This window comes from Panthera pardus, unplaced genomic scaffold (assembly GCF_024362965.1).
Source record: "Panthera pardus isolate Hobbes unplaced genomic scaffold, ASM2436296v1 HiC_scaffold_7, whole genome shotgun sequence".
Taxonomy (NCBI): Eukaryota; Metazoa; Chordata; class Mammalia; order Carnivora; family Felidae; genus Panthera; species Panthera pardus.
In genome coordinates, this window is record NW_026527002.1 from 36,673,739 (window position 1) to 36,962,096 (window position 288,358).

The following is a 288,358-nucleotide window of genomic DNA, read 5'->3' on the forward strand; positions in this document are numbered from 1 at the left end:
AATATCGATCAACTTGGTGGGGAATTATATGAATAATAAAAATAATAGCCATATAAATGATAGAAATACTTACATGACAAAATATTTAAGTGAAAATAACATAATATAAGATAGCATTAGTAGTATGATATGTTGGGTCAAACACAGATTTTTGAATATGACATCCATATTTATACATCCAAATTACAGGTAGTTACTTATGACCCATATGACTTGGGTATCTCCATTAACCTTACTAAGCTACTGTTTTCTCATTTATAAACTAAGAAATACCAGGCCACCTGGGTGTCTCAGCGGGTTAAGTGTCTGACTTCAGCTCAGGTCATGATCTCATAGTTCATGGGTTCGAGCTCCATGTTGGGCTCTGTGCTGACAGCTCAGAACCTGAATCCTGCTTCAGAATCTGTGTCTCCCTCTCTCTCTCCCTTCCCCTGCTCATGCTCTGTCTAACTCTGTCTCTCAAAAATGAATAAATGTTAAAAAAAATTTTTTTTAATAAATAAATAAACTAAGAAATACCAATAGAGCAATTCTATTTCACAGGGACAATTTTTTGTTAACTAAAATTCATTTATAAAAATTTTATTGAAATGCCTCATTAAAAATATTCATGTGAAAGCCATGGACTCTGAAAAATTGTGAAATATACATTACATTGTAGACTTAACTTTTATATCTCAACACCAAAATAATTAACAGAACCTGCGACTGTGTTATGGGGTGCTTTGCAAGCCTAACTATTCAAACTTCCTGATGAATAATACATAAAAATTAAGAACTAAGACTAAGCAATATGAAATAAAGTACTAATAACAGAGCAAAGTTATGGCTTTCATTTGTTTTCTTGAACTGTTTTCTCATTTACTGTCATAAGCCATTTTTTCTTCAGAAGAGCGTATAATGAAACCTCATTCAGGTATAAGTAAGAGATGTTGAACTGTTAATAGAGATGAAAGAAGGAGATAATAAATCACAAAGAAGAGGAAAAGAAAGCAAAAAGAGTGAAAGAACATTGCTAAAGAGCACAGATGCAATGGGTTGGAGCAGTAAATCTGGGTATAATTTTCACAGATGGCTGTGATTCCCAACAGTGGTATAGGATATCTATGAACAGCATTTAATTTTACTTGGTAGTTTCATTTCAATTCAGCAATTCTAAATCTATAAAATTTACAAAAGTTGAGATAATATGGCGTGCTGTGTCTGGCTCATGATTTACACTGAAGGCTGTGACACAAAATATATCACCGCACTTACACTGTCCCTGCGTTTTAGGGGTAAGGCTCCGGCAATATCATATTTAACCACAAAAACTAGCTAGCTTATTGGTTTCTATAACATTAGCAGCACTTGACGAATATTATAAATACTAGCAGCCGTTTTTATCACCTCTTTTGTAAGTTTATTGGGAGATTTATACTCTTACCTAAAGATGTTTTTGTTTATAATTGGTATTACGAATTTGAAATATTGCAGTAATACATCCCAAACTATTTCAATCCAGATAAGAGGTTAATATGCTTTTTAAATGTAAGGCACAGATGAAATGATTTTAGCTTCCCATTGTCTTCATGCTTTTTATGACCAAATGAAGTTTGGGCTAAAGATTTCAGTATTAGGGGGTTACCATAGGCAGTCAAGAGTCATGTATTCACATGACTCAGTTTTCCTGGGTTTAGGGTCATCTTAAATGTCACTCCAGTTCTGAATTTGTCACGGTGTTAGCAAAACTAAAATACCTCTTGACCCACTGCTTTTGTTTCTACCATGAGGTGAAATAGAACAGGGGAGACAATATGGAAGCAGTTGTAGGCACTCTACATGGGGAAAATAGAGCTGGTGCAGCAGAGCAAGTGCTCAAGAGAATAAACCAACTGGTAGTTCCTAATTTACGTACTCATTTATTTTTGTTTCCTTTTATCCTAGCTAAGACTCTTCTTTCCTGTAGTGTATTGCTTGTGTACCGTCTCTATGAGATACAGTCAACTCCTCAATTGGAACTGCAATGTATCTGGAATTCCTGCATATTTCTTAAGAGTATATTTATCAGCAAAAATGACCTTCAAATTTACAAAGACTATGGTAAGAAAACAAACTCAACTTTGTTTCCATTGCACTCTGTGACTTGCAATGCCAACCATGTAAATGGAATAAAAGCTTGTATGTGTCAAATGCAAGGACTTCCCTCTTTCACTCCACTCCAAAACACACTCACACCTACGTATCTGTGAGCATTCAGCAGTGTCTGGCACAAGCCAGGCACTTAAAAAATATTACTCTCCCCTTCCTTTGTATAGAACTGTATACATCACCAAAAATTGGCTTAGCGAATTAATGGCTAAAGCAAAAAGCAGGGAGATAACTCAACTGTTAGAAATGTGAGCTTTGGTATCAAAACTGGTTTTGAATTCTGATTTCACCGTGTAGCAGTTCTCTGTCCTTAAGAAAACTACTCAAACTCCGATTCTCAGTTTCTTCAAACACAAAGTAAGGATAATACCACTAGGCCACAGGATGGTTGTTAAAAGTAATAAGCTATTGCATACAAAGCACTTAACACAGTACCTAGCACATAGTATTTTCTCAATTATAAAAACAAAACATTTTAAATTAAAAAAAATAGTGCATACTTACTAATCATTACAGAAATGGAAAACAGAATGCCAATGACACATTAGGATGGCCACTATATTAAAAAAAATAGAAAATAACAAGTTTTGGCAAATATGTAGAACCTAGTAGGGAAGGTTCTCAAAAAACTAAATGTTAGAATTGCCATATGATCCAGCAATCACACCTGCGGGTATATATCTAAAAGAACTTAAAGCAGGATCCCCAAAAAATATTTATACACCCATGTTCATTGCAGCATTATTCACAATAGCCAAGAGGTGGAAGGAGCCAAATGTCCAGTGATAGGTGAATGAAGAAAATGTAGTAAATATAAATAATCAAATACTATTCAGCCTTTAGAAATTAGGAAATTCTATTACATGCCACAACATGGATGAACCTTGAGGACACCACGCTAAGTGAAATAAGCCAGTCACAAATATGAGATGTCTAGGATGGTCAAAATTATGGAAGCAGAAAGTAGGAGGGTAGTTGCCAGGGACTGGGGTGGAAGGAGAGTAAAATGAGGAGTTATTCAATGGATATAGGGTGTCAGCTTTGGGAGAGAAGACCTCTAGAGATCTGTTACAATGTAAATATAGTAAAGGTACTATACACTTGAGAATGGTTAAGAATTTTACATCATGTATTTTTGCAATTAATTGTTTTAAAAAATAGGATCCCTAAAAAAAAGAGCATGTCTGTAAGGATGTGCTTTCCAGTGCTTCTCCAGTGCCAGAATAGAAAAATGGGAAGGAGAAAGGAGAAACATAGTTGAAGAAAGAAAAGAATGACTTTCAGTACTATATATATGTTTGTGGCGTTCCTTCAGATTAGAGGGAGAGGAAAGGATATGTAACACTAGAAAAGGCTGATCGGAAGCAGCCTTTTCCCCTCAGTTTTGGGAATACTCAAAAGAGGACAGTGGAAATAACCCATCGTGAGTAAGCAAGTGTCTGTCAGTGTATTTGTATAAATGCTTTGCCTCAGAATTGGAAATGAGAAGTGTTGTGAGGAAGGACACACAACTTTGAAAAGGAGGGAAGGAAGCAAGCATTGCAGAAAAAGCCTGTAGTGTGGTGTAAGGATGATGAGTGTGACTCTTCTTTCCACCACTTGCTTCTCCTCCCTGGGAATGACCTTATTCATTACTAGAAATGGGGATGATCATGTTTTCCTAAGAAGTATTGTGAGAATTAACTCAGGATATTGTGCCTGAAACATTCTTTTTTTTTTCTTTTTTTTTTTTTTTAATCCCATGAAACAATATACATTTTGCTTGTGTTTATTACAGGTAATCAAACCCTGGTTAACAACCAGAACAGGGAGGGGCACCTGGGTGGCTTAGTAGGTTAAGCATCCTGTTTCATCTCAGGTCAGTTAAGCATCGGACTTCGGCCATGATCTCACGGTTGGTAGGTTTGAGCCCTGTGTTTGGCTCTGTGCTGACAGCTTAGAGCCTTGAACCTGCTTCGGATTCTTTGTCTTCCTCTTCTCTCTGTCCCTCCCCCCACTCTCTCTCTGTCTGTCTGTCTGTCTGTCTCTCTGTTTCTCTCTCAAAAATAAATAAACATTAACAAACAGAACAGGGAAAAGCAATAAGTAATTCCACATGCCTATTCACAGGGCTAATCATTTATTATTTTTATATCTCCTATTAGTCGTGTTTATAGATGTCAATACTGATTCAGTAGGGGCGTGTGGGATAATTCTTATATTCAAACTGAAAATGTGACAGCTGGCTCCTGTGCATTGCAAGCTCTTATTAAAACAAGGATGCATACCTAATTTTAAGACTATACACTAATGATCTTAGGAAGTTCATTAACAGAAAATTACTAAGTAGCATTACAATCATAAAGTAAACAAGTTAACGAAAGTAAAGCTCTACACTAAAGTAGTTATCGCTTATTTAGAAGCTCAGTTTCATGTCACAGTGCGCGGGGTATTTTTGCCAATGTTGCCTGAATATAAACAATAATAACATTGTTCCATGGTTTCCACTTCACTGATCTACTCTTGATTTGTATCAACCGTGAACCTTTCCACATAGGTACCTCTTTGAACTTGCTCTCAACATATCCTGTTTCTGTGCAAACAGTAGGAAGAGAAAAACTTGCATGTGTATGTGAGAAGAAAGGGAAAGATGAAGAAATAAAAGGCTATCAGGAAAAGTAGAAATTTCTATGAAAATCTCCAGCACATTTTTTAAAAAACATTCTAAACAATCTTCCTGAAACATCCAACCTGAGTGTTAGCTGTTATGCAACAAATACTTTAAGATGAGGAATTTCAGGGGCACCTGGGTGGCTCAGTCAGTTGTGCATCCGACTTCAGCTTAGGTCATGATCTCATGGTTCATGGGTTCAAGCCCCAGGTCAGGCTCTGTGCTGACAGCTCAGAGCCTGGAGCCTGCTTCGGATTCTATGCCTCCCTCTCTCTTGGCCCTCCCCTGCTCAAGCTCTGTCTCTCTCTCTCTCTCAAAAGTAAATAAACTTTAAGAAAAAGATGAGGAACTTGAACATTTAAACAGAAACAAATGACATATGCTTTGTCACATTTCCTTACTTCTCTAAGTAAACCGAGAGTATGTCATGGTCTTCAGTTAGGTTCAACATCCAAGGTGTTCTGGTTTAGAGGAATGAGCACTAGAATTAGAGTCTGAATTCTAGGCCTATCTTTGTCCAGTGATGTGACCATGGGCACTTTAACCTTAATTCACTGGCTTTACTCTTCAAAGTTGCCTAAAATTTCTACCATTAAAGATTAGGAAATACTGCATTTTACAAGAATTCATAAGTCTGAATTTATCCTCTAGAAATAAAAAAAAAAGCCTGCTTTGGACTCTCATATGAAGACATCATATGAGATGATGCCTTGGCTTGTCCAAGTGGATCAGGAAGACAGAGAAAGCCCCACTGGGAGGTGTGGAAACAAAGAACAGATACAGTCGTTTGAGGCTGAGTGTCTCTATGAAAGGAGAAATATGGTGGGTTATCCTGTGTCCTTATGCTCACCTCTTTTACTCCAGGCCATGGCTGACTGAGATCTGGAAGTGACATAGACTAAAGAGAGGTTGTTAAACGATGGCAGGAGAACAGTTGCTCAAAGGTGTCACCAGGAAGCAAGGAGAGAGACATTTCCCTGGTACTTTTCAGTGATGTTCAGGAGTGAGGATTATATCTGAGATTACATTAGAAAAAGAGAAGGTCGGGAGGAGCCAAGATGGTGGAACAGCATGGAATTGTATTTTTTGCATCTTGCATCCATGAAATTACAGCCAGATCAACACTAAACCTTCCTGCTCACCTAGAAAACTGATCTGAGGATTAACACGACAATCTGCACAACATGAACCAAAGAACTCAGCAGGTACATGGCATGGAGAGGTGAACTGGGGGAAAGAGAAGCCCTGCAGGGCAGGGAGCTGTTTTTGCTTGTGGACAGAGGATGGAGGGGGGAGTGGGGGGTGGAGAATACAGGAAAAACACCCCCCCCCCAAAAGCAGCTGGAGAGAAAGTGGTAAAGCAGAAACAGGCACAGGGACTGAACTAAAAAGGGAGAAAGGAGAAAGGAGAGGGTTTAAATTCCATTAAGACACTATAAACGGGGGAGCACAGAGTCTGAAACAGCGCAGCTCAAACCTGGTGGTGCTCTGGTGAGAAGGGCGAATCCTCAGGAGCAAAGTGAAGTCCGGAGGTCTTTGGGCCACACGGGGAGAGCCAGTTCCCCTGCTGGGAGGACACCTGGTAGAGGCTGTGTGGCTCTCCCACAGGCAAAGGCCCCAGTGGACCCGGGAAAACAACCACATTCGCTGGTGCTGGAACAAGGTCCTAAAGGGTGAAACCTAGTGCCAGATGTGTGTTGTGATTTTCCATAATCCCTGAAACACTGCTGCTACATGATCACTTGAACTTTTTCTGGGGTTGACTGGAACCCAGCCGCAGTCTCTGGGCATCGGCAGCAGCACAGTCCTGCGAACATTCCTGGGTACAGCCAGCACCCAGGCATTGCTCGGTGAGACCCTCCGGCAGAGGGGCAGAACAGGTCAAAGCCACAGTCCCTCAGAAGTAAGGGGTCGGGAAAAACAGCCGCATCTGAGATAAAACTCAGGAGGGAGATGCTGCCTGGGGCTGGATCACAGACAGTGTGAAAGCAGGAAGTGGATGGAAGCCAGAGACAAAGGACAGGTGCGTGATTGCTAATTGGGGAAAACAGAGCTCTGATACTAGAGACTGGGTAGCTGGGTGACACCATTTTCACCACTCCCATGCATGCGCATATGCACATACGAGCGCCACAACAATCCACCCCATTAAGCTAAGCAGTGCCATCTAGTGGAGAATGGAGCCATTACACTAAGCCCCGCCCAACTGGACCAACTTCGCTCTTCAGGAACACAAGTCTCTGCCTGCTGAGTTTATGTACTATAAAGTACTTCATAGTTTGACTTCTAGGGGAAAACAAAGTAATTTCAATCATATTTCAGTCTGTTCGCTGGTCCATCTATTCAATTTTCTTTTTTTTTTCTCTTTTCCGTTTTTCTTGAATACAGAAAGAAAGTATTTATTTTTATTTTCAACTTTTATTAAAATATTTTAAAAATTTCTTTCAACTATATTTTTTTACTTTTTTGTAAATTTTTCAAATTCTATTTGACTTCCATAATTTCATTTTATTCTATTTCAGTGTACTCGTACTCATTTTTTCAAATTTTCAAATGGTTTCCTTTTTTTCCCCCCTGTTTTCTCTAATCTATCAACCCCCTTTCAACACCCAGACCAAAACACACCTAAGACCTAACATCATTTATTTGATCTGTGTGTGTATGTTTTTTAAAATTTTTTAATTTTAATTTTTTTAATTTTAATTGTTTTAAATTTTTTTACCTCATTAATTCCTTTTCTTCCTTCAAAATGACAAAACGAAGGAGTTCACCTCGAAAGAAAGAGTAGGAAGAAACAACAGCCAGGGACTTAACCAACACAGATACAAGTAAGATGTCTGAACCAGATTTAGAATCACGATAATAGAACACTAGCTGGAGTCAGAAACAGATTAGAATCCCTCTCTGTAGAGAAAAAAGAAGTAAAAGCTAGGCCGGATGGAATTTAAAAAATGCTATAACTGAGCTGCAATTTCGAATGGATGCCACAGTGGCAAAGATGGATGAGACACAGCAGCAAATCAGTGATATAGAGGACAAACTTATGGAGAAAAATGAAGCAGAAAAAAAGAGGGAGACTAAGGCAAAAGAGTACAATTTAAGAATTAGAGAAATCAGTGATTCATTAAAAAGGAACAACATCAGATTCATAGGGGTCCCAGAAGATGAAGAGAGAGCAAAAGGGGTAGAAGTGTTACATGAACAAATCATAGCAGAAAACTTTCCTAACCTGGGGAAAGACACAGACATCAAAATCCAGGAAGTAGAGAGGACTCCCATAAAAATTCAACAAAAACCGACCATCAACAAGGCATATCACAAAATACTCAGGCAAGGAGAGAATCATGAAAGCAGCAAGGGAAAAAAAGTCCTTAACCTACAAGGGAAGACAGATCAGGTTTCAGCAGATCTATCCACAGAAACTTGACAGGCCAGAAAGGAGTGGCAAGATATATTCAATGTGCTGAATTAGAAAAATACGCAGACAAGAATTCTTTATCCAGCAAGGCTGTCATTCAAAATAGAAGGAGAGATTAAAAGTTTCCCAAACAAACAAAAATTAAAGGAGTTCATAACCACTAAGCCAGCTCTGTAAGAAATTTTAAGGGGGACGCTCTGAGGGGAGAAAAAAATACATACATACATACATACATACATACATACATAAGTACCAAAAGCAACAAAGACTAGAAAGGACCAGAGAACACCACCAGAAACTCCAACTCTACAAGCAACATAATGGCAATAAATTTATATCTTTCAGTACTCACTCTAAATGTCAATGGACTAAATGCTCCTATCAAAAGACAAAGGGTAACAGAATGGGTAAGAAAACAAGATCCATCTATATGCTGTTTACAAGAGACCCACTTTAGACCTAAAGACACCTTCAGGTTGAAAGTAAGAGGATGGAGAACCATCTATCATGCTAATTGTCGACAAAAGAAAGCTGGAGTAGCCATACTTACATCGGACAATCTAGACTTTAAAATAAAGACTGTAACAATGAATGAAGAAGGGCATTATGTCATAATTAAGGGGTTTATCCACCAAGAAGACCTAACAATTGTAAACATTTATGCTCCAAATGTGGAGCAAAAAAATATATAAATCAATGAATCACAAACATAAAAAAACTCATTGATAATAATACCATAATAGTAGGGACTTCCACACCCCCACTTACAACAATGGACAGATCATCTAATCAGAAAATCAACAAGGAAACAGTGGCTTTGAATGACATGCTGGACCAGATGGACTTCACAGATATATTCAGAACATTTCAACCTAAAGCAGCGGAATATATGTTCTTCTTCAGTGCGCATGAAACATTCTCCAGAATAGACCACATACTGGGACACAAATCAGCCCTCAACAAGTACAAAAAGATCGAGATCAGACCGTACATATTTTCAGACCACAACGGTATGAAACTTGAAATCAACCACATGAAAAAATTTAGAAAGGTAACAAATACTTGGAGACTAAAGAACATCCTACTAAAGAATGAATGGGCTAACCAAGAAGCTAAAGAGGAAATTAAAAAGTACACGGACGCCAATGAAAATGAAAACACCACAGCCCAAAACCTCTGGGACACAGCAAAGGCGGTCATCAGAGGGAAGTATATAGGAATCCAGGCCTTCCTAAAGAAGGAAGAAAGGTCTGAGATACACAACCTAACCTTACACCTCAAAGAGCTGGAAAAAGAGCATCAAATAAAACCCAAAACCAGCAGAAAACAGGAAATAATAAAGATTAGAGCAGAAATTAATGCTATCGAAACCAAAAAACAAAAACAAACAAACAAAAAAAAAAAAACAGGAGAACAGATCAATGAAACCAGAAGCTGGTTCTTTGAAACAATTAACAAAATAGATAAACCACTAGTCAGTTTGATCAAAAAGAAAAAGGAAAGGACCCAAATAAATAAAATCAAGAGTGAAGAGGAGAGATCACAACCAACACAGCAGAAATAAAAACAATAATAGAATATTATGAGCAATTTTACACCAATAAAATGGGTATTCTGGAAGAAATGGACAAATTCCCAGAAATATATAAACTACCAAAACTGAAACAGGAAGAAATAGAAATTTTTAACAGACTCATAACCAGTAAAAAATTGAATTAGTAATCAAAAATGTCCCAAAAATCAAGAGTCCAGGGCCAGATGGCTCTCCACGGGAATTCTACCAAACATTTAAGAAGAGTTAGCACCTATTCTCTTGAAGCTATTCCAAAAAATAGAAATGGAAGGAAAACTTCCAAACTCTTTCTATGAAGCCAGCATTACCATGAGTCCAAAACCAGACAAAGACCCCACTAAAAAGGAGAAATATAGACAATTTCTCTGATGAACATGGATGCAAAAATCCTCAACAAGACATTAGCCAACCGGATCCAACAATACATTAAAAAAATTATTCATCACAACCAAGTGGCATTTATACCTGGGATGCAGGGCTGGTTCAATATCTACAAAAAAATCAATATGATTCATCACATCAATAAAAGAAAGGACAAGAACCACATGATCCTCTCAATAGATGTAGAGAAAGCATTTGACAAAATATAGCATCCTTTCTTGATAAAAACCCTCAAGAAAGTAGGGATAGAAGGATCATACCTCCAGATCATAAAAGCCATATATGAAAGACCCAATGCTAATATCATTCTCAATGGGGAAAAACTGAGAGCTTTCTCCCTAAGGTCATAAACAAGACAGGGATGTCCACTTTTGCCACTGTTATTCAACATAGCTTGGAGGTCTTAGCCTCAGCAAACAGACAACACAAAGAAATAAAAGGCATCCAAATCGGCCAGGAGGAGGTCAGACTTTCACTCTTTGCAGATAACATGATACTCTATATAGAATACCCAAAAGATTCCACCAAAAAACTGCTAGAACTTACTCATGAATTCAGCAAAGTTGCAGGATATAAAATCAATGCACAGAAATCGGTTGCATTCCTATACACCAACAATGAAGCAACAGAAAGAGAAATCAAGGAATTGATCCAATTTACAATTTAACCAAAACCCATAAAACACCTAGGAATAAATCTAACCAAAAAGGTGAAAAATCTATACACTGAAAACTATAGAAAGCTTATGAAAGAAATTGAAGAAGACAAAAAAAAAATGGAAAAATATTCCATGCTTCCTGATTGGAAGAACAAATATTGTTAAAATGTCAATACTACCCAAAGCAATATACATATTCAATGCAATCCCTATCAAAATAACACCAACATTCTTCACAGAGCTAGAACAAACAATCCTAAAGTTTGTATGGAACCATAAAAGACCCCGAATAGCCAAAGCAATCTTGAAAAAGAAAACCATAGCAGGAGGCATCACAATCCCGAACTTCAAGCTTTATTACAAAGTTGTAATCATCAAGACAGTATGGTACTGGCACAGAAACAGACATTCAGATCAGTGGAAGTGAATAGAAAACCCAGAAATGGACCCACAAACGTATAGCCAACTAATCTTTGACAAAGCAGGAAAGAATATCCAGTGGAATAAAGACACTCTTTTCAGCAAGTGGTGGTGGGAAAACTGGACAGCAACATGCAGAAAAATGAACTTGGACCACTTTCTTACACCATACACAAAAATAAACTCAAAATGGATGAAAGACCTAAATGTAAGACAGGAAACCATCAGAATCCTTGAGGAGAAAGCAGGCAAAACCTCTTTGATCTTGGCCACAGCAACTTCTTACTTAAGACATCTCCAGAGGCAAGGGAAACAAAAGCAAAAATGAACTACTGGGACCTCATCAGAATAAAAAGCTTCTGCACAGCGAAGGAAACAACATCAGCACAACTAAAAGGCAACTGAGAGAATGAGAGAAGATATTTGCAAATGACATATCTGATAAAGGGTTAGTGTCCAAAATCTATAAAGAAATTATCAAACTCAACACCCAGAAAAACCCAAATAATCCAGGGAAGAAATGGGCAAAAGACATGAATAAACAAGACATCCAGATGGTTAGCCAACACATGAAAAAAATGCTCAACATCACTCATCATCAGGGAAATATAAATCAAAACCACAATGAGATACTACCTCACACCTGTCAGAATGGCTAACATTAACAACTCAGGCAACAACAGATGTTGGCAAGGATACGGAGAAAGAGGATCTCTTTTGCATTGTTGGCGGGCATGCAAGCTGGTGCAGCCACTCTGGAAAACAGTACAGAGGGTCCTCAAAAAATTAAAAATAGAACTACCCTACAACCCGGTAACTGCACTACTAGGTATTTATCCAAGGGATACAGGAGTGTTGTTTCAAAGGCACACATGCACCCCAATGTTTATAGCAGCACTATTAACAATAGCCAAAGTATGGAAAGAGCCCAAATGTCCATCGATGGATGAATGGATAAAGAAGATGTGGTGTATATATATATACACAATGGAGTATTACCCAGCAATCAAAAAGAATGAAATCTTGCCATTTGCAACTACAAGGATGGAACTAGAGGATATTATACTAAGCGAATTTAGTCAGAGAAAGACAAATATCATATGACTTCACTCATATGAGGACTTTAAGACACAGAACAGATGAACACAAAGGAAGGGAAGCAAAAATAATATAAAAACAGGGAGGGGAACAAGACATAAGAGACTCTTAAATATGAAGAAAAAACAGAGGGTTACTGGAGAGGTTGTGGGAAGGGGGATGGGCTAAATGGGTAAGGGGCATTAAGGAATCTCCCCCTGAAATCTTTGTGCACTATATGCTAACTTGGATGTAAATTTTAAAAATTAAATTAAATTAAAAAGAAAAAAAAGGTCAAATATGGAAGCATGGAAAACATAAAAATTATGTTTTTATTCAAGTAACACGTGCACATTGTGGAAAAGTCAAAAGGTGTAGATAATCACAAAATAAGCTCGCTACCAATAAGCACAAAAATAAGTACTGTTGACATTTTCCTGCATATCATTCTAGGCTTCTTACGTATAATCTATACATAAATATATGCCTGTTAAAAATAGGCAGAATCAAAAGTGCCATCAAATTTTAGGGTTAGTATAAATTGCATTCTGTTGACAAGAGGTTTTTTTTCACCATGTACAGAAGTGCCCTTTAAATTTGGGAACTTCTGTATCACTCAGATGTGTACTTTAGCAGTTGTAAAAAGTATCAGATTCTACTCTCTGTGGGCTGCCTGTGCTAGACAAAGCTTAAATTGTGATTTTAAAAAATTTTTATTTTAATCTATTTTATTTTGAGAGAGACAGAGAGAGAGAGAGAGAGAGCGCACAAGCAGGGGAGGGGCAAATAGAGAGAGAGAGAAAGAGAGAGGGAGAATTCCAAGCAGGCTTCATGCTATCAGCACAGATCCCGATGCAGGCCTCAATCCCATGACTGTGAGATCATGACCTGAGTTGAAATCAAGAGTTGGATGCTTAACTGACTGAGTCACCCAAGCACCCCTTAAATTATGATTTTTAAAATCAAGGTTATGTAGGGGCGCCTGGGTGGCGCAGTCGGTTAAGCGTCCGACTTCAGCCAGGTCACGATCTTGCGGTCCGTGAGTTCGAGCCCCGCGTCAGGCTCTGGGCTGATGGCTCGGAGCCTGGAGCCTGTTTCCGATTCTGTGTCTCCCTCTCTCTCTGCCCCTCCCCCGTTCATGCTCTGTCTCTCTCTGTCCCAAAAATAAATAAAAAACATTGAAAAAAAAAATTTAAAAAAAAATAAAATAAAATAAAATAAAATCAAGGTTATGTAATTTCTTGTAAATCATTGTGAAAGGGTCAAGAACTCAGGATAGCCATTCCTCTAATTTCCATTTAAAATCTATTATTTTCATGTTAGTAGAATTATTAAGTTGTTACCAAGCAAAACTATATTTAAAACAAAATTTTAAACTATGTATAGGTATATATTCATATGCACCTATGTATTTAACATATTTAATCCTGGTTAAAAATAAAAGTTTATTTGTATTTAATCCTGGTTAGAGATAAAACTTTAAAATGCTGTGAGTTTTTTCTTAGGTGTAATTGACACCTAACATTATACTAGTTCAGGTATACAGCACAATGATTCAATATTTGTATACACTGAAATAATAATGAGAAGGATGTATAAATGCTCTCAAAAAAATGGGCTCCCTGTCTTGGCACAAATGTTCTCTTTTCTATAAGGCTTTACCCATCTTTTTAAATTTTACCAGACCTCCTCTCTTTGCCAAAATAGTAATCTCCTTTACCCTCTTCCCTGCTGTTTCTCCACAGCAAATACCACTGGACAGCATACAACATAATTACTTCCTTATGTTCGCTGCCTCCCTCTCCTCACTGCAGAGTAAGTCTCTTTCAGTTTTGTTCATTGATGTGTCTCAAGTACCTAGAACAGTGTGTGGCCCGTAATAAATACTCAAAAATATTTGCTGAATTAATGGAAGTGGGAAAGGAAAGGATGTACTACCAGGGATTGATGCAGGTTTTGTGAGACCTCACACTTGTAAAATTGGGGAGGGTTCTCTTTAAGAAAAAAAATGTTTTAATATCTTATTTCTGCAAATTTTACAAAAACATATTATGACTATGTGAACACATCTGTAGCCTGTAAACTTAACTTGAAAGTTAAGTTTATTAGTTCCGTGGTAATAAAAACTAGAATTTTGAGGATTACCCATTTCATGCTTTAGATATTGATAGATTTAGATTTAGAGATTTTTGTCAAAGGATAGTAACAATATTGCTCTGTGAAAGAAACAAGTTACAAATGGGGTGTATATTATGACACCATTTGGTACAAAATGAATGGAAGAATATAGAAAGTATATCTGTGGGTGATGGGATTACAGGTGTGATTTCTTCCATTTGCTTGTCTATATTTTCTAAATTAAATAAATGAATATGGATTACTTTCATCATGAGGGAAAAAGTTATTATTTTTCATTATAAAAGCAGATTCAATGATAATTAGAAGGGTGTGTTCTAATTCCTTTTAAAGTATTGATGTAGGGTTCCCTAAATTATTTATGCTACTTCTCCTCTTCCTGATGAAAACATAACATACCTTTTTTAAAGAACTGGTCAAGATCTGAGAACGCTTCTTGGCCATAGCTATAACCACTACCTGCCCAACCCCACCCCCCAACTGACACACATCTTTGTTCCTGTCCCCCATCCCCACAATCACTCTAAAAAGTTAAGCACACTAGCTAAGTGGCCCATGAAAGGTACACAATAAAATTCATTTCCAATGAAATTTAAAGAGTTAATATATATATGGATATTAGAACTGCCCTTTATATCAATAACAACATGGACATACAGACTTGGCAGGGAGATAATGGTCTACTCTTTGCACACATTCAGGTAGTTCTTAGCATTTCCAATGAGAGTTCCTAATTTTATCTACAAATGGTTATTATTATTCTGAATTGTATTAACTAATTTGATGTAGCCAAAAATGTTTTTGAATGCAATTAGAAATAGGTTTAAGCAGATTTTATTTTTAATTTATTTTTTCAAGTTCATTTATTTATTTTGAGAGAGATGTGAGTGGGGGAGTGGCAGAGAGAGAGGAAGAGAGAGAATCTCAAGCAGGCTCCATACTCAGCATAGAACCCATCAAGGGACTCATCCCAAGACGCTAGGATCATGACCTGAGCGGAATTCAAGAGTCGCTTAACTGACTGAGCCCCCCAGGTGCCCTATTTTTACCGGATTTTAAATGGATTAGTAAAAGCACTAGGACATTTCTGCCATTTGTTAAGAAGCCAGTTTTATTTTCAAATTGTGAGGAGCTATCTCAGCACATTTTTAACCTACCACGCTTCTGGTTCCTTTTCTTTTCTTTCCAATTCCAACTTTCATTGGGAATAACCTAAAAGTAAACTGTTTTGCACATGGCAAAAATAATGTTCTGAGTTAAGTTCCATAAAAAAAAAAAAAAAAAACAACACCATTTTGGATGCTGCAAGCTTTTGCCTTTTCAAAAGGATTCAAGTTCTAATGGACAAAAGGGAGTAGAACTAGCAAAGGAGGCTGAGAAGGACTAGAAAGGTAAGAGGAAACTCAAGAGAACATTGGACTAATTAATCCAAGGCAAGGGTTTCAAAGAGAGGAAGAAGGGGTTATAAAACAGAGCCAGGGAAAGAGAGTACTTACTGCATATTCCCAACACCTTCCTCTGTGCCTGAAAATAGCCAGTTCCTACCTGGCTAGTAACTTCCTCCTTCCTTTCAAAGAATTGTTATGAGAGGCACCGGGGTGGCCCAGTCTGACTTGGCTCAGGTCATGTTCTCAGGGCTTTTGAGTTTGAGCCCCGCATTGGGCTCTGTGCTGACAGCTCAGAGCCTGGAGCTGCTTAGGATTCTGTGTCTCCCTCTTGCTCTCTGCCCCTGCCCCACTCGTGCTCTTTCTCTCACTCTCTCCAAAATAAATAAACATTAAAAAACAAACAAAGAATTCTTATGAGAATAGCGAAGAAACTGAAGTACAAAACGCAAACATGAAGGAGCTTTGCAATCAGTAAAATGCTGTGTACATGACTAGTCAGGTGAATAGTCTGCTGGTCTAGGTGATTCAGACATGTCCCCTTTATGGGAAAGAGCTATTGCAACACAGGTCAGAGGTGATGGATGGAATCTAGTGCCTCAGCAGGGGAGCTGTTACATAGGAGATATTCGACCAGCAAGGTCTTCAGAATTTGCTGTTCATGCCGCCTGTATTTCATCACCAACGGTTCACTATTTATTCTCTGATCTTTAGTTTCTCTTCTACCTTAATGCCCCTGAGCTACTAACATTGTGCATGGAGTTCTTTCAAACACTCAGACTTTAAAAGGACAGGTACATGGGGCCCCTGGGTGTCAGTTGGGCAGCCGACTTTGCCTCAGGTCATGATCTCGCAGTCCTGTCCGTGAGTTTGAGCCCTGCGTCGGGCTCTGTGCTGACAGCTCAGAGCCTGGAGCCTGCTTTGGATTCTGTTTCTCCCCACCTCCCCCCACTCATCCCCTGTCTCACTCTCTCAAAAATAAATAAATGTTAAAAAAAAATTAAAAAAAAAAAAAAGGACAGGTACAAAAAACAGTAGTGGTATAAAATCCAAAGCAACTTTGGAGTTGTGGTCAGCCCTCTATGAATAATGACAGGAATGCTGAAGCTTTAAATGAGGTTAGACTTGAGGGAAAAAAAAAGGAAAAAGGCCAGAGATAATAAAGACAAAAGGGGTTCCTTATCCTTATTGATGAGGTCCTGTTTAACACTTAAAAAAAAAAAAGTAGAATACATAACTTCCATCTGACTTTCTTCTTTCCTATCAAGAAAAAGATAATCAATGAAAAGTTCCCAACACTTGAAAAGATAAACCAAACACACTTAACAAGGAGCTGAAGTCCATTTGATAGGTGAAGAATGATACGATCATTTAGCTATTTTCAGTGTTCAAGTGAAATACTTTCCGGAGCACTAAAAGGAGTGAGTTGTCAGTGTCGGCAAAGGACTACCGTCAGTAATCTTTGAAAATTGCAAAGAATGGTTGAGATGCAAGAGAACCAGATACAGAGATGCCCTAATTTAAGAACAGAGAAAAAAATGCTCTCTTCTTAGAGAGAATTGCCCCATATGCGGGGCAAGGTTGCTGTGATCCCTGTTAGAACTTTCTAACCCTAGGTTATCACAGAAGGTGGGGGGGGGGGGGGGGGGCAGTGATGGCTTCCCACCAAAGCTGGCTGACTAAACACACACATTTACCTCTCTTCCCAAATCCCAAAGGAATGTCAGAAGAGTAGCATTAAAGCAAAATAAATCTAAATAAGTTTTAGAAAATTCAGAAGGGGGTTACTAATAGTCAACCTGAACAGTGAGAAATTTCTGGAATATATAGATGCTGAAATGAAACAGAGCTAGTAACCCACAAATCCAGACCATGAAAGAAAACTTTAAAAATACGAGTTTTCCCTTAAAGACCTGAATGTGAGACCTGAAATCATAAAAAATCCTAAAAGAGAGCACAAGCAGTAATTTCTGACATTGACCATAGCAACATTTTTCTAGACATGTCTCCAGGGTCAAGGGAACTAAAAGCAAAAATGAATTGTTGGGACTACATCAAAATAAAAACTTCTGCACAGCGAAGGAAACAATCAACAAAACTAAAAGGCAACCTACTAAATGAAAGAAGATATTTACAAATGATATATCTGATAAAGGGTTAGTATCCAAAATCTATAAAGAGCTCAAAACCCAAATATGTATATAATTCAAACCCAAAAAACAAGTAATTCGATTAAAAAATGGGCAGAAGACATGAACAAACCTTCAAAGAGATATATAGGTGACCAAAAGACACATGAAAAGACGCTCAATATCACTCACTATCAGGGAAATGCATATCAAAACTGCAATGTGATATCACCTCACACCTGTCAGAATGGCTAAAATCAAAAACAGAAGAAAACAAGTGTTGGCAAGGATATAGAGAAAAAGGAACACTCATGCACTCTTGGTGGGAATGCAAATTGGTGCAGTCACTGTGGAACACTCTGGAGGTTCCTCAAAAAGTTAAAAATAGAACTACCCTAAGATCCAGTAATCACACTGCTCAGTTATTTACTCAAAAAATACAAAAACACCAGTTCAGAGGGAGACATGCACGCCTATGTTTATTGCAACATTATTTACAATAGCCAGAACACGGAAGCAGCCCAAGTGTCTGTCAATAGATGAATGGATACAGAGGAAGTGGTACATATATACAACAGAATACTATTTGTCAGTGAATAAGATTGAAATCTTGCCATTTGCAAAAACATGGATGGAGCTGGAGAGCATAATGCTAAGCAAAATAAGTCAGTCAGAATAAGATACATATTATACGATTTTACTCTATGTGGAATTTAAGAAACAAAACAAATGAGCAAAAGGGAAAAAAAAGGGGAGAAAGTCAAAGAAACAGACTCTTAACTCTAGAGAACAAATGGATGGATACCAGAGTGGGGTGGGTCAGGTGACATGGTGATGGGGCTAGAAAAGCACACTTACCATGATGGGCACTGAGTAATTTATAGAATTGTTGAGTCATTATTTTGTACATCCGAAACTAATATGACACCATATGTTAACTATACTGGAAATAAAATTAAAACCTTAATTTAAAAATTACAAGTTTTCCCAGCAGAATTCTGCAAAGGCCTTGCCATCAAAATCAGAAGTCGGCTGGAGGAAGTGAGCCGTGGCCAGGCGGGAAGCTAACTTGTGAAGCCAAGCCGGTCCCTGTGCTGTCTAACGCTGATGCTGACACATGGCCCAGGCTGCATACGGTCACTTTTCAAGTAAGATTCTCTCAAAAAAGGATCTCACGTTCTCTCTGGTGCAGAGAATTAGGACCTTATCACAGGCAAACGAGAGCCGCATGTCTTCAACATAGACCATACTCACATCTTAAAGGAAAGCCCACCACCACTGGAGTCAGAGCTGATTTAATCTAAACGTGAGCTTCTAGGGATGCCTAGGTGGCTCAGTTGAGAGCCTGACTTCAGCTTGGGTCATGATCTCACTGTGGGTTTGTGGGTTCGAGCCACCGTGCTTGGAGCTTGCTTAGGATTCTGTGTTTCCTTCTCTCTTTGCCCCTCCCCTGCTCATGCACTCGCTCTTTCTCTCTCTCTCTCTCAAAAATAAACATTAAAAATAAATTAAAACAAAACAAATAAACTTGAGCTTCTAGCCAAGCAAACAAGAATTCTTACTGTCTCCAGCCACCAATAATGTTCAAATTAAGATCTCACTTACAAATATGGCCAAACAACCAAGAATAATCAAACAACAAAGAAGCTGGCAAGGAAAGCACTGAACCCAATAAGCAGAAATAACCCCTGAGAAAACACAATATAGGCCAGAGAATAAAATGCTAAAATAGTCATGTTTGATATTTTCAGAAAGATTCTAGAGAGTTCTGAGTCTATAATAAAAGGAAGTACAGAGAGTTACTAAACATTTAGGAAGGTGCTTAAGATTATTCAAACATTCAAAATAAGAAAATGGGGAGAAAAGAGGAAGCAGCGATCACTCTGAGGCAGCATGACCTTATGAACACAAGTGCTGGCTCAATTTCTTCATTTCCTTCTTTGCGAAGTCATCAGACTGGTAGATCGGGGAATGCCAGGGGCATGGGGTGTCTGTCTGGAATCTAGCAGGCCATTAAATTGTTTCATGATAGGGGCGCATGGGTGGTTCAGTCGGCTGAGCGTCCGACTTCAGCTCAGGTCATGATCTCTCGGTCTGTGAGTTCGAGCCCCACGTCGGGCTCTGTGCTGACAGCTCAGAGCCTGGAGCCTGCCTCCGATTCTCTGTCTCCCTCTCTCTCTGCCCCTCCCCCGCTCATGCTCTGTCTCTCTCTCTCTCTCTCTCTCTCTCTCTCTCTCTCTCTCTCTGTCAAAAATAAATAAACATTAAAAAAGATTAAATTGTTTCATGAAACAATACCCTGACAACAAATTATGTCCTACCAGTGACTGATAAAACAAGCTGATAGAACTTTATAACACCTATTTTTTTTTAATTTTTTTTATGTTTATTTATTTTTGAGAGAGAGAGAGACAGAACACAAGCGAGGGAGGGGCAGAGAGAGAGGAAGACAGATTCCAAAGCAGGCTCCAGGCTCTGAGCTGTCAGCACAGGCCCAACACAGGGCTCAAACCCACAAACCGTGAGATCATGACCTGAGCCGAAGTCAGACACTTAACCGACCAAGCCACCCAGGTACCGCTCACCTATTTTTAAATCTCTCATTGATCTGTATTTTTCTCCAGATAGTAAACTTCTTAAGATAAGAAACCATTTCTCTTGGGGCACCTGGGTGGCTCAGTCAGGTGCCAACTTCAACTCAGGTCATGATCTCACATTTCATGGTTCAAGCCCCATGTCAGGCTCTGTGCTGACAGCTGGGAGCCTGGAGCCTGCTTTGGATTCTGTGTCTCCCTCTCTCTCTGCCTCTCCCTGCTCACCTTCTGTCTCTCTCTCTCTCTCTCAAAAATAAATAAACATTAAAAAAAAAAGAAACCATTTTTCTTTATTACGTTCAGCCTATCTCCATTGTCGAAGAGATATTTAGCAAATGACAGATTCTCAATAAATGTTTATTGATTGATAATTAAATTTAATATTAATTATCACAAAGCCTCAGCTTAAAAGTATGTATGAGGAGAAAGGGGAAGAGCTAGTTTCTCCGATCATTTGGAAACAAAGTAGGGCTTTTAGCTGATTGCTTACTTAATGTTGTCACCATTGTGGCATGGCTGACAAGAGAAGCATAAATAAAAGGCTATAGTAATGAACAAATAGTGAGGAACAGAAGAGTTGTGGCAGATTGTAGTTTGCAAAGATGACCACAACAATATCTCTCACCCTACATGTATTTACAATGTGACTTTGACTTTTGACACTCCACCCATTGAATGCTACGGATTATGTTCCCTCCCCTTGAATCTTAGCGTGTTCTTTACTATGGCAGAAATGCCACCATAGGACTTTCTGAGCTTAGTCTTAAAAGACAATATAGCTTCTGGGGCATCTGGATGGCTCAGTTGGTCGAACGTCCAACTTTGGCTCCGGTCACGATCTCATGGTCCATGAGTTCGAGCCTCACGTCAGGCTCTGTGCTGACAGCTTGAAGCCTGAAACCTGCTTCAGATTCTGTCTCTCTCTGCCTCTCCCCTGCTTGTGTTCTGTCTCCTCTCTCAAAAATAAACATTTAAAAAAATTTAAAGACAATACAGCTTCTGCTTTGTTCTCTTGGGACATTTGCTCATAAAACCCAAGAGCTGGACAGCTCCAGCTGAGGTCTGAACTGCCAGACATGAGTGAATAAGCTTTCAGATGATTCTAGCCTTAGGCATCAAGTAATTTCAGCCTTCCTATCTTCCCAGCTGAGGTCTCATACATTGTAAAGAAGAGAAAAGCCATCTGTTTAAGAAAAACTCAATTTTCCTCCTTTTGTGTAGGGTAAACCCCAGTTATTTCTTATGATGTTTCTTTCTGTATCTCTCTTCAAAGACAGAGAATGCTTCTCTTCTGGGTCACCAAATACATGTAGGTTTTTCCTCACGCCAAGCAATTATCTGTGACTGGATGCGTTCACCAACCTGGAAGGTCCCTGAACATCCCACTATTGGGATTTTATGGAGGTTTCCTCATGTAGGCATGATCAATTATAAATTCCATTTTTAGACCCTTTCCCTTCTTGGGAGGTGGGGGATAGGGCTGAAAATTCCAAGCTTTTAATAATGGCTTGGACTTTCTTGTGACCAGCCCCTATTCAGGAGCCCACCCAGAACCACCTCATTAGAGCAAGAGATGCTACTTACGTTCTTATCACTTAGGGATTTACAACATTTTAGAAGTTCTGTCAGGGACTGGGGCAAAGACAACCATAAGAATAAGAGATACTCCTAGTATTGTTATTACAAAAGAAATTATAAGGGCTTTAGGAGCTCTGTGTGTGTGTGTGTGTGTGTGTGTGTGTGTGTGTGTGTGTGTATAGGTGTCCTCATTGTTCCGTTCTTAGTTCCCTTGGTTTTAACTTCTGATGATGTCCAGAATTCTATCTTCAGCTCTGGTCTCTATCTTGAGCTCCAGACTTATATATTTGAATAGTTACCTGCTCTCTTCAATTGGATATCCCATAGGCACCCCAAACTGCTAGTGACTGGTGCTAATACCTACACATCCACTCCAGAACCAGCAACCTAGAAATCAGTTGGAGATTTCTCTCTCGCTCCTCACCTCCCACCACTGAACAACCCCTGCCTCCACAGCCAGAGAGGCCACTGAGCCTGCCTCCTGTTATCTGAATCAATCCCTTTTTCTCCAATTCATCACCATTCCCTGGTTCATGTCATCATCACTGCCTCCTTGGGTTCCTTGATCTTCCTTCCTGCCACCACATGACCTCAAATTTATACTAGGCAATGCTGTTATGTTGTTTCATAATATACAAATATGATTATGTTACCATCTTGCTGCAAATCCTTCACTTCCGAATAAAGCCAAAGATTCTTGTCATTGCCATATAAATGGTGGGGAGGTACAGAACAACATACACAGTATGATGTCACTTCTATATCTCTATCCTTGTACTCATATGTTTATATACATAGAGAAAGATACTGGATGTTCAGTGAAATGTCATAGTTGTAATCTCAGAGTGAGAGAGAGTAGTGCAGGTGGTTTTTAGTTTCTTCTTTGTACTTTTATGAATTGTTATCATATATATATGTATATATATACATATATATATATATATGTATATATATATATATACATATAAGAATCCTTTTCAAAAAATAAACACATCTCACTTTTACAGAAACAATAAAATGTTTAAAATATTAAATAAAGAGACTCTTCATTATCTGGCCTTCACTTATTCAGCTTTCTCATTTCTCTTCTCTCTTCTAGTCCTTCCCTTGGCCCCTGCTTCATACTATGTTGATTCCTTCTGTTCACTCAGCAAACCATGGTCTTTCAAGCATTCATACATCCGATTTCCTCTGCCCAGAGGCACTTTCCTCCCTCTTTGCCTGTCTGATATCTACTCATTTATCAGGCTCAGGTCAGATATTGACTCTTACAGGAGGCTTTTCCTAACCAATGCCTTCACCAAGCTCCTGTGTTGACTTCTACTAACACTTACCACACTGCCTCGTATTATCTTTGGCCTCCATCTTTGTAATGAGTGAATCCAACCCCTGGTATCCACAGATCCCTTACGAGGATGACACAATGAAATTGTTCCATACAATGTTTCCCAAGGAAATCAGTGAAGCACTGTTTAGGGAGATAAGAGCTGAAGGGCGAAGGTTTTGGTATTGCACTCGCTGGGTTCAAATTTCCAGTTTTGTCATTTGCCAGCTATGGAAGTCTAGACAAGTTACTTAACTTGCACCTTAACTGTACCTTAGTCGCCATATCTATAAAGTGAAAATAATGCTAACCACATCATTGGGTTGTGAAGATTAAGTAATGTCAAGTGTAAAAAAGTTTCACGTAGGGTAAGAATTTAATAATAATAATAATAATAATAATAATTATTATTATTATTATTATTATTATTATTTGCTCTTCCCCTTTGACCTATAATCTCCCTGAGAGCAAGGCTGTGTTCTTTATAACTGTATCTCCGGAATCTTGAATGTAATAGGTGTTTCATGGTTTGACAAATAGCTATATGAGCTCATATATTCTTGAATGTTCTGAGAAATGTTTTCCCTTTATTTAATAATTACTTCATGACTATTTTCTCCCTGGAATCAATCCTCCCCTAAGAGCAGCACGACAGAGTCTGCAATACTGGAAAACCCTCATATCTTTCCAGAGCTTGTACGATGCCCAGATAACCACACCCGGCTTTGAGAACGGCTGATTGTGCATTTCCCTGTCTTTCCTCCAGAAGGTCCTTTGCTTCCACCGTTTCTGATGTGTGTTATATTTTTCTGAATTTGAACATGTCTCTCTTCCTTCCTATGTCTTTCCTCCTCTGCCCATACTCTGCATCTTTGATGAGAGATGTTGAATAATAGCAAAAAGAGTCACACAGGAAGGTGTGGAGACATCCAATCCAGCCTTGGGTTTCTGAGATAAGACCTGCCTTAGATCATTCAAAGGGAATCAGTGATTCACATAGAGTCCCAATGAAAGGATTCCATTCAGGGACCCATTGGGACCTTCAGAAGTTAAATATGCTTCTCCAGTTCTCAATCCTGGTCACTTAAAGCCCATTTGAAAAATAATTTTATTGAATTTGTAGGAAAGATGAAATGAGATGATAGATGTGGAAGCTCTTTTGAAAAGTTAAAATGCGAGACACTGGGGCAGTTAAGTGTCAGACTTTGGTTCAAGTCACAATCACGGTTTGTGAGTTTGAGCCCCACCTCAGGCTCTCTGCTGTCAGCTCGAAGCCTGCTTTGGATCCTCTGTCCCACTCTCTCTCTGCCCCTCTCTTGCTCACGTTCTCTAAGTAAACATAAGGAAAAAAAATTTAAGTTAAAATGCATAGATGATCATGTGAAATTCTGAGGATAAATTATCCTGTTTGTGTCTTCAGGTAATCAAACTTGGCAATTTTAACCAATATTAATTTGAAATGCCAAATGTTTCTAAATTAAACACAAGAAAATCTACAAATAAGTTTTTTTGTGTGTCATATTCTTAGAAGTATCCGGGCCTATTAATTTTGACAAAATCAGAAACTTGGGAAATATTTTGATGGTAACCAGGCAACCTCTGGTGAGTAGTAAGCTTGGCATCCTTTCCCACAATAGGAGTCACCATGAAAGTGAGAGAGCTGGATTCTTTCCGCTCTCCACTCAGAGGCAAGTCTGTAAGTGTGGTCTTCCTGAGACACCCCAATATCACACAAGTGCATCACAATATTTTCAAGTTAGCTGCTGAGAGATGCATATAGTGTACTTTATACTCCAGAGTAACTTTCCTGAGCTAAATGTCTACTGAGGAAACGGTGTTTTAGCTAATCTGTAAGGATAGTGACAGAGAAGATTGAGGTACAGGCCAGTCCAGAAGGAAGAAAGGAAGGAAGGAAGGAAGGAGAGAGGGAGGGAAGAAAGAAGGAAGGGTTAAAGAAGAGATAAGGGTATGTCTGAAGACAGTGAATAAACCAGTTTGGCAGCAGTAAAGAATCTGTATTCAAAATAGTGGAGTGTTCTTGGGGCACCTGGCTGGCTCAGTCGGTTGAGGGTCAAACTTCAGCTCGGGTTGTGATCTCACGGTTCGTGGGTTCGAGCCCCACATCAGGCTCTCTGCTGTCTGTATACAGCCGGCTTTGGATCCTCTGACCCTCTCTCACTCTGCCCCTCCCCTACCCGTTCTCTCCTTCTCTCTTTGTATCTCTGTCTCAAACATAAACAAACATTAAAAAAAAGAGTGGAGTGTTTGTTTATAAAAGGGAGTCTCGGAAAGATGGTTGAGAGATTTTAGCCACGTGCAAAAGAATTTAGACTCCATGGAGTCAATAGGATCAGGTAGGAAAAAAATTCGGTTTTTGTCTTGTTACTGAGGACACTCTCACAAACCTCTTTCTTGAAACAGAAAAAGTACTGTTTGGGAAAGCCTGCTGCTGAGAGACCTATGTAAAATAACCAGCTCAGGAATTGGCCTCTGCCTTCTTCATCAGACAGCGTATCACCTTGCTGGGGTTTTGTTACATGCGAGGGGCTTATTTAGTCTTGCGAAGTAGGTACTGTTATTATTTATCTTCATTTTTCAGACAAAGTGTACCAACTCGCCCCAGATCATGCAGCCAGCAAGGGTCACAGCCAGGACATGAACCCAGCAGTGTGACTCTGGATCCCTAGCTCCTGTCACTGCTGACTCTTCCTTCAGGCCTCGTAAGTAGGGCAAGATGGGGCTTTTCAAATGTCATTCTGGTGCTAAGATGGGGGAAGATAGGAGGGGAACAGCAAGTGTCCAATAGATGTTTCTGTTCTAGTAACTATTTTAGGTTGCAATTTTCTTATATTGAATCATGAACACAAGATTTGAGAATAGATGATACGTAAGATGAGTGGTTGGGGTGTAGAAAATCAAAACTCACAACCAGTACCATGTTGGCCTCTTTGGACTTCTGAAAACACATTAAAAAGGGGCGCCTGGGTGGCTCAGTCGGTTAAGCATTTGACTTCGGCTCGGGTCATGATCTCACAGCTCGTGGGTTTGAGCCCAGTGTAGGGCTCTGTGCTTCAGATCCTCTATCCCCCTCCCTCTCTGCCCCTGCAAGGCTTGTGCTCTTTCTCTCTCTCAAAAATGAAAAGGGGCGCCTGGGTGGCTCAGTTGGTTGAGTGTCCGACTTCAGCTCAGGTCATGATCTCGCAGTCCGTGAGTTCAAGCCCCGCATAGGGCCCTGTGCTGACAGCTCAGAGCCTGGAGCCTGCTTCAGGTTCTGTGTCTCCCTCTCTCTCTGCCCCTCCCCCACTCATGCTCTGTCTCTCTCACTCTCAAAAAATGAATAAATCTTAAAAAAATTTTTTGAAAAAAAAATGAATGAACATTAAAAAAAAAATTTTTTTAACACATTCAAAAGGCATAAATAAGCAAATAGTCTCTCCTTTGCTGTCCTGCCCCTGCTCCCTTCGGTATATTCAATAAACTTTTATCTCCTTTGTTCTGCCTTGGGTGAATTCTTTCACCACCCATGCCACTGGCCTCCACCCAATCCGGTTGCCCCACATTTGGTGGCCCGTACATGGAGGCTTTGCCAGCCTGGGGCTCTTCTCAGGTTCTCTGGGATTTTCTCGGGACTTTCCCTCAGTGCACCGACTCTAGTAGTCCTTGGGGAACTGATGACCTCTAGGGGAGGTTACTCCTTGGTGAGGACCTTAAGCCCCAAAAGGAGCCAGTAGGACCCTTCTTGCCCCAAATGGTGAGGGATTTCCCCTCTTGCCCTTCAAAGGGATCCTTCTCTCCCTCTCCTTTCTCTTCTCAGCCCTTTGGTGGTTTAGCTAGTACTCCTCAGACAACTGAAGGTCTCTGGCCAGGATGACTCCTTCATGTGATCTAAAGGTCCGAAGGCCAACAGGTTGGATTGCCTGCACCTGTGAAGGGAAGGACCCCTTTTCTCTCCACTCCCACTCTGTCTATGGATCACCTGGGGCGAATCTGCACATGCCACAGGCTCACTTGGGACCCTTTCCTAATGCTAGCTGACTCTCAGCTACCTCGATTCTTTCAGGCCCCTCCTTTTCCTTTGTTCCTGTGCATCCAGCCGCCATCTTGATCTGCAGGCAAAACATGTTCCTATGTGTCTGAGTGAACCCAACAATTCCATATCCGAATGGTGGTTCAACAAGGATCCCAGCCCATACCATCAGATGGTCCCCTCACCCCTAAATCCCACAGACCTGGCCACCAAGGAATTTCACTCAAGATGCCTATCATCACATTAATACAATATCATGCTCTGGTCTAAAACTGCACAAACCCCCTGATGGACTGACCAGTTTAGGTAGGAACAGGGTGCCCCCTCCCTTTCCAGCATGAAGCAGTTACAGAAGATGAGACCTCTGTCTAAATGCCAAAGACTTGTCATTATTGATATGTGTGTGGGGAGCGGGGAGATGTAGAGACCGCTTTTAGGCAACAGGCCTGAGCAATGCAAACGCGAGTAAGGTAAAAGCACCCACAGCCACCATAGCCACCACAGCCACCACCACCGGCCTGAATACAAACAGGCTCATTAGGCAGCCCTCCTCAAAATAACCATGGGCCCTAAATGACCAATGGGCTACTTACCACCAGGCACAGCTACCAAAAAGGGAAATTCCGTGTGTTCTCATACCTCCTCACTTCCCCCTTAACTGTAGCCCCTCTTCACCACTGCATCCGGGCAGACAGTTTCTCCTTTGCTGTCCTGCTCACTGCTCCCTTGCAGTGTTTTCAATCAATTATATATCTTTTTAAAGAAAAGGCATGAACATAGCCCTAATGGTTCATCAATAAAACATGCTTACAGGATCTCTGTTTTTCCTATAGTGGTAGCAGTTATTCCCTCCATATCCAGGGAGTAACCCACATCTTACTCTCAACATGCAAATGAAGGAGACCCCTATTTGTTGGACATCAAGGAGAGTATATTGAAATAGAACTGGTGTGTGTGTGTGTGTGTGTGTTTGTGTGTGTGTGTGTGTGTGTGTGTTGTTGTTGTTGTTGTTGTTGATGTTGTTGCAGGGAGAAGGGGTGTCTTATACGAACACAGTATTCTGGAATATTCTCTTATTTACCCTATGCTATAATCACACAAAACGTTTTTAGTTGTAATTTCCATTTTTAGTGATGTTTTCAAATTATAGTTTATTAAATGTTTCTTCACAAAATTCTGACTCAAGAAATAACGTTGCATGGGAGCACCGGGGGGGCTCAGTTGGTTACACATCTGACTCTTGATTTCAAATCAGGTCAGGATCTCACTGTTCCTGAGATCCAGCCCCGCATTAGGCTCTGTGCTGACAGTGTGGAGCCTGCTTGGGATTCTCTCTTTCGCTCCCATTCTCTCTGCCCCTCTCCTGCTCGCACACACTATCTCTCCCTCAAAATAAGTAAATAAACATTTAAAAAAGGCAATATGTTGTATAAAATTAAGCAGAATGGAAAGTAACTAAATTTAATGGAATTAAAAATAATTGACTCATACTGTGAAATATGTACAATATCCAAGTTCTTAAATGCCGGCTGTATCGTGACACTAGAGGGAGCTCGGCATTTAATTTGTATTCTGAGTCCAGCACCCTAGCAGTCACATCACGAGGCAGCTTGCATCCTGTTGGGCTGTGTGTAAAAGGGCTTCCAAACAAACCAATGTCGTTATTTTTCCTAGTAAAGAAAAGTGATTGAAAGTATTAGCTCTCCTGCTTTTCATGGTATTTGGAGCAAGGAGAAATGCCTGTGTCTCTGTGGCACCACTGTCAAAATAACACATACACTTCTTTGAATGCCCCCTCTGAAGTGACTCATGCTCTTTGCAACCATCCAAAAAGGAATGGATGAGTGAAGACTGGAACACAATGCATGAAGTGTGCTGCAGCCTACTGTCTCAGGACGAGGGTCTAGAATGGTCAGTAACAAGATGTGAGCCTCCATGAAGCTCCACCTTGAAATCCCCAGTATTATAATGTATCAACTGCTCATAAATACACCTCTTGTGATAGATGCATTTTTTAAAAAACAAGGGAGACCTCAATTTTGTCACCACTGTTCATGGCCAAAGCCACTGAACTTTGGACTCAAGCTGTTTAAAAAAAAAAAGAGATTAGATGAGACTTTTAGAAGACAGTAAACATTCACCAAGTCCTGCAGCTGAGGGCTTTTGAACAAAAATAAAAGATAATTCTGGGTCTCAGAGAAATAATTGGATGAGACTCGTAAAAAAGAATGAAAAGGATAAAGGGGCACCTGGGTGGCTCAGTCGCTTAAGTGTCAGACTTCGGCTCAGGTCATGATTTCACGGTGTGTGAGTTTGAGTCTCACATCAGGCTCCAGACTAGTGGTGTAGGGCCTGCTTTGGATTTTCTCTCTCCCCCCGCCCCTCTCTGCCCCCTCCCCACTTGCTCCTCGCTTTCTCTCTCTCTCAAAATAAATACATAAACTTAAAAAAAAAAAAAACGAAAAGTATATTAACATCACATGTCTTTTTTCACAAGCCTGATTTGTAGTGAGGAATTAAAACATAATGAAAACAAGGGTTCCAGTGTCCCTTTCTGCTTTCCAAGCGGGAGCCAGTAAATAAGAGCCTTAAGTTTCTCAGGATATGGTTATTTGCATGTCCTGGGGGAAAAGCTAAAGTTCATAAAGTCACAGACCCTTCAGTTTGGAAGGAACTCAGAAGCCATTGTCTATCTCTTACCCACACGGGAAACGTCCTGCGGCCTCTAGTCTGCGCGGTGCTCAGGTGTACGGAGGAGATTCCCACCGCCTGCTAAGGCAGCTTCGTCTCCTATCGGATAGCTCCAATTCTGTAAAAGAATCTATCTTCAGAACTTCATCTTTCTGCTATATAACATTGTACTTTTAGTCTCATTCTGCCCTTTGGCTGAAAGTCAAAAGTCTTTTTTCTTGGTTCTCAGGAAAGGCAATGTGGACATTTTGTCCTTCCTCCTTTCCCAGTCCCACCCCCTCCCCCAACCAAAGCTTCTCATAGCCAGCCAAGAGAGTACCCGCTCTTTTGCAACACTTTTAATTAAAATACACTTTTCTCATTCTTCCCTTGGGATAAAACTTTGTAGAGAAATTAGAAAATTCAGACTTCCCAAACAAAGAAAAATGACATTACTGCTCATAATTTATTTTTCTATGTCATTGTATACCTCTTTGTTAAATATGTTTGCAAAAATAGAGGATCATCCGTTTTGTTCAAAAACGTTTTGTTTTTATGTAACCAACCAATAAGTCATCTATAGCAACATTTTTAAAGTTGAATAGTACTCCACTGTGTTCTTGTAGCATATTTATTTAAATAATCCACTATTATTGGATATTGAGGCAGTCTTGCATTTTGGCTATTAGAAAACCCACTAAAAATTCTTGCAGATGCATTTGTGGCAAGACACTTGTGTTATTTTCTTATGTTTGAGTTTCTTAGTATTTTGGAAGTTAAGATCTTTTCATCTTTTTACTTTTTTTTTTTTTTTTTAACGTTTATTTATTTTTGAGACAGAGAGAGACAGAGCATGAACAGGGGAGGGGCAGAGAGAGAGGGAGAAACAGAATCCGAAACAGGCTCCAGGCTCTGAGCTGTCAGCACAGAGCCCGACTCGGGGCTTGAACTCACGGACCGTGAGATCATGACCTGAGCCGAAGTCGGACGCTTAACCCACCGAGCCACCCAGGCGCCCCTCTTTTCATCTTTTTAAAAGGGACTTGTTTCAAAAGTAAAATATGTTTACTTCCTCAATAACTTCTTATGAAACATTGTCCAAGTCTATCATCACCTTTGCCAATCTTAAAATTGAGAAATTTACATTAAATTTAAATTAAAATTTTAAAAAAATTGAGAAATTTATTTCTGTCTGAACACTTTTTCTCAAAAGCCGTCCCCTTCCCCCAACATCATTTTTCTAAGTTTTCTGAGCCCCCGGTCTAGGTTAGGTCTCTGTTATAATGTCTCATTGTACTTTTTACTTGTCCTTCCTAGTACTTTTCATGATTGTAATTACATGGTTCACTGTATGATGGTTTGTTTAACTCTGTTGGCCTGTTAAAAGCACAAGGACAGAAATCCAGTCTGCTATTTCCACACAGCGTCTCCAGTGACTCACACAGTACCTAGCAAAAACAGGTCCTCGAAACCCTTCTTGAATAAATGGAGTCACAAATTTTCAGTGACTGGGTTAACAAAGTTCACCATCTCAGGTAGACAAGAAATGTGATTTAATATTCTGTCTTCTGAGTCCTTACTCTACAGGGCTGGCAGAAGACTTAACCCCGGTCATATTGACAGGTTTCTACATCTTGCCCACCTCACACCCTACTGATCCATAGACACTGGGTCCACACAGGGCAAAGGAATTGAGAGAGGAACTGCTTGTTGGTCCACATGTTACCTGTCCACTGTTCTTTCTGCATGGCCTCACTAGGTCTAAAGCTCTTTCCAGCTTATGTGACATGTCTGGGACATGTGAACCTTCTCAGAAGGCTGCCTGCACAACGGTCTGCACCCCCAAATCAATTTCTCAAACAAAATGTGTATAAGGATCACTTGAGGGCTGTTGTTAAAATGCAGATCCCAATCCCCAAAATCCCAGCAGGTCTGGGGTGGAGCATAGGAATCTGTCCTTTTTAACAAGAGCCACCCACCCAAAGTGACATATCACCTTGGTAGATCACAAGTTGAGACACATTAATAAAGGATTTTTTAAAAACTACTTGTAGATAGGGGCGCCTGGGTGGCTCAGTCGGCTAAGCGTCTGACTTCAGCTCAGGTCATGATCTCACAGTCTGTGAGTTCAAGCCCCTTTGCTGACAGCTCAGAGCCTGCAGCCTGTTTCAGATTCTGTGTCTCCCTCTGTTGGGGGTATAGCTCAGGGGTAGAGCATTTGACTGCAGATTCTGTGTCTCCCTCTCTCTCTGACCTCCCCCATTCATGCTCTGTCTCTCTCTGTCACAAAAATAAATAAATGTTAAAAAAAAATACTTGTAGATATATCATTTCATCCCCTCAGTTATATTTTAAAGTAAGGAGGACTCGTATTGTCTTCATCTTATAGATCAGGAAACTGAGTGTTTAAAACATGACAGGGGCACCCCAGATCTTTTCTACAGGCTGGCCCTTTAACTATCAGAGAGATTGAGTTTATTTTATACAGAAAACACATAGATGTTTATGCACTAAACTGTATATACCTTGAGGACAGCAAGTCTTATCCATTTTCCTATTTCTAGTACTTAGCAAAGCACAATAAATATTTAATGAAAGAACTAATTTTTGAATATCTAATATTTCAAACAAAGCATCCTTTGAAACATTTTTAGTTTTTCTCAATCAACAAAAGTTCCAGAAAAAAAAAAACAACACAAAAACAAAAAACCCTTCAAGCTACAGTTTTCACAAAATATAAACCTTTCTTTGTTTCTTAATAGCTGAGTTAAAAGTAACTTTCTCACAGTTGGGGAAAGATCGTGAGGTCACACACTGCCACCTGGAATGGAATGGCCACTTGTTGCTTGTTCATGGAAATGATGAGGCCAACAATCCTTTGTTTCTGGTATAATCAGACTCTGAAGTTCGTCCAGGCCTCTAGGTCCAGGCTGCCCATGCTGGCTGCCTCGCTTCCAGATAACCGACCTCGCTTCTGCTGACTCATAAAGACAACTCCCAGAGTCACACAGGGCCCCTATTCAGATGGAACCAGTTTCTTAACCTTTTTGTGTGTGTGTGTGTGTGTGGGAAGGGGAGACATAAAACCCTTTGAAATAAAAGGGACTCCTTTGAATCTTGCAAACAGTGTCAATGGACACCTTAAACAAGATTTTTGAACCATTTTGCAAAACCAAATATTTTCTGATTACTCATAAAATATTTTCTGCTGGAAATAATTTGCGTAAGGGTATGGCTCTAAGTGGTTTATCTAGTAAACTGAGAGACAGCAAAGTGATTTTGATGCTTATTATGACCCCCAACATAGTTTATTCAGCAGCAGCTTGTTCAAGGCTATTTTTTTCATTCTACAGTGGAATGTTTGGGGAAAGCTTGTATTTCCCTCAAAGGTAAACACAGAAATCATATGGAAGGAAATTTGGTCTGGAAGTTTGTATAGTGACAGTACTTAATGCGATGAAAACTGCTCAATATAATTCTGTTTTCACTGACAGCGGAGCTTGGCAATATATCACAAATTAAAACTTGAGGTGTAATGTGTAAAATGTTAATTATCAAGGGGTTACAGTCTCTTCTCACACATTTAAAGGTAACAATACATATCAAAGTATGAAATAAGAAGAGCCTCTCTCCAGCTACTCCTAGAGTCAAGACGATGCCCTGACCAGTGTTTTTGACTTTACAGTATCTGCAACTACAAATAGCATAGACTGTCCGCAAGCACTTTCTTGGCAAAACCAGTTTGGAAACTTTTATCTTACCGGTAAGACATGTTTCTCTTTTGTAATACAGCACCCTGTGATGATTCACAAGGACAGGAAGAATTGTGCCCTGTATGAAATTTCTAGGTCAGAGGTGGAATAACATAGGAATATCAACTAATGAGACTATAAAGATAAGATGTTTTACCAAGCTGTTGTTGAGTCCGATTGTAGTGATCCAACAAAAGGACTGCTGTTTTCTCTGATAAATATTTTCATTTTATCCATTTTACAATCAGGGAAACCAAGTTTTGGGGAATTTAAATAACTTACCCTAACCAGCAGTGAGAAAACAAAGTCTGCCATATGACTCCATATCCCAATACCACACTAACCCCAACACGCTTTCTTTAACTGAAACGTATGTGAAAAATACTATGGTTTAGCTAATTCGGGTACTCTGGGAAGCAACATTAGTGTGAGTAATACAGAGTGAGAATAAAAGACAAATTTTCTTAAGCTTTGGAATAAGTTTCTATACCTATGTCTGGACATGGGTGTTGTTAATATTCTGAGATTTGATAAAACGGTCTTGTTCTCCAAAGCCAGGATAGATAATTTGCTATCTTGATTTTGAAACAAACATCATACCTCCTTCCCTTTCAACGACTTTTGGATTGGAATTCCAGAAAATGTAGTTACAGGGATAAAAGAACAGATTTAGAGGCACGTGAGTGGCTCAGTAGCTAAGCGTCCAACTCTTGATTTCAGCTCAGGTCATGATCTCACAGTCGTGAGATTGTGCCCCGTGTGGGGTTCTGCACTGAGTGTGGAGCCTATTTGGGATTCTCTCTCTCCCTCTCTCTTTCTCCGCCCCTTGCCTGCTAGTGCTCTTTCTCTCTCTCTCAAAATAAGTATATATTAAAAAAAAAAAAAGATTTAAAACCAGGATTATCTGAAATACCTGGTCGCTTTTTTTGTAACATATAACTTAGGGGTATAAACAGGAAAGGTGATCATGTTAACAGGTGATCAGATTAAAACTGACTATTAAAACTGCCCAGATGAAAGTACCATAGGAGAGTTAAAGGCATGATTTATTTGGTATAAGTCTGTATTGTTCATGCATTCCTGACTAGAGGACGAGGCAGGTGATATTTCAGCAACAACATACCTTGCTATTTCGAGATCACCGAGGAGACAGAAAAATGCTTGCAACTAAAACGCAGCTGAACTAATTAATTTGCAATGGTGCTTTCACACTGAAATGTTATATCCTGAGTTTCTAAAAGAATTACTTTGTTGTCAGCTAAAGATTTTGGAAAGGAACACACATATTAAACATTCTGATAAATATTTTCCTTTACAGGGTTTTTAAATCACTAAAATGCCTGCAGCTGTGGTAACAAGGAAAGTCTAAACAGCAAGAACTGTTTTATGTAATATGGGGTTGTGATTTTCATTAAATAATAATAAAACATTAAATAATATTAAACCAACTATAAAAGTAGTGTATATTTTTGGAAAATTTAAAAAGAAATTTTAGGGGCACCCGGATGGCTTAGTCAGTTAAGCATCCAACTTCAGCTCAGGTCATAATCTCGCAGTTCGTGAGTTCAATCTCCGTGTCAGGGTCTGTGCTGACAGCTCAGAGCCTGGAGCCTGCTTCAGATTCTGTGTCTCCTTCTCTCTCTGCCCCATCCCCCACTTGCACTCTGTCTGTCTCTGTCTCTCAAAAATAAATAAACATTAAAAAAATTCTTTTAAAGATGTTTAAAAAAAGAAATTTTAAAAAGAAAATTTTAAAGTTCAATATACTGAAAAGTAAACAGCAAAGACAAATCTCAAACCATCTAAGAATAGAAATAATGATAATACTTTTTAAAGTTTTTATTTGAATACTAACGTTTTAATGTATTTTCTTCCTATCATTTTTCTAAACATTTTTATAAACATTTGGGGCATTTTAAAAACATATATAATTGAAATGCACTCTGCGTGAATTTATCATATCTTATTTAACTATCACTTTGTAGTCAGAGAATATTTTAATTTTTATGATTATAAATAACATTGTTGTGAACATCATTTTTCTTTTTTTTTAAACATTTTTAACATTTATTTGTTTTTGAGAGAGAGAGAGTGATTGGGGGAGGAGCAGAGAGAGGGAGACAGAGAATGTGAAGTAGGCTCTGCACTCAGAGTGCAGATGTGGGGCTCGAACTCACGAACCATGAGATCATGACCTGAGCTGAAATCAAGAGTTGGACGCTTAACCAACTGAGCCACCCAGGTGCCCTGTGAACATCTTTGAATACAGACTTTTCTGCATTTATTGTTATTTATGCGAGATAGAGTCCTAGCAAAAGAATTGTTGTTAGCAATTGGATCAAAAGATATAATTAGTTAATTTCACTTAATATATAATCAAATATAACTTTGTTCACCATTGCAAATAATATTTTATTGGCTCTATGATGCATTTTAATATCTCTGAAATCAGAAGGCAACATAAAATCCACGGTGTCAACATCATGGTTTTCCAAGCCTGGACCTGGCTGTCATTTCCTGTGTATGTGTGAATGTAGTAGTTATACCTGGTGGCGACAGCTGGAGCCCTGTGACCCTCCCCAACTCAGTCAACAAACCTGGTTGAGACCATCTGAAGAAGAAATGAGCCCTGGTTATTCTCCAAACACTTTCTCTTGACACCCTCTCCCGGGTGAGGAAAGCACATGTCTCAAAACTTAGAAAATAGTTTTTAGCCCCTTCGAGCTCACTTTGAAGGAAGGTCATTAACATCTCACCCTTGATAGCACAGAGGACAAAATTATGCAGAAAAACATGTACACAAACAACTCCAAGTGCAAGAGTGACACAGAAGAGTTGAATTCTAAATTTAAAGAAATTGGCTTATATTTTTCTTTTCTATACATGACCTACAATTATAAATAATACAATTTCGTGCCTAAAAACATCTAAACTCGTTAAGTATAAAATCAATGTTATACATGAAAGAAATCATTGGATCATTGTGTATGGCAGGCTTTATTTCTTTCCTTGTGATAAAACAAAGTTGTATCTTAAGATACATCTTCACTGTACCAGGACACTTGAATTGCCAAATTAGTTTTCATAGGTGTTATATCAATTTACAAGCCAGCAGTTTATTATGGTGGGAAAATAGCTTAAAAGTTTTAAGTTCTATTAAATATAGAATACATTAGAATATAATTAGAGTAATGCAGCATATAAAAAAATTATGAAAGGCTACTTAAAAGATAAATTTTCACACATTTTTCACCTTGTGTGAAACAATAAATAATTGGTGATGATAATGCACTTATTGCTGTAGCAGCAATTTTAAAATATAATATTATTAAGGTAATATTAAACATTAAATGTTTAAATGTGAAACTATTCTTCTTTTCAGAAAAAAAAATTAAAGGAAAACTTACAACAGATTTACCTTCAACTCCTTCACAACTAATATATGTTAGTTTTCCTAAAATGTGTCTCTTTATTTTATTTTTTAAAATTTTTAATGTTTATATTTGAGAGAGAGAGAGAGAGAGAGAGAGAGATTGCATGACCAGGGGAGGGGCAGAGAAAGACAGAGACGGAATCTAAAGCAGGCTCCAGGCTCTGAGCTATCAGCACAGAGCCCGACGCAGGACTCAAACCCACAAACCGTGATTTCATGACCTGAGCTGAAGTCGGATGCTCAACCGACTGAGCCACCCAGGCGCCCCTTAAAACTGTGTATCTTTAAGTGTCAGAACAATAAGAGTTGGGTTCAAATCAAGATGAAACAGTATCTGGAAGTTCAGGAGACCAAGATAATAAAAATGCACAACAAAATAATTTCCCTTATTGAGCATCTACAGAACCAGGCCAACTACATGCACCACAGCAAATAGGAATTTCATGCAGTAGGTATTATTATCCCTAGTAAACAGAGAAAGAAACTGAGCCTCAGGCCAGGTGTTTAGTGTGACTGGTGGTCAGTGACAGTGAGAACTATTTTGAAGCCCATGATTTGTACCATTGTTTTCTCAATATATAATAAAGTATTAAGTCTTCTCTAAAGCCAAGCAAAGTTCCAATCACTGCCTTCATAGGCATAAGATCTAAACAAAATATTTGCAACATGCAAGACACATGATTTATATCCTTTATAAACAAATTACTCCCATAGACAATGTAATTAAAAAAAAAAAAAAAAAAAGATACAGATAGGACCAATGCAGGGCAAGAACTTTCTCCATTATCCTCTTAGCATCGCAAGCTGGGCCTAAGAATTTTATTGGTATAAGACAGATTAACAGGAGAAAAGGATACAAATTCATGTAATTTTTTTGTGTGTATATGGGAGCCTTCACAAGGGATTGAAGACCCAGAGAAATAACCAGAGCAAGGAGTTTTGATATCCCTTAGACAAAGCAACAACATACCTGTAAAGAATTGACAAGACAAAGGAATGTAGGGTAGGGATAGTAAATGGGGAGGAATTAACCAGGAAGATAAGGATTCATTTAACAAGGTTTGTTTGTACAGATTTCTTGGCTCCAGATTCCCCATCTATGATAAAAAGAATGTCTTCCTTCCTTCTGGTAAAGGGAGGGTACTTTTCACATGGGAGTTTTATCTCCTGCTTTCAGGGGGGAAAAGGCGGGTCAGAACATCCTTCTTGTACCTCCTGTTTCTAAGATGTCTTGAATTTAAAATATTCAGTATGCCAAAGTGGCAAATTCTGGGGTGAGAGATTCTGTTCTCCTTTACCAGGCAAGTCTAGGAACATAAATGCAAATGTCTAATAAACATAGTTTAAAATACTTAACCTTACTAATAAATGGGGATGTGAAAATTAAGGTAAGATATCAATTTTCCTTATCAGGCAAAAATTCAAAATATCACAGTGGAGAAAAGGATACTCTCATATACTATTTTTAGGAGTGTAAAATAGTACCTATCAAAAAAAAAGTCAAAATACACATATCTTTTGCCTCAGTAAGTGCATTTCTTATTATCCCTTAAGCAGAAACATTCACATAAAATGGGCAAGGATATCTGTTCAAGACTATTCTTAGTAGCATTTTTGAAATTATTAAGAATTAGAATAAATTTATTATTTTTTATTTTTTTAATGTTTATTTATTTTTGAGAGAGAGAGAGAGAAAGACAGAGTGTGAGCAAGTGAGGGGCAGAGAAGGAGAGAAAGATATAGAATCCGAAGCAGGCTCCAGGCTCTGAGAGCCTGACACAGGGCTCGAACCCACAAGCTGAGAGATCATGACCTGAGCTGAAGTAGGACACTCAACTGACAGAGCCACCCAGGCGCCCCAAGAATTAGAATAAATTTAAAGTTAATCAGTGGAGGACCGGTTTAAAAAGCTGTGGTACATTCTTTCACTAGAATAAAATTCAGACTTAAAATAATGAAGCAAGTGTATAAGCAGTTGAAAGGTACACGTGATATGTCACTGAATAAAAAAGCAAGTTTCAGAATAATATGTTAGTCATGATACAATTTGGTTAAAAATAGATATGTATATCTTCATTTGCATAAAGAAAGGTGTAATAGGATAAAAATTGAAAAAAATGGTTACATCTAAGGAAAGAGGGCTGTAGGAAAAAGTAGATAAGGAAGAAACATTACATTTTGTAAGATTTGATAATTTTTCATTACTTCCAACTTTTTAAATGAAAATATGTTGTAAGTCAAAAGACAGAAACATTTTAAGAAGTGAGAGCAACACATTCCTCAAGCAGTGTTGCCTGGATAGACTTGAGAAAATCTCAAAGGGAAAGTCAAACTCAAGCAGAGCTGGAAACCACTCAGTCTAATTGTTTCTCGAATTGCTTCCAACCCTAAAAACTGAAAAGTGCAACATTTTGTTTGCTTGATTTGTTTTTCATTTGAATTATTAAAGCGCAATTTACGGGGCACCTGGGTGGCTCAGTTGGTTAAGTGTCCCACTTTGGCTCAGGTCATGATCTCACGGTTCCTGAGTTCAAGCCCCGCATCGGGCTCTGTGCTGACAGTTCAGAGCCTAGAGCTTGCTTCAGACTCTCTCTCTCTCTGCCCCTCCCCTGCTCACCCTCTGTCTCTGTTTGTCTGTCTCTCTCTCTCAAAAATAAATAAAATTAAAAATATATATATAAAAAAAATAAGACTGCTAAAGGGGAGATTGTTCATCTGTATTAAAAAAATAATAAAACAAAACAAAAAAACACTTTTCATTATAGAAATTTCCAAACACACCCCAAAATAAAATGATATAATGAATCCTCATTATCCAGCTTCAACAATTACTAATATTTTGCCAATTTTATTTCATTTATTCCCCCCGATTCTTTTTTTTTTTTTTTTTTTTTTGGCTAGCATATGATGGCAAATCTCAGACATCATATTATCTTATCAAAATCATACATATATATAGTGGATAACGGTAGATAGTATGACAGCTCTTTTTTATTTTTTAATTTAATTTTTTTAAGTAGGTTCCACACCCAGCATGGAGCCCAACATGGGGCCCAAACCCGCCAACAACTCTGAGATCAAGACCTGAGCTGATATCAAGACATCGACACTTAACTGACTGAGCTACCCAGGTGCCCCTGACAGCTCTATTTTTAAATGTCAATATTTACAAAATACCAGAAAGTCTTGTATTTTCTTATTCTGAGATATTTCAACATATCTGAAATTGGATAAAAAAATAAATTGGACATTTATTTCTTTCCCCTTTTAAATGAATTCGCTCTAAAAAAAAAAAAAACCAATACCTTTTTTTTTTTATGTTTATTTTTGAGAGAGAAGGAGAGCACAAGTGGGAGAGGGGCAAAGAGAGGGGGACACAGGATCTGAAGCAGGTTTGGCACTGAGAGTAGATAGCCTGATGCAGGGCTCAAACTCACAAATCTCAAGATCATGACCTGAGCTGAAGTCAGATGCTTAACCAACTGAGCCACTCAGGCACCCCTAAAACCCAGTAACTTTTAAAATATGTATTTTATTTTGGACATAGCATAGATTATAGCTAGAGAAAAATATAATATTTTGCCTTATGGCATCATTATAGGTCTGTTTTCCCTTCAATTCCAACATGCAAAAATTCTGTAGCTTTTTTATAATTGTGGTGTGAACTCATTAGACAGCAAACCTGCCTAAAAAGATGTGAGGTTATTTATAGTCCTTATTCATTTCACTTAGTGTGAATATTTATTTTGTTGTGAACATATTAATGTGTTTGATTATAGGGTGATTCCTCAGACCCTGGTAAGATTATTATGTGCATGATGAAAGGCATATGTTTAAAAAAGAGTTGAAAACACATATGAACCCAAGTGTTTCATATAAGGGATGGGTATTTTATTTTATTTAGCTGCAGAAAACTTACATTCTGTATTTTTAATCCACTTATTACATTACTGACTGCATCTCATGGTCTCTCTGCACAACATATTCATATGGCTGAGGCCCATAGAAGCAGAGAAAACTATGTTTATAATTAAAAATACCGAGACCTTTAAATAGAACTCAGCTAACACATGACAAGTTTTTTCCTTTAGAATTAAACTTGTTTTTTTCCAGAATAGAATCAAATGCTAAAAGCTTGCATGTATTATTAGAGCCATTTATGTTACTTCCCAAACTCACCCTGATTTCATATCATTACACTCCCCAAGGTCCACAGTCCCTGCCCCAAATAGAATAAATGGGATGGTTATAGATAAGTAAACAATGAAGTATATTTTGTCTTTTAGGAAAAAAAAAAAAAAAAAAAGGACCAGTTCTACAGGAATTTTCCAAAATAGAAACAGTATGTCTTCCTCACATTTTGACTTTTGACCTTTGGAAGTGTTTTATTTTTACAATTTGAAAAAAAGCCTCCATTGTCCAGTGTAATCTCAGTCCACAAGAACCAACACTATAGTGAACATCAAAAATAGTCACAGCAGTGGGGCACCTGGGTGGCTCAGTTGGTTAAGCGTCAGGCTTTGGCTCAGGTCAAGATCTCACGGTACGTGAGTTTGAGTCCCACGTCGGGCTCTGTGCTGACAGCTCAGAGCCTGGATACAGTGTAGGATTCTGTGTCTGTGTCTCCCTCTCCCTATGCCCCTCCCCCACTCACACTCCGTGTCTCTGTTTCTCTCAAAAAATAAACATTAAATTTTTTTTAAAAAATATAGTCCCAGCAGTAAGCGTGTGAATCATAGAAGAATCATTTGAAATTTGTTTACGAATTAGTATAACACTAAAAATAACAAAAATTAAAGAATAATTGTTTATGCCAAAATATCGGACTTAGGCTTTTTCTTCAATGTTCAAAGATCAACTCCTTAATAAGGCCTTATTATCCAAATAATCCAAATTATCCAATAATCCAAAGATCAGGCCTTGATAAGAATTATACACATTATAGAGTTTTGTTTATGAAACTACCTAAAAAATAGGTAAGCTCTTCATCAGAATGTTAATCAAAAGTTTTCAATTCTAAGATCAATTTAAACTATAAGTCTTTAAGGTTTTATCTTTTCCTTTGGCTGAGAGGGGGTCTGGTCATTATTTATGACAATTAATTTCCTCTCTCAGAATTGTTACAATAACTGAAAAGGCGTTTGATCAGAAAGAAAGAAAGATCATCTTCCTCTCTTTTTTGTCTAGTCTAATATTCTGGTGTAAACATGTATTCTTTAATTTTTGAACAATTTTTAAGTGAGTCTTCTGTGATTCACATGCTTACTGCTGTAATTTTGCTTTTGATTGGGTGAGTTACCCACAGTCAAGAGCAGAAGTTGTATCTATCCTGCTTCTAGTTCTCCTTCCCAGTGTACCTCCCCCCCACCCCCATTTCCTCATAACTGAATCATCTTTCCCCATCATTGGGCTCCAACCTGTGGCACAGCAGAACATAGTAAGGGCAGGGTCCACGGCAGTCCGAGGCGCTAGGACAGATGCAGTAGCAGCCAGCCACCTGTCTGAAAAGAACCAGGAGATGGAGACTACAGCATAGGGATATAGTCAATAATATTGTAATAATGCTGTACAGTGACGGGTGGTAGGGACACATAACGTGGTGAGCGTTTTGTAATGTATATACTTGTCAAGCCATGTTGTATACCTGACACTAATATTGTATGTCAGCTATACTTCAATTAAAACAAAAATTAAAAGTAAATAAAATAAGACCGGGAAAAGAAGAACATGAACAGCAGTAAGCCAACCAGCGGAAGTATAACCACGCTCTGCGTGACTGCTGCGGCACCGCGGGTCACCTCACTTGCGATTCACCTTCAGTAGATGAAAGCTGTAAGGGGTATCGAGCCCAGGTCCCACCTCCCCAGTGTCATCTGGAAACAGACACTCTGAGGCCGGCTGTGTGGAGTCAGCATCAGGAGTTCCATGGGAGTAAAAGGAACTACCGATACAATGTTATCTTTAAGGGGAGATCTCACAACTGCTAGAGCTTTGTGCTTAAAACAATGAAAAACAATACCTTATAGTGTTATTTACACATTCGCATGTGCTATATCATTTTTCACTCTCAAACAACTAAGGTGGGTAAATCAAGGAAAGGAAAACAGAGAAATTGAGAAATGCAATGATGTATTCAAGCATTCACGTCCAGATGGGCATAGATCTGATATTCTCAGAGAACAGTCGTTGACGGTGTGGGTTGGAGATCCAGGCTTGGAAGGCTGGAATCCTGACTTCAACATATCTGAGCTGTGTGGTGTCGTGTAAATGATTTAACCTCCCCATGTTGTCCGCGGGGATTTTCACAGGGCTGTGTTCTGGAATAGCTGTCAGGCTCTGTAGGTGTTCACTCTTATTCACCTCCCATGTAATAGCATTTTCTAATCTCTTGATATGTTCTTAAGTAAAAGGAAAAGTCAACATTTTTGCTTCTGGTTGATATTGCTTATCTAAACTTTGAACCAATAGCCAGTGACATTCTAAACTAGGGGAATAACCTGGGAGAAACAGCTGTCCTAGAAAGGCATTACATGTAGAGGGTTAAAAAGTAATGACTCACCAGTGATAACCTGTCAGAAGCCCAAACCCACCTTCTCTCAGAATGTAGATGAGCAGCCTGGGAACTTGGAGCTGTTCAGGCCTTGCTTGCCTCTAAGCAGTTATCAACCTGCCCTTCTTTAACTACCTTTTACACTCTTCCCCATTGCCTAGATGTAACTCAAGAATTAGGTCTTTCTCTGCTTCATTTATGTGTAATGACTAACAGGCAAACATTCCTCGTTATAATGTAATCAGAAATAAAATATATTTTGTAGTGAAAAAATTTCCTTGGTATTTTTATGAGGTTTAAATGGGTTGATACGTAAAATGTTCTTAGAAGTGCCTGACAAATACTCTGTGTTAGTTATGATGTTTCCCTCTTCCTTAATTCTCACCCATTGACCCGTAGGATCATGTCAGTCACACATTCTGCATTTGCTTTCACCAAATTAACACAATATCTAAAGGGCCACAGTCCAAAGATGTGGCTCCATTGGTCTCACTTCCACATTATCCCAAGCCTCATTACATTCATCTGAGGGGGGGTGCCTGGGTGGCTCAGTTGGTTAAGTGACTGACTCCGCATTTCCACTCAGGTCACAATCTCTGAGTTCATGGGTTCGAGCCCCAGGTGCTCCGTTGGCAATGCGGAGCCTGCTTGGAATTCTCTTTCACTCCCTCTCTGTCTGCCCCTCCCCTGCTCTTTCATGCTCTCTCTCTCTCAATAAGTAAATAAATAAATAAATAAATAAATAAATAAATAAATAAACAAACGTTCTTAAAAAGTTTACCTGAGGAAGAAGTCTTGGAGAGAATCTTAGCTCTGCACTCTCTGGGCCTTGGGTGTGGGACATTGGAATTATTTGGAAGTGGCTATAGGTTCGCGGTATGAACCCAGAGTTTGTCCTAATGGTAGAGAGCTCGTCCAATTTCTGTGAGGAATGAAGGAGACAGCTGTGGGCTGTGGGAACGAGGGTTGTGAGCCTCTTCCTCACCCTCAGTTCCCAGCCCACCAAGCGCTCTGCGCCCCTATTACCAGCTACGTCTCTAACTTTTCATTAAGATTGTAATGTTGCTGACCTAGCCTAGCTAGCCAGTAAGCTCTGTCTTATTTACATAGTTACGAGGTTGGTTTTTCCTAAAATATAAGGGACATATGATTCTTAAGTTATTTTCCTTTACAATTTTATCCAGCTGGTGTTTCTGAGTCTACAGATCAAATTAGTTTTTCTTAAAATATCCTCTGTAGAAAGTACAACATTGCATCTTCAGCTTCTTTCATTCAAGATTGTTTGATTCCAGATAAAGACCTTGTCTTTCTGGTAAAGAATTACTTACCTTGAAAGAACTTCCCTCTTAAAGCAGTGACCAGTCTGATGCCTAATACAATCTGTGAGCATGCGGCATCCATTGGAATACAGCATGGTTTGCTTTCCACTCTTTCTTTGGAAGAACTCCCTGTCAGCCCATGGTCATATTTGGCAAGGAGGAAGAGAACTGTGATAGCTGGGGCCACAGTGACCTAGCTGTCTGCAGACAACTGGATTTGATACAAAAAGACATCAACAATCTGAGCCAACCCAAACTTACATTGCACTGGGGGATAAACACACACACGTACATACACACACAAGGGTTCAGAATGGAATTTGCCTGGTTTAGATGATTAAGTAAGTCCCATGTTTTATGCCCAAATATTCAACAAGAGGGAATACTGTTAAATATGTTAGGTATAAAATATAGGGTATACTATTAGGAAACTATTAAAATATTATCTTCAAAAACTATTTAATGAAAGCAGGATTTTAAAAGTATGTGTGTGTGTATATATATATATATATATATATATATATATATATATATATATATAATGAATTTATATGAATATATGTATGTATATTACAGAATGGAATGTGCAAATATATTAACAGTGGTTACATTTAGTGGTATGATTCTTATAATTCTCATTCTTCTCTTTATAGAAATGTATACACTTTTCTTAACTTTATGTAATAATCAGGTATTATTTCTAAAGTAGAAATTCAAATATATATTCTTAAAGGAAGGAGGTTTTTAATTTTAACATGTTTGAAAAGTATTTAGATATAAGTGCTTTTAAAGCACCCAGATATTTGATAAACCCCAAAACGCCTATTCCTAATAACATTAGTTTTTTAAAAATTACTAAATTGCATGTATCTGAAATATCCCATTTTCCCTTTAATATCTGTCCAGTCTTTGGGTATAATAAAAATTTATACTTTTATAAATTTATTCATTTTATAAATATATCATTCATTTAGCTTAAACATTTATTTGTTGCTTGATTACTGATTTACTCAGATATAGCTATCAGCCTAAGTAAGTACTTTAAGTAAAATACCAGTGACCTTGGAAATCTTCGCTCCCACGAATCTCAAAACGTGAGCTCTGTGTTTACAACTTAAATCCATGCCTTATCTTTAACAAGGATCAACTTTAGCTCAGCATTCCTCAAAGTGACTAATGTTGAATCCTACTTGCTTTTCACTAATAATGTTTTGCAGGAGGTGGTAGAAATTAAATGAACAGCTTTCACAATTAGAGTACTTAAAATATCTCACTACCTCTTATTTTATACTGTGTCCCTGCTTCCCCGGGTACTGACTCTGGCACTTTGCCAAAGGACCAGAAAAAGCATAGAGTGATTGACAATAACGAAGATACAGAGGCTTAGAATTGGAAAGAACATTAGAGACCAGATGGTTGAAGTTCTGTCCAACAGATTCCTTTGCACAACATGCTGAAGGCTGGTTGTCCAGCCTCTGCCTGAATAACACCTCAGGAAGCAGGAGGCTTCGTTCTTCCTGAGGCAGCACATTGAATGCTGACCAGTGCTAATTTCTACACCTATGTTTATTTTTATCACTACTGCTTCTGCTACTGCTCTTACTACTGCTAATTCCATTGCATTTGCACAGACCTTTCACATGTATTATCTCATATCACCTTTACAAAAATCCTTTGAAGTAGAGATATGACAAATTATTATCCCCATGTTATACATTAGGAGAAAGAATTTTGAGAGTTTAGGTAACTTGTCTAGATCACATCGTTAGCAAATGCCAGCCCACAGCTGAGTTAAAAACCCATCTTTTCCTTCTACATGAATCATTTTGCTCTTTGTTGGAAAGTTTTCCTGTTCTGAGCCAAAATTTTCTTCCTTGTAATTCTCCCCTACATTAATACAAATCACCCTCCCCACCACTAAGAACTCCATTAATGTTTCAAATCCAACTCCTTCAACTTTGATATAGACTATTAGAAGGAAATTAATGAACCAAATTCCCCCAGAGGTTAAGAAGAGACAGGCAACATACTACGATGTGTCTGTTTGGATTGGTATCTAGTTCAGCTACGAGAGAGAGAGAAATTCAAAATAACTGGCTTAACTTCCCTTCCATGAAATGTGGAGCAAAGTCATCAAGGGTTGATAGTATGACTTCACAAACTATTGCACATCTTTATTGCCCCAGGGAAAACCAAGAGGAATGAATTGAGTAGAACCTTATATAGAGAAACTCTATATAAAGAACCTGTACTCAGAATCTAAATAAGCAGATAAAAAGATGCTCAACAGTATTAATCATTCATGAAAGCCAATTACAACCAAAATGAGATGCTCCTTTCCATACTGCCAGAATATCTAAAATTAAAATGACTGACAACACCAAGTGTTGTTGAGGATATTAAGCAACTGAAACTGTCATGCATTGCTGATGAGGATGGAAAGTAATACAGCCTCTTTGGGAAACAGTTCTGCATTTTCTTCTAAAGGTAAGGATATGCTACCATTTGACTCAGCTATCCCACTCCTGGGTATTCCCCAGAATGAAACGAAAACACATCTACACGGATGTTTACAGCAGTTTTATTTTTAAATTCTTGTCCATGATAACCCCAAATGGGAAATAACTCCAATTATCCATCAACTGATAAATAGTTGTGTAGTTTATATAATGGAATACCATACATGGAATACCACTCAGTAATTTTTTTTTTTTGAAAAAAGGACATTCCAGGGAAAGAATAAAGCTGACACAAAGGCTCAAGACAAGAACTATCTTGGAGTATTGCCATAACTGCTAGGATTTGGATGTCACTGGAAAGTTAAGTGGAAGGAGTTAACCAGCAGTTAAAATAGACCTCATACCCTGCATTCTCTGCAAAGGCTTAAGGTTGATATTTTTGGTGAAGGGATAATTTCTGCAATTTGTTTTGGTCAGGATATGGAAAACAGGCAGGTATTGAGATCAAATAAATAGAAAAGAAAATGTTTATTCAACAGAACATGAACTGACTTATTGTCAAGGAATCCTAACCTGTGTAGGTAGGCTAGGGAGTCAAAGACAGGGAAGAGAGCAGTGGCACCCAGTGGAATTTTCTGGAGTGTGTGGTTTAAATATGGAGGATAGGTGAGATCCACAAGTATATTTCTATGTCATTTCTGTGTGGTTGCGTTAAATGTATAGTTTCTCTTTCAATGTTCAGGTTAACACGGTTAACACATTATGAAAATCGGAGAAGTGGTAACTATATCAACACTATCAGAAATACGATACTTTTTCAAGTAACCAAAAGTAACCAAAAGTAACTTTTTCAAGTAACCTCTATCTATAGAGGAAAAAAAGAACATAATATTTTCTTCTGTCAAGAGAGTAAATAAAGCTTTAACTCTATTTTATTTCAGGTTTTGGCTCTAAAATATACCTTTAGAAGATGAAGCCAAGAAGTGTAACACATCGGTGAATTGCATAGGGTTTGGGGCATTCCTCAACATAAGAAAGTAAAAAGCTTTGTTGAACAAAACCCACCAGGATGGGTTGATGGTAGGAGAGCCCCAGATAGAAATACAAAGCAGGAAGAAAACCTGGGTTATGGTCACTAGGGAAAAGTTGGAACTGAACTAGTGGAGGAGGTAGAAAAGGCAGTTGCCAGAGTTGCAATAAAGCCAAGTTGTCGTAATGGAGGCTTGTTGCCAACTGCTTTCTTTGCACCAGGTTTCTCCTTGCCTGAGTGCTCTGCCTGGGCCTGTAAGTCTTCAGAGGGTAACCAATGATCATGTTGGAAGGAAGGGATGGATGTCTGTTCATGTCTGAAGGCGTGAATAACAAAGAAGGGACTGAAGAAGAGTGTAATGAATCCGCTCCAGTAGCCTCTTCTCTGGGAGCTCGTGGCCCACTTGGCCTCATTTGATTTGTAGCTGTGCCATGAATATCGAAACTCAGTACACGTGTGGACTCTGCCTGATGGGTTCAGCTCACCTACCTTGTGACTCAGTTCTGGTAACTAGATTTTTGTTGTAGGCCAAAAACCTACTGCCCATTTTGACTTAATGCAGATTGAAAAACAGGCCTGCTTTGTTCACATGTGTCAGTGTTGTTTTCTGTTAGTTTTCTCGGTCTTCGGTCTATTCAGAACTTTCTTGGCTTTTGCTAGTCCCGCTCTCATAGAATGGTGTCCTGACTCTAAGCAATGAGCAATTAGGTGTGAATTCTACTGCCAAAGAAGTTTTTCTGGCTGTAATTACATGTCAAATAGCAATAAAGTATTATTAGGCATTGGGCACATCAGTAGTAAATTCAAGTTTAAAGTACCAGTTTGATTCTCTGAAAGAAATAAAATAACTATTTTACGTTACCCTAGGAATGATGAACATCCAGAAACCATACAGTACTAGACAAAATTCAGTCAATATTTCAAGGGGAAAATTATTTACTACCTTTGTACCTAGGATACAAGTAAATGTGAGTATAATAATAGGGAAATCGTTAATAAACTCAAGTGGAACTCACAAGGAGCAGGAAGACTTGCATATATTAAAGATATTCATAACCATAGGTCAGCATATTCAGAATGAGTTGATATTGGAAGGACCTCTTCCTCCTAACACGAACACATGGATCACCCCAAACAATGGAAATTGTGTATGTACTATCAAGCTAGAAATTGACAGGAAATTCTCCAGATTGTAGAAATAAAGAAATGGAAAACATGGGGCAGTGATTAGAGAGTAGGAGCAGAAGCCAAAATAGCTTACACTTCAGAGTAACACACGTACTGGTTTGATAAGGATAGGCTTGCTTTGCACCTGCTGCTTCAGAGTAGTTAGAACAATGTCCCCTTCCAATTTTCTAAGTGCCCTGATCTGGATGCTAAGTCATAAGGTCCTCCCAGCTAATGGACATGTTGAAACCAGATATGATGCTTGAGAGCAGGGTGCTGGGATTCTGAGAAACATAATGAAATATGTCCTAGCCAAAAGACTTACCTATAAACTTCCTGCCTATGAGCAGGAGTCATAAGGAGCTGATCTTTTCATGAAATGGAAAAACTTCAGCCACTGATCCTGCTTAGGAAATTGCAAGGAAATGGGGCGCCTGGGCAGCTTGGTCATTTAAGCGTCCGACTTCGGCTCAGGTCATGATCTCGCACTTTGTGAGTTTGAGCCCTGCATCGGCTTCTGGGCTGACATGTCAGAGCCTGGAGCCTGCTTTAGATTCTGTGTCTCCCTCTCTGCTCCTCCCCCACTCGCACTCTATCTCCCTCTCTCAAAAATAAATAAACATTAGAAACATTTTTTTAAAAAAAAGAAACTGCAAGGAAGCTGGGTGGAAAAGAAGTCACCCACAGGAACCTATCTCAGCCTGTGGGTAGCTCGAGTCAAACTTCATTCTCTCTGCTTGGCTCGAATGATCCTCAGCTGAGATATTTCCATTAAAACTGGTCTAGATTTGGCCCAGTCTAAGCAGAAGCAAATGTGCAACTAGGCTGTGGTATCTACATCCTGAGACCCCAGCATAAGCTCCCAAGCTGGCTCCTGCTGGAGATGAATTTATAGCTAGAGATCATATTCTTCTTGAGGAAATCAATCACTGGAGAAGGTGCTAGCAGACACAACAAATAGAAGAATTTGCACACCAAGGACTAGAAAAAAGGTCACAATCTAGTCTGAAAGCTACTTTGACGTGTTTATAAAGAAGGAAAGAATATAAATCACAATGAAAGAACAAGACAGTACGTTAAATAAGAGCAGACAGATTTGTAAATAAGCCAAACAGAATCTTTCTGCAAATAAAATATATATTCATAAGAAAAACAGTACTGAGTAGATAGATTTCAAATTTCTTTATTTAATTAATTTCTGTAATGCTCCAGTATCTTTTGTTAACTCTGGAGATCAAACCTTGCAAATGCAGTATTTTTAAACAGGAAAGAAAATTGATCCTCCCACCCTCCCTGGAACTGCATGTGGAAGCTAGATTTGTTTTACATGCTTCTACAGAAATTGATTCCAAATTCTGATTCTGGGCTCCGGGTGCCGCATTAAATTTCTAGCATACTTTGCTTGAGTTTTTATTGACTTCTATTATTGTTCCTAAAAATAAAACACAAATAAGCACAGTCCTTGGCCACCTTCCAAAAGCACAACCCTATCAAACATTCTAGTTATAGAAATGGAACAGGCAATTAGTCGATAAAAGAATAATTTAACTATGTTATGACTGGTACATACTCTAAAACAAAACTTAAGAAATAACTATATGTTCACATTTATGGGCAAAGCAATTATTTCTGGGATTTATAATAACCTGTTTTAAGATTGAGAGCAAGGACAAATACATAGTTATTTTAGTAATGCTATCTGATGATATCCCTGTTACATAAATAAAGGGTATTTGTCTTATTTTAAAATAATTTTTAAGTCGTAAGTGCTTTAAAATGCCAGGCTTGCAATTCCTCCTCTTTTATCACTGAAACATATCAAGAAGAGATTATATAATGTTGGCTATTCAACTTTTCTTTCCAAGTAATCTGATCTTGATGTATTTCACTTTACAGCTCCTTCTTTCAAATCTATAGGGCATAAATGCAAAATAGCATTGGATGTTCAAAAGGAGTGAGAATCTTCAACCAAGTCACTGTTAATTGTTAAGTAACTCGAAAGAGTCTAAGATCCACACATGCAAAAGAACTGCTATATCATATAACTACACATACAAGAGTCATACGTACATAAGACTCTTATTAACCGAGAAGGCCAAATAGTCTCAGAAAATGAGAGAATAAAGTTAGGAGCAAAATAACAAAAATCCATTTTAAAGTAAAAAAGCAATGTCAGTGCCCTTATGAAATTATCCTATTGGGGGCATAAATTGAAACGCTAAAGCCTCTGGAGAGAAATGTCAGAAATGGGTCCCTTTCCAAAAATAACTTTGCCAAGCTCTTAGAATTTCCTCTAACTTAATGAGCAAACAATCACTGAAGATGATGAGTAGGTAGAGAGGATATCTATAATTATATTTATTCTAATCCTTTTTTATGGATAAAACTGATTAAGGGGAGGTAAATATACTTTGCAAGATGTTGATTGGATAAGTTTATATCAACAAAATATCAATATTTAAATCAAGTAAATAACTGATCTATTAAAAAAACTACAACAATCTATTTTCCTGCAGTCAATATTCTTCATAACCTTACTAATAAGTCTCAGCTACTATCATCATCCAGATCGAATCTCCTTCTGGCACTAAAATGACTCTTAGTGGAAACAAAGTCTGAAACTACTATATCGATGTAAATTAATGAATTGAGTTAATTAAATTGCCCAGATTTAATATTATTCTGAGATATTAAAAAGCCTCATTCAATGAAGGAAATTAAGTTTTTACTGTATTCTTATAAATCTGAGAGACTGAATATGCAAACAGACGATGATCAAACCATATATAAAAATAGAACTTTGGGGGTGCCTGGGTGGCTCAGTCAAATAAACTTCTGACTTTGCTCAGGTCATGATCTCACAGTTTGTGAGTTTGAGTCTGGAGCCTGCTTCAGATTCTGTATCTCCCTCTCTCTCTGCCCCTCTCCCGCTTGTTCTCTCTCGCTCTCACTCTCTCTCTCCCTCTCCCAAAAATAAATAAACATTTCAAAAAGATAGAACTTTGACCCACAACCTGCAGCAACTTGCTCCGGGAATCCAGCCCCCTATCGATAATTAATAGCCCAGGAAGCCAGCCTGTTTTGTCATACTTACAGGGAGCTAGATTGCTATCTTTCGTGACAATCCAGGAAGTTATGGAAAGTTACAAAATAACTTCTGTAATAATTGGCTCCAAATGTCCGGGACTTGCTAAATAACTGCGAGCTCCCCTATTTTTTGTTCTTGCTTCTGACTTAGTAGCAAGCATAGAAAGCCAAATATGTACCCCTAACCAGTCACATGGATGTCTGGCTTCTAGGTAGCCTGCCTAGAAGTTCCCCTTGCCATCGGTCTCCAACCAGAGGGGCCTGTCTGAAAACTCCCCTCTTTTCCACTGAAAGCCTTCCCACTCATCTGCCTGCCTTTGAGTTTCTTCCAAAATACAAATGACGGTGGCCAACTCTTCTCTACAGAAAGCTCAGAATAAATAGCCTTTGCTTTTCTCATCTGATTAGTCTTCATTTATTTCCACAAACTCATGCAACAGAAAGTATTGCTAAGATTAATATTTCATAAAAAGTTAATAACTAACAATTATTGAGGCCTTCTCAAGAACCATATACCATATTAAATGTTTTGCATGAGTTATCTATTTTCACAGTAAATATAATGACTTCTGAAATTGGCACCATTACTATATTCATTTTACAGAAGAAGGGACCTGAGGCTGAAAGGTGTTTAATAACTTGTTTGATACATAGGTAATGAGTAGCTAAGCAAGGATTAAAATAAGGACAATCCAATTCTACGGAAGATAACTGTTAACCAACCACTCTACAGTTATATATAAATTTTATATAAATTCATCTTGTAATATGGCAATAGGTGCATATTTTAACTGCTTTTATAAGAAAATGGAAGACAACACAAACTTTACATTGTGTTTCAGTCTCACAAGTGGTAATAAAATATTTTATGATGGAAGAGGAAGAAAACTTGGAATTTCATTTATACCAATCTCCTTTTGTAGATTATGTAAGTGAGGCTAAGAGAGGTGAAGGTAACTTGCCCAATAGAATATACCTAGTTAACGGCCAAGACTAAAGCCCAGGTTTTCTGACTCCCAGCCCAGATATCCAGCATGCTCCACTGGGAGACAGAACATTTGTGGATAGATTTACAACTCCACAAAGACTTTATGTAACAGCGTAAGGCTAGCACGTTCCAAACACATCTTATTATAACATGGCTGAACACATATCTTTTATAGAGATAATGAGCTAAACGATATTTAAGAGCCCACTGAAGCCCAGCAAATATTTATTGAGTGCTAACTATGTGATAGGTACTGTTCTAGACACTCAAGTTTCATTCGTGAAAATGGAAAAGACCCTATCTTATTGGTTCACATTTGAGGGGGAGGGAACAAACATTAGACACTCGATCCATTTAGCAGGAGTATTATATATTAGAAGGTAATAAGTGCTATGATAAAAAGAAGAGTAAGGTGAGATTGAGAGTACCGACTTGGGACAAGGAGAGCAGGTTATAATTTTAAACGAGGTGTTCAGAGTCAGCCTTATTGAGAAGGCGATATTTGAGTAGACTTCGAGGAGGTGAGGGAGTTACACGTGTGATATGGTAGGAAGAGTGTTCTAGCAAGAGCGAAGGAACAGTCCATGCAAAATCCTAAGGAGAGATTGCTTTGGTATGTTTGGAAAGAACAGCATGGCGGGGGGGGGGGGGGGGGGGGGGGGGAGGCAGCGAGGGGGGGGGGGCGGGGAGACACTGAGAATAAAAGGTCAGATTAGAACTGTAAACTGCTATGTGTGTGTAGGGGGCTTTTGACCAATAAGTTAACTTTATTAATGAAATATAGGCCATTCATTTTCTATTTACACTATAACGATGTATTATGGGATCAAAGAAGTGAGTGTAGTTCTCCCTCAGACTCACTATAGCATGAATATCAGGATGAAAAGTGGTTTGAGGCTCTAATTTGTTTTGTCAGTTCGACCAGTTATGCAAACACTGTTGTGAATTGCATGTTAATGACTTGAATCAGGTGCCTGGAGTCCCTTGGCCAAGGACTTTTCATTTCATCAGTAGTACTTCATACTACCTGGGCATTGTTTTTTAAATGCTTCCAGGTGATTCTTTTTATTTTTTATTTTTCCGCTTCCAGGTGATTCTAATATGCAGCCATGCTTGAGAAGTGCTACTCTGGTATATGTGAAAAAGAGAAGGCTTTTCTTACTCTTGCTCCCAGGTAGTCTGCCCAATACCTCATCATGTTTGCTCCATGCTCATGTCAGTTTGGGACTCCAAAACCACAGATCGCCTCCACAGAAATTGTGGGACCTCTCCCAGTCCCCAAACTGGTAGAGAAAGGTAAGACAGGCTTATTTGTCCTCTGCTGTCCCATCCCCAGGTTCCCCACAGCACCAACAAATAAGACTGGATGTGGGGGTCAGATGACTGAAAAGTTTATGGTAGAACATGACAAGGTAAGAGGAAGGGTTTTAAAGAGAGGGGAGGAACAACATGGTTGGAATCAATTGCCTAATAATTTTTTTAAGAATAAGGCTAATGTTCTATTTTAAACTTTGGCATTGTTGTGATAGAAAATATACGGTGTCTCCAAATCTTCTGTTTCATTTGTGTGCCTGGCACATTTTTGGTACACAATACATATCTGTTATATGAATGAATGGATCAGGTCAGGTGGGTTGAACACAAAGCAATGAGCCCCAAACCCATCCTTGCCCAATTCCCCCAATCTTTTTTTTTAAATTTTTTTTTACATTTATTTATTTATTTTTAAGAGACAGAGCACAAGCGGGGGATGGGCAGAGAGAGGAGGAGACACAGAATCCGAAGCAGGCTCCAGGCTCTGAGCTGTCAGCACAGAGCCCGATGCGGGGCTCGAACTCACAAACCGTGAGATCATGACCTGAGTCGAAGTCAGACGCTCAACCAACTGAGCCACCCAGGCGCCCCCCAATTCCCCCAATCTTGTTCCCCAGAGGCAATCACATTTACCTCATTGGTACCCTCTTCTCTCTAAATATTATTACCTATAATAATTATTTATTAAAATAATATTTATTAATAATATTATTAATTAGCAGCTTATGCTGCTCATTCTGAATTTACCAGTTTAGATTTTGCATGCTCACTTCCTGCCCGGAGAGGTAAGAATTTAGTAAATTAACCACCTCAGATTTTCCCTACCTGCAACTCCTAATAAATTATATGGCTATCATTAGCTTTCCCATGAATTACATTTATGATGTTAAATAATTATTGTATTTTATTTTCAAGTTTATTTATTTATCTTGAGACGGAGAGAAAGAGCGAGTCAGGGAGGGGGAGAGAGGGAGAGAAGAGAATCCCAGGCAGGCTCTGTGCTGTCAGCACAGAGCCCATGAACCATGGCATCATGACCTGAGTCGAAGTCTGAAGCTTAACTGACTGAGCTGCCCAGGTGCCCCAATAATAATTTTAAAAAGATATTTCTTGTTTCAATTATAAGCAGTATCTCTTTACTTTGTCAAATAAGAATATTGTATTCCATACTTTTCACCTCTCTTGGTCTCTTTACATTGTCATGATTAACATTTAAAATACATTTTATAACCATTGTTTTGAGATTCTTGCTTCATCTACAGGTGAAGTGTAAATCTGAATACCCGTAAACAATGTTTACATCTACATTAGCATTGTCCACTTATCCACTGCCCTGGTGAGTTGCATTCCATGACTAGACTATACTTGTTTTTTGTATACTTTTGGTCATACACCCGCTTGACTTCTAATTGCCTTTTTACTTTTATCTCAAATTGTCTGCTTTCATGGCATCATTGGAACAGGTTCTTCCAACATTTCCAGGATACTGTCACATCTAAGGACTCTTTTCTTTCTGTAGGCAGTTCTCTTGCAGCCCTGAGGTCTTCCTTCAATTTGGATGGGGGGCTCTCAGGCCTGCTGCACAGTTGTCATCGTGGGACTTGCCTTCATTGCTTTTGTGAATTAGTTCTATTGTTCGTACATCCAACCTGCTCCAATTTCTTGGATAATTCCCTTGTTTTGCCAGCCCACATTCTCAAGAAGCATCCTTAAAAAAAAGAGTATTTGGGAGAGAAAGCTTTCTTGGTTTATGTTTACCTTTTTTTTTCATTCTGCCCCCATATTGTATTGATAGTTTGGCTTGGTTTGGAATTCCAAGTTCACAATCATTTTCCTATGGAACTTTCAGGCTTGTTCATCCCAACATCCAGTTCTGTTGATGGAAAGCTAGCCTATTGCTAGCCTGATTCTCATTCCTTTATGGAGGATCTGTATTTGCGCTCTGGAAGCTTTTAAGATCTTTTTATTCTTGCTATCCTTAAATTTTAAGATATGCCTCCATGCAGACTTTTTCCTTTTCAGGACTTAATAGGTCTTACACATTGCAGATTCATGTCTCCCTTTCGTTCTGAACATTTTTTTCTTGTAAGTTTCATCTAACCATCCTCTCTGCTCTCACTCTCTGGATCTTCTGATGTTGAAACCTTGATTAATTCTGTATGACTTACCTTTTAGGTCATGCTTTCTGTCTCTGGCTACCGCTCTCTATTCTCTACTTTTCTCCTTTTCTTTAATCTTGGAGAAATGCAAATAGAGTCTATTCAGTTGACCTTACAGGCAATGACTGACAAATGAGTTGTAACTCATGTTAATGCCTTCCATTTAAAGGCTTATCCAACGTCAGCCCCGCTGGTTTACTGGATGAGTGTTAACTTATGATGCTGTGTGTTTATCCCTACTACAAACCAGTATCTGTCCTCAGTGCTGTGGTATATAACCGCGAACAGAAAAACTAAGTTCCTTTGTGGTAGAGGGAGACAGACAACAGGTAAAGTGTTGCAATGTCAGGTATAGTTCTGGAATCAGCAGCTGTAGGCAAAGCAGCCAATTTGGCAGACAACATCTTGGTCACAGACAGGAGGCAGCTCCCTTGATGGCTTACCTTTCATTGTGACTTCAGGTATTTTTCTCAGAGTTGTACCTATGTTTCTTTAGTCTACTTATGATTCTGTAACATGTTAATATCCTGAAAGAAATTCTTTTTTTTTTTTCCTTAGAGTGAATTCTAGGAGTTCTGTCCCCTGCAACAGAACCTGACTGCTACAATATTTACAAAAATAAATTGCATTTTTAGCAAGCAGCCTTTTTGGTATTTTTCCCTCTGTCCTAAGTTCAAACTGCAGGAACAAACTTCAACTTAAGTATCCAGCACCAGCTTCTGTCTCCAGTCTTCTGTGGAGTCAGGAAAACCCTCCTACGATTTGCCATCGAAATAGAGAAGTGAATTAATAAGAATTGCAAACTAACAGCTAAACAGAGGTGTTCACTGTACCAAAAAGTACTGAAGGCTTGAGGATAAGAAATCTGAAAAGTGTCTGAGCTTCCCAGAGCTTCAATAAAGGAAGAAGTGTTTTTTTCTAGAATGTTTTCTAAAATGCATTAAAACTGAGTATCGGGGCACCAGGGTGGCTCAGTCAGTTGAGTGGCCGATTGTGGCTCAGGTCATGATGTCACGGTCTGGGAGTTCGAACCCTGCATCGGGCTGTTTGTCAGCATAGAGCCCACTTTGGATCCTTTGTCTCCCTCTCTCTCTGCCCCTCCCCTGCTCACACTTTCTCTCTTAAAAATAAATAAAACGTTAAAAAAAAAAACCCGAGCATTACACTGCCAAACTACTGCATGAGATGGTCCATTGACAGATATACCTAATTTATGAAATGCAATGGTTTATTTTGAATAGTTTACATTAAATTTTTTTTTTGTTTGCTTCTAGAAAATGCAAAAGCATACTGTCTTAGTGAGCCTGGGCTGCCTTAACAAAATGCCAGAGACTGAGTGACTTAAACAACAGACATTTATTTTCTCACAGTTCTGGAAACTGGGGAGTCTGGAATCAAGGTGCCTGCCAGTGCGGTTCCTAATGAGAACTCTTCCCGGCTTACCACCCTCTGCTGTCAGAAAAAGGGAGCTCCTCTTTTTATAAGGTACCAGCCTTTCTGGATTGGAGTCCCACACTTATGACCTCATATAGCCTTAATTAACTCTTCACAGGCCCTAATATCACAAATAGTCACACTAGAGGGTTAGGGCTTCAACATATGAGTTTGGCAAGAGGCACAATTCAATCCATACTTTCTGGATTTCTGCTTTAGAAAATGTAAAAATAATTTACACTATTATTATGGGTAACAAGGAAAACTAACATTTATTCAGCGACTAACATGAGCCAGGCACTGTGGTGAGTGCTTTATAAGTATTTTCTTATTTCATCCTTATAACCAATGAAATTAAGTTCATAACAGATTAAGAATCAAAGCCCAGAGATGCTAAGTAACTTGTCCACGATCAACAACAGAAGACTCCAACAGACAGTCCTTTTAGCCACTGTTTTATAATTAAATGTATGAAATACTGGTACACTATATACCAGTAAGAAGAGTCGTTCAGGAAGGATTCTACCACCACATAACACTAGGAACCCACTGGGTACCATGGAGTGACAAGGTTACTGGTGTGGTATAGACTCCACCCTCAACCTGCTAGTGTGGACACTGAAAGGTTGGCTGAGGTGCTGCCCTGCAGGTGAGGGAGCGTTGGATTACATACTAATTTACATTCTCCCCAGCTGTATCTGAGTCTGTTGCCCCACAACGTCACCTGCAATTTATATCTATTTTTTTAATACAAAACCTGGGCTTTCCATTTAAATAAGACCTCACCTACAGTTCAGAATAAAAATACAAACACTCTGACATGCCCCATTTGCCGTAAGAAAAATCCTCTGTGTAGTCATTGTGACAGGATTTCATCACAAGCCGTTATCAAGTGCAAACCACGATAGCAAGTTCACAAGGTTTAAATACAAACCAGAGTCAGCCTAAAATCTGAGATGCCCGCTCGGCTCTTTGATCTGAAATACTACAAGAAATCTCCTAAAAACAAAGCCATAAGGGAAAAATTACAGAAAATAATTATAAACATTCTACAATAAACATTGTAGTTTTAAATATTTCAATTCTCTGGGTTGGCATAAATTTTAGGCATCTAGGCCCTTTAAAAGGATAATGTTATGAATATTAACAGAAAAGTAACTTCATGCTTCACTCTTCGAAACATTAAAACGAACTGGACGTGTCAAATTTCCAGTAACTTAAAAAGAAAAACAAATTTTTTATAGTCCTGGAGGCAGGCTGAGTCCTACAACTTTCTCTTAAGCTTCACAAAATCTAAAATACCTAAGTGTAAGTTCGTTCAATGACAACATTCAGCAACACTTGTGAACTTAAAAAAAAAAACACAACTATTTAAAGACAGAAATGATGTATCCCACATTTTAATCGCAGAAATACTTGGGCTTTTTTTTTTTTTTTTTTTTTTGAAGTAGAGCTAGAGACACGTGTGTGTAACAGTACATGCAATTAACCACTTCTAGGAGTTTTTCCCGCCTATATTTTTTGACAACATCGAATAAGGACAGGCGGTACTTTTCTAACTCTTCTTGCATCACCTTCACCTGGAGGGACTCACGATACACCTTCCTGCCATTTCCCCCTCCCGGAAACGGGCTCAGAGAGTCTTGGGCGGGGCTAAGCACTGGTATTTTTAACCAGCGATGCAGGTGATTCTCACACTCTTGCAGACGGGTGAGCCGGTCGAGGCTCTCCCGTTCCAGAAGCCAGACTTGCACAGTCAGAACAGCGGGGGTTGGAACCCGGGCACCTGTGGTTCGGGGTATTTTCAGCCCCACTCTCCACCCCTGGCGATGGTGATGGAGGAACGGGAGCCAGAAGCGCGCAGAAGCTCCCAGCCTTAGTGAGGAAAGGCGCTAAGGTGGGTGTCCTGGGTGGGAAGGTCGGCCTTTCCGGGCCTCCTGGGTGGGAGTCCCGCGCGGACCTCCTGGGGGCGAGCCCGCCTGGCTCGGGCCGCGGAAGCCGCGCTGTACGGCGGCTGTCTGTCCCCCGAGCCGTTCCGCTGCCCGGGTTAGCAGCTCTCTGGTCCCCTCACCACCACCCCCTCTCCCTCCCTCCCTCTCCCCCCGCCTCCCCACGCGCATCCGCCCAGCCCTGCCAATCCCTCCCGGCGCGGAGAGGGCGCACGCGGAGGGCCGCGGGGCGCAGGCCGAGGCCCGGCCCCCGCCCGCCGCCGCAGCCGTCCCGCTTGGCGCGCGGCCCTCGGTCCCCGGCCCGCGCAGCCGCCGCTCGCTCAGGCCCGGCCCCTCGCCCCGGCCGCGGCTCCGCCAATCGCCGGCCTCGCCCGCCGCCGCCGCACCTGCGAGGAGGAGCCCGCGCGCCTCCGCCGCAGCCGTCGCTGCGTCCCCGCCCCGCCCCCACCACGGCGCCCCCAGATCATCCGCCGCCGGCGTCTGGCTCCCCCCGGGCGAGGAGCGGAAGCCGCTATCCCGAGGCGGAGTTCGGGGCGCCGGAGCCCGGCCGGCTGCTCAGCCGCAGCTTCCGGGCAGCGCCGGCGACGCGCGGGGCGCTGGCGCCCCGCGGACCCCGCGACCCCGGGCGAGTGGGCGGGCGCCCCGGACGGGCAGCCCAGCCGGCACAGGCGGCGGTGGCGGCGGCCGCGGTGGTCGCGCTCAGACGCCCCGTGCGCCGCGCTCCATGCCGGTGTGGTGCTGCCGCTGCTCTCTGGCCGGTCATTTCAGGTGACTTCTCTGCCAGGGAGGGGAGGGGACGGGAGCGGGCGGAGCGCTTCCCGGCCTGGATGCTGCGACCGAGATGGGCTGAGGCCGGGCGGGGTCGGGACGGGTCCGGGATGGGGGGCGAGCGCCTGGTCTGCAGCGGCCTCCCGCCTCGGCCGCAGCTGCCTCCTGGTTCCTGCCTGGTCGGGGTTCCCGCCTCGGCCGCCTGTGCTTGGGGGCTCCGGGGGACTGTCCTCTGTTGTCCCCTTTTCCTTTCGCTGGACTGTGCCAGTCATGGGACTTCGAAACCGGCTAGGCCCGGAGTGAGTCGGTTACCGCGACCTGAGACTTCTAAGTGGTGCAAAGTTTTAAGGAAGTATTGGCGAAGGTTCCTCCCTACCCCACCTTTACTATATATGTATACATATATACCTATACCTATATCTATGTGTTTATTTTAAATGCGATAAGTTACGGTGTTGAAGGGAGGTAGGGAACTCTTCTAACTGGAATGATCTAGTAGATGCTAACTTTGTTCTAAGATGTTTGTCATTGTGAGCCATATATTGTGGAAATTTGAAATAGGTGGCCATTCCAGACTCACATTATGGCAAAGTTTGTAGGGATGATCAGGTTAATGCATTTTAAAATAAAAGTGAGTATATTATGTGTTCTAGATCTAGCACACTTGGCCAGTGCTTAAGTCAGTTGTGGAAAGACCAAAGACGCTTGGAACTGGTTTTAACCCTGTGGTGAAGAAATGTTAGACTTAGCAAAGAGTAGTAAAGCACCTTACTTTGGCGTCTATGAATGTGCTAGAATAATGCTGTATAAATTTTTTCTAGTAAAATATGAAACTCAGATCAAGGGTTTTTTTTGTTTTTTTTACGTTTATTGTGGGGGGAGGAGGAGAACGAGCAGGGGAGGGGCAGAAAGGGAGAGGGAGACACAGAATCTGAAGCAGGCTCCCGGCTCAGCCCTGTTGGCACAGGGCCTGATGTGGGGCTGGAACTCACAAGCTGTGACATCATGACCTGAGCCGAAGTTGGACATTTAACTGACTGAGCCACCCAGGCATCTCTCAGATCAAGAGTTTTAAAATTGGAATTCATGGGTAGAACTCACATGGTCATGAACTTGTATGTAAAGAAAGGTACAACTGATACATTGGCTAAAAACTTCAATCAAAATTTCATGTCCTTCAACTATGAATATAAGCAACAAGCAGCATAGTATTTGTGACCTTGTCACCAATAGAATGCACATTTTCACTTCATAGTGGTAGATTTCTAGGAACACTGTATACTTATTTCCTCAAAATTACAGTACTTACACATCACTAAACTTGTTTTTTAATACAATAGAGAAGTGCAAATGTGTCACAAACTTTTTGTAACTGTATTTTAACGTAATTGGTTTCCTTGTAAATTCTATGTATCTCTTATGTGTTTAATATATTATTCAAAGAAGAGGTTCAGAGGCTTCACCAAATTGTAAATGAGTGTAAGGCACAGGGAAGGTTCAGGACTCCTTTAATAGAGAGCAACAGTCCAGGATTGCCCAGCCTCTCAGTCAATGAGTTCTGTAGGGATTTCTAAGTTCTGGCTATTTAAAAAACATTGTTTTATTTAATAAACTGCTGAATTTTGGGTTCTAGGCAAATTAGTTTGTTGACTGCTTGACAGACATTGTTTTGACCGTATCAGATCCACTTTGGAGAGTTTCAAAAACCCGTTCCTCTAGTGAAAACTTGTTAAACTGAAGCCCCTGAGAAGTTAAACATGCCTTGCAGAAAAGTGCTGTCCAAAAGTCTTTTGACCGCTTTTGGTACAGTTGAACTCTAAAGACACAGGTTGGGATTTGTATCCATTTAACCCTAGGTTGTGGATACCATACGCTTACCTCTTTTTACAGAAATTTGGAGGATTTGTCTTTCCCAAAAACAAAGTACTTGATATGTTTTGATTTTGAGGGTTAAAGGAAAGCAAGACTTGCTAGCCAAAAGGTGAAAATTATGATTAATAAATAATATACCCATTGTAAAAAAAAAAAACAAAACTGTATTGTATCTCATTTAAAAAAATAAAACATCTAAGATGGCTTCTTTAGGAAGGTGTTATAATTTACTCATGCTATTTTTTTTTGAGTGATTTTATTAGGAACCTACGTTTTAAACAGGTGGTAACTTCTGTATTTTGGATCTTACACAATATCTGAAAGGAACAGGTATTCTGAGAACTGTCCACTGACTTCTCAACCATCTAACTGTTCCATGCTTACTATTTTGGAAGATGAACAGTGTGGTGAACATTTGTAACTTTAGAGCCTTTTTTTCCCATATAGTAGTATAAATTTGGTAACAGTTTAGGATAATGTTTCCAAAGACTGTAAACACTCTGGTAATATTGCTAGATGTGAGAAAAGTCTTTTCGCTACCCAAATTTTATGCCTGTGCCATCCTCTTAAATTTGTTTTGAGACTGGACTGTAATATTTCAAAAATAAAAGATGGAAGGTCTCCAAGATCATATTTATCAAATAGTCTTTTTTTATTTGTATTGAGGACTAAGAGCATGGGGGTGGGGGACAGAGAGAAAGCAGGGGAGGGGCAGAGAGAGAAGGAGAGAGAGAATTCCAAGCAGGCTTTGTACTGCCAGCACAGAGCCAGATGCGGGGCTTGAACTTAACAATCGTGAGATCATGACCTGATTCTTAACCAACTGAGCCACCCAGGGGCCCCTCAAATAATTTTTTAACTTGATACCTAATAGTAGGACAACTATTTTTGCATGTGTGTAAAATGTTTTTACACTATATTCTATATTGTAATTTTGTATTTTCTAATTTAGTGTTCCAAATGAAGGAAAAGGAGATTTTTTTATTAGAAAAAATACTTGTTTTAAATACAACATTCATCAAATTGGATATCTCAGGTAGAAACTGAAAATGTTGATAGACCTGTGATACACTATGCATATATTATAAAACTAAATTGTAGCTGAATTTTTTTAGCAAGAATACTTGCCAGTAGGCCTTTGTTTTATCATTGCTTTATCTAAAACCAGTGAACCATACTTTTGGTTTTTGTTTCTCTTAATTCAGCTTTTTCTCTCTGTTAATCTGTATCAATCAAATACCATGCAAGTTTATTGCAAATAGTTTATGCCAGTAGTATAGATAATACACATATACATACAGTTTATACTAATGACCAGTAGGAAATCAGAACAAATTACTTACACTGTACACAGGATTTAGATAAGCTAGAATGCTGGCTCTCGTTCATGTATTAGAGTATTGGAACAGACCGGTTAAATTGTTTGAGGTCCACACACAAAACCTATTAGACCTAATAAATTAATTAAGCAACATTGGAGAATACAAGATCAACATACAAAAATCAGTCATTTTTCTATACTCCCTAGTGATGAACAGTCTGACAATGAAATTAAGAAAAAATTCCATTTACACTAGCATCAAAAAGAATGAAATACTTAGGAATAAGTTGTAAGACTTGAATAGTGAAAACTACATGACATCATTGAGAAGAACTATAAAGGAATCCCATATTCATGGATTGAAAAGCTTAGTATTCTTAATTAAGATGGCAGTATTCCTCAAACTGGTCTATAAATTTAGTGCAACCCTATCAAAATCCTGGCTGCCTTTTTTTTTTTCCAGAAAGATAAGCAGATACTAAAATTCATAGGGAATTACAAGAAACTCAGAAGAGCCAAGACAACTTGAAGAAAGTTGGAGAATTACTGCTTCCTAATTTCAGAACTTAATATAGAGAAACAGTAAGCAAGACAGTATGGTGTTTGCATAAAGATATAGATCAGTGGAATAGAATTAAGAGTTCAGAAATCCATACATTTATGGTTGGTTGGTTTTCCATGGGATCACAAGATGAAGGGGAAATTCCAGTCTCCTCAACAGATGGTTTCAGGACAAATGGATATCCACAAGCAAAAGATGTCTTACCTGACACCTCATGTGTATAAAAATTTAATTCAGAATGGATGAAAGACCTAAACATAAGAACTAGAAATCTAAAACTTACAGAAAATAGTAGTCCGTCTTGGTGATCTTGAATTAGGCACACAGTGGTTCCTTGGACACCAAAAGCACAGCAGCAAAAGAAGAAGTAAATTGGACTTGATCAGAAATTGAAACTTCTGTGATTCATAAGAAAACAAAGAAAGTGAAAGACCATCCACAGAATGGGAGAATATACTTGCAAATCTATTTGAAAAGAGACATGTGCTCTACACATGTAAAGGATTTTTAAAGTTGAACTATAGGGGTGCCTGGGTGCTCAGTCGGTTAAGCATCTGCCTTCGGCTCAGGTCTTGATCTTCTGGCCCATGAGTTCAAGCCCTGCATCGGACTCTGTGCTGACAGCGTGGAGCCTACTTGGGATTGTCTCTCTCCTTTCTCTGCCCCTACCCTGCTTGTGCTGTCTCTCAAAATAAATAAGCTTTAAAGCAATTTAAAAAAAGAAAAATCTCAATAACAAAAAGCCCAGTTTGAAAGTGGGCAAAAAATGGAAGATTTCTACAAAGAAGGTGATACAAATGGCCAATAAGTAAATTGAAAAGATGCTTAACATTATTAGTCACTAGGGAATGCGTTAGGGAAATGCAAGTCAAAACTGCAACGAGATGTCTCTTCACACCAATGAGGACAGCTAAAAAAAAAAAAAAAAAAAGTGTCGGTGAGCGTGTGGAAAAGCTGGAACCCTCTTACATTGCTGGTGTGGTTGTAAAATGATACAGCCACTTTAGGAAACAGTTTGGCAGTTCCTTAAAATGTTACAGAGTTTATGATCTAGCCATTGCATGTACTCATAAGAGAAATGAAAACATTTGTCCACACAAAAATTTATATGTGAATGTTCACGGCATTATTTGTATAGCCAAAAAGTGGAAACAACTCAAATGTTTATTAACTAGTGAATGGACAAAATATATTCTATACATACAGTGGAATGTTACTTAGATGTGAAAAGGGGTGGAGTACCAACACATCCTACACCGTGGGTGAACCTTGAAAACATGCTAAGTGGAAGAAGCCAGACACAAAAGGCTACATAATGTATGAGAGGTTCCATTTGTATGAACTTTCCACAATAGGCAAATCCAACAAGACAGAAAGTAGATTAATGGTTGCCAGTAGCTAGGGGGAGGGAAGAATGGGGACTGAGTTTTAATGGGTGCAGTAGTTTACTACTAACTAGTTTACTATTATTAACTCGGTTTATCACTTTTAGGGTGATGAAATTCTAGAATTAGTGATTGCAAAAATTTGTCTAGATTGGTGATTGCAAAAATTTGTGATTATACTAATAACCCTGAATTGTACACTTTAAAGTTTATTTAGAGAGAGAGCAAGAGAGGGGCAGAGGGAGAGAGAATTCTAAGGAGGCTCTTTGCTATCAGCACAGAGCCCAACATGGGGCTTGATCTCCTGAACTGGGAGATCGTGACCTGAGCAGAAATCGAGAGTTGGACGCTGACATGACTGGGCCACCAGGCGCCCTTGAATTGTACTCTTTAAAAGGAAATGTTTAAGGTTTGAAGGAGACCTCTCCTTAACAAAAAGAGTGATTATCATTTTTTTTTATTTCCCAGATTATATATATGGGAACAACGTTTGAGATAGGGAAATCTGGAAGAGACTGAAGGTGAGGTGTTCATCTTCAGACAAAGAATTGTGGCCTTTACAGCCTCCACAGTGATATTAATCAGGCCCGGGTATCCAAAAGGACTTTGGTCAGAAGCATCCGAAGTGAGCCAGGGAACCTGCCCTTGGCACGCTTTTTGGAGAAATATCAGAAACAGGCATGAATATAATGCACTGATGTTGAGTTCTGTTAACAAGAAGTGGAAGCAGGCCAGACAGCTAGTATACCTGGATCTGATCAGGGAAGTAGTTGGAATGATCTGAAAGGGATAATTTGAGTATAAGACACTTCTTCCAGGAGCAGTCTTCACTTTGAGGAAGAGGGTATCTATTCTGGCCCAAAGAGCCATGTATCCTTAGGGGAGTCCAGATATTTGGGGTGGAGGTTATACCTTCAGGAAGGCTGTCGGTGTATTCTGGAGAAGCCCACTCTATCCTGGTGCAGACTGGGACCTTGGGAGGCTATAGGGAAGCAGGAATTTTGGTTTTTGCCTCATCCTCTCCATTTATCGTTGTCCTCCAGGATCTGTGAGGCCTATGAAATAACTGACCCATCTCATGTTTATCATTTTGGAAATGGTAATAAGCGTACTCACCCATAGTTGGTGCTCAGTTTAATATTTCCAGATAGTGGCCTTTTACGGACTATATGAAGATGAAAAATAATTTGGGGATTCTATTCTGAAATAATCACTAGTGTGATGCAAAACATTTACTGTGTTTGGAGGATATTCCATTTATTGCGGAAGCGTGTCAGAATGTTGAAATTAGTTTCGGGATGCCTGGGTGGCTCCATCAGTTGAGTGTCCGACTTCAGCTCAGGTCATCATCTCACGATTCAGGAATTCAAGCCCCACGTCGGGCTCTGTGCTGACAGCTCAGAGCCTGGAGCCTGCTTCGGATTCTGTCTCCCTCCCTCTCTCTCTGCCCCTCCTCCCACTCATGCTCTGTCTCTCTCTCTCAAAAATAAATATTAAAAAAAAATTTTTTTAATTAGTTTCTAGGGAGGTAACTGGGGAATAAGGTAGATTAGAAATGAGCATTAATACCTTTCCGTATTTCGGGGTGCCTGGGTGGCTCAGTTGGTTGAACGTCCAACCTCAGCTCAGGTCATGATCTCACGGTTCCATGTTAAGCTCTGACAGCTCAGAGCCAGGACCCTGCTTCAGATTGTCTCCCTCTCTCTGCCCCTCCTCTACTTGCACACATGTTCTCTCTCTCTCTCTCTCTCTCTCTCTCTCTCTCTCTCTCTCTCTCTCTTTTGCTTTCTTTCTCTCTGACTCTCAGAAATAAACATTAAAAAAAAAATGTGAGCTCTTTCTATATTTAAAAAAAAAATTTTTTTTTAACGTTTTATTTATTTTGGAGACAGGGAGAGACAGAGCATGAACAGGGGAGGGTCAGAGAGAGGGAGACACAGAATCCGAAACAGGCTCCAGGCTCTGAGCTATCAGCACAGAGCCCGACGTGGGGCTCAAACTCACAGACCGTGAGATCATGACCTGAGCCAAAGTCGGCCGCTTAACCGACTGAGCCACCCAGGCGCCCCTCTATATTTCAATATTTAAGAATTAATAAGATGTATAAACCTGTCTTTTACCAAAATGCAGTTTATAATGTATAAAAACCAGTAACTTTTCCTTAAAATATTTTATGTGACTTCCCAATATACCACCTCTAGTGCACTTGTCTTTTTATTAACTAGAAAAAAGTAAGAGAGAAGCTGGCCATTCCTAGGAAATCCCAGAGAATTATAAAAATCCCCAATACAGTGCTGTCTCTTCTGTCTTTGAAGATGGCGTCTTATTTAGAACTTGTCTAGGACTTGGCCTGCTGGTAACGGAGACCTTGGCGGCCATTTAGGATTTCTGACTTTAACAATGGTACAGGTTGACATGCAAGCTAATCTACTAATTTGAAAGCATTCCTTTCAGAAAGGACTTCCTTTTCTCCTTTTATGGGACTTGAATATTTTATGGCTAAATCTGAAGACAGACTTTTATAAAGGCTCTATTGACTATATCTCTTGTTTTGTTTTTGTTCCGTGTTTGTTTGTGTGTTTGTTTTTAAAGAAACTATAGTGACACTGAAACCGAAGGAGAGATTTTTAATTCCTTAGTGCAATATTTTGGTGATAATTTGGGGCAAAAAGTTAAAGCTATGCCATTAGTTGAAGAAACTTCTTTACTGGAAGATTCGTCAGTGACTTTGCCTGTGGTAGTAATAGGTAAGTTACTAAATTTTGTCTCTTAAAATTATGGTCCTTACTGCTACTCTCTACTCATAGTTACATGGCACAAGTTCTTTGGATTGTCCTGAAAAATACTCTTAGGTTTTTTGATATGTTTAACCAATAACCAAATCTTTGGAGAGAGTAATGGGTTTATCTGATACTAGATTCTGTGTTAGAATGTAACACTCTTTGTTGAAAGACTGATATCACTCTATTATGTTATAATACTATCAACTGAGTTAATTTTGATAGCGTAACGGCAATGATGATAACCAGTATTATTAGAGCTCTATACAGAGCATTCTGTGTGCATTGTTGGATTATGCCTTACAACCTTAGAGCCCTCTGTTGTAGGGTAGATACAGTCAGGGCAACTCAGAAGTTGAGTAACTTATGCAAGTAGTAACCAGTTCTCAGTAATGAATGTTACGGTATTCTGCAGTAATGTTTATAATGACCTTAACCAGTAGCTACTGTTCTATATCCTTTGTACCACCTCAACAGATAGTCATATAAGATACTAAAAATTAAGCTATTAATAAGATCTAATTACTTCAAAACTACAGAAATCTTTATGGTAAAGTTTAACTGCATGTGTTTAACTACCTGTCACGTATATCTTGCATCTAATATTCAGACTTACCTGGTCAGACAAGTACTACAAGTACTGCTGCAGGAAAGCATTATGGGGCATAATGCACCTTGATGTCCCAAAGTTTCCTTAGTTTCTTTGATAGCCCCTTTCCAAAGTTAACAGGAAGGGGAGAAAAGTCCTGTCCTCTGACTGGCATATGGGGGATGCGGGGAAGGAAGGAAGGAAGGAAGGAAGGAAAGGAGGAAAGCAAGATTGTTCTATCCTAGGTTTCTCTCTCGGGGAGATGGGAGAGATGACGGTGTCTTTAGTGGCTTGCATCCAGGGTATCTTAGAGACCATACCTCATGTTCCATTTTCTCACTTTCATCCAATCCTGAGCCCAGGATTTTCCTTCACAAATGTATCGGCATGAGTAAAGAAACCCTATTTTTGTTTCAGCTGGGCTGTGGGAGCATCAGAAAAGGAAAAAGTACCGTGATCTGTGCCTGTCCACCTCACTCCCCCCAATACCATCTACTCGTGTTTTGCCTCAGCCAATGAGTAGCTTAACCTAACACTGTAGGACTGTTCCCTCCGCCGGAGCACAGAGCAAGAGCTCGTTTCCTTAACATACGGGTTTTCTGTTGCTGTCAAATTCCCACAAACGCTAGTGGCTTTAAATGATGTAAATTTATTATCTTCCTGTTCTGTAGGTCAGAAGTCCAACACTGGTTTCACTGGGCTAAAATCAGGATGTCTGCAGAACCACATTCCTTTCTGGAGTCTCTAGGGTAGAATGTTTCCTTGCCTTTTCCAGTCTCTAGAGGTTACTCTAATTTCTTGGCTCCTGGACCTCTTCTCCATCACCTAAGCCGGCAGTGTTGGTTCTCTCTTCATCTTCCATCATCACCTTTCCCCCCTCACCAGCGCTGGGAGAGAGTCTCTGTTTTTAAGGACCTGTATAATTAGATGGGGTCCACCTTTGTGAACCAGGATATTCTCCCCATCTCAAGATCCTTCATTTAGTCACATCTGCAAAGTTACCTTTTGCTGTATAAGGTAATAATCTCAGGTTCTTGGGGTTAGGATGGAGACATCTTTGGGAGTGAGGAAGCATTCTACCTACATATTTATTTCTCTCTGAACTGCCTGTGTGCATTTATTGCCAATGTCTGTTGAGTGTTTTTTCTTTTTGATTTAAGGAACTTCGCTCTTTGCCTCAGATCCTAATTCCCGCTATTTTGCGTTTATTTAATATTTATTTTAATTAATAGATTTTATTTTTTAGAGCAGTTTAGGTCTACATGAAAATTGAGTACAAAGTACAGAGAGTTCTTTTATATTCCCCTTCTGCTACCTCCAGTTTCTCCTATTATCAGTATCTTTTTATTGGTGTGGTGTATTTGTTATCACTGATGAAACTGTTTATATAGGTTACTATTAACTAAAATCTGTAGTTTACATTAGGCTTCCCTCTTTATGTTGTACAGTTCTGTAGGTTTGCTGAGTGTATAATGTCACGTATCCTCATGTATCCACAGTTATAGTATCTTACAGAATAGTTTCACTGCCCTAAAAGTCTTCTGTGGTCCACCTGTTTGTCTTTTTCCTCAACCCCCGACCCCTGGCAACCACTGATCTTTTACTCTGTGTGTTGTTTTGATTTATCTAGAATATCATATCCATGGAATTACACAGTATGGAGCCTTTTCAGACTGGCATCTCTCGTTTAACAGTATACATGAAAGTTTCCTCCAGGTCTTTTTTGTGGCCGGATAGCTCATTTCTTTTTTGTCACTGAATACGATTCCATTGTATGGATGCTTCAGTTTACTTATGCACTTATTGAAGGACATCTTGGTTGCTGCCTGTTTTTTACAATTATGAGTAAAGCTGCTGTAAACATGGATGTGCAGGTTTTTGCACAGCCATTAGGTTTTCAGCTCGCTTGGGTAAATACCTAAGTGCTCATTGGATCATATCATAAGACTATGTTTAGCTTTTTAAGAAACTGTCAAACTGTCTTCCCAAGTGGCTGTATCATTTTGCATTCCTAACAACTGTGAATGAGAGTTCCCATTTCTTTAAGTCCTTGTCAGCATTCGGTATGGTCTATGTTTGGGATTTTAGCCATTCTGATAGGTGGGTAGTGGTACCTCATTGTTTTAATTTGCAGTGCTGTGATCATACGTGATGAGTGTTTTTTCATATGCTTATTTGTCATCTGTTTATCTTTGATGTCAAAGATAATTTGTTCAGATCTTTTGTGTACTTTTTAATGGATTGGGTTATTTACTTTCTTAAGGTTGAGACTCAGTAGTTCTTGGAACAAGTTAGAAACAAGTACATTATCAAACAAGTTTTGCAAATATATTCTCCCAGTCTGTGACTTATCTTTTCATTCCCTTAAGAATGTCTTTTCCAGAGTTGAAATTTTAAATTTTAATGAAGTCCTGTTTATCAGTTTTTTCTTTCATGGATCCTGCTTTTGATGTTATATTTAAAAACTTACTACCAAACCCAGGGTCACCTAGATTTTTCCTGTTTTGTCTTCTAATTTTATGCTTTATTTATATTTAGGCCTCTGATCTATTTTGAGTTAATTTTGGTAAACGATGATATAAGGTTACTATCTAGATTCAGATTTTTGCATGTGGATGTTCAGTTGTTATGGTACCATTTGTTGAAAAGACTATCCTTTCTCCATTGGATTGCCTTTGTTCCTTTGTCAAAAATAAGTTGACTATATTTGCGAGGATCTAACTCTGCTCTGTCCTTTTCCATTGATTTGCTCCTCTTTCAAAATTTCCAGTTTTGTTGACCATAGTTTTATGGTAAGACTTGAGTTTGGATGGTGTTGGTCTTGACTTTCTTCTTCAATATTGTGTTCGCTATTCTGGGTCTTTCACCTTTCCATTTAAACTTTAAAGTTTTTTATTATTTTTAATGTTTATTTTCGAAAGAGACACAGAGTGCGAGCAGGGGAGGGGCAGAGAGAGGGAGACACAGAATCCAAAGGAGGCTCTAGGCTTTGAGCTGTCAGCACAGATCCTGAAGTGGGGCTTGAACTCATGAACTGTGAAATCATGAGCTGAGCCGAAGTCAGATGCTCAACTGACTGAGCCACCCAGGCGCTCCTCCATGTAAACTTTAGAATTAGTTTGTCAATATTCACAAAGTAACTTTCTGGGATTTTTATTTGGATTGCATTGAATCTGTAGATCAAGTTGAGAAGAGCTAACATCTTAAAAGTATTGAATCTTCTTATTCGTGAACATCTATTTAGATCATCTTCAGGCTCTTTCATCAGAGTTTTGTGGTTTTCCTTGTATGCATCTTCTATATATATACTTACCTTAAATATATATAGATTTATACCCAAGTATTTGTGCATGTGCGTGCATGCGCGCACACATGCACAAATTAAATGGTGTTGTGTACTTATTCTAAAATGCCACTTGTTTATTGCTGGTATATAAGAAAGAAATGACTTTTGTGTATTAACCTTGTATCTTGCAATCTTGATGTTCTAGGAGTTTTTTGGTCAGTTCTTTGGGATTTTCTACATAGATAATCAAGGCATTTGTGAACAAAGACAATTCTATTTCTTTCCAGTCTGTCTTTCCTTTTCTTATTACATTAACTAAGACCTCTGTCATGGTGTGTGTTGAGTAGGAATGATGAGAAGAAATATCCTTGTCTTGTTCTTGATCTTAGAGGGAAGGCATCTAGTTTTTCACCATTGAGTATGCTGTTAGCTGTAGATTTACTGTACTCTTTATGAAGTTGGAGAAGTATCCTCCTTCTGAGTTTGCTGAGGTTTTTTTATTTTTATTATGAATAGATGTTGGATATTATTAAATGCTTTTTCTGTATCTTTTATTTGTATTGATATTATCATATGATACTACTTCCTTAGTTTTGTCTCTTTGGTTTGATTAAAGGAAATTAACTCTGCCTCAGGTCTTAACTTCTAGTATTTCTTGTTTGATTTTCATTTTTATAAGTCACATGGTTTCATTTCTTTTCTGTCTTTTGAGTTTTGTGTCCTACTTAAAGGCTTCAGCATTATAAGTAGAAGAATTAGCCTATATTGTCTAATACTCTTATGAGTTTACTTTTCATATTTACATCTTGGAGTTTATTTTATTTGGGGCAAAACATTAGAGATGGAAGAGGATTTCCTTCCTGATAGCTGGCAGTTAGCATAGTTGGATTAAATTTTTGGTAGTTGGAGATAATAGAGAAGTGGAAACCCGGACTAAAGGAACTACAGAAATGGATGCAGTTCACCAGGGTTCAACAAAAAATCCAGTTTAGTTTTAGTTTAAGCAAATAAAAATATAGGAAGATGGTATTAGGAGATCAGTCTGGTCTGATTGAGACCAGAATATGGTGAGCACTGGATAGCTAAAAGCAAGCAGTGAAGGCCTTCCAAATGGAGGGGGGCAGCATGATGAGGATTGTGTGTTATCAAAATTCATCTGAATGTAGAATGTGAAAGGATTTTGGAATAGAAGTGTGCTCAAGTCTCTTGAGGAGAATCAAGAGACTTTTATCTTCTGAGATTATAAGAATTGACACTAACAAAGACAGCTGAATGGATATAGTGATTAAATAGATTTGGAATCAGAACCTGATTAATTTAGGAGTTTGTTAGCACCAGACTTTGAGAGGGGTTGATATTTAAAGGAAAGGGCACCTGAATGAAGGAACTCATGAATATGCTTTTGAACACATGATGCACCTGTCTCCACCTTTTTTTTTGTTTGTTTGTTTTTTGGTAATAGGAAATGGACCCTCAGGAATCTGCCTTTCTTACATGTTATCGGGCTACAGACCATATTTATCATCAGAAGCAATACATCCAAATGCAATCTTACATAGTAAATTAGAAGAAGGAAGACATCTTTCCATTGTTGATCAGGTATTTATTTCTTACATGTTAGTGCTTTTGCCTTTTTTTTAATACTCAAGGTTAGTTTTGTACTTTTATAAGCATTGTATTTTTTGTTTATTAAAAAAGTTCTTTTTTAATGTTTATCTTTGAGAGAGACAGAGACAGAGTACGAGGAGGGAAGGGGCAGAGAGAGAGGGAGACACAGAAAATGAAGCAGGCTCCAGGCTCTGAGCTATCAGCACAGAGCCCAACACTGGGCTCAAACTCCCAAACTGTGAGATCATGACCTGAGCCAAAGTCGGATGCTTAGCCAACTGAGCCACCCAGGTGCTCATAAGTATTGTATTAACTTAATTGAAAATTCTTTCTTCTAGACAACATTTTCTAGCATTTTTATTTTCGATTTGTAAATATAGTCTGCCAAGTTACTTCTGTTTATTTTCCTTTGATTAAAGCAGAATTTCCCAAATTATTTCCTGGTGGGAATTTTAGTAGGTGCCCTATGTTCAAATAAGTTTGGGAAGTGCTGCTTTTTGTTACTGGAATGTTACAGTAAATTTTCAGTAAAAGGATCTGATTAGCTTTGTTTGAAATCCTGTCTTCTATTCATTTGACCAAAGCATCTATGAAGATCTCAAGGTGTGTTTTGGAGCAACACTCTCTAGGAAGTGCTGGATTTGAGTAATGGCTTTCATTCACTGTTAAAATAGCTGGGGTGTTTTAGTTTTAGTTTTCTGGTTTTTCCTTCCAACTCTGTCTGCCTTTTTTCTTTTTTAAAAAATTCATCCAGGACTTAGAATACCTGTCTGAGGGCCTTGAGGGCCGATCGTCCAATCCAGTGGCAGTCCTTTTTGACACACTTCTTCATCCAGATGCTGACTTTGGGTACGATTATCCATCCGTTTTGCATTGGAAATTAGAACAACATCATTACATCCCTCACCTAGTTCTCGGTAAAGGTCCACCTGGTGGAGCTTGGCATGTGAGTATGTTTTGCTTAGCATTTTAGTCCGTGTGAGTTATTATATGTCATCTTGAGAAGGCTGTTTGAATTCTGAAATATTACAACATGAAGTACAGTGTTTACCACGTTTGTATCTGAGAGTTTTAATGCTGTTCAATACAATATGGGTTACGAGAAGGTAAGCCAAATTTGATTACTGATAGTCTTAGCATAAACTTCTCTATACTGTTTTACAAGAATTCAGTAGAAAATACTACAGCAGTGGTTTGCACAGTAAAAAGTTTTAAATTCATTTTAGACTTTACAAAATCTCACACAGCGTCTCATCCCAATGAAGTTGTATTATTGGGCTGCTATAATGATATAACATAGACTGAGTGGCTTAAGCAACAGATAGGGTTTTCCATTACCTCAAGTTTTACTGTCACCTTCAATAACTACATATGTGACACAGAAGCAACACCCTAAGCTCTTAGTCTCTTATCTCTTCATTCTTAACGATCTCTTCCATTCCTCCTTAGACACAAACTCCTGGGGTTCCACTGTAACTCCTCAGTGAAAATCTAAATTCTCAAATATCTTTGTGACCACACCTCTTGATGCTTCCAGCTCCATTACCCAGTTCATACGGTACCCAGTTTTCAAACAGAGCATTTGAAACTCTGGTCTTAACCTCCTTACCTACCCCAGCTTAGGTTCTATAGTCCCTTGATTTTAGCCATTCTCCTTAATTCCCTTGCCTCATTGTCCTTCTGCTACACAGGCTTGGCAGTAAAAGCAATTCATGTAACTGTCAATTTTATCTTTTCCTATACTTGTGCTATTAAATATTGCCAGAAAAAAAGTTGTACAACTGTGAAAAGTATCCTCCAACCTCATTTGGGTCCTGAACACTGTTTGGTAATCCTTTGATATTTACTTATTAAATGTTCTTCTCAAACTTCTATTGCTTTTTTAACTTTCCTATTTAGAAATATTCTTAATTCCTATGTGATGGATTCTATTTTCTAATTTTGTACTCAAACCTACAAACTTATCTCCATTCATACTGCTTCCTTGTTTCTTTTCCCTGTTAGAGTGGAAATGGTATCATTTCTATCTGAGGCTTATGTTCCGACTGTATCCTGTATCCCTGTCTTCTCCAGAGACGTTGTATCTTGAGTTTCTCTGCTGGCTTCTGTTCATCAGTATATGAATATACTAAAATTATTATCCTTTATTGAAAAGTTTTTAGGGGCGCCTGAGTGGCTTAGTTAAGGATCCGACTTTGGCTCAGGTCATGATCTCACAGTTCATGAGTTCAAGTCCTGTTTCAGGCTCTGTGCTGACAGCTCAGAGCCTGGAGCCTGCTTTGGATTCTGTGTCTCCCCCTGTCTGTCTGTCTGTCTGTCTGTCTCTGCCCTCCCCCCACTCATGTGCTGATTCTCTCTCTCAAAAATAAACATAAAAAAAAAATAAAGTTTTTATGTGGAGCGCCTGGGTGGCTCAGTTGGTTGAGTGTCTGATTCTTGATTTCTGCTCAGGTCATGATCCCAGGGTCATAGGATTGAGCCCCATGTCAGACTCTGTGCTGAGTGTGTAGCCTGCTTGAGATTCTCTCTCCACCGCCCTCTGCCTCTCTTGCCTGCTTATGGCCCCCACCTCTCTCTCTCTCTCTCTGTCTCAAAAATAATAATAACGATAATAAAGTTTTTATGTGCCAGCTTATCTGTATCCTTTGCTTTAGAGCCAACTTCTTGAAATAGTTACCTATCCTTTATTTCTCTGCCTTTGCCTCCTATTCCTTAGCTCACTTGACTGTAGCTTCTGTCACTGCCTTTTCTCCTGGAGCTTGTTTTTGAAGGTCAGTAACTTCCTTTTTGCTCAGTCTGAGTCTCAGAATGTATCCCTCCTGACCTCTGCAACATTTGGTAGTGTTGATATCCCTCTTAGATTCTCTGAACCTTTCATCTCCTCGTTTTTCTTCCTGTTTCGTCACTCTTTTTCAGTTACCTTATGTACTGTTCTGTAAACTCTGTCCCAGGCCAAGGTCATCTCTTTATATTCTTCATTCTCCCTGGCTTTCCTCATATAACTCCACTGTCTTGCACTGAGTGATTCCTGAATCAAGAACCCTAGCCCAGATTGTTTTCTCTTGTATATTCACCTCGTTACCTTCCCCTGATTATTCCTTGGTGTTCTCAAACTCAACATGCCTAAATAGTCATTTTTATTATCAGGTTTCTTAAATTCCTTATGGAATAGCACTGTAATGTAGTTACTCAAGCAAGAAACCTTTCTTGATTATTCTTTCCTCAACTCCCACTCTAAATCAATTATCCTATCTTTTCCATATTTTTCATAAACATATGGTAAGTCTGTCTACCCTACTTTTCCCCATTGTAATTATAATTTTGCTCTATTGGCCATCGTCATCTTTGACCCATATTATTGGAAAGGCTTCCTACTTTGGCTGGGGGGGGGTCCAGGTTCACCATCAGACTCTAGATTCACTAGGATTGACAGGATTCCTTAAAGGTCTTGTGCTCATGGTTATAGTTTATTATAGTGAAAGGATACAGATTAGAATCCTTAAAGGGGAAAAGTTCATAGGATGAAGTCCAGGAGAAAACAAGCTCCAGTTTCTAAATGTTCATTTTTACTGGAGTTTTACTGGGGATGCACTTAATTCTCCCAACAATGATTGGTGACAACGTGTGCAAAGAGTTGCCAATCAGGGATGCAGGGATGTTCACCCACACCTTGGTGTCCACGATTTTCTGGGAGCCAGTCATGTAGAAAAGCAGTGGCCACATGACTGATCTCAGTAACTGATTGCCTTGCCTCTCAGAGCAAACATTGGTGTTTACCATAAATCTTGTTGTTAGGATAAACTACAGTTATACTGGTACAGCATGGCCCAAGTCCTCTGGCCTACAAAAAAAAATCACTCATTATGTAGAATAGTCAAAGCACTCAGTGTTGCTTTCATAGGAGGCAGCCAAAAGCCAGTCCTAAAGACAGACCTGAGTAATGTGTACAGTTCAAGCAGCCCTAACCTGTTAATACTTTCCTGCATAAGGCTGACCTTCTTTTAATTCCTTGAAGGCACTCCTGTTCTTTCTCTTTATAAACTGTCACATGATGTCTTTATCCAATCTAGAATATTCTCCCTTCCTTTTTAAAAGATATTTAAAAAAATTTTTTTTTTTAATGTTTATTATTTGAGAAAGAGACCGAGTGTGAGCAGGGGCGGGCAGAGCGAGAGAGAGAGAGAGAGAGAGAGAGAGAGAGACACACAATCTGAAACAGGCTCCAGGCTCTGAGCTGCCAGCACAGAGCCTGATCCGGGGCTCAAACCCACAGACCGCAAGATCATGACTTGAGCTGAAGTTGGCTGCCTAACTGACTGAGCCACCCAGGCGAGCCCCTAAAAGATATTTATTTTTGAGAGAGAGTGAGAGTGGGCATGAGTGGGGGAGGGGCAGAGAGAGAGGGACAGGAAGAATTCCAAGCAGCCTCCGTGTACTCTCAGTGTAGAGCCTAATGTGGGGCTCAGTCCAGGAACTGTGAGATCATGACTGAGCCGAAATCAAGTGGGATGCTCAGCGGACTGAGCCACCCAGGAACATCCTCCTCCCTTTTTAATATTACACTCCTCACAGCCCATTTGTGTCCTTTAAGAAACAAGCTTCTGTTTCTTCTCTTTCTATATGCTCCTGTCAGGTTTGCATCTCTTAATATACCAAGTGTCCCTGACAGCAGGCATTCATGGCATTTAGATCACATAAGGGAAAACAAGGCAGATAATGAGAAAAGAGATCAGGGACTAGGGCTCTCAATTAACCGGAAGAACTGGTACAGGGGGAATAAAGTTGAGATTATTGACAGAAAGTGGACTCTTAGTGCCCTAAGGGTTTTGAGTTCCAGATAAGACAATTATGGCTCCAGATAATTTCTGTATACAATAAATTCTTGTTTCCCTTCTGATGTTTTCCGTCTTCTTGGTTGTGATCATAGTATCAGGCCCAGCCTGCCTCAGAGCGGTGACCACTTGCTGCCTTCTCTCCTGGTGGTGACCTCTACACACTGTCATAGATAATGGGCTTCACATGGCCCAGCATATAGTAAGTGCCTGGAAATGTTAGTAATAATAAGTACCATTCCCAGTACCGGATTGTTCAGAAAACAGGACAAGAAAAGTTAAGAAAAAGCCATAGCCTAAAAGAAATGGTTGAGAGAGATCATTGGGGTCATTGGGACAGGCGCTGTTGGCCCTTGGGCTTGTTGCTTTGAAGTGAGCAAAGCAGACGGAAGTGGGACAAGGGAGCTTGAAGGGCTCACTTCCTTAAAGGCAGCATTAGCCTCAGCTGTGAGTCTGTTCTTAATCAGGTAACCACTGCTTATTTCCTTAGTTTTAGAGAGGCTGCTGTATCCAAGCCAGCTTGGACTTCACAATTATAATTGATGGAGGGGGGAAGGCTGTTTCACTGCCCAGTTTTTAGAAATCTGTTAGGGGCGCCTGGGTGCTACGTCAGTTAGGCATCTGACTCTTGGTTTTGGCTGAGGTCATAATCTCGTGGTTTGTGGGTTTGAGCCCCACATCGGGCTTTGTGCTGACAGAATGGAGCCTGCTTGGGATTCTGCCTCTGTTCCACTCGTTCTCTGCCTGTCTCTCAATACATAAATAATTAAATAAATAAAATGAAGAAAAATCTGTTAAAATGGGTAGACATCTAAAGTGTTAGAAATTAACTTTTTTCCTCTTGTTTAAAAAGTGAAATTACAGGGGCGCCTGGGTGGCGCAGTCGGTTGAGCGTCCGACTTCAGCCAGGTCACAATCTCGCGGTCCGTGAGTTCGAGCCCCGCGTCAGGCTCTGGGCTGATGGCTCGGAGCCTGGAGCCTGTTTCCGATTCTGTGTCTCCCTCTCTCTCTGCCCCTCCCCCGTTCATGCTCTGTCTCTCTCTCTCTGTCCCAAAAATAAATAAAAAACGTTAAAAAAAAAAAATTTAAAAAAGTGAAATTACAGATTTCCTCTAACATATTCTGTATCTGAATTATATTATTTTATAGGCCGAAGCTGTCAACATTGTATAGGCATCTGGCAATATGATAAACTTGTTTTATAAACGTATAACTTTATGAAAGAAGGAATATAAATACTACAGAATGATAAAAGTATTTTTAATTTACACAACTACTTCTTTCAGCTCTCCTTATCCACATTCTTAATGATAGTGAATGAAGATGGCTTTGGTTTTTTTACAAATCCATGTTACTGCTTAAATGTGTTTGTGCACTTTTTATTCAAATAGAATATGGAAGGTTCCATGTTGACAATCAGCTTTGGAAATTGGATGGAGCTACCTGGACTTAAATTTAAAGACTGGGTATCCAGCAAACGAAGGTAAATATGGAGCTGTTAGAATCCTTTGATGTACAGTGGGAAAGTCCATTGGCAGTTTCCAAAATATTTGTGATCCTGTCTTGGAATAGTATAAATTCATGTGTCTTTCAAATAAAACCTCTTCATAGCCAGTCATCATGAGCTAGTTTCCATTTAGAGACTAAGCACACACAGGTAAAGGCTTGTCTACAGATTGGGTTTCTTTGACTTTTGTTAGTTATGGATTTATCCCACTCTCCTGTTAAACCACTCTGTTTAGTTTCTCATCCACCCACAAATCCTTTCTACGCTTATTATCAGTGGATATACACGTTTGTGTATGGATAGCTCACGTATACGTACTTACAGTGTTTGGCTTTCAGAGTAGATGAGTGTATGTGCTTAATAATTCAGAATGATGGAATAAGCCAGAATCTGTGATGTGATTGGCTACACTGTTGGCTACTATAGAGGTAAATATTTAATAAGAAATATGAAAATAGAAGGAACTGAGAAGAAATCTCTCCTTGGAATAATATAATTTTATTTGGGAGGAAAAAACCCAAAATTTAAGAAGAGAAATAATATGAAAAACCTTATATTCAAGGATAGTAGTATTAAATTAGATAATATAGAGAAACCTAATTTGCTCACAGAAACAAAGTAAAGCAGGAAGTTACTTAACCTTTGCAGGGTTGTAAACATTGAGTGCTTGACTTTTTGTTAGATAGAAACCATATTAATCCATGGAAATTATCCTTAATTTGAGAAGATTTAAGGAGAACAAATTCAGACCAGCATGGGCCATAGAGATTAAACCTTTCAAATATTCCTGTTGGGATTTTTTTTTAAGTTTTATTTGTTTAATCTCAGCATTCAACATGGGGCTCAAACTCACGACCCGAAGATCAAGAGTCACACATTCTGACTGAACCAGCCCTGCTTTTGGGTTTTTTTTTTTTTAAAGGAGTTTTATATTGGTTTGAAACGAAAAGTAGCAAAATCAAGCAAGTTGTACAATTTGATTTTCATAAGCAAGCAAGTGAAATTGCTCAACATTCTTCCTTTTGTGATAGGGGTAAAAAAGGGAAGCCTTGGGGCACCTGGGTGACTCAGTTAAGCGTCCAACTTCTGCTCAGGTCAAGATCTCAAGGTTTGTGAGTTTGTCCGCCGTCAGCGCAGAGCCTGCTTTGGATGCTCTGCCTCCCTCTCTCTGCCCCTCCCCCACTTGCACACACTTTCTCTCTTCATCTCTCAGAAATAAAAATATTAAAAAACGGGGGGGGGGGAAGCTTTATGAGTATATGCCAAAAGTATTCATTCTTTTACATTGGGCACATTGTATATCGAAGCAATATGTGAAGAATCTTGTAATTAAATACTGGCTTTGGGTCTGCTGTCCCGCACCTTTTCCTGCCCCTCCCCCACGCACGTGCCTGCACACCCACTTACATGTGCTAGCTCTCAAAAAAAAAAAAAAAAACTTTTATGAACTTCTAGTTACAATTTGTAATGAATTATGTGAAATGATTTGGTATGTTTTTACTGCTACTTATTCTCTAACTGGGGCCCAGTGAGGGTTACTAATGCCTATTGCTTTAACGTTCAAGTGGAAAATGAATATGCTGTTTTTGAATAAAAGTACATAAGTGTATTTATAGACCTCTGTTAATAGGAAAATACAGAATTGTTTTATCTACTTAGATATAAGATGATTTTATTCAGAAGACCGATAAGAATTCTTTTCAGTCATTAGGAGAAAATAGCAACTTAGAAAAAATCATGTCAGAATCCTATTATCTTTAAGAATCATGTATTGTAGTTAGACCTGCAGTGTAATATCAATGTTATAATCTAAGTCATTCTATTATAGTGTGTAGACTGAATAGTATATAGACTGGATTATTTATAGTTGTGAGATAGATTGTAGTCTGAATTTCCACATTTTAATTCATTTAAAAAATTCATTGGTAAAGGTGGCTCATCTGAACAGATTCTATGCAAAGCCCTGGGGAAACATGCATTAAAATACAGTCTCTACCCTGGGGGGACTGACTGATAAAACTAATTCTTTAGTTAAAAATGTTTAACTTTGTTAAAGAAGGCTTTCTCTGTTAAAGGATAATTTATACTTAAGATAGGCAAAATTAAAAAGATCTATATCATAGCTTACTAGATGGAAAAGGAATAATCATGGAAACTATCAAAGTACTATCTTCATAGCATATTTTTCCTTTTTTAGGAACCTAAAAGGGGATCGTGTTATGCCAGAGGAAATAGCTCGTTACTATAAACATTATGTAAAGGTCATGGGTCTGCAGAAGAATTTCAGAGAGAATACTTATATCACCTCTGTATCAAGACTCTACAGAGATCAAGGTGAGGGTGATGGACAAGACAGAAATATTTCAACGCAGCATTTACAGATAGAGAAGTCAAAACTTATCAAGAGAAATTGGGAGATCAGAGGTTATCAGCGAGTAGCGGATGGTTCCCACGTTCCCTTCTGTCTCTTTGCTGAGAACGTAGCTCTGGCAACTGGAACGCTGGATTCTCCTGCCCATCTGGAAATTGAAGGGGAAGATCTTCCTTTTGTGTTCCATTCAATGCCTGAATTTGGAGCTGCTATAGGCAAAGGAAAGTTGCGTGGCAAAGCGGACCCAGTGTTAATTGTGGGTTCCGGGCTTACTGCAGCTGACGCAGTACTGTGTGCGTACAACAATAATATTCCTGTGATTCATGTATTTCGCAGACGAGTAACTGATCCAAGCTTAATTTTCAAACAGCTTCCCAAAAAGCTTTATCCAGAATACCATAAAGTCTATCATATGATGTGTACTCAGTCATATTCTGTAGACTCCACTCTTCTTTCTGCTTATACCAGTTTTCCTGAGCACCATGTGCTTTCCTTTAAGCCGGACATGAAATGCATTCTTCAAAGCATCTCTGGATTGAAGAAAATATTTAAGCTGTCTGCAGCAGTAGTACTGATAGGTTCTCATCCCAATCTGTCTTTTCTGAAGGAGCAAGGGTGTTACCTGGGCCACAACTCAAGCCAGCCCATCACATGTAAGACTAATCCTGTGGAAATAGATGCATATACCTACGAATGTGTTAAAGAAGCCAACCTTTTTGCATTGGGTCCTTTGGTTGGAGACAATTTTGTTCGATTTTTAAAGGGAGGGGCATTGGGTGTTACACGCTGTTTAGCTACGAGGCAGAAGAAAAAACATTTATTTGTGGAAAGAGGAGGAGGAGATGGGATAGCTTAAAGTGAGTTTACAAGTAATTAATATGGACAGTTTACCATTAAAGGTTTTTTAATAGTGGTTTTGCAGTGTACTGGCTTGAAGTTTCTGGACTTGAATGAACTGAAGAGAGCCTCAAGCTATCTGTAGTAACTATTTTTTACAGTTACAAGAACTTGGCATCCTGATTTATATAGTATCAAAGGTATCACTGTCAGACCAATACAAACACTGCCAATTTGGTATACTTTAAGCGCTTAACAAAAACGTTTTTTCTTCCAAGACTTATTTTTGGTGATCGTTTGTGGTTATGTTTGATTCCAAAATCTGACAGCCTTGAATAATGGATAAAACCATACAGTCCCATTAAACCAGAAATTGTCTTCACTGTATATTCGAGCAGCAAGGTGACCTAAGGGTGGTCTAAAGACCAACATTAGCTTCATTTGTAGCTTGGTAGAAGTGTGGACTTTCAGGCCCCACAACAGATTACTGAAATCAGAAACCGCATCTAATGAGATCCTCAAGGAATCTGTATGCTCATTTAAGTTTGAGGCATATTGGTGTAAAAGAACTATAACTTAGGTGTGGTGGGGTGGGCAGAGTAGGAAGCATTTATAACTCAGGTTTAATTTATTTTGAAGGATCAATTCTATAAATCTATAATTTATTACCAAATATGGTATTTTAAAAATATTTTTATTGTAAACTTGGTAAGTACTTCATATTCTTAGCTTCTAATAATTTAAAGAGTCCAGTAATGCTGGCATACACTTAAACATTCAGAAACCTGCCAAAATATTTTTGGAGATTTATTCTCTCTTTAACATAACAATCTAACTTGCAATTCAATAAATTGTGAAAACTACTTATCCCTGTGTCAATTTTGAGTTACTCTGTCATTAAAACTAACATATTTGGGCAAAAATACTTACAGTATTGTACTATTATTTAAGGTTAAAACCTTTCTTTTCCATTCTCACATTTATTTAGATGTGCTTAATGTCTGTATTTTCACACAAGTCCCCAGAATTTGTGTTAGGCAAAAAACGTCCGTCTTCTGAATTTCTTAGTTAACCTTTTTGTAGTGGGTTTATTGAATAGCTAGTCCCTTTTCCTTAGTATAAAAAAGGACTAAAATGTCCGTATTTTTCTGTTCAGTTGCAATGTTACGTGCTTACCAGGATCATAATTCACGTTAAAATATAATTCATAATCTACTTCTCCAAGGAGCTGTTTCAGATGAATTCTTACACTCTTCTATGTCCCATAATTTTAAATCTTTTCCTTATCACTGTCAACCAGCTATTTGGGGTAGAGGAAAACACTAAATTTTAATTGATAGTTATAATGTCTCCTTCACCCCTTAGGAGTCTAGCTCTGGAAAGAATGTTTAAAAAGCAGAATCACTTGGGCACCTGGGTGGCTCAGTTGGTTAAGTGTCCGACTTCAGCTCAGGTCACAATCTCATGGTTTGTGAGTTTGAGCCCGTGTTGGGCTCTGTGTTGACGGCTCAGAGCCTGGAGCCTGCTTTGGATTCTGTGTTATCCTTTTTGCCCCTCACCTGCTTGTGTGCTCTCTCAAAAACATTAAAAAAAAAAAAAAATCACTTTGGGGTTTGAAAACAAGATTTAGGCATGGCTCTTAGTGGTTTTAGGCAGTCTTGAGTATGTGAACTTAGTTCAGAACCTTTTAGTTTTGAAAATCCAAATATTTAAAAACATGTGGTCAACAGGCAGTAAAAACTTCCAAATTAAACCTATTAAATGAGAGCAAGTCCCAGCCTGACAATCACTGAGGCACCCGGAATGAAAATTAGACTGAAAGGTCATTTAAAAATTTAACTTGGTTACAAGCTTTATTGCATAAAGCCATTTTGATCAGATCATACAGACTTTTAAACTACATTGTATACATTCCTGGGAGAACAAAGGGGCCATGATCCCTAAGCCTAACCTGAAAAGAGTACATGGAATAAGGACTGACCAGACATTATGTTGCTTCTGAATGTCCCTGCCTTCACCCCAGTGTACTCAAGAAAAATGGTGGATGTGGGGAAGTAGCAGGGCAAAATAACTAAAAATAGCCGTCAAATTTAAATTTAAAAATAAAAGGACAGCTTCCCGTTTCAACAATGATGGAGTAATGGAGTATGGAGGAATGATTACCCTTCACTGTAATCAACTATTACACCAAAAACACAAACTGATGTTTTCACACAATGGACAACAGCCCAGGACTGATTTTTAGAACAGAAGAGGTGAGTTATACAATTACCCAGACTGCCCGAGGGCATTTTCCAAATGGACGCTGGAAGTGGTGTCTCTAGATGGAAGAAAACATTACAGTTTAGGGTTCCTTGCTGCAATCTGATGAGGTCACTGGAGAGGAGGGAGGTGCACACAGAAGCAACTCCAGAAATCCGGATTATTCTCTTAAATGTGTCTCAATGATAAATAGTACAAGGTGACGGCCCAAAAGGCCTGGCAGAGAAGAGCAACATCAGCTGAAACTGAAGAGACCTGGATGCACGCAGTTCTGTGAGACCAACTGGAGTTCTGTACAGAGTAACAAGACCTTGCTGATCACCCAGGCATTCAACAGATGCCTCAAAAAAAGGCCAGGCTTTGGGAATAGTTACTCAAGTCCAAGTTAGCCTAAAACTAAAGACAACAGGATCAACTCGATCTGCCAATAAGTTAACTGCCTGCCAGCACAAAACTGACACTCTTTAAAGGAAGACAACAAAATGCAGATTCTCAGCAACATCAAACACACAACAAAAAATTATTGGGTATGAGGACAAACAAGAAAATATGGCTAAGGAGAAAAATATAAATATAAATTGTATATATTATATAAATATAAAAAATATAAATTATATATATTATATGTATTATATATATATGATTATATTCAGAATTGTAAAGGAAAAGGTTAACAATGAACAGGTAGTGAATCTCAGAAAAAAAAAAATGAACACTGTATAGCTGAAAGATACATTCTGAAATGAAAAACTGATTAGATGACCATAAAAATATACAAGAAGAAAAGATGAACTTGAGGGCAGATTAGAAACTCCAAACTGAAAGCACAGAGGTAAAAGGATTTAAGAAACCAACAGCCCTAATAACATAGGATAAATAACAAGGGGCCTAACATGTACAGCTGGAATCCAGAAGGAGAAGAGAGACTAGGGCAGAAAAATACATGTGGAGTAATGAAAAATGTCCAAATTTGATTTCAAAAAAAAAAAAAAGCACAGATCCAAGAAACTCAAACCGCAAACAAGACAAAGGAAATCTCACCTATGCATATCACTATCAAACTGCTGGAAAACAGAGTGGAAATTTTAAAAGCAGACAGGAAAAGACTCATTAACAATTACAACAAACAACTGACCAGAAAAAACGTACTGAAGACAGTGGAGCAGTGTCTTTATAGTGCGTAAGTAAAAACCTGTGGAGCTTTATCTACATAAAATTCTATATCCTTTAAATTTTATGAAAGCTTAGAAAATTTGACTTCAGAAGACCTGCACTACACAAAATATTAAGTGAAGTTCTTCACATTGGAGGCACATGAGATCTGATGAAACATGTATCTTCATGAAGGATAAAAGAGTGCCAGAAATAATTTAGGCCCCAGAAAAATAATTTTTATTTATTTAAAATCCAATTAACTGTTTGTTGAATGTCATAGTATATAACCAGAAACAATATAAAGCAAATTTAAGATTTAGGACATGGATTAGTAAAATATAATTACACCATAAATAATGGGATAGGTGGAAGTACATATTTAAAACACACATTATACAGGCATAAATGGTATGTTAAATTAAAATTTTTTTAAGGTTTACTTTTCAGAGACAGAGCGTGAGTGGGGGAGGGGCAGAGAGAGAGGGAGACACAGAATCTGAAGCAGGCTCCAGGCTCTGAGCGGTCAGCACAGAGCCCAACGCGGGACCCGAACTCATGGACCATGAGATCATGACCTGAGCTGATGTCAGACACTTAACCAGCTGAGCCACCCAGGCGCCCCATAAATGGTATGTTATTTAAGGTAGGCAGAAATAAGTGTATAACCTTACAACAGTAACCTTACAACTGTAAGAATCAGTACAGAATTAGACACACCCTAATGCTCTTGTCTCAAGTCTCTCCCTGAAAGAAGCCTATTTGCGTATTATAAAAAGCTGTAGCCTAAGGGTCAGGCTTCTAATTTATCTTGCACCTAGGGAGAGACTGCCATCCTGCTTAGAGACTAGGGAAGCCAGCAGACACCATGCCTGCATTCTCCCTGTAGCCCAACCCAAATCACTAACCTTACTAGAAGGAGCTTGTGTTCAGGGGTCACACAGGATTGTAGCTAAGAAGAAACAATTCTTAACTAGCTACTCCTCTCTACGTTCAGCACAAAAAAAGACCAACATCCAGCTCACAGGTCCATGAAAGCCAGCCACTTGAATACTTTAAAATACTTCTGAGGGTCCAGCTTCTAAACAGCCTGCATCCAGATGCTAAGATTCTCCTCTTTAGGACACTTACAGAACTTGGCACACCCTCAACTATGTTATCTAATACACAGAAATCAACACAGAGTCCAGGAAAATGAAGAAATATAGAAATATGTTCCACATAGAATAACAAGATAAAAATTCAGAAGCAGACCTTGGAGATTAGTAATTTATCTGATAAAGAGTTAAGATAATGGTCACAGAGATGCTGACCAAGTCAGAACAATATGTGCAAAAAATGATTATTTCAACAAAGAAAAAAACATATCACAGGGCTGAAGAAGACAAAACTGAACTGAAAAATTCAACGGAGGGGTTCAAAAGAGACTAGAATAAACAGAAGAAAAAGTGAACTTAAAGATAGGACAGGGAATTAATCTAATTAGAGGGGGGAAAAAAAAAGAATGAAAAAGAATGTAGACAACTTATGGGACTCATGGGACCAAGATCTGCATTATAGAGATCTCACAAGAAGAGCTAAGGAGACAGAAAGCTTATTCAAAGAAAAAAATATCTGAAAATATCCCTAACCTGAGGAAAGAAACTGGCATCCAGATCTAGGAAAACCAAAAAGTTCTTTAAAAAAAAAAATAAATAAAAAAAATAAAAAAAAATAAATAAATGTCATTTAGAGAAAGAGACAGCATGAGCAGGGGAGGGACAGAGAAAGGGGAGACACAGAATCCCAAGCAGGTTCTGTGCTGTCAATGCAGAGCCTGTTACGGGGTTCGATCTCGTAATTGTGAGATCATGACCTGAGCTGAAACCAAGACTTGGATGCTTAACTGACTGAGCCACCCAGGCACCCCAAAAAGTTCTAATTAGAAGAAGCTCAAAACACCCACAAGAACACATTAAATAACTGAAGAGTCAAAAGTTGAAGTAAGAATCCTAGGATGCCAGGATGGCTCAGTTGGTTGAGTGTCTGACTTTTGACTTCAGCTCAGGTCATGATCCCAGGGTTGTGGGATTGAGCCCCTGTGTCAGGCTCTGCGCTGAGCATGGGGCCTGCTTAAGACTCTCTCTCTCAAAAAAAAAAAAAAAAAAAAAAAAGACAATCTTAAAAGCAGAATGACAAAAGTCATTTGTTACTTACAAGGCAACCCCCTACAAGATTATGAGAATTATTCATCAGAAATATGACAGGCCAGAAGGGAGTAGAAAGACAGATTTAAACTGCTAAAAGAAAAAAAAAAAAAAGTGCCAATCAGGAATAGCCTACCCAGCAAAGTTGTCCTTCAGAATTGATGGAGAGATGGAGTTTTCCAGATACAAAAACTTAAGTTTATGGTCACTCAACTAGCTTTACAAGAAATGTTAAAGGGACTTCTTCAATCTGAAAAGAAAGAATGGTAATTAGTAACAGAAAATAAAAATCTCACTGGTAAAGGTAAATACATAAATTGAAAATAATGTTGTAATGGTGATAGGTAAATCACTTATAAATCTAGCACGAATGTTTAAAGACAAAAGCAGGGATGCCTGGGTGGCTCAGTTGGTTAAACATCTGAAACTTGATTTCAGCTCAGGTCATGATCTCACCATTCTTGAGTTCAAGCCCCTTGTTGGGGTCTGCCCTGAAAGCATGGAGCCTGCTTGGAATTCTCTTTCTCTCCTCCCTCTCTCTCTGCCCCTCCCCTGCTCTCTAAATAAACATTTAAAAAAAGATGAAGGATTTTGTAAAAAAAAAAAAAAAAAAAAAAAAAGTAAAAAAATAGGTACAATTTGTTAATAGTTACACAAGGTAAAAATATGTAAATTGTGACATCAGAAACAGCATAGAGGAAGAGTAAAAATGCAGAGTTTTAGTATGCATTCAACTTTAAGTTTTTATCAGTTTTAAATATACTGTGTGTCTATAAGGTATTTTATTTAAGCCTCATGGTTTACACAAAGCCAAGAATCTACATTAGATGTGAAAAAGATAAAAGGAAAGGAATCTAAATATACCACTACAGAAAATTATCAAACCACAAAGGAAGAGAGCAAGAAGAAAGGAATAAAGGAAATATAAAACAATTTACAGAAATTAGCCAGGTAACAGCCAAATGACAATAAGTTCACACGTATCCGTAATTACTTTAAATGTACATGGTCTAAATCCTTCAATGAAAAGACATAGAGTGGCTCAATGGATTAAAACAAAAGAAAACAAACAAGACCCAACTACATGCTGCTTATAAGAGACTCCTGTCAACTTTAGGGACATATACACTCTGAACATGAAGGGACAGGAAAAGCTATTCCATGCCGATGGAAACAAACAAAAAAAGCAGTAGCTATACTTAGATAAAATAGAGTTACATCCCGAGTATAAAAAAGCAAAAGATCATTATATAGTATTAATGATCAATCCAATAATAACACATAACAGATGTAAATACTTATGCACCCAACATAGAAGTAGGATATATATAGGCTATAAATATATCCTGTAATATATAGGATACATTTAATAGACTTGAAGGAAGAAATGGAAAGCAATACAGTAACACTAGGGGACTTCAATGTAATGTATAGATTTGACAGAAAATCAATCACAGAATATGGAGCTGAGGTGATGCATGAGATTAGATGAATTTAAACAGACATTTACAGAACATTCCATCCAACAGCAGCAGAATATATATTCTCAAGCACACATGAATATTCTACAGGGTAGATCATATATGTTAGACCACAAAGCAAGTCTTAAAATTTTTAAGATTGAAATTCTTGTATCAAGCGTCTTTTCTTATCACAATGTGAAACTAACATTCAATTACAAGAAGAAAATTGGAAAACTCACAAATAGGTGGAGATAAGGCAGCACACTACTGAACAACCAATGGATCAAAGAAGATATCAAGAGAAATGAAAGTACCTTGAGACAAATTAAAGCATAAAGAAAGCATACCAAAACTTATGGGATGCATTCTAAGAAGGAAGTTCATTATCAGTAACTGCCTGCACCAAGAAACAATAAAGATCTCAAACAACCTAAATTTATACCTCAAGGAACCAAAAAAATAACTAAGCCTAAAGTTAGTAGAAGGAAGGAAACAAAGATCAGAGCAGAAATAAATGAGACAAAAATACAAAAGATCAATGAAACTAAGGTTTTTTTTTAAGGATTAACAAAACTTTAGCTAGACTTAAAAAAAGACACAAAAAAGTTACATTAGAAATCAAAGAGAAGACATTCCAACTGATAACAGAATATAATAATGATAGGCCAAAAAATTGTAGAATTTAGCAAGAGTGGGTAAAATTCCAGGACTATACAATCTAAATATGCAATCATAAAGAAACAAAATATCTGAATAGATTAAGTATTACTAAGGAGACTGAATCAGTAATCAAACATCTCCCCAAAAAGAAAAGCCCAGGACCAGGTGGTTTTACTGGTGAATTCTAGAGAACATTTAGAGGAATTAAAACTAATCCTTCTCAAACTCTTCCAAAACACAAGAGCGGAAAAAACACTCATTTTTGAGGCTAGCATTATTCTGATGGCAAAAGCAGAAAATTACACTACAAGAAAATACAATTACAGGCCAGTATCTCTGATGAACATAGATGCAAAAGTCTTCAATAAAATATTAGCAAACCAAATTCAACAATACATTAAAAAGATCATACACCATGACCAGGGATGCAAGGATGGTTCAACATTGGCAAATAACTCAATGTGATACTTACCTTTAAGAAAATGAAGAATACGAGAAAAAAAAAAAAAAAAAGAAGAAAATGAAGAATACAAACCAGTCATCTGAATAGATGCAGAAAAACTATTTGACAAAATTCAATATTCATTCATAATAAAAACTCAACAAAGTAGGTACAGAGGGAACATACCTCCACATAGTAAAGCCATTCATGACAAGCCCACAGCTAACATCACACTCACTGGTGAAAAGCTGAAAGTTTTCCCTCTAAGATCAGGAGCAAGACAAGGGTGTTCACTCTCACTATCCTATTCAACATACTATTAGAAGTGCTAGTTAGAGCAATCAGGCAAGAAAAAGAAATGAAAGGTTTCAGAATTGGGAAGAAGTAAAATGGTCTCTATATGCAGAAACATGATTTTATTTAAAAATACTAAAGACTCAACAAAAAAATTGTTGTATCAGTGAATTCAGTAAAATTACAGGATACAAAACAAAATTAACTTACAAAATCAGTAGCATTTCTATACAGTTAACACCAAATTTTCTGAAAAAATAAGTAGATCCCATTTGAAATGGCACCAAAAACAAAATACTTAGGAACATTAACTAAGGAACATTAACTTAGGAACATTAACTAACATTATCTACTCTTAAAACTACAAAATACTGATGACAGAAACTGAAGATACAAATAGAAATGTATCCTTTGTGGAGTGAAGAATTAGTATTGTTAAAAGTGTCAATACTACTAAAAGGCATCTAAAGATTCAGTGCAATTCCTATTAAAATTCCAATGGTATCTTTAGGATACCATTGTAGGAGTATTGTAGTAGAAAAAGCACTCCTACAATTTATATGGAACCACAAAAGACCCCAAATAGCCTCCCCCCCAAAAAATCCTAAGAAGAACAAAACGTTAGGCAACACATTCCCTTACTTCAAGCTAGATTATAAAACTATAATCAGTACAACAGTATGGTACTGATATAAAAATAAATACATCAAGACAAATATAGAATCAAGATCCCCAAAATAAACCTAAGTATATATGGCCAACTAGTATTTGCCAAGGGAGCCAAAAACAGTCAATGGAGAGGGGTCTCTTCAATAAAGAGACTGTTATAATTGTTATAATTGGATATTCACATGTCAAAGAAGAAAGCTTGGACCCATACTAAAACTCTGAACAGCCAAAGCAGTCTTGAGAGGGAACAAAGCTGGAGGCATACTTCCTGATCTCAAAGTATATTACAAAGCTATATTAATCAAAATTATTTGCTATTGGCATAAAAAGACACGTGGATCAATCAAAAATGATAGACCAGAAATAAATGCATTTATGCTCAATTTTTGATGAAGGAACTATGAATATATAACAGGGAAAAGATAGTCTCTTCATAAATGATTATAGGAAAACTGAACAGCCACATGCCGAAGAATGAAACTGGACTACTATCTCGCTCCATACACAAAAATCAACTAAAAATGGATTAAAGACTTAAATGTAAGACCTGAAACCATGAAAACTCCTAGAAGAAAACATAGGAGTTAATAAGCTTCTTTGTATTAATCATGACAATGATAAGTGCAATTAATTACATCAACCTAAAAAGCTTCATCAAAAGCAGCCATCAACCAAACAAAAAGGCAACTTATGGAATGGGAGAAAATATATGCAAGTCATATACCTGATAAGGGGTTAATATCCTATATAAAGAATTCCAACTCAACAGCAAAAAACAATCCAATCTAAAAAACAAGCGGAGGAGCTGAATAGACCTTTTTTCAAAGAATATATACAAATGGCCAACAAGTACATGAAAAGGTGGTCAACATCAATAATCTTCCATGAGGATCTAGCAATAGTACATTTATTCTTTTTATTTTGATGGGGGGGGGGGGGCAGCAGGAAACAGGCAGAGAGGGAGAAAGAATTCTAAGCAGGCTCTGCACCAGTAGTACTGAGCCCAATACAGAGCTTGAACCCACGAACCATGAGATCATGACCTGAACCAAAACCAAGAGTTAGACACTTAACCGACTGAGCCACCCAGGCACCCCAAGGCTATTACAATTCTAATGTACAAGGTTGTCTTTATACAAAATTTGAAAAAAGGCATTTTTTTTCTGTCTCCCTTTAACATGGAAGACAATCTTATCACTTACCCTTTGCAGATACGAAAACTAGGACTCTAAGAAGCTCAAAACAGAGGTACACCCAGCTCAGTAAGATCACCAAGTAAGTCTTCCCATTATACAAGCTTGAAGAAGTCTTCCATATTGTCTTTTCTAGTACTAGAATGATATGTGGTGACATCTTCATCACGGAAATCCATTTCATTTGGGTCACTTCAGCTCAAGGAAGGCTATGGTATAGTGGGGGGGGGGGGGGAGGGGGGAAGTATGCTCTGATACGTGTATGATCTTCCAATCTATTCAGCAAGGTGCAGAACAGTGTATATATTATGCTATCATTTTTGTAGGAAATTACTGAAAATAATATGCATAAAAATTTTAATAGGAAATCTCCAGAAAGACTCATAAGAAAGAAGGATCATAGTTTTTTTTTGTTTTTTTTTTTGAGGGGAACCAAGTAGCTAGACCAGTCGTAGAAGGGAGACTTTAATTTCTTATCCTTTTATAGTTTTAGCATTTTGAATTGTGACTATGTTAAGTATTCAATAAGTAAACAACCACGTTTAAAAATGAAAAAATTACCATAAGACATGAGATGACAAAGACTGGAAACTGAATAATACTGTCACACACAAAAGAAATGGGAATTCTGTGCATTTTATTCAACAAATCTAGGGCCTAAAACATTTGTAATTTAAATCTCTTCTATGTACTTTACGTATATATCCTAGAGGAAAAGGACATAAATGCTTGATGGAAATGTTTTCCTGTGACTTCTTCATAAAATCCTCAGTTATCTTCTCCTCCTTACATTAGGATTGTATCTGCAAAGAAAAAAATAAAGTTAAAGGATTAGATAAATGATGGCATTTCTTTCACTTTTAAAGTTAAAGAGCTTTCAAAATATAGTTACACTCTGGCAAACAATGAGCATGCCAATTTTATCCTTAGGATCATACATTAAGCACTGATATTTTTACTTTCTTTTATCCTTTTGATGTTGGTTGGATGAATATTTGGTAAAAATAAAACATCATCAACAATAACAAAAAGTCCTGTAAAAGCATTAAAATAATTAATGAAAACAGTTTAAAACTAAATATGTTTCCACCTTTCCCAGTATGGCTTCAGACTCCTCCAACTCCCAACTAAAGTATAACATCTGCATAAGAGAGTATAATGAGCCAAAAGTAAGACTTATTTATAAAATTTTCTCCTACAGTATTTCAACAAACTTAGCTGGCAACCATATATTCTCCTTTAACTACTTAAAAATCAGCACCATATGTTACCATTTTCACCAATGATATATACTGTTAATAATAAAATTAAAGAATCAAATTGGCTGCAAAACAAACTCTGAGACAGTACTTCTCGGTTCTGCCTTTAAGTAAATTTGGGAAAATGTTATTCTCCCCTAGCCAGTATCTACCTAGCAATAGGAAAAGTAATTTTATTTTATACTATTTGTGAGTATTTGAGAGCTAATTATTATAAGGTTTCCGGCCTCCAGGAATGCTGAAAATGTGTTAAGTCAGAATTAAATTATAATCATCCATTATAAAGCCTCTAAACCTCCCACAAAAACCTGATTTGAAACTCTAATCCAGCCTCTTGTTTTTATGCTTGTGCCAACTAAAACTAAACAAATGCTCTGGTATTTTGTCTTAACTCAAAACCCATTCATTCATAATTCTACTCAGAGCTGAAAATCTCACAAATGTATCCAGCCAAATTCACCCAGTGCGGGACCCTTCTTTTGCATGAATGCCCCCATACAAATTTTAAATATCATGTGATACAGGTTCAACTGAATCAACCCCAAACCTCAAAGACATATCTAGCAAACCTAATTAAGAGGTGCTCAAAGTAAAAATACATACATTAAAAACAAAACATTATTTAGGTGAAGGGACTAAACGTCTATTTCTAAAGTCAGAAGAAATGAAAATTTAATCTCTGAGTAAAATGGTATTTTATATACATCTCAAAGATTCAAGAGAAAACAAATTAAACTTTACCTAAAGAGATCATCAGCAAGTGACTCTTCTTTTGCATGTTGATTTTGTACCTGTCAAAATTGACACAATATCAAACATTTGTTTAACGACAAATGTATGGTTCATCAACTGCTATATACTGGGTAGTCACAGTTATCTTTGAGATTTCAATATCCATAAGGTCACCAGGTTTACGAGTTCTTGCCTCTACCAGTATCTCCCCCATTCACCAGATCCTCTCCATTTTCACTTCCTGCCAAAAATTCTGCAAATGTTCTCTAATTAAACAGCATTCTCCAGTTAATCCCTTCCCAAAGGCAACTGACATAAGTATATATTGCTAGCTTATTGAGTTTTTAAATATTTTTTTCCAACAAAACGCTTTAAACAAATTAAGTGTTTTGCGGTCACAGGACTACTGAAGGGGCTGAGATGGCAAAATCTACCCCCATCTTCAACCAGAGCAGCCTCCAGCTGCAATGGTTTTCTTCCCCAAGGTCCCAAGTCAGACTCTGAGGCTGATGCTTAGTTACTTCACTGACAAAAAAGTATTTTCAACATAAACTTGCCAAACTCCTAATGAACCGCTGAGAGATAGGAACAGAAAAACTCTGTGCTGGGTCCCTCTTTCTAAAGTGTAGCTATGATCCTACCATGTGCCATTCAAAACCCTTCAGTGACTTCTTCCACCTACCAAAGGAAACACAAACTCTTGAGTTTGACCCCTAAAATGGGAAAAGACCTTCATAATCTGGCTCCATTCTACATTCTCAGTCATTTCTTACCTCCCTCTTCATAAACCCTGTATGTCTGTTAAAACTCAATCACAAAACAACCAACCAACCAGACTCACCTCCCAACAAATATCTCATCCCTCTCTGCTTTTGTTCATATTTTTCTCTCTGCCCAGATGATTACCTCTTTTCTTTCCCTCTTCCCATATCTGACAATCTTTCAGTGTGCATTCATTCAATAATAATTTAGGGCCTACTATGTGCCCAGGAACATGTTCACCTCTTTACCAATGATTATCCAATCCTCTTCATTTAAAAATAACGTCTGCTATGAAGAACCCCCATAAAACTTCAGCTCTACAACTCAGATTTGTCGTATCAATTTCCACCCTGTATCATATCTTCCCTAAAAGACCAGAAGTTCCTTGAATGTACATACTGTTTATTTTTATGTTAATAACTTACATTTGTGTATTTCCAGACACTATCTTAAAAGTCTTTATAAAAAAATCTCATTTAATCTTCATATAACTTCATTACTACTATTAGACTATTATCCTAGTTTTAACCAATAAGGGAACACAGAGTTAGGTTAAGTAACTTAAGGTTGTCGTATGAAGAACAGGATTTGACCAGGTCTTCGTAAGTAAGAAGAGCACCACCAAGTCTTAACAGGCTATTACAGAGCTTCTGAATCTGTGGAAAGGGCCTAGATGAAGGACTTGCAGGGATTCTTCCAGAATGGTTTTCTATTCATACAGGGAAATATCAAAACGAAATTACATCTTTCCACATTTTCTAATAGGTATAGCAGCACATAAATGGGAAGATATTGATTTTTATCAAGGAGCTGTCAAAAAAGTGGATCGTATCATTATCATAATTATCCTTAAAGGCTTCCCGGCAGGGATGCTAATTTTAAAGTTATAATAAAGAACAATTGTAAAGAAAAATCAGCTTTATTTTATGTGTCTTAGTAGAAACATTAAGTAAAATAGTATTAAGAAATAGAAATCCTCATATTACTGACATTTTTTTAAAGGTTTGGGAGAACGACATCTCCAGTCTTTCAAAATTCCAATCAGGTTGGATAATGTCTCAAAGAATTATTATGTTTAATGCACAGAATGAAAATATCCTAAACTGAAGAACACTTCAGGAACAGATTCAGTGATTATGAAAAAAAAGACTGGTCTACAGCAGAAGCACCAAAGGAAGAACTGACAAAGAATGAAAGAAAGGCAAAAGATACTTAAGAACAGTGGCTGGGACCAGCCTGGGGAAGTATGATGTCAAAGCAGTAACATACTGCTATACAGACAGTGTAGTTGCACAACAAAGTCAACTCTATTATCTTAAAGAGTGAATCCAACCTAGTTCACCTAAAATTGTTCTAGCACAGAGAGATTTGGTGGAATAAATCTGGAACACAGACTCTACTAATTCTAATCAAATAAACAAAAGACCGAAAAAAGTCAGCAGCTACACTGTCATTCTCTCAACCCTCCCCGTCCAAGAACAAGTAAAACCTTACAGCCATAATAATCAAGGAGCCACAGGCTTGAAAAAAGTGGCCTGCAAAGAACCAAAAGATTGATGCAGATGTTTCTAACACTGCCCCAGCACATGAAACAATGCCACAGAACTAAAACCAACCTGAGAATGCTTACCAATACTCCAATTTTGGGAAAAAGCAGCCTGAGCAGGCAAAAGAAAACACCACTGGTGGGCTGCTGGGAAGGGACAAATGGCACGGGGAAGTGAGTGGTACTAACACTGACCAGGCACAGGCTCCACACATCCCTGACAAATTAGGTAAACAACCTAAAATGGCAGGTGATTGTCTTCTGGGAGAGGATACACTCCCTGGTACACATTTAATTCCAACCCCAGGAAAGCGATGCACAGGTCCAGCTGAGCCTTTCCTTTCCTGGATTCAAAGTCTCCAGGCAACAGAAACCAGATGCGACATGCACTGCAGCCCCAAGCACACTGCCACACTGACGGTACAGAGGCACGAGGGTCATTCCGTTCTCCACCAGAAAGCTAAGAGCTCGGGTAGGAGTAATTTCAACTACATTCACTTTTTGCCTCACAAACTGTCTTTAGATTGTAATCCCTGCATAAAACAGCACAGGATGCTTCGCAAAGCAAACAGTATCTGGACAGGGTATTTCACTCCAAACAGCTGCCAAGATCATAGAAAACCACAAACTCCTCCACATACCAAAGGGGAAACAAAGGACAGCAACTGGAAGAGAACATGCAAAATAAATGAAGAACTTAGTCTGCAAGAAATAACAATCCAAGGATCAAAAAATAAAGTTAATAAGAACATGAAAGCAATAAAAGGAGAACCAAAAAGTGAGATGACAAAACACAATGACAATGAGAAGGGAACAAATGCTAAAACACTGAGACCTATTAATAACACCATTTCAGAATCAAATAAATTAGAAATAGCTAACACTGACTCTTTCCATGGTTATAAATGCTTTATAAATAGCATCTTACTTAATCCTCACAAAAATTCTGTGAAACGGAGGTACTATTATTATTCCCATTCTACACAGGAAGAAACACAAGCATAAAGTAATCAAGTAATCCACTCAGGATCATATAGCTGACAAAGAATAACACAGACACAACTGAAATTTGAATTTTTGACACAGTGAAAGAGCTTAAGAAAACCACAGGGAGTGCGGAAGAAATGGGTATAGAGAGTAAAGGTGATCTAATAAAAGGATGGTTACGTCTTAAATATACAGAACCCAGCAAATAGAAAAATGCTTTCAAAGATGTAACAGAAGAGTTCCTTGAAATAAAAAGAAATGCATCTGCAGATCAAAATAACATACTGTATTTCAGGGAAAACAAATGGAGAACTGGGCAACACCGAGGCACATTCTCACTGCTTCTGACTTGCAAGTGCAAATCACCTTTAAAAGGGAGGTAAGAAAGGACTGTCAGAAGATGGGCGGGGGCGGGGGCGGGGAGAATGGAGGAAGTACAATCTCCTCACTGTTGACAGCAGGGAGCCAAAAACCATCGAAAATCAAATAGGCAGTTTGAAACAAATACTGATTCTAATCTGATAGTGGTTTTTTTTTTTCGTATCTATCACCCCTTGGTCTTAGACGCATCTCAGAAAACAAAATATCTTGAGAAGAAACATTTGCACAAATTCAGCAATGCTTTCAGCTTTACTTTCTTCTATCGATCCTCCCCTTCTCTTGCACGCTGTCCCAGCTATTACTCCTCCTCAATAAAGAGACATCTGGAATAGTTTACTGAATTTACATGGGTTATTTCTGGACTTCAGGATTGTAACCTCATCATTCTTTTGGGCAGTACCATAATTCTTTGAAATGCACATTTTAAATAGTAAGGCCATTTATTCTTTCAAAAAAGAAAGGAGGAAAGATGTCATTTTCATTCTTCCATTTTTTGACACTACATATCCTGAGTGACCTTAAACAACCTCCATTTTGTGGTGACCTTTGTAACAATTTTTTAATTAAAAAGTATTTTTAAAAACAAATTGCTAAAGACATTAAACCCACAATGAAGAAGAATAAAAACCCTGAGAAGTTAACAACACAGCCAGCTTTTGCCCTCCTCTGTGGGTATCCACAAACCATAAAAAAACTGGGCTCTGCCTTTGATGTCTGCATGGGTGATGAGTGATATGAAAGAAAATCAAAGATGAGGAATCTAAGAAAAGACTCCAGCATTTAAGGGAGAAAGAGGAATAAAGTCTACAACACAAAAGAAGGTAAGAGAGAAACTTGTCTGCCCTGACCCTAGCACAGGGTGAAGGAAAGAAAAAAACTATCAAGTTTATAATGACAAGCTGGCCTTCACTCAGGTTTCTGAGTACTTTAGGTGATCCTAGGAATTAACTACCTAGGTAATCCAAGAAAATCACCAGCTGAGGCTAAAGTGGTTTCCTAGTAGTAGAACAAGACTGGCAGACACAACATATCTTTTCTGGAGGATTAGAACTCAAGGAATTCCCACAGATCAAACTACAAGGAAAATGAGTGGTTCACATAAAAAGATCACAAAATATGTACTTGGAAACAAGGCTCCATAGGAGATGATTAGCACAAACATAAATAGCAACAAGCATTTTAGGCACAGAAAACAAAAGAAGAGCTTACAAATATCAGCAGGGAACAAGAAGATTTAGAAATGAATGAAACAGACATCCAAAATTGAAAAAATACAATAGGCTAAGTGAAAACTTAATAAATGGGTGGGAATACCAACTAGACAGAGTGGAAGGGAAAAGTACCAAACTGGAAGACAATGTGGAGAAGTTACCAAGAAATAAATTTCAGAGAGGAAAAAAAAAAAAAGATAAAATATATATAAAATAAGATAAAGAAAGGGATATAAAATTGTAGAGTTCAGGGAAGAGTTATTATCCTCACCCCTCAATTACCAAGTGGCCCTACTTCAAATAGCCTGCTGAGACAACTTATCTGGAGCCCACCTTTGGGTTCCAGGAGCACTGGACAATCAGGCAATACAAAGACTAAGAAGAAAACATTCTAACCCTAGAGGAGGCCTTTGATTATCTCTCAATTCAATAGTCCTATGTTTCTGAAATCTTAACTTCCATGCAGTAACTTCCTCTATAGCAGAAGTTGTCCACTTTACTTAATTTTATTAAATTCTCCAGTTAAAAAAAAAGTCAGGGGTTGAAAGAATTATGAATCAGGTAGATGGTCTTTTTACATAATATCCACTAGGACTCAAAACACCTAGGAAGAAAGTAAAAAAAAGAGAAGCACAGGGGACCCTGAGGGGGCTCAGTCGGTTGAGCGTCTGTCCGACTCTTTATTTCAGCTCAGGTCATGATCTCACAGTTCGTGAGATCGAGCCCCATGGGACTCAGCAATGACAGCATAGAGCCTGCTTGGCATTCTTTCTCTCCCTCTCTCTCTGCCCCTCTCCCACCCCCATGCACACGTGCTCTCTTAGAAAATTTGAAAGAAAAGAGAAGCTTATTTTTTTAATCTTTCCTGTGAGTTCTCATTATAGCAGTATATAAATATATACAGCTGTTATATGTAAACAGTGAGTTCTTGAAAATCACATTCTAACATGGAGAGCTGTAAAGCAGTTTATATTTTCCCAAAAGAGCAATGTCATAACTGAGATTTGGTTTCCTGAGACTTAGGCAACATATTAGTTGTAGATATGATTGAAGACATGCCATAAGGCAAGTATGCGAAATTATAAAACTTTAAAGCAATTTCAAGTATCAAAATTATGCTGCTGATCCTAGTTTAGGGTTTTGAACATGAATTGATTATATTAAGTACCCTACTGTAAAGTGATAGGAAGACACACTCTGACATAATACGTGCTTGATCAGAAATCTGTATGTTTGAACATATAAATAAAAATGAAATGAAAAATGATTGGGATTTGCTTTAAAATATTCCAGAAAGAAAAATACTCCAGAAAGAAAAAAAAGTTGAGAAAGGCAACAGATGAAGCAAGATGTGCAAATCCTGATATCTGTTGAACCTGTGTTTGAGGTTTGTTTCATTCCTCTCTTTGTGTATGTTTGAAAACTTTTCATAATTAAAAGTTTTAAGAATATGAACTAAATGTAAATAATTACTACTTAATAATCAACCAACATTATTTAATGATTTCTCTTACCTTCTTAAAACTTAGACTCTGGGGAAAAATGAGATGGATCAGTAACAACTGCCCATGGGAGGAGGCATTAAGGCAAGGTTCTCACAGCAAACAGTTGTCAATAGTATAACTGGCTTGAGATTCCCCCACTTCACCATCGAGATGGTATGTTCATGTATCATTGAACCAAAGTGTGAAAGTGTAACTAGAGAGAATGAAGTTGGACTCTAACCTTACACCCCTTATGAAAATTAACTCAAAATCAAAGATCTAAATATAAGGGCTAAACTATAATACTCTTAGAAGAAAAAAGGGAAAAACATCCTGACATTTGATTTGGGAACGATTTCTTGGATATAATACCAAAAGCACAGGTAAGCAACAACAAAACTGATAAACTGAACTACATCAAAATTTAAAATTTCTGTGCATCAAAATACAAAATCAACAGAGTGAAAAGGCAACCCAGAGAAAGGGAAAATACCTGCAAATCATATATGTGATAATAGGGACTAATATCCAAAATATACAAAGAACACCCATAATTCAAAAACAACAAAAGATAAACAATCTGATAATCAGAAGAGATTTTTGAATACATATTTCTCCAAACAAGATACACAAATGGCCAATAAGCATATGAGAAGATGCTCAACATCATTAATCATTAGGAAAGTGCAAATCAAAACCACATTGAGATTCACACCAGTTAAATGTGCATTATCAAAAAAAAAAAAACTAAATGAAGTGCTAGAGAGGATGTGGAGAAATTGGAACCCTTGCACATATTAGTGGGAATGCAAAATGGTTGAAGTTGCTATGGAAAAATTATGGCAATTCCTTAAAAAATTAATATACAAGAAAAAAGAGATACAATAGAAAAACAGGAACAAGGTAATACTAAAATAAGGACTGAGAAATTCTCAGAACTGCTGAAAGATAATTCCAGATTTGGAAAGCCCAGTTCATTCACATACTATATAACTGATATTACTTGTAATATCCCCCGTATGACTGTACAACCATCTTTTAACAGTTATCTTTTAGTATTCTTTTATTTTTTGCTGGTTAAATCTCTTTTCTCCCCTTTACATTAGGATGTAAACTTAACTCATTTGTCTGGGTCCCATCTTTTTTAACTAATAAATCTAAAAGTCTCTAAAGAAGCATTATGTAAAGATACAAATTAACCTTAATGCTCTGCAACTCAGGAATTTTCCTTAATGAATGACCTTAGGCCAATTATCTTAAGTTTGGTTTTACGAAGGATGAGCTCTAAAGAAACCACAAGGGACCAGAATGTAAACCAAGCAAGTTACTAGGCCTCACTTCCTACTAACCTCCATTTCCTGCTTTAACCACTCTTCTAATTCTGTATTCTTCCGAGCATGATGAGCTATTAGATCTGATCCTCCAATGATGTGTGGAAGTTTTCCTGCTCCAGGAAATATGACCTGTTAAAAAAAGTAAAAGTAGTAAGATTAGGGGCAACTGTGTGGCTCAGTTAAGCGTCCAACTCTTGATTTTGGCTCGGATCATGATCTCACAGCTATGAGACTGAGCCCTGAGTCGAGCTCAGTGTGGAGCTTCGAGCCTCTTGGGATTCTCTATCTCTCCCTTGCTCTTTGCCTCTCCCCCATTCACCCCCCTTCAAAATAAACTTCAAAAAATTTTTTTAATAAAATAAAATTTTTCCAGACTGCTTTCCAGAAGTTTGTACTACTTTATAGCTCTTGGCCATCCCTGGGCCAACAGGCATTGCTTTATCTTTGGTAACTTCATTAATAAAAAAATATGTATCAGGGGTGCCTGGGTGGCTCAGTCGGTTAAGTGTTTGACTCTGTGATTTTAGCTCAGGTCATGATGTCACAGTTTGTGGGTTTGAGCCCTGCGTCGGCTCTGCATTAATGGCACGGAGCCTGCTTGGGATTCTTTCTCTCTCTCTATCCCTTCCACGTTTGCGTGCTCTCTCTTAAAATAAATAAACTTAAAAAAAAAAAAAAAAAGGTATGTCTTTTGAATTTTGATTCAACAATGAGACTTGGTAACATGACACTGAACATGAAATAACCATGCGGTTAAGAATAAATAACCCTGTGGTATTCATGTGCTACACCTGTGGGATGGAAAAGAATTAAGTGGGTACTATCTAATGGGAGGTATTTCCATCTTCCACTCTAAGTAGAAGAGAGGGGAGTTCAGAACCTTTTACACATTGTCATAGTAGGCAAAAAAATTAACAAATGTTAATAGTAGCTCACATTAGAGAGAAAAAGCTACAAAATACCTCATAGCCACAGCAAGAATCAAACAGATCATATTCTAGTGAAAGGCAGTCTTCCACAGAAACCACTTTTGAAAAAATTAACTGTATTCTGATTAATTGCTTAAGCAAAAGGTAGTAGTAAGTAGTAGGTATGGAACAAGAAGCAAATATCCCAGCAACAGACAACAAAATACAGACTGGATCGGAAATATCCTTTTAGTCATATTGACAAACTAAATACCTTATCAGTTCCTTAAAAAGAAGAAACTCTGGGCTGATGGTAACACTCAGGTACATATTTATATTTTTTGTATATACACATAACAGTAAAATGCCTACTTTTCATTATTTAATGTGCTCAGTTATTTTAAACAGATCTATTATCTTCATAAAGTCCTGAGTTAAGGACTTTCAGGTAGCCAGAGATCATTATTATAAGTAGAAGAACCCTTTCAATATAGCCCAAAGCCTGCCCCTTAAGGTGGAGAAGACCAGGTAAACAGCACCCTTTAAAGAATTCAGTCTCAATGAAATGTGTTTCCATGTATTCTTTATATACTCAACATATATTTATTCACATATTCATTAACTGTCAGTTTATGTTCTTACTAGAATAATTTTAACTGTTTTAAGCAGAAGAAATAGTATCAGTTTTCAACATGAACTGCTTTTACTATTTAGCATCAACAGTATTTCTAAAAACATTTCAAACGCTGCCCTCTGGTGATACTGTAGTTAAAGGAATACCGTACCTTTTTGAATTTCTTGAAATTCTTTAATTGACCATAATCACTATTTACACAGGATGTATTTCTGGAGGTAAAGTTACTAACCACCAGTGATCTAAATTCAGTCAGTAACACCTTCCTTGGAAACATATCACCATCACCCTGAAGCTCATCTTTGATCTTAAACGGGGTTACGACGGATACATAAGCAGAAAAGATAAGGAAAAGAAAATTACTTGTTTGGGCATCTACAGAAAAAGTTCAAATACCTGAGAAAAAAACAAAACAAAACAGTAAAAAAGGTTTATTTCTGGCACCCAAACTCTGTATTTGGAAATCAAATCATAACTACTTCAAAACCAGAATATTACTTACTCAAATACTCTATACACTCATCTATGACAGAAGACTAAAACTATCTAGCATTTTTAATTTAGTAGCTTATTCCAATGAATATCATCTCAATACTTCATATTCTATATATTTTCTCAGCAAGGAATCTGTTTTGTCTACTTCTTATCATAAAAACCATGAACTAACATTAGTGTAACAATCTGTTCTACAAGTTCTCATCTATTATATTTAACCTTCCTTGGATTTTCAGTAACATTATTTTTCACATCTCCAAAAATCATTAGTTCTGGACACACTCATTACTCATTAACTGAAAGCCATTTTTTAATTGCAAATTGACAGTATTAAATCAGCCTGAAGATTCCTTCCTGTTACTGGATGAGATTCTTTAGGTCATTTTCTATTAACCAACTAGTTACATATCAACATTGTCAGAGCAACTCAAGGCTGACCATCTAAGTTTTTTACTCTTTTACTGCCTATTCAAATGGAAGTTGCTAACAGGACTAAAATAAAGACAGGGAGAGAAAGAAAAAAAGTGGAAAGTCAAAAGACAAGGTTCATCTATTAGTGACAGAATGTAATTAGGAACTCTAATAAATTAACAATGACAATACTTTTGTAAATGTGTTTTAGCATTTAGAAATAATTCACATCCATTCCTCTATCTGATATAAATGATCACCCTGTTGGAAAAGTGCTGACCTGATTTTATAAAGACCTGAGGTCCATAAATGTGAAAGTGACTTGTTCAGGATCACACATTTATGCAGAAGGCAGGGAATTATACTCAGGCTTTTTTCTATCCTCTTTTTGCTATATCATGATTATAATATGATCAAATTATTCCTAGAGTAAGCATAACTATGAAATAGATCAAAATTACACAAAGGGAAATAATGAATGCTAAGAACGTAAACTAATAGTAATTGATCAGATGTTGGTCATGAAGTCAAATCTTTATAAAAATTAAAGAAGAATTTCCTTACAGATAGTTCTTCTTTAGTTGACCACAGTGTATCTTTCTTGAACTCACATTTCTTTCCAATTTCATTTTCTTGCTAAAGAAATAAAAAATACTGTTCATAGAAATTATAAAATGGCAACTTTAAAAATATTCATGTTCTTGACCCAGTTATTTGATTTTCAAGTATCTTTCCTAGAAAAGCTGAGATGAGAATAGAAATCTATGTAAAAAAAGACACTGCAGTAGGAATTACAAGAGCAAAGAGGACACAATCGAAGTTCATACCAGTTATTTTACAATGAGAAGTGACCATAGTATAAATGAAAAAAATGGCTATGAAATTACATTAACAGTTGATTCTAAGTTTGCAGAATAAGAATAAATAAAATACAATATTATCGATGGTTATCTACAGATGGTAGGTAGGATTATCAACAAATTGTTATGTTTTGATTTTCTATATTTCTACATAGCTATGTACTACTTTTATACTCTAAAATAAAAACATTTTTAAAGGATTCTATCTAAATTTACACTTAGTATTTAATTTTAAATTGCCCTTAATCCAGGAAAAAGGAAATAGGGTTACGTTAATTACACAAGATATATGTCTGCAATAAAGCGCAAACTGCCTTGTAGTTTCCTTCACATCCAATATCCAGACCAGGTTCCAGACAAGAGCATATTACATAGATGGCTTTCTGACGCTGTCAGTAAAAACTATAATCCCTTGGGTACACTAGGGGAGCATACGATTTTACATCAAATTTTCAATGATTCAATATTAAATTCAGAAAAACTGTAATAAAAAGTTGGAAAGAAAGGACAGAAAAACAAATGTACATTACTTTGTTTTTGCTTAGGGACTAAAAAGAATTAATACTTTTATCAATAGTAAGGTTAAAAATTTATACTAAGCCTACCATGTGCCCTTTCACTACTTTCATATACATCACCCACTGCAAGTTAATCACAATCAGAACATTTTACACCCCCGCCCTTTCTCCCTTATACTGCCCCACTCCTTCAAACTTGCTCACCCTCTTGAGCAGTTATTTCCCATCCCAGAGAATCATGTTACAACCCACCCAAGCACTCAAACTCTAAACTTGGGAATTACCCTATACTCTTTTCTTCTCTCTCCATTTCTCATGCTGAGTCAATCACCAAGTCTTGGAGATTCTTTTTTCTTTTTTTTAATTTATTTATTTATTTTGAAAAGGAAACAGAGTACAAGTTGGGGAGGGACAGACAGAGAGAGAGAGGAGAGAGAGAATCCCAAGTAGGCACTGCACCATCAGTGCAGAGCCCAACACGGGTCTCACACCCACAAACATGAGATCATGACCTGAGCCAAAATCAAGAGTTGGATGCGTAACCGACTGAGCCACCCAGGCGTCCCTGGAGATTCTACGTTTAAAGGCCTATCAAACTTATCCTCTCAGACAGCCTTTCATGTTAGCATGCCCGATGCCTGGAGTAACTGGATAAATGAATGTCATTCTAAGAAAGCTGATAAAAGGAATTGCCAAAAGAGCAGAGTAGCCCTACGTTTTCGTCCCAGTTCAAAACCTAGCTAAGCAACCTTGCCAAGTTACTTAATACCTTACTGTCAATTTCCTAATCAGTTCAATGTGTATAGTACTGCTTCACTGCAGAATTGCTATAAACAGAATGATGATATCCAGTAAGTGGTAGGTATTACTGCTAGGTTTTGGAAGATACTGTAGTTAAGAGAAGTGGAAACCTTAATTTAGAACAGGAGGGTAGAATGAGGTGAAGAAAAGATGCTCTGCACTCAGTGGGTGCTATTAAGAAGAGGAAATGTTAAGAAGGATGAGTCATGTTTGCATTTTGTGAGACTACGAAACTGTAAGGCCACGACACAGGCACAGCTGTCATATATGTAAGGATAAACTTCTAGCAGGAATATCTAGTCAAAAGTTTTCTATTTCAGCTTATAAAAAGTATTATAAATGTGCTAGAACCTATATTTAAATCCCAAAATAGAAAGAGTGGTTCTATCATCAACAGATTTTAGAAATCTAAGGAATCCAATGTCAAAGAGAAGTTTCACATTTTTGCCTTAAAATTGCATTAAGTTTTTTAAATGAAAGGATTAAGAATTTTTTTCCTGATAATCACTTCCACAGCTAAAAAAATTAAGTGCAATTCCTTTATTCCATGAACATCTCATCTACAAGGACTTTCCAACAACAAATTCTTAAAACAATAAAAGTGAAAAAATTAAAAATAATCTCTCATTGTTTAAGGTTGATGAACTGCATCAATGTCAACTTCCTGGTTGTGATATTGTACTGTAATTATACAAGATGTTACAATTAGGGGAAACAGGATGAAAGGTATACTGGATCTCTCTATATAATTTCTTAAACTGCATGTGAATCAACAATTATCTCAAAATAAGAAGTTGTCAAAAATTACCTTACACTGAAAGCAAAATAACAGGCTCTTACTAAATATGTACAGTGTTAGAATACAGTGACTGAACTTTTAATGTACCCAAAAGTATATCACAATCAAATCACTATTTACTCTCCAGAAGATTTCTGTAATTTTATTTAGAATGTTATGAATTCTAAAGTAGTAAAGTAAGAACAGAGGAAATTATGCTACAGAACCACAGAACAAAATAAAGTAACTGTATGCCCTAGTATCAATATACAGCACGTAAAGCTCAGCTATTAAATGAAAGGTCTTTTCAGATACACAAAAGACTGTTTACTAAATCCCGTATCACTGGTGTATAATGATCACTTCCTGTCTCTCCCACTCTAGGATCAAATGCCCAACCCTGAGTGACCATGAACCCTGGGAGAATGTGCAGTCAATGCAGAGTATTTCAGAATATTAACAGCCATACAGGAGGGCCAAAGAGTTCTGCTATTAAAACCATAACCATTTTCACACAGAGCTGTAGCCACTGTGAACAGTGGACCAATCTGGGATAGAAGAAAAAAAAAAGGCTATTAAAAAAATGAAAGCATGTAATAGCACAAGACTAGAGAAAGAAAATAAGAACATACCAGAAAAAACTAAAAATGAATACAGGAGGAAAGATACACTGCAAGGGAAATGCATTTCCACAGTGTAATGAAAATAATATAAATAGAGTCTAACTTTCTAAAGATTAAATGCTTATAGTATTAAGTAGTCTGAACACAAATTTTGGAATAGCCTGGAGCTAAAATAACATTGTAAATTCATAATACAAATAAACATACCTTTATAAAGAGATATAAATTTATTAAATGTAGTTAGGAAATCATCCCTTGGACTTCACCAATACCACATGAAACCAACGTGAAGTTCCACTCTAGTGGAAATTGCTAAGCAAGTAACTTACAGAATACATAAACCACTTGGTTCAAGTAACCTCTTCTGTAAAGTGACAGCTAATCTTTGATAATAAAGAACCTCCCTTTCTCTGAAGTTCTCAATTTGGCTAAACGGGATCTCACTGTCTATTCTTTCTTCCTTACTTATCTAATGCTAAATTTGTTAGGGACAGCAATGTGTCAAGCTTAAAACATTTCCCATACTCTCTTGTAGACTAAAGGTGAGGGATAGGGAGTCATGCAGACCATTACTAAATTCTGGCTAATAACCAAAGTTATAAAGTGAGGTTTCTGAAAGAGCTCCTTAGAATGTGAGGAGGAACTTAGGTGGAGAGGCCTTTTTACCCTGTCCCCTTCTCCACCTTGTTCTTCCTCCCTGGAAAGTTGACATGATGGCTAGAGGTGCCACCTAGTAGAGAGAAAAAGAGACACCTAAGAAATTAATACCACGGAACTTCCAAGCAGCTTTGGTTACCTACTTCTGGGCTTATTTTATTATTTTTAAAAATTTACATCCAAGTTAGTTAGCATATAGTGCAACAATGATTTCAGGAGTAGATTCCTTAATGTCCCTTACCCATTTAGCCCAACCCCCTTGCCACAACCTCTCCAGTAACCCTCAGTTTGTTCTTCATATTTAAGAATCTCTTATGTTTTGTCCCCCTGGGCTTCTTTTATAGGAACAAAAGAACCCTATCTTATTTAAGCCACTGATTTTAGAATTTTTAAAGACAGCAAAAGGAATTCTGAACTCAAAATGAGGGAGCATTTTCTGGGAAGAAAACTGGATGTATCAGAATCTTTGGGGATTTTGGTCTGGGTATCCATATTTTTAAAAAAGCTCACCAGCTGGGGTGCCTAAGTGGCTCAGTTGGTTAAGCGTCTGACTCTTGATTTTGGCTCAGGTCATGATCTCGTGGTTTGTGAGTTCCAGCCCTGAGTTGGGCTCTACTCTGCACTGATGGCATGGAGCCTGCTTGGGATTCTCTTTCTCTCTCTCTCTGTCCCCCTGCCCCTCACCACTCTCTCTGCCCCTCCCCTGCTCACATGCACCCTATTTCTCTAAAAATAAAGTTCAAAAAAAAAAAAAAGCTCACCAGCTGATTCTGATGCATCTGGTCCACAGAAAGGCATTTAAGATTCACTCAAAATAAACAAATAATGAGGATTTTCTCTCATAGGAAGATGCCAATATATAGGCTAAACAGGACACCTACTTTGTTTTCTCAACAGTAGTTATAGATTTACAGTGCTTGATACACACTAGGTTAACAAATACTTATTAAATCATTACACCTTCCAACCACTTAATCTTTATCCTTTTACTCAGTCCTGTCCTTATGCAGTAGCCATTTACAGGAGGGGAGTGACCACAACCATGAACAAGAGTAGAGCTAATCAACCTAAATGAAAGATCAGAATATTATATTTTTACTTCATAAGGTCCATGCTCTCACCTAATGACCTAACTATTCTACGGAAGAGGGCAACTTAGGCATAAAATACAAAATAATCTGAAGACTTTTCTTAGATCAAAGTGCTAAGACAAGTTATTGACATTCATGAAAATAGGATATTAAAGACCAAAATGAAAATAAAAATTCCTACTGATGTTATACCTGATTTATCTAACAATTTATTTCATAGTTTGTTTTACTAACTTTCTTCATTTTTGTATGTCTGCTTGCTCTATTAAGGCATCTCCTATACTTACCATCAGTGCCAAAGGTCTCATATAATAGTATAGTAATAATACAGCCTGGAACTATATTAATCATGAACAACAGTTTGTTGTCATTTATTATATACTGTCAAAGAAACACTATTTTTAATATTTACCTTATCCACCAACAAATCCTTACACTTAATACTGGGTGCTGAACACATGAACTTTTTCAAGGAAACAGTGGATGCTTCTACTGTCTTAAATTTCTTTTTAATCTTCTAAGTTTCTGTCTGTGATACTTCTCATTAAAAAAGGTTACTTACAGATATTCTGTTACTTTCTGGTATTGCTTCATCATAATTAAAAGTGCCATTTGTTTCTATATCCAATCTTGGCCTTTTCCTAATATTGACATCTTCCTCTTGTTTTTGAACTTTCACTCCAATTTCTAACTCTGATTTTGTGTTGAGTAACTCTTCCAATATTTCATCTTCAATGGCTAAATCATCAATTTCTTTTCTTTTTTCTGATCTTAGTTTGTCTGTAGAAAGAGATTCATTGGCAGAACTTCTCACAGTGGATTTTAAATCTGTATCTGTAAGTAAGTTATCTGGTTTCTTTTCCAGAAGCTCACTCTGAGATAGAGACTCTTCCTTATTTTTCCATACTGAGGGTGGAGCAGGTTGTGTCTGTTCTAACAGAGAACAAGACATTTCTATTCTTGCTGATTTGGGTGAAAAAATTTCTTGATTTTCTTCATCTCTTTCCCTTAGATTTAAAAAAGGAGAAAAGAAAACAAAACAGAAAATGAACGCAGCTAATATCTGGCAATATTCACTTCCCCCCATTTAATGCACAATATTCTTGATTTTATTAATATTACTGGGAATAAAAAAAAAAAGGACATCTGAAAAAAGTACATAATTCATATAGACTACTGCTTTCATAGGACTGCCAACCCAACAGCTAAAACAATAGGGAGAAGTCTATCTTCTCTGCTAAGGCAGCAGTAGCTAATAAATCAATGGAGAGGAAAAGGTAGGAAGATATAAAAATACAGAAGATTTGTCGCCGGGAAACAACGGCTTACTTTATAATGTAGGGAACTTGCAGGCAGGGAAAAATTACCTTGGAAATAAAACCTGATGGGTTAATGAGAGCTAATTCAAGGTAATAAGAGTAGCTCTATCCACAATACAGTACAGACTATACACTGCAAGTAATATGTGAATACATGGGGTGCCTGGGTGGCTCAGTTGGTCAAGCGTCCGACTTCGGCTCAGGTCGTGATCTCACAGTTCATGGGTCGAGCCCTGCATTGAACTCTGTGCTGACAGCTTGGATCCTGAAGCCTGCTTTGGATTCTGTGTCTTCCTCTCTCTGCCCCTCCCCAACTTAGTGCTCTCTGTCTCTCAAAAATAAACATTAAAATTTTTTTAAAAAAGTGACTATAAGAGTTTTCTGTACAATACTGTTTAAGTACTGAATAGTTTATTCATTTATATACTGTACTTCTAACATCCACAGGGAACATAATAAACATGTGGATCTCTGCTTCCCAAAAGTTTACTGAATTCATGCTAATTTGGAATAATCAAGGTGATATTTTAATAACACAAATATAGTATCAGGGTACTGGACAGATTTATCAAGAGGTTTCTGCAATAATTTAAGTAGTCAGAGTTTAAATCAGAGAGCTGGCAATACAAACAGATGAAAAAGGAGGAATTTAGGAAGCAATGAAAATAAGAATTACAATACTGTTTTGGGGGGGTAGAATAGAGAGTCAAAGATTTTGACAAAGTGAACTACTAATAGAAAAAATACATAATCGATGACAGAGGAGGAAAGATTTAGGTGAATTATTTGGGAAAACAGCAGAAAATTCCTGTGGGAAAGCAGAAGTGAGGTTTAAAGGTTAAGTGAAGGCCAAATATATTGATCATCTGTAATAAAGTCATGAAACTCTGAAGGTACCACATACAACACATAAAAAGCAGTAGTATGAAAATGAAAGAAGTCCTCAAAGGGGGCAGAGAAGCAAAACAACCAGAAGCTACTACTACTTCCGAGAAGACACTGTAAGGAGAATAAAGATTCAAGAGTTGAGTATACCAAAGGCCACTAGAGCTAGCAACTGTGTCAATGGTTACTTTTCAAGGACATCATGTCAAGATGAAATATTGCTGGTTAAGAATTATTTCATACAGCAATGGGAGCAGTAACAGTAATATCTTTTTTTGAGAAGTTTAATAGTGATTGTGAAAGACAAAAGGCATTTGCTAGAGGAAAGAACCAAGTCAAGGGAAGGTTTCAAAAAATAAAAGGGACAGATAGCTTTTGAAAAGAGAAGGACCTAGAATAATTAAAGGCACTGGAAACTGAGAAACTAACTGAGAGCATGGTCTTAGAGGAGGTAAGAGAAGTTGAAAGAATGAGGTGTGGGAAAGCTCTTTTTCAAAAGAAGCGTGGTAAAATGAAATGACAGGTAAGCTAAGCTATCTAGGAAAAAAGAATCTATCTACAATGACCTTAGTGAAGGAGGAGATTTGGACATTTCTGAAAGGGCATGAAGTCAAAGAGTCAGTTTTCCGCAGAAGCATTTTCAAGCAGAACACAGACTAAATGCCATTCTATAATCATATAACAGATATTAATATTTTTCAGAGACACAGAGGCATTATTTTAAAATATACCGTTTTTTGGTAGACGGCTGAAAGTAGTTTTTGATGGAGTTGGTCTGCTGCTGAGAAGCCCGATCTCTACTTTTATTTACACCTGAGAATTTATTTGGTGAAAGCTGATAGGTTGGGATTTTCATCCTAACCAGAGTATTTGATACTGTATTATTATCATTAGAGCTTATTTTGTGGGGTTCCTTCGCAGCGGATATTTCTTGTGAAGACATTCTGAATTTCTGTTCCACTCTGGAGATTTTGATTTCTTTAGGTCTTTCACTCAAATCCATGCTGTAGCAAAAGAAAAGAATGCAAGGTAAACAAGTGGATTTACAGCAATTTTTATCTAGAAACAAAGTCCTCTAAATAGTACTAATGTGATACAGCTTCAGAACATAATTATCTTTAGACAATAATTAAATGAATATATTTCACTACCTCAAGAAAGTCACTCCTTTTTCATCAAACCTCCCTAAAGACAAATGATAACTTTCTCTTCTTCATTCCTTACAGCACACAATGTCCGGCATACTCTATTATAAAAAACTACCATACACACATGAGTATCACCCTAGTATTCTATTAAAAATTAAACTAGGTGATAACCTAGGTAATTACTACTTTAAAATTTCAGAATTATTTTCATGCAAAAAAATTAATTAAAAAAAGGAAAATCAGAAAAAGAACAATCTCCTACAATTTCAGAATCATCTATAAGGAGATATTTAGATCCCCTTTAGAACTAAATTAGATAAATTTAGATTCACATGAACTGATATGGCTATATTCTACCCAGATGGCAAGAATATAGATGAACTAATAATGGTTATATTCCATCCAGATGGCAGTCCCTAGAATAGAACTCTATTCTCTACCAGAAAAATATTGAAAACACACACATGGTTCTACAATGTATGGTTAAACATATACTGCCTTTAATACTCTTATTTCACACACACACAAATATTCTTATTTCACAAAAAACAACTAAAGTGGTCATACAGATGACTTTCAAAACATTAATAGTTTCTCTTTAAAAAGTTACATCTAGGCTGGGGCACCTGGGTGGCTCAGTCGGTTAAGTGTCCGACTTCGGCTCAGGTCATGATCTCACGGTTCATGGGTTCAAGCCCTGCGTTGGGCTCTGTCCTGACAGCCTGGAGCCTGCTTCGGATTCTGTCCCTCTCTCTCTCTGCTCCTCCCCTGCTCATGCTCTGTCTCTCAAGAATGAATAAACGTTTAAAAAAAAAAAAAAAAAAGCAAGTTACATATGGGGCGCCTGGGTGGCTCAGTCGGTTAAGCATCCAACTTCGGCCCAGGTCATGACCTCATGGTTCATGGATTCTAGCCCCATGTGGGGCTCTGTGCTGACAGCTCAGAGCCTGGAGCCAATTTCAGATTCTGTGTCTCCCTCTCTGCCCCTCCCATGCTTGTGCTCTCTCTCTCAAAACTAAACAAACATTAAAAAAAATTTCTAAAGTTATATCTGACCTCAATATAACAAAAGGATATATTAAAGTTTTAAATATGATCCAATATAGTGATATCACAAATATCTTTCAATATGAATAGTTTATTATGGATTATTTAAAATATACTATCTTAAATGAAAAATACCGAAGAATATATAGAAGTTGCCCTTGCTCAAAAAAAAACCCCAAAGAACAAAAAAGGTCTCTTCAAATAGAGAACTACTAGAAAACTGTCTTTACGAACAAATATTAATTGTTTAGATAGCCAGGTAGAAACATAGAAAGGATCTCCAAGGGGCGGCTGGGTGGCTCAGTCGGTTAAGTGTCCGACTTCAGCCTAGGTCATGATCTTGCTGTTCCTGAGTTCGAGCCCCACATCGGGCTCTGTGCTGACAGCTCAGAGCCTGGAGCCTGTTTCAGATTCTGCATCTCCTTCTCTCTCTCTGCCCCTTCCCCACTCACACTCTGTCTCTCTCAAAAACAAACATAAAAAAAAAAAAAAGTATCTCCAAAGTTGTAATATTCAGATAAAGGCAACATTATACAGTACACATTTATTTCAAAGTTATTTCACCAGTCACAAAAAAAGTACATAATTCTTTTTGGTCTTCCACGTACATTTCTAAGAAACAACAAAAAAACTTTGTAAGACAGTGGTTAGCAATCTATGGCTTACAGACCAAATCTGGCCTCCCACTTATTTTTGTAAATTAAATTTTATTGGAACACAACCACACACATTCATTTACATGTTGTCCAAGGCTGTTTTCATGCTACAATGGCAAAGCTAAATAGATGTGACAGAGATCAATGACCCACAAAGCCAAAAATATTTACTCTCTGGTCCTTTATAGAAAGTTCACCAATCTTGCCCTAAAACATGACATCCCATTCTCCCATACTTTATCTCCTAAGAACTAATCTGCTAATGGCACTGACTTTACTTCTTAAATATACTATTAACTCACTGATAGAATTGTCTGTTAACAATGAAGCTTTACCATGTATCTGCTTGCTCTGATTCCGTATCAGCTACATATGTTGTAGTATTCACTGGGGCACTTAGCATTAGTTTTTCATTGACAGACAAGCCTTGGGAAAAGCTTGGCCCTGGAGTCATCTTCAATGCTGTAAATCACACAAGCAAAAGGAAGAATCATAACTGCTAGACACAAGATGAACATTTTGTCACTTAAAATGGTTAGACTGTTCCATGCCGAGGGAAGTAAGTTGGTAACATAGAACAGTTATCTTCAGTCAGTGGAGCCAACAAATACTTAACGAAATAGCCTAAAAGCAGCCTGTTGGCATTTGTAATGGGCTTATCTGCATCAAATCATTTTAAAGCTACACCAAATCCTTCATGAAGTATTATAATCTTAAATAAAAATAAAACCAACAAATTATAATTCAAATTATGCTTTAAGTCAGTAGGCCAAAAAATTGCATTTCTTCCCCACAGAAAGAATATCAACCCTACTTGGTCTACACAAATCAAAATTAAAGTGAGTTTCACTTTCTGAAGGAATACTATCTGAAAAAAAAGACATAAATAGTTTTAGGCACAAATTTTGTGGTCACTCCAGAAAACCATAATGATTACTTCATCTTTTCATTAATTAGAACAACAACTTAATTCAAGTGCCACTCTTCCAGCATACTTTTCTGAACCTCCCACACTGAATTAGGTAGCCTTCATTTCAGCTCCCATACCACCCTTTACATCACACTGTTAACTTTTTGCACACTTACCATCAGCTACACGACCTGCATTAAATTATTTAACCTCTCTATGCCTTAGTTTCCTCATTCATTAAATCTGGATCATTTCGTTTTGAGGCACAATGAATTGATACATGGAGAGCACTTAAAAAAATGCGTGGAAACAGTAAGTACTATGCAAGTACTGTATTGTATTAGCTGTTATCATCACTTTATATTACGCTTGTTTACTTGTTACTTTCCATTAGACTTGGAATCTCGAGAGTAGGAACTGGCCATTGTTCATATCTAAATCTTTGGTACCTGAGCAACGTTTCAGACACAGTGCATATAAATAAGTTAATGGAATTAAATTATTAACAGAAAATTTTAAAAAGTTGACATCTACTAAGTAAGTTAAATTATCACTTGTTAGGTCCTCATGACATAGGATGTGCTAAATAAATGTTTATTGCTGATTCCAAATTCAGGTATATAAATGACTTGTCACTTTCCTTATATGACCTCCTTAGAAGCTCATTGGCATCTCCTTAAACACACATATCCTTAGAATACATGTCAGCGTGCACTTCAGTTTGTAAAAAATAATAATTACAAATACTTACATTATTACCAAAAGAAACTGTAAGTAGAATGTAAAGATCCCAAATAAGTGATGTTTGTCAAAAAAAGATTTATAATGTTCTCCTTGCTAAAAATACTATATAGGAAGGAATCTGATTGGCTCACCTCTTTATTCCAAGTGATTAGATTATAGGTATATTACAAATATTCAATAAATATCTGAATTAATAAATGAAAAAATATGGAAGGAAGAAAGTAAGGAGGGGAGAAAGGGAAAGATACATAATTTTGTCTATTCCCCCACAACGGGTTATGGTGTAAAATTGTTTATAAGTCAGATGTCTAGGACTTGGAATCTATATAGACCCACCTATGTGTATTTGCAAGAAGTAATACTACTGATTGTAATATTGATTTTTACTCCTTATGACCCTGTTTCTATATGAAATGATACAATAGAAAAGGTACTAGTCTAAGTGTTCAAAACACCCAAACTTTAGGATTGGGCTGAACATGAAGTATTTACGGAACCTTATCTTTTCTCAGCCTTGAGAGCTCTCTTACCTTTTGAAAGTAAGACAGATTAGATGATCTCTAAGGCCCTTTTGGCCATAACACATTTCCAACAGTGGATGATAAAACTTTGTTGCTCCACACTGGCAAAGATAATCCTGTGTACCAACAATTTAGTTCAATTAAGGAAATATTCATACCTGGTACAAACAAGTACTATGCGTGGTGCTGTCAGGGAATCCAAAATTAGTAACAGATAATTAATCTAGTGGCTGAAAGAGGCATGGAAACTGGTTACATTTCAAAGTAAGAAGAAACGCTAACTGGAATGCAAAAAAGTTACGGTACAGAAGACACAATAATTCTGATTTGGAGAGTTATGGGAGACACAACAACTTAGAAAAACTTCATGAAGTAGGTAAGCATTTGTGGAATGAATCAAATTTTGAAGAGCAGTATTGACATTCTAGAACAGGGACCATGATGAGCAAGATCAAGGAGTGTGGAAACTATAAATAATATGACACATATATACTGTAGGGAGATGTATTTTTAAAAAGATGAGGATGGGAGAAAGGCTTTATCAGCTAAACTGCTGAGGGCTCAGAACTCTTGATGAAGGGCTCAGGGTTTTACTTCATAAATAGTGAGCTAGTAAAAGGTTTTAAGAAAAGGTAAGCTGATTCTATTGGCAAAGTGAAATGTTAACTGTAGAGAGGACTATGGAGACAGGACCATCATTGGTGCAATTACAACAGCCCTCAGGAAAATCAGACAACAGAAGGTTCAAATGGGGCACTGGCTGTTGAGAAGGAATGGCAGCAGACCTCGTGAGTAGAAGTTACAGAGAGAAAATTTCAGGTCTTGTTTTAGCTTTCTCTTTATGCTTGGCCTTACATGAACTTGTCCCATGTGTTTGTTTATTAACTGAATCTTGACCTTTAGAATATAAAGTTCACAAGAACAGGTATCTTGTTTTACTTTATTCACCACTGTATCCTCAGCACTTAGAAACAGTGTCCAGTACACGGCAGCTACAAATATTTATCAAATAAATAAACGGATAAAGGAGTGTTAAAAGATGGTGAAAATGGTCATCCCTGACAAGTACAGAGTAATATGCATACAGTCTATCATCAAGTTATGAATAAAGATGTTATAGAATCAAGAAAATAATGCTTTAATTACCTGTATTTGGCTGGCCGTGAGGATCACAGTAATTCTCTGTAGTCATGAAAATGACTGCCAATCCAATTTCTGCTTCAGGAATAGGTCTAAGACCCTGCCTGTGAAAATAAAACAGATTAAATATGATAGTATGCTGAAACTAACAACTCTTATTAAAGTGGTATCAAGTTGAATCTTTTTATTCCTTCCTTAAAGAGGTATCACAATTTTACAGTATGGAGAAAATTTCAAATACACTGAGTACTGGCCTACTAAATTGGGGCAATGCTACACTGGGCAAGCCCACCACCTTTTAGTAACTCGGTTATTTCATCTGGAAATAAAGACCTAGAATAAAGGATATAGAGACTTCCAGTTCTGAAATTCTGTAATTTTTAGAATTAAAAACAAAACAAAAACAAATAAAAAACAGTAATGCCCCAATGAAGCAATAAATTATTCTTTAATTTTTAACATTTATTTATTTTTGAGAGAGACAGAGAGACAGAGAGAGAGACAGAGCACAAAGAGGAGAGGAAGACAAGAATCCGAAGCAGGCTCCAGGCTCTGTCAGCATAGAGCCCGATGCGGGGCTTGAACTCACAAACTGCAAGATCATGACCCGAGCCGAAGTTGGTCACTCAACTGACTGAGCCACCCGGGAGCCCCTAAAAGAAATTTTTATAAGCAAACCTAATACTAGGATCCAAAGATAAACTTGAGAGACAGAAGACGGTAGACAGGGAAGGAGAGAGAAAACTACAAAGAACTATCATAAGCTGAATGTATACATGTTTTATAATTTAAAGTTTAGTAAATAAAATCATTTTACCAAATTTACATGTATTAAGCAAACTTATTAAAGAATCATACAGTGAACGGTACGTACCTTCTGTTTTCTGTGAATGAAACAATAACTACCATATAGAAACTCTACCTCAGACTTTAAGAACTATAAAACTCCTTTAAATGCTTATTGTAAAGATGTTTTAAGTGGTTGTAGTTTAAAAAGTCTTTTTCTAAAATTTTTTTTTTTTCAACGTTTTATTTATTTTTGGGACAGAGAGAGACAGAGCATGAACGGGGGAGGGACAGAGAGAGAGAGAGACACAGAATAGGAAACAGGCTCCAGGCTCTGAGCCATCAGCCCAGAGCCCGACGCGGGGCTCGAACTCACGGACCGCGAGATCGTGACCTGGCTGAAGTCGGACGCTTAACCGACTGCGCCACCCAGGCGCCCCTAAAAAGTCTTTTTCAAATGCTAAACATTTTGTTTACGTCCTAGGTTTATGTAAATAAAATTCAACCGTATGTGGAATTATGACAATACCATATTAAAATATATTTTTAAAGCAGAATAGGGGCGTCTGGGTGGCTCAGTCAGTTAAGAATCTGACTCTTGATTTCGGCTCAGGTCATGATGTCATGGTTCGTGAGACTGAGTTCTGTGCTGGGCTCTGTGCTGACAGTGTGGAGCCTGCTTAGGAGTCTCTCTCTGCCCCTCCTCTGTGTGCACACGCTCTCTTTCTCAAAATAATAAAACCATTTTTTGAAAACAAAAAAATTTTATGGGGCTCCTGGATGGCTCAGTTAGTTGGGTGCCCGACTTCGGCTCAGGTCTGATCTCACCGTTTGTGAGTTTGAGCCCTGCATCGGGCTCTGTGCTGACAGCTCAGAGCCTGGAGCCTGCTTCGGATTCTGTGTCTCCTGCTCTCTCTGACCCTTCCCAGACTCATACTCTGAGTCTCTCTCCCTCAAAAATAAAAAAACATTCAAAAAATATTTTAAAAATATTTAAAAAATAAAGTATTATAATCCAGTGATCACATATCTATTTATAATTCAGGTAATTCAAAATTGATATTTTATTACCCTTTTTTGAAACTGTAAATTATGTAAATTAGTTATAAAGTTTAGCTCCATAAAATAAAAACATTTTTTTTTAATTTTTTTTTTTAACGTTTTATTATTTATTTTTGAGACAGAGAGAGACAGAGCATGAACAGGGGAGGGGCAGAGAGAGAGGGAGACACAGAATTGGAAGCAGGCCCCAGGCTCTGAGCCATCAGCCCAGAGCCCGACGCGGGGCTTGAACTCACAGACCGCGAGATCGTGACCTGAGCTGAAGTCAGATGCTTAACCGACTGAGCCACCCAGGCGCCCCAAAACATTTTTAACATATAATTAAAAATGCTATACAGATACTACATCATCCTAAATGGGGAAACACAATCCTTTTAAAGTCAATAGTGAGATAAATGTGGCTACTAACACTAATTCAACACTACTCTAGAGGTTCCAGTAGGTATGAACAGAGAAAGATAGAAAAGGAGAGAAGTATCAGAGGTATAAGGCTCTAAAAAAAAGGACAAAAACTTTACTTATAGATGAGGATTTCTACAAAAAAAAAAAAAAAGGACCACAAATACATTAGAAATAAAGGGGAAGCTAACAAAGGTAACAGGATATGAGTAATATCTAAATGTCTACTGAATTTATATTAGAAAACGTAATTAGAAATAACATATTTATGTTCTACTTCCCAGACATATAATATCTACCAAAAAATATGTAGTACTGAGGAATAAATCTAATAAAAGGTACTCATGATGTCTACAGGGAAATTATAAAAATTGTTAATTCTCCCCAAATTGATTTGTAAATTCAATGGCATTCCTAATCAAAATCCCAGCAAGGTTTCTGAAGATGACTCAAAATGTATATGGAAAAATACAGAGCAAAGAATGGACAGGACGATTCTAAAGAAGAGCAGAAAGATTTACCATAGTAGATTATGAGGACTTAATGGATGTTATAGTAATTAAAACAATGTAGTAAATGTGGTGTTGGTACAAGAACAGACATACTGACCAATGGAATAAAGCCAAAAGCATCCCTATGCATGTATGGAACTTTGGTATAAAACAGAATCAATTCCAGATACATTAAAAATAAATTTCAAAAACAAAATATCAAAACACTAGCAACAAATTAGTAAAAAGCATAGGCGAATATCTTTTTAATCTAAGAACAGAAAGATTTAAGTTTTGTTTTTTTTTTTTTTTAATATTTATTTATTTTTGAGAGACAGAGAGAGGCAGAGCACAAGTGGGGAAGGGACAGAGAGAGAGGAAGACACAGAATCCGAAGCAGGCTCCAGGCTGTCAGCACAGAACCTGATGCGGGGCTCGAACTCAAAAACCGTGACATCATGACCTGAGGTGAAGTCAGACGCTTAACTGACTGAGCTACCCAGGCACCCCTAGAAAGATTTCTTAAAATACAAAAAGCACTAAGAAAGAAAAGGTTATTTAATGTTAATTTTTAGTATATTAAAATTAAGGGCTTTCATGTATCACCAGTAAAACGCTAATGACAAAGTGGTAAAAGATTTTGCAATACATACAAGTGAAAAAAGGAATAATATTGAGAAATATATAGAACTTATACAAATAAAAAAGGAGAGCATACAAATATGCAATTACCACATGATCCAGGAATTGCACTCTTGGGCATTTATCCCAAAGAAATAAAAACTTATATTCAAAAGAAACTTGTACATGTATGGTTATAGAGGTTTCATTTTTGACAAAAACTGGAAAAATGCAGATATCCTTCAATAGGAGAATGACTCAACAAACCGTAGTATATACATATATTTATACTTAACACTAATGAGCAAGAAGAAAGGATGAATGACTGATACGCATAACTTAGGTGAATCTCCAAGGAATTATGCTAAATAAGAAGCCTAGTCCTAAGGAGTATATGCTATAGGATTTCATTTATACGACATTCTTTTAAAAGACAAAATTTTAGAAGTGGAGAATAAGTTAGTGGTTTGCCCAGATTTGGGAACATGGAGTGGGAAGTGAGGACGGAGAGAGGAAGGGAGGGAGGGAAGTGGGTGTGGCTACAAAAGAACAACAGGAGGGATCCCTGTGGTGATGGAACTGTTCTGTGTCTTGACTAAGGTGGTGAATATATGAACCTACAAATGTGATAAAATTGTATAGAACTAAAACACATTCATACACACACACAACTGAAAAATCCATATTTAAAAAAATATAACAATTACACCACTAGAAAATGAGGTCAAACACATGAACAGCTATTTCAGAACAGGAAAGACAGATGTCCAATAAACATCAGAAAGAAATGTTTCTCACTGGTGATGAGAAAAATAGAAATCAAAATCATAAGACATGAATATACATCCATTCAGTTAACAAAAATGGTAAGTCTAAAAATATCAAGTGTTGAAAACAATGTGCATCTACTTGATCTTTTATATACTGTGGGTGGAAGTATAAAGCGGAAAAGAGTTTGATACCACCTCCGGAGGTTGAGTGTTCACATAACCCATGACCCAGCTATTCTAGCTACCCAGAATATTCCTAACTCTAAGAATATTCTCCAAAGAAAATCTTGCATTAAGGACAACCAGGAAATATAAAAAATGATCTTAATAGCAATGTTTACAATAATAAAACCAGAAATAAGGTATTTTTCAATGTGGAATAAATGAATGAACTGTGGTCTATTCGCACAATGAAACATATTTTACCATCAAAACAAATTACAGCAACATGCAACAAAATGGATGAATTCTTATTAGCAATGTATCAAGTGAAAAAAATCCCCAAAGATTACATGCAGTATGAGGACCAGGTTATCAAGTTAAATCAACTAAAACATACATACACATATTTTAGGAATATATTAAAAAACAATAAATCTGTATATAAAATGATAAGCAAAGGATTCAGGAAGATAGTTATCCCACGTAGGGGGGACAGTGGGCTAGGAGTATCCTATTTTAGAGGTAGGTTATTTTCAAGTACCTAGCTTGTATTTTGCAGAGCAGATTCTCAAATATTTATTATATAATTTAAGGGGCGCCTGGGTGGTGCAGTCGGTTAAGCGTCCGACTTCAGCCAGGTCACGATCTCGCGGTCCGTGAGTTCGAGCCCCCCGTCAGGCTCTGGGCTGATGGCTCGGAGCCTGGAGCCTGTTTCCGATTCTGTGTCTCCCTCTCTCTCTGCCCCTCCCCCGTTCATGCTCTGTCTCTCTCTGTCCCAAAAATAAATAAAAAACGTTGAAAAAAAAAAAATTTAAAATACTACTGGGGTGCCTGGGTGGTTCAGTCAGTTAAGTTTCTTGACTTCAGCTCAGGTCATAATCTCGCGGTTTGTGGGTTTGAGCCCTGTGTCGGGCTCTGTACTGACCACTCAGAGCCTGGAGCCTGATTTGGATTCTGTGTCTTCTACTCTCTCTCAAAAATAAACATTAAAAAATAAAAAAATAAATAACTACTTAACTAGTGAACAAAATTAAGGTGTATTAGTTATGATTCCATGATGACAGTGTATCATGAACCAAGGATTATGACTCATCCAATTTTGTGCAAAGCTGTGCAACAGGTGAAGAGAGGAAAAGGCAAAGAGGAGGAAAGGATAAAGAGAAGATAACTAAATTAGTAACAGGAAGAGTTCCCAAATTTGAGCTAAGATACTGGGAATATACCTTAGCAAGGACAAAAATCATTTCCCTTAGACTTTGAAATTTTCTTCACAAGGTATTTAATTTTAACCACTGATGTCCAATACCCACTTTTTACAACTAATCAATATAACTATGGCAGTAGCCAATCCCAGTGTTGCCTTGTTGTCTGAAATTCAGTTAATAGCTGGCTTTACTGGCCACCTGCCTGATCTAACTGCACGTTCAATGACTATCAGTGGCTTGGACTAAGTGGACACATGTTACCTTAAGTGTCGGTCTTTCTCAAATTATAAAACTGCCTTCCCTCCAAAACCAAATTGTAATGGGGCCAAATGTCACCATATGATGAAGGCACCAGCCTCTGATCAACTTTGTACTCTAGCTACTTTCTTACCTGGGGGTCACGGTACATGCTGAGAAGCAGTGAGATGTAATGGTGAAGAGCATGGACTCTGTATCCAGGCTGCCTGGGTTCACATCCCGGCTTTTGCTCACTCCCTGTGTTCTACCCCTTTTGTCTTATCTATACAATGGGTACCATAACAGTAAATAATACACAGAGTTGTGTGAGGATTAAATGTCTTTATATACGTTAAAACTCTTAGGACAGGATCTGCTATACAGTATTCTGTAAGCATAGCTTTCACTACTGCTGTTTTGCCTGGCTTTCAAAGACTGGTCATAGGTAAAGTATTGTCTAAAAGAGGCCTTCTCTTCTTTATGCTATTTAAAATAAACTTCTTCCCCTTGCCTTGTTATTCCACTTCCTTTATACACATTTGTAATTATCTGGTTACTCGTCTTAATCTGTCTTTCCCTCTAGACAGTAAGCTCCAATGGTGCCAGGGACCACAGCCACCTTGTTTACCACTATATTCCCAGTGCCTAAAACATATGAGAACAATAGTAAATTCTGGATGTAGTAGCAAGATATCACCGTTTTTATACAAGTATTTTCTTTTTGTAGCAGTTACTACATCTCCATTAAATAAAATATTTATGGGACAGATGACTGAAATATTAACTTTTGTTTCAGCAAACATATAAATAAAAGCAATCTCCATGGTTAGAAGGACTATTCGGACAGGAAAAATGAGTATTGTAGGGAATAGCTATGGACTTTTTAGATATATTAAATACCCTACGTCGTAACTACTTTTTGGTAGGTGAATAGAAATTTGGTCAGCAGATTGCCAAGCCTGACATTTTTACAATACTTTTAAGCTTCAACAATGCTAAGATCATTAATATCAATAAAAAGTTTACGAAAAAAACCCTTTGTTTATCTCTTTCACACCCTCTCTCCCCACTACAAATCCTATTATTGAATATATAGCATTTTTTCTTGCTTTTGCATGGTAGCCTATATGACAGGACTTAAGATTTTTATATGCACTGACCAAAGAACAAATACATTTCAGTTCTAGGCAATTTCAGGAAAAAAACTTATATTTGTGTTATAAAGATATTCTATTTCTAGCATACTAAGTTACAATAAATTTTCAGTTATAGATAAAATTGCTTTTTTTTTTAAATAAAGAATCATTCTGTACCTTTGGAGCATATCCATAATTGAGTGAATCCATGTTTTCTGAGAGTCAGGAATTAGAGTTTGTGAATTTGTTACTCCTACATCAACAACACAAATTCCAGGAGCTGAAAAGAAACTGTCTTCTTCTTCATTTTCTTCTGTTATCAACCTAGCATCTCCTCCTCCAAAAATAACTGCTGAACTTAACTTTTTATGCTAAAAATGGAAACAAAAAGTAATGAAATAGCCCCAATTTGTTGAGTACATTCTTTTTTTAAATTTATTTTAATTCTAGTATAGTGAACAGTGTTATATCAGTTTCAGGTGTACAACATAGTGATCCACACATCGCCCAGTGCTCATCATGACAAGTGTACTCCTTAGTCCTCTATCACCTATTTCACCCCCACCTCCTCCCCTCTAGTGACCATCAGTTTGTGCTCTACAGTTAAGAATCTGTTCCTTGGTTTGTCTTTTTCATTTGCTCATTTGTTTTGTTTCTTAAACTTCACATATGAATGAAATGATATTGTATTTGTCTTTCTCTGACTTATTTTGCTTAGCATTATACTCTAGACCCATCCATGTTGTTGCAAATGGCAAGATTTCATTCTTTGTTTTACAGCTTAGTAATGTGTATGTACACATACACACACACACATATGTAGGTATGTGTACATGTATGTACACACATCTTCTTTATCCATTCATCTCTATTAGGGAAGTAACATAAAAGTACAATTGATTCTATTTTTTGAGAAGACAAGCTGAGTTTCTACTCAGAAAATCCCTAGTTCACCAGGTATCTCTTCAGCTGTGGAACTGTTACGCTGTTTGCACTTCTTTATCATAATTCACAGTGCTCTGTGGGTTTGCCTGCATTTTTGCACCTACAACTTAAACTCCTTGAATGCCCATTTTGGCACACATAAGACATTCAACAGCTGTTTACTAACTGACCAAGTAAGGACTTAAATCAGTTTTCTGTCCCCACTCCCCCACTTATATATTAACATAGTCTTAATTATCCAATTAACATATGTCAAGAAATACCATAATCATATACATCAGCAATGGGAAAGTTCTGGTGTCTGGGCAGTTTATTTCACTTTGCGCTTCTATACAAAATCTCAAAAAAAACCATTTACTACTGTTAACGTCATTAATTTATCCTAGTTTATAACATCTTCTGTAGGAAAATTTAGCCCATTACCTGTTTGGCATTTAGAAATACAAATGTTTTCCCTTTGAAGATTTGCTTTCTCTCCTGTCGTCCTGACAGATCAATGTTTTTATTTCCAATAACTGGTTCATCAATAGGTGGGTAAAAGCTGTAAAAAAAAAAATTTTTAAAGAATATTCTAATTATATACTATTCTGTATGTGTACTGTTAAATTTGTAAGCAGAGTAGCTACCTAGACACTAGAAAGGCTTAATTTCCATAACACCATGAAAAAACATTTTTTTTTTTTTTTTAAGTTTTATCTGGGACAAAAAGGCAAAAAGCATCTAGAAAAATTGTGACACATGCCACATAAAATAGCAGAACTGTTCTCTATTTTCTGAAATAATATAATCCAAGGGTAGACAATCATAAAATACAATTTAATAAACATGAATCAAACAAGTTATGTGAATTACAAAAGGTTGAAAAAGACAATGTCCATAAAGATCAAATTCTACTGGCATCTCGGGTTTCCTGGGAACCAATGTGTGTTAATGTTCACATCTAATTCTGTGAACTACTATTGTGTTTTATAAGTCCATTGGAGAAGCTCAGGAAATTTTAAAACTTATTTTTGTCAGTTTAAATAAAACTTCCAAAGTGAGATTAAAAAACACAATCTTTTAGCTCTTTAACATAATGCTGTAAGAACACCTTAATCATCCATGAAAATGGGGGAAAAGAAGAAAATACAGAAGCAAAATCAACAGATAATTCTTAAGCCTTCCACAGTTCCAACTTTCTACATAATCAAATTTTTGCTACAACAATTCATAACGGACCAGCCTTTCAACTTATCCACTTTCAAGTAAAAATTAATTACTAATATTCATGAATAAGAAGACTCAATATTGTCAAGATATTAGTTCTTCCCGACTTGATCTATAGATTAAACATAATCCCAATAAAATTTCCAGCAAGTTACTTTGTGGATACTCACAAACTGATTCTAAAATTTACATGGAGAGGCAAAAGATCCAGAAGGCCCAGCACAATATTAAGGAAGAACAAAGTACGAATACTACCCAAATTCATGATTTATTATAAAATTACAGTAATCAAGACAGTCTGGTATAATGAAAAAATAGACAAAAGAGACTAGAGAGCCCAGAAACAAACTCACATAAATATACTCAACCGATCTTTGACAAAGGAACAAAGACAATACAGGAGTTCAGTCTTTCTTTCTTTTTTTTTTTTTTTTAAAGGTTTTTTTTTTTTTTTTTTTTTTTTTTTTTTTTTTAAGAGAGAGAGGGAGAGAGAATGAGCATGGGAGGGGCAGAGAGAGAGGGAGACACGGAATCTGAAGCAGGCTCCAGGCTCTGAGCTGTCAGCACAGAGCCCGATGCGGAGCTTGAACTCATGAACCCCCAAGATCATGACCTGAGCTGAAGTTGGATGCTTAACTGACAGAGCCACTTAGGAGTCCCGAGATCAGTGTTTTCAACAATGATGATACTGGACATTCACATGCAAAAAAAAAAAAAACAAAAAAAACCCCCAAAAAACAAAAAAACAAAAAAACAAATCTAGACTCAGGCCCTGCAGTCTTCACAAAAATTAACTCAAAATGAATCATAGACCTAAATATAAAAATAAAACTCCTAGAAGATAACATAGGAGAAAATACAGATGGCCTTGGTTATGGCAATGACTTTTTAGATACAACATCAAACATGATCTATGAATGAAATATCTGGTAAGCTAGACTTCATTAAAATTTAAATTTTCTGCTCTCTGAAAGGCGATGTCAAGAAAATGGATGACAAACCAGCGACTGGGAGAAAATATTTGCATAAGACATATATGATAAAGGAATGTTATACAATATATACAAAGAACTCTCAAAAGCTCAACAGTAAGAAAACAACCTGATTAACAAATGGGCCAAAATCTTAACAGCTACCTCACCAAAGAAATACAGATAGCAAATAATCATGAGATGCTCAACATCATGTTATCAGGGAAATGCAAATCAGAACGAGATACTGCTACACACATAAGAGAATGGCCAAAATCCAGAACACAGACACCACCAGAAGCTCGTGAGAACATGGCATGACAGGAACTTTAATTCATTGCTGGTGGGAATGTAAAATGGCAAAGTCACTTTGAAAGACAGTTTGGTACTTTCTGACAAAAACTAAACCCATCCTTACTGTACAATGCAGCAATCACACTCCCTCGTATTTATCCAAAAGAGCTGAAAACTTACGCCCATACAAAAACCCACACATGGATGTCAACAGCAGCTTTATTCCTTGTTTTTAAGTTCACTTATTTTGAGAGAGCGCGCGAGAGCGCACAAGTTGGGTAGGGGCAGAGAACAGAAAGAGAATCCCAAGCAGGCTCTGCACTGTCAGCACAGATCCCAATGTGGAGCTTAAACTTACAAACCATGAGATTGTGACCTGAGCCGAAACCAGGAGTTGGACGCTTAACCAAATGAGCCACCCAGGTGCCCCGACAGCAGCTACATTCTTAATTGCCATAACTTGGAAGCAACCAAGATGTGCTTCAGTAGGTGAATGGATGAATAACTGTAGTACATTCAAACAATGGAGTATTATTCAGCACTAAACAGAAATGAGCAATCTAGCTATGAAAAGACATGGTCAAACTTTCAATGCATATTACTAAGTGAAAAAAGCCATTCTAAAAAGGCTACCTACTGTATCATTCCAACTATATATGACATTCTGTAAAAGGCAGAGATAGTAAAAGATCAGTGGTAGCTGGAAGCTGGGGGAGTGGGAACAATGAGGGTTTTCAGGGCAATGTAAATACTACAATAATATAATGATGAATATGTATCATTACACATTTATCAAAACCCACCACATGTGCAACACCAAGAGTAAACCCTAACGTAAACTATGAACTTTGGGTGATTATGATGTGTCAATGTAGGCTTGTCAACTTTAACACGTGCCACTTTGATGGAGAATACCCTTAATGGGGCAGGCAATTCATGTGTAGAAATGAGAGGTACATGGGAAACCTCTGTACCTTCCTCTCAATTTTGCTATGAACCTAAAACTGTTCTAAATAAAAATAAAACCTTAAATAAAAATAATTTACTAACACAGCATGGTGATGATGAGGAGACAATGCAGGACAGGGGAAATTCACAACCTGGACAATTAGTCACTAAAAAATCAAGAATTAACCATCTGCAGAGAGCAAACAGTCAATGTAGTAAAAATATTTTGGTCATGAGGATCACCATTCCACATTAAAAAAAATTTTTTTGAATGTTTATTTTTGAGAGAGTATGAGCAGAGGAAGGGCAGAGAGAGGGAGACAGAATCACGAGCAGGCTCCAGGGTCTAAGCTGACAGCACAGAGCCCAATACAGGGCTCATACTCACGAACTGTGAGATTATGACTTGGGCTGAGTCGGATGCTTAACTGCTGAACCACCCAGGTGCCCCTCACCATCCCACATTTTAGAACTAATTTCTTTACATATTTTTTCTTCCCTTAGAGTCTTCCTTGGCCACATACATATTTCACAAAGTCAGCTAAGTCATGATTAAACAATTTTTTAAAAATTCTGATAACTGATTGAAACCACAAATGTACACGTTTCAACCTGCTACAACAGATGTTCTAAAATTATGATTCCTAGAACTTGCAATCTCAAATGAGCTATCTGCGGGGAACAGCTGACTTAGCCAACAGGATGAAATGCAACCCACTGCATTACTCTGATTTTTCTAGATAAGTGACTTTAAAATTCTATTTACTTTTTTTTTTTTTTAACGTTTATTTATTTTTGAGACAGAGAGAGACAGAGTATGAACGGGAGAGGGTCAGAGAGAGGGAGACACAGAATCTGAAACAGGCTCCAGGCTCTGAGCTGTCAGCACAGAGCCCGACGCAGGGCTTGAACTCATGGATCACGAGATCATGACCTGAGCCGAAGTCGGCTGCTTAACCAACTGAGCCACCCAGGCACCCCTTTATTTACTTTTAAAGTTACACAGAGAATAGTGAAAACAATTGTAAGTGTTAAATTTTTCTTTTTCTTTTTTTTTTTTTAAAAAAGGGCATTAAGCCCAACACGCTTGAAATCAGACCCTGAGATTAAGCCCTGAGCTGAGACCAAGAGTCAGAAGCTTAACCGACTGAGCCCCAGGCGCCCCTAAGATAAATTTTTAATATGCCTTTTATCCTCTCCTTTTTAACAAGAATTCTTCCATATTTCACTCTTCTTTCAGCGCGAAAGGCAATTAACACTTCACTTACACACAAGGGCTAGTTTATGAAATTAGCGTACACAGTAATGTTAACTGGAGGATGGAGCCATACCCAGGCAAAAATGGTACGCACGTTCAACACATACACATGACTAAAGAGATGTGAGAGTCTTACTGCTTTCCAATGACATAAAATGATTTTTAAATTATCTACATACACCATTGTGTTATTCATACTTTCTTAATTCTGCCACAAATAGTGGTTTATTGTACCCAAAGATCAGTTAACTGTAGTTTAGTTCAATAAAGAGTGAACATTTGTTGGAGCACCTGGGTGGCTCAGTCTGTTAAGTATCCAACTCTTGGTTTTGGCTCAGGTCATGATCTCACGGTTATGAGTTCGAGCCTCCTGTGGGGTTCTGCGCTGACAGGGTGGAGCCTGCTTGGGATTCTTTCTCTCCCTCTCTCACTGCCCCTCCTCTGCTCACGCTCTATCTCTCTCAAAAATAAACATTAAACGAACAAAAAAGAAGCGAACATTTGTTAAACCTTGAGCCAGGCTCCTAAAGACGGGAGCGTGATACACCCTTTGTTTTCCTTGATGGCACTACCAGAGTCCTAACTTTAATGTGTGTCATTTTTCAATATCTGGCTCTTCTACCAAGTGCCATAAAGACAAACTGTAATGCTTTTTGGCTCATCACTATATCCTCAGGTCTATCTTGCTTAATTCATGGTAGGCATTCAGAAATATTTGTTAATAAATAAACTGATACTACAAAATATAAATTAAAAACTCATCTAATAAATTAAAAGTATAAACATCCCTCAATTTCCTCAATATATAAATTTGACCATTAAAACTCTGGGACTGGACAAAAACATAAAAGACTCTTAAATATGGAGAACAAACTGAGGGTTGCTGGAGGGGTTGTAGGAGGGGGAATGGGCTAAATGGGTAAGGGGCACTAAGGAATCTTCTCCTGAAATCATTGTTGCACTATATGCTAACTAACTTGGATGTCAATTTAAAAATAAAATTTAAAAAAGTAATAAAATAAAAATAAAATAAAATAAAATTAAATTAAATTAAATTTCTGGAACTGAAGGGGTGCCTGGGTGACTTGGTCAGTTGGGTATCTGACTATGGCCCAGTTCATGGTCTCATGGTTTGTAGGTTCAAACCCTGTCTCGGGCTCTGTGCTGATGGCAGAGACTGCTTTGGATTCTGCGTCCCTCCCATCTCTGCCCCTCCCTCACCTGTACTCTCTCTCTCAAAAATAAACGTTAATGAAAAACTAAAAAATTCTGGTACTGAAAAAAATGTATTTTAGTTTTCTTTTAAAAACACTGGTAAATTAGAGCCACTCAGTAAGACTGATCTTAAAAAAAATACATCACTGTATTGTGAAGAATCTAACCAAATGTTGGAGTCATGTACAATACATATATATATGTATGCATACGATATATAGAAACAATTGATAATATAGTGATAAATAATACATATGTTCTGAACTTTACATACCTAGACAAGTCTTTTTCTCTTTAATAGTGTATGGATGAGAACAAGAAAGGAAACTAATAATAAATGTGAGAAAACTTGGGGTGGCTGTGTGGCTCAGTCCGTTAAGCATCGGCTTCAGTTCAGGTCATGATCTCAGTTCGTGAGTTCGAGCCCCGCAACGGGCTCTGTGCTGACTGCTCAGAGGCTGGAGCCTGCTTCGGTTCTGTGTCTCCCTCTCGCTCTCTGCCCCTCTCCCACTCGCACTGTCTCTGTCCCTCAAAAATAAATAAACACTAAAAAAATTGAAAGAAACATAAAGTGAGAAATCACTACTAAAAATCAGTATTTCTGAAGCAATACATTCTAGAAGTTTTAAAGCATTTCTGAGACTACAGTGATTTGATAGCTAGTAAAAACTTTGGAAAAGAGTAAATTAACTTGGGAGAGATCAAGGTCTCTGAATACTAGGTTACCACAAATATAATCTAATCTCCATTTTCTATAATGAAAAAATTAAAACAATTTGGCCCACTTCTATAGAAGCTTCCAGAGCTACAAATAGTTATGTTTTATTATATAGTAACTACTACATATAATTCACAAATTCTATAAAGTATTAATCTAGAAATCCTGACTTTCCCTATGTACATTTTATGACTTTTTAAATTCTTTACATCATCTTCAATAAATTTCATCTAACTCAAAGCACATCATCTTCATTTTTGTCTCAAGATTATCCAAATACAGAATTTTTCTCAATTCACATACAATTCTGGCCAAAGATACTGTATCTCAAGCCACAATGTTCATTTGCCCAACATCTGGATGGCTCTTTATTTCATTAGTCCCATAGGCATATGTTCATGATTTGTATAAGAACTTACTATTCAGCTTTCTTTTGGTGATCTTTAAAAGGCTTGAATTACACTGACATACACAACTTGTAAATGTGAGGTTTTATCGCCAGTAAAAAATTTCTGCTATATGTTAAATTTCTTTGCCTTGAATTTTGATTGATTACATACAGTCAACTCCATAAACTTCCTAAACTTAGACTGTTTCAGACTAACATGTTTCTTGGGTCTGATATTTGATTACAAGCCAACAGCCTGTTCCTGTTTCTTGGGTGTGGGCAGAAGACACAAGACTGCTGGGTCAGAGACAAAGTGAGCAGCAAGCCTCAGCGTATTTGTAGCATATCTCCTCTCAGACCAGTCCTGTGGGTACAGTATAAAAGGCACAAACAGTAGATTGCGTTACAGGAGAGAGGAACACTGAACTTAAGAATCCACTGAGTTTCACAGCAAGCTCTAAGGAGACCTGTTCTTTGTGCCTGGAGGGACATTACTTCTTCCCTCAAGGCTTCTCACTGCAAACCATGAGAAATGGTCTGGGTATAGAGGGTGGTCAGGGCCTTGTATTCTTGGCACATTCAGCAAGTTGCATATGAATGCATATACTAATTTTCTCCCAACAGTGTTTTCCCAAACACAATGCTTGCTATTTGAAATATAGTAACTGAGAGGGCACTCCACAATATGAGAGACTAAAAATTAAAACAAAAGGTAACTCCTTCTCTTTTCTAAGGGGTCATTTCTTAACATTCACAAAATATACAATATTTTAATGAGCTTCCTTTAATAAAGTATAAATAATCAAAATTCAGTACTTTTAAATGGAGTCTTCTAAAAATGACTTCATCAGCATTGGTATTTTGATGACAATACAGGCAAGTAAGATCTCACAAATCATGTCAGGTACATGAAGCTTAAACTCTGTCTTACCCTGAGTAAGTAACAGTCCCAAGATGAAGACATAACCGCACTAAATAGAATTGTACTTTTTGTTAGGTTAAAAATATACTTCTTATTCAATTTTTTTTTCAAAGTTTATTTATTTAGAAAGAGAGAGGAAAGGAGGGAGGGAGGAAGTGGGGCAGGGACAAAGAGAGGGAGAGAAAGAGAATCCCAAAGCAAGCTCTGTGCTGTCAGTGCAGAGCCCAATGTAGGTCTCAAACTCACAAACCATGAGATCATGACCTGAGCCAAGACGGAAAGTCAGATGCTTAACCAAATGAGCCACTCAGATACCCCAAAACTATACTCTTATTTTAAATCCAGTGATAATGCTGTTTCAGAACTAAGAGGTAGTTACATTTTATTAAAGAGCCACCACAATTTCATAAACCTTTTGTAACCCATCCTATTTAATATTTAAATTTAATCCTTTTTCTATTTGATAGTTGAGTATATAGTCAAATAAGACTTCAACAAGGATATCAGAATGGATCCCAATAGGTACACAAATCTAGTAAGGCAAAAAACTACATATTTTAAAACAATATTAAAATTTGATCAGTTGCCATTATCAAACATGGCTAATGTAAATGCTTTTCATGGTTAACAATGAATTAGAAATTACTGAATAACCTTATAGCTGAGAAGTTTTATTATAATCATCTAAGTTAATACAGTCACAAATTAAAGCCAGAAAAACTTATGACGAACCTAAATTCAAAAACAGATCCAGGTTAAACACACCTAAGTGAGTCTGAACAATAAGTAGAAATCAATGACTAAACCTAAAAACTTCAAGACCATAAAACATGTATTATCAGTAGTAGAAACCTATCAGACCCCTCCAATCCCAAGTAATACAGAATTAATAATTGTTTATTATCTGTAGCAAAGATCATTACTTATAGGATTCATTGGGTTCCCTAGGGAGGATCACAAATAGGCTTCAGGAAAAAATGTGATTCTGTTGAAATACTTTGCAAGTTGGTAGTATGTAAGTGAAGTTTCTAGAGGAAAGACTAATGTTTTGTTGCTCTCAGAGGGGTCTAGGATTCAAAAAAGGTTTTAGAATCATCTATTTTAATACCTAAGGACCTCTTTCTAGAGTCCAAAAACAATACATTATCAGTTAACCTCAATATAAAAGAAACCTTCCAAGGGAAAAATAAAAACAAGGAGAAATGTCTTTCAGTTACTTTTAAAAGCAGATACATAAAAAAAATAAAGCAGACACATATTATCAGGTATAAATAGTCCCTAAAACACACACACACACACACACAAAACCTGTGTTGGGCAAAATAGTTTATGTAACGATATTTTACAAATACTAATACAATTCTTAACTTGCATAACATTTCAGATTTTTAAAGCCTCAAATACTCAAAGTTATCCTATAGAGATTCAGATGAGTTTATAAAGTATACCTATTATGTCTAAACGCTATAATCTAGAGACATATATTTTAACCAAGCATGTTCATGTGCTAGGTTGACTAAAAACACCTACTCATTTTTACAGTCACCAGCAATTCAACCATGCAATCTGAAAATAAAAATCCAAACATCTTTCCTCCTCAACTGTAGCTTTATATTACTTCAAAGCATCAGAAATACAATATATACGGTAGATAGATCCTTTAGTCGGGTGGTTCACAAATTTAGCAGTTATCTAAAATCATCATCACCAGCATCATCATCATCATAAAAGTTACTACGGATCCTACCAGATATTATTGCAATTAGGAACATTTCTTTTAACAAGCACCTATCGTGGTGCCAGGCAACATCCTCAGACTCTGTATACTCTATTACTTAAAATAATACCACTCCTAAATACTTAAATACAGGACAAATATTAACCTCATTTTTCAAAGGAGATAACTGATGCTCAGAAGAAATAAGCTCATTACCAAGGCCACAGTGCTATTAATAGTCTAGCCCAGGACTATGTGACTCCACAGAATGACATTGCTGCACCACACAGTTCCAGGGGTCCTGCATGCATGATGACAAGCACTGGAACATGTGGCCTCTGGACTGTACCTCTGTGCCATTTGCTGTCCTTCAACTATTTTGTTTAAATACTGGCATATATGGGAATGCAAGCTGGTGCAGCCACTCTGGAAAACAGCATGGAGGTTCTTCAAAAAACTAAAAATAGAACTATCCTACGACCCAGCAACTGCACTACTAGGTATTTATCCAAGGGATACAGGTGTGCTGTTTCGAAGGGACACATGCACCCCCATGTTTATAGCAGCACTCTCAACAAGAGCCAAAGTATGGAAAGAGCCCAAATGTCCACTGATGGATGAATGCATAAAGAAGATGTGGTATATATATACAATGGACTATTACTCGGCAATCAAAAAGAATGACATCTTGCCATTTGCAACTACGTGGATGGAACTGGAGAGTATTATGCTAAGTGAAATTAGAGAAAGACAAAACTCATATGAATTCACTCATATGAGGACTTTAAGGGACAAAACAGATTAACATAAGGGAAACAAAAATAATATAAAAACAGGGAGGGGGGCAAAGCATAAGAGACTCATAAATACGGAGAACAGAGGGTTACTGGAGGGGGTGTGGGAGGAGGAGATGGGCTAAATGGGTAAGGGGCATTAAGGAATCTACTCCTGAAATCATTGTTGCACTATAGGCTAACTAATTTGGATGTAAATTAAAAAAAAATTAAATTAAAAAATAAAATACTGGCATATATGTCACATTTGTTTCACTCACTGAGATTGAAGACAACAAACCGTTATTTACATACTAACAAAAAAAACTTTGTAAAATTGAACGCTATATCCTGAAACAGTCTTTAAGAGTTTTTATGTTTTACATTTATATGTTTTATAATTTATGTTAAGACTACATAAAATCAGTGCTATCACATTCTGTACATATTACATTTAAAATGCACAATACAGGAATTTCCAGGTTGGTGAACACATGAAGGTACAGGGAGGGTGGTGCACCTGGAGAGGGCGTGCAAGCTCCTTGCCCTTTCCCCATACTTTGCCCTGTGCATGTCTTCATCTGGGTGTTGGTTAGCATCCTTTATCATACCCTTTAATAAACTAGTATAAGTTAAAAATATATACACAGGATATACCTTTCAATTTGTGGAGGCTGTTTATTGGTCTTAACTGCTTTAACAAATTCAGTAAAATATTCTGGCTTTACAATCGGACATCCACAAATGAGTGCACATATTGTCTGAAAAGAAGAAAACATATGTGAATACATATACCCATGTTCTAGCTTTTCTTTTTTTTTTTTTTTCAGAAACTACAAAGGGGCTGTTCTATTATGTTTTCCCTTTCATCTCTCTAAATTTATAAAGGAGCCACAATCTATAAAATTCAAATCAATATTTGGCCACTAACTTAGTTTTAGTAATACAAATCTCTGTAGAATGATTTGATTTTAAGAAGCCACCAATTACAATATTAATTTAAAAACTGCTTTGGGGAGGGGGTGCCTGGGTGGCTCAGTTGGTTAAGCATCCAACTTCGGCCCAGGTCATGATCTCATGGTTTTTGAGTTTGGGCCCTGCATCAGGCTCTGTGCTGACAGCTCAGAGCCAGGAGCCTGCTTCGGATTCTCTGTCTCCCTTCTCTCTGCCCGTCCCCTGCTTGCGCTCTGTCTTTCTCCCTCTCAAAAAATAAACATTAAAAAAAATTAAAAAAAAAAACCTTCTTTAGGGAAGGCAGAACATAAGACATAAATCAATTTTAAAATGTATTCCAATTTAAAAGACATTAAAATATTAAAAAGTAGATCATAGGACTAAGTCTATCAGGTACCCTAGAGATAAACATGAGTTTTAAGACCTTTTCTGCCTAAAAAAATGCCTTTTGAACAGATTGTAACTATGGATTCAAGTATTTTTGAGAAAGTAAATAAAAGAGTAACAGTTTGGGGAGGGATAAAAGCTCAAAATATACAGAGATCAGGGAGGGTGGGGGTGGAGAAACCGCAAATAGCAAGTGAACTAAACTATCAACATCAAATATATCAAAACCTGAAAAAGATTAGAAAATACCACTGAATATAAAAATCAAGATTCATCATAACTTTAGGAAATAAAACAACTGAAAAATTTCTAAATATGTTTCTAATAACAAGAGGTAGTACTTAAATATGAGCAAGCAGCTTAGGGTGTCTCTCAAGAATGAAATCTGAACACACCAACCTCAAATGCGAGTGAAATAACTGACTTCTGGCAGGAAGCAGTGATGTGCAACTCAACACTGGACTGAGTAAGCTCTGATACATGTGATCCTGGGCAAAGGATTTAATTGGTCACGCCTTAGTTTCTTCTTCAGGAAATAAAAATTGAACTGAATGTTCCTTAAGTTTCCTTTGGGTTCTGACATTTAATGATTTTAAAAATATAAGATAACTTGTACTTTTAGATAATTTACCCCAAAAAGAATACAACAACTAGGTTTTCTTTTTTGGCACATGACTGATCAAAAGTATCTGAAAAAGGACTGCTCTACAAGTCAATGATGGTGTATATCCAGTGACTCTCTAATAACCGCTGCCATTAGTATCCCACTCACTGGAATAGTGTGTACTCTGGTGAATGAATGCTAGTTCCAGGTCTGTCACAGACTCAGTAAATCTCTCTCAAGACCTTCCAACTGCCTTTGCTCTTATTTCATAACCACCAAGTGAAAGCATGACTACCTAAGTTTCACTTCTCAGGTACCTTAATACCTTCAAGGGAAGTCCACACATAAATACGTGGTCACTATAAAGGTGCATCCTTACGGTAAGCTAATAAATGGACATTTTGATTTACTAGCATAAATTGGTTAATCACTCTGAATTTATAAATCTATTTCATAAACTTGCAAATATGGAATGATCCTTGATCAGAGATAACCCCACCAACATAAAAGTTTAACCTGAGGTTCAATCTAAGCAGCAAGTCTTTCTCTATGATACCTGTTTAGCTAAAATACTTATATTCTAATTACATTAAATATTAATGGATTTTTGCATCTAATAAAGGAATCTAAATATTTTTTGCTTTTCACTATAGATACTAACCTAAAACAATCTCACATTATCTATAGTCAACCTGTTTAAAAGGAGACAAATCACCTCCCAATGTCATTCTTCAATTAGCTTTGGATACGACCAAATCTGATGAAGATGCAAAATCTGAAAACACACCAAAATATATCACTGCTTTAATGAAGAGTTGGCACCTTCTAATGGTGTGTACCTACATACATGTCTCTAGATTGTGAAGATAATATTAACTGGTAAGAACTTAGAAAGTCTGTGATTAGGGCATTATAGAAAATAGAAACTAAGTAAGAGAGCATGAGACCATGAGATGAGCTGGAGGAAGACAATCTGATAGAAGAGACTAGAGATGCTAACTTCGGAGACTGGCAGTTGACTTCCATCACTTTGCTTTTAGACTGAAGATATCAACTATAAACTTATTGGTGAAAAGTATACCATAAGTCATTTTTAAAATGCTAAATCAAAACCTGAAATATAATTTTATGTGCTTTTGCTTGTCTCAAATAATAAACAAGTTACCTGAAAAGTCATTCTAGCCTATATGGTATACAAACGCATGGATTAACATATATAAATCCACAACGAACAGCCCTGATAATTGTAAAGTAAATGGCTTGTGTATAGTGGGAGAGTAAGCTTAAATTCAAGAACTTATTTTAACATAATAACAAGGCATTCAACCTACTTTAATGGTAACTTTGACTGATATCATGACAAGATGAGTACATTCTTCTGTCCAATTGTTTACAGTAAGTCCTCCAAGTTGCAATATAGCTTGATTTAAAGCAGTTTTCCCAGAAGCATCTAAACAAGAAGAGCATGCAACCAAAGCCTCATATTCTACTCTGTAAATGAGAATAAGTTACATACAGTTGTATTATCATAGCTCCAGAGAGGGCAACTTATAGTACTGTAAACTTTAAGCTCATGTCACATTCTGTTATTTTAACTTTTACGTGTTATTAAACTTCCTAATTTATTAAATTATCACTTCCTAAGTCTTAAGTTGCACTTAGGAAAAACAATGATCAAAGTTAACATTATGCTTTCATTGATGTGGAATCAAACAAACGTAGCTCCCATTAAGGTCCTCAGAGACCAATCACACTCTTATTCACCCTTGGCACTACCTATGATTGGCAAAGAGCACTAACCACACACGATGCAAAGTTCACTAACATGCTAAGAAGGAACTAAATTAGACGGTTTTCAATTTATTATCTATAAATAACGTGTCCTTTAAAATTTGAGTAGTGCAAAGCAAAGCCATCCATTTTTAGTATCAATTAAAAAAATCCTTACCTGAATTTACTTTCAAACACTCCAAAAGTAACTCTGTCCCCGGTCTTCAAAGCTTGGGAAAAGCCATTCTGCATTTTTTCCTCATTAACAAAGGTACCATACTTAGAATTATCTTTTATTGTCAATATAGGAGTTTCATCTGTTTGACTCTGGGGGAAAAAAAAAAATCAATACCTAATTTAAAGTCTTTTACCACTCAGTAAATACAATTCTCAGGGGGGAAAGGTTTCAAAATAAAAAGCTGGTAACTTTTGAATAGGTAATTGATAGATGGCTAACTTCCTAACACATTAGGCAATAGTTATTGTTTTGGTTACCTGCATAGAATCATCACTCAGCTAGAAATTAATGGCAAATATCTTAATTCCAGGATCACCCCTCTTAGAACATGCATTTTTGTAAGTCAGTGGAGATTTTTCTGACCCCTGAATTTCACACATTTGACAATTCCTTGTTTTTGTATAGTCTGTTTCACAGCTTCGTTCCTAAGGGTTGTTTTTTTTTTTTTTTACATTATCAAAATAACATAGTAAAAAATGGTCCAATGAGAAAAGGGTAGAGTCTCTAACCTGCAGTAACAATTTTATTTTCCCTTTAGGAATTTTAACAATAATCTTCTATACCTAAAAGAATACAGACACAAAACCTAAATATTACTGAACAGATCCAGCATTTGATAGTCTTTGCTCAAGATAATGGCTTTTCTTCTTATTATCACCAGCATTATGAGCGCATATATATATATGTATATATTTATATGTGTTACTTTCAACACCCAGAGTTGTAATTAAAACAACTAACCAACCAAAACAAACTGAAAGCCATTCAAAGGAGCTATGGGACATAAGCAACAGCTGTTTTTCCTAATAAAACAAACCAATTCCCACTGTGAAAACCTACATTATATGGGAAATGCCTATCTTCACATGGCTTACAAACTCTTTAAATAAAACAGGAGTTCTGACTTTGGCTCAGATCTCGTGGTTTGTGAGTTTGAGCCCCATGGACCCTGGAGCCTGCTTCAGATTCTGGGTCTCCTTTCTCTGTCCCTCCCCGACTAGTTCTCATTCTGTCTCTTTCAAAAATAAACATTTAAAAAAAAAAAAAAATTTTTTTTTAAATGTTTATTTATTTTTGAGAGAGAGAGAAAGACAGAGCATGAATGGGGGAGGAGCAGAGAGAGAGACACAGAATCCGAAGCAGGCTCCAGGCTCTGAGCTGTCAGCACAGAGTCCGATGCGGGGCTTGAACTCATGGACCGTGAGATCATGACCTGAGCCGAAGTCGGGTGCTTAACCGACTGAGCCACCCAGGCGCCCCCTCCCCCCAAAAATTTTAAATAAAGCAGGAGTGTGACAGTCTGTCACTGCTTCACTGCCAGGCTTGGCACATTGATGGACACACAGTAAACACGTAATGTTCATCAAGTAGGTATAAATGTGTTCTACTTCCTTTGACTTTCTAAATTACTACAACAGAGTAAAACATGGGAACAGAAACTTCAAATATCAAACTAAATGAGTATCATTTGTACGACTACCAAAATGTTAAGTATTTAACATTTAAAGAACACCTTTATGAAATTAAAAATCCTACAAACTCTCTCACATACCCACCAAAGTAATCCTGTAATTTCAACTCCCTTACTATATAAACTAGTGAAATAAAATTAGTAACATACCGGCATGGTTACTGAAAAGTTAGCAGTTAACACAGCATGATTTCGACTGATTGACTGATCACCTTCAATTAGAATGCCACAGTTTTTCCTTCCAACAACGTATTCAACACCAGTCAACAGTCTGAATGGTTCTATTAAAAAAAAAAAAAAAGTAAATGTATAGACACACATCCAGATACACATATATATGCAGGCAAATACTTCAATATTCTTATTTTACTATTTAAATGTTAATAATCAACTTTATATAAATCAAACTTGGGTTTTCTGGTAAAGTCTCACTGAAGAATGCAAAAGATTAGATAAATGGAAAACTCTAGAATTTTGTAAAGAGAAAACAATATTAAGCAGTGTCAATGCTTGCCCAAATTAACTTACACATTTCATACATTACCCAACAAAAATCACAATACTACGTCTGGAACCTGATAAATAGATTCAAAAATCCACTGGGAAATAAATGTAAAAAACTGTCAAGAAAAATATGAATATTACAGAACTCCCCTACCAGATGGTAAGCTATGTCATAAAGCTATAGTAATTAAAATGTATGGTATCAGGAAGAAACAACATAGATCAATGCAAAATTCAGCCCTGGTTTAAGTGTGTATTTGGGGGGAATTTTGTTTTTACGTTAAAGATAGCATTTCAAACAAGCGGGAAAATGTTATTAGTTTTGTTTTGTTTTGTTAATGTTGCAATCACAAATTATGGGTTGCAAAAGCATTTTGTTGGAAGCTAAGTAGAGTTTTTGTATGCGAACCCAGGAGTCCATCACCGGAGTGGTAGGGTAATTAAGGCAGATAAACTCGCCTAAAAGTCAAGAATGCTGGCCATTGACGATAGAGGCATTTTTGTACTGCTACCTACCTTGGCTACAGGAACTCTGAGAGCCAGCCACAGGGCACGGCTGTTCTTGGAAAGCAACTGAATCGTACTCGCCCACCAACAGCTTACGTTCTACCTCAGCACGGCTCCAAGTCCACGGTGATGCCTTCATCTTTAGTCTTTATAGTACTTACTTTCCTAACCATTCGTTTTGGCCTTCTTCACACACTGTCAGTAAACTGAGGTAGGTCTTTGGCCCATCATAATGTTGCCTAAGGGCGACACCTAATCATAGGCTACAGCCGCTCAACAAGGACTCGGACACACCAGGCAACCAATTAACGGGACATAACCACCTGCCATGGCTGAAAATACACGGCAGAAAAAAACATCTACTTTGTCAGTTCTGATGACAAAAAGGGCCCTAAAACAAAACTGAAATTACGCTTTCCTGTGGCTGCCACTTACCCGAGTCATGGCCGGTTTTTCGCAAGATTGAACAATGCGCTCGAGACAAAGTCATCTGTTGCCATCACGCGGTCTAGCCTGCGTTAACTTCATTCTCGTGTTTCGCCAAAAGCTCGAAACACTAGAGGACGCAACAAGTGGCCGGCCAAGGCTCAATTCGGCAGGGCCTGCAAGCCGGGTCACAGCCCGTCCCAACCCCCGACCACTAGGCGGTAGGCCGGGTGAGGGATGCCGCCGCCCCTGACAGGTCCTGAGCCCAACGCCCCCTCCACCGAGCACGCAAAAGCCGCGTTCAAAAGCACCGCGCCGCCCGGGAAGACACCGCGGTCCCCACACCCCGCTTCCGCAGCCTCCCGGGGCGGGAACGAAGGCGGCGCCGGAAGGCGGGGAGAAGGCCAAGAAGAACCGGAAGCATTGCTCCTCGGGGCCCCTCTCCCCACGGCAACTGCTCCCGGGAAAACAGTCCCGGGGGAATCGCTCTTCCGCCCTTACCTCGGGCCGGGCCCGCCACGGGGACCAGCTTCCACATGGGTCCGGGTCTTCTGGGGGGATGGACGACGTGCTGAAGCGTAACAGCAGCTGACCGACGTGCGCGGCCACAGCTCCCGCAATCGGCGTGGACTCCTGGACGTGCGCGCTCCCGGGAGCCGGTCCGCCTAGGAAGAGGAGGGATAACCAGGAGTGCGACGTGGGCTGCTCGTCGCCACCTGGTGGTGAAGGGATTGAACAGCGCAATCTGTATCGAAATGTGCTGTATTAGGTTACGAAGTATGGATCCCATTGTAAATAAGATTATCTAACCTTTTGTGATTGTGAATGGAAATAATTTTAAAAATTAGCTACAAAGCAACCTTGACATAGTAACCAATCATGTAATTTCATGCATTTGCGATTTCTTAGATTGCAGTCATTCCTTTGTATGGATCCAAACGATGATGATAATTACAATGAAGATAAAGATTTTACCCCGCGTCAACTCATTATTTTTGCTCTTATCCAAGCCTTAATCAACTTCTCCTAACTTCTCTACTTCACAACATTACCCTTCCATCTAATCGGGAGCTAAACACTGGGGAGTCTATGCTTCCTTTTCATTTCTACTTGAACCAAACTGGTCCAAGCTCTTCTCTTAATACTCCAGTAGCCCCCTAATTCTTCACCACCCATCTCCTGCATAAATCCATTCTATATCCTGTACACTACAAAATAAACATCCTAAAGCACGCTTGGGATCATATAATTTCTGGTTTTCTAAAGCATTTGTAATGAGAAGGAAAAAAATGTTACTTTAAGAGGCTGGTTTATCAATCTCCATTATAAACGTAGATGCAAAAATCATAAACACAAAATTAGCAAATTTAATCAGGTGGTATATAAAAAGGATACTCATGACTTAGTGGGGCTTATTCCAGAAGTGGAAGGATGGGTATTTGGGGGAGAGTCCAATATAACTCATCAGAATAACTGGGGGAAAAAAAAAAGAAAATTCATATGATCATCTTGGTAGTTGTGGAAAAAAGAATTTGATAAAATTAAACATTTGCTCATGATAAAGACTCTCAGAAAAATAGGAATAGAGGGAACATCCTTGATCTGATAAAGGGCATCTATGAAAAACTACAGCTTATGTTATACTTAAATCATTGAATGTTTCCCCCTGATGTAAGCAATGAAACAAGGACATATTTGCTATTACCACTTGTTTTTAACTTGTTATTGGATGCTCCAGCCAATGCAATAAAGGAGAAAAATAAAAGGCATATAGATCAGAAAGGAAGAAATTACACTGTCATTCATAAGACATATGACTATATACAGTTAAAATCTAAAAGAATCTATCAGCAACTTAAATTAATAAGTGAATTTAATAAGGTCACTGGATACAATGACTATATACAAAATTTAATTGTATTCCAGAGAATAAATAGAAAATGACACATAAAATATACAATCATAATAGTACCCAAAGTCATCAAATACCTAGTAATAAATCTATAAAAAGATGTGATACAAAACATTACTGGCTGCAAAACATTGACAGAAATTAAAATAAATACTAAATAAATGCAGCTATATCCATATTTATGGATTACAATGTCATTTCTCCTAAAACTTATCTATAGATTCAAAGCATTTTCAGTAATGTTCCAGAAGATTGTTTGAAAGGAAATTGATAAGCAGATTCTAAAATACATATGGAAATTCAGAGGCAGAGAATATCCAAGGTAATTTCAAAAAAAAAAAAAAAACAAACAAACAAAAACGGGAGTACTTTCACTGCCAGATATTAAGACCTATTAAAAGGTTATAGTTATTAAATCAGTGTTCTATTGGCACAAAGATAGAAAATAGGCAAATGGTCGAGAGAGAGAGAGACCTAAAAAAGATGCACACATGAAAGGTAATTTGACTTTTCAAAGGTGATACTGCAGAGCAACGTAGGAAGTTGTTTTTTCAGAGGGAGGGGTTCAATAAAAGAACTTGGGGCTATTTATTAACACTACAGAAGAAATAAAGGCTGACCACCTTCCTTACCAACAAAATACAAAAAAAATCAATTCCAGATGGATCATAAGTCTAAATATGAAAGTAAAATAGTAAATATTTTTATAAGAAAACATGACTGAGAAATAGACAAATATTTCTTTTTTTAATTTTTTAAATATTTTTATTTATTTTTGAGAGGGGGGGAGGGGCAGAGAGAGAGAGGGAGACACAGAATCTAAAGCAGACTCCAGGCTCTGAGCTGTCAGCACTGAGCCTGATGCGGCCCCTGAACTCACAAGCTGTGACCTGAGCCAAAGTCGGACACTTAAGTGACTGAGCCACCCAGGCACCCCATGGCAGATATTTCTTAAACAGGACACAAAAAAGTATTCTCTGGAACCCATAATTCTTAAATTTTACTGATTTGGTGGATCCCCAACAATTCGTAGGGTTTTTCTTCTTATTCTTATGGAGTAAACATGTTTCACCAAGACCTCCAATTTTTATCAATCTAACTCGATTAGCATAATACCATCAATGCGGTAGACCAGTGTTGTGTTTTGTGAGATATCCAAACATTTCAAGTCTCTTAGGACTATATTATGACAGAGGGTAGAAAAGACAACATAGCCCTGGGGGAAGACTATCAATATTTTCTATTATTTTTTCTAAGTGAATGCAAACACCTTCTAATCTTACTTTCTGATAAGGTTGGAAAAGAACACATTCATCATATCAACCACTTCAAGCCAGTTCCCTGAGGTCATGTTGCTCTGTTCTTGTAAAGATACACCACATGCGGTACAGCAGCTCTAATTGTAGTTATGACTTGGGAGTTCAATTGCAGTGGTCTATTATTTATTCTCCAGGAGCTGTTGGGTCTCTGGAGGCACATGAATGGTGAATTAAATGGATATGATGGGAACCAAAAGTGGCATTAATATCTACCATTCTCCTGTATTGTTTTTATTTAATATATTGGCTGTGCAATTTCAAAGGCTCCTTGTGGCCTTTCGCACTTTCATAACCCTTATCCCATAGGCCAAGAACCAATGTGGGTGTTATACTAACTACCAAATATGTCCTTTCCAACTATACGTTTAGGAGTGGGGAAACAACCACCACATTGGTCCATGTGCTCAGTGGACCTGTTGTATGCCAGATCTGGGCAAAAATTCCATTCATTACCTCGCTCCTGTATACCTCTACTCTAACTGAAGGCCATAATAATATTCAGGGTTCCTAGGTATCAATAATTGTGCCCAACAGTCTTCAAAATATTTAGGCATTGTCTTTTCTTCAGTGTATGGTTTCCCAAGGGAATGGCCGTAGGTCCCTTTGGAGAAGAATTGCTGGGGGCATGGGTGCATCACTGTATATTCTCACTGTGGTGTTACAGGGTCCTCCCTCTTGGTGTTCCTAGCTCTCCTTCAACCACTAGGATCTGGAATGATAAACTGGTTCAAGTCAAGAAACAGGGGAAGAGACTGAACCTTTTTATAGAGGCTGCCGCTCTCAGCCTTGTGTTCATCCATCCCTGACTTTTCGTTTTCATTGAGTATGCTTTCATTGGCTAGCTTCTGTCTTTCCCCCGAGGGGTGCCATGTTCTATTAATCATCTTCAGAGCTCTCTGTAGGTCAAGACCTCTGGCTTTCACTCCATTCTTGCCACGCAGTAAGACAGTTGCACCCTTCTGATGCTGCTACCTGGCCTCTATTGTTTCAAGATTCAGTTATCTTTGTTGCTATCTTTGAACCTATTTTGGTAACAGCATCTTTTATCATCAGCCATGAGGTATGGAGGAGAGCCCACCAGTGAGGTTGGTACCCCTCTCACCAGATAATTCCTAGTCACTTTCATAAATGGAGAATTTGAATCAGAACTTTGTCATCTGGTGGAGTTTCCAGCTTTACGTGCATAACCGCTCTAGCATGCCACTTTTCTGAGCATTTTGCTCCCTGCTTCCACCATCTGCCATCACAATTCTATTTCTACTTCTCTCAGCGTGGGCCACCACTTTCTTCAAGCCTCTAAGAGCCATCATGGAACTATGACAGTCGTATTTCCCAGGGTCCTTTCCAGGGCATTCATTTGTCTCTTCCTGGTGAGTGCTCCCAAATCGATAAACTCTCCCTTATCCAAATTTATTTTCCATTTGCCCCTTGTTCAGGATCCTCAGAATATAGTCCCAAAGGTACTCTCCTTGCTCCCACTGACACGTTGATGGCCTTGCAGCTTCTTTTACTGTAAAGTCACATCTTCTCTTATCAGGCCATGTCCTTCCCCAGCTGGGTTACACTATAACTTAGCTCTATTTATTTTCTGATTGCCAGGAGGGGTCATGGGGCAATGTTAAAGTGATAAAGGAAAATTTATCTGTCGCTTGGCAACTGCACAAGACTGATGATCAGAGCTTAGAAATTTTTTTTAAGTCTTTTTTGTATTTAAAAAAAATTTTTTTTTAACATTTATGCATTTTTGAGACAAGGAGAGAGACAGAGCATGAGTGGGGGAGGGTCAGAGAGAGAGGGAGACACAGAATCTGAAGCAGGCTCCAGGCTCTGTCCTGTCCGCACAGAGCCCAATGCAGGGCTCAAACCCACAGATGGTGAGATCACGACCTGAGCTGAAGTCGGACACTCAACCAACTAAGCAACCCAGGCGCCCTCTTTTTTGTATTTAAAAAATTTTTAATTCATTCATTTATTTTTTTTATTTTGGTGGGGGCAGGGAGAGAATCTGAGGCAGGCTCCAGCCCCAGCATCAAGACCTACTTGGGGTTCCATCCCATGACCGTGAGCTCATGACCTAAGCTGAAATCAAGAGTCCGATGCTCAACCTACTGAGCCACCCAGGTGCCCCTAGAGCTTAAGAAAAATTTTAAAGGGGGAGACAATGCAAATAGAGTTTAAATTGGTAGCAGATTGGTCTGCTTACTATTCCAGGCCCCCTGCTTTGTGTAGCTTGCTGGCATCTGCTGTAAGCAAACACTGCTAGACCTTTTAAGTCTTCATGAAAACTTTCCTCTATGTCCTGCCTTAAGTGAAACATGGCTCTCACCCTAGATCAGTTTTTCTCAACCGGTTCTGGGATAATTGCTCCAAAGCCTCTCCCATATTTACTGACCAGTAGGCTATCCACCATATTTATTGGCTAGGAGGATTACTATTTCCACCTAAACCTACACCTTCACTTTCCATTTTAGTGTATTACTCTTCCCTGCCCTGCAAAATCTCTCCTAGGTCCGAATCATTTTGTGTGAATACACACTCTTTATAAATTCTGTTACTGTTACCTATTGGAGGTATACTCATGTCACTTGTCCATATTTGTTGAGGACATCGCCACCTACAGGAGAGTTTTCTGCTCCATCCCAACTCTCGCCAGTATTTTCAACTAACTGTAAGACACAAATGGAAAACTCATTCTACCCATTTCTCCGACTTTCTCAAATCCTAGGACTTTCACCTCTACTCCCCACACACAACCTCTTCAGGGGCCACCCCTTAGATCATTTCATCACCAGGACCTTCCCCGTCTTTAACATGCTACTTTCTGACAAGCTGCCTGGCCTTCTAGGTTTCTTATATGCTCACTCCATTACACCTGCTTTCAGCTTCCTCCAGGTCTCTTGGCACTTGGTCCCTCCATTTTACCCAGGTGATCAGACTCCTTTTATCCTCCATCATATCCTGGTAAGGCTGGTTACCAGGATCGTAGCTTGAACTACTTTTACTCACAGCTCTGCTTTCAGTACTGGGAGCAGCTCTCAGCACTACTTTTATTCTCAGAGTCTCTGTAGCTCACTTGTCTAGGAGCCTTAACTAACCCCAATCATGAGCCAGTTATACGACCACCTTCTATACTGAAGCTTCTGGGTTAAATCTGCCTATCTTTGAAAATGTGAAACCAATGAAAATTCACAAGCTCTAATATCAGTTGAATTATAGAACAAGACTCATTAGTTCCACCTCTTGCTTTAAAAAAAAAAAATCCATTCTTGAGGCACCTGGGTGGCTCAGTCGGTCTAGCATCTGACTCTTGATTTCGGCTCAGGTTGTGATCTCATGGTAGTGAGATTGAACCCCAAGTCTGGCTCTGCACTGACAGCATGGAGCCTGCTTGGGATTCTCTCTCTCTCTCTCTCTCTCTCTCTCTCTCTCTCTCTCTCTCTCTCAAAATAAACATTAAAAAAAACCTCCATTCTCTGAAACCCTGAACAACTATTCTATACCTTTGCCAGTCTCCTCAGATATGACCATCTCCTGTCCTCCTTCCAAAACTTAAGTGTTTCACATCTTACAGAGAAAATTTTTATAAGGATTTATTTACCATTTCTGCCGAACTCTGCTTTTATCCCTATCATAAGATAAATTTCTTTTCTTTTCTTTTTTTAAATGTTTATTTATTTTTGAGACAGAGAGAGACCGAGCATGAGTGGGGGAGGGGTAGAGAAAGAGGGAGACACAGAATCCAAAGCAGGCTCCAGGCTCTGAGCTGTCAGCACAGAGCCGGATGTGGGGCTCGAACTCGTCAACTCCAAGATGATGACCTGAGTCATCCTGAGTCGTCCTGAGTTGGACGCTCAACTGACTGAGCCACCCAGGCACCCCGACAAACTTCTTTTCTTTTTTTATTTTTAAAAAATTTTTATTTATTTTTGAGAGAGAGAGAGAGAGAGAGAGAGAGAGAGAGAGAGAGAGAGAGAGGATGAGTAGGGGAGGGGCAGACAGAGAGGGAGATGCAGAATCTGAAACATGCTCCAGGCTCTTAGTTGTCAGAGCCTGATGCGGGGCTTGAACTGTGAACTGTGAGATCATGACCTGAGCTGAAGCTGGACGCTTAACTGACTCAGCCATCCAGATGCCCCTACACTTCTTTTCTTTTAAAATCTATACTTACACTTCATCCTTACCTTCTTATCTCTGGTTTCCAGGTATGATTTGACCCTTCAGCTTGAGATCAATTCTTCCATTTGTGCTCAACTTAAACCTGTCTCTTCTCATTTCTCCCAAGGCTTTGCGTTATCAGTTACCTCCTTCTCCTACGTATTTTCAATTTCTCTCTGTTTCCTTCACCTTATCTTAAAAACATTTAAAAGATCATCTTGCGCATAGATCAATGTAACAGAACAGAAAACCTAGAAATGAACCCACAACTATATGGACAATTAATCTTCAAAAGAGCAGAAGAGAATACCCGATGAAAAAATTCTCTTCAACAAATGGTGCTGGGAGAACTGGACAGCAACATGCAAAAGAATGAAGCTGGACTACATTCTTACACCATACTCAAAAATAAATTCAAAACAGATGAAAGACCGAAGTGTGACACAGGAAACCATTAAAATCCTAGAGGAGAACACAGGCAGCAACCTCTTTGACCTCAGCCATAGCAACTTCTTACCAGATATGTCTCCTGAGGCAGGAGAAACAAAAGCAAAAATAAACTGCTAGGACTTCATCAAAATAAAAACTTCTGCACAGCAAAAGAAACAATCAACAAAACTAAAAAGCAACCTATGGAATGGGAGATGATATTTGCAAATGACATATCTGAGAAAGGGTTAGTATCCAAAATATATAAACAGCTTATAAAACTCAACACCCCAAAATCAAATAATCCAGTTAAAAAATGGCAGAAGAATGAATAGACATTTTTCCAAAGAAGACATACAGATGGCAACAGATACATGAAAAGATGCTCAACATCACTCGGCATCAGGGAAATGCAAATCAAAACTATGATAAGATATCACTTCACACCTGTCAGAATGGCTAAAATGGACAACAGAGAAAACAATAGGTGTTGGCAAGGATGTGGAGAAAGGGGACCCTCTTACTTTTGGTGAGAATGCAAACTGGTGCAGCCACCTGGGAAAACAGTATGAAGGGTCCTCAGAAAGTTAAAAATAAAACTACACTAAAACCCAGCAATTGCACTACTAGGTATTTATCCACAGAACACACAAAAAAAAACTGATTCGAAGGGGCACATGTACCTTGATGTTTATAGCAGCATATCAACAATAGCCAAATTATGGAAAGAGCCCAAATGTCCCTTGACTGATGAATGATAAGCAACATGTGGTATATATATATGTGGAATATATATATACCACATATATATATATACACACAATAGAATATATATATATGTATATACATACATACAATGGAATTACTCATCCATAACAAAGAATGAAATCTTGCCATTTGCAATGATATGGATGGAGCTAGAGTGTATTATGCTAAGCTGAATAAACCCAAGAGGGCAAATACCATATAATTCCACTCATATGTGGACTTTAAGAAACAAAATAAATAAATACGGGAGGAAAAAGAGAGGTAAATCAAGAAACAGACTCAACTCTAGAAGGCAAACTGATGGTTACCAGAGAGGAGATGGGTAGGGGGATGGGCTAAGTAGGTGATGGGGATTAAGGAAGGCACTTGCTGTGATGAGCACTGGGTAATGTATGGAAGTGATGAATCACTAAATTCTACACATGAAACTAATAATAACATAGCTGTATGTTAGCTAACTGGAATTTAAATAAAAACTTGGGGAAAAAAGATAAATAAAAAGACAATCTGGGGCACCTGGGTGGCTCTGTCGGTAAAGTGTCCGGCTTCAGCTCAGGTCATGATCTCACAGTTTGTGAGTTCCAACCCTGCGTCAGGCTCTGTGCTGACAGCTCAGAGCCTGGAGCCTGCTTCAGATCCTGTGTCTCCCTCTCACTCTGTTCCTCCCCTGCTTGTGCTGTCTCTCAAAAATAAATAAATGTTAAAAAAATTAAAAAAAAAGACAATCTTGTCATCCTCTAAAATTTCATTAACTTGGTCATCAACTTCTAATTTAAGCTAAAGCATAGGTTTAACAGGGCTAGGATTTCATTGTCTCAGGATAACACACAAGTACCAATAAAGGTAGCTTAGTCTCCCTTTACATATAGGTGGGCTTAAATTATATCTACTTTGCAATATTGTTGTTAGTATTAAATGAGATACTACACTATACATCATGGGTATCAAACAAATATTGAGTTCCTTTCCTTCCTTTCTAGTTCCTTAAGGGTAGGGGCTACATCTAAATCATATTTGGGTCCCTACTATCTAAATCACTTTTGTATATCTAATATTTACCATAGTGATGGATACCTGATGTAACTGTTTATTAAATTGAACTACTCATCGAAACTTTTTTACACTTGTTTCCAATATTTATGTTGAACTGTGAAAGCAGGTGCAGTTTGGGGAAATGAGAAGCATGTGGAAAACCAGTGTTGACCCAAAGTGTACCTTTTTTATTATGAAGATTATCTGAGAGTAAGGAACAAGTGAGTTCTATTTTTATAGCTCGACCCTAGTTTCATTTTGCTAGAATTATTTTACTGCAATAATTCTATTGTATATTTTACTAGAATAAAAAATTTAACTTCTGTGTCTTAATTGTTTTATCTTTATATGGGAGTATACAGTATATATCAAGTTAGTCTGTGAATTATTAGTAGAGTTACCCAAACATCAGTGGATTAGTTGAATTAAATTGGCTGTTTAACTTTTATTTATTTATTTATTTATTTATTTATTTATTTATTTATTTATCAATGTTTGTTTATTTTTGAGAGAGAGAGAGAGAGACACCGAGCGTGAGTGGGGGAGGGGCAGAGAGAGAGGGAGACACAGAATCCAAAGCAGGCTCCAGGCTCCAAGCTGTCAGCGCAGAACCTGACGCAGAGCTCGAACTCACAGACTATGAGACCATGACCTGAGCCAAAGTCGGACACTTTACCGACTGAGCCACGCAGTCACCCTGTATAATTTATTTTTTTTAATTGGAAGATAAAAGGACGTCAGACCCCCAAATTGCAAAGTGTAAGACTTGCGTCTATGGCACAAGAACAAATAAGCCTTTGTTTGGGATCATGGGCAAACCTCCCTTCCAGAGGTCATTCAAGAAGCTAATTGAGATTGCTAAGCACTTTGAAAATATGAAGTTTAATAGTCACCTAAAATGTGTAAAATTAGATGAGGTACTCAAGCACCAGAGAAGCATAAGAGCTAATATTCTGAAGGAAGAATATTATCTACCAGGTTTTTAAAAGTCTTAATAGCATTTCACAATGACCTTCTTAGTACCTCACCAGGTGGCCTATAATAACTCTGCCAAATCTAATTTATTTGTAAAATCACAGATTTTTAGAACTACTAAAACTAGAACAGAAGTGATTTTAGAGATAATTTACACCAACACCCCAGTTTTATGATGAGGAAAATAAAGCTGGTAAAATTTACTTGCCCGGTAGCTGAAAGCCAATCTGTAGTGGAGTCAGGACACAAACAAGATAAGCAGATCTTGTGCTTCTCAGTGCAATCTCTTTGAAGATTTTTTCTTAATGTTTTTATTTATTTTTGAAGGAGAGAGAGAGAGCATGGGGGGGGGGGGGACAGAGAAAGAGGGAGACACAGAATTAAAAGCAGGCTCCAGGCTCTAAGCTGTCAGCACAGAGCCCGATGCAGAGCTCGAACCCACAAAGTGTGAGATCATGACCTGAGCCGAAGTCGGACACTTAACCGACTGAGCCACCCAGGCGCCCCTCAGTGCAATCTCTTTAGATCCCTGCAACAGCAGCCTGGACCAAGTCCTCTGAGCACTCCTGTGCACTAACACTGCATTAGGTGAATGATGTCAGCCTCCTGTGACCCTTTCAAGTCACCTCAAGAAGAAACGAAAAACAAGAAGAACCAGTAAACCAGATGAGTGGAGGCATGCACGCAATATTTTTTATCAGACATGATAGAAACATAATGAATGTATTAAGATGAGCTGAGGGTCTTCAACGTGTCTATGTGGAAATTAATAAACATTGGTTTTTACAACTGATCGAATTATATCTTGTGACGGGCAGACCTTGGGGAACTGCTTACAGATACCACTACCCTTTAACCTTTTAATATATAATGCCCTGGAAACCGACATGCTTTGGAGCAGTTCTTTCAGAGCAATGTGAAATACTGTCCCCTGGACTATCGTTCTCAGTAAGATGATGAATCAAGCATTTACTAACCTATTTTGAGGTCGGCTTTTCTTTTCAGTTCACGCTACCGTTTAATAATCCCCATACTATGCAGCCAGGAGTGAATGCTGGATCGAAAATGGAGGTGGGAGCATTTTCAATTGTTGTTCCTTTTTCTCAGAATCATACTTCTACCTTTAAGGATGTTACTGATCCCATGGCCAGCGCCTCCCACCTAAAGTACTCAAGAATTCCCCTTTCAGGTGGGCTTTCTTCCAATTGTTCAGTAGTGAAACAAATCGGTCAAAGGATTTCTCATGCCGTCTCCCAGACAATGCTAAACAACTCTCTGGCCTTTTCTGGAAGACATGTTTTTTTTTTTTATTTCCCTGGCAGTGAGGCCTGAGGCCAGTGTAACTATGTGACGTTAGGGCTGGGCACTAAGGGGTTTGAAGTTCATTGCCATTGGGGAAACATAGTTAAAACAGAATCTTCTGGCATACCAGAAACCCTTTCCACAAATATAGAAGGGAAAGGGAACTGTTTTATTATCGAATAAGCATAAGCCAGAATTCCAGACAATCTACTCAAAAGATCGCTGAGAGAAATCTCACCCTTTTATATAGGCAAGCAGATAAAACTCATTCCATAACATGTTCTCCAGATAAACAATGGCTAGTCCTTGAATAAGAGGACTTGACAGCCTCATTTGTCACACATAGCTCATCTTAGGTTCACCTGGCAATTAGAGTAACCATTGTGTTAGCTAATTGCCTTTATCCAGAAGACAAACTCATATCTTTTTTTTAAAGTTTATTTATTTTTGAAAGAGAGCATGAGTGGGGGAGGGGCAGAGAGAGAGGGAGACACAGAATCTGAAGTAGGCTCCAGGCTCTGAGATGTCAGCACAGAGCCCAAAGCGGGGCTCAAACTCACCAACTACAAGATGACCTGGGCAGAAGCCTGATGCTTAACTGACTGAGCCACCCAGGTGCCCTGACAAACCCATATCTTTATGACAAGAGATAGTTTTACAGGTTGAACTAGGAAATGGGGTCTATCTTTCTTGATTGTTACATTTCAAAGAGATGGCCCCCTGGTCCTTGAGAGAGATTACTGGGTTGTAAAGGTAGCAGAGTTTTATTTAGCCTTTTAAAAGGATCTACATACAATTCAGAGGCCACGGAAGAATTTACAATGACAAGTTCTCTAAAGTAAATGCTCCAAAAAAAAGGGGAGTCATTTCCCCTATTTTCAACCGAGAATTGTCTTCATATTAATTCATATTCCCACTTGTTAGATCAAAAAAGATGTGACCACCAGTTGACCCATGAGATGGACCAGGGCACTTCAAAGGCACTTCACCCCTGCTCCTGCCCTTGGAATGTGGGTTCAACTTGTCTTTCCTGCTCCCAGAGGCTGCTCCAAGGACACAGCCTTGAGATGGTGATGTGATGTTGAAAGCACCTGCACAGTATGCATGACTGAGCCCGCTTAGGGCCTTTTTATAAGCTTTTAAGATTTGGAGGGTGGGTGCAGGGATCGATTCATCTTGCCACTCAAGACAAGCCTCATATGTAAGTTCCTTTGCTATTATTAAAATTGCCACCTACCAACATGGAGAGAGCTGTCTCTTTCTTCAGTCTCTCCCCGCCTCTGCATAAGGGGGCTGGGTTCCCATTCCACCACTAAAGCTCCCAGGGGGGGTGAGAACATACACCACTTAAATTGCCAAACTGATCGAAACTGATCACCTTCTTCAATCTCTTCCCCAGGGACAGAAGCTGTGAGCCTTGATTTCATCCAAACACAATTTTGTTTACTTATTTTGGACACTTCATGTTAGGTGTCTATAGAACTCTCTAACAAAAATATGAAACAGCAATGATTGCAATTTCTAGACAACACAAGAACAAGGCATTTTGTAGGCTTTTCCTTTTTTTTCTTCTTCCCTGGGGTAGTTTATCTTCTGGATAATAATCTTGTTGAACTTGCTAAATAGTCATAGCCTGTGGTTCCATGAGAAAAATAAAAACACATTATATAGTGATTTCAGGGGTTTCCCTTAACTCTGGGCTACCTACTGCTCAGTCTCTAAGTACATGATCATAATGAGTGTTTACTGTTCTGTATGTATCATGCCCTGTTGCAAGTGCTTTAAATATATTATTTAAACCTGAGTAAAACCTTTTCAAGTTAGCGCTCTTAATATCTGCACTTCACAGATAAGGAAATGAAACGGAAAAAGTTCTTGACTGCCTAAACTTGACATATCTGGTGAGCCATATAGCTCTGCTTGAGCCCCAACAGTCTGACTCCCATGTCTACACCCCACTAGCACAGTGACAATGCACTGGCGGAGAGCTGGCCCCGGGCTGGGCTCAGACTCCATCACTGTTAGTTAAAGCTGGGCAGTTTGCCTAACTGTTCTTTGCCTCAGTTTCCAAATGAGGATAGTAATAGTATAAACCTCACAAATGCTTATGAGGACTAGTAGACATGTAGAGTGCTGAGCACAGTCTGAACACAAAACAATTAAGAAATACTAGCCTTCAGGAGTAATATATCCTCAGGCATCCAGTACCATCCAGTAATGGTACTGCCTTTAGAAGATGGCAACAGCCTCAGTGCTTATTCATTCAACAAATCTGTGTGGAAGGCTCACTATGTACCAAACATTTGCTAGATGTGGGGGATAGAAGGATGTGTAAAAAAAAAAAAAAAGACTCCCCCCACACCCTACTGTATAAAAGAGAGACACAACCACAATTGTATTAAGAGCTGCAAAAGGAAAAACCTGAACTCTATGAAAACGTGTAGCAAGGGCAGAGGTGGCTTTACCAGAAGCTGGTAAAACTTAGGGCCCCTTAAGTGCACAGTCCTTTCATCACACTGGGCCATTTATTTTTCAGTAAAATTTGCAAGAGTAAGATACCACAACATTAGTGGTTAAAATAAGTCTTTTCATTCCTACTTTTATTTGTCTTTGGGCCCTGCTTTCTCCTTCCCTCTCAAGATCATGAGAAGCGCCCCAGGTTTGACACAGGCCTTTGAGGAGACCTCTCTGGTTTTCAGACCACAGTGGTTCTATTTTCCCCTAGCTGACTTGTTCTCTTGAAGCCCAAGCCTCTGCCAAGGTGTACCAAGCTTGATGCCTGAACACTTAAGCTGAGTGCCCAGTGCCTAGCCTGCCTAAGTGTATTTTATAGCTATTCTCTTCTGACTAGTGGTAGAGTGTGGGCCTACCTAAAACATTTGCAACCTCCTTTCCTTCCTATGGATAGCATAGTGGTTATGGTAGGCAGAATTCTAAGAGGTACCCATAATCCCTACTACCCGGTGTAATCTCCTCCCCTTGATTATGGATCAGATCTGTGACTTGGTTCTAGCCAACAGAATATGGCAAAGGTGAAGGGATTTTGCACATATAAGTAAGGTTCTAAATCAGTTGGTTTTTAGTTAATCAAAGATTATAATTATTCTCAGTATGCCACACTTGATCAGGTGGTTATCCTTAAAAGAGGGACTGGGTCCTTCCTGAGATGAGAGATTCTCCTTGCTAGCTAGATGTAATAAGCAGTCACATTGGAGAAGCTCATATAGAAAAGAATTACAAGTGACCTCTAGAAACTGAGGGTGGCCTCCAGCCAATGGCCAGCAAAAGCTGGGGGCCTCAGTCATATGGGCCCAAAGAAATTAATTCTGCCAACAACCTGAATGACCTTGGAGGCAGATTCTTCTCCAATTTAGCCTCCAGATGAAATCTTGGCCTCGTGGACAACTTTATTGCAGTCTTTTGAGAGCCTAAGCATACCTGGATAGTCATAGAGTTTGTCTGGGACTGTCTAGGACCATATCTGGACTTCTGACCCATAGAAACAGTGACATAATAAATATATATCATTTTAAGACCCTAATGTTGTAGTATCTCTGTGGAAACAAGATGGACTCCACCCAAAATTTGGTTTGGGTATCAAGACTGATGATGCCAAACACACACACACACACACACACACACACACACACACACCACCACCACCACCACTACAACCATCACCACCACCACCATCATGAGAATACAAAAAGCTTTATTATTTATGTAGTGAGATTGGTTGGGAGGACAGAGAAGTCCTCCTGAGCTAATCTAAAAATGGTTTGAGAGAGCAAGTATTATGGGCTGAATTGTGTCCCCTTCAAATTCATATTTTGGTGTCCTAACCCCCAGTACCTTAGAATTTGACCAATCGATCAAATCACCCATTTTAGAGATATGGCTTTAAAGAAATAATAAGGTTAAAATGAGGTCATTCTGGTGAGCCCTAATCCAGTGAACGACTGGTGTCCTCATAAGAAGGAGACATTTGGTCGTAGAAATGTAAAGAAAGAAGAGCATGTGAAGACAGTGGAAGAAGACACAAGCTATGAGCCAAGGAGAGAGATTTCAGAAGAAACCAACTTCAGTGACATTTTGATATCAGATTTCCAGCCTCCAGAATTGTGAAAAAATGAATTTCTGTTGTTTAAACCACCCAGGCTGTGATGCTTTACTATGGCAGCCCCAGAGAATTAATACGGTAAGGAAAAAAGAGTGGCTTGGGGGTTTTTAGAGTTGTTAGGGGCTGGTTAGGGGTTAGAATGAGGATGCCCACAGATGACAAGGGGCTTGCTGCAGTGCCAAAGGAGGGTGTGTTTGTGCTTTCTTGTCAGCTTGCCCAGCTGACCCAAGACACAAGGGAAGGGGTGGGGGTGAGGCTGAAAACTGAGCATCAACAAGTGAAGTCAGACTTTTGTTACAGTGAAGTTGGTGGTACTTTGTCACAGGAAAAAGAATGTACTGGGAAAGAGCACAGGCTCTAGGTCTGGACAGCTACAATCACGTCCCAGCTCTTCCTCTCCAAGGCTGTGGAGCTTGAGTCAAGTTCCTCAACCACTCCGGTATATGCCTCTGGGACATAAGGGAAAGGATAAAGCAAACCTTACAGGGTCGTGAGAATTAGGTGAGGGTGAGTTGACAATGGGGCATCCCACTGGTAGACCCTGGGGCCTTACCACTTCAAGGTATCATCTACCAACAACTACAGTGTCTGCATTTCTTCTCTTGAGGTCCTTCTCTGAAGCCCCAATGCTAAGCCCACAGGACAAAAGGGCTGGAGAATGAACATCTAACCCCAGTAGCCCTCAGCTGTTTAAAAAGGAGTGGTGTGTAAATACCCCAGCTCCCTCACTTCTAGGTGAGATTTCTCTGAGACGTGTGTTAGTCTTTGGGCTGCTATAACAAAATATCATAGACTGGGTGGCTCATAATCAGCAGAAATTTACTGCTTGCAGCTGCAGAAGTGGGAAGTCTGATGCTAGAATGGTCAGGTTTTGATGAGAGCCTCCTTCTGGGTTGCAAACTGCTGGCTTCTCATTGCACCTTCATATGTTGTAAGGGACGAGCTAGCTCTCTGAGGTCTCTTATAAGTGCCCTCATCTAGTCACTTCCCAAAGGCCCCACCTCCTAATACCATTGCCTCGGGGGTTAGGCTTTCAGACTATGAATAGTCAGTCCATAGCAGCATGTTTTCTCTGAGTTTCCTCTGTGGCATTGGCTCTAGTTGTCCACAGTGTTAGCTAGCTGGATAACCTTGTATCACTTGCCTCTCTTCTCTACTGGTAATTCCCAAATGAGTAACTTGCACTGGATCCTTGTTCCATAATCTGCTTACAGGGAACCCAAAATGAGACAATGAGTTAATATAGTAAAGGCAATGTCAATACCCTCCAGCCAGAGTCCACTAGGGACACTCCTACAGTTGAACTGATAGGATTCATTATTTTGCATCAAGGGAGGACACACACCATGGGAAACCATGGGGTGTCTTAGTAAAAGGGTGTTCAAAAGAATCTATTATAGGATTTGGACTTTTGTTGGATAATTTGGGAGATGTTCTAAGGAAGTGGTGGGTTCACTCTAGGTTGGATGCTGTCAGAAAGCAAGGGCAATTCTAAGAAGGACGATCTCAGTAAGTTTTATCTGGAGTGAGGGGATACTAGAATGAGATAAAAGTTGTACTTGGTAAGGAAACAGTCACTCATTAGAGCCAAGAGACAGGTTGTTAGATGTTTTGTGGGTAACAACCGTGATCTTGTTTTTGTGCATAGACAAAATTATGAAGTCAGCTCACTTTGTCTCACTTTTTGACCTCGGAGCAAACTTGTGCAGTTTGTATTCTGTGAGAGAGTTTATATCCAAAAGGAGATTAGTATGGACTACACGTGAGTGACAGGTCAGGTTCTGAATGCTCAGGCTGCTTTTTGTTTTTCTTTCTCACTACTTTGTGAATTCTCAATATCACCTACGATCAGTCTGAGCTTGGGGCTTCACATCCATCCTCTTTCAATCTTCACAATAATCCTAAACTAGGTATGAAAATTCACATTTTAGAAATGAAGAAAGAAGTGTGATCTGAGTTCATGCATTGTGTCAAGAGGTACATTATATTAAGATGGAGAATGATGAACTAAAGATATGCCTTTCTTTTAACGTGTGTAATATTCCTTTTGCAAGAAAAGCAAAACGTCCGACCGGCAGAGCCAAGCTGCCTCTCAGCGATAGGGGGCAGTGTGTCCTACAGAAAGTCACAGCTGCCTGGAAGCTGCTGCTTTTGTTAGATTTCAGGTGCTTTGCCCCTGGACAAGGGAGGCTGAGTTTTAAATTATTATTATTATTTTTTAATGTTTAAATATATAGAAACTACACCAAGTGGTGCTCAGTTCTTCGGGCACGAATGACCTCAGTGGTGCCGGCAGGAATAAAGTTGCTTCCTGGAAAGAAAAGCCTCAGTGTCACGACTCTCTGTGTGGGAATCCCGCTACATTACTTGGGGGCTCGTCCGGGATTTGGAGACAGTACATTTGCCGCCTCTTTGGCTGCAGGGATACAAACCTCGGAGTGCCAGGAGAGGTGGGCCTCACCTGGCACCAGCAGACCACTTGATCCACAGGAGAATAGCCCTCTTGGACCACCAGGGCGAGGACCTTGTGTGCACCAACAGAACCTGTGAGGCCCAGGAACCAGCTCAGGGAGTGCCGCCTATCAGACTAGTAAGAACCTGGGTTTGTTTTGGCAGACCTGCCCCTAAGAGGCAGAAAAGGAGCCTGATCACCTCCCAGAGTGGCCCTAGCAGTTCCACAAGGGATGAGGAATGAAGTTGCAACTCTAAGGCCCTGGGCACTGGGCAGCAGGTTGGAGTCACTGTGTGACTATGTGTGGCAAATTGTCTGTCACTTATTTCCTGGATCAATGACTATGATAATTAGAGCCGACTGTCTCTGGTTATTCTACCTCAGAATGGGGACTTTAAGGAATATTCCCAAGCAGCTGCCAAAACTCCTTTTGTTTTGAGGAAATTCCTTGTCTTCTCCAGACTGATGTGGACTGCCTAATTCCACTAGTGGAAAACAAAACAAAACAAAACAAAACAAAACAAAACAAACCTGGAGTCTGCTCCTCTGTCTGAGCTGACAAGATTTAAAACTGGTAATTCTTTCTCTGCCTTTTGCTGGCATCTTGCCTCTTCTGCCTGCCCTTCCCCCCTTTCTGTTTCTGTACTACCTGGGGTACGGCCTAAATAACTGGCTCCTCAATGCCTCAGGCACCATCAGTTCCTCTTGCCACCCTAGAGGTCATGGAGCAGAGACCACCCATTTCAGATTTCCCCACCAATGCTCTAGGTAAAAATTAACCATAGGGAACAAATTGTCTTAAATGGATCCAAGTAAAACATATTCAGTGTTTAAGCTAATTTAACTCTGTTGGCTCAAGATAGACAATGTTTTTCAACATTAAAAAAAACTTTTATTCTACCTAGATTTGCTGAAGGTCAAATAAGCTCATGTTACCTCTGTTCCAATTTGTTAGCAAAAAGATGACTTAAAGTAATGGTTAACTTGGTCTGTCTCATAGTTTTCCTGGGTAATTGTTAAGATAGCTTTCAAAGTCTTTGGTAAAATGTTAAAGTTTTTGCTTGCAAGATAAGTTGGGATTAAATTCATTGGATATTTAACAAGAGGCTAAAACACTAATTACTAGACGTAGGTCTGTGCTTTTGACTTGTTGCAGAAAAACCAAGGATATTTGGATCTGTTGAAAAACATGCTTTGGGCTTAATTGATTCATAAGTTTGCCATCTAAGAAATTCTAATGTAACAGTTCACAATTGTTTACTACTTAGTTTTCATGAGAGACTAAAGTTTCTAAGAGTTAAAATGCTGCTAAATATAGTTAAGACTAATAAAAACAAACAAAAAACAAAACACAACTCTACATATAAAAGAGTAGATATATATTTAAAAAAGAGTAAATTTGTCCTAAATGAGACTGGTTGTTTGGAAAAAAAAAAAAAAAAAAAAAAAGAGACTTACATCAAAATCTAAAAGCAAACGAAAAGTTGTAAAAAGTTTGTAAAAAAAAAATCTTTAAAAAATTTTATATATTGTCAGGAGGTCTAAGGTTAAACCTTTAAATTATGCTAAATTAGCCACTATTTTACAGACACAAAATAAAATCCTGGTGGCCTTCCTGGAAAGATTAAGGGAGGTTCTTATTAAATATATGGCTATCTCCCCTAACACTCCTGAGGCTGAGACAATTCTAAAAGTCAAATTTGTCACTCACTTGGCCCCAGATATTTGAGGAAAACTGCAAAAACTTGCGGTTGGTTAGGAAAGGACCCTGGAGGAGCTCTTATGAGCTGCCAGTTGGGTATATTACAACCAAGATCAAGGGGAGAATAAGAATAATAATTAAAAACAAAAAACAAAAAAACAAAAACCTGAGGCCTTGTTGTGGCCTGACATACTATGTCAGACTAGACTTCTCAAGGTCCTGGAACCAAGTGCCATTTTTATGACCGTTCTGAGCACTAAAATGAAAAAGTCCTCAGAGGGGACAATCAAAATGAAAACCCCTAAGCCATGCCCCTTATGTGGAGACAATCCCTAGAGATCTGAGTGCCCTCAGGGATCTCTATCTGTGAGAGCTCAGATAAGGGACTAACCAGGTCCTGGGGCTCTTCACGGTGGCTCCCCTAAACCAACTGTTTATCAGAAACTCAGAGCCTCAGGTAACTCTAAATATAGAAGGAAAACTGGTTGATTTCCTTCTTAACACCAAAGCTTTTTCTGTCCTCTTTTCCACTCCAGGCCAACTATCCAAAAGCAGCATGACGATTAGAGGCATCTCCAGAAAACTTATAACTAAATTTTTCTCTCAGTCCCTGGGATACATATGGGAAAAACTAACTTTTTTCTCATTCATTCTTGCTAATACCAGAGAGCCTTACTCTCTTGCTAGGAAAGGACATTATAACTAAATTAGAGACTATAGTACTGCTAACTCCAGAACGAATAAACAATTGTATGAGTTTTGGAAAATTACTGAATATTGTAGGCTGTAGGTACCAGGGTTCAGGAAAATAACTTGCCTGCTATATCAATTATTAAAGGAAACTCAGTCCCACCTAGTCTCCCAGGAACATAAACTGGGGTTATGAGAGATTCCCTGATATACGTTGTTTACAAAGTCAGGGTCTCTCCTAGATTGACAGGTTTGGAAACTGTAGATGCCATTTTAAGATGCCATCTTGTTGGTCAGTAGAATCTTTACTTTGTGTTTTTCTCCTTGTGTCTGCTTTTATGTTGCCTTATGTCTGCCAGTCTTCCTGTAAAACCATACTGTGGGCCACTGGACTGACCCTTGGGTTGACTCTAATTGGTGTACCCCTACACTGTCCCTTATCAGCTTGAAGAAGCCAGAACGGTCATCATCCTGTTCCCCAACAGCAGTTACAGGCCCTATTCCAGGGGAGAAAGAAATAGGGAAGGCGTTAACATTAGGCAGGGAGAGATAAGGGACCTCCAGGGAGGCAGACTGCAGCCGCAGGTGGGAGCCTAAAGCAACAGATGGGGTTCTCCCCTTAATAAAAATACTTTATGGTGCCCCCCCCATTATCAAGAGCATAAGGGGGGGATCGAAATGAGATAGGCAATCTAACCCTAAGGCAACAGATGCGGGCCCCTTGGTTCTACCCTAACCATCTTACACCACTGGGTCAGGGAGCGATTACCTGTGAGTCTTACCACAGACGCTCACCCCTTTAAACCAGGAGATGCGATATGGCTAAAGGAGTGAAATGTCCAACCCCTAAAACCCCTCTGGAGGGCCCGTTCAGTGTCATTTTGTCCACCCCTACTGCAGTAAAGGTAGCCGAAGTGGGTACCTGGATTCACTACAGCAGAGTGAAGCTAGCATCCTGAAACCTGGAATGCATTCCTAACCCATCAATGCCATGCAAGCTGACCATATGGAAAAAGCAATCCGCAACTCCAGAGGCTCCAAGAGACTACAACCCTGCTTTAGTCGCTCAGGAAGCTGACTATCTGTGCATGGCAGAAGCTTGAGGAATTGACAGTCCAGTGAAACAAAAGACTGTCCTTGTTTTCTGTATCTGTTTCCTTACTGTGATGCAGTCACACCTTGTTTCTCACTATTATTGTGATTCGTGCTCCACTCTTTGCCATAGGACTGGCCGAGGCTGCCCTGGCCGGCTGAAAATGTGGTGAGAGGTTTCTGTTAGCACTCACCTTCCTTTTGTGTATCGGATACTCCGTTGGTACCAACAAGGGGAAACAATGGCCGTAAGAGACTAGAAAGTTAGATCCCCACAAACCTTATAGTAAAACAAAATACCCCAGTACCACTACCGGGGATTGGCTCCCCCAAAGCGCAATTATTGGGAAAAACCGTCTTGCCTGGTGGGGAAAAAGTTCATGGTCATCTTTATTAAAAACTTAACATGCCTAGGCCAACGATTTTGTAACTCAACCGCCTGGAAAACCCAATGGTGGGGGACCTCAGATCACCTTGAGCCAGATCCCCACACCCTGTCTAACTTCTCTCATCTCTGAGAGTCCTGGGACAGTGTCAACGAAGCCATCAAATGGCGGGACCCAGGTGGACTATACTAGATATGTGGAAGGACAGCCTATATAGTACTTCCCTCAATCTGGTCAGGGTCGTATGTGCTGGAAACTCTTTGTCCAACTTTCTTCCTGCTCCCACTTGCCAGACGGAAACATTTGGGAGTCCAAATGTATGGGGACAGAGAGACTCAAAAAAAAGTAGCATGCCTCACAAATTGGCAATTAAAAAGATGATGAATGGCCTCCCAAGCGTATAATCCAATATTATGGCCTTGCCACCTGGGCAGAGGATGGGTCCTGGTGCTACCACACTCCCACTTACATGCTAAACTGCATAATCAGACTAAAAGCAGTTACAAAAATTATAACCAATAAAACTCAGAGCTCTTAATTTACTAGCCAAGCAGCAAACCCAAATACGCAATGCTACCTATCAAAATCACTTGGCATTAGATTGATTACCCGCTTGCTTCTGAGAGAGGTTTGTAAAAAGTTTAACCTAAACAACAGCTGCCTACAGATAAATAATGAAAAAAATGTCACAGAGGAGATCACAAATCAAACAAAAGAATTGCTCATGTCCCCGTCCGGCCCTGGAACTGTTAAAACCCTAGGGAGTTGTTTGGAAGATGGTTTTCAACTTTCGGGGTATTCAAAACTCTCATAAGAATTATCCACCCAATTCTGGGAGGTTACTCAATCGTACCTTGCTTGGCTCCACTGGTTGTGCGGTCTGTCTCCAGTCTATACTGGTTCCTGACAACATCCCTCAGGACGTCATAACATGAGACTACTTAATCAGACTGCATGTTTGTGTTACTATATATGGGAGACAAAGGAGTAAAAAAAAAAAATATATAAAAAACTATACCACGTGGCATTCAGGACTCAGTTCTTCCTGTACGAACCCAACTGAGTGGTGCTAGCAGGAATAAAGTTGTTTTCCTGAAACAAAGGCCTCAGTGTCAGGACTCTGTGCAAGAATCCTGCTACAAGGTAAATACTACTACTCTGATGACGTATAATTCAGCGCCACACTAACAAGGAATTAGACCTGGGGTCGAGGGGCGCCAGGGTAACAGCCATGAAGACACGCCCCACCCCGCCCCTACCCCTGCTGGCCCCGCCCCTACCCGTGGACCCCGTGCCGCCGGCCCCCCACCACCCCCCCATCCCATCCGCCCGCTTGCAGCTTCCAGCTCCCGCCCACCGCGACCCCTGCCAGCCAGGTTCCGACCACTCTGGCTCCGCCCCCTTTCCCTCCTCCTCCCCCTCCTCCCCCTTTTCCCCTCCTCCTCCCCGCTCCCGTCTGCCGCGGCTTGTGCCAGCCCGGCCCCGCCCCGCCCCTCCGGCCCCGCCCCCGCCCCTCCCCCTCCTCCTTCCCGCTCCGGTCCGCCCCATCCCCGCCCCCGCTCCAGCCCGCCCCGGCCCCGCCCCAACACCGCCCGTCCGCCCGTCCTCCTCCCCTCTCCGGTCCGCCCCGCCCCCGTTTGGCCCCACCCCGGCCCCACCCCCTCCCCGCTCCGGCCCTCCCCGCCCCGCCCCCCTCACCCCGTTCGACCCCGTTCTACGCTCCCGCCGTCCGGGGGGTCCCTGCACTCTCCTTCTCCCCGCTGGATTCCGCCCCCAGTGCCCGGGGGCCTCCAGTCCCAATCCGGGAGGTCCAAGATGGCGACACTAGGCCGAGTCTTCCTTACTCGGGGCCCAGGTTCTCGGAGGGTAAGACGACGGAACGAAGATCCGGACCCGGCATGCGGGGAGCGAGGACGGGGGGTTCCGGGGCGCGGAGAAACGCGGGAGCAGTGGGAGCCGGGAGGCGGGGTTGGAGTTAAGAAGGGTCAAAGCCACATTTGCTATCTGAGAAAGTGTGTGAGGGTCATGCTGTGATTCGCAAAGTTTTCATGTCCCTAAGAAGTTTCAAAGTTGTGTGGAAATAGGTGGAAAGACTGGAGACATTGCACACGTTGGCCCTTTGCGGAGGGAGAGGGACTGGGTGGGAGGGGGGGTCCAGAGGGGGCATTGGCCTTATAAGAGACCTTGATTTAAGAGGAAGAGCCATTCATGTGTTGTGCAACTTAAACATTAATACAAGCATACTTACATAAAGCTTTTTATGAAAAGGGAGAAACCCCCAGCTATCTAGACTCCACTTCCCAGAGGTAAAGCTGGGAGAGAAGCACCTAAGGCTGGCTTTTACCTATATCTCCACCATGCTTTGGGAAAGACAACTTGTTTGCTGGTTTGTCAACTTATGTATATCCGTTGGACTCATAGTCCAAATAGAAAATGCGAGTGAAGGGGCGCCTGGGTGGCTCAGTCAGTTAAGTCTGACTTGGGTTCAGGTCATGATGTCAAGACTCCTGGGTTCCAGCCCGGCATTGGGCTCCACACTGACAGCAGGGAGCCTGCTTGGGATTCTTTCTCTCTCTCTCTCTCAAAATAAATAAACAGGCGCGGGGGGGGGGGGGGGGGTGGTGGTGGTGAGGAATGCAAGTGAAGACAGGATAAGGAGAAAGGAAGATGAAAACAAAGCAATAGTGGGGGTGTGTGGGTGCCTCAGTTTGTTGTATCGGACTCTTGGTTTTGGCTCAGATCATGATCTCAGGTTTGTGAGTTTGAGCCATGGTGAGTTCGAGCTTGTCTCAGGCTGTGTACTGGCAGCTGCAAAGCCTGCTTGGGATTCTCTGTCTCCCTCTCTTAGTGTCCCTTCCTGCTCATTCTCTCTCTCAAAATAAATAAATAAACATTAAAAAAAAAAAAAAAACCAAACAGTAGTATCCAAGACAGCCTCTTCCACAACCAAATTCAAAAATCTTAATAAATTAAACCAAAAAGTTCAATTTCCTTAGCTAGGTTGAAAAACTATTTTGCCAGTTGTGAAAAAAACCCTTTTAAATAAAATAGAATGGGCAGCCATAGTAGTTTTTTAATTTTTATTTATTTGTTTGTTTATTAAACATTAAAAAATATATGTGTACATATATATATATATATATATATATATATATATATATATATATTTTTTTTTTTTTTGAAAGAGCGAGCACAAGCGGGGGTGGGGCAGAGACAGAGAGGGAGACATAAAATCTGAAGGGGACTCCAGGCTGTGAGCTGTCAGTACAGAGCCTGATGCGGGGCCTGAACTCTGGAACGGTGAGATCATGACCTGAGTCGAAGTCGGATGCCCAACCGAGGGAGCCACCCAGGAGCCCCTTTAATTTTTTTTTTTTTTTAAAGGAGAGACCCTAGCTTCAAATGTGAACACAAGGAAATAATAGTATGCTAAATCTCTCAAGTAAGAGAACTTTTCTTTTAAAAAGTGATACTTGTTCAACACCAAAGTTTTGTTGATACTGTTTAAAGGTTTTGGATACAGATCGTTGTAAAAGAAGCTTGTGTTTTCTGGACTCTTCTCAAAGAACTTTCTCTTCCTACAACTCCGTGAGGCAGAAAAGTCCCCAGAGATTTTTTTCCCCCCACAAATCATTAAGCCTGTAGTAATAAGGTCACACAGACTGTATCCCAGCTCTTCTGACACCCTTAGACAATGAACTCATTTAAAAAGTAATCGTAATCTGATAATTTTGAATTTCTTTTGCTTAAGAAAAATAGAAGTTTTGAGGATTGGGGCTCAGGGCCAAGAGAAGCCTGTTTTGGTGTGGTTTGTTTTCTTGGCACAAGCAGGCTTGGGCTTAAATTCCTAGGAGAAGAGACTTTACATCTATGAAGTGGGTTGTTCCAGGGAACATCAGATTTTTGTTAGCAAATACTAGTTGTTACAATTAAAACCTAATTTGAGTAGTTTTGTTACCAAGAACAAAGAGAAAAGTTTCATTTGTTGAGTTCTATTTATGAAGTGTTACATTAAATTGTTCTGTTTAACTAGTAGGCCTAAGTACAAACAATTACTGAGAACTGGCTCTGTGCCTGGCCCTGGGTTGGAAAAATTTTTTAAAAAATGACCTTTGCTCTCATGCTGATTTCAGTTCTACCCTGGAAAACATTCACATATTCAGCTGTTTATCAGGAAATGCTCATTAAGTGCCTATTAAGTGTTAGGCATTCTTTAGAGGTAGTTGGTTGAAAAGCTATGTGTACCATCATTAAGTTTCATGTATATTTTTCAAGCTAAGAGATAATCACGACTGGACATTGAAATCAGTTTTGTGGAACAAGATGAGTTTAAGAAAAATAAATTGAAATAGAATAGGAAATATCAGAATTCATCTCAGATAGTAAGGTTAAGTTTACTTTGTGAAACTTTTTTTTTTTTTAATTTTACCATTCTTCCTTTTGTAGATTAATTCTTAGATCTCTAAGATGCACACTGCCAAGCTTCCTTTCTTTTTGTTAAAAAAAATTTTTTTAAGTATATTTGTTAATTTTAGACAGAGAAGAGCCAGTGGGGTAGGGGTGGAGAGAGAGAGAGAGAGAAAGAGAGAATCCCAAGCAGGCTCCACACTACCAGCAAGGAGCCCAATGTGGGGCCTGAACCCACGAACCGTGAGATCATAACCTCAGCCACAATCAAGAGTCAAATGATTGAGACTGAGCCACCCAGGTGTCCCCCTTTCCTTTTGTTTTTATCGAGAGCAATAACTTTAGGATCTTTAGGATCTAACTCTTGCTACTGCCTGAAAGAACTGTGGCACTCATTTCCTCACCTTTTTTAGGTCTTTGCTCAAATTCACCTCAGTGAGATCTCCACCCCTATTCTATGCCTTATTTTTTCCCATAGTATGTATTAGCTTATAATATATTATATATATTATTTAATTTACTTGTCCTCCTCCCTCCAAAAATAATCTCTCAAGGTAGAGTATTGTACTGTTTTTGTTCACTGCTGTGTTACCATTTCCTAGAACAGTGCCTAGGGCATAGGAGATGCTCCATAAAAACTTGCTAAAAATAAGTATATGAGTTAAATCTATACCAGCTCATAACATCATGTTTATCTCTAATATATTTTTTTATATAAAAATTCCCATATCAAAAACCTTTTGAAGAGTCAGGGTTCTATTTTTTGTCCCCCCAAAAGATAGCCGGGATGTGTGGGTGGCTAACTTGGTTAAGCGTCTGACTCTTGATTTTGGCTCAGGTCATGATATCACTGTTGTAAGATGAAACCCCATGTTGGGCTCTGTGCTGGGGTTGGAGCCTGCATAAGATTTTTTTCTCTCTCTCTCCCTCTGCCCCTTCCCTGCTTGTGCACTGGAACTTTCTCTCTCAAAAGAAAGAAGGAAAGAAAAGAAAGAAAACAGAGAGAGAGAAAGAGAGAAAGAAAGAAAGAAAAGAAAAGAAAGAAAAAAGAAAGAAAGAAAGAAAAAAAGAAAGAAAGAAAGAAAGTCAGGTAGTCATGTTAGTTTTGGCTAATGTGATGGGGATCAGTGAGATTACTCAATGAGGGGTTAGCCAGAGTGAAGATCCCAGTTGAAAATATCAAATTGCCGGCTCATTTATCTCCTTGATTTCATCTCCCTTTATTGTGTGGTATTGGTGAAGCATCTGTTTGGTCCACATCTAACTGCCAACAGGTAAGAACTGTAATAAAAATGGGAAGCACACCCTGGAGCACACAGCAGCTACTTTTTCAAGGACTCATGTTCATTGCTATGAGATGTATCATTACTTAAAAATGTAATTTCTGTCTTGCTACTGGCAACAACTACATAATTCAGCCTAGCCACTGCAGCTAGGAGTCCAGCTAACTTTCTTTTATATTTGCTCAGCCTTACCTTCAAGTTGCTGTGGCAACGAGATCTGTGTTCTGCAGTTGCTTAGAAGAGCCTCTGTGCAGTGCTCTGCTTTCAGTTAAGGAGAAGGAGAGGTACTCAAGCAATCCACACACGCACAGAGCTCGAGAGTAGCATGGCCTGTGGCAAGCCATGGGTATGGGTAGAGTTTGGGTTCTTCAATTCTTTTATGGTTTGTAGGGTTGGTTTTGGATTAGTGGGTGGGACAATTCTTCATTCTGCAGGACTGTTTGTACAGGAGCATCAAGTAGAGCTTCCTGCCCAGCCTCCTCTTGTATTTCCAGATGTTTCCGGCTAAGAGCCATGTCCACTGTGCTTAAGTGGCAGTGGTCTGGACATTGAAAATAATGCAGGCAAGGCACAGATACGTGCCTTCTAGCAACTGGACAGAATAGACTGGGAAGTAGATAGTGGAGGTTTAACTGTCTGCACAGACTATTGAGTTGTGTTGGGAATGCAGAATTATGCATTTTTCAAAGTCATCCTTTGAAAAATAAGATTGTCAGGTCTTTACCAAGCTGACATCTTAATGTGACAGTCAAGGCCCAGTCTGCAGAGCTCTTTTCCTGTGAATTTGGGTCAGGATCAATTTGTTTTTAAAAAAATATTCATGTTGACCTAAATCAGCAGTACCTCATGTTGTACTTAGAAAATCCCCTCCCCCCCCAAAAAAAAAATTAGGGTGATGTTTCATTGTCTTTATAACTCACACTTCAGTGTGGAATATACAGTACACTTTATTAAAAAATTTTTTTTCATGTTTATTTATTTTGAGAGAGGGAGAGAGCATGAGTAAGGGATGGGGCAGACAGAGAGGGAAAGAGAGAGTCCCAAGCAGGCTCCGTGCTGTCAGCGCAGAGCCCAATGCAGGAACTGTGAGATCATGACCTGAGACGAAATCGAGAGTCGGACACTTAACTATTTACACTTTAAATAGCACTGATCGTGTGCCAGTGTTCTTCTTACTGACACTTTGTTTTCCTCTATACCCTTTTTATATTGTGTCCTTGCACATATGATCTGATACTGTGTTAACTATTTCTAATCAAAAATTAATTTATGAGCATACCAGACACTCAACAGTACAAAAGGATGCAATGACCGTACAAACAGTCCCTCTCCAAGAGATTGATGCTATGAATAGTTTCTGTGGATCCTTCCAACAATTTTTGTTTATGTATCAACATATATATGGAGATATTTTCATTAAAAGAAACCACACAAATGAGAGCATTTTATATATATTTCCCTACCTTGGATTTTTCCCTTAACACATGATGCCTCACGTTGTTGGTACTCAATAAATTTGTTGAGTGATTGAATAACAACATATTGTTATTAGAATAGAATATATTCTAATAAAAGATACACAGTATTGTGTTATATGGATGTGCCCTAATTAATTGAGCATCCCTTTGGAAATGCAGATAGATTGTTTTTGGTCTTTTTTGATTGCAAACAATGCTTTAGTAAATATGTTTGTTTGGCTCATCTGAGTGCCCTGTATTTCTGAGTCCCTAAGAGTGAATTTTTTTTTTTTTTTCAACGTTTTTTATTTATTTTTGGGACAGAGAGAGACAGAGCATGAACGGGGGAGGGGCAGAGAGAGAGGGAGACACAGAATCAGAAACAGGCTCCAGGCTCCGAGCCATCAGCCCAGAGCCTGACGCGGGGCTCGAACTCACGGACCGCGAGATCGTGACCTGGCTGAAGTCGGACGCTTAACCGACTGCGCCACCCAGGCGCCCCCCTAAGAGTGAATTTTGAGATATGCTTGTCAATTTTTGCAAAAAGCCACCTGATGTTTTTATAGGAATCGCATTGAATCTATAGATCAATTTGGGGAGTACTGCCATCTTAACAAAATTAAGTTTTTCAATCCATGAACACAGGATGTCTTTTTTATTTATTTAGGTCCTCTTTAATTTCTTAATGGTGTATAAAGTTTTTAATTTATAAATCTTGTACTTTTATTAAATTTATTAGTAAGTGTTTTATTCTTTTTGATGTGATTGTAAATAGAATTGTTAAGTTCATTTTGATCTTAGTGCCTTTCTTTGAACATAGCTTCTTCCTCCCACCCAAAAGAGTGAGTTTATCTGTTGGATTAATTCCTAAATGTTGAGTTGCTGGGTCAAAGGATATGTGTAGTTTAGTCAACATTTTGATATGTGTTGCCAAATTGGCCTCCAAAGAAGTTGGCCCAATTCATTTCAACAGATTGTAAGAGTGACTTTAATCAGATATTTTTTAGTATTCCCAATCTTTTGTGAGAAAAATGATACCTTCTTTGTCTAATTACATCACTTGGTTGAAAGTATGGTTGTATATATTTTTTGCATGTGGGCTATCTTTTAAGGTCTTTGCCCAGTTTTTCTATTTGCAAATGATCTGTTCATACTCATACATCAATAGATTTGGATTAATATTTAACATGGCATAATTTAGAGTCTTTGGAAGTGACTATTTCAACTTCATGAAACACGCGGCAGAGACCTGGGTTGTATCCATAGCTGCATAAGATTCTACTTGTCTTCTCTCATGTACTTTGGATGGCAGCGGACCCTGGCTGATCAGCATTACAGAAAATAAAACAAGCATTTACTGAATGCCCAACTGGTGTTAGAAATCCTGTTATAAAGGGGAGGCTGGCTGGCTCAGTTGGTTAAGTGTCTGACTCTTGGTGTCAGCTCTGGACATGATCTCATGGTTCCTGAGATGGAGCCCTGCATCAAGTAAGGCTCTGCCCTGCTTGGGATTGTCTTTGCCCCTCTCCCCTCACTCTCTCCCTCTCTCTCCCTCTCTCTCTCCCTCTCTCTCTCTCTCTCTCACTGCCCCTCTCCTGCTGATGCCCTCCCTTTCTCTCTCTCTCTCTCTCTCAAATAAACTTAAAAAAAATTATTCCTTAAAAAAACAAGACACCCTATTATAGTTATGAATGGAGACTGTTCTGTCTTCCTGGGTGCTCACAGTCTGGTGCGGAAGGCTAAGAAAGACTAAGATCCTGATGGAGGGAGGGATTCATTTGGCCCATTTTTAACAGACACACATGTTTAAAAGTGTCAACAGTTCTTGACACTTTGGCTTGGTTTTGAAGGCTGATTGAGAAAGAAAGTAGCTAGTTTAGGCAAGTGAGAAATCAGCAAAGACCGAGCAAAGACCGGAAGGTGAAAGTTCTTGGTAAGTTTCAGGAATGCTGAGGGCTTGGTGAGCATAGAATAAACCTCTAAGTGGTGAAACTGATAAGTAGGGCTAGGAAGGTAGGTTGAAGCTGTATTGTCCAGCTTGAATGCCAGTAAAGAGTTTAATTTTTCTATTTTCAAGTCTAGAGGACATCTGTACTTTTGAGGTATGCGATTTTAATGTGGGAGCCCTGTCAATTAGTAATGGTGACAAAGATAGTGAGATAACTAACCTAAGAGCTATTTAAATATGACCTTTAGCCCACAACTTCTGTGTGAGTGTCTGTTATTACAGGATTTTTACAGATTTGGAACTGGATTTTCTTAATAGTATACCTCGATCATTAAACAATTACTTTTACAGAAAATTGTTTTATATGAAACTTCAGAAACTTTTCTGTGGTACAAACAAGAACAAGAGAAAAGAAAAACCATTTTCCCCTTTTCTATTTTGTATTAGTTTCTTGGGTTTTATCTAGATTAGGAGTCATGCACTCAAATGCCTCAAGTTCTGAGAGGCTCTATAAATGACAGTGATTGCCCACTGAAAAGAGTTTACTTTGCCTGTGTGAGTGAGGATTGGGCAGAGCTTAGGTCTTGTCTCAAGTGGGCATTAACTCGGCCTTATTGGAAGCTGAACCTCAGTGTCAGTAGAGCTTCTGATTTTTATCTGAATTCACTCAGTATCTAAATATTGGCTCAAAAGTTTTAAGACATTGGGGGTGCCTGGGTGGCTCAGTTGGTTAAGTGTCCAACTTCAGCTCAGGTCATGATCTCAATGGTTCATGAGTTTGAACCCCATGTAGGGCTGTATGCTGACAGCTCAGAACCTGGAGCCCGCTTTGCTTTGGATTCTGTCTCCCTCTCTCTGCCCCTCCCCCACTCACACTCTATCTCTCTCTCTCTCTCTTAAAAAATAAATGAACTTAAAAATTATTTTAAAACATTGGGCAGGCCTAATAAAACATCTGGCCTAGGATCACCAATCTGCCTTTATTGTAGGTGTTTATTCTATACATTTGAGACTAGCCAAAATACTTAGGTAATTTAAGAATAAATCTCATTGCTATACAGTCCTCATCCTCCAGGGAGAAGACAGTCAAGACTCTTAAAGAATTGCCATTCTGAGGATTAAAAGTACAATCACTTTTCATGAGTTTAGATGGTATTGTTTAGGACCACATGAAGGAGATAGATATTGTTTATATGATGTGGAGGAGTCTTGCATATGGAGGCAGATGATAACTGATTTTCTTTTTCTGGGAGATTGTAGAACTTCTAATTCTAAAAGTGAATTTGTTTGCCAAAATGGAAGATGAGAGAGGGTTGTAAGAATTTTAGGTTTTAAAGATATCCAGAGAACTCAATTTTGATATGCAAGGTATTATTTCTATTTTCAAAAGACAACTGATTTCTAGAAAAAGCACAGAGCAAGATTTGAAAACTTAAAAGTCTATTTTGAATCTACTTTTTATGACTCAAAAAGAAATGGCAAGGGCACCTGGGTGGCTCAGTCGGATAAGCATCCGACTTCGGCTCAGGTCATGATGGCACGGTTTATGAGTTTGAGCCTGGCATCGAGCTCTTTGTGGATAGCTCGGAGCCTGGAGCCTGCTTCAGATTCTGTTTCCCTTTCTCTCTGCCCCTCCCCCCCCCCACTCTGTCTCTCAAAAATAAATAAATAGTAAAACAATTTAAAAAAAAACAAAAAGAAATAGCCAAAATGCTATTTCAGGTTACTCAGAATTCTTTGTAGAAATAGGAGACCGAATACAACAAGATTCTATGAGGTCTGTTCACCTCATGTCTTAATGTTGAAATGAACAAGTTGTTTGTAGACAAATAGATGGCTTGAATTTAATATTCAACAGCATATATGCTATGAATTATTAGAAGGTAATGTGAATTAAAATAGCATATCAATTTCTTCACTTTTGGTTTGGTGGGAAAGATCAGTGTTGATTAGATCAAATAAAATACAACAGGTAAGCCTGTGCTAAGTAGTAACCTAATATGTTATAGACACTTATTAGGAACTGTTAATCAAACTGATTATTTTTACCTGTATATTCTTCTACCATTTGGGAGGTTGAGACAATGTTTTAGGATAAGTAAAAAAAGTTTATGTGCAAATATTTTGCATAATTTATCTTTTGTAAAGCACCACATCGCATTCCCTGTACAAAGCAACACTAAATAAATAAAAATTCATTTTAGAGCCTTTGGAAAATTGGAACACAGTTTTTTCATCATTAGTGAGTAATGACAGACTCCCTAAGCTACTTGTGCAAATTTCCTGTTCTATCATCTTAATGTAATATTCTCGGAGGCGGTGGCAGCCTTAGGTAAAACTGCTATTTATGTAGAGAAAGATTATTGTAGGTTGCTTGGATTATTCTGCTTTGGCAGAGGATACAAAAAGAAAATGCTTTGTCAACCTGAAGCCAAAGGATGTACAATGACCAGCCTGGAGCATAATCAGATTTACAAATTTATCTTCACCAATTATTTTATACATGCTTTCAGATTTTGTCTTTCAGTAACATGTTTTTCCTGATTGTAAAAGCAAGTCATACATATTGAAAAGATAAAAATGCTAAAACCCAACAAAAGGCAAAAATAATCATCCATAATCTCATCACCTAGAGATAGTAATTGTGTAAGGAAGATATGGGTGGACTCTGAAGTCAGACACATCTTGGATTTGAATCAAGTCTTTTCTACTTATTATTTGTCTTTAAAAGTTAGTTACTGGGGCACCTGGGTGGCTCAGTCGGTTGAGCATCCGACTTCGGCTCAGGTCATGATCTCGTGGTCCGTGAGTTTGAGCCCTGCGTCGGGGTCTGTGCTGACAGCTCGGAGCCTGGAGCCTGCTTCGGATTCTTTGTCTCCCTCTCTTTCTGTCCCTCCCCTGCTCATGCTCTGTCTCTCTCTGTCTCAAAAATAAATAAAACATTCAAAAAAATTTAAAAAAAAGTTTTTTACTTGATCTTCCTGTGTTTCACCTTTTTCATCTATAAACTGAGGATAGCGATAGAATTTACCTTATAGGATTGTTGAGAGATAATGCATTTAAAGTCTTTAGTAGACCTTGGCACATGATTAATCGTGAATCTACTACTTACTGTTATTTCATTAGTCTTTTTCCCAAGCATATATTTTTGTTTACAGTTAACATATCGTATACTTCTTTTTTCACGTAACATCTTATCATAAGCATTTTCTTGTGTAATTTCCAGTTGATAAACAGCCTTATCCTAAATCATTGACCACATTTCCAATTATTTCCTTAGGAGAAATTTCTAGATACCCGAGACCAACTGATAGCAGCTCACTTAGCTTATAGGAATATTCTAGCAGGAAATGATACATTTTGGAGTTGTAGTCTTGCAACCATGACCTGATGGGGAACATCACATGCCTTTTTGGTGTGATCATTAAGCTCTGTAGAGTTCAGTGAGTAGAGAGAGGAAATATACAAGGTAATGATGAGGGAGGGCTTTGGAGCCTATCAGACCACATTTGAATCTTGGTTCTGGGACTTGGGCAATATATTTAAAATATATTTAACATAACTGTCCCCCCCCGCCCCCCCCCCCCCCCCCCCCCCCACACACCTCCACAGCACAGTGAGGTTAAAATAATACCTGTTTCATGGGCTGGTGAAGATATCGAGTCTTGACACATGATAAGCACTTAATGAAATTAACTCCTTATTGTTATTATGTTCAACACTTAAAGTTTGTTTTTATAATTAAATGTGAGAAAATGGCAGTGATTTTCACAAGTAATGTGAGAATGTAAGTTGTAAGGCATAAGATAGGGCAATGCAAATGTTTTCAGTGTAAAATGTTTTAATTTTTTCCCTATTTTAAATATAACAAATAATTATCTGTTCTAAATTTATTATCCAGAAGACAACATGGGATGAGATATTTGATTTAATAAACTTATAAGGACTTGTAATAATTTTCTTCAGTGATTCAAAGATGGAATGTGATTTTTATCCAAGTTATTCTTATTGAAAGATGAATATGCTTTATGTCAGTTCTTTTTATATAAATTTAAGCAAAACCCCTGTAAATAATAATGCTAGCATTTATAGAACATTTAGTATATGCTAAACAATGTTCTAGGTATTTATGTTAATTCATGTAATGCTTACAATGTCTCAAGAGTAAGGTTCTTTTATTGTCTTCATTTATGGAAGAAACTGAGGCACAAAGAGGTTAAATCACTTGCTGAAGTTTATACAACTAAAGAGAAAATATGTCCTATGTGGTCTTTGTCCAAAGCCCATGCTTTTACCCATTCCACTGTGTTACTTAACATTCCAGTGGGGAAAAAAGTAATAATTGGTTAAATACAATACCAGTACGTTTACAGTGAGTTTGTTAATCCAAGAATTTGATTAATAGTGAGTTCAAGAGTAAGTTTTTTGAAATTCATCTATTTTGTGGAAATGCACGTGTGAAAATTTCAATTAATCTTTTTTCCCTTTCAGTTTTTCAGTTATGGAACAAAAATATTGTATCAAAACCTTGAAACGTTTCAGTCTAAATTCTTCCCGCCCCTTCAAAAACCGATGCTACCACCTAATAGTTTTCAAGGAAAAGTGGCGTTTATTACCGGGGGAGGTACTGGCCTTGGTAAAGGAATGACAGCTCTTCTGTCCAGTCTAGGTGCTCAGTGTGTGATAGCCAGCCGGTAAGTCACGCTCACCAGTTGCCTGGCAAGAGTCTAGTATAAAACATTTCTGTGCCACAGTATTGAAAACACTATATGCCAGAGTTTTTTGATTTTCATCATAATTTTCTGTGAATATCCTTTAGATTATTTAAGTAAATCTCCTTGGAAAAATCAGTTATACTTGTAATGATAGAAATGCAGATGGGATCCTGATTTGCATTGGTTCAGTTTAGGATTTTTCGACTTTACAATGGTGTGAAAGTAATACACAGTCAGTAGAAACTGTGCTTGAAGTTTTGAATTTGGAACCTTTCCCAGGCTAATAATATGTGACGAGATACTCTGATGATGCTGGCAATGAATTGTAGTTCTCAGTCAGCCACTCAGTCATGAGGGTAAATAACCGATACACTTCCGACCATCTTGTGCCCAGATAAACCTTCTGTTTTTCACTTTCAGTACAGTATTCAGTAAGTTTCTGTGAGATATTCAACACTTTATGATAAAACAGGCTTTGCATCAGGTGATTTTGCCTAACTATAGGCTAATGCGTTTAAGGTAGGCTAGGTTAAGCTATGGTGTGCAGTAGGTTAGGTGTATTAAATGCATTTTCAACTTAGGGTGTTTTGAATTTATGGTGGGTTTATTGGGTGTAACCACATCATTAACTTGAGGAAGATCAGTAATGATTGATAATGGATAAGTTAAAAACTACTGTATTGAGGCTGCTTTTTTTTTTTCAGTGAGAGTGATGATAGTTACTGCTTCAAGGGCTAGTTAGCCTTGTACCTGGGTAATGGATATAATTCTTCCATTTTCTATAAGATGGGTAGATATTTCAAAACATCTCTTGTGATAAATGTGGGAAGGATAAGGCCATGTAGATGGAATTTCTTATTTAGGCCCTGTAACTATGTGACTATTTTTAGGATTCTATGCCTATGTAAGTGTAGAACTTTAAAGACTGGTCAAAAAATCGACACCTTCTTCCTATTTTGAATAGTGTAAAATTTTTAGATAGGCTGAATAATAATCTGAATGACAAGTCACGATGTAATTTACAAAGGGCCAAAGGAATTTCTTTCAGATGTTTCCTTTAATGCAAATTGGCCAGAACATTTTTTTATATTGTAACATTTTTGCAAGTATTAAAATCTTATTTTCTTTGTAACACTACATAATTTATGCTTATGGTTTATTTTTCATGTTTCTTTCGAGAGTATGAAACTAAATGCATATAATGCTTTTATATCCATAAATTTGGTCTAAAATCTACTAACATAAATTTTATACATAACAGATTTCATAGAGTATAATATAAGCTTACATTATATCATAAATGTATTTTCCTTCTAAAGCAGGCTTGGGCAAGGGAACAGAAATTATTGTAATTAAGAAAATTTATTTACTTATTTTTTTTCATGTTTTAAGTTTTTATTTAAATTTTAGTTAACATAGTATAATATTGGTTTCAAGAGTAGAATTTAATGAATCACTAAATATAACTTACATATAACACCATCATATCATAATCACTTACATATAACACCAATGCTCATCACGAGGGCCCTTCTTAATATCCATCACCCAGCTAGCCCATCCCCCTGCCCACCTCCCCTCCAACAACCCTCTATTGGTTCTCTATTATTGTTAAGAGTCTTTTATTTGCCTCCCTCTTTTTTTTCCCCCCATTCTCTGTGTTTATCTGTTTGGGTTTTTAAATTTCACACATGAGTGATATCACGTGGTATTTGTCTTTCTCTGATTCACTTATTTCACTTAGCATAATTTTCTCCAGCTCTATCCACATTGTTGCAGATGGCAAGATTTCATTCTTTTTGATACCTGGGTAATATTCCATTGTCCATTTTGTGTGTGTGTACACACACACACACACACACACACACACACACATATACACACACAGACCGCATCTTCCGTATCCATTCATTAGTCGGTGGACATTTGACATTTGGGCTCTTTCCATAATTTGGCTACTGTTGATAATGCTGCTATAAATGTTAGGGTGCATGTACCCCTTTGAATCAGCATTTTTGTATTAAGGAAATAATTTTAAACTATGAGTAGATATAAAGCAACTAGTTTAAAAGTAAATAATTCAATAACTGAGTATCAAGTATACAAAAATTATACTAAATTAACTTGTGGAAAGTAAATTCATTCAAACTGATTTGTTTATAGATACAGCTTTTGTATTTTGTCAAAAATGCATGTGTTTAAGCTATAGATTCTCTTTGTTTTTAATTTATGGAATTCAGTTTATGGAATTAAAAAGAAAAATATAATATGAAGTCATTTCAGAATTCATGCAAAGTACCATATTTTTATTTCTAGAAAGATCGATGTTTTGAAAGATACGGCAGAACAAATTTCTTCTCAGACTGGAAATAAGGTACATTAAAAAGAGTTATTTAATTCAGATTTACAAATAAAACATGCTTAAGTAACTTTTTCATGCGTTTGGTTTAAAAAGTCTGGAAATTGTTGGATTTCTTTTTCTCTGTGTTATTTTTCAGGTTCATGCAGTTCGGTGTGATGTGAGGGATCCTGAAATGGTGCAAAACACTGTGTCAGAACTGATCAAAGTTGCGGGACATCCTGACGTAAGTTCAGTGCTGATGAGGCCAGAACAGGATGTTGATAACACCCACAAGAGTACTAAGGATGCACTCAGGAAATAAAATATGTGACGTGAGCAAGTGCTGTGTTGAGGAGCTATTTTCTTTCTTTCTTTTTTTTTTTTTTTTTTAACATTTATTTATTTTTGAGACAGAGAGAGACACAGCATGAACGGGGGAGGGGCAGAGAGAGAGGGAGACACAGAATCAGAAGCAGGCTCCAGGCTCTGAGTCATCAGCCCAGAGCCCGATGCGGGGCTTGAACTCGCGGACCGCGAGATCATGACCTGAGCTGAAGTCGGACGCTTAACCGACTGAGCCACCCAGGCGCCCCAGAGAAGCTATTTTCTTTCTTAAGGGAAGAGCCAGCTCTGCTCAGAGCAGGGAACAGTTTAGGTGAACTGCTATACCATTTCCTTTCAGAAATACTTAAAAAATGCATTTACAGTCATATAGAACAAACTTGATTTCACTTTATTTAATAAGATTATGAAATAAGAGCAATTATCCAACAATACAATATCTAGTTTAAATGATTCATGCTCTTTGCTTTTCCTAATAACTTTTGATTATCTCCATCAGTAGAGGAGAATAATACAAGTAAAGAAATCAATAAAATACTCCAGCTTTTTCCTTTTAAGACCCGAGTTGTGTATGAGTATTTGGTTGTTGTTTGGTTCACATATGGGAAAGAAGCAATTTCCTCCAGTAGTCTCAGAAAGCGCTCTTCTGAGTTAAAGATATTTTCAGACAGGCCAGTAATATTGAGTCTGCTAATAGAGCTAGGTAGAATCTTTACTGATAGTGAAGAAACATGTTATCAAGCAAGAATTTCATTGGGTAAAGTAAGCCAAAATGTCACCAGAAATTAAAAGGCATTTTGAGATTCCTTGACATACAGTGTAGATAAGTGGTAGACATGCTTAATCTGTATTTGTTTTCTTAATGATAGATTCTACCCTAATTTTGAGACAGGGAATAGGATTCTGAAATGTGGTAAATAACACAGGGGATTTTTACAGGCTCAAAAAAAGTAAAACTGAACCAAATCTTGTGGTTTTATTTCATAGCAGACTATCAATTTTACCTTAATGGTATTTGGATTAATATGTTTTAGAAGTAAAAACTCTGGAGGGAAAATGTTCTTCCTTATCTAAAAATTTCTATAACTTGCCTTATTGCTTTATTAGGTTGTGATAAACAATGCAGCAGGGAATTTTATTTCTCCCACTGAAAGACTCTCTCCTAATGCTTGGAAGACCATAACTGACATAGTTCTAAATGGTACTGCCTATGTGACTCTAGAAATTGGAAAGCAACTAATTAAAGCACAGAAAGGTATGTTTATTAATTCTTCATATATTGATTGAGTCCCTACTGCACACAGGTTCTGTGATAAGTCCTGGGATATTTACAGAAGTCAATAAGACATTGTTGGTATCTGTGCAACTCATAGGCTAATGGAGCAGAAAGATACCTAAATAATTACTGTATGTTATGATATGAGCTGTAATAAATATACATTTTATGTATGTTGGAAACCCAGAGATAGGAATGACTAACTCTCCCTAGGATGATTATCAAGTTGAGGAACAAGACACAATTTGAGCTGAATTTTCCAAGATCCTGATGTGGAGAAGTTGGGATGAAAGGAGGGTGGCAAGTAAATGAAAATGTCCCAGGAAAGAGACCTGATAAACAGACGTTTAGGGATTGATGAGAAATTTGATGTGGTTAGAGATGAGGAGGCAGAATAGTGGGAAATGAGTGGGGATGTGGATTGGGTGTAATTGGGAAAGTTCTCAATATCGAAATAGAAAATTTGATGTTGGCGTACCTGAGGGCTCAGTCAGTTAAGTGTCTGACTCTTGGTTTTGGCTCGGGTCATGATCTCATGGTTTTGTGAGTTCGAGGCCCACATTGGGCTCTGCTCTGGCAGCGAGGAGCCTGCTTGGGATCCTCTTGTCTCCCTCTCTCTCTGCCCTTCCCCCACTTGCACTGTCTCTGTCTCTCTCAAAATAAATAAATAAACTTAAAAAAAAAGAATAAAAAAAGAAAATTTGATGTTACTTGTGAAGGAAACGGGATATTATTTTCTTAGGGATATCTCTTGAAGGTGTCTCCTTCAAGTCATGTCTTGGACTTGATTGGAAAGGATACTGACAACAATGTTGGGGGTGGAAAAAATTAGGGAGACCATTCCGAAGGTTTGTCTTTTCTTTTGGTATGTGGCCACATGACATGAGGGATAAATTAGGAGACATTTAGCAGATAAAATCAATAGGCCTTACTGATTACATGAGAGAATTTGTGCTGGGTGAGTAGTTTGGATGATGATGACATCAGTGTGGTTGAGAACACTGGGGAAAATAGATCTGCAGGGAAGTTACTAGAACATTTCTGTTTAGTACTATGAACAAACTCTATTCATGAAATATAAGTAGTAAATATATGTGTAATTTATGTATGTGTGTAACGTGTATACATACTTATATGCCTAGAATCAGAGTATATTTGTTCATTTAATGGACACTTACTGATGACTTTTGTGTAACAGGTCCTGTACTATATGCACAAATGACAGAGGTGGATGAGACTCTGTCCCTGAACAAGGTGGGGAGGGTGAGGTGGGACTTGAAAGGTGTATTTCTTAGGGTAGAGAGCATTCTGAACAAGGAAAAGGGGGAAGAGTCCTTGAGGCTTGTGGGGAGAAGGGAAGGCATGGAGTTGGCCAGGTTCCTTCTGGTTCGGAAGCCTTTGCCTCATTAGATTCCATTTCTTCTGTACAGTGTGGATAATTCTCAAGCCAGCTTGAGAAAAAATGTAGGAACAGACAGAAGGATGCTGGAGAGGTGCTGGCTGTTTTTGTATGTGTACAACTGCCATCTTTTGTCCCTGAGCTCATTGAAACAGAAACTTCAGGTCACTTACTCCAGTTCCATTTGGAGCTTCCAAGTTTTTTTTTTTTTTTTTTGGTCTTTTTCTTTCTCTGTCCTAGGATCCTTGACCTGTGTGCCTTTTGTCTCTCCTGTCTCTGATTTTTTTCTCCTTATCTCTTACTCATTTCTCTATTTCTTTCTCTGTCTCTGTCAGCTCTTCATTCTTGGTTCCCTATTTCGTTCTTCATCTCGGTCTCTCTCACCTTTGTGTTTCTCTGCTCCATTGTCTCTTTTATTCCTTCCGCTGCCCATCTCTGTGACTCTTGATTTTTGTCTGACTCCCCCTTCTTTTCTCATTATTGTCATTCATTTTAACAGACTATGATCTATTTTTACTCATCACATTGGATTAAAATTCTATGGGCTTCATTAAAAATATATGAGCTAAGACTTTTAAAAGATGGAAGCCAGTTTTTATTCTTCCAAGATTCCTGTCAGTTATTGATGCCATAACCTGACAGAGTTTGAAGGACTTGTACCACTGGGCTGTGGAGTACAGTGCACAGGGCCTATTCTGGTATTGGAGCGACAGTCAAGGAACTTAGGTGCTGATGATCTCTGAAGTGTGTCGAAGTGGAAGTCAGTTCAGAAGGCAGGCAGTCTTTGGTAATTTGTGGTCAGAAGTACGTTAGGTGGTCTGGAATCTAGGAAATTAGTTAAGGTTCTATATCCAGGGAACTCAGACTAGAGAAGGGAAGGCAACTGGAAGGCAGACATTGGCTGGCAGGAAGTGGTGATGACGTATGCCCTCGGAGAGAGGATAGCAGATGACTGAGGATCATGAGAGAGGTGACCTTAGCAGAGGCAGAGAAGCTAGAACTAGGACATTATTAAAGTATGCTTCTAAGTAGCATTGAAGCAAAGTTAATAATTATGAACAAATAAAAGATTTAGGAAACTTCTGGGGTGTCCAGGTGGCTCAGTTGGTTGAGCGTCTGACTTCAGCTCAGGTCCTATCTCACGGTTCATGAGTTCGAGCCCCGTGTTGGGCTCTGTGCTGACAGCTCAGAGCCTGGAGCCTGCTTCAGATTCTGTCTCCCTCTCTCTCCTTCCCTCCCCCACTTGTGCTCTGTCTCTGTCTCTCTCTCTCTCTCTCAAAAATAAATAATAAACATTAAAAAAAAAGATTTAGGAAACTCCTAAAGACATTAGCCCAATGTACTCTTATAACCACAAAGGTTGGTAAATACATAGCTGATCCTTATTGGGAAGAATATTGAAAATATTATGCTGAGATCCATTAATCTCTAAGGTATCACGTATCAATGTAAAAATTAGTGAACAGTGTGGAAAAGGATACCTAATTTTATTAAAGAATTGAGAGAACTTGCAATGAAGAGAGACTAAAAAAGACACTAATAGAGGGTTTTATTTAAATGTAGTTGAGGAGACTACCTGTTGGGATGAGCACTGGGTGTTGTATGGAAACCAATTTGACAATAAATTTCATACTAAAAAAACTAAATAAATGTAGTCACAAAGGACATGGATTGGATAAATACTGAATTTTTACATGAAACCCTAGATCACTAGAAACAAGAGATACCTCCTGAAACTCAAAAGAGGTGATTTAAGGACGTGTAAAAAGTATTTTATTGAGGTAACACTAATAATACTTTATACCACTGTGGTACTATTTAATTTACAATGTACTTTTATATATCAGTGTGGAAATAGAATGAAATCAAGACTATTATAAGCTTATTAAAAAAGAATAAATAAATGCAAAACATAACTCAAATGTATTAACTTTAGCTTGTTAAAATTGAGGTAAAATTTGTATATAGTGAGACCCACAGACTTTTTGTGTTCAAATTGAACTTTTAATAAGCTTATGCACTTAGGTAACCATCGCGCCAGGCAAGACATCTAACATTTTTACTGCTCCCAAGGGTTCCCTCTTCCATCTTCCACTTACTCCTCACTATCTTAGTTTTTAATACATTTTTATTTGGTTGTTTGTCTTTTCGTTATTGATTTATAGAAATTCTTTGTTTAATCTGGACTGAGGACTTTGTCAGATATAGTATGTCTTTAGAATATTTTCTCCCAATCTGTCGCTTGTCTTTTCATTTCCTTATCAGTGTCTTTTGATGAGTAGAGGAAACTAAATTTTGATAAGTCCATTGAACTGTTTTGCGAATTGGCTCTAGGAGGTTGCTTTCCCAACAGCAATTTATATGCATTTGTGCCACATTCTGGCCCACACTGGATTGGTTATATTACATTTTAGCCATCCTCTGTAGTTGTCCCTCATTTGTGGTGTTAACTTACATTTCATGACTAATGAAGTTGTGCATCTTTTCCTGCGCTCTTTGCATATATTCTTTGATGAAGTGTCTGTTCTAATCTTTTGTCCATTTATTAGGTGTTTGTCTTAGTATTGATTGAAAAGTTATTTTACATATTTTGAGTATAAATCTTTTATTAGATACATGCTTCACAAATATTTTTTTCTCAGTCTGTGATCTGTCTTGTTCTTAACAATGTCTTCTGAAGATAAAAGGTTTTTAATTTTGATGTTCAGTTTAATGAAACTTTTCTTTTATGACTCATGCTTTTTGAGTTGTATCTAAGAGATCTTTGCTTCACCCAGGGTCACAATTAATTTCTCCATTGTTTTCTTCTGGAACTTTTATAATTTTCACTGTTACAATTAGGTCATGATCCATTTTGAGTTAATGTTTGCATGTGGTATGAGATAACAATCAGGATTAATTTTTTGCATATATCTGTCCATCCTTTCCTCATTGAAATACTTTGGTACTTTGGTGGGAAATCAGTTGATATAAATGTAGGTCAATTTCCGACCTCTCTATTCTGTTCAGTTGATACATCTATCATTATTTGATTACTTAGCTTTATAATGTATACATATATATATATATATAGGTTAGCTTTCTATTAATTTGACATCAGGTATTGTGAGTCCTCCAACTTTATTCTTTTTTCAAAATTGCTTTCACTATTCTATGTCTTTAGCATTTTCATATAAATTTTAGAATTCAATAATTTTTACAAAAGAGTCTCCTGAAATTTTGACCAGGAGTCAAAATTTACAGATTTATACATTATAGATTATAGATTTATAGATTATATTGAGGAGAAGTGATATTTTGACAATATTGTCTTTCAGTCAGTCTGCATGCAGTATCTTTCTATTTGTTTAGGTCTTTAATCTCTGTCAGCAATGTTTTGCTCTTTTCAGTGTGTAGGTCTTATTTCTGCCAAAGAATTTTATATTTTTGGTGTTATGTTAAAGGATATTGTTTTCTAAATTTTATTTTATAATTGTTTGCTTCTAGTATTTAAAAATATGGTGGACTTGTTTTTGTACATCGACCTTTTTTGTGTGAGCTTGCTAAAATTAATTAATAGTTCTTACAGCTTTTTTGGTAGATTCCTTAGGATTTTCTATATTCTTGATAATTTAAAAAAATTTTTTTAATGTTTATTTATTTTTGGGGGGGGGAGGGGCAGAGAGAGAGAAGGAGACACAGAATCTGAATCAGGCTCCAGTCTCTGAGCTGTCAGCACAGAGCCCAACGTGGGGCTCGCACCCACAAGCTGTGAGATCATGACCTGAGCTAAAGTCAGACGCTTAACTGACTGAGCCACCCAGGCGCCCCTGTTGATAATTGTTTGTGAAAAAAGTCTATCTTTATACCTTCCTTTCTAATCTGTATTTAGTTTCCTTGCCTTATTTTACCAGCTGGGACCTCCAGTACGATGTTGAATAGCAATGGTGAAAGTAAATGTTTTATCTTGATATCAGGAGGAAATCACTCAGTCATCATTAATTATGAGTTTACCTGTAGGTTTCCCTAAGTGTTCCTTATCAGTTGAGGAAATTTGCTTCTGTAACTAGTTTGCTGATTTTTTTTTTTTTTAATCATGAATAGGCATTTGTCAAATCTTCTATGTTTATTGACATGCCCAGCTTTAAAAACCTGTTAGTATGGTGAATTCCATTGATTAATTTCTTAATTTTTTTTTTTTTTAAATTTACATTCAAGTTAGTTATCATATAGTGCAACAATGATTTCAGGAGTAGATTCCTTAATGCCCCTTACCCATTTAGCCCATCCCCCCTCCCACAACCCCTCCAGCAACCCTCTGTTTGTTCTCCATATTTAAGAGTCTCATGTTTTGTCCCCCTCCCTGTTTTTTTATTATTTTTGCTTCGCTTCCCTTATGTTCATCTGTTTTGTCTCTTAAAGTCCTCATATGAGTGAAGTCACATGATATTTGTCTTTCTGTGACTAATTTCACTTAGCGTAATACCCTCCAGTTCCATCCGCGTAGTTGCAAATGGCAAGATGTCATTCTTTTTGATTGCCGAGTAATACTCCATTGTATGTATGTATGTGTATGTATGTATATGTATATATATACATATACACACACCACATCTTCTTCATCCATTCATCCATCGATGGACATTTGTGCTCTTTCCATACTTTGGCTATTGTCGATAGTGCTGCTATAAACATTGGGGTGCATGTGCCCCTTTGAAACAGCACACCTGTATCCCTTGGATAAATACCTAGTAGTGCAATTGCTGGGTCATCGGGTAGTTCTATTTTTAACTTTTTGAGGAACCTCCATACTGTTTTCCAGAGTGGCTGCACCAGTTTGCATTCCCAACAGCAGTGCAAAAGAGACCCTCTTTCTCCACATCCTCACCAACATCTGCTGTTGACTGAGTTGTTAATGTTAGCCATTCTGACAGCTGTGAGGTGGTATCTCATTGTGGTTTTGATTTGTATTTCCCTGATGATGAGTGATGTTGAGCATTTTTTCATGTGTCAGTTGGCCATCTGGATGTCTTATCTGGAGAAGTACCTATTCATGTCTTTTGTCCATTTCTTCACTGGATTATTTGTTTTTTAGGTGTTAAGTTGGTAAGTTCTTTATAGATTGTGGATACTAACCCTTTATCAGATATGTGGTTTGCAAATATCTTCTCCCATTCCGTCGGTTACCTTTTAGTTTTGCTGATTGTTTCCTTCACTGTGCAGAAAGAAGCTTTTTATTTTGATGATGTCCCAATAGTTCATTTTTACTTTTGTTTCCCTTGCCTCCGGAGACGTGTTGAGTAAGAAGTTGCTGTGGCCAAGGTCAAAGAGGTTTTTGCCTGCTTTCTCAAGGATTTTGATGGCTTCCTGTCTTACGTTTAGGTCTTTCATCCATTTTGAGTTTATTTTTGTGTATAGTGTAAGAAAGTCGTCCAGGTTCATTTCTCTGCATGTCGCTGTCCATTTTTCCCAGCACCACTTGCTGAAGAGACTGTCTTTATTCCATTGGATATTCTTTCCTGCTTCATCAAAGATTAGTTGGCCATAGGTTTGTGGGTCCATTTCTGGGTTCTCTATTCTGTCCCATTGATCTGAGTGTCTGTTCTTGTGCCAGTACCATGCTATCGTGATGATTACAGCTTTGTAATACAGCTTGCAGTCCATAATTTTTGAATTTTTAAACCACCATTGCATTCTGAATCTAAGTCCTGCTTGGTTATGATATATTATCCTATTTGTATATCGGTAGATTTGTTTCACTAAAATTTTCTTAAGGCTCACTTTTTCAGCTTCCAGCTATTACTTTTAACTGAGGTTCTTAGAGCTGTAACAGTGCTTTTTCAGTTTAGGGATCAGCCAATTATTTGAGGGCAATTTGTATGCAAATGTTGCTTCCTCTTTTCACCTGCTCTGGCAGTCCTCACCTCTGTTTTTTTGTGAACAGATGATGTGTTGGCTATAGCCCTGCTTTTTGAAATTGATTATCATGTTTAAGCTATGTCCAAAACATGTCTCCTTCATGTACCACTGTCAAAAACATAGTACATGAGTGTTCAAAACAGCGTGATAAATGTCATTTTTGGCTGTTTATCAGAATTTTAAATTACTTGTTTGGGCACCTTGGTGGCTCTGTCAGCTGAGTGTCCGATTTCAGCTCAGGTCCTGATCTCAGGTTCGTGAGTTCGAGCCCATGTTGGGAGCCTGGAGCCTGGAGCCTGCTTCAGGTTCTGTGTTTCCCTCTCTCTCTCTGTGCCCCTCCCCCTCTTGTGTGTGTGCTCTCTTTCTCTCTCTCAAAAATAAATATTTAACGTTAAAAACATTAAAAAATTACTTGACATTGAAGTTAAAATATTGGCCACATACCCATTATTGTCTTTTAAAAATGTGTTTGTCTGGAGGTACCTGAGTGGCTCAGTCAGTTAAGTGTCCAACTTTGGCTCGGGTCATGATCTCACAGCTCATGAGTTCAAGCCCCTTGTTGGGCTCTGTGCTGACAGCTTAGAGCCTGGAGCTTTGGGATTCTGTATTTCCCTCGCTCTCTGCCCCTCCCCTACTCGCACTCTGTCTCTGTCTCTGTCTCTCTTTCTCTCTCAAAAGTAAATAAATTTTAAAAAAAATATTTAAAAAATATTTGTTTGGATTTTATTCAAATAAAACATTTTTTCTTAAATCCTATTATAGGTTAGCCTACTCAGATATTGTACTTGATTTTGGACTAACTTTGGTAATTGAGTCACATGGATTACTTTATACCAAGGAGCTAGAATTCCTTCCACCTAGGACCATTTGAGAATTCTGTAGTCATCACTGCCACTTATGTAATTACTAAATAAAGGTAGAATACCCAACAGGTGTTAGAATATGGAACAAGCAAAAAGCAAAATATTATTTGTAAGAAAATGTTTTAACTTTAGCCGTATTTTCTTCCTCTCTCCCTTCCTTCCCCTTCCTCCTTCCTTCTTGCCTTTCATCTTTCCTTTTTTTGAAACACCAAACATTTATTGTTTATTCTGTATCAGATTTTGTTCTAAATGCTAAACATTTATTAGCTCATTTAATACTTGCAGTGACTGTAAGGTGTGTACTATTTTATTCCCTTATAGTTACAGGTGGCTCAGAATTAGTCTTTTTTATATATGAGGTAGATGTTTTAAATTCTCAATTCTCCATTCCTGTCGCCACGAGTTCCTAACTTACCACTAAGCACGAAAGGTGATGCTTTGTATATGAAACATTTCTGAGACCCACAAAAACAAGAGGAATTGAGGGCATATTTAACAGCTCTTTCGGTTATGTCTGTCAGCTTTACTACTAGAATAAAACCAGATGACCAGTCATTTGGCAAAATCACTGGTATGGAAGCAAGTGTACCTTGTTGCACAAGCAAGGAAGAGTAGACCAGGAGTAGAGTGTGGCCTTCTTATTTTTCAGTAGTATGAGTGCAAGTTAAATGCTGTCTAGATTTTAAAGTATATTAGGACCATATGGGCACATTTCTGTGTATTGTGTCCAGTCCTTCCTTAGAATACTGGGTGCATTTAAAGAATGTTTAAAAGTACGTTTCTACTCATCATTCAGAATTTATTAGGACAGCATCAGTATCATTTTCAAAAATCACTTTTTGCTAGAGTTATCTCACTAGTTTGATGGAACATTTCAAATTCATTTGTTTAAAAATTTTTTAAAAAGTTTATTTTTGAGAGAGAGAGACAGAGAGAGAGGGAGACACAATCTGAAGTAGGCTCCAGGCTCCGAGCTGTCAGCACAGAGCCCGACATGGGGCTTGCACTCGTGAACCGGGAGATCATGACCTGAGCTGAAGTTGGGAGCTTAACCGACTGAGCCATCCAGGCGCCCCTCAAATTCATTTGTTAAAATTTCTTGTAGCAACCATGTACCTTACTTTGGTGTATTATGAAGATAATATAAAGGTAAAGTGATTTGGAAATTTTGAAGGGAATCTTTTTTTCTTTTAGACTATGTAATTGGAAGTTTCTTAGGCAGTTTTAGTAGTGGTTAAGGGTGTAGGCCCTAGAATCACACTGCCTGTTTCCATCCTGCTTACACCACTTAATAGTACTGTGAACTTGGGCAAGTTACTTTTCTGTGCCTCAGTCTTTTCTTCTGTAAATTGGGATAATATAGAACCTCCTTCCTAGGATTGCTGTGGTGGTTAAATGAACTAGTGCTTGTAAAGTGTTAAGAACAGTGCCTGGCCCAGGCTAGTGCTCAGTTAAGTGTTAGCTATTAAAGAAAACGTTTTGTTCCACTAAGATAAGTGTATGTTTACTACCTCAGTTACAAGGGGACCATGAAATGCCTAAAGTTGAGACCAGGACCCATAATTAAAGTAGACTAGGGGCGCCTGGGTGGCTCAGTCGGTTAAGCATCTGACTTTGGCTCAGGTCATGATCTTGTGGTCCGTGAGTTCAAGCCCTGCGTCGGGCTCTGTGCTGACAGTTCAGAGCCTGGAGCCTGCTTCGGATTCTGTGTCTCCCTCTCTCTCTGACCCTCCCCCGTTCATGCTGTCTCTCTCTGTCTCAAAAATAAATAAATGTTAAAAAAAAAAAAATTAAGGTAGACTAGAAAAACCAGAGTCCTGATACTAGTTATTGTAATTAAACTTTCAAGTTTCAATCTATGTGAATGATGTGTTTATATTAAATGTTCAAATGAGATAATTCTTTACTTGGTAGATAATATTTTTTTAGAAGAGTTATTCTGTTTTTTTAAGTTATATAATCCTCCTTTGAATAACTTTTAGAGCAATGATGATTTTTAGATTTAAATTTACTCTGAGCTTCTATTGAAAAATGGCTAAGAGATGAGGTCTTCTGTGCCCTAATCAAAAAGGCAGAGCAGTGCAGTATTTTCTCTTTTTGCCATGATTGTCAGGAAAATGAATTGCTGGCAATAATGGAAGAGGAAAGCCACAAACAATAGCTCAATTGTGTGTTTAAGAAGTATAAGGAGTTCAGGGGCGCCTGGGTGGCTCAGTCGGTTAAGCGTCTGACTTCAGCTCAGGTCATGATCTCATGGTGTGTGAGTTCGAGCCCCGCATCGGGCTCTGTGCTGACAGCTCAGAGCCTGGAGCCCGTTTCAGATTCTGTGTCTTCCTCACTCTCTGCCCCTCCCCTGTTCATCCTCTGTCTCAAAAATAAATAAACATTAAAAAAATTAAAAAAAAAAAAGAAGTATAAGGAGTTCAGTGTTACGTATGTATAACATATAATGTCTGGAGAGGCAAGAAAAGAGGGTAAGGGGTTTGGAGTTTACCCTCTGGAGATTGGTAAAGTTTAATTGAAGGATCTTAAGAAGAGATACGTTCCGAGTGGAGATTGAAGCATGATTAATGATTGAGGGGAGAGTCCAGTGAAGAGAAGGGTCGAAGGAGAAAGAAACAAGAACCAATGAAAGGATGGTCTAGTCCCGGGAGCTGTGAATTAGAAACACAGGTGTAGGGTCTTACTCTGGATAATGAAAGAGCTGATGAGCAGTGTTGAGAGCCAGGTGAAATTGCAGATGTATCTTTCCAGTGGCATTCACTTGCAGTTGTAACAGTGTAACAGTCCCTTCTAAGAGTGGAGAAGGCAGTCCTGGTATTGAGGAGTTGAGGATTGAGGTCTTAAGAGAACATGGTAGCTAGGCATTAAGTGGTTAATTCAGTAATTTGTCTACGTGGCAAATAGGCAAGTTAGACCGGGAGTGAATTATAAGCCTGAAGAATATGAGAGGAAAAGCACCCAGAATTTATAATGAGGTCTTAAGGAACACATGTAGTATGAGGGTGTGAGAGTGCTGGAAGGGCAGGATCCAGAGAGTGAGGGAGGCACTGTAGCAATATTTTGGCATGTGATGGCAGAGCTCAGGTTGTGGGAGGGTAGCAGGGAAGCTTGTTGGGGATGAGGAGATCGTAGAGCTGTGAGATTTCTAATCTTGTCCTCCTGGTGTTTGAAATCTACCAAGATGATGACAGAGGTTGAGTTTGAGATGTGGCTACAGATCCTTGTATAGGTTTAAGGCCAGGAGTCAAATTTCAGTGAAATTGGCAGAGTAGCTAGGAAGTCAGTTGAAGTTACAGTTAGTAATTAAAAAGGTGGATATTATCAGTTTCAAAATGGTGCACTTTTTTTTTTGCATGAGGGTAAAAGATTGATAGGTAGCAACGATTAATGAGCAATCTTTAGAATGTTTCTTTATTTTTGAGAGAGAGAGAGAGCGAGAGAGCAGGGGCAGAGAGAGAGGGAGACACAGAATCAAAGCCCGCTCCAGGCTCTGAGCTGTCAGCACAGAGCCCGAGGCGGGGCTTGAACTCATGGACCTCGAGATTATGACCTGAGCCGAAGTCGGATGCTTAACAAACTGAGCCACCCAGGCGCCTCTAACAATCTTTATTTTGACCTTTTAGCACTATTTTTCATTCTTTAAAGTCCTGCTATATTGTTCCACTGTGCAGCATTAACCCTATTGGAATAGTACAGTTTCCAAATTTTACCTCCTTTTTACACTCATAGAATTAAAAGAAGCACTGTCGTCTCATTGCAGGCAGTGGGTGACCCAGATCTTCTAGGTTGAGAAAATAAAACCTAAAAGGAGAAAGAAGAGGACATCTTTTGTATAAAATGGCTTAATTCCTGTTCTCCCACACCTTAATAAACATTCGTTTAATGTGAATCAGAACTTATAGTACTTTCTTTTTTTAATTAAAATATTTTTTTAATGTTTATTTATTTTGAGAGAGCGAGCGAGAGTGGGGGAGGGACAGAGAGAGAGGGAGACAGAGGATCTGAAGTGGTCTCTGTGCTGACAGCAGAGAGCCTGATGCAGGTCTTGGACCATGAGCTCATGACCTGAATCAAAGTTGGACACTTGACCGACTGAACCACGCAGGCACCCCTGGAGCACTTTCTACTGGAGCATTTGCTTTGTATAAGGGAAAGTAGCTTTTATGATTTTGCTGTAAGAGTGGTGCAGTTAGCCTCTGTTGTCAGTGTAGTGTGATTGTGTACATGAATGTTCGACATCCCTCCTTTTGCACAGAGTGATTTTGGAAGCAAAATAATTTTCACAGCACTAAAAGAGGCTGAGTTTGATATACAAAAGGAGTTACCATGATGACTATCTTCTCATGTCCTCAAAATGGTACTCCTGCCCCCTTCTCCACCCCCGTATTGTCCAGGATGTGTTGAGTTTTGTTGCTACTTTGGAAAATGCAGAGGGGAAGAGAAGCTAGATATTTTTGGAGGAGGAATAAAACTTATCTGAATATTCTTCAAATTATTTTTATTGTAGTCTTTCACACTTATTGTCCTTTAAATTTCTTAAAGCATATGTTGTTTTATAAGATATATATATGTACACTATATATTACACTTGGAGTATTATCTAGTTTAGTGGCTAAAAAAATAGAAAATCAGTGATTTCTTAGCAGCTAAAGATTATTATTTTAAACTTTCATTCATTTAGTCAATTTATTGAGAATGTATTATGTCCCAAGCACTGTTGATTACTGTATGTTTTGTGTGACTTTCTAATACAGCTTTATACCGTCAGTTATTTTCAAAAGACATTTGGAAAACAAAAACTGTAAATATTGACTGATAGATTTACTGTTTCTGACATTCATCATTCCATCTGAAGATTTGAGTTTCTATTTAGTATCATTTTCATTTTGCTTGAAGAACTTTTTTCAATATTTCTTTTAGTATGCCTCTGCTGGCATTGAATTCTTCCAGATTTTTTGTCAGAAAATATCACTTTCACTTTAAAAAAATTTTTTTTTAATGTTTATGTTTTGAGAGAGAGAGAGGGAGAGAGACAACATGAATGGGGGAGGAGCAGAGAGAGGGGGAGACACAGAATCTGAAGCAGGCTCCAGGCTCTGAGCTGTCAGCACAGAGCCTGACTCAGGGCTTGAACTCATAGACTGTGAGATCATGACCTGAGCTAACTTTGTTTCTTTTTTTTTTTTTTTTAATTTTTTTTTTGATGTTTTTATTTATTTTTGAGACAGAGAGAGACAGAGCATGAGCAGGGAAGGGGCAGAGAGAGAGGGAGACACAGAATCTGAAGCAGGCTCCAGGGTCTGAGTTGTTGGCACCGAGCCTGATGCGGGGCTTGAACTCACGAGCTGTGAGATCATCACCTGAGCTGAAGTCGGACGCCCAACCGACTGAGCCACCCAGGTGTCCCGCTAACTTTGTTTCTCATGATGTCAGTGAATAGTTTTGTTTTTTGTTTTTTTTTTTGAGAGAGAATGCCAGTATGAGCGGGGAAGAGGCAGAGGGAGAGGGACAGAGAGAATCTTAAGCAGGCTCCACATCCAGCACAGGGGCTTGGTCTCACTGCCATGAGATCATGACCTAAGCCAAAATGAAGAGTTGGATGCATAACTGACTGAGCCACCCAGGTACTACTGTCAGTGAATATTTTTAATATCTGTTCCCTTGTTTATGTTTTTTACTGTTTCCTCTGGTTCTATTAAGATTTTCTCTTTGGGGAACCTGGTTGGCTCAGTAGGTGGAGCATGTGACTCTTGATCTCAGGGTTGTAAGTTCACGCTCCACATTGGGTATGGAGATTACTTAAAAATAAAATCTTAAAGAAAAAAAAGATTTTCTCTTTATCACTGGTTTTGAGTGACTGATATGATATGCCTTGGTATGGTTTTCTTTGTATTCATCTTACCTAGGATTTGTTTAGCTCCCTGGATCGATACAGATTTTACCAAATATGAAAAGTTTTCAGTCTTTATTTCTCCAAGTGACTTTTCTTCCCCTTCCTTCTGGGACACCAATTGTACATATGCTAGCATGCTAGATACTGTTCTACAGCTCACTGAAGCTCTGGTTATTTTTTTCCCTTCCCAACTACTTTCCTTCCACTGTCCTCCATTTTCACTGATTGCTGATGCTATGTCTTCAAGACAGTGGATCTTTTCTTCTACAAATAATCCCATTCATTTAATTTTTCATTTCAGATATTGTATTTTTTTTTTTTTTCTTTAGAATTCCTATTTGGTTTATTTTTGTATTTTTATTGATTTTTTTATTATACTCATTTTCCTTGAAATCTTTTAGCATATTTATAATATCATTTTAAAGGTCTTTGTCTGCCAATTCTATCTTTTGTAGCATTTCTGAGACTCTATTAACTGATTTTTCTCCCAGTTATGTTTGTGTCTTTTTTGTGTAGCGATTTTTGACTGCATGCTATGAATGTTATGTTGTTGAATGTGTGTGTGTTTATTAAAATTTTCCTTTGAAATGTGTTGAGTTTTATTTTAGCAAACAGTTCAGTTACTTGTGGATCAGCTTGGTCATTTCGGTATTCATTTTTAACCTTTATTTGCATCTGTGTAGGGTAGTCTTTACTTTTGAGCTAATTTAACACTCCTAGTAAGGCATGGCCTTTCTGAATTCTCCACTGAAAGTCCTGGATGTTCAGTGAGGCTACTTTGAACTCCCTTCTCTCCCAGCCCTATGTGAAGTCTGGGACTTGTTCAGCTTCCAGCTCCCTGGCACTTGTTCTTCACCTGGCCTCGTGAAGTCTCCTCCTAGACACGGACAGCTTGCTGTTTGACCAGACTCAAAGAGACACTGTGCAGATTTCTAGAGTTCTCTATCTGCATACTTCTCTCCTTGGGGGATCTCTCCTCACAAATTCCAGCTTCCTCAGTCTCCCCAAACTCTGATCTCTGTCTCCTCATCTCAGTGAGAATGCCATATTTCACTTGTATTTCTCTTCCTTATCTCACAGTCTATATAGTATATGTGTACAGTGTGTGTGTGTGTGTGTGTGTGTGTGTGTGTGTAGTATTGTATGTTTGTGGTATATATTACATTGTAGAGTATATAGTATATGTATTGTACCTTTAGACAAAAATCTGGGGTGGCCTTAGGGCTCACTTCATGTGTTTTTCTTCTCTCAGGGGTCACTGTCTTTCCCTGCCTGCTGCATGGTATCTGAAAATAGTTGTATCATGTAATTGTATGTGTTATGCAGACGTTTACAGGAGGAGGGCAAGTCCATCGTGGCTGGAAGCAGAAGTCCCTGCTAATATAGCTGTGATTCTAATTTATTCTTACTTAAGTGGGTGCTTGGTTAGTGGAAATCCCATCCAGCTGACTATGCAGGGGGTTATATAGGGCCATGCCTCTGAGGTTTGGGGCTCGATATTGACTCACCCGGTATAGAATGTCGAGTAAGCACAGACTAGGCCGCCTTGATGGACAGCAAGATACTAGCAAGATGTAGCAGTTTTAGAGATTACTCTTTCATTAATTTAGGGCTACTGAAGTTTTACAAAATGCTACATTTTTGTTATATCCTCTTGAATCAGATCCCATTCTTATAAACCATGTTTTCCTGACGTGCATAGATTTGGCCATATTGTTAATTACTATATCCTTTTCCAATTTCAGGAGCAGCATTTCTTGCTATCACAACCATCTATGCTGAAAGTGGGTCGGGTTTTGTAGTACCAAGTGCTTCTGCCAAAGCGGGTGTGGAGGCCATGAACAAGTGAGTACTCCTATGTTAATCCCATCACTGAAGATAAACAGTGTACTTTGGTAGTTCATGGAGCTAAATTTCTTCATTCTAGTCTACATCCAGAGAAAAGTAAAACAAAGATTAATTTGGATTTACTTGAAAACATACTTTCTGTTTCTTGGATGAGTCCTATTTATCAAGGTCAGCACTGCCCGATAGAACTTTCTGCGGCAATGGAAGCGTTTTATAACTCGGCACTATCCAACAGCCACATATGAACCTTTGAATTGTGGCTACAGTGACTAAGAACCTAAATTTTATTTAATTTTAATTACTTTAAAATGAAAATTAAGATTAGATAGCTACATATAGCTAGTGGCTATCATATTAGATAGCACAGGAATACAGCCTTTTTGTTCTCCCATATACCTTTATCTTTAGTCTATTTCTGATCTCTATTAAACACACCTTCATCCTTTTATTGTACCTGCTGTGTGAGATTCATAGGACTAACATAAACCAGTCACCACTGCCAGATCTTGTGGCCTTTTCTCAGCAGCATATGATAGCTCTTTGAATCTGTTCCCCATCAACCTTTGCCACTGTTTTTGTGGTAATGTCAGTTGTCATCATGGCTTACTGTAATAGCCCTCTAATGTGTTTCTCTGCTACCAGTCTTTTCCCTCTTTATTTTTTATGCATATTCCCACCAGAATCATCTCTCTAAAAATACAGGTATGCCTATGATACTCCCTAGCTAAAATCTTAGATCATTTTTCCATGACTCTTTAGAATAAAAGCCAAAACTCATTATGGCATTCTAAATAAACTGGTCCCTGACCTTTGTTTATTCACTGATTAATTGGATAAATATTTATTTTGTGCCTTTTGTGTGCCTGACACTATGCTGGGTACCAGGGATACGATACGATAGTGATAGAATAGTCCTCACCCCCACCTGAGTGTATAGTCTTATGCCATTTTTCTTGTGTCTTAATTTCCATTGAACTGTTCTGTATTTCCTTAAATATGCCATGCATTTTTATCTCTCTGTGCTTGGGCTATGCTGCTGTTGGAATTTGCTGTGATATTTTCCCTACTTTCAAGGCTGTCATCATATCACTTCCTCTGTGATGTTTTCTCTCATTTCTTTAGAACAGAATGAATTATTCTCTACTCTCTGCACCCTTAAAACTTTATTTTAGTCTAGTGAGAAGACTAACACACCAATAAATAAATGCCACCCATTGTTATAGATTCTAAAATGAAGGTAGTGTACCAATGAGGGGCACAGGGAAGGACACGCAAGACTACTTTTTAACATCCTGTCCAAGCTGTCTGACTTCCCCACTAGAATGTGAGTTCTGTGAGGGAGAAGCCTTATTCATCTCCATATACTTATTTCTTGGCAAGGTCTGATGTGTAGCTCTTGCTCCTTGCTGGCTGAACTGCACAATTATTCTCTTTCCCAAGTAGTCTCAAAATTCTTTTTAACGTTTAAATCAGTAACATATATTTATTTGAGATACAAAGACATATTACTATACTTAATAAGTCGAGTCTTAGTGTGAATAGAGATAATTACCTTTTTTTTAAGGTCAGATGGTATTAGAAATAAGGAATTAGAACTTGACTATTTTGGCATCATTTGTACAGTATCACTATTTGTCTTGGGTGCCTGGGTGGCTCAGTCGGTTAAGTGTCCAACTTCTCTTGATTTCGTTAGGCTCAGGTCATGAACTCATTCGGGAGATGGAGCCCCCCATCGGGCTCCGTGCTGAGCATGGAGCCTGCTTAAGATTCTCTCTCTGTCCCTCTCTCTGTGCCCCCCACCCCCATCACGTGTGCGTGCTCTCTCAAAAAATATTTTTGTCTTGTTAGGACCTTTGATCTTGTTAGAAGTTTCAGTTTCATGTCCTTTAAGGTCTATGATTCTGTGCTGCTTGTTCTTTTGTTTTGTTTTGTTTTGTTTTATTACTGCAAAGTGTATTGCATGAAATAGATACTCAGTAAATGTGTACTTCCTCTCCAGCCTGCATTCCCATCAGTTCTTTTCTCATACTTTATGGTACATGGTCCTACTGAGTAAGGCCTTATAAGTCCCCAAATACTGCATGTTGTTTGTGCCTTTGTCCTTCACTCATTCTGGCCCATATGCCTGGGCTATCTTTTGTTTTCCATCCTATGCTCTGGTATCTACCATCCTGTTTTCCTCCCCCTTGCCTCTCACCATAAACTCCTATTCCTTCAAGTGTTAACTCAAATATCACCTCCTCCAGGAAGCCTTCCTTCTCACTCTCAGTAGACTCAAGTACTTCTTCCTTTAAGCAGTCATGGCACACCTTACATAGTTCCCAGAAGAGTAACTACTTTGTGATATAACTGAGCTGGCTTCTTTTGAGAGAATAAGACTGCTCTCTTGAGAGCAGAGACTGCCTTTCTTTGAGGGTAAGCAACACTTATAAAGTGTTAGCAGCTCACAGTAAGTACACGATAAACATCTGTTGATTTAACAACAATAATGGCTAACATATAATGAGTATATTGTGCTTAGCATCTTGTCACGCAAAATGAGCTAATGAGGTGGATTTCTTATCATGTTATCAGAATATAAACTAGTTTAATGAGAGTTAGGACTGGAAAAAGTGTATCTGTTGCACCTCTCAGCAGAGATTGGATGGCTTTTCCTCTAGGCATGTTTCCTTAATAGGTTGCTCAGTTTTTCACAGGAAGCCATAAACTCTGCTTGGCTCGGTAATTCTGTTAGGACATGAAGTTACTACTTTCCTAGCAATTTGGAGCAGATGCACTACAAGTACATGCCAAGGGTAGGTATGGTCATGAATTCTGTCAAAAGTATCACTCAGGGAAGCAGTCTTTATGTATGATTTGCCCCAAAGAGATGCAATCCACCCATTCTCTAAAATGCACCCATGGATTAAGACAGATTAACAGACTGTGTTTGGAGCACCTGCCCTCCCACCCCCACCCCAATAGAATGAATTTTGCTGAATTGCTGTTTGTGGGTTTTGTTGTTGTTTTTTTTTAATGTTTATTTATTCATTTTGAGAGACAGAGAGAGCACACATAGGAGGGGCAGAGACAGGCAGAGACAGAATCCTAAGCAGGCTCCATACGCTATCAACCCAGAACCTGTCTCAGGGCTCAGTCTCATGAATGGAACCATGAAATCATGACCTGAGCCAAAATCAAGAGTGAGAGGCTTAACCAACTGAGCCACCCAGGCACCCTCTGATTTGGCCTTTGAATTGATCTTGTTGGGTCATGTTAATTGATTTCTTGTAGTTCCATAAGACTTATCTCTTTGTATCTATTGCAAATATGCAGTATTGTATTATTATATGTAATAATACAATATTACATTACACAATTTTCATTTTAGAAGTCTTCTTGAAAGAAGTGTTTTTCTGATCTTTTTTTTTTTTTTTTTTTTTTTTTTAAATCAGGAACAGTTGTGCTTTTCCTGAGATATTAGCTTGCTTTTTCCTTATGGGCACTGCAAAGTGTGTAACTGATTAGGTTTCATTTTTGCATAGTGTCATGGAAAGAATGGATGCAAATTTGTGACCCACGTATTGTGATTATATGGAATGCCATAGAACATTTAGGTATTAGCTCCATTCTTGGTTCCTTTGTGTTTCCTTATTCTTTTTTTATCTTCGTTCCTTCTTTCCTGCCTTCCTTCTTCTATTTCTTTCCTTCAAATGATTTTATCTTCCTTATTTGGATTATTTATATATTTTTCAATGGTTACCCTAAGTCATTTTTTAAAACTAGATTAAGTATATATAGACACAAATGTACATATGAATATAAATTCCTAAAATGAGACAATAAAAGTTAAGACCTATCAAGTAGGGTTTTAAAACAGATTGCTTCAAGTTTCCATGTTTTCTATTATTGTTATATTTTGTGTCATACCATTTAGTAAGATTTTGTTAGGTTCCTATTTCCTTTTGAGTGCAGTTCAACAATTATATTAAAGCCTCATTAAACATGGATATAGATAGTATTTTATATCTTTGTAATTCATCTCTTACTTAAAAGCACTTGTGATGCTGTAAACATTATAATCCAATGGACTATATATAAGTCAAGCTATTTTGGACTTTGTACATGTAGGACTGAACTCCAGAAGATGTGGGGGAGGGCATGATTCTCTCACTCTTCATGCTAAATTGTGATACTTACTCTAATAATGTATTTTGATATTGGACTTGGTTTGGCAGTGTAAATGGTGGGTGGTAGAGCATAGTGATTATGGAAGGACACTAAAAGGTAAATGTGGTAGGGTCCCCTCCCTAAGGAAAGAAAAGAAAAAAGAAAAAAAAAAAACCTCAAGGCAATCTGTATACGCATGTATACGCATACATGACAACATCCTTCATGACCTTGTAACATGGGACACTTAATCAGACTACATGTTTGTATGTTACCATATGTGGGAGACAAAGAAGTAAAAAATACGTAAAAAACTATGCCACGTGGTGTTCGGGGCTCAGTTCTTCAGAAATGAACCCAACTGAGCGATGCTGGCACAAATAAAGTTGCTTCCTGGAAAGAAAAGCCTTGGCGTCAGGACTCTGTGTGAGAATCCTGCTACATAAATAGTAGATATTAAAACAGAGTGATTAAAGGTACAAATTCTGGAGCTAGACCACTTAAAGTTGATTTACTGGCTGTGTGACCCAGAGCAAGTGATTTAACCTCTCTGTGCCTCAGTTTCCTTGTCTATAATATGGGGAATAATAATAGTACGTACTTCGGGGTTGTAGTCCCTGGCATGTAGTGAGCATGCAGTGAGTCTTGGTTGTTAGCATTTTTAGCATATAGTGTAATATTTCAGAATCTATGTTTTTTAATTTTTAGGTCTCTTGCAGCTGAATGGGGTAGATATGGACTACGATTCAATGTGATTCAACCGGGGCCTATAAAAACGAAAGTAAGGTTTAGTTTGCCTAGTAGCTCATTGTGAATGATTAAGGAATGAAATATTGATAGAAATATTCTGATTGTTGTGTGCAGGACTTGTCAGAGATGTCTGAGCTTGGGGCCCTAGTGGTAGAGAAGAGGGTTTTGCCATTATCCACTATAAGTAAGGAGGTGGACAGGAATACAGCAGCTATATAATTTCTTGATAAGATCTATTTCAGTGTCGTAATCTGGGATCTTTTGTGCCATCAGTTTTGGTATTTTGTCTGATTTGCTTCAGTGATCTGTTATTACCCTATGTTTCTTAATCTTCACCGTATTTTAAGGATTCTTTCTTTGATTGACATCCTTTTTTTTTTAGTTCCTGGAAATGGAAGTATATTTTTATTTTAAGAGATGTTCTAGAAGGTTCTCTGCTCTTGCGATAGGTAGCGTTTTCTTTGCTCACGTCTCTGCCTTTCACTTTCAGACACTCAATTATGCATGCCATTTGACTCCCATGTCTCTGATTACAAATCTTTCTGATGGCGTGCATTTCACCTATAATTAATAATCATTACAGATACTGACTGCAACTTAAAATGATCACTAGTGCTGTTACGGTTGCTGCTCAGAATGTCCACAGGTTCTGTGTTCTCTCACACTGCCCCAGATAACTTCCCTCTCACTTTCTGTTTTCATGTGAAGCAAGAATTTACAACACTAACTGGCATATAGCTCTGAAGGCCTCAGTGAAGTGTGATCACTTGTTCTAGTTGTATCAATAAATACTTTAGAAAATAATGCTAGGGAGCATTTGGATTGTAGGTAGTTCTGGGTATTAAATATCAACGAGGAAATGGCTGTATTAGTTTCCTTAGCAGCTTGAAGGGGGGGGAAATGGAAAGGAGAACTACCTGAGTGACTGAAACTTGACTATCTTATTTGACACTTCAATAGTAAAGAGTCTAATACAATTAATGGAAAAATAACTCAAAAGCATGTATTAACACACGTGATTCAGGGCAGCACTGTGCTGAGCGATCTCCGAAGAAAACCCTGGAGTCACAGAGCTTCTTTTTAAGCCCTCACTAACTAGGAAAGATCACCTGCATTTTATTTACTTATTTAACACATATTGAGTGTCTGCTGTATGCAAAGGTGCTGAGAAAATACAAAAACATTTGTGACAGAGTCCTTGCTGTCAAGGAGCTTACAATGTAGCAATAGAGGTATAGGTCCTTGTGATCAAGGAGCTTGCAGCGTAGCAGTAGAGGTATAAATTGTACACAGATAACACGCATGTAGCTTTAAAGAGTTTAAAAGAAAATTGAAGTCTAGAAACTCTGAAGCAAGCACTGGTAGAGCCAGGTAGCCCGTTGCTACCCTTTGTCTCCACCGGTTGATTTGTGCGCAGGGAGAGCTGGAGGACCCCCCAAGGGGCCTCCTGAGGGCTTGCTCTGTCTCATACCTGTTTTATTGAAGACAGCTGTCACCTCGGCTCCCAGGCATTGATACAGAGAAACCCAGTCTTTTGTGTATTTATTTTTTGATCCGCGCACATACGTACTTCATCTTGGTCCGCACCTTCATATCATTAACAGAAGGCAGACATTGTTTGGCAAATTTAGTTTTTTGGTTTTTTTTTTTCTTTTAAGACCTACTTGAATTTAGTATTCCTCCCTACTTGTTTTCCTCCTTTCCAATTATTTTGAGAAGAAAGGAGGAGAAAAGGAATTTCCCCTGAAAGGTTTCCTACTTGAGGTACTTTTGTGATTTCTAAATCAAATGACAATATCACTACTATGTCCTGCACACTGGGCTTGTAGGTATTTCCGAGTACTTTCATACACCTTTTCTCCTTGGATGCTTATAACAGTCTTGTGAGGTGGCTAATGACAGGTATCCTTATTTTATGGATGAAGAAAACAAAGGTAAAAAGGTCATATTTTCTGGTAATTTTTTTTATGTCAGTATAAGATAAAATGTCCTGCTTTGAGCTAAAATGAATATGGAAGAATTTGGCAATCTCCTCTGTTGTTTACAAGGCCTAAGGTATGAACAGGCTGCCATAGTAATATTCCATTTCTTACAAACTTGTTTCTTAGATAGGAAAGGAGTGCGTTAACAAAAAACGCGACCTAACTATTTTCTTAATATCTAAGGGTGCCTTTAGCCGTCTTGACCCAACTGGAGAATTTGAGAAAGAAATGATTGACAGAATCCCCTGTGGTCGGCTGGGAACTACAGAAGAACTTGCAAATCTTGCTGCTTTTCTTTGTAGTGACTATGCTTCTTGGATTAATGGGGCAGTAAGCATTGTTTCTCTTAACTTTTGGGGGACGTGGATTTGGGGTGGAAAGGCATGTTGTGGAACCAGTCCTGACAATATTGAATATAAATATGATTTAAAATATTTATTTAGCTGCAAACAATATAAAATGTTAATGTAGATTGTTTAGCCTATGGAATTTTTTCATGGATAAATTAATTTTATTAAATGCAAATTATCTTGGAAGACATGCCTTTAAGATGATTTTTAATATCGGGTAGAATTTGAAATTGTGGAGATGGGGGGGGGAAAAGGATTCTAAAATGAGTTAATCAGATTAGGTTTAATCATCACTTTTGTCTTCAGAATTTGGGCTTTGATTGAAAGTGCCGAGGAGATGTTCCATCCAATCAAGATGAGAGAATGTCTAATGGTTCAGAACCATTTTAAAAGGCGTTAGTTTCAGAATTTTTGCTTTTTTTTTTTTTCCTTCAGGTCATTAGATTTGATGGTGGAGAGGAAGCATTTATTTCAGGGGAATTCAACAGTCTGAGGAAGGTAATGCCGTTTTGTGAATATAATATAATATTAGCAGCTAAGATACTAAGCTTTAAAAATATGCAAGAACCACATTAACTTGGCTTTCTGTTTGTGTTAGGTCACTAAGGAGCAGTGGGACACAATAGAAGGACTCATCAGGAAGACAAAAGGCTCCTGAGATCACTCTGGCCTTCATCTTGGTTACAGTGGAAATGATACAGTCTATGATCTTTTGAATATTTTCAAGTCTAATAAATTGTTAACGAACAAACACGGACTGGGTGTGTATCGTGCTGGGCCAGCTCTAGGTATACATTTTATATTTAAATATCTGTAAGATGGGAAATTATCCCTTCAAAAGTTTTTTTAAAAATAAAAAAGGCTAGTGAGTAAAGGCTTTAGTGGAGGTAAAATGCTTGGAAATGCAGAGAAGGAAACAGATATTATAACTTGAAAAAGTCAGGAGAATCCTAATGGTCAAAGTAGCATTTGAGTTACATATTAAACCATGCCTATGGGGATGGGGCCTAAAAAAACCAAAGTAGAGGGTATACAGTAGATTTAATGGACTCTGCCTTTTCATTATATTTCCTTTTTTTAAATGTTTATTTGTTTATTTTTGAAAGAGAGAGCGTGCATGCTAGTGGGGAGAGGGGCAGAGAGAGAGCAAGAGAGACAGTCCCAAGCAGGTTCCATGCTCAGCACGGAGCCCCACCTGGGGCTTGATCTCACAACCCTGAGATCATGACCTGAGCTGATATCAAGAGTCGTATGCTTAAGCAACTGAGACACCCAGGCACTCCTCCATTATATTTCCTTTTCACTGGACTTGTGAATTATCTTCTTTAGATAGCTCAATATTAATTCAAAGAAAATTTTACCGGGACCTATTTTATAGCCTGGCATTTTATATGGTACTGAGTATACAACATGAACAATCTACAGCCTTGCCTTCTTGAAATATTATCTAGCAGGATAGAGAGACCTATAAATAATTATTTTTGATGCATTGTGATAATTACTATTCCAGCAGTGTTGAAGTGTGGAAGAGGAAGTAATTCATTCTGACTCTAGCGTTTAGAGAAAGTGACACCTAGGAAATAGTATTCCATCTCAGCTTTAAAAGAAGAGTAGATTTCTCTAGGTAGAGAAGATGAACAAGCTTATAAAATATTTTTGTGTGTAATTTCATTTCATTTCATATTGGGTTTGACTAATTTGTCATCCTGAGGATCAAGTAATAAAGCCATAGTCTCTAGTCTATGTAGCTATAGTTTTGAGCTTATTTTAAAAAAAAATGTCTGTTTTGCTGTTACAGGCATCACTCATAAACATGCTCACTGGACTATCCCCATTGCCCAAATTACCAAGAGAGGGGACCAACTTCCATCATACCTCCTCTGAACAGATCTGCAAAGGAATCTAGTGTTCCTGTTTGAATATCTATGTTGTAAGCCCCACACAGACACTCTTACTACGTTCACAGTTAATTGTGCACATAAATTATATTAAATTGTGTACATAAATGGGTAATGTTATAGTTTTGGAATAAGTGGCCTTGACATTCTCAATTATACTGGGCCTTTTAGGATGTCACATGTCTTCATGCTCTTGCAATGCAGGTACCCAGTCTGCATTTTACCTTTAATGCTAACCCTCATTTTCCTCTTGTCTGCCTACATCTTCGTTTTCAAATTATCAGTAGCTCTTATGGTGTAGGAAAAAATAAAAAGGTGCCAGTAGTTATATAAATGAACTTGTATAAGTTTCATCACTTCTTCTTTTCCTCGTTATAAAGTTCAGGATTATAATACCTGTTTGGCGGGGTTCTTATGAGGATCAAGTGAAAGAAAATACTGTAAAATGTATAATGAATGAATGGTGGGCCCCCCTGTCGTTTGACCTTTTCATTTTTAAGACTTGTTTATCATAGAAAACATGAGAATACAAATGAATAGAAAGCATTAAAAACTAACTTTCTAGGGGCGCCTGAGTGGCTCAGTCGGTTAAGCGTCAGACTTTGGCTCAGGTCGTGATCTCACGGTTTGTGAGTTCGGGCCCCGTGTCGGGCTCTGGGCTGACAGCTCAGAGCCTGGAGTCCGCTTCAGATTATGTGTCTCTCTTTGTCTACCCCTCCACTGCTTGCACTCTGTCTCTCGCATTGTCTCAAAAATAAATAAACATTAAAAAAAAAATTAAAAAAAACCCTAACTTTCTAAAGAAAATACCTGTTAATACTTTGGTATATTTGTTTTTGGTCTTTTGCCTTTTAATTTAATTTTATATTTTATGAAAGTAATTTGTTTATATAATTTGCACAGAAAGAGAACTACCACAGTCCATAGTAAGCTCCTCAGCTTTTAAAACTTTTTTTCCTATAATATACACTCTTTCCCTCCACTAAATCTACCAAGAAAACCATATTTCTAATTTTGCTTAAATTAGTATTCAGTGTTTACATTTTTTATAACTTCATAACTATCGTTTTTTTCCAGTGTTTTTTCAACTTTCCTCTTTTTTTTTTTTTTTTTTTAAATTTTTTTTTTCAACGTTTTTTATTTATTTTTGGGACAGAGAGAGACAGAGCATGAACGGGGGAGGGGCAGAGAGAGAGGGAGACACAGAATCGGAAACAGGCTCCGAGCCATCAGCCCAGAGCCTGACGCGGGGCTCGAACCCACGGACCGCGAGATCGTGACCTGGCTGAAGTCGGACGCTCAACCGACTGCGCCACCCAGGCGCCCCTTTCCTCTTTTTTTTAATAGTTGAGACTGTATGATAAATCAGGTACTGTTTTTTTTTAAATAAATCTGATTTTTTTTTTGTATTTCATGGTTTATATATATCATACTTGATTCTTTATTCTCAGAATTGGTTATTTTTATTTCCAGTATAATATAGAAAACTATGATGAGCATCTTTGTGCATGAAAAACCTTTCAGAATTTGGAACTTTTTCCTCCTGACAGATTTCTGGAAGTCACATTATTAATCAAAGGTTATGGAGCTTTTAAAGACCCTGGATACACATTTTAAAATTGGTATTCCTAAGATTTGTATGGGTTTAGAGCACCCTGAGCTGTGTGTGATTGTGCCAGTTTCCACAAATACCTGCCAACATGGGGTAGTCTGATTTTCAAACTATTTCCTCATTTCATAAGGATAAAGCTTCTCTTCAAGTATATGTTTATTTGTTAGTGATATTGAATACTTTTCTACACGATTGAATGTCCTGTTTGTGTTTTTTACCTATTGGTATCTTCACTGGGTATCATAAAAACTTTGTTTTGTCCAAGTTTTTAGACACATTTTTCTTCTATTAATCATCTCTTAGAGTTTGCTTCTTTATTATATTCTATTACAAATGATGAGTGAGGAAGACGAGCTTGCAAGCATGGAAGAGAAGGCCAGAAAAGAGAGATTACGAGGATATCAATTCATTGAAATTTCTTGCCAGGAAAGAAACATTTTCAGGAAGGCTGCAAGACACATTATTGATGAGTAGTCACTGTCTGTAATGACATACCACCTTGGGGCTGTAACCACATCAATGTTTCATCTTAAGAATTATTAGTTTGTCACTCTACTTAGTACCTTTTCAAAGGGTCCTGCTTCCAACACACTAATGGAAGAGTTAATACTCAGTACATTAAAATAAGGATTGTTGGTGATAATATCACCGATCTTATCATTAATATATGAAAACACCTTCAGGAAACGTGTCACGTATGGAATAACAGTTGTCATATTCTTATGGAAAAAACTAAAGCAGCAAGAATTTAAGTGACTTTGAACAATAGAATTTTAGAGCCGGAAAACCTTAGAAGATACTTCTTAACCCCTTCATTTTATATCTGAGGGAACTGAGAACTCAGGGAAGTTATGATATGCCTAAGGTCACTCCATCAGTCAAGGCCATTTTCTTCCCAATTAGAACATTTCTTGGGATCCTAATTTAAAACCAAGAGGCAATAACAGGGTCTTTATGACCTACAGTTCTATTGCAAAAGCCTTCAAGGGGAAAAAGCTTATAAAATTTTTTGTTGTTGATCAATTTTATTATTTTGTTCATTAAACATAAAACTATTAGGCTTTCGTGAATTCATTCTCAACTTCAATCCCTTTAACTTGAATTTTCTTCTAAAGTCTTCTTTTTTTTAATGTTTGTTTATTTTTGAGAGAGAGGGAGAGAGAGACAGAGCAGGTGAGGGGTAGATAGAGAGGGAGACACAGAATCCGAAGCAGGCTCCAGGCTCTGAGCTGTCAGCACAGAACCATACGCGGGGCTCAAACTCATGAACTGTGAGATCGTGATCTGAGCCGAAGCCAGACGCTTAACCGACTGAGCTACCCGGGCGCCCCTCTTCTAAAGTCTTCTATTTCTCAACTGTGAGGTAAAATAATCCTTGTGTTTGGAGACAGGATAAATGGCACTTAGCATAAAATCAACTAATTCTGGCAGAGGAGATCTTGCCTGCTCTGCCTCACACTCTGCCCTCTACCCAGGCTCTGCCACAGCAGCTTTCCTTCTGTTCCTAGGGGTTCTTCGACCTACAACCTTTGCACTAGCTGCTCCTTTGTTCTAGGAATGTGCTTCTCTAAATCCCTGCTCATGCACCATTAATTTCTTGAAACTTTTTGTTTGATGTATGATTTCTTAAGGTACACAAACCGAATTATCGCAAAATGAATACACGTGTGTCAACACAACCCAGGTGAAAAACAACATCACCAGGAGTCCCGAAGCCTTGCTTGTGTCTCTCATCATGACTTAACCTGCTGTAAAACGGGTCACTCTCTTGACTTCTACCACCATAGCTAAGCTACTTTTGAAGCTTACATAAAGTAGAATCATATGCTATGTATTACCCTGTTTCTGGTTTTTATCTGTGTCTCAATTCTTTATGCATTCTCATTGCTACATAACAATGTGGTATGAATACACCACAATTCATATGTTAGTCCTGCTATTGGTGGGCATTGGGGTTTCTAGTTTGGGGTTAGGCCAAATACAATGCGACTGTAAGCATTCTTTTGGTGACAACGCAGACCTTTCTCTGTTAGGTTGATAAAACCTAGCAGTGAAATTGCTGGGATATAAGGCGTGTATACATTTACACTTAGTAGACACTGCCACAGTGCTTTCCAAAATCATCCCAGTTTAACCTCCCACCCGGCAGTAAGAATTTCCACTGTGCCACGCCCTCACCAATACTTAGCATTTAAGATCTCTTTATTTTTTTTTTAAGTGTATTTCTTTATTTTGAGAGACAAAAAGAGTGCGATCGGGGGAGGGGCAGAGAGAGAGAATCCCAAGCAGCCTCCGCAGAGTCAGAGCAGACCCCGACATGGGGCTCGACCTCACAAACCCCAAGATCATGACCTGAACTGGAACCGGAACTGAGAGCTGGATGCTCAACCGACGGAGCCAGCAAAGCGCCCCTCAGAATCCCTTTAATTTTAACCTTTCTGATAAGTGTGTGGCGGTATCTCATTTGTTTTAATTTGCATTTCTCATTACTAATAAAGTTGATTACTTTTATTTATTTTGGCTGTTTAGAGAGCTTTTTTATTTGTAAAATGCCTGTTCAACTTTCTTACACATTTTTTCTACCGGGTTATGCTTTTAAAATTAATTTTTGGAGTAATGATTATATATCTCTGGATAAGTACCTTTGTCAATTATATGTGCTACAAATTGTTGGAGGAGGTCATCGGGAGGACGTGACCGCTGGTTGACCCGAGAGCTGCACCTGGGCAATCAGAGGGTTCTCATCCCGTTGGAATGTTGGTTCCACGTACCCACTGTTTCCTGGCTGGAGCAGTTTTCAAGCATGAAGCCTCGAGTCAGCAACGTGTTGTTGAAACTACCTGGACTCTCTGTTCGTGCTCTTTCTCCCTCAAAAATGAATAAACGTTAAAAAAAAAAAAAAAAAGATTCCAGTGGGTGAGTATGAAGATTTATCCATTTTATCCGTCCTGGGGTTATTCAAGACAAGCCTCCTGAGTAAGTTCCCTTGTTTATTACTCTGCCACCTATAATTTGGAATCCTGTTTCTTTCTTCAGTCTCTCCCTGCCCTCCGTGTATGGGGAAGAATTTCAGATTTCACCTGGAAAGCTCCCAAGATTTTGAGCCAACCCAAATATCTTCTCACACTCTGATGTTTGATTTTTTTTACTCTCTTAACAGTGACTTTTTTTTTGAGGGGGGGGGCAATAGAGTTCTTAAGGTTAATAGGGTCCAATTACTCAATGTTTTTTCATAATTGGTTGTTAAGGAATCTTTCCATGCATGAGGGATGGAAGATACTCTAACACATTGTTGTCTGTATACCTTTTGCACTTGGATTGATAATGTACCTGGAATGAATTTTGTTTGTAATCTGAGGTAGGTGTGCATAAGCTACCTTACATCTGCCCTGTCAGATTCCTTTACTCTCTTCTGTTTTCTGCTCCAGGAGGCAGGCCCATCACTTAGAAGGAAGTGTGACTGATTTAGCTGAGCTGTAAGAATTTCTTTCCCTGATAGAGCTCAGGAGTTCAAGTTCACCATGATAGGCCAAGTGCTAGATTCATGACCATTATTCCTATGGGTTTTCTAGGAAGTGACCCCAGATATCAGACTTTTATCGCTGTTGTTTTCCTTTTAAAAAAATTATATGTATTTATTTTTGAGAGAGAGGATGAGAGAGAGCGTGAGTAGGGGAGGGGCAGAGAGAGAGGGAGACACAGAATCCAATGCAGGCTCCAGGCTCTGAGCTGTCAGCACAGAGCCTGATGTGGGTCTCGAACTCACAAACAGTGAGATCATGACCTGAGCTGAAGTCCGACGCTTAACCGACTGAGCCACCCAGGCACCCCTTATTTTCTTTTTCAATGCTACAATGGTAAGAGTGCCAAGCCTGCCCTCATTTTGGTATATACTTTGTAATTAACAGCTATTTTCATCTGTCACGAACAGATGAATGTAAGAAATTCTGTATATTCCTATTCCTTTGGAAAAAATCTTTCACAAAGAACTATTTGATTATGTCAGTTGGGCAAAAAACTTCAAATATTTGGATTTTGGGGGATTTCTTTGTTTGTAAATCTGATTGTTGGAGGCTTCTCTTCATAAGACATACAATGATTCACTGAGGCAGGCAGATCTACATTTATTTAGATTTCTTAGGCCATAATAACTTGAGCATCCTACATTTCCACCTGGATTGATTACCAGTTACATGTCCACTGACTTTTTGAGGAAGAAGCAAAAATACAAGCAATGAGTTATTTTCCTCTTTATTCTTAGTCGTTAAATTCAACCTAAGGTCAGTGCTTCCATTTACACACTAGAAGCAAAGCCAATCTAATACATCATTTTGATAAATTTTATTTTTTGACAGATCTATTTTCTGTTCATCCTTGAGGGAAAGAGATACTTCACTTTTATTTTGTCGTGATTTCTATGAATTGAGAAAAGTAGTGCTGAATTTATAGAATTGGGGACATTTAAACTGATCTAGAACCATTAATTCTTTGGTGGTAACTTTGTAAATTTCATAAAGACACATAACTCTTAGCTCTGTGCTTCACAATCAAAGAATCCGAAGTCACCAACCATTACATGTCAGGTATAACCAGTATAGGATATTCTAGCTACAAATATATGAAACTGACTTGGATGTAGGTCAAAAGAACATTTTAGAATCTCCCTTGCTAAGTATGATAAATGATTACATTAGTATTTCTCTTCAGATGTTATTTTTAACTCATTTGAAACTATTTGCAGATAGAAATAGAACTATTTTGAGTGCTGATCTCAATATGAAATATATAGAATTCACAGAATACACAAAATTTTGATGATATAACATTCAACAATCAGGGTGCTATGAATTTAACATTAAAAGTTAATTATGTAGTAAAAAATAGAGTTGTTATAGCTAGAAAAAAATATTTTCAGAGGCAGCAGACACCCTTGGTGGAAATGGACAGTCCTACATGAAAAGAAAATCCAGGAAGTATGCAAAGTAGACACCAGGATACTCGGCATATATAATTTAATCAGAGATCACACAATATGACATAAAAACAGCAGTTGACTAGAATAATTATAATTTGCAACACGTGAAAACAGTTTAGAAAATGGATTAAGGTCACACTCTCTGACAGTAGGCTTGTTGGAAATACAGATGTAGAATCAGACAGATTTATGTTTCATCTGGCGCTACTCTTCCTTGTCATCAAATTAACTTGAACCAATAGCTTGGTATGGATTCAAGCAGTAGACGTGTTGTTGATTGATTAACTAAGTCTTGTCTAGTGAGACTGTTAACCTCATAGAGCCACAAATAACTAACTATTGATTGATATTTTGGTATTTTAGATGCAAAAGCACATTCCTCCTAATAATTGGAAATACAGCTTAAAACTATCTTGTGGGACAGACCTATGATTGTCTGAAGCGGTAACTTGTTAGGTATAATTCTCCTATTCAGTGACACATGTGCATTTACACATCAGAGACTAGAATTTTAGAGATTAATCCTAGTGGAATTTTTAGGGAAATCATGTCCAACTATATTTGTGACAGCAAGAATGTGTTCGGTTATTTTTTGTTCCCAGTTGGGTGTATTGGCTGGCCTGAGCCTAAGACGTTCTTTTCCAATCATGTAGTTACAAAAACTGTACATTACAAACAGTGTAGAAACAAGCTGAAAAGAAAGTGCCACACATCCTGGGTAATTAGCTATATGCAGTTAAATTTACAGATACAAAAGAAAATACAGCCTACTCCCTTATAGTGCACAGTTATTTTTTAGATACAATGTATCGCTAGTAAGTGGTCATGGTCATTAACTCTAGTTGTCTCCAGCACAGAGAATGAGAGCAAGATCCGTTCGGTACAGCTTTCCTCCATCTGATAAAGCCATTATGCTCTTCTTGTATGTTGGAATATTATTAATATCCAGGTCCTGTATAGAACATAGATGGCATTGTTATCCAGTTAAATATGGAAGTTAATTAACCACTGTCAAGTGATAAAACATAGGATGAAAACTGCTTGCTACATCAATCCATTAAGAGCTGGATTGAAATCTTACACTAAAGTGAATAATCACAAGGTTGTTTTAAAATATATTTATCACAGTTACACTGATTTAGGCCAGTGCCAAATCAGGTTAAGAATTGAATTCTACTGCTGCTGCTGTATAAATCTTTAAAGTAGACTTCCAAAAATGGATGTGTGGTGGATGGATCCTTATAGTCTGCCTAAAAAGTAAGTGGCATGGTAACAAAATTACCTGTTTATTCTTCTCACACAGATCCTTCAGTAGAGCATCCAGTTCATTTTCATCTATGTACCCATTGCCGTCCTGAGGGAGCAGAAAAAAACCAGTATACAACCAACTGAGCAATAACGGGGGATGTAATAAACAGAAACAATCGAAATCCTCAGAAATCTCACTGGCAGATATTCCAATGTCTTCATGTCCGACCCTCAAGATGCTTAATTGCTCCCGAGGTCCAAAATACATGTGAATTGCCTCTCATTCAACACCTTACATTTATAAAACACTTTGAACTTTTCAAAGCACTTTCAGATTTAACATTTCATCTTATGTTAACAATATCACCTCCTGTTGAAGTAATTAAGTGGTCATAAATACGTTCATGTGAATGAGGACCCTGAGGCCTGGGGAGGCTATGTGACTAGCCTGATGTCACAGCAGGTAGTGGCAGAGCTATGCTAGAGCCCAAGAGGTCAGATTTGGTCCAGAAGTAGAGAAATTAGAAGAAAATAAAGGACGTCAACTATTGACATTACTAACAAACTTTCCTCATGTGCATGATGTCACCATCTATCACATGGTGGGGAGGATTTTGCTGGATGTTTTCAACTAACTTAATCCTCATTCCACCCTGTAAAGTGGGTATTATTATCTCCTGTTTACAAATGAGGAAACTGAGGTCGAGAGGAGTTTGGTGTCTTATTTAAAGCCTCAAAATAGATAAATTACAGCATGGGATTGGAATCCAGATTCGTCTGATTGGGACATACCATAATACATTTCCTGTGACAAGAATGAATTGGCTGAGTAATTTTAATAGCTCCTGTTACTTTTAATATGGACCTTTAGTTTGAGAGATTTGTTTTCACTGAAGTGAGCATTTTCCAAACTCTCCTAAACAATCAAATTATAGATAAAAATGAACTTTTACCTGATCATATAACTCAAAAGCTTTGTTGAACTCTTTCCCACACATTTTGACTCCCTGGGTGATAGAGAAGAGAGAAAAGGTTAAAATGCTACTATTGTATTTCATTGTGTTTCCCTTGGCAAATCTCCCACAGTCTAACTTTCCAAGGAAAATAATATTTACAGCAGGGAAAAGAGAAATACCTGAAATTTCAGAAGAAAATTCTCCTGTACTGGTAGTAACCTTTTGAGAGAGAAATATTAATAGATGAGATTTTCCGGACAAGGATCAACTTATTATAATATCCATGTATTTCCTAAACTCACCTGGCCATCTCAGTTAATTCCAGCTTCCCATCATTATTCGAATCAAATAATTTCAGCTGAAAGACAGAATATTATTGTTGTAGCCATTGAAGAATGATTTATTGCAGGAAGGAGAAGAAAATTAAAAGTAAAGCACTGTGAGTTATCAATTACTTATACAGGCAGCAAAATTCTAGAAACTAGCTTTTATTAAGCTTTGAGTAAATTTTTAGTTCTGTAAGTTGTGTCAATTGCCAGAGTATATCAGGACAATGTAGAATAGTCAAACAGAGCAATAGTGATCTTAGCTAGATTCTAGAATACCATCATTTATTTTTCTTGCAAGTATGTGTACGTATCAAGATGTGAGAGAGAATGTGTCTGGCAATATATAGCACACCCTAAAACTCTCCAAAGAATGATATGAGAATAAATATTTGTTTCCTTCTTTTAGAGCATAAACTTACAGACAGAAGCAATAGACTTCTATTGAAGAAGAATGAATAAATTCTTAGAGAATAGAGTTTTTGCATCATTTTCAATTGTTTTATTTACCCTCGGATACTAGCTACCTCCTCATTGCACTACAGGTACATCATACACCAAGACACGTCCAGATATATAAATACACTCCTACCCTTATTCAGGAAACATTCATGTTTTTAGAAAGTAGCAACTACTGCTGTACTATATTACATGGAAGGATTATAGATGAAATGTGTTAAAATATATAAAGTTTGCACATTACACATGTGAAAAAGCAACACTTTTGTTTTTAAAGAAAGGAATGTTACCAGGGTCATAATGGATATAGGTTTAGTGAAGTCTCTTTAGGGAGAAAAAGAAGAGTCTATGGTTTCAGATGTTCTAACATTCCTTGTAGGAGGCAGATTTTTTTTCAGGGTCCGATACTGACACATTTTACAATCTATTGACCATGAGTCCTAATATTGTCAAACTGTCTACCAAGACATTGGACTTGATCACACAATTTAGTGTCCATAGGGGAATATTTCTCAACATATATATTTAAATTTTAATTAGTTCTTGATTAATTTGCCTCTCAGATTTGAACTGGTTTATGACATTGAATCAGATACGCCAGGCCAATCCAACAGGGGGGAAACTCCCATCTGAGTGGTTTTTAAAAGACTGCTTCAAATTTCCACCTGGAAGGAGTCTTTACTTTAAATAGACATCCCATAAGACTGGCACAAAACAGAAAACTAATAAATGTAGGTTATTGTCCATTTCCAGAAGTTATTCAGATCTGTCCACTGTGACACATTTGTATGCTAATGCTATGACAAGTAGATAGAAAAGGATACTTCCTTGCAATGAAAATTTTTAATCGTTTTGAAATTAAAGATTAGTCTCACTCCATAATCTCACTGTATAGTGAATAAGACAACAGTAAAGTTCTAGTGTTTTTCTTTTCCCTACATCAAAGTAGGATGGGCTGAAAGTAAGCCTCAATTACATCAAATATAATCAAACCTTTTATAAGATGACTTTCCAGGGTAACTAAAAAGTCTAACCCCTTTATCAACCTAATATAACATAATTTTTATAATATACACTTATATTTTATGGGTTTTTATTTTAAAACTGTAAGAATTTACTGTACATTTACAGTACTTAAACCACATATATGTACTGATATGGATAATTTAAAATTTTGCCTGAATTTCAAAAACTAATTAAAATGTTGCCAAAATAGTGGTCCATAGTTTAATCAGTTTGGCAAAGAATTTTCTTCATAGTCTTAATTCTGTGAGTCAAAATGAAGAAACTACCCACTTGAAATTAATGACCTTCATGGGCACTGGATTATTCTACCTAGAACTTCATAAATGTGTTCATTCCTAAATCATTAAGGGCTTATGTGTAAAGCAATTTTCTTGGCTCTATTATCAGTATTCTATAAGAGGTCTTGGTTATACTATTTATCATAGCATCAGGGTACATTTGGAATGCCTCACTCAAAGTTTGGTGATATAGTTACACTGGCTTTGTAAGAAAAATGATGTTTTATAGATAAAAATTACCCAGTTCCACAAGAAAAGAAATACTCGTGTTGATTACTTATGTTAAAGCCAAAGATAACAGCTCTCACTCAGCCTCACAAGGTGTAAACATCCTGAAGTATTTCACTTTTCAAGTGAAATGATACCTGTGTGCAAGTGATGCCCATACCATGGTTTATTTCATGTATCCTCCATAGCCTTGGGAATTAACAAGAACATAGTAATATTTCATAGACACTGGGCTACAGTCTCTCCAAGATCAGTCTTACCATCAGGTCTGTATACTCAGCTAGTTTTGTATCATCAACAGTCTTGTTTGCTTTTTCCAGCAGGTCCTTTAGAAAGTTCTGTTAAGACAAAGAACGCTCAGATAAATGTCATCAGTAACCTACAGTCTGCTTTCATTTCAGGCCGCCCTGAAATGGAACATCCCAAGAATGCAAAGAAGGCCTCTTTTTGAGGGTAGAACTGGGTGAGGAGAAGACCTTAGAAGGGACATTATTCTACACGGTTCACGTAGCATTCCAATGATGCCGCTGCCTTTGACAGGTATATCTGCCTTATGTGTTATAGTCTGTGTTGCACTGCTTTTGTGACTTCAGTTAAATGAGTATCTGGGTTGTGCACTGTGTAGGAATCTGAGTACAAGCTTGTACACCAACCAGCCCAATGGATGCATTTCTACATAATGTTATCTTCACAAAGGCGCGTATGACTTTTCTAAGAAACACAAGGGCCCCTCTCTATGCCTTTGTAACATGAGTGAAAATTCTTAGTGAGCCAGATGGAGAACTACCTCTAATTTCTAGTGGACTTTCTTTCCTTGCAAGCTGTATTTTCACATCAGCTTTTGACCACTAGGAAGCTTGTTTCACTGAAGGGCCAGTCAGTTAACTTTTAGGCTTGATGCTGTCCCAAGCACCTTGGAGAGAATGCTTCAGCTGGTTGTTCAGACTAAAACAGCTGGCCACAGATGATATTATCTAATCCTTGAAGGATATATGAATCATATTAAAATAGAGATTATTGTGGGAAGGATGAAAAAAGATGATTATTAATTTGACAGTTGGAGTTTAGGAGTGAGTTTACTTTAAAAAAAAAAAAAGAAATAAAAAGCTTTATGAAAGCCACATAAAAGTGTTAGCACTCAGGCATATGATAATCATTTTGTCTAGTGCTGTTCATTTGCAACTTCTTTATTATTTTCAGAAAATGAATTAAAGCAGTTATGGAAAACTGAGCAAATACTATGCTTGGATATTATTGAAGGATTGGGTATCTTTGGTTCTGTAGTGGTTTTTCTGTTTCCCAAATGTACCAGTTCTGCTGGGCTGATTTAACTTCATTCTTTCTGAGAAAGGAGACCTTTTTCTTTGTTTGATTAAATTTATTTTCATTTCAAGCATTGCACTTCAAAGCCAAAGTGAAGCATGGAAAATTCAAAGTTATCTATTGGGGGTGAATTTTATTTTTGAGCCTTATGAGCCTTTTGTCAGAGATTAATTGGGTTAAAAAGCCTCATCAGAGACTAAAATGGTGGTCACAAAAATAGCCTGGGAGAAACCTCGGGACGCTGAGATTCAAAGTCGTGTCTGAGAGCAAGTGATGTTTTACTCTATTATGGATCTTAAAATTAGCTTTCTTGAAAGATCCATTAAAAAAGAATGCCAACTTATCTTTAAAATTCCCCAGAGAGGAGGACTTCTATTTAGAATCTCTTTCTGAGAATAAAATGTAGAACAAAGAAGGTCAGTATTGGAAATGAGCTAAGGTTTTCATTATGAACTTGAAAACGATTATTTTTTTGGTCCTGTAGAATAAAAACACAAGTTTAACTGTCACCTTGTGAGCTCTAGGTTGTTGTGTTGCAAGTTTGTGTAAAAGACCTTGTTTTCACATTTAAAATGTTTATATTTCCAAGAAGCTGCTGTTGAATGTGTTTTAGCAATTTTACAGTGGTACAAACATCCTAGTTCCATCTCTAAAACTGTATGTGAATGGGGCCTCTGGATGGCTCAGTCAGTTAAGCGTCTCTTGATTTTGGCTCAGGCCATGGTCTCACGGTTTGTGAGTTCAAGCCCCATGTCAGGCTCTGTGCTGTCCTTGTGGAACCTGCTTGGAATTCTCTCTCTCTGCCCCTCCTCCCATCTCAGAATAAACAAAAATAAAAAACTTAAAAAAAAAAACTGTATGTGACTTAAACCGTGTTAAACCATGATGAGGAAATGGTATTTGATATTCCTATCTCCACACAGGACAACAGGAGAGGTAGCTCTTGATGCCTGAAGCTTGGAAGTATGTGGTGTTGTAGGGGGAAAAAAACATCATTAACATTGTCAGATCGTCTAGATTCTTTTCGTAAGCAGCTAGGTAACTTTGAAAAATTATCCAATCTCTGTAAATTTCACCTTCTCTGCGTGGTGGGAATGATAATACCTGCCTTGCAAGTTTTCTGTGAGGATTAAATGTCAAAATTCATTTCAAGCCCCTAGTACTCTACCAGCCACATAGTACTGAGCACCACATAGGTGCTCAGTAAGTATCAATTTGCCTCCCTTTTAGTTATTCTATTTCCTGCAGATAGACAAAATAGGGTCTTCTGGACTGAGAAGTCTTGGGGACGATTTGAGGAAATGAGAGAAAGATGTTGCCATACTTCTGAAAGACTAGTAAATTACTGAGTTCCTGAACTACTGAGTTCGTGAATAATGTAATTTATTCTGCCTCGTGAGTGTCACAAAATCTTTCATGCACAGAATTTTACTTGAGCTTCACGATAAATCTGAGAGGAAGGTATTATTACCCCCATTTGAAAGATGAAAAATCAGACAGAATAACTTGATTTCTAGACCACTTTGCCTTCTCCTTTGTATCTTCTTCCTCCCCCACCAGCTCCTCTGTACGTTTGTGAGAGGTAAGTTCCTAAATTCACTTTCAAAGTTGCAACTTTTCAGAAGTGGGATCGTGCGAGGACTCTGTCGTTCTTGTTGAGAGGCAGAAGGTGGTATGGAATGTCGAGGGAACTTGGAGGCAGAGGAGTCTGGGTTTAAACACTGCAGCCCTGTGTCTTCATTCAGTGTCGCCTTAGCGCATCACTAAACTTCTCTTTATCTCTTTCCTCAGGAGCGTAGTACTAACTTCAGAACTCAGGTGGAGATTAGGTAAAAGAATGTGCATAACATATAGTAGGTGTCCAATACTTGTCCCTCTTTCTCTTGAGAGAGAAATCTCTTTATATTAGTTGTTTAATTCGTAAAATAAAATGGCAAATTTCAATGAAAAGGAGTGTCTTCTTTGGCTTAGTATCCTGTTATATCTGACTATCTAGTATAACAATTTGTTTGCACCACAGAAAATGCTAATTTCTTTTGCATTGCTGAATAGAACTGAAGACGTACTTGAAGTCTCTTGTTTCATCTGGTACTTCATTAACAATGTGGAAGAGTGGGGGAAAGTGTGCCGTTGCTCAACAGTTAGTTGCTTTCGTGGGAGGCTTTTTAAAATGTTACAGAGTTCATAACTGTATTTAAAAGGAAAAAGAAAGCTTAGCACACGTATTTATTTGCTTACCTTAAGCTCCTCCGTTTCTATGAAGCCGCTGTGATCAGTATCATACTTTCTCCATGTCTGTAAGTAATTTGGGATAAGGAAAACCAAACACATTAAAAAAAAAAAAGCCACCATTTTCCTGCGTTAAGTAGCTTTCTGAAGACCTCCCTCATTGACAGGGCTCTGTTTTACCTTCATGAATTCCTCACAGGACTTCAGCTGCTGGCATCGGAAGAGCAGCAGGAAGTTCTCTTCTGTCGGTAACACGTGAGCCAACTGAAAAAGTTGTGAAAAGTTGTTGTAAAGAAAGCAAGCCTCTGTCATTACTTCCTGCTTAGTTCTTTTTGAACATATTTATTCGAAGCAGTTTTATTGCTTAGAAAGCCGGGAGAGGAAAAACGTTAGGAATGACCTTCCCTTGCTGATACTTTGTTCCTACACAGAGCCGGTGTCTTTTCCAATGCTTGGGTGGCCTTGCCTGGCTGGCTGGCTGGCTGGTCCTCGTGTGCCCGGAAAGCTCAGTTAGGACTGGTTGGACCACTCCTCATCTGAGCAGATTCATCCCGGCCTTCACCTCTTCTGTGCCACAGAGCAGTCTTGTTCCTCTCAGGGTGCATATAATGTGGGGTACATACATGTCAATGTGGGGACGTACATGTCATGTAGAAGGAAAGAAACTATGAGAAATGTGAATGTAGTGGAAAGGAAGAAAGGGAAGCAATGAATTCCCGGGTCTGAGGAGAAAGCCTAGAGATGCGAGGAAGATACACTAAAGATACTTGTAAGGCAGTGGAAAGAGAGGTGGGAAGACAACTCAAGATGAACAGTGGAACTAAACAGAAAGAGGGAAAATCTGTTCTTAAACTGTTGGTTTCATCCAAGAGGGTGCCCACTGTTGGAATCCAGGGCCCGGGTTTATGATCTCCATTTCAACACTATGACCTGTCTCTTTAGATCTCATTTCATAACTTCAGTTCTCTTGCTCCCCTCCTTTTTTTTGGAAGATAAAAGGGCTCCAGATCCCATTTTAAGATGATTGTAATCTATCTATTGTGTGCAGGGAGGGTGGGAGCTGGATTGATGGCCTCACTGCAGGCATGGGTTCTATTCTTGGCTCAGCTGCTAATTAGCTGTGGTCCCCAGCAACTCCCTCAGCCACCTCTGGAACTTAGTACTCTCATCACTACAATAAGGAATTGAAGTAGAAACCAACATCTCTTAAATGTACTGGGTTCAAAAGGACTTTGAGAATCTTGTAGAATCACCATATCTTCACCATTAAAGAATGAACCTACACAAACTATATTTCATCTGATTTCCAGAAGTTGATGATTCACTTGAAATTCAGGCATGGATGCTCATCCCTGGATTTTAGCCCAAGAACCTATGGTATGGATCAACTTAAGTTCAGTATAAGTTCCAAAATTTCTACTAAATTATAGGAAAGACTAGCTCCCCACCCCCTCCTTTAAAAAGTTTCATCTGCTGAGGGGTATTAAAAAATAAAATTTAATAGAAAACATATCATTCCAACTTATATGCAAGTAACCTCTGCTTTTTTATGCCCATATAATATGTCCTTTCACTTGTTTTTGGGTCTTTAAAATGATACCTCAAACCAGATCCATTCAGTTTGTAGACACTACATATGGAAGTGAAACTAAGAACAGACCCAAATATCTTACTAGGATATTAATATGACTCAGTCAGAAAACGTTTCTTATTTTGAAACAAAGGTCACTAGTATAGTTGTATATTAACATAAGCATTCATTTAGGGAATAGGAAATAGCAAGTAGCAATTCTCCTATTTATTGGTATGTAACTTGTCAGATACCACTTTGTAGGTTGTCGGACCATCCATTTCAGGAGGGCAGAGGCCGCTCTTCGTCTTCATCTGCTGAATGCCCAGAGTGTGCTCAGCCATGCTTTATGCCTGACATAAATGCTTGTGGATTGGTTGATAATTTCACTTCATTAAACATACCTACTTAACATGACTTATAGTATTCATTTTTACTGTCTCCATTGTAATTTTCTATATTGCTTGTATTTTAATAACTCAGTATTTTGAACACAAAATAATTTTTCTGAAAAAATTACACTTATTAAAATCCTCCAAATTCATGAAAACAGAAAAAAATAAAAGAATGAACTAGCAAGCAATTACAAAATGTAAAGTAAGGGAGAATTTTAACCATCTTTGTTTTGAAAATTAAAGTTCATATAACTTGCATTAAGTTTAGATGTCTCTAGAATGTCAAATATAGAGATGGTAAAAATTGTTCTCCATGTCTAGTATAAATGTATGTTTCTTTTGCCATGCCATTTTGGTCCTACATGGTTTCATTATTTACAAAAATATAGATTGAAACTACATTTGACATATTCAATCTATTAATTTGAACTATTAATGTTAAACTGAATATAGAGCCATCCCACTTTATAGACATTAAAAAGGAGTCTTAAACATGTAAATGATTATAATAAGACAAGCTAGCCATTAAAAGAGACACAATGAGGTGAGTCTGGGTAGCTCGATCAGCTAAGAGTCCGACTTCGGCTCAGGTCATGATCTTAAGGTGCATGGTTTGAACCCTACATCAGGCTCTGTGCTGACAGCTCAGAGCCTGGAGTCTGTTTTGGATTCTGTGTCTTCCTCTTTCTCTGTCCCTCCCCCACTTGTTCTCTCTCTCTCTCTCTCTCTCTCAAAAATAAACATTAAAAAATTTATAAAACAGATTGACATCGGAATAAATGTGAATAGGACGTAGGTATAGTGAACACAAAGAAATCATCTTTTTTTAAAGGTGTGTTTCACAATGTAATGGTCCTGCTATTGATGTTTCCATCAACACACTGTGCATCAATGTTCAAATTTCAGAGCTGGGTGCAGTAGCTCTCCAACTCTGGTGTCTAAGAGCGTATCTACAAAGTGTGAGAGGCCTTTTATTGAAGGTGTCAAGTAAGGCTGCTTTATTCTCAGATTTGCTAAGTCTCTGCGGTCCATGCAAGTATTCGGTCCTGCCTGTTCCAAGGTTTTTGCTAATTTCTTAATTCTTGGGCTACCTGCCTGCTTTTTTATGAACTCTCAAAACTCTGTTGTGGGTTGGAAAAGAGAGCGAAGAATAACTGCAGGGGAACGAATAGAAGGCAGACAGTTGTGACCAGAAACCCTCAAAGCTTCAGTTGTGAGAACTGGTTACTTGTCACTGAGAGTTGGGAAGGAAAAGTGTGTTTGCCTGTCTCTCCTAGATATAAATGCAGACTATATATGAGGATAGTGTCTGTGTCTTATTTACTGTTTCTCTGCCCAGAACCTGCAAACATTTCAGTAAATATCTTACTAAACCTATGAATGAAGGCAATTGACTATGGTCTACTGTCAGCAAAGGCTGTATATAAATAGAGATTTCCTTTAGAGATAATTCAAACAACTTATTACTGAATTATGGATAGAGATTGGGATGGATATTGTGGTATTCCACCCAGAGCTCCCTTTAGGTCCTGACAGTGTTACTTTGAGAGAGTCTTTGGGGTTGACTTTGGGAGATTATCTAGGCTGAAGAGAACTGCCTTCCCAAGGAGCCAGTGTCCCAAGAGTGATCCACGTGGAGATAAAAAACAAAACAAAACAAAAACCACAGCCCTGTCACACAACTTGAGACTGGCCATCCCAGCTTTAGAGCCCACTGTAGCATCAGCTAAAGCCTCCGTTGAGACTGTATCACAGCCCCTAGTCTCTCTCTGCCCAGTCCTGTTCTTTTCATTTCCTTTCAATAGGTATTGGTCCCAAGAGCATTTCTGAATAAACTTCCTTAAACTGCTAATTTTCAACTTAGATCTGCTTCCCAGAGAACTGAACATGTCACAGGGTTTTTTTTTTTTTGTTTTTTTTTTTCATCTTTCTTTTATTCCTAGGTATTATGTAGAACTCCTGCCTTACATTTTGAAGTAGGTTGAAAGTCCTTGCTATAGCTCATGTAGCTGTGATTCAGAACCTATTAGGCACTGCACTGGATGCTGGGGATTCATAGTCACTGCTGGTAAGAACCTTATAGGGAGGCAGATAATTTCAAACATTTTCCCTACAATTTCAGAAAAGTAGATATAGTGATAAAGGTAAGTATTAGGTGCAAGGAGAGTACATACGAAGGGCAATTTTTACTAGAAACCTAATGCCCAAGCTAAATAAGTCAAAGCACATATGAGGCATAATTCTTAACTCTTGAAGACATTCATGGTACATGTTAACCTCCTTCAGCACATATTAACAAAGCATTCACTTCTTTCATTTGGGAACCAGAGAAGTATTTTTCCTAGGCAATTAAGTGACTCCAGGAAATTTGGAAGGCAAATAATCTCATATAAATTTAAGACAAGTTGAGTTTAACAATTAGAATATGAAAAATTATATAAGAAGTGGGAAAAAGGGTTGGCATTCAGAATGGTGTAGATTTTTAGTTTTTTTAAAAAAATATATTCTAGCAAATATATTTATTGGGCTTTTACAGTGTGCCGGGGTTGATCCATTTGTTTGACATGCTTTATCAAATTTGATGTTGGTCCTCCTATACCATCCCTGTTTACAGACAAGGAAACAGAGGCAGAATGGATAAATGAACTGCTATCAGACAGTTTATAGTTTGAGCCAGGTTTGAAATCAGATAGTCTGACTTTCTTCACTTTTAGGTCCTCGTCTGTAACCTTCATCACCCTCCATTAAAATCTTCAATCAAAAACGTTTTCCTAATCATTTAAAAACATGCAGCCAGAGGGAAGTTTTTAATCTGATTTCATTGTCCATCATTTCCCCAAATTCTGAGGTGGAAAAGTAGTCTGCCATGAAAAATTACATTCACTAGAGCTAAACTCATATGCTCAAATCCCACTGTGGAAGAAAAGAGGGAAAGAAAGTCTACAGAAGTGTCTGCTTCCCTCGGAGGGTTGTTACAGTTTTAGGATTAAAATAGCTTTTAGATCTATTTTTTTCAGTGGATGTACTGACCTGGACAAATAGATAGAATAAAACTGGAGAGGGTGGTAGATTCTCACATGTTGCCCAAGGGATCAGGTGAAAAGCTTACATATTTGATATCTATCTAAGGGAAATATCTATGCTTACTAGAAATTTCTTCTCTGGTGCTCACGTTATCTGCTGAATCATTCAGCCTTCCTGTTTTAATTATTTTAATCAGCCTTCTCTGAAATAGAGCTATTAGTCTGAATAAATTTAGAACAATTTTTTGACTGTCATGGTATTTGTTCAGTTTTCTCAGAATTTCAGTGCTGCTGTTTTCAGTTCGTATTAGGAATCTCTTTATATTTGTGTGAATTTTAAAATCTATTTAAAGACATGAAATTTAAAAGTCCAGAGGAAAGATATCTATATATTACCCTTCATTTTAAATATTTCTAGATAGCAAAAGTACGTTGTTGGCAAGGTCAGTGCACTTCAGGACAGAACTTTGAAAATTAATCACTGTATTTTCTGATCTTTTGAGCAACATATCTCACTTAAAGCCAACTGACTTTAGCCCATTTCCAACAGGAAAGCAGACTACCACATGAATATCATTTGGCTTACCTTGATTAGATTTTGATGAGCCCATGAATACACCTATTAAATATATAGGCAAATCTACTTTCTTTTCCGTTTGAACACCAAAGTTACAGTATCTTGATATGAGTAGGTAGATATTTTCCATATTTTGGAAAACATGGTGTTTCCCTTTCCCAGCTAGGATTTGTGTGTTTGTGTCCCATATTATATGTAGGATTTCTTAGCAAGTGATATACGTCAAGTTGAAAAAAGAAAAGATGAACTCCATTTTATACAACTTCCTAGTGACACTAGAGGGCATGTTATAAATTCAGGCATTCCCTACCCTTCCCATCCCAGTTTTCTACATGCAATCTGCAACTTTCAACTTCTTTTTTCCAATGATTTTCAGAACCTCTCTTTACTCTCTTCACTCCTACTTAACCACCCTAGACCGAATCAACGTGCCTATGAACTCCTGCATTGAGTACTCTTTCTGTTCTCCATTCTATAATTCTCTTCTTTTCAACTAATTACCACTCCACCCCTCTTCTTACACCATGGCTGATAACTCAGATTAATGAAAAGAATTCTGAAATCCGAGTCCAATCTAGGCTTCTCTGCAGGTGTTGTCCTTCCTGCCAGTGGGACCTTGGACACATCATTTAACCTTTCTGGATTTCAGTTTCTTCATCCTTAAAATGAGGATTTTTGGCTAGTTATTCCCAGGAGTCCCATTCAGCAAAAAATTCTGTGTCCTGGAATGTTAAGTGAGACACATAAGAATTTATTAGAAAGTTTTCTCTTATTCTGCTTCAGCTGATCTGAAAGTTTTGTCCAAATCATGTTTCAAGTGCTTTGGTCTGGTAACTTCTCTATACTTTGTGCATCCTGTTCAATTGGGCTAAACATAAAGCCTTGCCATAAGAAATCAACCTACTGATGATTGAAACTATTTTCTTTTCATGCAGAAAATGCACAGATCATTTATTCATTAAAAAAAAAAAGGCCAACCAGTTTAGAAGAAATTGGCTGGGTTCTGGCTGTTCCCCCATTTATTTCTTATTTTTTCCTTAACATTAGTCAAATTCTATTGAAGTCTCAGGTTCCCCAACTATAAAAATAGACCCTCATATTGTATTTAGGCTTACTTTATTTTGTTGTGAGGATCAAATGAGAGAATGTATTTATTTAGAAATTGTATATTGTCATACTAATGTAAATTTTATTATTGTGACTGCTATAAAAGTTCCTCAATTCTTTATTTCAGCCTTCCTTAACTTTATCCTCTTCTGTTAACTATCTTTTCTCACACATGCAACCTACTTTCTACAACAGTTTCTTATCTCAAACTTCTAGAGAAATTTCTTTCCTCATACCTCCAGGACAATGCATCTGCTAGTGACCCCTGGACACTCATTCAAATAGGACTTCAAATTATAATTCTTAAGTGATTGTATCATAAATAGTAAAACCTGGATTCAAAACAGATTATTTTAGTCCTTTAAAAAGTATAAAATGCATGTGAATTGGATCCATGCTTTTTTATAATACTGTTTAACCTACTATAACTGAAGAAATTAAAATAAGTAGCTGAGACCATTGGAATCTTTCAAGGTGAAATATGTTAAATATAAAATGATGGTCCTTCCTCTACTGGAATGATAAAGTGTACCAAACTCTGAGATAGGCACATCTATAATTTCACTGATTTTAGATTTTCCAACTAGTTTTAAATAGATTTGCCTCATATCATTTATGTTCATTTAAATGTTATTTTCTTGTCCTCAATGATTTCATACCTTGATTAGTTGGCCTCTATGTCAATCTGTAAGTCCCAGTACTGTTAATTTATCTATTTATATAGTAATGAGTTACACATAGGCAAAGGGGAATGTGTATACTCCAGGGAAATATTTTAATTACAAAGATAATAATAGTATGTCCTTCCTTAACTCCGTTTGTAGTAGCTGCTTGAAAATAAGTATTTCACATTGACATGAAAGATGTCCTATATGATCAAGTATTTGAAAACCAGGTTAATTCTCTGAATCAAAGGTAAATTATAACTACATATTGTTGGCAGCCAGAGTACATCACAACCTAATCTATTAAGAATATTATAACAATATTATTATACTTTTGATATGGCATATTTTAAAATGACCTTATTAATTTTTCTGGATAAAGCTGTCCACTCAATTTCTCTAAGAGGTTGCAGAGATAGAGTAGCTGGGACACCAGAGTTTCAAAAAGTACAAGTAAGTGAAGCAACAGCTCTTGCACAAATCTGAGAATGCGGAAGAATCGAGGCATAATCAAAGTTTTGCTTCCCTGATTCATAAAAAATATTTGTCCCCCACAGAAATAGTCATTGTCAGAAGATAAGATTTGACACCCACAGCTATACTTTTAGAGACTCAAGGGAAATCCTTGCCTATAACACATCATAAAATATTCACTAACTTTGTTTACCTCTTGTGTTTTTATTAAGGTCAATTGCCAATCTAGAATAGAATTTCAGGAACCAGGATGCAGCTTTTGCCATCGTCATAGGGATTACAAATATGTCACTTTATATTTTAATAGAAAATTCTATACTATTAAATAAAAATACCATTATACAATGCACTTGGTGTTTTATCCAAGTGAAACAGGGTAACATAAAGGCATAGGTACTCATACAGAAGTCTGGGACTTGGGCTTCTAACCGTATCGATGCCAGCAAATATGCACATGGCCGAAGGCAAATCATTTCACCTCTCCATGTCTTGGTTTCATAATGTATTAAATTTAGGCTCTGGATTAGGCAAACTCTAGGTTCTCTTTCACTTGTGAGCATTTAAATTTTTTTTTTTTTTCATTTTTAGAGAGAGTATGAGTGGGGAAGGGGGGAAGGGGGAGAGGGAGAGAGAGAATCTCAAGTGGGCTCCATGCTGAGTGTGGTGCGTGATCCCACAACTGTGAGATCATGACCTGAGCCAAAATCAAGAGTCAGACACTTAATCAACTGAGGCACCCAGGTGCCCCACATTTCTGACGTTTTTTAGTTCATAGTTTTGAACAGAAAAGAACATGTTACTTAGGCAAAATAATCCTCTCCAAATTGGTGTTGCCACATCATGTTTGAGTTGGTCACAACTACAATAAGCTCACTTATTAAAAGTAGATCCGAAACATGCATAAGTTTCTTACCTCTACAATTCCTATTTTTCCATCCTCTCTCTGCCCATATTGATCCACAAAGGTTTTCATCTCCGGTGATAACTCCTAAAATTATATAAAAGTAGGTAAGAAGTTTATTTAAATAAAATACCAATTATGCTTGTGATGGTGTTAATGATTTATGCAAAAAAAAAAACCCTGGAATTGAAACCGTTTGTAATTATGCATAGCAATGAACTATTCTCATGAAAATTAAAGACATAGCTGATACACAGTATTTACTGGTTTCAAATGAAAGGGTTACCATGATCACTTCTGATTCAATCACTGAGTTATCTTCTATTACTAGTTTTGAGAATACGCTATACTTTGAAAATATAGTCAGATTTATTCAGTTCATAACTGTTAGTGAATTCAAATATAATGATCACTGTTGATGTACTTTAAACATTGCTTGCTTCAAGAAACGTTCTTTTATATTGCTCCAACTAATTGCCCTATAACATTTCCCTTATTTTAACATGTTTTATCCATGGAAAGTAATAATAGGTATTTTCAGTTTGGACAAGCAAAAATGTGAATGTTGAAGAGTGACTCACATTGTCACTCTTCAGTGTTTCCAGTGTCTTCTGTGTTTCCAACATAGAAGTGGCATTTATTGATTAAATAAATTGAAAAATTAAATAAAAAAAATAAGTCAGATAAAAAAATGACTTGACCAATTTGTACTTTTATTAGAGACAGACAATACTGATGACCTTATTATAAACCATTGGTTACATGTTTTGGATCTTTGCCTCCAAGAATAACTTAGGGAGCATTTTCCAGGGCTTCCTTGTTTCCATTTTTTTCTGAGATGTTTTCTCTCCCATGTATTTTAGTATAAGAACACATGTTTAATAGTGACAAAGTGAATGCTTGGATCTCATTTGAATTATTTTTTTCTAATCTATTCTATTGCTTACATAATCTCTTCACATATTGACAGCTTAGAGGGCCGTGAACTGTAAACTAGTGATCTGAATATAGAACTAGTATTCAGGAAGTTGCATTTATACCCTTGGGTCTCCAACATAGCCCATTTTAAATAGCCCTGTTGCATTAACTGAAGCCTATTTAAAATAGGTCAGCCTTTACTAATGTCCTATTCTATGTCCTTGGGAAAGTATATTAAAGTCTCAGTTTTTGTTGTAACTAACAAAATGGTGGTATTATCTATCACATGAGTTTGCTTTAGGGATAGATAGGTTAATACAGTTTAAGAGTTATATTTAGCCTAAATATTATTACTATTAGTTGTTATAGAATCCTTTTTGAATTAAAGTGAATATGTTTAGTAGAACTGAGGTAGTAAATAGTAATCAAGCAATTTAATTACAATGTAGTCTTTAAAACAAAATTCTTCTGTGGATTAATTGTAACTTGCATTTATTAAATTTTATTACAGCAACAACTGTAAGAAAATGAAAGCATTTACCTCTTGGTAACAATGGGACTGTCAGTTATATTTTATGCACATACCTTAAGCAAAAACCAAAGCATTTGATTTTAAATCTTAAAATTGTATAGTACCACTAGTTTATCTAGCAGACTTTTTATTTTAATGTTTATTTTTGAGAGAGAGAGACGGAGGAGGGGGGCGTGGAGGGAGAGAGAGAGAGACAGAGCATGAGCAGGGAAGGGGCAGAAAAAGAGGAAGACACAGAATCCAAAGCAGGCTCCAGGCTCTGAGCTGTCAGCACAGAGCCTGATGCAGGACTCAAACCCACGAACTGTGAGATCATGACCTGTGCTGAAGTTAGACACTTAACCAATTGAGCCACCCAGATGCCCCAACTAGCAGACTTGGCATTTAGTTTGTGAACTTCTTGGGTTGTAACTATGTCAAAAATCTACGTTTTAAACAAAATGCAAAATGTAATGATGATGACAATAAAATAAAGCTTTATAAAAATTAATGCAAATTTAAAGACTAAATACTGTGTTTAGTACAAAAGGTAGTTTTCCAACATATTTTGGGTTGTTATATTTCATTAATGTTATATTCACTTACAGTTAATATTAGTGAAATTTTTAAAATTTCACGTTATTAATCTGAGAAGCCAAACAATGTTTCTATTAATACAATGGAATTTGTTATTCTGTGGCCAGAAATGAAAAGAAACCTGGTTCTTAAGGTTGGTTGTTATGTCCTAAAAAAAGAGAAGAAATATGTAAAGGTTTACTACAATGGGGTCAATAGTATAGTGAAATATTTGTCTAGTACATGAACCTTTCAAACTAGATCTCAATTTAGATTTTAACTATGCAAAGCCTATATATATATACAACCCAGAAAAAATTCAATAATCAAAATATTAAGCAACTTGATATAATCTTGTACCTGTGCTCAAGTCTGTTATGTTTGGATTAATATCTAATATATAGAATTTCTAATATTCTATTAGAGACTGGACAGTAGAAAAAAACTTTAAAATCTTTAGAACTCCAGCATGAAGTTATTTATTTACCAAAAAAGTGCAAATATTAAAATGAGAAGAGGAAAAGAAACATCTGAAAAACTATAGTTTCTAAGTATTTGAATTTCTAAATTGAAAATAAATCACAATGTTAAAATTATATCTAGAAAAATTAAAATACAATCATTTAGCTGCTGGGGTATTTTACAATGTTTTAATTCAAAATTTTATGGCTAGTAACATTTTCCAATCAGATATTTTAAACATATATTTTTAAATGAGAGAAGGAATTGTTTTTGCTTTATTAGTCAAAGATATATAGAGCTGTGATAATATTACAGGAATCTATATATGGTAATATATATAAGGAGGGGAGGGTGTGGAGAGAGTATATAAAACATTTTCTATTTTATTTGATCTCATTCTATTATACTTTCAGGTTCATATAATATTAAATTGGGGTAAAACAATTCCCAGAGTGTTGATTTGGTTCATGCTTTAGCAATTGATAGTTCTGCAATACATTATAATACATTTTAGAGTCCTCTGTTAGTCTTTTGAATATGTTGTATAGAGCTGTGTATCACACAATTTTCAATTTAGATAGGAAAAAAGGTAATTCTATTAGTTATTTATAAATTTATAAGATATATAAATAAGCATCTATATCTATATCTATATCTATATCTATATCTATCTATCTATCTATCTATCTATCTATCTATCTATATATCAGTGCTTAAGGTGTTGAGTTGCTAAAGAATCACATACACCTATGTTTTCCTCTAAAGACATAAAGGATGTATCTAATCTGTAATGTAAAATCTCTTTCTAACCAGTAGTTAAAAGCCAAAGATCATTAACATCTAACTAGCCCAAATCCAACAGTCTTTGGAAATGTAGTCTTACATAAACTCCAGTACATTAGTAAAATTCTTATCCTATTTTCCTCTGCATAATCATCTCCTCTGTATTCTAAAGCTGGGTATATTTTAGTTTTATGCTGACAACATCTTTTCTTAACAGGTAAATTTATACCCAAAAGTAAGTCATTCATAATTAGTAAGGACTGTCATTTACTTAATTACCTATTGCTTAAATCACAAATATAGCTTGTTTTCAAGACCCCATTAATTGTTTCCCATCAAAATATAACTTTGCTTTTTAAAAATACATGAAATTCTTAAAATTGTTTTACTTGTTACATCTCTGACTTTTGGGTTTCTCCCTCTCAACACAAATCAATACCTTTCTTGTTAAATTCTTGCTCATTATTAGGTTGCAAGTTGTTCAACTTTCCCCCAGTGAGAAAGATCAAGACAGAACATTTTCTTATCTGTCCAACCACGTCAACAATAAGTGGCAATAGAAAAAGAGATCCATAATCTGCAGATCTGTTTCCTGACCACCAAGGGGCAGAAATGTGTTTTTACCCCCCACCTCTCACGGAGTTAAGGAGAAGTTAAAAATGACCTAATAGAACTCAATCGAAGAGGTGGTGATCTGTTAAAAGAGCTCATGCACCCACATTTTCCTTTTAAGCATTATTAAAGCACGTACAAGTATAGAATCTATATTTTAAAAGCTCTGATTTCAGATGTAAGGTTGTTGTTGTTGTTGTTGTTTTCCCCTTTAGGGGATTTCTTTTTCTCTCCCTCCAACACCCCTCACCCCCTAAGCCTGACCTCATCTTCCCCCCTACACAATTGGGAAAGGCGCTTTTTCTCTCCTTTCTCAGTCAGTAAATCTGCATCCCCCCTGTCTACATTCCCTGGAAACCACTTGATCTCGGTGGCTCATTATGAAAACTCTAGAATATTTATATATTAAAGGTTGAAGGTCTTTTTCCTCCGTTGCAAACTTAAACCTACCAATCCAGCCTTCTTCCGTGCTTGCTGGAGCTCCTGAATCAAGTTCTGCAGCTCCTTTCCTTCCAGATAGCCACTTCCTGCAAAGACAAAGAGGCACCCAGGTATCAGACATCTCATTCTGAGTTTCATCCCCTTTCAATTTCCATGACAGCTATTGTCTGGCCACCCGCAAGGCTCTCTCTTGCCTCTACATTGATTAACCCTGAAAGGGCGGCAGCCCTGCCCTCTGAGTGTCAAAGTTTAGACCCACTAATGGCAAAGGAGGATGGTAAGGATGTTAAGTGTAGCCATACAAACTTTGGGGTGCAGTGTCCCCCAATCTCTTCTCGCTCTCTCACTTTTCCTCCTCGTCCTTTCCCCCTCCCCCCCATTTTCTACTATTAACGTTCTTGGAGAGGAAAAAAACTTTAAGGTTTTGGGATAACAGAAAAAAAATATATAAACTTTCAAGTTGATGGTTTGGCAGCCAGCCGGAAAGACAAGATTAGGGAGGTGGGAGAAGAAGTAAAGAAACGAGGGATAATAGGATCAGGAGGCTTAGGGGAGGGGGAAAGGTGGAAAAGGGCAGGAACAAGGGGTCTTCAAACAGTTAAAAAGAGAAGATAATCACCATCTGCGTCGAAATGAAGCCAGATCTCGAAAAACTGTGAAGCTGTGATCAGGGATGATTGCAGGTGGGATTCTGCCATTGTACAGCCGAGTATGTGTCTGCGTGTATGCGTGTGTGTGTGCGTGTGTGCGTGTGAGTGTGTGTGTGTGTGTGTCCGTGCGAGTATGGGGTAAGCAAGAACCTCAGTGTGTGTGTGTGAAAGAGATCTGGGCTGCGGAGGAAGACGGGGGCAGGCGCTGCCGGGAGCTGTCCTCGGTGCTGCTCGGCTCAGGCGTTCCTCCGGAGTTCTCTCTCAACACCCCGCACCCAGTTCTGAGTATTTATCCTGACGGCCCGAGCTGGGCCACGCCTTCTCCTGCCTCCCATTCCTCATTCCCGCCTCTTGCTCACACAAACCTTCTTCCCCTCCCTTCCAGTTTTCTCCTCTCCTCCCAGAAAAGCTAGCTGGAGCAGGAGTTTGGGAGTGTAGGAAGCAGCAGGTGGTGGGAGATCCTTAGCTCAGAGACTGGAGGCTGAAAACAGACACATTTGCCCCCACATTCTCCTAATCCATAAAGTATCTTTATTCCTGAATGTTACAGTGAAATAACAGAGAGGGGTTTTGATTTTCAGATGCAAAAGGAAAGCTGATAAAGAATACAAGCATATAAATGATGTATGTGTGTGTGTGTGTGTGTGTGTGTGTGTGTGTGTGAATAAGAGAGAGAGAGAGAGAGAGAGAGAGAGAGAGAGGAGAGAGATTTCTCCAAGACATTTTAGCATTTGTTTAAACAAAGTCAGGTGAAAGCTTGGCAAGTATTAAATTACTTTGATTAATGTGTACGATTAATTTATTAGTATCAACCACCCTATTTTTTTGCTGGAGAGTCATCATAGGCATGTTTCTTAAAATGGTTTTTATGAGCAAGACTTGCCAACATGATAAAGTAGGATTATGTGGGGTTTTTTAACTTGAAGTAGACTTATAATTGGAAAGTGATGGATTTAAGTCATACAAATGTTAGAGAAAGTTAAGTGTTTACTTAAAACAACCAAGAATCTGGTCCAAGTTCATACTTAGGTGAGTTAGTGACCTGGCCAAGGCCCTATTCAGAGGCCTTAACACATATACCTCTTCTCTCTATGTGAAGCAATCCTCGTTGAAGAGTTTTTCAGGAACTGGAAGTGACCATCAGAGTTGGAAAAAACTACCTAACTGAATACATGTTATGTAACAAATGTAGATAATTTATTATTTACATAAATGCTTCTGAAGTGTTTAGTTTTGAATCTTTTGAGACCTTGAAGTCCTCTGAAGATATATCTTAAGGGGTTTATAATGGTAGAAAAGCAAAATGAAAGAACAAGAGAAAATCCAAATATAGCAAATATAGACTTCAAGTGAATTAAAGTGAATTCACCAAGCTCTATTTTTTAATCTTGTAATTATGAGAACCCTTAAATTTGTTTCTCAGATTATGACTCTACCCAGTAGTAGACTCATGGAATTTTTTTGTGTGTATCCGTTTCCCAGAGACCCATCATTTGAAAGCTGGTCTCTTTCAATAATCTTCTCAATACAGTTCTCTCTTCTGTAATACTTTGTAGTACACAAATTATTTTAATTTCAGTTACCTTACCTGATTTTCACTTTTAGTGACTGAGACTGTTATGCAGAGCAATACTATTATTCTTATTTTACACAAGAGGCAAATAACTGTTCATGGAGTAAATAGACATTCATTAAATGTTTAGTTGTTTGTATTTGTATTCATCCAGAGAATATTTATTGATACTTATTACATAAAGCACTCTGCTAGACACTGGAAAGTAATGAGATAAAAAGACATAGTGGCTGCCTTCCTGAAACTTAGACTTACAGGGATACAGTCACATTCACACAGATGACGGTACATATGAATATAATAGAAGTATTATGCATAAGTTAATGTCTGCATAAGCCTCCTTGTTTTTCTGCCTGTGAGAGTTGAAGCTTAATTTATCTAAATTTTCTTAGATAACAAGCACAGAGAAAACTTTGTTCCATGATGGGCACTTCTGGTTATATGGCGAACCAGTTATGGGAGTGAAAGACTAATTAGCTGGTGCAAGCTCATCATAACTCCTGGAAAACGAATTCTAACAAATGTCCTGTTTGCCACTGGATTAGCGGCAGGGTCTTTGTATGAAAAATATGGTATATCAACTTGGAAGGAAATACTAGAGGGTAAACTTTGAAAAGAGGGTGAGAAAGTATTTGCTATGGAATGATTTGAAGAGGCACCCTGACCCTTTCTGGTCCTAAGACTAACAATGTCTAGGGTCTGGGTACAGTTCTGAGACAAAAAGGACAATTAGGCAGTGAAAGAACATGAGTTAAACAAGACAGTGAAAACTAACATTTCTATGCTTTTCACTAATTACATCTAATTTCCTTCCTGAAACCCACTTCTCATCCCCCATGACATGCCCACGGGCACACACACACACTCACACACAGCCTAGTATAAATTCTTAAATAGCTCCACCACAACTTTTTTTTAAGACTTTCATTTTAATTTGCTAAAATATTACATGGCTTTAAAAAAAGATGTATGAAGACATCCAGATGGCCAACCGACACATGAAAAAAGGCTCAACATCACTCATCATCAGGGAAATACAAATCAAAACCACGATGAGATACCACCTCACACCTGTCAGAATGGTTAACGTTAACAACTCAGGCAACAACAGATGTTGGCGAGGATGCGGAGAAAGAGGATCTCTTTTGCATTGTTGGTGGGAATACAAACTGGTGAAAACAAAAAGCTAAAAAAAAAGATGTATATGAGAAAGCCATCTCTTTGCCATTTCATTTCTCTGAAGTTATGATGACTTTAGAATTTCCATGTGGCAATGTTTAGGTGTGGTGATTTCATGGTGGGAGGGTAAGAAAGGAATGGGTATTTTCTTGTAGCTGTATTCAAATAGCAAGCACACTTTTTAGTTTTTATGTTCATGTGCAGTGGCTTTTAAGGGAACTAATGTAGATTATGGAGATCTAAAGCCCACTTTTAAATCACCATTTAGTACTGCCGCTACCCTGAAGTAATCCATATTAAATGCCCTGTGCTTATACAAACATGCCAATACACACACATGGGTTTATTATTGGTGACACTATTTGGTTTCACAGAAAAGAGGCTATATTCTGTATATTACTCTGTAAATTTTATGATTAATTCAAGGAAATCCCTCTAATGTTAACATCAGCATCTAATTCCTACTTTTTTTAATAAGTAATTTTTTCATTAGCCATCATTATAGACATTTATATTATTTCTGGTTTTTTTTTTTTTAGTGGGACAAATAATGCTGCGACAAACACCTTTATCCATTTATCTTAGATACATTTGTTTGTAATTGCAACAGGACAGAGTCCCCAAAAGGAACATTATTGAAGAAGTATGCATATTTAATTTTTTTTTTTAGGAGAGAGAGAGAGAGAGAGAGCAGGAGCATGTGGGATGTGAAAGAGCGGGAGAGGGAGACTCTTAATCAGGCTCCATGCTCAGTGTGGAGCTCAACACCGGGCTTGATCTCATGACCTGAGCAGAAATCAAAATCACCAACTGAGCCACCCAGGCACCCTGCATATTTCAAATTTCGATTCACACTTCCAGATCATTCCTCCCAGTTTGTAGCAACTCCTACTCAAATGAACCAAGTCTGAGGACTTATACTCACTAGTTATAAATGTTACTGCTTTTAAACTTTGTGTTAGTCTAATGGGTAAAAAAAAAAAAAAGGTATTATTTCCCTTAATTTGCATTCACTATTTTTAAAATTTACCTTCTGTTTTTCTAAGGGATAAAAACTCCTCTTGCATGCAGGTGTGCTCTGTCTTTATATATAGAATTTTTTTAGTGGCAGAAATATAATCCCATAGACAATATTTTTCCTTTGGACTATTATTGATCTATTGTCCCAGACTCTCACCTTCAAAGAATATCTTTTCCAGACTATTTTCAGCCATTTCTTGATTAAATTAGATTTTATGTTTCCAGTTAAGAAGTGTATGTTCTATATAGATTTGAAGTAACTTGAGAAGTACTTTCCACTACTGTTTCCAAATTCTTTGGCTCCTTAATTGAGTGAGGTAGGAAGGATCTTCTAAAATGCATGGGAATCCTTTCATTTCTAGGATTTTTGAATTACAAATGATTTTAGTAGCGAGAAAGATTTTTTTTGTAAGATTGGAGTTTCTAAAAACAGCATTGCTAACAAAGCATTTTTATGACTTGCTTTATAGTCCTCATTGCCCAACATTAAGGTGAATGGGTTCGTGATCCAGTATTGTCATAAAAGTAGAAGCAATTTATTTGCAAAAAAAATTCTCCAGGGTAATTAAACTGCATTTCCCATTTCATGTTACTGAATTACCTCATCTCCATTCATATTCAGGCTACTGCATATCCAATTCACTATGCAGATTAGAAGACTCAGAACCTCCCAGGTTTAATGAATGCTTATTTAGCTTCCATTCAGAAAAGAAAACTCCCAGAAATCTTTTAGTGTGGCTCTAGTTGCAAGGGGGAATATAGTGCATCGCTCTTTCTTTGCATTCCAGCCCCTCCTACAAGTGTCCTTAATAAACGAATTAAGCCTTCTAGGGGAGTGCTCATGGTTTTACCTACTTATGTTCTCTGAAAGATACCTTCTCAGAATCATCTTGCTATTTGATATGATTTTCCTAAGGATTGGAGGATTTGCATAGATTTAGTCACAGAAAATTCTGTACTTTGGATCAGGTAGGCAACAATGGGAAAGAATTATATTTCATTCTGGGTGCCCCAGGTTCTAGAAAAATAAGTGACCAAATGTAGCTCACATAGGGGACAGTAGAAAGTCTTGGAAACAATGATATGTGGCAAACTGTGGAATGAAATGGCAAAGTTTGGCTTGGAGACGAAATTGCCTGTATTTACAAGTCTTACATAAGGAAGAGGGGACAGACTTTACCAAAAGGCACCAGAGGTGGCTTTTCATGCAGTTTCAACAGACTTCTCTTTTGAGTTGAGCTCTTCCATAAAGATGGGCACTGCATGAGTTGTACAATTCCCCCACAAGAGCACTTACTCGTTCAGACATATTTATTTAAAAGAAAAAATTTTTAATGTTTAGTTTTGAGAGAGAGAGAAAGAGAGAGACAGAGTTTGAGTGGGGGAGGGGCAGAGAAAGAGGGAGACACACAATCTGAAGGAGGCTTCAGGCTCTGAACTGTTAGTACAGAGCCTGACACAGGGCTTGAACTCACAAACTGTGAGATGATGACCTGAGGCAAAGTCAGATGCTTAACCAACTGAGCCACCCAGGCACCCCTGTTCAGACATATTTATTGATCTCAATATATGATTCATCATGCTACAATGGTGAAGAAGACAGAGTATCTGTCTTGATGGGGTGTTACAGTTTAGCAGGAAAGAATGTGGAGGTCAAGGCTGAATGGCAGGCTGTGAAAAGGGTTGTTGAGGGAATACTTGTACTGGGGTTTTTTGACTTTATAACTCCTGTCATCTCTCCCAACTCTTCCCTCCTATAATTTTGTGATTCTGCTTGGCCTGTTGTTTTTGTGAATAGTGTGCCTTTGCAAAATAGATATCTAGTAAGGAGTATTGGCTGTGACCTTCAGCAGAACTGATTTTCTTAGTGATTAACTGGTCTACTTAGGATAATTCTAAAGTCTGTGGCTTCATTAAACTCATGATTTAACCTTTTGAGCTACAAACACTAGTAAATATTGTCACAAATATTTTCATTTACATTAACAGTATTTTCATTTCTTCGGACACAGAATCCCTTGATTTATTGAAAGAAAGACATATAAAACACGGGAGACAGATTTTATCAAGTTTTTTGTTTTTCTTTAGATATCTAAAGTCTTCAGCCTTCTGCTGTTGATAACTTTCACCAATTCTAAACTCAATATTTTTTCACATTTTAATATCTCTGCTAATTAATATCTCTGTTAGTCTGCTAGTATCCCACAATTGGGAAGCTGAGACCTGATAATCGGGTGTCTTAAATCAATGGTATTTCAAACTCGATGAAATTTATTAACTTCTTTCAGACAATTTTAGTGTGTACCTATTTACATGAAACATAGAACTTAAATCCCTCAGCCTAGAATCTAAACACCTATACGGTATACTTTGAGCCTTATTTCCAATTCCATTCCTGTAACACTCAGCTCCCCAGCCACAAAAATCTATGTATTTGGAGTACATCTTTGCTTATGTTACTCTTTTGATGAAAGGGAAATTTGCCTTTTCCTTTCTTCAGTATTTTTCTGTTGGGGCAGTTCCCCACAGGTATAGCTCTTGCTGGGTTGCTCTTTACTGGTCTCTCACCAAGAGATAATGCTTCTGTCTGTAAAGTAACTTTGAGTAGCTTACTGTTCTGTATCTTCCCTGCCTGGCCTCTCAACTGGATTAAGCAGTTATTTATAAAGTGGTTTAAAAGGCCCAGATAAAAGGAACTATATTCAGAAACTATATTTGGCTACTAACAGGCAGGAAATTTATCACATCTTGATTTTAATCTGAATTAATACCTGACTAGAAGAAAGCTATTATATGTTAATATCTTTGAATTTATAATTGTACTTTTTTCTCCAATAGACCTTTGTAGCATTTAAAAGTAGGCAAGGTGGAAAGTTCTCAATACATGCAATTAATTTAACAGATGTCCTAGGAAATTGAAAATGGATAACTAGTTAATCAATGAAATGAGTATGTACTGTTCAAGAATTTCAAAGTCATTAACAATGTCTGATGTCTGACTTTCTTCTAGAATAAGTTTATTTCCAGTATACTTGCTCTATTATATTGTGTGCCCCATCTGTACCAAATCATTTTTAGTTCTTTGGGAGTCTTTTTTTCTCTAGGGTATTTGCATATGTGCTTCCCTCCTCCTCCAGTTCTTCCTCATTCGCCCCCTCCCCCTTCTTCTCCTCCTCCTCTATCTCCTCCCTTTTTCCCTCTCCTTTCCCCTTCCTTCTCCCACTCCTCCTTACCTTTGCCTTCCCCTCTCATTACACTCCTTAGAATCTCCAGAACAATTTGAATGCATCTGGTGATGGCATTCGTTTATGCCTTGTTCCTTTTCTTCGGGGAAAAGCATTCAGTATTTCTCCGTCAAGTATGACATCAGCTATAGATTTTTTTCACAGATATCTCTTATCAGTTAAAGTTAATTTCTATTCCTTATATGATGAGTTTTTAAAATCATGAATTGGTATTGGATAAAGAAGATGTGGTGTGTGTGGGTGTGTGGGTGTTTGACAGAATATTACTTAGCCATATGAAAGAGATCTTGCCATGCTACAACATGGATGGACCTAGAAATATAATGCTAAATGAAATAAGTTAGACAGAGAAAGACATATATATCATTTGATTTCACTTGTATGTGGGATCTAAAAAAAGCAAATTAAGAAGCAAACAAAAAAATCAGGAACAGATCCATAAATATGGAGAACAAACTGATGATTATCAGAGGGGAGGAGGAAGAGCAAAATGGGGAGTGGCAGGTGCAATCTTCCAGTTATGGAATGAACAAGTCATAGGCATGAAAGGTACAGCATAGGGAATATGGTCAATAGTATTGTAACAGTATTATGTAGTGACAGATGGTAGTTACATTTATTGTGAGCAGAGCATAATATATAAAGCTATGGAATCACCATGTTGTCCACCTGAAACTAATGTAAACTTGTGTGTAAACTATACTGCAATAAAAAAAAATTATAAGGGAAAAAATCATGAATTGGATCATCAATCAGGATGACCCATATAAACACACAAACCACAAATATGGTTCTTAGTCTTCTATTAATATGGTATTTATGTTAATTGATTTTTTTTTGAATGTTAAATCAACCTTACATTCTGAGGGTCAAATCAGCTTGGTCATGTTGTATAATCTTTTACTATATTGTTCAATTCAGTTTGCTAATATTTTGTTAATTAAAAAAATTAATGTTTTATATTTTTTTGAATATTTTTGCATCTATATTCATGAACAATATCGGTCTGTTGTTTTCTTTTTTTTAAGTTTATTTATTTATTTTGAGAGAGAGAGAAAGTTTGAGCAGGGGAGGGGCAGAGAGAGAGAGAGAGAGGGAAAGAGAGAATCCTAAACAGACTCCACACTGTCAGCAGTGTGGAGCCTGATGTGGGCCTCGATTCCCCGAACTGTGAGATTATGATCTGAGCATGATCATGAGTCTAACCAAGCCTAATCAAGAGTTGTGTGCTCAACCGACTGAGCCACCCAGGCACCCCTGTAGTTTTCTTTTTTTATGATGTCTTTATTTGCTTTAGGTATCAGAGTACTTCTAGCCTTATAGGATGATTGGGGAAGTATTCTCTCCTCTGTTTTGAAAGGGTTTGTAAAGGATTGGTATTATTTTTTATTTATATATTTGAAAGAGGGACACCTGGGTGGCTCAACTGGTTAAGCGTTGGACTGTAAATTTCGGCTCAGATCATGATCTCACATTCAGTAAGATGTCATGGTTAGTGACAGCATAGAGCCTGCTTGGAATTCTCTCTCTCTCTCTCTCTCTCTCTCTCTCTCTCTCTCTCTCTCTCTCTCTTTCTCTCTTTCTGCCATTCCCCTGCTGGTGTGCTTGCTCTCTCTCTCAAAATAAATAAACCTAAAAAAGTAAAAATAAGTAAATATTTTCTAGAGTTCACCTATAAAGCCTTTAAGACTGAAATTTTATTTTGGGAATATTTTTCATTACTAATTCAACTTCATTACCTTACTATAGGTTTATTCATATTTTCGACTCTTTCTTGATAATGTCTTTTGTGATTTGTGTCTTTCTAGGAATTTAGCTATTTCATCTAAGTTGTTTAATTTCTTGGCATAAAATTGTTCATAATATCTTATTAGAATGCTTTTAATTTAGGTAGGAATGCTAGTAATGTTCCCTTTTCATTCTTTGTTTTTGGCAATGTGCATTTTCTTCCTTATTTTCTAGATTACTCTAGGTAAGTGTTGGCCAATTTAGTTGATATTTTCAAGGGACCAACTTTGGAATTCATTGATATTTCTCTATTGGTTTTCATTTTCTAGTTCATTTGTTCCTGATTTAATCTTTATGATTTTCTTCCTGCCTGCTTTGAGTTTAATTTTCTTTTTCCAGTTGTTATGGTAGAAGTTTATCTTGAGATTTTTTTTTCTAATTAGGTGTTGGTGTTTGCAGCTATAGATATCCCTCTAAATACTGCTTTAGGTGCATCCCAAAGGTTTTGATATGTTGTGCTTTTGTTTTCATTCAATTCAAAATATTTTAAGATTCCATCTTTGATACTTTTATGCCATGCATTATTTAGAAGTGCATTGTTTAATTTACAAATATTGTCAGCTTTATTTTGTTTCTTTCTGTTTTTGATACCTAATTTAAATCTATTATGGACATAAAATATATATTACATAAATTCAGTTTTTTACATCTATTGAGACTTGTTTTATGGCCCATCAGATGAACTTTCCTAAATAATATTTCATATACATTTGAAAAAAATGTGTATTTCACACTCATTGAATGGTCTGCTTTAACATTATAAGTTCGGTCAAATTGGTAGATATTGTTGTTCATATATTCTATATATTGGTTGAATTTCTATGTAGATGTTCCTTCAATTATTGAGAGTAGGTTGTTGACATAGTCAACTATGATTCAGTTATCTCTTTTTCCTTTTAACTTTGTCAGATTTTGCTTTATATATTTAGACAATCTGTTTTTATGTGTAATCTTATGATTGTCATGTATTACTGATATGTTGATGATTTTATCATTATAAAATTTCCTTCTTCATCTCATAATATTTCTTATTTTCAAATCAATTTTATGTTAATATGTCACTCCACTCTTACGGTTACTGTTGCATATTATATATGTGTTTTCTATACATTAACTTTCAACCTATCTGTAGTTTTTGAATCTAAGGAATGGTTCTTCTAGCCAGCATGTTCTTGGGTTTTGCTTTATTATCCCATCTGACAACTTTTTCTTTTTCTCCAGTGTATGGTGAGTTAAAAAAAAGTCAACCTCTTTTTACTATTATTTTACTATTCACTAAGTGATAACATATTTCTTATTAGGAACTATAGGATAATAGGAAAAGCATAGGCTTTGTGGTTGGAAGACTAGTTTAAAACCTGATTTTGCTACTGGTTAATTTTGTGACCTTGGTTAAGAGTAGTTCTAAAATATGTAAAAATGATGATATCTATTCTACGTATGGTATTGTGAGATTTCAAAAGGAGCCATTGGTAAAGAGCCTGGGAGGGTACTGGCTAGATCAAGTAGTTAGCAATTAATGCAGTTATAATAAACATCTATTAAGGTTAACATATTAAAGTGCTCAGTTATATTCAAGATTCTTATCTTAAGATGCATTAATCCCAATCCATTACAACTGACTGGAGAAACCATTCCCATGTCCTTTATGATAGCAAAACTCCATGGCAATTTTATTGGTGCATGATTATTAGATTGTTATTGTTAATTTCCATCCATGAGTCACAATTCATTAACTAGAGGTGCTGTTTTAAATGACATTTTGACTTTTGCATTGCAAACAATGCCAGCATGAAGCAAACCATGAAGGTGAGAGCAATTGATCATGATAAGAGCTCTTTATATTTCTGAGGTACTTTGTGATTATTAAAGCTGAGCGCAGTCTTAGTGACTTTGAGGATATCCCCTTCCAATTAACCATGACACGAAATCAAGAAATCTCCTGGGGAAAAATGCTCTCATGGAAGATTAAAAAAAAAGAGTATTTTAAGTCTCCACAAAAATGAGAGTAAAAAAAGAGAATTGGTAATGAAACAAAACAAAAGGAAACAAAAAGGATCCACCTTACACAAAACAAATTTTATTCTAGTGCCTTTGTGAGTGTATCTACTGGAAACAGAACATTAAGAATGTTCTCTAGCGGGCGGGGGGGAAATTTAAAAATTGAATTCTTGTTTGTTTCTTGGAATAATAGAGCTTTGGTATAGTAAGAGCTAAATCAGACTGAGAGATTTTACACTATACTCTTAATTTCCTCTAGGAAAATGCTGTTACAATTTTTTCCCCCTAAAACATTATGTATGTGCCCAGGGAGAGCAGTGATGATCAGTTAAACAAATATCTTGATAGGTAGATAAGAAGCAATTAGAATGTACTTAGAGATACTACTCTCAGCACTATGGTGTTTGGTGCCATGAAAATGCAAATTAACTAAAGCACCAACAGTCATAACGTTAATATGATGAGCATTGTTGAAAAAATTATTTGAAGATGAGTAGACAGAACCTTGTCTAGAAGTAGGCACTAAGTATATATATCCATGTATATGTATGAAAACATATGTAGTTAAACAGCCTTTCTTCTCTTTATGAAATATATTTATGCTAATGAAGTTGAATTTAAAATGATTTTTCCATAGAGGTGCCTGGGTGGCTCAGTTGATTAAGTGGCAGACTCTTGATTTTGGCTCAGGTAATGATCTCATGATTCATGAGATTGAGTCTTACATCGGTCTCCATGCTGCTGACCGTGCAGAGCCTGCTTGGGATTCTCTCTCTCTCTCTCTCTCTCTCTCTCTCTCTGCCCCTCCCCCCTCAAAAAATAGAAATGATTTTCCATAAAGCAAATCCTATTTTGTAATCTATCCCATTCATATAATTGGAAATGTGTTTTCCCTGGAAGATAATGAAGCTGAGAAGCAAATACTGGTCTGGAATTTGTTAATAAAGGTTTTATTCAACAGCAATTTTTCGACAATCATTATGTGCCTTCCACTGTAGAAGCTGAGGAGGCAGTGCTAAATCAGAAGCTCTCTATTTTCAAGGGTTTTATTCTTAAGTTAGAGACACAGAAAAGTAAACAAGGAATCTCAACACAATGTAATATATATTATGAAAAGATAATGTTAAGTACTATGAGAGGATGCAGAGGGTACCCAATTCAGTCAGCTGAGGCAGAAAAAGATTCCTGGAGGAGACAGTATATAAACGTAAGAAAGAGTTTTCTAAGCAAGAGTAGAATTGAAGGTAAATACAAGGGGCCTAGTGATGGTGCTGGATGTAAGGGGATGGTGGTGTTGGTGATGGTAGAGGGTGTTCTAGGCAGAAGGAACAATATGTAGAAAAGCATAGAGGTGAGAGAGAGCATAGAGTGCTTGCAGCCCGGCACATTTTAAGTATTACCTTTAGAGGGTTTAACGTGGGCGAGTGGAGAGATGTTGATGGTAAAAGATGAAGCCAGAAACATATGCAGGGGCTAGAATATGAATAAATCTGAAACCTATGGAATGAGAATTGCTGTTTTGTGGTGGGCTGGTAAGCTGCTCTATGGATAAAATGATCTGTTTTATATTGTTTGTCCATTTCTGTAACGTAGCCAATTTCCCACTCCCACTATAGCCAATTTCGTGCTACCACTGGTTTAACCATTACCTTTCAAGATTCCTCAACATTTAAGTGTTGGCTCTTGAGAGCCAGTAAAAGCCTACTCTGTCCAACACACAGCAGCTAGAGACTAAATCTTGATTGGTGATCTGATACTAGGATGGAGCCTTTAGAGAGAGAGGGAGTCAGTTTCACTTGCTATTGTAATTCATCAGTAGTTTATTAGTAAACTTTTGTAGGTTTTAACTGGACCTCACCTTCCCAACCCCACTGTGTACCTATACACTCACAAAATCAGGAGCTTATTTTACTATGTGACATTTTGAGTTCTGTGGGGGGATGAAACTAAGAATCATAGAATTTGAAGGGATCTTTGAAATTGGTGGGCACAGCTCTTTCAGAGTTCAGGAAACTGAATCTCAGGTTACTGTTAATAGTTGCAGAGCCAGGTGTATAGCCTATGTATCTTTTTCAGTCCTGCTCAGCTCAGCCACTTGCCATTTTTCAGCATCCTCTGAACCCTAAATTTTCTCCACACTGTCCATGGCTAAAGTTTAGTTCTTTACTCCTTTTCTAAATATTTGTGACTCAACTGAAGTAAAATGTCATACTTTACTCGTGTCAGAGTCCTCTTACTTCAACATTTTAGGTTTTTCAAGTTAAGCTGTTTCCTAAATTTGAATTTTTTTAAAAAAACCGGATTTTTGTGTGTGCAGGTTTTCAATAAATATACATGTTCAGTTCAGTTAGTAATTTTTTTTAGTTTTTTTTTTTGTAATCATTTTAGGGCATGCACAAAGAGGGGGAGGGAGTGGCAGAAGGTAGCAGGGGAGAGAGAGAATCTTAAGCAGGCTCCATGCTCAGCACAGAGCCTGTTGCAGAGCTTGATCCCATGACCTTAGGATCATGACCTAAGAGCAAATCAAGAGTCAGACATTCAATCAACTGGGCCACGCAGGCGTTCCTCAATTAGTAATTCTTAAAACAATGTTAACTGTCTTGCTTTAACTGTCAAACACAATTCAGAAAACTCAAATGGAGAAAAGTTCATTGTATATTCACAATTTTACTTTTGCCATTGTTCTATCTTCTTTTCTGATGTTCCACGTTTCCTTCTTTCCTTCCCTTTATGTTTCAAAAACTTCATTTAGCTCTTCTTTTAGAGTATGTCTGTAGGTGACAAATTTTCTTAGTTTTCCTTCATTTGAGAATGTCATCTTCATTTTTAAAAAATATTTCACTGATCAGTGTGGAGTTTCCTCAGAAAATTAAAAATAGACCTACCCTATGACCCAGCAAAATCACTGCTAGGAATTTACCCAAGGGATACAGGAGTACTGATGCATAGGGGCACTTGTACCCCAATGTTTATAGCAGCACTCTCAACAATAGCCAAATTGTGGAAAGAGCCTAAATGTCCATCAACTGATGAATGGAAAAAGAAATTGTGGTTTATATACACAATGGAGTACTACGTGGCAATGAGAAAGAATGAAATATGGCCTTTTGTAGCAACGTGGATGGAACTGGAGAGTGTGATGCTAAGTGAAATAAGCCATACAGAGAAAGACAGATACCATATGGTTTCACCTTATGTGGATCCTGAGAAACTTAACAGAAACCCATGGGGGAGGGGAAGGAAAAAAAAAAAAAAAGAGGTTAGAGTGGGAGAGAGCCAAAGCGTAAGAGACTGTTAAAAACTGAGAACAAACTGAGGGTTGATGGGGGGTGGGAGGGAGGGGAGGGTGGGGGATGGGTATTGAGGAGGGCACCTTTTGGGATGAGCACTGGGTGTTGTATGGAAACCAATTTGACAATAAATTTCATATATTGGAAAAAAATAAAAAAAATAAAATTGTATTTTTTATATGATCAAGAAATAACAAAAAGAAAAAAAATATTTCACTGGACATAGAATCTAGAATTGATAGTTCTTTTCTTTCAGTGCTTGAAAGATGTTTTTTCTACTTCCTTTGGCTTCTATGGTTTCTGATGAGAAATGAGCTCTTATTTCAATAGTTTTTCCACTACAGTTAAGGTGTTGTTGGACTGTTTTTAATTTTTTTCTTGGTCTGTAGTTGTCACAAATTTGAGTATACTATGTCTTGGCATGGATTAATTTGGGTTTATTTAGTTTGTTGTTTTGTTTAGCTTCTTGAATCTGTAGGTTTTATATTTTTTACAAAATTTGGGTATTTTAGGACATTTTTAAATTACTTTCCCAGGCCTGACCTCTTTCTCCTATCTTTCTAGGTCTCCAATGGCATAAATATTATGTTTTGTTATAGTGTCTTTTGTTATAGTCTCACAGGACCTCAAAGCTCTATTTGACTTTTTCAGTCTATTTTCCACCTGTTTTTCAATTCAGGTAAATTTCCCCCCAATCCCCAAGTTCATGGATTCTTTCCTCTGTCCTCTCCATTCTGCTATTGTACCTATTACTGAATTAAAAACATTAATGATTAGTTTTAATTTTAAAATTTTGTTTAATTCTGTTTTATACCTCCTATATATTTACCAATACTTTCTTTTTTTAAAAAAAAATTTTATTCTTTGTTTATTTTTGAGAGAGAGACAGAGTGTGAACAGGGGAGGAGCAGAGAGAGAGGGAGACACAGAATCTGAAGCAGGCTCCAGGCCCTGAGCTGTCAGCACAGAGCCCAACGCGGGGCTTGAACTCATGAACAGTGAGATCATGACCTGCGCTGAAGTCGGACACTCAACCGACTGAGCCACCCAGGTGCCCCACCAATACTTTCTATTTTTCCACCTAAACAGTATGTTATTGCCATTTGAACATTTTTATGTGGCTGCTTTAAAATCCTTGTCAGATAATCCTACCATCTGGGTCATCTCTGTGTTGGTGCCTGTTAGTTGTCTTTTCTCATTCATTTTGATATTTTTTTGGTTCTTGGTATGATGAGGGATTTTCAGCTGTATTCTAAAGATCTTGAGCATTTTGTAATGAGGCTATAAATCTTATGATGTGGTAAGCCTCTTCTGACAATGTGCCTGTAGACAAAGTGAGGTGTAGTCTAATTGCTAGCATATGAGGGTGGAAATTCATATTCTCTATTCAGCATCCACGGACAGCCTGGGATACAGCTGAAGTGCCTCCTTCTTGCTGGGTATGAGTGTGAATTCAAGCTCCCTTCTACACCTGTAAACATATGTGGCTGCCACTGCCAATATGGGGAGTGCTGGTCACTGCCATGCAGGAATGCAAGTTCTCTCTCCACTCTAACTACCCTCTTGAGCATCACCCAAATCAGGGGGTACCTTATTATAGACAGGAGAGCATGAAAGTCATCTTACCTAGCCTTTCCTGGCAAAGGGTGTGTGTGGTCATTCTCTGTGATGTTTGGTTGCAATATGGTGGTTATTTTCTAAAGTTTAATGCTTTTCTTTTGTTTTTTTTTTTTTAAGTTTATTTATTTTTGAGAGAGAGAAAGAGAAACAGAGCACAAGTGGCAGAGAGTGGGGAGTGGCAGAGAGAGATGGAGATACAGAATCCAAAGCAGGTTCCAGGCTCCGAGCTGTCAGCACAGAGCCCAACGTGAGCTAAAACTCAAGAATTGCAAGATCGTGACCTGAGCCAAAGTCGGGTGACCCAGGCACCCCTAAAAATTTACTGTTTTTTCTAGGCAGTCCCTTATTGATCCTTTGGTAGAGAGAGATCTTTTCTTGTTTGTTTTTTTTTCCTGCTTTCATTGACATTTCTGGGTTGTTGGCTTCTTCAGCACTTAAAATGACCTACACTACCTGCCTGTCTTCTTGCCTTCTATTTAAAATTTATCTTAGAAGGCCAAATGGTTGGAAAATTGGGATTTTTTAAAGTTTGAGAATAAGATTAAAAGTGAAGACTCTCCAGAAATGAAATCTTTGTAGGTAGATATTCTGTATCATGGACCATTGAATATGAAATGCAAGAACCAAAAAAGGGGTTGAACTAACTGGTATTTAAGGTCACCTCCAATTCTAAAATTCTATGACATTCTGAAACTAGCACTTGGAGATTCTTACCCAATGAAAGGGATTGTGGCATTGAAGCACCACTACTTGAATATCTATCCCATGATCCTTCCATAAGAAGTTCTCTTATCTTCACAGTCCCTATAAGAATAGCAGAGGGAGGGTTGGGGTGGGGTGAGAGGGAGATGGAAAGGGAAGAACATTCATCATAAACATAGAATACATATATTTGACTAATTTTTTAGAACTCGAGAATGGGCTATGCCATCATGTTTACATTGTGTTCAGCTTACTGACTGGTCATAATAAAAATATTTCTAATATTTAGCCCAAATAAATTTTGTATGTATTAGATAATCCCCAGGACGAAAGAAGGCATTGACTTTTATGTAAAATAAATGTGTTTATTAACTTAAAACAAAAGTATTTTGAGTTAAGAACATTTGGATCTCAATTAATGAAATATAAAGTTTTGTTTACATGTACATAACATAATTCCATTAATGTACTTGTCAGTATCCAAGAGGTCGTAATTATCCCTTGAGAAAATAGTCATTTTAGTAACTAACACATTGGAGCTAGAGGGATCTTTAACAAGGAGTAACAGCTCTGAAATGAATACTAGAAATTCTGAACTGTGTAATTCCAAATGCTTCTATTATGGAGATGGGTCAATTACATGTGATTCAAAAACAAACGCATTATATAACTGGCATCTCAATAAAGTGTTGCATGGAAAAAACCAGTAACTAAAGTACAGAGCCTGAAAAGGTTAACTAGTTCATCACTTGACCCCCGTGAACTTGAACTAGGTTTGTATTGCCATGGGGGATGATAAGGAAACTATTTAGTATAATTAGAATGTGCTAGTGCAAATTTATTATTCAGCTGTGGAATTACTACCAAGAGATTAATTTACTATGTCATCACCTACACATATTTTCAGCTAGCCACTTTGAGGGCTCCGGCAATGCTAAAGACAAATTTGGCATTTTCATTAACATTAGTGGGTGTGAAGTGTAAATAGTGAAGAATTATTTCCTTTTGCATTTATCAAAAATTGCGAAATTAGAGCTCTTGCAAAACAACTGAAATAGGTTTCTTTTTATGTGCTGAGAAATATTGCTGGAGGATTCTTGTTAATAATTAGAAGACTAGATTTTTCAATATTCCTTTATATCCAAACAATGAACCTTATATAGTTATTAGTAATGTTTTATGCAGGCAGAGATTGAGTGACCAGAAGTCATAGCCTGGTTTGAATTTTGTTGGTTAATGAGGGTCTTAATAATATAAAATTTAGGATTCAGTGAGACAGGATTGACACATGAAGAGAATTAGAATGAACAGGGTTTATCTACCTATTTAATCTGTATATACACATGAACTATATATATATATATAGTATGTATATATATGTATATGTATATATATATATATACATATATATATATTCAAAAATATATGTCCACATAAAATCTACCTATATATGTATATTCATAAATATACATGCATACACATGGGTGTGAACTATTAGAATATAAATTAAGGCATTAACATTTTTTAAGAGTTGACCAGACCCTTTACAGGGTCTAGAATTGGGATAGCCTTTTGATTATTCAAGCTCCCTCTCTCTGTCTTGGGTCTTTTCCACAGCCTATACTCATTCCTGGAAATTGTCAGGTTCTCCCAGATCAGCAATGGGTTGTCCAATATCATAAATGTCTTGTTCCACTGACAAGGCTGGGCTCAGCATGGATATCAGCATCCCATACTAGGTGCTAGGGGCAGACTGGAGTATCAATAAAGTAAATGTGGCTGGAATAATGCCTTCAAAGTCAGGGTTATAGATGGCCTTTCTCATTCTTGACTTTCTAAGAATTACTCTACTTTCTCCATAGATTTTCAGAGTACCATGTGTTCAGGGAGGTCCCCTATGTGGAGACAAACCCCCCTGCAGGCTAGAATAATCCAAAAGGGTGAATAACTTGAACCCCCTGAGTGAATGCCATGAGGTTGCTACCAGAGGGCAGGGTGTGTGGTGATATTGCCCATTTTTTCTCCTTCCTGCCCAGTAGGAGGAATGCCATCAACCCCCACCCCCCATATCCAATAGCCATGCCAACCATGCCCGAATAATTTTCCTGGCTTTTTTCTGGAGCTTAACAGCTATATCAGCAAACTTTGCAAGAGTATATTCTCTCATCATGAACTTTTTCTGAATTGGAGGCTGGCCTACAGGCTGAGGTTGTTGTTACTGTGCTTTAGCTTTCCTTTGTGTTAGTGGTTGGATGGCAAGGGATGTTTTGTCCGTTTCGCTGTCAATCACAACATCCCCTTCTGTGCTCTCTTCCCTCCCCCAGGGATTCCATCTCTTAGTGTCCCATTCAGGCCTCGTCATAGTACTTGGACCTTAATTCAAGGCAGCTTGTACCTTGCTAGCTTTGCAAAATGATACAGGAAGGTCTCCGGTTTCTTTCCTGTTCTCCCATGCATCTGCCGGCTTTGAAGCTAGCAGAGCGGTGGGTATCCGCCTGTCCCATCTCACCTCAGCTCTCCAGCTTTCTAACTCAAGTTTCAGCCTTTAGTTGGGTATCTCTGGCCACCAAAATGCCCACTGTGGCAACCATTCATTTCCCTTTGACACAATGCCTGAAACAAGTTCATTAGACTGGCTGGCATCTTCAGGGTAGCCCCCTACTCACGCAGCGGTCCATAAGCATCTAGCATACAGCCTGCTCCTCACTACATGGATGTTGATGGCCAACTTGGGATATGCCCGCAGATATCTCTTTCCCAAGACCCATTTCTTTGTATTTTGGCTGGCTTGCCAATTGTTGATTTAAAACCTTGGGAACTTCCCAGGTGAAATCTGGGCCCCCATAAATGGAGAGGAAGGGAGACCAAAGAGAGAGATAGGGCACTCCAGATTGGTAGGTGACAGGTTTTAATGAGCTAGGGAACTTAAATAGGAGGTTTATCTTTGGTGGCTGCAAGACAAATAGATCTTTTCACTTGCCTGCCAGAATCTTAACAGTGTCTATGAAGGACTTACCCGGCTTCAGTCATGTCACCATCTAGATGGTCTCAACAACACATTGCTTTTTCAAGTCTGCATCCTTAAAAATACTTCTGAATGTGGGAAGAGTGGGCAGGATATACATTCCAAGGATGGGGGTGGGGGTGAGGGGCCTCTCATTGTCTGGGTACAGCTCACAGGTCAACCGGCAGTCAAGGTTTCTTAGGGACCTCCTCCAACAGCCTGCCAATCTGAATTTGGAAAGAAAGGGACTAAGTGAAATGTTTCCTTCTTTTTTCAATCAGGCACCATAGACAAAAATCTGGGAGAACTGACTTGGTAAGAATTCTCACCATTTGCTTCTGCCAGTTTTCTCAGGATCCTGTCTGTAGGCTCTGGAGTATGTGGGATGTACTAGCAAGTCTCATCCTAATTACCAGAAACTGTAGAGGAGGAAAAAGAATTTTCCCTTCACATTTTATGGTGTGTCTTTGGCTGAGACTCCCTTTCCTCTAGGGTACCTCATAAATGGGTAAGCTTATCTAGGTTAAAATTTCTTTTTTTAAAAAAACACGTTTGTTATTATTATTAATTTTTTTTTTTTTGGAAAGAGAGAGGGAGTGCAAGTGGAGGAGGGGCAGAGAGAGGAGAGACAGAATCCCAAGCAGGCTCCATGCTGCCAGCACAGAGCCCGACTTGGGGCTTGAACTCATGAAACATGAGATCATGACCTGAGGTGCAATCAAGAGTCCGATGCTTAACAGACTGAGCCACCCTGGCACTCCTAGGTTAAAAGTTCTTTACTGTAGCCACTGTAATTCAAGATTGTCTTTGGTAAGGTTAACTTGTTTGCTCAGCCTTAAAATTTTATTCATCTAAGGCCTCACACTGATCCCAGTCCAGCCTAAATTGGTCCCAGTGTGGTTTCCAAGTTGGGCCCAGTCTGACTCCAGGTCCAGTCTAGTTTTCCAGTTGGACCAAGTCCATCTCTAGACCCAGTGTGGTTTCCAAGTTGGAACCATTCTGTCCTTGGACGCAGTCTGACTTGTAAATTGGCCCAGTGTGACTCCAGTCAGTTTCTGGACCTAGTCTGCAAAAAGAAATGCTCAAAATCTGAATGTTCATAATGCAAAAGCTGTGGAGCTAGAGTCTGAGTGGGACCTACCCATGATCTCCAGAGACAGTGAGAAAGCAGCAAGCTCAAGGGGCTTGACGGGTACCTACAACTGGTTGCTTGTTGTTCCTGGGGACCTGCCAGAGTTTTCTTTGGTTTCCTCTTCTGACACCAGACCTGTTAAAAGATAAACTAAGGGTATTAAAAATTTTAAGAGTTTCTTCGAACAAAAATTGATTTGAATCAAGCAGCATCCAATCTAGCAGATAGAAAGGAGCTCTGAGTTGCTGTAAAAATGAAAGATTTTTATAGGCAGAAGGAAGTGGGAATAAGGAAGTGACACTACATAAATATCAGGTTGGTTATTGTAAGGTTACTCTCCTTCAGAGGATGGCAGAAATCTATCAGGCAGATTTGCTAACTAATGCCGATCAGGCAATTCCTGAGTGACTAGTCAGGTTGGTTATTGTAAGGTTACTCTCCTTCAGAGGATGGCAGAAATCTATCAGGCAGATTTGCTAACTAATGCCGATCAGGCAATTCCTGAGTGACTAGTTTAAGATTACATTTATGGAAGAGCTGGAACTATAATGACGTTAAGTCTTGGTTTGGTGACATGGACTTAGCATAAGTACTCCAGTGGGGGCTAGTTGTCTTGTTTTTAACAGTATGATACATATGTAACTTTATATATACATAAAACTTTGACCCAAAGCTTTCTTGTTAATTTCTCACATCTGTTTCAGTGAAAGCACTATTTTCTTATCTTGTTGTTATTACTTTAGTCTTACATGTTGAAATAACTTTGTTCCTCCTTGTAAAGTTTTGCCATAAAATAAATGTATATTTTTAGATTTTTTTATTTCCTGTTTTCATTGCTGTGAATTTTATTTAAAAAGCCCTTATTAGAGGAATCCCTGGATAGCAGTCTGAATTCTCTTTATTCCAAATAACAGCATGAATTCAAATTTAGATTAGATGAATCTTATTGCTAACTCTTCTAGGGACCCATCCATCAAATTAGAGACAAAATCAACTCTTTTGACTTAGCTCTAAAAGTTAATTTTAAAACTTGATGAAGTAAAAATTTGAAACTTCTACTTCTTTCATATATCTTTAAATTTGGAATTCAAAGTCATTTTTATTTAATACAAACCCCTAAATTCAAGCAACCTGTGCCACTGGCATAGAACGAGGTCTCTGAAAAATAAAGGGTCATACAGTAATACCAATAGGAGTAATGCTTATGTAAAGAGAAAGGAGTGAAAACAGAAATGCAACTTCAATATTTCCTAGAGTGATATAGCATTGTGAGTTTTCATCAACTCTCCAACCCATGTTCCCCAAACCACAAGTTTATTGTTTATCAGCTATCACTGTGAAAATGTGTTTTCCAAGGTGGAAAAATTTCAGTCTGATCTATGAATTCTAATTTTGGTTATTATCACATTAGTGGTATGGTCTTAGGTAATCATTTTATCCCTCTGTCTCAGTTCTCTTGCCTATAAATTGAAGAAGTAAGAATGGCCCATCTTTTAATGTGTTAACGCAGACTAAGAATTTAAAAAAGCTTTTTTTAATGTTTATTTTTGAGAGAGAGAGCACTTGAGCAGGGAAGGGCAAAGAGAGAGGGAGACAGAGCTTCCCAAGCAGACTCTGTGCTGCCAGTGCAAAGTCAGATGTGGGACTCAAACCCATGAACCGTGAGATCAGGATCTGAGCTGAAATCGGACCTACTGAGCCACCCAGGAGCCCCCAGACAAAGACTTGTTAAATTTATAGGAATTGATGGTCCTTGAACCATAACTGAATCCTTCCAGGAGATAGAAAGTCTAGTCTGTAGTTAAAACACCTCTTTGTTCTATTTTGACCTTTTCCTATCCTTATTGTAGCATTTAATGACCTTCACTTAAAATGAAACTTTCCTTACAAGTAGAATTTAGATCTTTTTCCTTCTGTTCTTGCTCTGCTGGAGAAAAGAAATACATAGACTTTAAAATTAGAGTGTCTCACATCATTGCTTAGAAAAGATTAAATGGTTTAAAGTGTTATTAATACTTGGTGATATTTTACTATCATGGTATGGTTAGGGCAAAGGACATTTATGTAGATAACTCAAAGTAAGCAATTTTAGCTAAGAAAAAGTACATTTAGTGAAATAGTATCTTTGAGTTTTAATCACGTTTCTTTATATATCTTTTAATCTACAAAATGTAATTTTCAATGCTCCCTATCTTCATTAGTGCAAATTAGCAAGTGAATTTCTCCAGACTGTGATTTCTTATTAATGGGAAAAAAATTGAAATTACATTGCTTACTGGGACATAAAGTACTACAACCAATGGGAACCTAGGTTAACAGAGAATACAGTACTGTTATTCAAGAAATTCAAAACAAACCAATGTACTATGAGTAGTAATCAGGGCAATGGAAAACTTGTTACCCAAAACAAGATGCAGTATGTATTATGCCAGTAGTGTATTAATAGATCCCTAAAAGAAGTAACTGACTGAAATCCTAGAGGGGTTGTTAACCCCAGGAGAGAACCAGGTTAAGCCAGCCATTTTACCTTCTCTCCTTTTCTTCCATCGAGTTATGGTGATGTTGGAGCAGAAAACTAGTTTTGCTTTTTAAAAAACTCTTGAGAGGGACATATTTTATTTAGGATGACATAATTTCTCCCAGTTTCTAATTTAGTTCCCTCTTGTTAATTTAGCAAAAATAGAGACAGCAATAAAATGCCCAGTATTTTATACCCTTTCTTGCTGAGGAAACTGAGTCTGAGGCAGACAAAGCAATTTTCCCCAGGCTACTCTGAAGTTAAGTCAACTACCTGATATATGTGAAATTGGAAGTTTTATTTTTTAAATATTTTGTTCTTTTTTTGTCACTATAGAGAATTTAAAAGATTATTAGCCCGGTGCATGGAAGAGATGGGTTTTTATTTCTAAATCTTAGATTGGTTTCTTGCTAACCAAAGAACGTATGGCTCCTAACAATTTTATTCTGAGACAATTAGACAGAGTTAACCAATGTGAGAAATTTGACAGTGGAAACTTACTCAAGAACCCTTGGCTTTTAAAATCAAGTAACTGTTAGCTGATTTTTTTTTCCATCAAATTAGTTGCTTTTTCCACTACTTAATGAAAATGATAGATAGGCACTTTGGTTATTGAATAGACTGAGGTGTTAGGAATATTGTTTCTTTAACCTGGGGTTGCATCTACAAATTAATTTACTAAATAGAAATAATCAACTAAGAGTTTGTTTATGGAGCTAAATTGTTCATTACACAAAGTGAATTCACAGAATCCCATGTCTTCCAGATAAAACTATTCCACTCAACATTTCTGCTTTTGGAGAACCTGTTGTAAATATAGTGTTTAAAATAGATATTTTTTATATTTTTTCACAAAAATCCCCTTTATTAGCTTATTAAGATGAAACCTGAGATTGATTTAAAGGATAATTATATAACTCTGAATTTTTAAAGACTGTAAACATCATTTATGTAGCAGACAGTGCTGTTTTTACTAACTATTGTGTTTGAGGAGGTAAATATATGTTTGGAACATAAAAATATTTTTACACTGCTAGGCACAGAACATTTATTTAAAGGATTCTAACAGGTGTGATGTGATAATCTCACTGTGTTTTTGATTTGTATTTCCCTGATGATTAGTGATGTTGAGCATCTTTTCATGTACCTGTTGGCTATTTGTATGTTTTCTTTGGAAAAATATCTATTCAAGTATTTTTCCCATTTTTAAATCAGATTTTTTTGTTATTTAGTTGTAGGAGTTCTTTATATATTTTGAATGTTAACCCCTCATTGGATGTATGGTTTGCAAATATTTTCTCCCATTCTGTAAGTTACTTTCTCATCATGTTAATTTTTTTCTTTTGCTGTGCAGAAACATTGTCTTTTATTTCTTTTTTTCTTATTGAGGTATAATTAACATTACTTTCATATGTATGACATATGAGCTCTGTATAACATTCAATATTTGTGCATATTGTGAAATGATCACAATAAGTCTAGTAATACCGGTCATCATACGTAGTTACAAAACTTTTTTTGTGATGAGAACTTGTAAGATTTACTCTCTTGAGGCACCTGAGTGGCTCAGTCATTTAAGCGTCAGACTCTTGATTTTGGCTCAGGTCATAATCTCATTGTTTGTGAGGTCAAGCCCCACGTTTGGCTTGCACTGACAGCACTGAGCCTGATTGGGATTCCCTCCCTTCCTCTCTCTCTGCCCCTCCCCTGATCTCTCTCTCTCAAAATAAATATGGAAAAAAACAAAAAAGATTTACTCTCTTAGCAACTTTCAAATGTGCAATACATCATTATTCACTGTAGTCACTATACTGTACATTACATTTCTGTTATTTATTTTATAAAACTGGAAGTTTATACCTTTTGACCCCCTTTACAGATTGCCTACACCCCAACCCCTGTCTTTGGCAACCACCAATCTGTTCTCTGTGTCTATGGCTCAGATTTTTTTTATTCCATTTATAAGTGAGATCATACTGTGTTTGTTTCCTTTCTTTGTCTGACTTATTTCACTTAACATGATGCTCTCAGGGTGCATCCATGTTGTCACAACAGCAAAATTTCCTTCTTTTTGTCTGAATAATATTCCATCGTTTTTGTGTGTAGATATATATCACAACTTGTTTATCCATTCATCCATTGATGGACACTTAGGTTGTTTCCAGATCTTGGCTATTTTAAATAATGCTGCAGTGAAAATGAGAGGACACATGCCTTTTAGAGTTCATCTTGTATTTTCTTCAGATAAATCTCAGGAAGTAGAATTGCTGGATTATGTGACGGCTTTATTTTTAATTTTTTTTGAGATACCGCCATACTGTTTTCCATAGTGGCTGCACCAATTTATATTTCCACTGACAGAGGGTACAAAGGTTTCATTTTCTCTACATCTTTACCAACATTTGTTATTTCTTGTTTTTTTTTTGATAATATCTATTATGGCAGGTGTGAGGGGATAGCTCATTGTGGTTTTGATTTGCATTTTCCTGATTAGTGATATTGACTACCTTTTGAAGCTTTTTAGTTTGATGTAGTCCCAATTGTTTATTTTTTTTCTTTTGTTTCTCAGGCTTTTGGTGTCATGTCCAAAAATATCATCACCAGAACCAATGTCAGAGAGCTTTCCCTGTATGTTTTCTCGAGGAGTTTTAAGGTTTCAGGTCTTGTGTTTAAGTCTTTAATCCATTTTGAGTTAATTTTTGTGAGTGGTGTAGGACAGGGATCCAGTTTCATTCTTTTGCATGTAGTTATTCAGTTTCCTCAATACCACTTATTGAAGAGACTGTCCTTTCCACATTGAGTATTCTTGGGTCATTCTTCTTTTTTTTATTCTGTAAATTGTTTTGTTTAATCTTTGCCTATTTTCCTCTAGGGTACTATATATTATGAGTTAATATAACCTAATACTAAGGTACATAATATTAGAATCTTATATACTGTACACATTGTGATGTGTTTCTGCTTTTAATTTTGTTCATAATGTTTTTGCCTTCAAAAGGTTTTAAATTAATGTATAGTACATAACTTTATAGTTTTGGGTTTCTTATGCCTAAGAAAGATCTCATCTTTTTTCTTAAATATTAAAATAATGTAATACTTTGACTCTAATAATTTTATGTTAAAAAGAATTTAAATATTAATACATCTGGATTTTGTGTGAGGCAGAGACTTGATATTTTTCCAAGTGTTTACCCAGCTGTGCAAAATTATTTATTCTACTTATTCATCCTTTTTCCTGCTGATTTGAAGTGCCACATTTATAATAAAAAAGTTTTCATATATTTATGGATTTGAATCTTATTACATCTTTTTCATTTATGTATTTATTCCTATGCCGATGACAAATTGTTTTAATGATTGTAGCTTTTAATCAATTTTGCCCTGTAGAACAGTCTCCCAATTTTTCTCTTTCAAATATTTCTTATTCTCATAAATTTACTCTTCTTCGTGAAATTAACCATAATTTTGGTGTATTCCATGCTCCATTTCATTTTTATTAGTTTTTTTAGGAATTTAATTAAAAGCGCATTAAATTTATAGATTATACTGGAGAAAACTGAAACCTTTACAATATTGAGTCCTCTCATCTAAGAATCTGGCATATAATCCACTTTATTTAGAAAGTCTTTTTATGTGTATCAGTAAAGTATTATAATTTTCTTCACAGGGGTTTTATGTGGTTCTTTTTAGGTTTATTTCTAGAAATAGTATAGTTTATATTTCAATAGGACTGTGACTAGAACTATTGCATTCAAACATCTAAATGATTAGTGCCGATGTTTGGGATTTACTAATTTTTGTGTATTGATTTTGTAACATAGTCACTAAATTTTGTTATGGATTTCAAAATTTTTAGTCTGGCCTTTTTTTGGGTAGAAAAGTATATCATTTGCAATTCATGATAACTTGCTTGTTTGCCTATGTGTACCCATCTTCTTTTTCTTGTCTCATTGTATTGACTAGAAACGTCAGAGCAATGTCAAATAATGGAAATGATAGCAAATATCCTTGGTTATCTTTGACTTTAATAGAAATGCTTTTAATTTTTTCACTACTAAGGATGATGATGCTAATTTTTTTTCTGTTGGACTGAATCACGTTAAGAAAATTTTATGTGGGGCACCTGGGTGGCTCAGTCGGTTGAGCGTCCGACTTTGGCTCAGGTCATGATCTCACGGTCTGTGAGTTCGAGCCCCGCGTTGGGCTCTGTGCGGACAGCTCAGAGCCTGGAGTCTGTTTCAGATTCTGTGTCTCCCTTTCTCCCTGATCCTCCCCCGTTCATGCTCTGTCTCTCTCTGTCTCAAAAAAATAAAACGTTAAAAAAATTTTTTTTAAAAAGAAAGTTTTATGCATAATATAGGAATAGATAAATCGTGTAATTTTAAAAATCATTTTTAGAAATAAAAATATAGTTTTAATCTATGGACCTATCAATATAATGAACTACAGAATTGAATTTCCTAAGTTGAGTTATCTTTGTTTTCCTAGAATAAAGTCAACTTGGTCATGTTGCAATATGCTTTTGATTTAATGGTGGATTTGATTTGCTAATATTTTAATTAGATTTCTTTTTTTTTTTTTTTGGTTATACTCCCAAATGGTGGATTTGATTTGCTAATATTTTAATTAGATTTTTTTTTTTTTTTTGGTTATACTCCCAAATGAGATTTTTTTGTAGCTATTGAGTCTGTGGGTGGATGCGAGCTCACAGGTAGGCATACAAAGTCAATTAGTTTTTTGTTAAAGTTTTACTGATTCATAAAATCAACAGTGAAAACCTCTATTTTCTGTAACAATTTAAAGAACTTAGAATTAGTCTGTTCTTTGAATTTGGGATATCCCGGTAGTCTGTTGCTATATGGGAAAGCCAGATGTTTGATAATGTTCTCATCTTTATGATTCATTACATCAAACCTGCAATTGCTTTTTCAGGTCCCCGGGTTTGTTACTTTATGTATGCTTGGCATATCAAGTTCTGAGAGAGTTTTCAATTTCTAGTTATACGTGTGATCTTTCACGTATTCATAACAGTCTTCTTATAAATGTTGACTAATTATTTGGAGCAGAAATGTCATTTTGGCTTGGATCCAGTGGCAAGCAGTTTCTAGACAGCACACGTAAGAGAATGAGGAGTTGAGACAGAGAAGTTAGGGAGGTCACTAAGGGAACTGTCAGCAAGCAATTTAGCATTGTGAGCAACTGTAGCTTCCTGCCTCTGGGAACTCCCAGGAGCTAGTGTAGAAAATTAACTTCAGAGTTATCATTGCCAAATTGGAGAGGGAGCTGGGATGTTTATCCACCCACTCTTGTCAGTATTAGTTGAAGCCTACTTCAGGGGTGGTAAGCATTAATTCTCCAGAATTTCTAGCCTGCTTCATTTGCAATCAGCGTGGGCTCTGGTAACCAGAGAAAGCAAGCATTAAAAAAAATAATAATAATAAAAGAAAAATTCAGGTGTAGGCAGTTGAAAGTCAGTCCCGAAGGAGGGAGGAGAAACAGCATTTGCTACAAGTGTTCACAATTGTTATAGGTTTGTGATACTTTGTATCTTTAATTAATTCATTCTTCTTATATTAATTCATTCTTTTATTGAACAAATGTTTGCTTTCACACAAGAATAATAGTCTACTGGTACATAATTGTAGGATCATAATTCTTTTCTGGAAGAATTTCTCAAGATCTGACTCACAGACTGGGTTTTGGAACAATGCTGCTTCTGAAAAATCATTACTTCTATTGATTTATCTATCTTGCCAGTCATTTTTTAAATTACTAAAATGTCTGCCCTTGTGCTCTTTTTAAAAGTGGATGTTTACTCAAAATAACCAAACACAATGCAATATCTTCACATCTTATTGAGAATTCTACTTAGAATTTTGAAAAAGTTCTCTCCTGTTTCCAGAATTGCATATTCACTGGTAGTTAGTTGTTTGTTCTGATGGCCCAGCTTGATCACCTTCTCTTTGGCTTCTGATTTTCTTTTCATTTCTAAATATCTTCTATTTGTCGTATTGATTATGATTAATATGATTAACTGAGACTAATAATTAATGTTAGCAGGTAGATTAGTAGTTCCAGACCTTTCCACGGAGAATGAAATTTTTAAAAACTGGGGAAAGACGTAGTATTGTAACTTTTTATATTTACCAAATAAGTTAATTAAAAAGCTATTATCTACTATTATCATAGTTTAAAAAAAAGAAAGGATATTTTAATTCCCCTGAAGTAGGGAAGATATACAGTCTCTTAAATAGTGCAAGTTTGGCTGTATACATTCTTATAACATTGATCTTTATTTTCTCACTTCATAGTTTCATGGAAATTTTCTCTCTCGGCGGGGGGGGGGGGGGGGGGGGGGGGAAGAGACTGTCAGCTGCTGTGGTCACAATTTCACCCTCAGGCCTCACTTATGGTGGTCTGCTCCGTGAATAGTGGAGGATGTTTTCAGGTGGCAAAGCTCTGTTTCATTCAGGTGCACAAGTCAAGTGTAGCCTGGGTGCAAATGCTGTGGTTACATTCTTTGCCTGAGGGGCTTTGGTGGGTTTCCTGAAATCTTTTTGTTTAGATTTTTAGATTCCAAAAATGTTTAGAATGTTTCCTTGAGACTAAACACTTAATGACATATAAGGCTTTCTCTGACTTTGCGATATTCTTAGATCCCAGTAGTTAATGGGAAGTGTAAATTTTCAAGACCTATATTTTATATGCTACCTAATATGCTCTGTCTTTCTGAGACTGTTAATATGTATATGTGGCATATACTACCAACTGTATTTTTTTACTTCTTACCTTTTAGTTCTCCAAGCTCAATTACCTGGCCTTTCCTTAACATTTTCTCTCCTGGGCCACAATGCCCTAGAGGTTTACATGTTAAATTGTAGTTGAGTTTAATGACCTTACGGATAATAAATTATTGAATTATAATGAACTTGCTAGCTTAGCTTTCTATTTGGAGAAGAATTTCAGGTGGGCAAATCCTTGTACACTGGTTTCTCATGGGATACGAAAGTCTGATATTCTTTGTGCTTGTGCCTGGAATTATAAGAACTACTGTGCAGGGCAGGACTTGTAATAAAAACTCTCCAAGTTGCTTTTGACTACATGTGATGAAAACAAAAAGAACCATTAATTTTAATGGGGGAAGAACAATATGTGTATTTTCTATCCATTTCTGAGACAGGTTATATAGGCCATTACTAAAATGTTGTTCCTTATTAAAATTCCTTCACACATTGAAATATTTCAGCATCTGTTGATGAGGGTACATTCATGTAATGTAGATAAGTTACTGGATGAACCCATTGTTTCACTATTTCTTTAAATGCCAAGCAGTGCTTTTGATGGATAATGGCTATGCATAATTGATTTGCTTAAGAATTTATGAGATCAGGCTCTGCAGCCAAGTGTAAGGTTAGGAAGATGTAGGGTAGTTGGATGAGGGTCTGAATTCATATGATGTAAAGACCTGACTCAGCACAGAGACCACAAATCAGCCATGGGCTGGATGCAGCCCCAGCCATTTTGTTGTTTGGACTGAACAATGTTTTAAACACGTGTTTCTCAACATGTGAAGATTGGGCAGTTTTATAGAAAATTCCAGGTTTTTGCCTTTCATTGAAAAGTCAGAAGATCTGAAATCATTGGCCTGATTTCTTTCTTTCTTTTTTAAACAGATAGCCACTAGTATTTAAGTAAAAATATTTTTTTAATGTTTATTTATTTCTTAGAGAGAGGGGGGGGGAGGGGCAGAGAGAGAGGGAGACACAGAATCTGAAGCAGGCTCCAAGTTCCACACTGTTAGCACAGAGTCCAATGTGGAGCTTGAACTCATGAACTGGTGAACTGAGAAATCATGACCTGAGCGGAAGTCGGAGGCTCAGCTGACTGAGCTACCCAGGTGTCTCCCAATTTCTGGAGCTAAGTATCAGCAGCAGAATGAAACAGTTTCCTTCTTGTTTCTGTGATAGAGATTGAATTTCAGTTGCCATGTATCATTGCATTTCTATTATTATTTTCTTTTGTAGAGCAGATGAATGATTTCTTGTGCCTGTATCTTTATCAAAAGAAAGAAAATGAATGATAAGCTGAGAGGGTAGCATATGGGAGAGAGCACGTTTATTTGCAAAAGTGAAGATTATGCCTATGTGTTTAATATGCAAAATGTGCTTTTGTCCAAAAAATGCAACTCAAAATACCATTATGTAAGGAACCATGATAAAAAATATGATTGATATGTGGAAAACTTGTTTAATGAGAAACTTAATGATCTGGGAAAAGATTCCAAATTTTTTTTTTTTTTTTTTAATGAGTTTGCTTTTAGCTAAAAAAAATCTGAGCAATACTGCCATAAAATTGTTAAGTAGCACCTATGAAAATTTAAACTGGCAGCAAGATTTAATTCCAACAAGAAATGTGAGCTCAGAGTGTCAAAGAAATGGCTGATAACTTAAAGGATAAGTTGGAGGAAGAAGTTAAAATATTTATGTCGTGTTTATTGCAGAGGACGAAAGCCCAGATGTAACAAATACCACCTGGTTAGCTGATTTGTATTGGTTACAAGTGAAAATATACATGAGACTGAAGAAGTTTGGGATATGAAGCCCACAAAAGGCATAATATCAAAAAACAAACTATCTGTATTGAGGAAAGTCTTCAAATGCTTAATGAAGACTGGCTGAGAAATATTAGGGAGTCCCTCTCATATTAGGTGGCACCTCCATGGAAGTTAACATCAAACTCCTTCTGAGATGAAAATCTCAGATGGTAAAATTTGGAGGGACACATTGTAATTTGTCAAGAATTACTTCCTACCCAACCAGTTTAACAAAATGGAAGCTGTCTTGGTTGGAAGCAGGGACATCGCAAACTGGAAGTGCTTCTGTGGTTTGGAAGGGAGAGAACTCAGTGTTGGACTTAACGCCCCGGAAGCACAATTCAATAAGTTGTCTGTGGTAGTATGCGGTAGTAGGTCACATTTATGACATTTGAATGACATTGAAAAGTTTCTTATTTTCAAGAGTGGAAAGAAATTGGCTTGCTCGTGTCATCTCGTGAAAATTACTTCAGTTCAGCAGAGTAAGGGATAAACCTTGACCCTTTTGGTTGAGTTTACAACCCATCTAAACCCCTTAAAAGGACCTTCACAAGTGGTTACCAATGAATTTATGTGCCCATTGAAAGCAGAACTGTGTCTTTGGGAAACTCATCTGACAAGGAATATTGTGGTTTACATTCATTTGATGAAAGCGGCTCCAGAAGGAACACTTATGGCTTCAACTACATTCCTGAAATATGAACTGAACTCCAGAAGATATTCTCTGCTTTCAAAGTTTATAAAGATGTGCTAACATTTAGTTTTAATCAAATTAAGCTCTCTCAATTAACTTTAATCATGTGAACAAAGAGCTTCAAATGGAAATTTCTGAGTTGCAGAAATGTTTTCTGAAAACAAAACAGAAGTTCTAGAATCCTGGAATTCTACAAATATCTCTGCGCAGTAATTTTCTTAATTGTAAAAAACATTGTGTAAAGATTTTATACATGTCCAGATGTACTTACGTTTGTGAACAGCTATTATCATTTGTGAATAAAACTAAATAAAATTCTGTGCTAAATGCTGAATTCTGTATTGCATGTAGCAATGTAAAATTCTCAACTAGACATAGCCATCTTGGTATGGAAGAGAGGATGAATTTTCCAGTTCTAAATCAAAGGAGCAATGCATTAGGGAAGACAAATTTAATATTTAATGGCTTCTCTTTATTAAATATGTATACTTAAGGCACAATGTAAAATACAGGAGTGCCTGGGTGGCTCAGTTGGTTAAGCATCCAGCTTCGGCTCACGTCATAATCTCATGGTTCGTGGGTTCGTGGGTTCAAGCCCCACGTTGAGCTCTGAGCAGCCTGGAGCCTGTTTCAGATTCTGTGTCTCCCTCTCTCTCTCTGCCCTTTCCCCACTCACATTCTGTTTCTCAAAAATGAACAAATGTTAAAAAACTTAAAAAATAAACACTAAAAAATAAAATACAATCTCCACTCTAATACATGTTTGCATTAGTATATATATTCAAACCATAATTCAAAAAAAATGAAAAATATTTATTAGCAGTTAACGTCTTAAACAAAATCTGGTTTACTTCACTCTTTTATTACCTTCCTGAGACCAAAAGGATTGAATTTGAGACCCTTTGCTCAGTATTTCATCTTAGCAAATGAAAAGCAGAAATCTGGTTTTGCCCTCTATATGCCTTTCAAATAATGACTGGATGCTGCTGCTGATTGACTTCTCTCAATGGGCACAGCCTGATTATTATATTTACCATGACAGTGGCCTTTGTCTGGGTAGTAGACTATTCACTTTTTCATTCACCTTTTCTCAAACCTGCTAAAATTGTTGGTGTTCCTTTTAAAGTGCTGCACCTTTCAAATAATTTGAAGCAAGTCTTAAATCAAATGTCAATAAATTATATATTCTCACTAAGGTAAACCTATTCTAATTTTGTGATTTTAGAAAAAACCCTCACGTATAAATAATCATGTCCTTAATATTTTTATTACAGTATCCCCTGTATTTGCCAATGTTCTTTGTACTTAATGGTCACAATTATTGAGAGTGATTTTGATTTTCTTGATTAGAATATCAACTCCACAAAGACAGTACTTTACATATGTTAACTGATGCATTCTGAATACCCAGTATAGTTCCTGGCACACAACAGATACTCAATACATGTCTGATGAAATGTATTTCAAGGAGAGCTGAAAAAAAAATCCAGTATTTCAGTAATACGTATTAACCAGACTAGGTTAAGTTGCATTTTTTGGTAACAACCTCCAAATCTCCATGGTTTCACATACTTTATTTTTTTATTCTGTCACTGGGGTTGACATGGGGCTCTGCACCTAGGTTGATGGGGTCTCTGCCAGTCTTCCAGTAGCACCATCTAGAATAGAGGTCTCCATTCAGGCGTCTTAGATGCTCTGTTCTTTCCCTCATATCACAGCTGGATGCAAATCGATGAACGAATGGGAAATTCCTGGAGCCTCGTTTGTTATAGTTCTCACTTTGCAGATCTAAGTCTTAAGAGAAGGGGCTTTGGAGTTTGGCAGACTTTGGTTTGAATCCTGATTCTGCCACTTTCTAGTTCTCAGGCACTGTTCAAGCCAAAGTAACCTCTTGGTGTCTCTATGAAAATGGATTATATGTGTGAAATTTAAATGAGGTTATGTACAAGGGACGTGCTTAGTACATGGTAGAGCTCTGTGCATCTTCACTTCTATTCACAAGGCTGGCAGGTACTGCACGCAAGATTCAGTGGCAGAAGGAGGATTTGAATAGGCAAATATTTCCCTTGCTGGGGAAGAGAGAGACTGGGGAATCATATACAGGCTTTTCTCCATTCGTCTTTGTTTTGTTTTGTTTTGCTTTTTCCCACTCATCTCTTTGGACAGAAGTAATTATAGGTCTTCACTGAGGTGCAGAGAGGCTGGGAATATAATATATAGATACAGATAATTTATAATAAATAAACAGAATATTTGATAAGTGTTACTTTCTCTGCTACAGCATGATAAATAAACCAGTGACTAATTGTTACCTGAAGTTGCTGTATATCACTTCTAGCACTGTTGTTGGACCCTTTGGTATAAATTTCTAGATATGAAAAGAACTTCATCTCTTAAAAGGACTATAAGACAGGCCATTGTGTAACTCGTTAGGGACTCCTGGAAATGCACAGTTGTGTCACACTTTTTAAAAGTTTTTTTTATTTATTGGGGTGTCTGAGTGGCTCAGTCAGTTAAGCGTCCAACTTTGGCTTAGGTCATGATCTCACAGTTTGTGAGTTCAAGCCTCACATTGGGCTCTGTGCTGACAGCTCAGAACCTGGAGCCTGTTTGGATTCTGTGTCTCCCTTTCTCTCTGCCCCTTCCTCCATATGTGTTCTCTCTCTCTCTCTCTCTCTCTCTCCTCTCTCTCTTAAAAACTAAAGTTTTTAATTTTGAGAGAGAGGAGAGAGAGAGAGAGAGAGAGAGAGAGAGAGCCTGTGGGAGGGGCAGAGAGAGACAGAGACAGAGAGAGAATCCCAAGCAGGCTCCACACTGTCAGCATGAAGCCCAATGCAGAGCTTGAAGTCATGAACCATGAAACCATGACCTGAGGCAAAATCAAGAACCAAAATCAAGAGTTGGCTGCTTAACTGACAGCACCACCCAGACACCCCGTGTCATATTACTTAAAGTGATAATTTAGAGTGCTCTTTGAACCATATGTGATTGATAGTACCATATGGGCAAATTGACCCAAGGTAGTGGCTTCTTTTGGAGGCTAAGAGGGTAGGTCTCCAAAGTGGATTCAGAAGTGAATTCTGATGGACTATCTCCCCCCTTTCAAGTAAGCCTTTCTTTTTTTTCCCTGAAGTAGGGATCTCAAAAATAAGCTCTACAGAAACAATTTCTAGTTTTGGATCATTCTGCTGATTCTGCCAAGGATGCTGGAGTTATCCTCGACACTGATGATAGTTTTGGGGTCCGGATCCATCTTTTTCCAAAGGTAATCTGATCTCATTCCTGGAACTGTTATATCTTGCATTGACTTATCAAAGGATTTCCTTCTCTAGGGGGAAATGTGGTACTAGCTCCTAAGTCAGAATTGTCACTTCTTTACATGTTTACATGAAGGTATGTAAGACTTCTTTCAGGTCTCTATTTCTTAGTAAAATCTGTTGAATGTGTATAGTTTCTTTTTAGGCTATTTCTGTAATGATGCGAAGACTCTACAAAATGATTTATAACCCTTTGCATATAGGTAAGGAACAGAATTATTCACCCAATAACTGTTTATTGAGAAGAAAGTGTGCATAAAGAATGAAGATAACTGATGATAATTACTGAATACACAAAGATGAAGGAGACAAATGACTACTTTTGAGGTGCTCAAATTCTGGCTGGAGAATGATGTCAATGGATAAGTCTGGCACATTGAGATGACTACTATAATTTATGAATAAAGTGAATGAGAGGAAGGAGAGATTGTGCCTTCTGCAATGGATTTCAGGAAAGCCTTCTCAAACATTGCAGCTGACTTGTGAGAGTAGGTACTTTCTGTTTGAAGCAGAGAATATTCCAAAGCAAAGAGGAACATTGACAAACCTGGTTAAAATGAAGAAGACATAAAAGTTTATTACATGTATGGGAAGCTAGGAAAAAACCAGTGGGCTATGATATTGGGTTCTTGTGAGGGAAGTGATGTAAAATAAGGATAGAGCTGTGTGGTTGCTACAATAATGGCTTCCAAGGAATCATCCCTCTTGGAAGACTCATCTTGTATAATATCTTCTTAGATTGACTAGGCTTGATCATATGATATATGGAGAAGCTTGATAAATACTCATGTGTAGGCCTAGCCTGCTTGGAGCTCTGAAACTGTCATGGCTGAAGAAGCCCAGATTATCCTCCTTGAGGATGACCGATCCCATGGGAAAGGAGTAACAACACGCAGAGAGATTCCAAGGTAATAGACAGACCACATGGAGACAGAGAATGAGACACACAGTGAGAGAGAGACAGAGGGAGAAAGAGACAGCACGAGTGAGAAGGAAGGAGACATCTATGAGTGTAGAGAGATCCCATGAAAAGAGAGAAACTGTGTAAAGTTATGAGTCTTTGGTAGAAATTCATCCCCAGCAGACAAGCAGGCTGAATGTAGCCATATTTGAACTTAAGCAAGATCAGCAGAAGCACTTCCCAACTAACCCACAGAATTGTGAAAAGGAAAAAACAGTTTTAAGGCATTAAGTTTGGGAATGGTTTCTTATGAAGCGATGGATAACAGATACAGAAGGTATCTTTATTCATCCATTCAGCAAATATTTATTGAGTTTATTGAGTATCTTCTGTGTGCCAGGAACTCTGCTGGATTGATACTGTACTTTGCAGGGCCTTACATTTCATGGTAGGGAGTTCTATCCTCTCTGCTCTAACGTCAGCCATTATAAATGCCATTGCTATTATTTCACATGAGGACTAAACCGTATCTTGCCTATTATAATAATGTTCCAATTGTTCTTTCTCATTTCAGCCTCCCCTCCCCCCCCCCCCACCCCCGCCAGTTAAAACAAAGCTGATCCATGTTATTCCCCTGCTTAAATCTCTAATGGCTTATCATAACCTTCTGGTCAAATTTTAGACCTCTTTGTGTGCATTTTGTAATACCATTTATAACCTTTTGCCCAATGTTCAATAACTTGTGGTTATTGTGGTTCCCTAAATACGCAATGCTTCCTCAGGTATTTGAAACTTTCCATGTGTTGCTGTCTTGGCCCGGAAGGCCCTCTCTCATTTGTTTGCCTGGAAAAAGCTTACATATACTTCAAGACACAGACAAATCTATACATTCTTTTTCAATATCTCCAGGTGGAATTGATTACTCTTTTGCATCTTTGACTACCACTGATCACTGCACATTACTCTAATATCTCAGTACTTGTCACACTATTGATAGGTTCTTTTCTTTTCTAGACTGTGAGCTCATTGAGGGTGTGGGATCTACCTTTTTTATCTTTGTGTAGGAAGCACTTAATGCCTAGTATATACCAGGTACTCTATAAATAGTTTTTGAGTAATGCCTTTATCTTTTTTTATGTTTACTTTTTTTTGTTTGTTTGTTTTGTTTTTTTTTTTTTTGAGAGAGAGAAGAGCGCAAGCGGAGGAGAGACAGAAAGAGAGGGAGACACAGAATCCGAAGCAGGGTCTGGGCTTCGAGCTGTCAGCACAGAGCCCGATGCGGGGCCTGAACTTCTGAATTGCGAGATCATGACCTAAGCCCAAGTCCGGTGCTTAACTGACTGAGCCACACAGGTGCCCCAGAGTAATGCCTTTATCTTATAGACTATAGGAAATTACTATTTTATGGGAAGAAATTTTAGAAAATTAATTTAGGTATCGGTATGGAAGAGGAAACAACATAGGCAAATGAATACATTTATTAAACCATTTAACTACTTCATGGTCAAGGTGAGATATGAGGATTGTCAAAACTAAGGCAGTAAGAAAATGGAGGGGGAGATCTACTTAAAAGACCTATCAAAGGTAGAATGGCCATGACATGGTAGAAATCTCTTAAATGTTAAGGAAGAGGAAGAGTTGAATAATTGCAAAAGATTTTGTGTTGTCTAGCTTGGACAAGTGGGTAGATGGTGATGCCATTAACTTAGATAGAAAATACCAGAAGAGGAGCCGTTTTAGAGAAAAAGAAGGAGTAATAAGGAGATAATTATCAGCAAACGTTCTGTTCAGAGTAAATTTCAAGGATTTGGCAGCTCTCTGGTAAGGGAAGTGTTAATTACAATGAGGGTGACTGTGTTTAACAGAAGGCTGGAAATCATTGTGGCTCTAAAAAACCTTGTAAAAGATGATCTGGTTGGATTCATCATCAGAAACTTAGACTGAAGAAAAATGGACCTAGATCAGTAAATTATATGATGAATAATCTTTAAATTTCTCCCAGGCTGGGCTTGATATGTACTCTAGGAAACAGTTGGATTTTACAGCATAGCCTATAATTGCAATTGCTTTAAGAAAATTATTCTTTTTGAAAACTGGTTGTCTATTTGTACCCAAATACACAGTAACAGTCCCATTTTAGTGATGCTGTAACTGAGGCTACTATTATAACACAGAATAACAGTGATCTCTGACCCAGTTAGGAATGAACTTGGTAGCTCCTACCCTTACAGTCGCATGATAGACATGGTCCTCCATCTATTTTATCCATGTGTTACAAGATTGCAACATAGGCTTCTCTTTGATTCTTCAATCATTTATTTTCCATTGTTCAATTGTTAGAATACCAAACAGGAGCTCTTTCCCCCTGATTAGAAGTCTTAACTTTCCTGACAAGACTTGAGTTCTGTGTTTCTTACATCACCGGGGTTATAGATGAAGAGCTTCAAATAACACATTGCCTATGACAACTACCTCCCAGCATGCTAGTTGCTCTGGGAAAATTGGCTTTCCTACTTTGATTTTTCTCACTAATAAATTTAGGTAATAATAGACTCATGAGAAATAAGCTGACTAGAGAAGGGAGTAAAAAAATGAAACCATAGGTTATTCCTTTAGATTATTCCTTAATACAAATAAGAGACAAAATCAAACCGAAACAGGACTTGTGGGACATCAAAAAATAACAGGAAACCAACACTTCAAAGCCTTGAGTTTGTGATAATTAGTGCAGTTAGAAAACACTTGATGCGTCTGCAAAGCAAGAATAGGGTGAATAGTGGGTATCAAAACAAAAATTAAGAAGGCTGAAGACCAAACTTGGAGCCTGTTTTTTTTTTTTAAATCAAAACTCCCAAATATATTGCTGTATGAATAAAAAAAGATCAGAGATAGACTCTCGTGGCAAAATATATCAAGAAGCAATAATATGTTGGTAACTGCTATTTGTGGGGTCTCTCTCTCTCTCTCTCTCTCATTGTTTCGCTCAAAGTTTAACAAGCTGAGTAGCAGTAGAACCTCATAATAGATTCATTCCACTTCTTCTAGTCACTACTCCAGAGAGACAGCTCAGGACATTCTTCTGATTTCTATAATGGGTAAATGCTACAGTGGACTCCGGAGGCCAACTGAGGGAGCTCTCCGAGGACACAAATGTCATCACGCCGATGAGGCACCTACACAGCACTAACCTATAATCCTGAGTAGCCGGAAATCTACATCTTCCCCAGAAGAACGCACCTGCCCCCGTTCCTACTGCAGAGACCGCACAGGAGATACAGTACACCACGATCTCCTCGCACTGTGTCAGCAAGACGCAGCAGGTCCTGTAACTGGAGCCGCAGCTGATGCTTCGGTAACTCAGAACATAGAACATCCACTCTTTGTAATTTGGGTAGCGCTCTCTTAGAGGCTAGCGGTAAATTAGGTGATAATGAAATGAAGTCCTTTTGGCAGCGTGTGGGCTGTGTCAGTCTGTTGTGGAGCTGAGTTTAGTTGCAAGGTGAGTAGGCCTGCCTGGGCAATCGCCAGTGAGTTAAATCAAGACAAAAATCTTCCTTAAAAGAATTGCTTTTATTAAGGGGAGCTTGTCACTGACTGTGATGGATATGGACGCTGTATTTCCAGACAATGGTGAAGAGCACGGAACACTTAACATAGCCAGTACTTGTGAAATAGGTTTTGATTTTAGCCACTAATGTAATGTCACATGTTTGCTGTTGTGATTCTGTTTTTAAAATTTGGTTGATTAAGGGGCGCCTGGGTGGCTCAGTCAGGTAAGCATCCAACTTAGGCTCGGGTCACGATCTCACAGCTTGTGAGTTCGAGCCCTGCATCGGGCTCTGTGCTGACAGCTCACAGCCTGGAGCCTGCTTCAGGTTCTGTGTCTTCCTCTCTCACCACCTCTCCCCTGCTCACACTCTGTCTCTCTTTCTCAAAAATAAACATTAAAAAAAAAACTTAGTTGCTCACTTAAAACATGTATTTTCCAAGAGTAGCTATGAGTTTATTATTATAATGGTTTTATGATGGGTTCATTTTTCTATTGTTCCTGCTTTTCTGAATGTTTATTTTTTTATGAGTAAACTATTGGAAATAAGATGTCTGTTAGCCAGATTTTTCAATAGCTGTTGGCTTTATACTGCTGCAAATTCAAATTTGCAATTTGAAACTACAACTTTTATATATAATGAAATCTCTGGGTAGGGACACAGTTTTCATTATATTTCCACTTGCCTTTTTATCACTGATTCAGTCTTTTAATTCAGTCTTTAATATACTTAAGGAAAAAAGGAGATTACATTTAAAGAACCTGAAATTTTAAGATCAAGATAAGTAAAATATAGTTCTTACTTTCAAGGATAATATAGCCTATTTTTAAAGACAGATATATGCCACAAATCAGATTTTAAAAAGTATTTTAGTAAAAGTTGTTCTGTGAGTGTTAATTCTAGTAGGCGTGGAATTAGCCTGAGTTGTTTTGCTTGTCTCTGTGTCACACTGTCCCCTACTCAGTAAGAGCATTGCTCAGTAACCATGAGTGTGAAGAGTTTGGGGTGGTTTATATCATTATTTATTGATAGCAGTGAGAATGATAAGTTACACGTGGACTTGATGACATCCCTAAAAGCATGCTGTTTGGGCTGATTGCACAGAATGAATATATCTAGATGACCAGCAAAATACAAAACAAAACAAAAATCCTAGTGATAACTTCCGTTTTGGGATCTCTGGTTCCAGAGTGTTCAGCGTCATGTTGGTGGTTTCTGATTCAAGAGAGAAAGTACATACTGCCATGGTCCTTACAAAGGGAGCACAGTTGGACTTTCTACTTGGCCTCTCCAGATCTCCTACTGTGAGATAGCCTTTGGCTGTGATGCATATTCTTTCTTTAATAATGTGACTATACTGTATCTTTTTACTGAAATAAATTGTAGATGTGTAAGCACTGTCATTTTGGGTTCTATAAATCTTCTTGAGCAATTAAATCTTGTATAATTCCCATTGTTAGTGAGAAAGCACAATGTAGATGGAACAACTAGAAAAGAAAGTGATTTCGTGTGGGCATGCCACATGTGTGTGTAGGCCCACAAGTGCTTCACGTAGAAGGTTGAGTTGGAGAGGTAGCGTACAAAGAAAGACTGTGGTATGAGACAGTAACTCAAAACGAAATCTCATTGATGATTTCTATTTATCCATTGGTAGAGAAATCTCAAAGAAAAAAGTTTCAGAAACCCAAGGAAGGAGGCAGTTCATCAAAATATTAAACCTTCCATACTACTCAAAACAATCTCCAGATTTAATGCAACCTCTATCAAAATACCACCAGCATTTTTCACAAATTGAGAATAATATTAAGGTTTATGTGGAACCATAAAATACCTCAAATAGCCAAAGTAATCTGAGAATTCCAGATTCCACGAGATACTACAAAACTGTAGTAATGAAAACGGTATCGTACTGGAACAAAAATAGACATAGATCAGTGGAACAGAACAGACAACCCAGAAATAAACCTGTTTGAATGGTCAATTATTCTGTGACAAAGGAGGAAAGAATATGTGATGGAAAAAGTCTCTAACAAATGGTGCTGGGAAAATGGGATAGCTACATGAAAAAGAATGAAACAAGACCACTTTCTTACACCATATGCAAAAATAAAAGCAAAATGGGTTAAAGATCTGAATGTGAGACCTGAGATGATAAAACTCCTAGAAGAATACCTAGGCAGTAGTTATTTTGACATTGACCATAGCAACATTTTTTCTAGCTACATCTCCTTAGGTAAGGGAAACAACAACAAAAGAAATTATTGGGAAAATATTAAATCTGATCGGGAGTTCGAGAAGAATGAACATGATGAAGACATTTTTGATGTTTTTAAGTGAGAAGTTTGAAGGCAACCTTCTGAAAAAAGGTTTCAATTTAGAAAGGAATGGAATAGAAATTCGGTGGTGAAAGAGAAGAGGAGACATGAGGGTAGAGCTTGAAGAGGTAGAGGGTTGATGGAAAACTTGTTTAGGATTGGTAAAAGTAAATAAATAAACCAAAAAAAAAAAAAAAACAAAAACAAACAAACAAAAACTCAAACAAACCTGAAATGCCTATGGACTGAGAGGAAGGATCTGTAGGAGGGGACAAGTTGAAATGCAAGAGATGGGAAAAATTGATGGGCAATGCCTTGGGCCAGGGAATGAGGAAGAAATCAAGAGGATGCTGATGGTTTTGTGAATGAAGAGAAAGAAGAAGATATTAGTTGTATAAAAAATAAAGTGGAATGCATATTTAATGGGCCAAGCTGTTTGGGTACTTTGCCATTTTAAATAGCAGATAGCATGGAGGGGTACTGTATCAAAGCATAAAATGTAAAAGGGGCCATGGGTTTTCCTAGAGTTTCAAACTCTAAATAATCCTTACCAATTGATATTTATACCTTCACAAATAACAAGCATCTTCTCCTCAGACTTGAGCTTTTTTGTTGGGGTGGGGGGACACAAGTTGTAAATGGTTAGAAGTAATTTGATCCTTTCATAACTTGCTTTTAAGATGTTAGGCAACAGTGGACATCAGTCTGTGGTTAATAATTCCGCATTGCCCAAGCCCCTTTGAATAGTCTGACCAATATCCCATGAATCCTGAGGGTTTTCATTCTGGCTTATGTATGTACTGTGCACTGTTATCTCTAATACTTTCAGGCAGTTCTTTCCCCAGAGTCAGTTTCTTAACACGCATGTGCTGATTAGTACTCACGTGACTTCTAGCCTCAGACTTTACTTTGGTCATCTTGCTCTGCTCTCAAGTATTTTCTAGCAATGGCTCATGAGAACCTCAATACCTTCTGTATCTATGTATAAATGTACTGAGATATAATACTAGGGTGGAGAGAGGCAGATTTTTTCAGCGAATGTTTCTATCAAAGTTGGTAGGTCTCCAAACTACTCAATCTGTGTTACAATATTTTTTTGCTCTTAAAACTAATACACTAATTCTTCTAAAATTAATCTTGACTATTGCATGAATTTTCCATTTTTAATTTGAATCCTGTTATTTTGCACATAGAATTTTAATTAACTTCACATATAATAATAGAACACTTATGCTTTCAGACAAAACGGAGTAATAGGGACTAGATTTACCATATTTCTTAACCAAAAATTGGGTAAATTATAAGAAACAATAAATTTTAAGACATTGGACAAAGGAAATGAAGGACAGTCATCCATGAGAGATGAAAAAAAATGAGATGAATTCTGAATGCCACTTTTTTTTTGTCTCAGAGAAATTTCTAGGTCCTGGTATAGGAAGAAGGAACCCAGGCAGGGCATGGCAGACTCCCTCAATTAAAGATCCAGAACTAAGGGACCAGGGAGATCTAAGAGGCTAGAATTCACAAGACAGTACCATAAAGGAGAGATGTCTATAAAAAGAGAATTATTGAGTTCTTCAGATGGTCTTCCTTGAGTAGTCAAGTGAGTACTAATCAGCACCTGTGTGTTAAGAAACTGACTCTGGGGAAAGAACTGCCTGAGTGTATTAGAGGTGACAGTGCACAGTACGTACATAAGCCAGAATGAAAAACCTCAGGATCCATGGGATATTAGGCAGACTACTCAAAGGGGCTTTAGAAATGGGGAATTATTAACCCTAGACTAATGTCCAGTGTTGCCTAACATCTTAAAAGCAACTTAGGAACGGATCAAATTACTTCTAACAATTACAACTTGTGTCTCCCAACCCCCCCGCCCCCAACAAAAAAGCTCAAGAATAGGTATGAGAATATAAAAATATCCAGGAATTGGGATGCCTGGGTGGCTCAGTCGGTTGAGCGTCCAACTTTGGTTCAGGTCATGATCTCTCGGTTCGTGGGTTCGAGCCCCACGTCGGGCTCTGTGATGACAGCATAGAGCCTGGAGCCTGCTTCAAGTTCTGTGTCTCCCTCTCTCTCTGCTCCTCCTCCGCTCATGCTCTGTCTCTCTCTCCTTCAAAAATAAAAATTAAAAAAAATTAAATAAATAAAAAACAAGAATATCCAGGAACTAACAAGGTAAAAATTTACAATGGGCAAACTGGTGTCCAATAAAACGCTACCAGCATAAGAAAGCAGGAAAATATCCACCATAATGAAGAGATAACTTAATCAAACCTGACCCGGAACTGACATAGATATTAGGATTAGCAGACAGGGACATTAAAGCATTTATTATAACTGTATTTCATTTGTTCAAAAACTTCCTTTGTGACATTGAAGCTGTACAAAGACCCAAATTGAACTTCTAGAGATCAAAACTACAGTGTGTGAGGTAAAAAACACATGGGGTAGGATTAACATCAAATTAGATATCATACAAGAAAAGATTAGTGAACTTGAAGGCACAGCAATAGAAACAATCCAAAATAAAGAACACAGAGGAAAGAGAGTTAAATCGTAAGAGAGCATCAGTGAGCTGTGGAACAACTTTAAGTGGCCTATTATATGTGGGAACTGGAGTCCCTTAAGGAGAGAACAGAAGTGGAAAAAAAACTATTTGAAAAAATAATGGCCAAAATTATTCCAAATTTAATTAAAAGTTTCAGCTCACAGATCCAAGAATCTCCACAATCCTCACATTTGAGAAGCATGAAAAATCTCCAACAAGGCACATCAAGATCAAATTATTCAAAACCAGTTTTAAGGAGAAAATCTTAATAGATCCAGAGGGGAAAAATTGCGTGTATAGTGGAATGGAGATAAAATGATATCATATTCTTATTAGAAACAGTGTGAGATAAGAGTGGAACAGTATCCTTAAAAGTACTGAGAAAAATGAAATGTCAAACTATAATAGTATAACCAGTGAAAATATCTTTGGTTTATAGCAGGTTGACCTGGACATTGTTTTCTTTGTATTTACTTTCCTAGTTGCTCATGGAGCTTCTTGTATATATAAATGTATGTTTTCCTTGAAAGTTGAGGACTGTGTAGCCATTATTTATTCAAACACATTTGGCCTTTTTTTTTTCTTCACTCTTTTTGGAATTTCAATTACGCTATGTTAGACCATTTTCTATTGTCCCACAGATCTCTGAGGCTCTTTGTAGTTGTTTCTTTTTTTTTCTTCCTTTTTTTTAAGCTTCTTTCTCTCTCATTTTCAGTTTTCAGTCTCTTGTCGACCTTTATTAAAGCTTAGTAAAGTTTAGTGATTCTTTATTTTCCTATTTCCAATCTAATAATGTGCCCATCCTGTATACATTTCATTTTATAAATTGTACTTTGCAATTTTTTTCATTTCCATTTGGTTCTTTTTTTTATAGTTTCCATTTCTTTGTTGAGATTCTCCATTTGTATATTCATTATGACCATCTTTTCATTTAAAGCCTGACCATATTTATTTTAGATGATTTAAATTCCTTAACAGGAAATTCCACATTTGGGTCATCTCAAGTTTGACAAACTAAATTTTCATGCTTCTAGGTCAAAGCATCATAATTTTTGGTTTCTTCACACATGGCTAGTACTTCACTAATGGATATAGTAATTGCTATACTGTTTAGAGCCTGGATTTTTCATTGTTTCGTCTGTAATGAGCATTGCTTTTTGTTCTGGCATCCATAAATCTACTGGTGGATCAGTCTGCTCCTTTTGAGGGTTGTTTTTAAGCTCAGTTCAGGCAGCTTTAAAGCATTCTCTACACTGGTAATAGAGTAGCCATATTCTTAGGGCATGTTGTTCTGTATCCTATGTACACTAGCATTGGGAAACAATCTCCATTCAATTCGTAGCTCACTAGCACGTATTGAGAGTCTTGTCTTAACAGCTTAATAACCAGAGGCTGAAAGGAAGCCCCATGCAGATTTCTTGAACCCCTTCTCCGTGCTTTCCTCTGCTTTCTAGTACCCTGCTCTCCAAAATTCTCCACCTCAGCAACCCAAACTTTTATCTTTCCTTTCTCAGGATTCTTCCCACCCCCCTTGGACACCATCTCTCCATTTTGTTGTATAGAAAGTGCTCTCAGAAAGAAAGTTGGGTTGATCTTGGGGCTTACTTCATTTATTTTCCTTCTCTCAGGGATCATAGACCTGTACTATCTGTTTTTAAAAATTGAAGCAGTTTTTAAATTTTTTCAACTCATATATATATTTTTTCATTTCCTATGTTTATAGTGGTTGTATTATTCTGGTATAAATTAATCCATTATGACTGGAGATGGAAGTCATACTGGATTGTTTTAACTTTCAAATTTATGTCTGTGATCTTACTTTTTTTTTCTGTTAAAAGATGGACAACAAGTTTTATTTTTTCCCCATATTCAATTAACCTAGAATCATTTATTTATTTATTTATTTTAATTTTTTTTTTAACGTTTATTTATTTTTGAGACAGAGAGAGACAGAGCATGAACGGGGGAGGAGCAGAGAGAGAGGGAGACACAGAATCGGAACCAGGCTCCAGGCTCTGGGCCATCAGCCCAGAGCCCGACGCGGGGCTCGAACTCACGGACTGTGAGATCGTGACCTGAGCCGAAGTCGGACGCTTAACCGACTGAGCCGCCCAGGCGCCCCTAGAATCATTTATTTAAAAGACAAGCTTTCCCCACTGAATCACAGTAGAGCCTTTGCACTCTACCTTAAAAATATCTTATACTAAATATTTAAAAATTTAGTATCATTTAAACACAACTCACTGATTTATTTTTACTTTTATTTTTATTTTATTTTTTTTACTGCTTTGATAGTATTTCTTTGTACAAGAAGATAGAAACCATATTAGGTGATGACACCAATCATATAACCAAAGTTAAAGAATGTTCCATTTTCTGGGGCGCCTGGGTGGTTCAGTCAGTTAAGCATTCAACTCTTGGTCCTGGCTCAGGTCATGATCCTGTGATTTGTGGGATCAAGCCCTCATTGGGCTCTGTGCTGGCAGTATGGAGCCCACCTGGGATTCTGTCTCTCCCTCTCTCTGCCTGTGTCTCCCTCTATCTCAAAACAACTAAACAAACTTAAAAAGTAAAAAGAATATCAATAGCTATTCAATAGCAAACTTGGACTTATCAGTACTTTCAGAATTAATCATTTCAATCTCCTTTTTTCCAGTTGCTGATTATGAAAATATGAAATATTTAATTTGGTAATTCAGTTCTTTCTGTAATACTTAGCCCTTTCTAAAAGGACAAACCAATTGTTATCCTACTAATATAGTAATGAAACTAATACTAATAACAAAAACAACAAAAGATTCATTGATCTTGTTATCGATTCTCGTTACTGTGGTGACTAGTCTCTACAGATGACTTCCCAATGAACCAAACCTCTTGGTATTCATACCTTTCTGTAGTCATTTTCCATAAGGAATACAGGCTTGCCATGTTTAACCAATATAATACAGTGAAAGTGACAATACATGAGCTCTGAGGTTGCAACTCTCACATTTTCTTCGAACTTGTAGACTTCTTATGTGGTAGATACTACTTTGAGCCCATCATATTGTGAGGATTCTGAGGCTGCCATACAGATATGCTATATGGAGGGTGGGGGGAGGAGGGAGAGAAAAAGAGGAAAGAAGGGGAAGGGGAGCTGAGGGAAGGGGAGATGTGTGGGCCAGGCCAGTCCCCAAATGATCCAGGCATATCAACTGGGGTGCCAGATATGTGAGTGAAGGAGGTGTATTGAACATCTGGCCCAGCTGAGCCTTCAGCCCCGGCCATCATCTGACTGCAACTGCATGAGAATCTCAGCAAGAACCACCTATCTAAGCGGTAACTTGTTGAGCAGCCGTAGATAACGGGACAATTGCAACAGTGACTGCTGCAATGAAATAAGCTGTTTATGCATAAATGATTGCTGCTTGCAGTGAGCTTTGCCTTCTTCAAAATGACAGACACCACCAATTATTTTACTGTTAAAGGATTGACACTATTTTAGAATTTTGAAATGACATTTAATTGTATTCAGTGCTTATCAGGATGCACTCAATTTGGTGGTTGAAATGACCTGTTGTTTCAGTTAAAATGTTGGCATAAATTTTTCATGATTTTATTGTAGAACTTAGACACTTGTTTTATTGGGCAGGCATAAAGCAAATTCCATGGGTTGATTTGAAAAATCAAGTGATTGTTTCTTTTTTTTTTTTATGATGCTTTTATTTCTACTTACATGCAGATTGTTTTAATCAATAGTATGTTTTCCATGCTTGATTGTGCCAGAGACCAATGGAAGTGTTAGTGTTTTTTTTTGTTGTTGTTGTTTGTTTTTTAATTAAATCCATGAATACTGTTGAGTTGTGGGTACGGCTACTATTTTAGGAATCTCTTTCACCTTGTTTACCTCATACCACATTGATAGAACTGTTTCAAATGGCATCTGGTTCTATTGATTTTTGTGTGGATTTTTGTGCCTACTGAGGGTATTTGTAAGAACCTCTGAGCATTTCTACCTTCTGTTTTGTTTGACATTTTGGTTTATATGTTTTTACCAGTGTTTCTTACACATTCTACCTTACTTTTCCATGCTGTCATCAAGTAGGAGTTGAACAGGTATTCTTTGGTTACCTATGTACAAGGCATAAGAATGGAATCACTTCTTTTGTT

The 288,358-nt window shown here is 37.8% G+C and overlaps 4 protein-coding genes across 8 annotated transcripts; 2 read left to right on the top strand and 2 right to left on the bottom strand.

Moving 5' to 3' along the window:
* The first annotated feature begins 60,490 nt into the window (after window positions 1–60,490).
* On the top strand, window positions 60,491–85,372 carry OSGIN2 (oxidative stress induced growth inhibitor family member 2). 2 transcript variants are annotated; one of them, XM_019453416.2, is made up of 6 exons: window positions 60,491–60,739; window positions 69,292–69,446; window positions 74,817–74,953; window positions 75,717–75,908; window positions 81,186–81,277; window positions 83,499–85,372. In XM_019453416.2, the coding sequence occupies exons 2-6, from the start codon at window positions 69,380–69,382 to the stop codon at window positions 84,526–84,528; spliced, it is 1,518 nt and encodes a 505-aa protein (XP_019308961.1). In that variant the 5' UTR covers window positions 60,491–60,739; window positions 69,292–69,379; the 3' UTR covers window positions 84,529–85,372. The 2 variants fall into 2 exon arrangements, with proteins under 2 accessions (XP_019308961.1, XP_019308960.1); XM_019453415.2 differs by lacking the exon at window positions 60,491–60,739 and adding an exon at window positions 61,408–61,559.
* Window positions 85,373–95,450: 10,078 nt separating this feature from the next.
* Window positions 95,451–146,392, bottom strand: NBN (nibrin). Of its 4 annotated transcripts, none has more exons than XM_019453417.2 (16): window positions 146,259–146,392; window positions 144,471–144,601; window positions 142,790–142,938; window positions 142,173–142,332; window positions 139,554–139,657; window positions 128,910–129,027; window positions 127,719–127,912; window positions 120,679–120,776; window positions 117,693–117,819; window positions 115,238–115,510; window positions 112,865–113,309; window positions 107,539–107,610; window positions 106,220–106,375; window positions 104,542–104,655; window positions 96,831–96,880; window positions 95,451–95,633 (listed from the first exon to the last, which is right to left on the bottom strand). In XM_019453417.2, the coding sequence occupies exons 1-16, from the start codon at window positions 146,293–146,295 to the stop codon at window positions 95,603–95,605; spliced, it is 2,259 nt and encodes a 752-aa protein (XP_019308962.2). In that variant the 5' UTR covers window positions 146,296–146,392; the 3' UTR covers window positions 95,451–95,602. The 4 variants fall into 4 exon arrangements, with proteins under 4 accessions (XP_019308962.2, XP_019308964.2, XP_019308963.2 ...); XM_019453419.2 differs by lacking the exon at window positions 146,259–146,392 and adding an exon at window positions 145,341–145,978; XM_019453418.2 differs by lacking the exon at window positions 106,220–106,375.
* Window positions 146,393–169,845: 23,453 nt separating this feature from the next.
* Window positions 169,846–209,749, top strand: DECR1 (2,4-dienoyl-CoA reductase 1). Its single transcript, XM_019453421.2, has 10 exons — window positions 169,846–169,957; window positions 181,678–181,880; window positions 184,218–184,275; window positions 184,400–184,486; window positions 185,692–185,839; window positions 201,662–201,761; window positions 206,622–206,694; window positions 208,829–208,975; window positions 209,431–209,493; window positions 209,594–209,749. Exons 1-10 carry the CDS (start codon window positions 169,907–169,909, stop codon window positions 209,651–209,653), a joined length of 990 nt encoding a protein of 329 aa, XP_019308966.1. The 5' UTR covers window positions 169,846–169,906; the 3' UTR covers window positions 209,654–209,749.
* A 6,991-nt stretch (window positions 209,750–216,740) lies between these two features.
* CALB1 (calbindin 1) lies at window positions 216,741–239,501 on the bottom strand. The gene is made up of 11 exons (XM_019453422.2): window positions 239,188–239,501; window positions 238,578–238,654; window positions 234,278–234,352; window positions 225,734–225,817; window positions 225,563–225,619; window positions 222,262–222,339; window positions 219,987–220,042; window positions 219,864–219,903; window positions 219,682–219,735; window positions 218,763–218,834; window positions 216,741–218,432 (listed from the first exon to the last, which is right to left on the bottom strand). The coding sequence occupies exons 1-11, from the start codon at window positions 239,264–239,266 to the stop codon at window positions 218,319–218,321; spliced, it is 786 nt and encodes a 261-aa protein (XP_019308967.1). The 5' UTR covers window positions 239,267–239,501; the 3' UTR covers window positions 216,741–218,318.
* Window positions 239,502–288,358: the final 48,857 nt, after the last annotated feature.

Coding starts and splice junctions, on each gene's coding strand:
- DECR1 (XM_019453421.2), top strand. CDS start 169,907: ATGGCGACACTAGGCCGAGTCTTCCTTACTCGGGGCCCAGGTTCTCGG. Junction 184,487..185,691: donor AAGTTGCGGGACATCCTGAC/GTAAGTTCAGTG, acceptor TTGCTTTATTAG/GTTGTGATAAACAATGCAGC. Junction 185,840..201,661: donor ACTAATTAAAGCACAGAAAG/GTATGTTTATTA, acceptor TTCCAATTTCAG/GAGCAGCATTTCTTGCTATC.
- OSGIN2 (XM_019453415.2), top strand. CDS start 61,516: ATGCCGGTGTGGTGCTGCCGCTGCTCTCTGGCCGGTCATTTCAG. Junction 61,560..69,291: donor TCTCTGGCCGGTCATTTCAG/GTGACTTCTCTG, acceptor TTGTTTTTAAAG/AAACTATAGTGACACTGAAA. Junction 74,954..75,716: donor ATCTTTCCATTGTTGATCAG/GTATTTATTTCT, acceptor AAATTCATCCAG/GACTTAGAATACCTGTCTGA.
- CALB1 (XM_019453422.2), bottom strand. CDS start 239,266: ATGGCAGAATCCCACCTGCAATCATCCCTGATCACAGCTTCACAGTTT. Junction 225,620..225,733: donor CCTGTGAGGAATTCATGAAG/GTAAAACAGAGC, acceptor AATTACTTACAG/ACATGGAGAAAGTATGATAC. Junction 218,835..219,681: donor CTTTTGAGTTATATGATCAG/GTAAAAGTTCAT, acceptor CTGCTCCCTCAG/GACGGCAATGGGTACATAGA.
- NBN (XM_019453419.2), bottom strand. CDS start 145,470: ATGAAGGCATCACCGTGGACTTGGAGCCGTGCTGAGGTAGAACGTAAG. Junction 142,333..142,789: donor GTGTTTGAAAGTAAATTCAG/GTAAGGATTTTT, acceptor TCTCATTTACAG/AGTAGAATATGAGGCTTTGG. Junction 104,656..106,219: donor ATTTCAAGAAATTCAAAAAG/GTACGGTATTCC, acceptor TTTTTTTAACAG/GTCATATTTCCTGGAGCAGG.